Source organism: Colias eurytheme, chromosome 29 (assembly GCF_061535395.1).
Source record: "Colias eurytheme isolate Ceu_HAF_F1 chromosome 29, ilColEury1 Martin Lab GWU primary, whole genome shotgun sequence".
NCBI classification, from domain to species: domain Eukaryota; kingdom Metazoa; phylum Arthropoda; class Insecta; order Lepidoptera; family Pieridae; genus Colias; species Colias eurytheme.
Genome location: NC_143008.1, coordinates 5622129 through 5910486, shown reverse-complemented (window position 1 = coordinate 5910486; position 288358 = coordinate 5622129). Strand labels below are relative to the sequence as shown.

The window sequence follows — 288358 nt, the reverse complement described above, 5'->3', positions numbered from 1 at the left end:
GCCTCGCAAAAGGCCACGACCGACTTCCAATGAGTGTCCCCACTGACCATTATTTTTGCGAGACCCTGCAGGGTCAGCTCTTCCTCTCGCAGCAAGGCTTCAAGAGGCCTTCGCTCCACCGTCCAGGCCGGGCACTCGGCCAGTGTGTGTTGAGCCGTGTCCAGCTGGTCGCCGCAGTGATGGCAGGAGGGGGCCGGTTCCCGACCTATCCTGTGCAGGTAGCTGCCAAAGCATCCGTGGCCCGACAGGACCTGCACAAACCGGTAGCTTAGCGACCCCCACCTTCTCTCTGCCCACTCTCTCAGCACAGGGCTGAGCGCGCTGAGAGTCCAGGCCCCTACGCAAGATGAATCGAGTTCCTGGCGCCATTTGTGGAACACTACGTCGCGAGCCTCTCGCTTCCAACCTTCGAGCGTTTCGGTAGGCAGCTCTTCCTCCCTCTCTCTTGCTTCCGCTCTGCGCCAATAAACTTCCGCCAGGGCGGCCGCTTCGAGGTGCCAGGGTGCAGTACCCGCTATGACGCAAACCGCATCGTAAGATACGGTGCGATACGCCCTTGCGACCCTGATAGCTATAACCCGCTGCGACCGCCTTAGCACAATCGTGTTGCGCGTTAATAGCTTGTCGGCCCATATAGGGCATCCATACAGCGCCTGTGAGCGCACAACATTGGCAAAGAGTTTACGACATGCCCCGCTTGGTCCTCCAATGTTCGGCATGATACGGCTAAGAGCTGCTGCCGTGGTGGTAAGCTTCACAGCCAGTGTCGAGAAGTGGGCTTGGAAGTTTATCTACAGCCTACGTCAATCTCATACATTCGTAGTCAATTCTATTGAACGCTACGCTAACAGAAAGCCACTTGACTAGGGGGGCAGGCGTGATTGAGTAACAGACAGACAGACAGAGTTACTTTCGCATTTGTAATATTAGTATGGATTTGCTCATTTCATGATATGATTGGCCACATCATGATGTGGCTTGAGCAGATGAATGATAAGAAATCGTTTCACGATATGGCCAACTAAACGCGCGGTTTTTTCATGAAATGATCAAAATTATTTGATCATATCGTAAAATAGTTGCATTAATCATTGGTAGAGGCGCTGCAAGTTCGTGTTCGTGTTCGTGTTTGAGTTTGAGTTTGAGACTGTGTTTGTGTTTGTGTTCGTACTGACAATAAAACAATTTCATGAGTTTATCTAATTAAATTTGGTTTTTTAAGTTTTTAAACTACATTTTTGAAGTGAAACTTCTGTAGGCGAGTGGAGAGTAAAATTTCAAGGTCGCGTCATGGCAAAACCGTCACGTTATGCAGTAAGGCGACGATTTTTGTAACTTTGAATCTTGCTAAAGAAATTTCACTTCTTACAAGTGTGCTCATCACACCCGCTCTTTTTTTATTAGTAATACGGAAGCCAATCCGCAAGACATCTCTCTTCAAGTTCATGACAGTACTCCGCACGGAGGTGTGGCTGAGCATCGTAGCGGCGCTGCTGCTGACCGGCTTCATGATCTGGTTACTGGAGAAATATTCGCCGTATTCAGCTCGGAACAACCCGGACGCGTATCCTTATCCTTGCAGGTGATAATAGTTAAAATGTAAGAGATAGTGCGATAGCCCTAAAATTGATTTGGAATAAATGGAATGGCTATGGCTATTCATCTTGATAAGCATTTAAGGAATATCGGATGCCTATTTTTATGGGTAAGAACTTATAGTTATGATATTTAAGAAAATAATCTGCTTAATATGCTAATCTTATTCTTTCTTGATTTAAATGGAAACTAAATAAAACCCTAAGTAGGTTTTTATCTTATACCGTAATTTTTATTATCCATATACTTATATCTGACACAAAAATAAAAATATAGAGAACAACTGTTCTATACAATTTAACAAATTTTTAAAATACATAAGTAGGTATACAATTTTTAATAAATAATCATGTTTGTGTCTTGTGTGTGTTGTTATTTCTATACCTATACACTAGCTAATTAAATAAACCAGAGTTATTTGGAACTAAATACATATTATTATTATATTCCCGAATTAATATTTCAGAGAATTCACACTAAAAGAGAGTTTCTGGTTCGCGCTAACATCGTTCACGCCGCAAGGGGGTGGGGAAGCGCCAAAAGCGCTGTCCGGTCGAACGTTAGTCGCTGCGTATTGGCTATTCGTCGTTTTGATGTTGGCAACATTTACCGCCAATTTGGCGGCGTTTTTGACAGTTGAAAGGATGCAGGTATAGGATGTAGCTTAATTATTATTTAATAATATTTTTTATTTATGTAGCAAAGAAATGAACTTATTTGTAACTAATATGTAATAAAATTACATAAATTTCCATGTCGTATAGAAATCCTACCCAATATCATAAATGTGAAAATAACTATGTTTGTCCGTCTGTTTGGCTCTTCTTCACGTCACAACCACTGAACTGATTTATCTGATATTTTCTACAGATACTTTGAGATCTAAGAAAGGACATAGGATAGTTTTGAACCCGGAAATCCTACGACTATGGGAAATATAAAAAAATATATATGCGTGTTTTCCTTTCATACGCGGGCGAAGCTGCGGGCGGAAAGCTAGTATTATATAAATTTCCACAGATTATGTAACTATGTGGAGGATGATAGGTATTGTATAAGTTACTAGCGGTCCGCCCCGGCTTCGCCCGTGGTACCTACATGTTTAAACTATCCTATCTCTCAAGTTGGATCGAACTGCACATGGTGTGCGAATTTTATTATAATCGGTTAAGTGGTTTAGGAGTCCATTGAGGACAAACATTGTGACACGAGAATTATACAGGGTGTCCCACTGTTGGTATACTAAGCTCAAAGGAGGTTATAGTTTTGCATACGCTGAGTACGTAAAAAATACTTATAAAATTCCAGACGCATTTTTTTTCAAATAGATGAATTCTTAAAACTCTATGTGTATTGTGTACACCCATAACAAGCAACCCGCCCAACTTTGCCACCAGCACGTGACCTATTGTTTAAGATTATGTTTTCATAGACAAAATGGTCACATTAGAGAAGCGGTATATGCCGGCTGCGCGAAGCTAGAGAAGAAAACATGAATTTTCAGGAAAAATTTAGCAAAAAGTTTTTGACGTAATTTTGTTGTTTACGTATTTTTTACGTGATCAGTGTATGCAAAACTACAAGTCCCTTCGCGCTTAGTATACCAATAGTGGGACACCCTGTATATATTAAGATTGTATTTCTGTCTACAATAAGGTCTTCTTTCTAACTTAATATTTTATTTCATAAATGATTCTTTCTTCTTTTTATCAAACAGACTCCTGTATCATCACTAGAACAGCTAGCGAGACAGTCCCGTATTAACTATACCGTAGTAGAAGGGTCTACAGTACACCAATATTTTATCAACATGAAGTTTGCTGAAGACACTTTATACAGGTAAACTAGAGGTTCACCCCGGCTTCGCTTGTGGTATATACATAGTACTCAGGGATAATGTACATATCCAATGGTGAAATAATTTTTGAAATCGGTCCCGTAGTTCCTGAGATTAGTGTGTTCAAACGAACAAACTTGAAACATCTTTTTGATTTACAGATTATGTAAGAAATAATATAAGATCAGTTAATTTGAACTAGAGCGGACATAATGTTATAAAAAAAATATAAATATTTATGGTTTTTGCTAGTAGATATCATTAAAGTTTTTTGTTTCCAAAAAACAATTAAATTAAAACAAATGGAACTACTAAAACAAATATAGCTTAGTTAATAATTTAATATTCTCAAATAAAACTACCGTTCTTTTTGCGAATTGTAGTTAAAATTGCAGTTTCTTCAAAAACACTTTTGGTTTTTTGAAGAAACTTCTGACACTTTTGTCAGAAGTGAAACTTCTTTGGCCAGATGGCCTGACGGTATTGCTATGACGCGACCTTGAAATTTTACTCTCAACGCGCTTAAAGAAGTTTCACTTCAAAAAAAAACCTCCATTAAAAGTATAACTGATAATTAATAAATTTTTTATTTCCAGAGTATGGAAGGAGATAACTCTAAACGCGACATCTGACCAAGCCCAGTACCGAGTATGGGACTATCCCATCAGAGAGCAATATGGACACATCCTACTGGCTATCAATGCTTCAGGTATTTATATAACACTAGCTGTTCCCCGCGGTTTCACCCGCATTGCTCCGCTCCTGTTGGTCTTGATGATATATGGCCATAGCCTTCCTCGATAAATGGGCTATCTAACACCGAAGAAATTTTCACCGAAAATTATATTCTGCAAAATATGTATTTGAAATATTTCTTATTTTTTTTTTAATATTTAACCAAGAAAAATTGCTTTATTATTAATTTGTTTTTAAACATTTTTAACATTTTTAAAAATAAAATTAATGTTTTTGTTTACAGGACCAGTACCAGACGCTCTAACAGGATTCCAGCAAGTGAACGAACATACAGAAGCAGATTTTGCGTTCATACACGATTCCGCTGAAGTCAAGTTAGTGAAGAAATATAACATTTATGAATATTATCTGTTCATTGATCTCTATAATTATCTTGTACACACACATTGTTATAGATATCGCTACCTAGCGATAAGGCCGCCCTTTGCTGTTTCTGTAGTATTGTCTTTGTTATGTGTATTTATGTATTTTTAATGCAATAAAGTATAATAAATAAAAATAAATAAATTGTCACATTGTACAATATGGTCCAGCGGTTCCCTATCTACTGTAAAAAAATGTACAGCGTATATATTTATATAAGTTAAAACGAAAAAAAAATATGCATTTCCACAGTTAATAAAATGTTTTATGTGGGGTTGAAATGTAAACATGATGGCTATATTGTTTCAACCAAACAATCCCTAATTGAAGTGGGTGAGTGAACATGCATGCAAATAAGTTTCACTTCTGACACGTGTTCTCGGCACACAAGCTCTTTTTTAAAGAATAAAAAAATATCGGTCACGTGGCGGGATTCGAACCCGTGTCCTTCGGCATGCTAACCAATTAAACATCAAATTCAACAATGGCCGTTTTCCATCGTTAAAATATTGTAATCATTGAAATAATGTTTCATATTGGTTGAAATGGTTGTTTAATTGTCTCAATAGATGGCGTGGGGTCTCGTCAAAAGACACAAAACCGAAAGAAGAATCACTACCTACATAGTATAAAACAAAGTCGCTTTCACTGTCTCTATGTCCCTTTGTATGCTTAAATCTTTCAAACTACGCAACGAATTTGGATGCGGTTTTTTTAATAGATAGAATGATTCAAGAGGAAGGTTTTAGTACATATATAATTTATAATGTTTTAAGACAAAGTGGGCGAAGCCGCGGGCGGAAAGCTAGTATAATAAAGAATACGTCACCCCGGCAAGGAAAAAGACATGGGTTCGAATCCCACCTCGTTAATTTTTATATTTTTTAAAAAGTTTTCATTTCTGTTACATTGTCTTAGATACGAAATAACCCGTAACTGCAACCTAACCGAGGTTGGCGAGGTATTCGCTGAGCAGCCCTATGCGATAGCCGTGCAGCAGGGCTCCAGGTTACAGGAGGACCTGTCTCGGACCCTGTTGGACCTGCAGAAGGAAAGGTTCCTGGAGCAGCTGGCTTCTAAGTGAGTTAATTATCTATACATAGTAGAACCATTACGAAGGTTTCTGAGTTGGTAAGTGAATATACAGGACCCTGCTTGACCTGCAGAAGGAAGGGTTCCTAGAGCAGCTGGCTTCTAAGTGAGAAGCTTTGTCTTTAAGATTTTGTACCTATATATTTTTTTTCTTTCTATACACTATGTGTTAACCGGAAGAATGTTTTTTTTTACAATTATATTTCAATTTTCAATGCAAAAGTAATTAATGTTATTATAGGATAACTTATAAATTATATAAGACTAGCTGCTCCGCGCAGTTTCACCCCCGTGGCTCCACTCCTGTTGGTCGTAGCGTGATGATATATAAACCTATAGCCTTCCTCGATAAATGAGCTATCTAACACCGAGAGAATTTTTCAAATCGGACCAGTAGTTCCCGAGATTAGCGCGTTCAAACAAACAAACAATCTCTTCAGCTTCATAATATTAGTAAAGATTTAATATTCTGTACAGGTATTGGAATGAAACGGCTCGACAATCTTGCCCTGATGCAGACGAATCAGAAGGAATAACATTGGAAAGTTTGGGTAAAACAACATTGCTTATATTAAAAATTAAACATTTTTTAATTTAGAATTTTTGATGTGAAACATCTATAGACTCACTTGTAAACCGAATTGTTGACGTGGCGACGCTTGCCATGGCGACGGGTCGCCACGCTATACACATCTATAGGCTCACTTGTAAACCGAATTGTTTCACATCTGCCAGGCGTCCCATGACGGCTCACATTTTTTTTGAGTATCATCAAAATATTAAAACTTAAAAAAATTCAGATTGGACGTCAAAAAATATTGTAGTTGATTTTAGCTTTCCGCCCACGGCTTCGCGCGTGCTTACATAGAAAAACCCGCATAGTTTCCGTTCCCGTGGGATTTACTTATCCTATATGTGTTAATCCAAGTTACCCTCTATATGTGTGCTAAATTTCATCGTAATCGGTTCAGTAGTATTTGCGTGAAAGAGCATTTATCATATTATTATTAGTAGGATAGGATATTTTTAACCGACTTCAAAAAAAAGGAGGAGGTTATCAATTCGGCCGGTATGTTTTTTTTTTTTTTTTTTTTATGTATATACACCGATTACTCCGTGGTTTCTGAACCGATTTACGTGATTCTTTTTTTGTTCGATGCGGGATGGTGTCGAATTGGTCCCATAAAAATTTTATTCGGATAGGCCCAGTAGTTTTTATTTTATGAGCATTTTTGTCTGTATTTGTAAATGTTGCAAGTGCAAGTTTGAAGTCAGTTGTTTTTAACGCAGTTATTGACTTGTATGCTTTTTCAGCAATAAAATAATTGGTATAAAAAACTATTATTTTTTTTCAGGCGGCGTATTCATAGCAACCCTTTTTGGCCTAGGCTTAGCAATGCTAACACTAGCCTGGGAGGTGTTTTATTACAAACGTAAGGAAAAAAACAAAATTCAAGCCCTAGACGCCAATTTGGAAAAAGAAGCTTTTCCCGACACTAAAACTTTGCCGAAGAAAATAAAAGAGAGCGTCGGTAAATTGAGAAAAAGAAAGAAAACTGTCAAAACTGTCACAATCGGTGACAGTTTTAAACCGGCTAAGGGTGTGTCGTATATAAATGTGTATCCACGAAATATGGATTATAGACCATAAGAGTATTGATTTAGAGTTCATATTGTAGTGTGATTTATGTAGCATTTTCGAATATTAGGGTGTACACAAAAATATGCATTATAGACCTTACTTATATAGATTTAGAGTTCATATTGTATTCTAGACTGCATTATAAATTATGTATATTAAAAAAAATGAATTGTAGACCATAAGTGTATGGATTTAGTGTCTATTATAGATAGATATATTTTAGTCTAGTAGTACGTATTAAAATTGTCTTTATAGACCGTAACGTGATAGATTTAGAGTTCATATTTCAATGTGACTAATGTAGTTGCTTTGTAAATTGGTATTTATTAAAAAGGATTATGGATCTTACCAGTATAGGTTTAGAGTTCATTGTAGTGATGGATATTTCTAGATGAATGCAAATTCGCAGAATACTGATTGTAGACCGTATTTACATAGATTTAGAGTTTATATTGTAGTTTGACAGATTATTATTTGTCTTAGATTTCACATTAATTTCTTACTACTATATTTTTATTCTATGTTCCACTTGTGCTTCAAAATATAGTTGACTATCTATTTAGTTTTTTCTAAATGTCTGAGTATGACTTATGAACACTGTTGTTATAGAATAATTTATTTTAGAGTATGCAATAAAAAATATACGAGAACAATGTGTGTCTTATTTAATAATCATCACTATCCTATACTATATGCACTATCTATCCCTTAACCGAGTAGCATTCATAACAATACAGTTGATCTGCTGTGATTAAGCATAATATTATACACATATACATGACTTTGTTGTATACTTCATCATCATTACATAGTATAAAACAAAGTCGCCTTCTCTGTCCCTTTGTATGCTTAAATCTTTAAAACTACGCAACGGATTTTGATGCGGTTTTTTTTTAATAGATAGAGTGATTCAAGAGGAAGGTTTTAGTATTTATTTTATTAGGTTTTAGACAAAGCTGGCGAAGCCGCGGGCGGTAAGCTAGTAATATTATAAATGCGAAAGTATGTGAGGATGGATGTTATTTTTTCACGCAAATACTACTGAACCGATTACAATGAAATTTGGTATCTGAAGACTCAGAATAAGACGCTATTTTTTATCCCGGAAATCCCACAGGAACGGAACTAAGCGGTCTTTCTTTGAAAACGAAAGCGAAGCCGCGTTGTTCTGCCCTATTGCCCCTTTTTGTGTTTTGTCTCGATAAGAACCTTCCTTGTGCATTAACAAAAACAATATGTATTTTCTTTCTTTCTAGTATAGCATTAGTTATTTACTACTAAAATCACATTATTGGTTTTACACATGCGGTCTAGCGGTCCGCCCCTGCTTCGCCCGTGGTACCTACATGTTTAAACTATCCTATCTCTCAAGTTGGATCGAACTGCACATGATGTGCGAATTTTATTATAATCGGTTAAGTGGTTTAGGAGTCCATTGAGGACAAACATTTAACACGAGATTTATATATATTAAGATAAAAAATAAAGCAAAGCAGCATCAGATACAAGACTAAGGTCCAGGACATAACTCTGAAGATAAGAAGGCAAAAGTGGAAATGGGCGGGGCACATGATCAGGGGTAAAGAAAAATGGAGCAAAATTACTACACAGTGGTACCCAAGAGAAGGAAAGAGAAAGAGAGGGAGACCCCAAAAAAGATGGGATGACGACATTAGACAGGTAGCGGGTACAACCTGGGGTAGAGTGGCCTTAGTGAGACCCGAATGGAAGAGATTGGAGGAGGCCTTTGCCAACTGGCAAACGGACACGCAAAAATGGGTCAAACCGAGCATATATAGCTACATACATATGTAAAGTCCGAACAAAGGCTAATAATAAATAATAAATAATAAATAATAAGATAATTGGTGGAAAAGCACCCTTACACTGAGCAACATATTTGGATTCTGTTTACTGTTTAATGTTTATGATTCCCGGTTTTACAACAAAAGTTTATTTTTAAACAATGTCGTAGGTAAGGTAAAAAATAAAACAAAATAAACGTTTAAAATTATTTATTAAAACAAATTATGTACAACTTAACATTAATAATTTATATAACTACTTTACTACATTTTTATCGAATTAAATATTTCAGTGAGGAAATATATTTATTATTTACCCAATTGCGCAAAAAGGGAAATGTTTTTCGATTGTTTCTTTATATCTCCTGGCTTAGTAAATATTTATAATCTAAAGGTTCTGGATTTGATTTCCAATGAAATTTAAAATATTTTTATTTGGTAAAATTATTTAGACCATGTCTTCCATATTTTTTTAAGTAAAAATAAACAATATTACTTATATTACAAACAAATTGAATATTATATTTTTGAATGGTATATGTAACTTAATAATCGGTATATTATCGAATATTTTTGAAACAAATAATCCAAACTGTCTGTCTGTCTGTCTGTTACTCAATCACGCCTTAACTACTAAACCAATTTGCATGAAATTTGGTGTAGAGATATTTTGATACTCGAGAAAGGACATAGGATATGTTTTATCCCGGAAATCCCACGGGAACGGGAACTATGCGGATTTTTCTTTGACTGCGCGGGCGATGTCGCGGGTGGAAAGCTAGTAATACATATTTGAAAAAAGATGGTCAATTTTTTATTATGTTATACATAAGTATGCTTCGAACCTTTTATGACTAATAAATAAAAAACTATATTTGTAACTGAAAATCTTTTTCGAAATACAATATTTTGAACCCCCCATTTTTATATCCCCTCTCTTTACTACCAAAATCTACCAAAACACCCTAGCCGTGGGTTTTTCTACCACAATATCCGTGGTTTCTACCATTTTCTTGCCGAATTGCACTTTAAAATGGTCTAAATTTAAATATTCCCCATCTACGATATCATTTAACAACTTTTTCGTCCTGTCTTTGCTCGCTTCCACGAAACAGGCCGCTAGCTTCATTTCGGTCTCTGCATTTCTTACGCCTATGCAATACGACCTGAAACAAGGAATAAATACTTTAATATTTTATTTAAAAAATAGAAAAATGTTTTTCGGACATTGTCCATTTATTCAATATTAAAAAAAAATGTGTGCGTGTACTAGTGTACACACGTAAGAAGTGAAACTTCTTTATGACCTTATTTTTCAAAAAATAATTTACTATATGCAACTTGACAGAAATACGTCGAATCACGCGTGGTAGGGATAAGAAAAAGTTGGCGCGTAACGGAAAAATGTCACGCGTAACGAAAAAATGTTACACTAAATTTTTTTCCGACGCCGATAAAGAAGTTTCACTTCAAAAATAGACTTTTCTAAACTGAAAACTACTTGAATAAGAACTCATGAGATTATTGTATTGTCACCGATCCTTGATAAGTGTACAAGTTTGAATTAAATCTGTCCGTTTAAAGTGGGTCAAAATCGAGTCCAAAGGAGTCGGTTACATACAAAAACAAAAACTAGTAAAAGCGTGTGAATGAAAAAGCTGTGCCACGCAGTTTTACCCGCATTGTTACTCCTGTTGGTCTTAGCGTGATGATATAATATAGCCTAGCCTTCCTCGATAATCAAACACCGAAATAATTTTTCAAATCGGACCAGTAGTTCCTGAGATTAGCGCGTTCAAACAAACTAACTCTTCAGCTTTATAATATTAAATGAAGTATAGCTTAGTATTAGTAAATATTTGCCAAAATCAGTTCCTAATGCCGAGAAGTTTGTAGAAATAAACACTAAGACTAATTATAAAAAAACTTTAACTATATCTTGCTCATTTATTACACTTATAATAATCAACTAAACAAAATGCATTTACTGTTAAGTCAAAGTTACATCAACATCAGTCAATCCATTCTGTAGATACAAACGGACAAACAAACTAAAACTCACCTAGAAGCCCTGCCGAGCACAGCTGTCATTGCCAATATTTCTGTTGCCGCTTGCGCCAATCTGGATAATTCTCTGTAATGAGAAATTATAAAATATAATAAATATATTATTCAAAATGAATGAAATAAATAAAAACATTTATTTATCTCTCTCACAAGGGTCATTACTAGGGCCCGGATAAATATGTATTAAAATTTTCGACATATGTTAATAATATAAAATGGACTGAAAAAACTAAAATATGGAAAAAAACTAGATTTCCGCCCGCGGCTTCGCCCGAGTTTTCAAAGGAAAACCCGCATAGTTCCTGTTCCCGTGGGATTTCCGGGATAAAACCTATCCTATGTGTTAATCCAAGTTACCCTCTATATGTGTGCTAAATTTCATTGTAATCGGTTCAGTAGTTTTTACGTGAAAGAGTAACAAACATCCATACATCCATACATCCTTACAAACTTTCGCCTTTATAATATATATTAGATAAAATGGACTGAAAAAACTAAAATATGGAAAAAATATGTACAATAAAAAGTAACAATATTTAAAGCTTTTGTTTATTGAAAAAAAATAAAAAATAACAATTATAATCAACTTCCGATTCACTAACATTTGAATTGCAGTAAATAATCACATGTTTTTTTTTTAAATATTCCACACAGCAAGCTGTTAATTTTTTTAGGATATGAAATCCTTTGTTTTTTTCTATGACGTAACTAAATTTTTGAATAGCAACTTCAACAACGGGTCCTTCCGATTCAGAAATCTTCTTTTCTATATTTTGGATAATCTTCAAATTTTCTTAATGAATCAATGAATTAACGAACCAAATAATTAGTGAAAAAATTTTTTTTTTTTTTTTTTTTTTTTTTTTTTTTTTTTTTTTTTTCATCTGCAATCAGCGGTTTTCGCTATAAGCGGATGTGTTGTCAGGCAAAGTTTGGCATGTAGAGCGAGCCCTCCAGTGAGGACAACTGCTCTTCAAGTAAAAAAGCTAGATTACATCTTTTCTTTTAAGACGTTTGTGGTAGGACCTTTTTATCAGTTGGCTAGCTAGTTTGTTGGGATGTTTCTCCAGTCTAGCAACATAAGATTTTGTATGCGTGTTAATTTCATCTTTTATGGAGCATATGTTAGTGTGGCTTTGAATTTCAGCATTAGTAGTAAACCAGGGGGCATTGCTGAGAGTTCGCAGTATAGTATTTTGCTGTCGTTGCAGTAGCGAGATCGATGAATTACTGGCACTACCCCATAGTTGAATGCCGTATGTCCATATAGGTTTAATTACACTTTTGTATATCAGTAGTTTGTTGTCCAGTGACAGGCGACTTTTCCGGCCCAGTATCCAGTACAAGCTGCGGTAGCGAATGTTTATTTCTTCTCTTTTTGCTTTGATGTGGTGGTTCCAGGTCAAACGTCGATCCAAGTGTAGCCCGAGGTAGCGGACTCTGTCAGTGTGTGGTAGTGTAGAATCTTTAAGCTTTACAGGCGGGCAATCTTCTTTTCGAAGCGTAAAGGTGACGTGTACCGATTTTGAGGAGCTCGCTTTAATTTTCCACCTCTCCATCCAGTCCGTGATCGCGTTGAGACCTTTTTGTAAAGTTTTTGATGCAATTGCCGGATCCTTACTACTTGCTAGTATTGCTGTGTCATCAGCGAATGTTGCTGTAGTAACGTTTTCAGTAAGCGGTAAGTCAGCTGTAAAAAGTGTGTATAGTACTGGTCCAAGCACTGAACCTTGTGGCACACCTGCTCTGATGTTGTAGATGTTTGATGTCTTTCCACTTTCCAGAATTTGAAAGCGACGTTCACTAAGATAGGATTTTATAAGTGGATAAAAGCTGTGAGGTAGATTTTGCCTTAATTTGTATAGCAAACCTTCGTGCCACACTTTGTCAAAAGCTTGCTGGATATCCAAAAACACCGATGAACAGTATTCCTTTTCTTCTAGTGACTTCCGGACTCTTTCAACTACTCTATGAACCTGTTCAATAGTGGAATGTTCCTGTCTGAAGCCAAATTGATGATCTGGAATAGCATTGTTCACTGCGAGGCAGGTAAGCATTCTGGATAACAAAATCTTTTCGAATACTTTAGACAGTATCGGTAATAGGCTAATGGGTCTATATGATGATACCTCATAAACCGGTTTGCCAGGCTTATGTATCATCTGAATGTTTGATAATTTCCAGAGATTAGGAAAATGTTGAACCCTTATAATTCCATTATAAAGGATGGTCAGGAATACTATAACCTTACGGGGCATCTGCTTTAAAATTTCCTTGGTTATAAGATCTATACCAGGCGCTTTTTTATCTTTAAGATCTTTTATCTTCCTCCATACTTCGGCGGTGGTTACTGGTTTTGGTGGGAGAGACATTTGCATATCCTCTTTAAGGGCATTAATGATTTCATCGTCGTGTCCAGTGAATGTCTCTTTGTTGGGACGGAAAACTTTTTCTAGATGTTCGGCAAAGCAGGTTGCTTTTTCCTCTGGTGTCCTCGCCCAGCCTTGCGTTCCTTTTATTGGTGGTTTAGCATTCTGTGGACGATCATAATTTTTTGTAAACTTCCAGAGCGAGTAATTCGTCGAGGCATTTGCAGTCAGCGATTGGAGTTGTGTTTCGAGAGTTTTATTTCGCCAATTATGAAGCATATCTTTCAGTTTTCTTGCCTCTCTGTTGAATTTTGTTTTATCTGTACTCAATCTGCTGTCGTGCCAGATGCGCCTTGCTCTTCTTTTATTTACTATAGCCCTTTTTATATCGCGAGGATAATTATCAGGTATTTTTAAAGTCCTGCTTTCCAGAGTGTTTAGGATACAGGCTTTTTGAATAAGCGATGTTACATATTTTGTGGATTCTTCTATGTCATCGGGTGTCTTCAGGGAAACTTTTAGGTCAATATTATTATTCAGATATTCTCTAACGGAATCCCAATCTGTTGATTTATTATGAAGTGTCTTTATGTTTTCTTCTTCTATTAGTAGGGTGCTAGCTGTTAGTAGAACTGGAGTGTGATCAGAAGAACCATCGTAGCAAGATTCTATTTTAAAGTAATATGTTGACATACCCTTTGTAATGAAAAAGTCGAGTAGATCCGGGATTTTATTCTTATCTGAAGGCCAATACGTTGGCTCGCAAGTAGTAATGACACGCATGTTATTATTGTCAAAAATGTCATGTATTGAAAAAAATAACGATTGCACTTCAATCGGGTTGAATGAACGAATGACTGTGTAAACAAATGAACGTATCGTCATACAAAAAAGCAAAATAACCTCTTTCTTTTGATACAATATTATAGAGTTGGAGGAGAAGAGAACGAAAGATCGAATATATGGAAGAAGGAATGAACTAACGGTCTAAATAATAAACGAACGAATTCAATATTGAATGAATGACTGACTCACGTATAAGTAGTACTATAGTAGCCACTTCTAGACTCTGTCTCGGAAACGAATCTTTTTCTTTTAACACAATATTCTAGATTATCTTTGTGAATGAATGAACGAACGAATGAATGAATAACTCACGTATAAGCAGTAGCCACTTCTAGCCCATGTCTCGCTAACATAGTTTCACAAACAAATCTCATTCTTTTGACGCAATACTCCAAATTATCAGACCCCGGCTTTAGGGTCGGATGTAGATGTTCAGCCAAGTGTAGGTCTAGCTTTGGATTGTCGGATTCCTGGAAAAAACGTTTTAAAATATAAATATAGTGCTTTGGGGGAATTTCGGATGAGGGATAATTTCAGAAAATTGTGAATACCACTTTAGAGCATCGCTTTATCATAAGTATCGTGAAGGAAGGGCATGAAGATATAAGGTTTAATATTATTAGTATACATATTTGCTTAATCTATCGATAGTTACGTATTAATTTAACATATAGATACGTATAAATTTATAAAGAATAGAAAAAATTCGATCACGAGGCGGGACTCGAACCCGCATCCTTCGCGCCATTCCGGGGCGGATGCCTGACCAACTCAGCCACTCGTGACCCGCCCGAGTGATCGAATTTATTCTATTCTTTCAGTTTTATGTGTCTGAAGGGACACACCGCGCGCCATCTATTGAGATCATTAACAACCATTTCATCATATAGATACGTATTTACCCCGTGGCCGGAATTACCCCAATGCACCTTACATAAACATAAAAAAATATACCGGCCGAATTGATAACCTCCTCCTTTTTTTTTGAAGTCGGTTAAAAAGAGTGTGTGCTGAACACACGTGACAGAAGTTAAACTTCTTTGGCAATGGTCAAAGATACCAAAATCGTCGCCTTACTCCATGACGTGACGGTATTGTCATGACGAGCGAACTTCGAGCGATTGATTTTCACTTCAATAGAAAAAAAAATGCTTGGTATTATAATATTATGTTTGTTTTAAATAATTTTGACAGACAGTCTCTTTTTAAATTTTATTTTGAACTAGCGGTCCGCCTCAGCTTCGCCCGTGGTACATATTTAGTATTTACGTTTTCTCTACATAAGAATCATGCTCGTACTTCAAGGAATATAATAAAAAATGAATTATCGAAATCGGTTCAGGCGTTCACACGTGATGCCGTGACAACGCGAAACGGGTTTCATTTTTATATACATACTATAGGTAAACCAGAATCTGATGGCAATTAGGGAAATCAAAATTTTGAGTGTGCAACCCTAGGGAAAATGGACTGAACGATTTTGATACTGCGTATTTTTATTTTGTCCTCAATATCATTAGTCACATTAAACAAGTGGATAATACTGTATTTAATAATGAGATATCCACGTAATATTATGTAGGTACTTATTACATGTATAATATACATATTATTACTTTTCTAAAGGTAATACATAATATTATGTATTTACACATACCTATATATTTTGAATATATGTATATCATTATGGCATGTGAAAATATGGATGTAATGATAATGCAGATCAAAACTTATTTACTATATTAATTAACGATTGTTTATAATTTTTTATAAAATTAAACAATAATAAAATAAAATCATGTTTATTTTCGTAAGTATTAACACATTATAAAATTGACTTGTACACCTTGGACTTGACAAATAGCCAAGAATGGAAACTCCTGTAATAAGTTTTCATAAAATTATATTATAATCAACAAACAAAATTATAGTTACCTATTTATAACATTTTTAATTTAAAGTATCAAAACGGGTAAGTCCAACTTAGCAATAAAATCTTTCACGCGCTTTAAAATTGAAAATTGTGATGTGTTTGACTCTTCTTCATCGAATGTTTTTCTATACACATTGTAAACAACACCTCTTGCTTGTGGTCGCAGCGGTTTTATCGACATTTCGAAGATTTTGAAGACAAAATCCTAAAAAATAATCATCAACACATGATCAACACAATAATTTGACAACCAATTTGATAGTTGTCAAATAAAGTTGCCACATGAAAATCTTTTATTTTTAAAATATAAATATGCCATCAGATTCTGGTAGACCTATAGCGGTCCGGCTTCGCCATGGTACATATTTCGCAATAAAAGGTAGCCTATGTTCTTTCTCAGGGTCTAAAGATTGTCTGTGCCAAATTTCATCAAAATCGGTCCCGTAGTTTGTGCGTGAAAACCATACATACATACATAGTCATACAACCCTTTCCTCTTTATGATATTGGTATAGATAGATTCAAAAATTTTTTTTACTTATACCCTCATAAATCGCAAAATTATTAATAGTTTATTTCTCTGTAACTAACCTGAGAATTATTCGCGAGTATTTTCTTAAAAACAAAGCTCGGATTGAAGAACGGATTCCGTATCTTCTTGATCTCCGTCGCCATATAATTTCCCGCGTGGTGTATGCCTTGAAGAGCTGCAAAATAATATTACAAAATAATTAAAAAATATAAAATTATAAATCCATACCAATATAATTATGAAGCTGAAGAATATGTTTGTATGTTTGAACGAGCTAATCTCAGGAACTACTACTACTACTCAGGTCCGATTTGAAAAATTCTTTCGGTGCTAGATAGCCCATTTATCGAGGAAGGCTATAGGCTATATATCATCACGCTATGACCAACTGGAGCGCAGCCATGCGGGTGAAACCGCGGAGCACAGCTAGTCTTATGATGATGGATGTATGGATGTATGGATGTTTGTTACTCTTTCACGTAAAAACTACTGAACCGATTACAATGAAATTTAGCACACATATAGAGGGTAACTTGGATTAGTAGTGGTAAGTATCACACATGGGATAGGTTTTATCCCGGAAATCCCACGGGAACGGGAACTATGCGGGTTTTCCTTTGAAAACGCAGGCGGAGCCGCGGGCGGAAATCTAGTGTTTAATAAAACAATATGGTAATAATAAAAAAATATAACAATTGTCGTCGGCATTTACCGGATAAAACCTATCCTATGTCAAGCTATCTCTGTACCAAAATTTTTCCAACTCGGTTCATTCGTTGAGGCGTGATGACTTTCCTACGATTTTAATATATTATGTATATGTTACCGGAAATGTATGAAATCAAGGCATTGTATACAAATCCTAGGAAATGTGTACAATTCCGATACCATTTAGGAAATGTATAAAATATTATTTAAAAAACTATTTAATGCATAGATATCCTAGGAAATGCATAATATTCCTCGGAATTGTTTATAATTCCAATATCGTATTAGAAAATGTGTAAAATAAATGCTTTCTGTAATAAAACACGTTGTTAATTTTTTTTTATTATAGCTCTTATTGAGACATATTCATACCGTAAAATAATAATAATATGTTCATATTAATTCTTACTGATTAACATTTCTAAAATCAACTATCTGTTAACTTTTAACGTATCAGAAAAATCTTTATTCTTATAAAATCAAATTTTCATTTAGTAAGTAAGCAGTCCCCTCGTCCCGCTCTCCCGCGTACCTTCCAATATCTTAAATGTTTTACATTTCCGATTGCTATTTAGGAAATGTATAGATATCCTAGGAAATGTGTAATGTGTAAGTATAAAATAATATATTTCACACATTTCCGTGCGATTTTAGGAATTACATACATACATTTCCTAGGAAATAAATTTCCTATTGTGTATACAATGACGGATTACATACATTTCCGGTAACATATAGATAAAAATCTCACCAATAAAAAGATTAACATCGTCCACAGTCTCCCCTCTGTACGAGAGGGATCTCATGTTCTCCAATAGTTGTAGACATTCCTTCTGTTTTTCAACACCCGGTATCGCGAGTAGATTTAGCAGTATGCCCTGTGCGTGGTGAGCTATGAAGTTTCTGTAAATAAAATCACTACATAGTATAAAGCAAATGTCGCTTTCTCTGTCCCTATGTCCCTATGTATGCTTAAATCTTTAAAACTACGCACCGGATTTTGATGCAGTTTTTTTTAATAGATAGAGTGATTCAAGAGGAAGGTTTTAGTATATAATTTATTAGGTTTTAGACAAAGCGGGCGAAGCCGCGGGCGGTAAGCTAGTTAAGTTATAAAACAGAAAAAGGGAATTAATCTCTTCATACCTACTTAATTTATTTGTTACTGACTGTAATGTGTGTCTAATAAATATGTAAATAAATACCGGAATAAGCTTTTCAATACGAGCGTTTGTAATATTAAAAAAAAAGACAGGTTGCACTCCGGGAGTGCCGGCAGAAGTGAAAACTTGATTATTAACGTTGAGCATGTTTGATATCCATCCGTCTTACGCTTTTTCGATCAGGTCACGTGTCCTGACGCGAGTTTAAGATTTTATACCCATTACAGAAAAAGTGCTCAACGCCGCTAAAGAAGTTTTCACTTCAAAAAACAACCACATTTAGCAAAAAAATCCTGTCAAAAAAAATTTTTTAAAAAAATCCTGTCAAAAAAAAAATTTTTTTTCACAATCACCTGCACATAGCCATCTCCAGTTCAGCATCAGGCTCCAGGTACCCGTCGAGCAGGCCGGCGGTGAAGTACTCCATGCTCTCTGACGCGTATGTGTGTATGAGCGCATCCCCTAACACCGAGCGTATTGTGGATAACTCGGAGAGCGGTTTGCCTGGAATATTTATATGGTAAATTGGTTAAAATCATAAAATACGGAAAAGTTAACTTTTCCTAACTTTGTCAAACTGTTTATACTTGGATGAAAATACTTTTTTTTGGTACTTATCTATACTAATATTATAAAGCTGAAGAGTTTGTTTGTTTGTTTGTTTGTTTGAACGCGCTAATCTCGGGAACTACTGGTCCGATTTGAAAAATTCTTTCGGTGTTAGAAAGCTCATTTATCGAGGAAGGCTATAGGCTATATACTATCACGCTACGACCAACGGGAGAGGAGCCACGGGGGTGAAACCGCGCGGAGCGGCTAGTATTAGTTATAATATTAATCCAAGCAGAGACAAATCTAACAAACAAAAATGACAAAATCAGTACAGTCATTCTTGAGTAATAAATGGTGTATGTAACAAAACTTTCTTATGCATAACTTTTTTTTATACGTACATAGTACGATAATTTTTACTGAAGAGTTTGTTTGATTGTTTTTTTAGCTTGAAAGTGCTAATCTCAGAAACCACAGTTTGAAAAACTATTTCGCTGTTAGATAGCCCATTTATCGAGGTAGGCTTTAGGCTATATATCATCACGCTAAGACCAACAGGAGCGGAGCCACACGGGTGAAACCGCGGAGCGCAGCTAGTATACAAATAAATTTGTATACAGATAATATAATTTTACAAAAAATAATGTTTGAAAACCTTTTCACGTTAATACATTATATTTTTCAAGTAACCTAACGTAAAAATTAACATTCTATTCATAAAAAAGAAAAATACTAACCGTTAAAAAACCTAGGTTTCACATAGTCCAAACACGATTTCATCGCCTGCAACAAACTGATCCTGCACAGTGTTGCCGTGTGCAAACGGTTCGCGCCGAGCACATTGCTCAATAGATTATCTGTCGCTTGTTGGAGCGGTGTTGCTGTAATAAAAAAAATATTATAGCTTGACCGCAGTAGCTGTGGGGCTGATAGATAGATATTTCGTTTTTTTAAATCTATTAAATCACTAGATTAAGTTTTAAACAAAGCAGGTGAAGCGTATTTATTATGTGTTATTCTGTAGCTATATCACTGCCAAGTAATATCAAAATCTGTTAATTACAAACAGTCCTTTGCTGTTGAAAATGTTTTATTAATATAAATTTATAAAGAATTTCAAATTTAACAAAAAGGTTGTTCTATCATTACAATATTGTATCGGTTGAGATAGTTATTAATTATCTCAACAGATGGTGTGTCCCTTATACATGTCGCAGGCAAATTGTAATATTTCGCCGTTTACAAAAGGCGTCTGTCACTTTACAAATGGTCTGCAAATTGTAATATGCCGAAAATTCGTAATCAGAAATTATTGGTTTGGATAAGGGGGTGGGTTAGGGTAGGTTCTTGTTTTTAAAACTACCTATTTCTGTGTAGTTTTAAATACAAGAACCTAACCTAACCCACCCCCTTATCTAAACTAAAAATTTACAAAATGCCGACGGTTTCTAAACAGCGAAATATTACAATTTGCCTGCGACATACACACCTCCCTCCATCCTTAAAAACTTTTGTGTTTACAATATCAGTAAGATACTATACAGAATACTTCACTAGAGCGCGTTAACATCTTACCATGCACATTATTAAACGTCACAAAGTTATCCTTAAATATGACACCCTCTGCCTCGGGGTGGATGAGGAACGCCATTATCCTATTATTCTCAACGATACACAGGGTAAGTAGGTACCCTGATGTGTTGGTGCATATCTTCTCTCCGTTTAAACGCCAGACACCTGAAAATTGAGATTAATATCACTAAATAGTATAAAACAAAGTCGGTCCTGGCTATCAGAGCTAGCATAGATATTATGGCGAAGCGCATTTTTTATTATCAAAATATAATCAACATTGTTCTCATTATATTATGTAAACATTATTTAGTCTTCACTTAAAAAATTGTTAAACAGTTAAACCGAAATTGTCATTATGTAAACGAACATCATTATAAACCTCAGTGGTTTTTTAAGTCACAACTGTATACTTATGTTTGTAAACCTTATTGTTTCTGATAATAAATAAATAATAAGTAAGTAAATAACATTCAAAAAAGCGCAGCGCACTACTTTTCGCGTGTGACGCTTCGATGCTCCCCGAAATAAATTGTTGTTATTTGATTTAGAATGTTATTTTAATGAGAACAATGTTGATAATAGTTTGACAATGATAAATGCGCTGCGCTGCGCTTCGCCAATAATATTAGTATAGATTATTTTCTATAATGAAGCAGCGGTAAAACTATATTAATGTCTATAATAAATCAGTAAGATGAAGTAGTCTTGATTTACCATTATCATCCAATTCAGCTGTTGATCTAAAGTCCGCTTGAGCCAGTCTTTCCGATATCCTCTCCTTAATACACAAAGTAATTGTATCATCTCCCGTTTTCAGGTCGTCAATAATGTTTATATAATCGTCTGAGCTTAAACCCAGTTTAAGTATGTTTAACCCCACCCAATGGTCACTTATTTGCTGTCCCAATTGAAGATCGTTTCCTATAAGCTCTAAATAACGCAATAGTTCTGTATAATTCGCCGCCAAACCTCCGTTAGTTAAACCGACGGTAGCCGCGTACATGTTGGCGTCTTTCATTGCATTTTTTTTGTCATCTACTGTACTTTCTGGATTGGAAAACGCTTTTTCTAACATCGACAATCTTCTTTCGAGTTCTGTGTTCTCTTCTTTGTTTAGAATTTCAGGGTATGCGAGCATTTCGCGGTTGTATTGTGACACAAATACATTTTTCATAAAAGGTTCTATTTTTACGTTTCTGCGCTCCGTGCGCTCTATCGTTTTGATGTCTTCAAAGTCGAACTTCTCTTCTTGCACTTTCGGCTGTGTGCTGCCCGCAGAATCATAGTTAAATGCTGATATTCTTAGTTTTCTAAAAAAAGTTTTCCGAATATTTTGATACGGCAGCGCAGATAATCTACATGCGATATTCATTGTGGTCATTTGTTATTTTATTCAAGCACTTGGGAGTAATGAATTGTTATTGGTTTCAAATAAGATACGTATTTATTTTCAATAATAATCACGTAATAGAACTCCACTTTTTTTAGGTTATCATGAATGTCAAACTCACGACACAGATGTCAAATGTCAAAATAAAATTCGAAACTCGTTTGGAATCTGTATAAAATCGATTTCATTTTAAAAATAATCGATACAAATATTCATAATTATAAGGTTGGTAAGTTAAAAAAACGAATAAAATATCAAGTTAATATTTTTTACAATCATTAATTACATTCACGAAGAATATAAAAAAATGCTTCTTCTTCTTTCTTTTGACTTCTATAAATATGTATATTGGAAAGGTTTTTATAAATATTATTCATACAACACATATAATAGCTTCCTATTCAAAGTTGTTTTTATGAAAATTTTGGCTTTCAACTAGAGTGGATTAATAAACTGTACAGGTATTTAATTTTTTAATATTTTCATGAAAATTGCTGTTCCAGTCAAAATTAAAGATCTATCAATTAATAAATAAATATCTAACATTGTGTATTATTAACTTTACGCAGGAATTCTTTGTTAAATTTTATCCAAATTTTTAACGACTACTTTTTAAACAATTGAATCTCACAATCTATGTTATTTATTTTTAAACAATAAAAGAAACATAACTTTCTCGAACCTCGATTATTATCCTTAAACTACGGATATTATCCTTAAAATGATTCGTGGAATTAATAAAAAATGTATAATTAAAAAAAAACTGTGTTATTCGATACTTGAATATCGGTTCACGTTCTAAAAATAGCGAATAGACAATAGAGTTTAACAATGGATAGGAGAGGTAACAACATTACATTGAGGACATCCCTCGTGACATTCTGTACCCTCCCTTATTGTGGGGTGAAAATTTACCACCCCCTCGTGATTATCGTAATATTAACCCACCACAAGTTATTATAAGGATCATTTTTGTTTGTTTGCAATGAATTTATGTTATTTTACATAATCATAGCTATGTATTCCTATGAAATAATCAGTAGGACCCGCTTTTCTTTGAGCGACGCGCGTATTTTTTTCGATGTGAATTTATGTGAAATTGAACGTGTTTTTGATAAAAATCGACTATTGTTAGATCATATTTATGTAGATAATAGTGTTTCATGTATTTTGTGATGTTTGAATGTGGATTTTCCGGTGAAAATGACGTTAAATGTTGAAAATTGAAGAGGATGTAAGCATGTTAGTGTCTGTGTCATGAAAAAATTATTAGTGATTTCGTATTCTTTGCATTATAGAGGAATATTTTGATGGTGAGTGTGTTGAATAGATAAAATATATATCTTTGTTGTTTCCGTTCGAATTTGAAGTATGTGCGAATAATCGATATTGTTCTTAATTAACGGATAGTATCAATAATTGGATTTGTGCCTATAAATTTGTAATTGGCGCATCCCCAGGTTAACTTTGTATGTCATTGTAAAAAATTGTGACATTCCGTTTTACGTATGATAAAATATTTGATTCAATTATTATTGATTGTTTAATATTTTATTTGGATATTGAAATATATAAAAGCATGTGGACCGGCTTCGAAAATATCGTAAATATAATTTATTTTTAATGCTTACTATGTTTTTTCACACATACCTACCTAACTATCTCTTTTATAAACGAAATTTATACGAAAATTAATTATAACATTAATATTTACACATTGAAGTTACTATTTTCTTAGTTAATTAGAAAGATGTAGGTATAATATTTACAACCTACTTTATCTATTGGTTTGTGTTCCGATGACTGTGAAACATTTAAATAATTAAATCTATACTTCGATACTAATATTATAAAGCTGAAGAGTTTGTTTGTTTCAACGCGCTAATCTCGGGAACTAATGGTCCGATTTAAAAAATTCGTTCGGTGTTGGATAGCCCATTTATCCGCGAAGCGCAGCTAGTACTTTAAATCTTTTTAACTGTTCTTTTTATTAACTAGGTGTATCTGATTAATAAACGTATAAAATTAAGAGAGCCCATTCATAATTTTTCACTTTAACTGACAGATAAACGAAACTTAGCGTATATGTGAAACTGCCTGTAAAATGCTGTGTATAATATTTATTTTTTAATTGGAATAGAACGTACTATTAAATTAAGTTTTTGCGGTAATATTACCACATAAACTAAATATATTAATCTAGATATGGGTTTGCTTTCTAATCCCTACTTTGTTCGTGTGTAGATCGTACTACATTTTCGTTTTTTCGCACTAAGTAGGTAGATAAAATTCATTTTCTCTAAAGTAGGTAGTTACAAAAAAAAGAACACAAGTACCCAAACTTATATATTTAAATTCGTCATATTGAAGATAACGCGGCCTTATTATGAAAAGAAAATATCTTCCAGGCAACCGGATAACGAAATTATAATAATTATGTAGGACGTGTACGCGATGGCCAGTGGCCTAACGATGCATTTTCATCAAACGAACATTGAGCTAGGGCTAGAGCAAAAGCATTCTTTCGTGATCTTTTAAGTGTAAACGAAAACTCGTATTCAGTGTTGTTCAGTATTAGAACATTGCATAGAATCTTTTCGAACGCACTAAGAACAACGAATGAATGCTCTACGTCTGTTAACACTAAAAGAATTGAAATAATGGGTGGTCAGGGTAAGAATGAGCTCGCTTCGGCCTTCGCTCGTATGATGTAAATGCACTGTAAAATAAAACTTATAAAATTCTAGCAGCGTGAACATCATCAGCCCATATACATTCCCACTGCTGGGACACGGGCCTCCTATTTGGCACAGGCCATAATCCACCACGCTGGCCATTGCGGGCAGATGTAACATGTCGTCGAACTTTTCTTCGACATGTCGGTTTCCTCACGATGTTTGCCTTCACCGTTTCGAGCAGTGGTAATGTTAGCAAAATGCGCAGATACCTACATACTACCTGGGGCCGTATTATGACCTCTTATTCCCAGTCAGTTTACGCCATGAATTGAATTGATTGGCAAATTCATATATTACCACTTAAACTGCGCTTCGCGGTTTCACCCGCTTGTCGGCTTGTCGGCTCCCGACGCTGTTCCGGTTTCCCGGGATAAAAAAACTGCCTACTGAACTTGTTATTTCCAACTAACCAAATAAATTATATACTAAAACCTTCCTCTTGAATCACTCTAGTTACCTATCCATACTTCCATACTAATATTATAAATGCGAAAGTAACTCTGTCTGTCTGTCTGTTACTCAATCACGCCCAAACTACTGAACCAATTTTCATGAAATTTGGTATGGAGATATTTTGATACCCGAGAAAGGACATAGGCTACTTTTTATCCCGGGAAAATGACGCAATCCCGGAAATCCCACGGGAACGGGAACTACGCGGGTTTTTCTTTGACTGCGCGGGCGAAGCCGCGGGCGGAAAGCTAGTAATATATATGTTATAGTGTATGGGGATAATAATATCGACACACAAAACAAAAACATGCCCACAAAACTCGGTCAACTAACGAGCAATATGTAAAACGGAAAACTGGGTCAAAGTCACTGTTGACTTATTGGTTTTTTAAAGTTTTATATCCATAGATTATTATCTAACAGTTTGTTTTTATGAATAACTAGCTTACCGCCCGCGGCTTCGCCCGATTTGTCTAAAACCTTATAAATTATATACTAAAACCTTCCTCTTGAATCACTATATCTGTTAAAAAGACCGGATCAAAATCCGTTGCGCAGTTTTAAAGATTTAAGCATACAAAGGGACATAGGGACAGAGAAAGCGACTTTGTTTTATACTATGTAGTGATGATGATGAAGTGCTGCTCTTTTTCAAGCCGGTTTTTAACTCTAATTCAAACATTTTTTGTATGCAACTAGACTTCTTGTATTGTAATAATTTATACTATCTATAATATTATAAAGCTGAAAAGTTTGTTTGTTTGAACGTGCTAATCTCAGGGACTACTGTTCCGATCTGAAAAATTCTTTCAGTGTTAGATAGCCCATTTATCGAGGAAGGCTATATATTATCACGCTAATAACAATAGCAGCAGAGCAATGCGGGTGAAACCGCGTAGCACAGCAAGTAACTCAAAAACTTCAACACTTCTACACTAATATTATAATCTACACTAATATTATAAAGAGGAAAACTTTGTTTGTTTGTTTGTTTGATTGTAATGAAAAGGCTCATAAACTACTGGACCGATTTTAAAAATTCTTTCACCATTCGAAAGCTACATTATCCACGAGTAACATAGGCTAGGTTTTATCCCGGAAATCCCACGGGAACGGGAACTATGCGGGTTTTTCTTTGAAAACGCGGGCGAAGCCGCAGGCGGAAAGCTAGTAGTAAGTAAATTTAATATTTCTAATCGACCCAATAGTTATTATAAATTACAAACAAAACATAAACCCTCTTTGTGATATTAATAAAGATTAATGTGGACTCGGATAAATCATATTATACTAATCTAATTTTAATTCCATTATGTATGCTCATAATTTACAAAGTAACAGGAATAAAATGATTATTTGTGTTTCATTTTACTGTACATTAAAATATTAAAGGCTTTTTTTATTAATTAACTAGCGGTCCGCCCCGGCTTTGCCCGTGGTACATGTTTACGTTCTCTACATAAGAACCATTCTCGTACTTCAAGGAATAAGTATAATAAAAAAAGAATTATCGGAATCGGTTCAGCCGTTCTCGAGTTATGCGCTTACCAACACATTTTGCGATTCATTTTTATACAGGGTGTCCCAAAACTCAACGTCAAGCCAAAACGGGGCGACAGGATTGATTGTAACCATCATGAGAAAAATCTAAAAAAAAATCTATCCCATGCATTTTGAAAATTATGGGCATTTAAGAAAAACCTAAAAATTTGGTCAACCTGTAACTATTTTTCGGTTATTGTGGTTAATTTTTATTATTTTTGTTCATTTAAACTTTGGAACCGTAACCCTAAATATCATTTCTAGAATCACAGTCAAAAATAATGACACAATTGCCCCAAGTTTCCTTGAATTGAAGACTATTTGTTAAACTATGAATTTAAAATTTTCTAAATTTGTCGACTTTGACGGCCCCTCCTTTAAAAAAAATGTACTAGAGTGCCTTGGCAAGTGCCATTAAAAGTTGGCGCATTTAATCAGGATTGTAAAATAGTACAATACTTGTTAGTTTCATACTAAAAAAAATGAATGAAAAATAAAAACCTCAAGTAACCCGATTTTTGCTAACCCTTTTTATTCAGTTAAAATGTTTTTTATTCGCACAAACTCTTGGTAGGTTCTTAGTTTTACGGTAAAATGATGAGAGAGATGGATAGTGGACATGTTTGCCATGAGTGAGCGAGACAGATAGTGACGCCACTTTTACCAAAGTCAACAAAAGTAAGTAAAATTAAAAAAATAATTAAAAATCTTGACCTAGTTTACTTTAGGTTTATTGAAATAAAAGTCAGATAGGGAAATAACATTATTTATTACAACAAATGTTCAAATTGTTTGCCATCAGCCTCAATACACGCCCTACATCTTCTTAAAAAAGATCTACTTATTTGCCGGGCATATCCTCGAGTGTTGATGTCCTCAGCAGCTTGAGAAATTCGTTCTCGCAGATCGGCTACACTCTCAATGGGCTTTGAATAAATTTTTTCTTTGAGAACGCCCCAATAAAAAAAATCCAGGGGATTTAAATCTGGGGAACGGGCTGGCCACGAGATAGTGCCTGAACGTCCAATCCACCTTCCCGGATATTTCTGGTCAAGGAAATTTTTTACTTGCACTGCGTAATGCGCTGGGCAGCCATCTTGTTGATACCACATGTGGCGAAGATCTGCTAGTGGTACGTCCTCTAACAAAGTTGGTAAATTTTCTCGTAAAAAATGTAGGTAATTCGTGCCATTCAAGTTCTCAGGCAGCTCAAAAGGCCCAACAATTTTGCCGTTTAAAATTCCGGTCCACAGGTTTACTTTAAAGCGATACTGGGATCTGTCTTCTCGCATTAAATGTGGATTCTCCACATGCCACTCGTGAAAATTGTGTAAGTTTATGTAGCCATCTTTTTTAAATGTACATTCATCTGACCAGAGAATTTTTTGGATGAATTGGGGATTTTCATTATGCCTCTGTAGCATTGTTCTACAAAATGAAATCCTTTCAGGATAATCTCGAGGGAGAAGACTTTGAACTCGTTGTACGTGAAACGGATGCATTTCGGCTCTTTGTAAAATACGATGTGCTGTGCTTTTGGGTATTCCCGTTCTTTCTTCAATTCCACGAACTGAAATACTTCGGTCATCTGCGACCTCTTGCAACACTTCTTCCTCGTAAGGAATGCGAGGTCTACCTCCAGCCCGCATTTGATTCGGGAAATGGCCGCTCTCCGTGAGTGAACGGTGCACATTAACAAACACGCGGTGATCCGGATAGCGCTCTAAATTTGGATATCTTTCACGATAAAGTCTAGCGGCGGCACTTGCGTTGCATCTGCATTCCCCATAAATGAGGTGCATGTTTGCATATTCTTGTGAAGTATAGCGAGTAGGCATCGTAGATAACAAGGGTATTATGCTAATACCAAAGTCCAATTCCAAAAGAAAGAAGCCAAAGTTGCCGGTATGTAATCAACAAGTCCAATTCACAATAATCCAAGTCCAAAAAGAGAAGCCAAAGTTGTCAGTACTAAATCAACACAAGCGAATACGGAAAGGTGCGCAGTAGACGAATGAGCGAAACGTACTAACTGATGTCAAACTGGTAGCGTAGCCATTTGCTTGGTATGGCGTCTGTATCTATTTCATTCGCACTCGTTTAAACGACGCATCTTCGTCTCACTGCGTGGCGTCACTATCTGTCTCGCTCACTCATGGCAAACATGTCCACTGTCTATCTCTCTCATCATTTTGCCGTAAAATTAAGAACCTACCTAGAGTTTTTGCGAATAAAAAACATTTTAATTGAGTAAAATGGGTTAGCAAAAATCGGGTTACTTGAGGTTTTTATTTTTTTATTCATTTTTTTTTGTATGAAACTAACAAATATTGTACTATTTTACAATCCTGATTAAATGCGCCAACTTTTAATGGCACTTGCCAAGGCACTCTAGTACATTTTTTTTAAAGGAGGGGCCGTCAAAGTCGACAAATTTAGAAAATTTTAAATTCATAGTTTAACAAATAGTCTTCAATTCAAGGAAACTTGGGGCAATTGTGTCATTATTTTTTACTGTAATTCTAGAAATGTTATTTAGGGTTACGGTTCCAAGGTTTAAATGAACAAAAATAATAAAAATTAACCACAATAACCGAAAAATAGTTACAGGTTGACCAAATTTTTAGGTTTTTCTTAAATGCCCATAATTTTCAAAATGCATGGGATAGATTTTTTTTTAGATTTTTCTCATGATGGTTACAATCAATCCTGTCGCCCCGTTTTGGCTTGACGTTGAGTTTTGGGACACCCTGTATATAAGATTGTGAATCTTTCCGGCCGCGGCTTCGCGTTTTCAAAGAAAAACCCGCATAGTTCCCGTTCACGTAGGATTTCCGGGTTAAAACCTTATCCTATGTGTTAATCCAAGTTACCTTCTATATGTGTACTAAATTTCATTCTAATCGGTTCAGTAGTATTTGCGTGAAAGAGTAGCAAACACACATACACATTCAATATACATCCATCCTCACAAACTTTCGCATTTATAATATTAGTAAATACGAAATAGTAGGACAGTACAATAAGATTATAGAAAACATTATAGACATACAGTGATTTCTCTTTATAATATACTAGCTTTGCCTAAAATCTAATAAATTATATACTAAAACCTTCCTCTATCTATAAAAAATCGCATCAAAATCCGTTGCGTAGTTTTAAATATTTAAGCATACATAGAATATAGGTAGGCATAGGGACATAGGGACAGAGGAAGCGACTTTGTTTTATACTATGTAGTGAAGAATAAAACATCCACGAAAATTGACCAATCAAGAGCCCTCGTTTCTGCTTACGTCATCAGCGTGAAGAACCCTAAGAAGCTTCGAGAAGATGCTAGATTAGTACACGGCTGTATACTTGAGCATTGAGCTAACAAGCTAGCAGTGAAACTTGAATTGTTATTTTGTTGGTGCGTTCTTTGGTAAAAAAGTGTAGTAGGGGTTTTTTTTATGTGAGAAGAGGCAACAGAGCAGACGCGATGCCTGATGGTAAGCTGTCAGCGTCGTCCATATGCACCTACAACGCCGGGGACATTGTGAGTGTATTGCCGGCCTTTAAGATAGGAGTACGCTCTTGAAGGTCCCCAGATTTTAGGTTATGTAGCAATTGAGCTCGTGGTTCGCGTGATGGTAAGCGATATATATCTATATATAATAATATATCCCAGATTACGAGATAAATACTAAATATCATAATATATATAAATGTGTTGAGCATAAAACTCGAGAACGGCTCGACAAATTCGGATAATTTTTAATGTTATTGTTCAGGCAAGGAACAAGGACAAGGGACAAGGAAGGGTTCTTATGGAGGGAAAATATGAAATATATATAACATTAACTTTTACCTTATTTCATTTAATATAATACTTGTGGTCCGCCCCGGCTTCGCCCGTGGTACATATTTAGTATCCTATGTCCTTCTCCTGGCTCTAAACTACCTCCCTGCCAATTTTCAGCTAAATCGGTTCAGCCGTTCTTGAGTTATAAGTGGAGTAAATAACACGACTTTCTTTTATATATATACTAGCGGTCCGCCCAAGCTTCGCCCGTGGTACATATGAAAAATAGATGTTGGCCGATTCTCAGACTTACCCGATATGCACAGAAAATTTCATGAGAATCGGTCCACCCGTTTCGGAGGAGTATGCAGACTAACATTGTGACACGAGAATTTTATATATAAGAAGAAGATAGATTAGTTTCATCTGGCTCATGTTTTATCCACGGTATAATAAAGCTTGGCAGTCATCATGGCATAATATTACTTGCTAGCTCTCCGCTTCAAAGAAAAACCTGCATAGTTCTCGTCCCCGTGGGATTTCGGGGATAAAACCTATCCTATGTGTTAATCCAAGTTACCCTCTATATGTGTGCTAAATTTAATTGTAATCTGTTCAGTAGTATTTTCGTGAAAGAGTAACAAACATACATACACATACATCCATGCTCACAAACTTTCGCATTTATAATATTAGTAGGATTAGTAGGAAGGATATGCAACCGTACCAAGTCAGTAAGTACCAAAAAATAGAAAATGTTACGAGTTACAAAGAGCCTTCGTACCAAAGAGTAAAAAATGTTGCGATTTACAAAGAAACTCACATTTGGATGACACCCAAGTGCTCCACTGGATTTGGGACAAACCGAGCCACGAATTGAGACTAGTATAATACCCTCTTGTATTATGAAATCGCTCTTCTTCTTTCTTATATATAAAAATGAATCGCAAAATGTGTTGGTAAGCGCATAACTCGAGAACGGCTGAACCGATTTCGATAATTCTTTTTTTATTATATTCCTTGAAGTACGAGGATGGTTCTTATGTAGAGAAAACGTAAACATGTACCACGGGCGAAGCCGGGGCGGACCACTAGTTGTTAATAAAAGTTCTTTAATAGACCTCGAATAGATATCGAATTACGGGCTTTAAAGGTAAACGTATATGTGTTTTGAATTGCACATTTTAACGGATTTAAACGCGGTTTATTTATAAATAATTAATAAATAATTAAAAATATTTCGGGACAATTTTCACACACGGCACAATCTGATCCCATACTAAGCTTTAACTTGTGTTATGGAAACCAGATGGCTGATAAACATACATATATAATTTTAAATAAATACTTATATAGATAACTAGCGGTCCGCCCCGGCTTCGCCCGTGGTACATATTTCGCAATAAAAAGTAGCCTATGTCCTTTCTCGGGTATCAAAATATCTCCATACCAAATTTCATGCAAATTGGTTCAGTAGTTAAGGCGTGATTGAGTAACAGACAGACAGAGTTACTTTCGCATTTATAATATTAGTATGGATTAACACCCAGACACCGAGTTCTTCATCTATGTTCATCACACAAATATTTTCCCCGGATGGCAATCGAACTCACGACCCTTGGAAGGCAGGGCTACTACCAACCACGCTAACCGGCCAGTCAAGTATCTATACTTATTATGATTAGAAAAATTTGTTTGTTTGAAGGTACTAATCTCAGGATAGTAACTGAGACCTTTGAAAATTATTTCACCGTTATATGGATATGGATGTTGTACGTGCTATAGGCCTATGTATCATGGTTGAAGACTTGGCAGACCGGTAGTTATTTAAAGATTAAAAATTGACCCTACAAAAGTTAAATACATAACTAGCTTTCCGCCCGCGGCTACGCCCGCTTTGTCTAAAACATAATAAATTATATACTAAAACCTTCCTCTTTTATCACTCTATCTATTAAAAAAAACCGCATCAAAATCCGTTGCGTAGTTTTAATGATTTAAGCATACATAGGGACATAGGGACAGAGAAAGCGACTTTGTTTTATGTAACACTGTTCTGTGTTTTATACTATGTAGTGATAGTGATAGTGATAGTGAAGACAATCTTTCAGCGTTATATTATTAGCATAGATAAATAATAAATCACGTTTAAAATCAGTTTAAAATACTGCAATTTCGAATTCTTGATTTCAAATGTTCACTGATGACCTCTTAAATTTCAAAGCGTCCAACAATATAATAACATAGAAATCCTAATGAGATATAGGCAGATTATATAAAACACGTCACCTGAACTAGATCAGGCTTCTCAGACCATGTGTTATAGCGCTATATATTATACGCCATTTCGTTAGGTTAGGTGTCAATTCACCTCAAGAAGAAAATATGCACTCTTGATCGCGCGGCCAATGTGTGGATGGTGCACCAAGCTTGCGACAAGTGCCTTTTGATGTTACCGACTCAGCGCGGCAAGCTCGCAAGCGTTCTGGCCAACGTTTAAATACCTACCGCCAATGCGCCAACGCTCGTTCTACACATTGGACCAGTGGCTTGGCTAGGGCACTTGCCAATGCATTGGCTTATGTGTAGTGGCGGAATAGCGCAGAAATTGAAAGCGCCCTTAGGTGTCGGAAGCTCACCGATGGTTTAGTTTTACTACAGATAATATAATACATACATTATTTATTTTACGCGTTGAGAGTAAAATTTCAAGGTCGCGTCATGATAATACCGTCACGTCATTGAGTAAGACGACGATTTTGGTATCTTTGAAACTTGCGAAAGAAGTTTCAATTTTGACACGTGTGCTTGGCACACACGCTCTTTTTTTTTAATATTATAATATCACAATCACAATTTTATTGTTATAATGACTAATTCAAGCAGAAAAAGAGATATATAAATAAATAACCCACAGAGTCGCAATATACAAGACATCATAAGTGCATAGAACCGAGATATAGAACTCTCCAGAAATCAATATGGCGGGAAACGGCAACCATGATATTAATCAGACCATCTCAACTTGGAAATTCAAATTGGTCTAAACTTCCGCATTGAATTATTACTTACAATATTAATTTAACTGTCCAACTGCTTCCAAGTTTACGGGGATCTTGGGAAATGTATTGACTTGCCAATATTTTGAAGTTTTTTAACAACATGTTTTTAAAATAAGTAACCTATAATTAAAGACTTTAAAGTATAAAGTGTTATTTAACAGAACACTGTCTTGTCTGTGTCTCTATCCTGTCCTCTATCCTCTATCCTGATCGAAGCAGAGAAAAGTCTATGGAAAAGTCCAACAAAATATTCTTGTAGATATTGCATAGATAAAAAGACGTGTGGCACTCGGGGACTGCCGCGGTAAAGCTATTGCATGCTATGCCTTCAAGCCACACCTCCGTGCCCGTCGGAGTGGGGAGCGTGAGGTTTTTTCGTTACGGAATTTCTCGATTCGGTCCCCGCGCTCAAGGCCCGCGATAGAAGCTATGCAATAGCTTAATTTAATATATGCTAATAATGCTATAATGCCCATATAATATTTTGTCTTTACTAGAGTATCAAACTTTCTATCGAAATAGGAAAGATACATACCACTGAACTATTACGTCCTAACAATATGTATGTATCGTGACATCCATTTCCTTGCCAATTCCTATAATTTTAGGTCAATAGGAAGTATCCTATAGGTTTTACGAGTTTCCTAGAATTAAAATACGCGACAGATTATATGATTCTAGGTTTTAAATTTAGTGCTTCAAGAAAGGATAAGGAGGAAAAGGAACATAAAATATATAAAACGACGTCATTTTGTCAGTATGTTTATATTATCGAACCAATATTGATGAAACTGACTTGATAATTCTCTAATGAGTACAAAGCTATATTTTTTCTCAAAGACGATACATACCATAGACATACCTGGACAAATGTTTATAATTTTACAAGTATCCATACTATAATAATGTATTTCAATTGAATTATATTAACATACCAGATTTCCGCCCGCGGCTTCGCCCACGCATTCAAAGAAAAACCCCCATAGTTCCCGTTCCCGTGGGATTTCCGGGATTGTGTCATTTTCCCGGGATAAAAAGTAGCCTATGTCCTTTCTCGGGTATCAAAATATCTCCATACCAAATTTCATGAAAATCGATTCAGTAGTTTAGGCGTGATTGAGTAACAGACAGACAGACAGAGTTACTTTCGCATTTATAATATTATAGTATGGATTATCAAATTTCATAAGGAGACGATCAGCAATTTTTGCGTAAAATATATTTTTACAAACTTTCGGGTTTAGAATAATAGGTTACAGGTTTAAACTAGGCGAAGTCGGAACAAAAAACTAGCATTAGTTTAAATGAATCTGTCCTCAATATTTGCTTTATGTAAAACACGGAAAAATACACAGCATTGTAGTTACAAATTATTTAGGGTTCAACAGTATAATTAAAACATTTAAATCACAACATTAAAATCCCAATTGATTTCCGCGAGCGGCTTCGCCTGCGTTTTCAAAGAAAAACTCGTTCATGTTCCCGTGGGATTTCCGGGATTAAATCTATCCTATGTGTTAATCCAAGTTACCCTCTATATGTGTGCTAAATTTCATTGTAATCAGTTCAGTAGTATTTGCGTGAAAGAGTAACAAACACACACACACATCCTCACAAACTTTCGAATTTACAATATTAGTAGGAAGTAGGATAGTAGTATTTAAAAAGAGAGATACGTAGTACCTACTTTAGTATTTATTTTAGTTCATGCTTTGCATGAATTGAAATGAAGTCTTGTTTCATTTTTGTTTTTGTTGACATTTTTATTCTAATATTAACTCTCCGATTTTACACTTCTTTACACTTTTTAGTCTCCTCTTGGTTCAGAACTTTGACTGGGTGTCCCGATTTTGGTAGAAGATTGTCTAATCTAAAAATGAACGCCCCTCCACTGTGTTTACGCTCACATTCAAAGTACGTGTATAGACGCAATACTCACAAATTGGTCTGCCTCATTGGTCGTTCAGTCCTCCAGTCCCGTCCATGCCCGAACGACAGGACCAGTTGGCCAACTAGTGCATAAATGACGCGATGCACGACAGAACGGACGTGTCATTCCGTACATAGCGCGCTCTCCCCGCCATACAATGCTAGGCACCTGAACTGATCGCCCGATTAGTTGACAAATCAGTGCGCGAGAGTCAAAGTTTGCAGTAGAATCGCCGCGCGCACACATATAAAGTGGTTCAATAATTATTTGTCCTCACACATTGAAACAATTAAGTTTAGTGGAGGGGCGTTCATTTTTAGATTAGACAATCTCTAATTATTTTTTATTTCAATGTTGGAGTCTGCCATTTGGTCCCATTTAAATAAATATTTCAGGATAATTTTCACATACGGCACGATCTGATAACACAAGCAAAAGTTTAGTATGGGACTAAGCTTTTGCTTGTGTTATGGAAACCAGATGTCTGATAAACATACATATATAATATTTTAAATAAATACTTATAGATAATTAACACCCAGGCACAGCAAACATCTATGTTCATCACAGAAATTTTTGCCCCGGGTGGGAATCGAACCCATAACCGGTCAGCCAAATCAAAGTAAAATTTGATGTAGTTAATTCCGACAATTTGCAGGAAGTTTATAGTTTTTTGTAAGAAAAAAATTATTGAATACGGAACCCACATATTTCTAGCCGCTCGCACTTGCCTACATTGCAATGTTCCCAGTTATTTCATATCAATGATTCGACCTATTTCCCGCCGAGCCTTCCTCTGTGTTGTGTTTTTAATTTCACACGCAACTGTAGCTGCAAGCATGATGCATTTTTGCTGTTATTACTGTAAAATTTAATAAATTTTCATGTGAATTTTTGAGGAAAGGTTCAACGAAGTTTTCGAGTTGAATTTAACCTTAATAGTTGGTATTGAAAAGTTATATATATAGTATATACCAGTTATTTATAAATTGGTTTAAAATAACAACAAAAATCTCTTCTTTATATCGAGTTCTTTGAATAGAAGAATTTCTTAGCAGAAAGAAACATTTTGAATTTCGTTTAATTTAAATTATATTGACTCATTAAGCTCTGAACATACTTAATTTAAAGAAAAAAATATTGTAATGTCCGTCTGTCAAAAGGCTGTATTTCGTGAAAAGTTATACTTGAAATTTTCAGAGATCATATATTTCTGTTGCCCCTATATTGCCTATATCATCAAGTAATTGAAAATCGCATCTAAGCAAGGGTCACAAATTGAAAACGTGACCACTTTTCAGTTCTTTTTTTTTGTACGGAACCCGTGTTACAAGTTCGTTTCACACTTGACTGATTTTCTTCTGATTCTAATAAAATTATCAACCCTAAGGGCGACCGTAAACGGACCGCTTCAAGCAGTTGAGACCGACGGCTTGAAGCCGCGACCGCATGGTGAACTATAGACATTCATTCACTGCCGTACACATGACTGCTCGAGCAGTCGCGACCGCTTCAATCCGTCAACTGCGCGGTTTGTAGCGACAGCTCGAGCAGTCAACGACCGACCGCTCGAGCAGTCCGTGTACATCGCTCAGCCGTTAACTGCTCGAGCTGCCCGTGTACAGCCGCTCTTATTGTTCTAATTCTGTTCCAGATAGCGGGCAGGATCCTGGATGCTGTGATGTCGAGGCATCATGTGGAACAGCTTGGGTTGGATTCTGGCTATTGTGAATGTGGTGTCTTCATTGTCTCCGGTTATTAAAATTGGTAAGGATACAGCTAAATCAATTTTTAGGGTTCCGTAATCAGATACAATGGGATCCTGTTGCTAAAACTTCGCCGTCCGTGTGTCTGTCTGTGATAAAGACCTGTATAGTTACAGTTGATATTTTAATAGATTATGTATTTTTTGGTACATATTTCTATATGTAGTATAGAAATACGACATCTTTACTTACCGCTGCGCTGTACTAACAAATAATAAAAAATTTGGTAACGGTTGGCGAGGTCAAAATTTGATGGGTGACCAATTTTTTGAAGTCTTCTATAATTTATTGAATTATATAAGTTAATTTCAAAAGAACTATTCGTAATTCGTAAGTTATTTAAATTAATAAAAAGTCCCAATTATAATATAGATACACTCATAAAATCGTTCTTGATTCATCATGGGGAATTATTTAGATGTATTTTTAATTTCAGGTGCAATTTTTACCGAAGACGCCAGAGGAGGGAGTGCTGAGTTGGCTTTTAAATACGCAATATATAGAATAAATAAAGAAAGGAGCATTTTACCTGAATCCACTTTAGTATATGACATACAGTATACAACGCCTAGGGATACTTTTCGAGCGTATAAAAAAGGTAAGCATTAGTCTTTTGGTTGAAGTTAATTTCGAACTAAAACGCAAACTAAAAAAATAGCGTGTGTGCCGACCACACGTGGCAAGATTCAAAGATACCAAAATCGTCGCCTTACCCATGATTTGACGGTATTGCCATGACGCGACCTTGAAATTTGACTATCAACGCGCCTAAGAAACAGGAGACAGGAGATAAAATCAAAACAGGAGATCAAATTTACACAAATGGTACGGGAGCTATTAACGTTTTAAAAAGAGTAATTTTAGTATAGTTGGGTTTTTGATATACTGTTTCTCTTGCTATTTCGGTTAGAGTCCGGGCTGTCTGTCTGGCGGTAGTGGTTGCGTTTATTAGTGCGCAAGTCATTTATTAACGCGTAATTTTTAATCTTTTGCCTTTAAATAGATCCATCAGACATAAATTTGTTATTGCAAGACGTTTTTTTCGTTGTTAAATAGGTGCCATACGCAATTTTTTATTTCAAAATCATTAAAATGTCATCGAAATATGTGAAATTACATCAACATGATTCCGCTTAAAAGGTAAGTAATAACTTTATTACTTATATTATATTATCCTTTTTTAATACTCATATTGAATAATTAGTAAACTAATATTTTTAATAGATGGTTTCATATTTATTACACTTTGGGTATTAATATGAATTTGATGATACATATTTGGTTTTTATCAAGTTTACATTAACGTCCTATTTGAGGTTCGTTGGGAAAAGGAGGCACCATGGTAGATTGTTGCTAAAAAATTGTAAATAGTAAAATGAATATTATACATAGTATATCCTTCACGGGGACTCATGTTGATGGAATTTCACTTATTTCGATGACATTTTAATGATTTTGAAATAAAAAATTGCGTCTGGCACCTATTTAACAACGAAAAAAAACGTCTTGCAATAAAAAAATTATGTCTCATGGATCTATCTAAAGGCAAAAGATTAAAAATTACGCGTTAAAAAATGACTTTAAATTAAGGATATTTTCCTGTGCAGATAAGATGCGCACTAATAAACGCAACCACTGCGACCAGCCAGACAGCCCGGACTCTCCCCGAAATAGCAAGAGGAACAGTATATCAAAGAACCAACTATACTAAAATGCTCTCTTGTCAACGTTGGTAGCTCCTATACGAAAAGATACATTATTACAGAATGAGCACAGGAGCTATTTTTATACAAATACAACACGCATGAAGCCGCGTGATCAAGCTAGTGAAGATACAAATAAAAATACGAACCAACGTTCTTTGAAATAAATGTTGTACATCTTATATTTCCACAATAAATTAGATTATATCAATATCGAACATCAAAAATCCGCCCACGCTCATGTAATAAAGTACTACGATAACGTCATTTATATGAAATATCACTACATAGTATAAAACAAAGTCGCTTTCCCTGTCCCTATGTCCCTATGTCCCTATATCCCTATGTCCCTTTGTACGCTTAAATCTTTGAAACTACGCAACGGATTTTGATGCGGTTTTTTTTAATAGATAGAGTGATTCAAGAGGAAGGTTTATATGTATAATAACATCCATTAAATAGTGGAGAAGTACTGTTATTTTTGAGGTTTCTAATGTGATGTCGTAAATAATTAAATTTTTTCCGCTTATATTGCAAACGCAGGCTGAACCCTACGAGTTTTATCAAAATAATGTACTAAGTATTGTACACATTGAAAAGGTCTACAGAAAAGTCCGCGATGGTATATGTCGATCTCTTATGGATAACCTACAATAACTTTTTTTGTCATTTACTTTTTACGACAAATAATGGATAATTTTCGAAGCGATTTTAACCAATACAGCATTAATCCTTAACCAATTAAATACCTTGAATACATTGTTCATTTAATATAGATCTATATGGCCCTTTACACCGTATGATTTAAGTGAATATTTTCGACGATATTACAGATTTAAAAATTGCGGGACGTAGCGTTTGCGGCGGTACCGGCCGGCCGCTATTGCACCCGTGCGAAGCCGGGGCGGGTCGCTAGTGTTTCAATAAAAATGTCTAAATTATACGATTCAACTAAGAATAGGATTGATTCTCCGCCATTTTGCGTCCTCATATATGTTAATACAAACGAATTAATAATCTTAGTAGAGAAAAAAATGTTGTGTGGTTTTATGAAACCACGGTAAAAGTGAAACTGTTCGAACGGTTCCGTACACTGCTTTGTGTAGCGCATGTCGCGTGTCGGTCGGCTGCCGAGTAGGTATACCTACTCGGCAGCCGCGATACACGCGACATGCGCTACACAGACCAAACAGTTTGAGACGATATAATAAAAGTTTCACTTTAAAAGTTTCACTTTAATAACATTGCATTTAAATTTTCTGTGTGTGCTTTTACACTAATAATGTGAGAGTATGTGTAGCCAGGAATGTGTTTGTAAATAATCAATCATATCGCTTCATTTAGTTCGAAGTTTAAAGCGTTTAGCGTTTGAAGCGATGCTATTGGTTATTTAGAAACACATTCCTTACAGCCTTACTACACATACTTGCACATTATTGGTCGAAAAACTCCCTTATTCTGGTTCATTAGCTACATATATAAAGACTAGCTTTCCACCCGCGGCTTCGCCCGCGCAGTCAAAGAAAAACCCGCATAGTTCCCGTTCCCGTGGGATTTCCGGAATAAAACCTATGCTATGTCCCGGGGTAAAAAGTAGCCTGTGTCCTTTCTCGGGTATCTAAATATCTCTATACCAAATTTCATGCAAATTGGTTCAGTAGTTAAGGCGTGATTGAGTAACAGACAGACAGACAGAGTTACTTTCGCATTTATAACATTATAAAACCTAACCCATAAATCAATTGTTTCGCGGCCCGATTACAAAGATCTCCTAAAGAAAAGAACATTCCGTATCCCACTTCCTGATTTCAACTCAAAAATAGCTAGACGTAGCCCAGCTTACTCACTCATTCATACGTACAATAATGTTTGTAAAACAAAACATCTGAAAAACTGCAATATGTATAAATGCAATAAAATAATGAAAACTTGGCTGCATGAACTTTCATACAGCGATACCGAAGATCTGGTCTAAACATAAGAATAAACTTTAACTTTAATAGAAATCTGTTGGTGAGAAATAAAACTTGAACAATTTACATATGCTAAAATGCTACTTTAATTAATATTATTGGATCCCTGAACGCATTCACACATGAACACAAACACACACATATTTACACTATCACTTTCATCCACACTCACCTTCCCACAACACACACTTACACACACACACACACACACACAATCACACACCCTATGTTAAATGGAAAATGTTGTAAGTTCTAGTATTAAATACACTCATTATTATTAATTATAAATTATTTAAACATAATTATTGATGTACTGTATAATTCGTCGTAATAAAGTGACCTGTACTCCGTTTCTGATATCCAAGATACAGGCAATAGCCTAGTTTGGATATCACTGTACTAGCAACCTTGTAAACTAATCCTACTTTTATCACATTAACAATGTAATGTTTGAATATTTTGGTTAATAATTTTGGGATGTACCAAATGATACTTTTTGTAGTTAAAAACAAAAGACATTAAAACCGATCTCAAAGTGAGAAACCGCGGTAAGCTGACATGCCTTGACCTACTCCGCTAATACGATTGTGTTGACCGAGTTACATACATACATACAACTAGTATAATCCATACATGATACACCATACAACTAATCCGTAATTTTGTGTGGATGATTAGGTTTTGTAGTTTTATACAACGTTTGTTGTCCCATAAAAATGGGCATTCAAGCTGCAATAAATATTCAAAATGGTCGTCATGTGGTTTGCCTTTAAAAATTTCGGTTTTAAAAATGACTGATTTTATTTGTTTTGAAGTGACATCTTTAGGCGGGTTAAGGGTAAAATTTCAAGGTCGCGTCATGGCAATACCGTCACTTCATGGGGTAAGGCGATAATTGTGGTATCTTCAAATCTTGCCAAAGAAGTTTCAATTCTGACACGTGTGTTCGGCACTCACGCTCTTTTTTAACAAAGCGGGCGAACGGAAACATTATAGAAACAACCTCTTCCAGGTCACCATTCCTCTTAAGGAAAGGTTGCAAGAGATTTAATATCCATACTTTAATTACTTTTGTTATTTCTCAAAACACTGTGTTTACTAGAATTTCGCGCGCGGCTTCGCTCGCTTTTTATAAAACTTAACAAATGATATATTCAACCCTTCCTCTTCAATCACTCTATAATTTATTAAAAAAAAAGACGGGTTGCACTGGGGGAGTGCCGGCAGAAGTGAAAACTTGATTATTAACGTTGAGCATGTTTGATATTTTGGAATGGTATCCGTCTTACGTTTTTTCGATCCGGTCACGTGTCCTGACGCGAGTTTAAGATTTTATACCCATTACAGAAAAAGTGCTCAACGCCGCTAAAGAAGTTTTCACTTCAAAAACATCAAAATCCGGCGTAGTTTTAAAGATTTAAGTATACACACTATGTATAGATATTAATATTATTAAATTAATTCTTCCAGCGTGCATACAAATAAAGTCAGGAGCAGTAGCCATCTTCAGCAGTGCTGGTCCGCTCCTCGGGTCCACGCTGTCTGCAATGTGCCAATCGTTGCACGCGCCACACTTCACTATAGACCCTAAGTATACAGCACGTAAGTATATTTTTGATTGATTAAATAATTGAGATATATTTTGATAATGAATATAGACTTTTTTGTGTATAGAGCGTAGGTATATTTTTGAATAGCCAAATGAAGAGATATTTGTAAATGAATATACACTGAATATGTTTTTGATTGGATTGGACCGTGAGTATGTTTTTGATTGGGCAAATATCAGGGATATTTTTAAATGATTATAGACCCTAAGGGCGTATTCAGAAAGAAAGCTTGAAACTTATAAGCGCTTATCGGCGCTTGTCATGTTCATATATTTTCCTGCGCGGGTTACCAGCACTGACAGGAAAATATATGAACATGACAAGCGCCGATAAGCGCTTATAAGTTTCAAGCTTTCTTTCTGAATACGCCCTTAGTTTATATTATGTGAGTTTTTGTTTGACAGAATGTTTGGGATATCTGTAATTGAATATAGACTATAAATATATTACAAAAATTATTGCTTGGCCCAATTTTTTTAAGTCGTTCAATAACTGATGATCTAAAAAAGAGAATTTCAAAACTCAAATTAAAAATATCGTACTTATTTCTTGAATTTGAAATGAACACGCCATTTTTCTTCTTTCTACTTTTCATCTCTTTAACGAATTACCAAACTTCTCCAGTACTTCCAAGTATCAAAAACGTTCGACCTTACTTGTCAAACGAATTTCAACCCTATTCACAAAGCATTTAAATTGATATTCCAGCACAAAACAGCACAATGTCGTTCACAATCAACTTGTATCCGTCGCGAGAGTTATTGGACATGGCTTTCACGGACCTCACAGCGTATTTGAATTGGTCCAGAATGGGTATTATATATGAAGACTATGGTTTTGGTAAGTAGAGATATAATATATGCACAAACTGACTTACATTTCCATACAGATCATTCACTCATAGGGACCATTACACATACAGATACAATTTTACTCTTTGATTATATACCCAGATTTTACAGAGTAGGTAATATACATCTATTATATACCCACATTTTACAGAGTAGGTAATATACATCTATTATATACCCACATTTTACAGAGTAGGTAATATACATCTATTATATACCCACATTTTACAGAGTAGGTAATATACATCTATTATATACCCACATTTTACAGAGTAGGTAATATACATATATTATATACCCACATTTTACAGAGTAGGTAATATACATCTACACATACACCTTACACTTACTCTCATAGTTACACATATATACGCGCACGTAGACTTGCCTACATACACACACTTTTTGGCTTTTTGTGAAATTATTTTGGAGGCAAACTCCTTCTCCTAAATACAGGTTGCCCAGTTATCTAGCTAGGAAAACATTGGTTTGAACAAATTGTAGCCTTCTTATATTTTTTATAAATATAAATTGTAAACTGTAATTGTAAATTATTTAAGAGTGTCAACGATGTCTTATGGACAGATCTAATTCAAACTTTGTATGCTATCGTTGTATATTATATATCAAGGATTGGTGACAATAAAATAATTTCATGATTCTTCAAGCGCGTTTTTTTAGCTTTTTTTAACTTTATTTCGTATAATTCCAGGAGAACTTAACATAGGTAACCTAGCCCGAGACGGCAGAGACATGTACGCGGTGCGATGTGAAGCCCGCGACTACCGACGAGCGCTGTACCAACTGAAGGCGCAAGGGATCAGCCATATTATTGTGGACACCGATCCTAGGCATTTACGGCAATTGGCTAGAGCTGTAAGTACCCACACACAACATATAGATATAGAAACATACACGCACACATACAAATGTCAATATCGAATCAATAAATCATGCTCTAATAGGTGAGGGTAGTTCGAAAAAAAGGATTTTATATAGGATTAAACTGTGAAAAGACAAATCTTAGGCGTTTAAATCTATTGGCGATTTCTGTATATGTACTTATTATGTTAATCGAGAGCTGTATCAGCTCAAACCCGACATATTATTGTTGACACTGACCTTAGGTTACGTATGTGAACATATCCTTTGTAAAATATGCTCTGCTAGGGAATGGAAATTGACAGAGCATAATTATATAACGTTATTTATAAGTTGATTTTCTGGGCTCTGTTGGCTAAACTGTATAAAATATGAAGAACTATAAAACTTGTTTTTTTAAGGTCAGGTAGAAGTGTGGGGAATAATTTTTAAAATTATATTTCCTCTTTTCCAGATCCTACAGTTACAAATGAACAACGAAAACTATCATTATATCTTTACTTCTTTTGTAAGTATTATCATTTTTCAATCAATAATCTTACGATATAAAAATATTTTAAAAGACCGGCTTCGCAGCTTCTGGATATTGTATGATTAACTTATCTGTCAGTTAAAATTACTAATAATGTATGAAAATTCACGTTAAGAAGTGTCAAATAGCCGAATCAGAGAAATTATTAGTAAATAGTTAACATGTCCCTAAAATGTTAACAAATATTATAAAAAGAGCGTGTGTGCCGAAGACACGTGTCAGAAGTGAAACTTCTTTGGCAAGATTCAAAGATACCAAAATCGTCGCCTTACTCCATAACGTGACGGTATTGCCATGACGCGACCTTGAAATTTTACTCTCAACGCGCCTAAAGAAGTTTCACTTCAATAACATAGTATTTTTGATAAAATTCAGATATTTCTACCAATTTCAAATATCACTTCTTCCAGAACAATTCCCAAAACTTACAATATTTACACACACAATATTTACAATATTTACAGCTACCCTCATAATTTTTTTTTCAGGATATGGAATTATTCGATTTAGAAGACTTTTACTATAACCGCGTGAACATGAGCGGGTGGAGGCTCGTCAATAGAGACTCTGATAAAGTGAAAGATGCGCTACAAGTTATGGAGAAGTTCCATCCGATTGGGGCGTCTATACTCTCTGGGGGACATATTAAGGTAAGCATCACCACAGAATACATAATAATAGCTAAACGCTACAGAACGGACACTCCGCCTCCTGCCAAAATTAAACACTTACCTCACCCCGCACGATCAGTCTAAAAATGGTCCATATTTTTCTACAGGGACGATACGCAACGAAGATTGACAACATTAATCAAATTGACTTAAAGTAATTTTATTATTTTGGATTTGTGAGTATCGTTTTTCGTAGAAAATGGTTAGATATTGTGCTGTTTACGGATGTATTTCATCAGAAAAACGCTAATTTTTTTTTTACTTTAGTCACAAATGTGCCAACCATAAAGCGTTAACACACACATTTGCAGTCTCTACAGTGTGACTGTCAAAACGATAATTTTGTATGGAGTGTCCGGGGTGTGGTATTACTATATCCTATCCTACTAATATTATAAATTCGAAAGTTTGTGAGAATGGATGTGTATGTGTGTGTATGTTCCTCTTTCATGCAAATACTACTGAACCAATTACAATAAAATTTAGCACACAAGTAGAGGGTAACTTGGATTAACACATAGGACATGTTTTATCCTGGAAATCCCACGGGAACGGGAACTATGTGGGTTAGTCTTTGAAAACGCGGGCGAAGCCGCGGGCGGAAAGCTAGTAGATAATAAATTAGTTGTCCTAGCTGTCGCAGACATGCATGAAAGCAATGGGCAAATTTTTTTTCTGTTTCACTGTTTAGAGGAAATTAGCCTTGAAAAGAGCCTATGTTTGGCCGTAGACATTTGTATTTCTTTTAAACTTCAGCCGTGAAAGCGCAACAGACAAACATGCAGATTTTTTGCATTAATGGCTCGATTTTGTACAAACTTAAATCTCAAATGGGAGATATTTAGGAAATAAATTATGATTTTTTTATTATTTACCTAGAGAAAATATTCTTGTGATGAACATAGATCTTTGCTCTGTTTGTGTTAATTGTCTATATAAGTATTTATTTAAAATTATATATGTATGTTTATCAGCCACCTGGTTTCCATAACACAAGCGAAAGCTTAGTATGGGATCCGATCGCGCCGTGTGTGAAAATTGTCCTGAAATATTTATTACTGGGTTTCCGCCTTAGTCAAAGAAAAACCCGCATAGTTCCAGTTCCCGTGGGATTTCCGGGATTGTGTCATTTTCTCGGGATAAAAAGTAGCCTATGTCCTTTCTCGGGAATCAAAATATTTCCATACCAAATTTCATGAAAATTGGTTAGTTTAGGCGTGATTGAGTAACAGACAGACAGACAGAGTTACTTGCGCATTAATTATAATATTAGTATGGATTTATGTATTCAATAAAATTAAATATCTCAATTCCAGACTGACCCAGCACTTCTCTACGACGCTGTCCAAGTGCTGGCTTTAGCACTCGCTTCAACCAAAGATGTTCACAAAAGTAATGTGTCCTGTGACACGGAAACCCCTATGGCCCACGGGAATATATTGTGGGAGAATATACATAAGGTAATTAATGTATATCTATACTAATATTATAAAGCTGAAGAGTTTGTTTGAACGCGCTAATCTCAGGAACTACTGGTCCGATTTGAAAAATTCTTTCTGTGTTACATAGGCCATTTATCGAGGAAGACTATATGTTATCATCACGCTAAGACCAACAGGAGCGGAGCAATGCGGGTGAAACCGCGGGGCGCAGCTAGTTGTTTAATATTAACCAAATTGTCCTCAATTTCCAGGTACATGCACACGGTCTAACTGGACCCATGGAATTCACAAACGGAGTCCGAACCACATTCAACCTGCAATTGATGCGTCTCGTGGGGGGTGTTGGGGGTGTTTGGGGTGCTGGGGGTAGGGATGGGGGGACAGTTATGTCGGGTACGTGGAACCCGACTGATGGGCTTGAAGTCACAGATCCGGCCGCGTATAGACGGGACCCACCGCCTAATGTTACGCTCACTGTTGTTACTGTTGAGGTGAGTGGGTGGCAGATATACATTAGTAGAGGTATATGTAGATTTATATGTGCACATAAACAAACAAACTAACATTTTTATCTGACAAAAAAGACGTGTGTCACTTGCGGACTGCCGCGGTAAAGCTATTGCATGCTATGCCTTCAAGCCACACCTCCGCGACCGTCGGAGTGGGGAGCGTGAGGTTTTTTCGTTACGGAATATCTGGATTCGGTCCCCGCGCTCAAGGCCCGCGATAGAAGCTATGCAATAGCTTAAAAATATTATTATTACGGAAACAAAAACCCCTGACTGCTAGTTTACGTAGCCTATGTTACTACCGAAATTCTGATGATTACAATGACACCTCAAGAATAGTATCGACTCTGCGCCATTTTGTGACGTAATAGGTGTTAAATATAAAGGAATTAAGAACCTAGGTTAAGAAATTACTTTTTTTCTACTAAAGGCAACAAGGCGATGCTATTAAGAGAGTTTCTGTTTATAGACTACAGGCCCATGTTGAAAAAGTTAATAAGTTAAATGGTGCTCCACAAAGTCGGAATATATTTTCCGACAATTGCCGGGGTAAATTTGGTCATTTTATTTTGTACGGCATGTTGGACAGCTTACAAGTAACGGCATAGTGCTGAATCTTATTATTTTATGCTCTTATATCGTTTTAGATAGGTCACCTGGTGGTTCAAATGACCCATACATTTTTCAACATGGGCCTGTACTCTATTGGTTAGAGTTGCCTCTTACACCGGGTTCGGTTACCGGCTGCCTTTCACCACATTCTGATAATATTTTTGATAGGCTATCTGACACTTTTATGTAAATCTGTTTATATTGTGATTTTTAGTAACATACATTTCCATATATTTTATATCAATTTAACTGACAGATATACGCTAAACAGAACATGCCTTGAAATTGTAAAACACGCCCTAAATTACCTTAATTCTTAAATAGGAATCGGTGGTAAATGTTAAAAATATGTGAAAATATGACGTTTCAAAAGTGTTTTTCGAAGAAGTCTAATTGAATAAATAAATGTTTGAGTTTGAGTTTGAGTTTGAATATTCGTATTCGTAACGAACTAACAGCCCTAAATATCTTTAACCAGGAAAAACCCTACGTAATGGTGAAAGAAGGCTGGAACCTGCAAGGCAACGCTCGCTTCGAGGGTTTCTGCATAGATCTCTTAGCCCGAGTGGCCGCTAGAGCCGGGTTCGATTACCGGTTGAGGCTCGTGCCGGATAATATGTATGGGGCTTGGGACCCAGATACGGGGCAGTGGAACGGGATTGTACGGGAGCTTATAGATCGGGTGAGTATTTTTGGCAATAATTCATAAGATAACAAAGCGATTAAACTTATATAAGATTCCTTAATCCTATATCCTTCCTACTAATATTATAAATGCGAAAGTTTGTGAGAATGTGTGTGTGTTTGTTACTCTTTCACGCAAATACTACAGAACCGATTACAATGAAATTTAGCACACACATAGAGGGTAACTTGGATTAACACATAGGATAGGTTTTATCCCGGAAATCCCACGGGAACGGGAACTATGCGGGTTTTTCTTTGAAAACACGGGCGAAGCCGCGGGCGGAAAGCTAGTTTTCTATAAAAATATCAATTAAGGGCCGATTTTTCAATGCTTGAATAAAACTTATCCGTCCAATAAAGTAGTACAGGTATATTAAGAAGAGCTGGAACGTCAACACATTTACACATTGCACATGTTGGGCCGGGAGATACTGACACAAAATTTCGGGCCATTTGTAACAGGATGGCGGTCTAGAGGGGTCTTAGTACGCAATGACAAAAAGAAAAATGATGGTCAGAACGCTGGTGCCGGCGGACTAGTCGCGTGGGCGTTAGTCACACTCGTCGGATAAATAGCGAAAGTCCAACGATTTGTAACACAAAAATTTTAGAATTTACCGATAGCCCTTAAAAAAGATGTACGCGGTAGTGTCATGCCATACAGTTACGATGTGACTTACAGTCCGCCATACCGACGTGAATGCGTTGATTTAAAAAAAAAACAATTCAACCATTTGTACCGAGCTCACTTTTGCACAGGTAACCATCGTCGTGCAGCCATTTACTAAAATTGCCATGCGATACTTTTCGGACGATTCCAAATGGTCGCCATACCGCGGAAAAGTCAAACGATTTGTAAATCGTTTGACTTTCGCTATTTATCCGACGAGTTCGACTAACGCCCACGCGACTAGTCCGCCGGTACCAGCGTTCTGAGTTCTGACCATCATTTTTCTTTTAGTCATTGCGTAATAAGACCTCTGTAGAACCGCCATTCTGTTACAAATGACCCGAAATTTTGTGTCAGTATCTCCCGGCCTATGTATGTGTCATATTTTGCAATTGTTTATAAATACAGGGTGATGTAATTGGTGTAGTACGAATATCTAAAAATCTATGAAGAATTTTGTGATACAGTAAATGGAAGAATTATAGACTATTTTACAGTATTTAATAAAATCATTTAATTTTTTGTTCATTTTCATTAGAAATGTCAATTTTTCTCACCAAGGTGGAAATTTGGATGATAAGGATCTTGTTAGAAAAATATAAATTTTGACTAAAATCGGCATTTTTTTTTTTCAAAAATTAAATAACTAATTAATAATCAGAGTTATCACATTATTAAAAAAAATAAGCCAAACTATACACAATTTTTACCTACTTGATGCAATCCTCAAAGATCTCAACCCAATAGAGTTACTATGGGGCATAATTAAAGGGAAAGTAGCATCACAAAATGTGAACTTTAACTTGAAAACTATGTAAGAATTATTTAGAAAGGAAGCAAATGCTATTAGTCTGGATATGTTTAGTGACGTTTGGAGAAAGACGCGAGAACATGAGGAAAAATGTATTCAATTAGAACCAAAAGTAGATAATTACACTGACTCATTTATAATAACATTAAGAAATTCCGACAACGAAACATCGAGTTCTTCGAGCGATGAAAGTTACAGTGAAGTAGAAGATTACGATTATGATTAAATAGATTCTTCTTCTTCTCTATAGATACTGCTTTCTGAATTGGTGGTAAATGTTAAAACTGTTAAACTGTTATGACGATTCAAAAGTGCTTCTAGAAGAAGTCTAATTGTATAAATGTTTGAGTTTGAATTTAAAACCAATAGTGTGAAAATTATACAATAAACATGTAACACATATTTGTTAGCGCGTATTGGTAGGTATTACGTACTTACTACAAATATAACATTTCTTAGATATCTTTACTCGACCAAAGTCAGGAATTTAATTATTATTTGATAATTGAATGATTATTAATACTTTTATCCAATTGATTATTATTAGAATAAATAATTAGTTAACTTCATCAATTGATTTACTTTTAAATTATAATTTTACAGGTAAATTATGAGAGCTTTCATAAGTAATTATATTTGCATATACATATCTACAACGCACCCATTTTACAATTCAAGTCTAAAATGAAACTAGAGTCGCATTTATTTTTGAACATACTGTAAGTGAAATTGCATAAGTGTGAGTACTGTGAACATGCCAGCTTTCCCTAATTGACCGATATACGATAATATTAAAATGTCACGTAAACTGTCAAATACGGGCAATTAGAATACGTTTTTAAAATGGTAGTTTTATACATTATTCGACGAATAAGTTTTAACCAAGGATTGAAAAATCAGCTCTTAGTAATAAATTAATATTATTTGTACTATGATAGAGAATCCCTTCAACATACAAAAATACACATTGAAAAAAAAATCACACACATTGAATAAAAAGTATTTAATAAATTTAAATTAATTAAAAAAAGCCGGGTAACACTGGGGGAGTGCCGGCAGAAGTGAAAACTTGATTATTAACGTTCAGCATGTTTGATATTTTGGAATGGTATCCGTCTTACGCATGGAATATAAGGGATAAAAAAAAATCGGTCTTACGCTTTTTCGGTCAGGTCACGAGTCCTGACGCGAGTTTAAGATTTTATACCCATTACAGAAAAAGTGTTCAACGCCGCTACAGAAGTTTTCACTTCAAAAAATGTATTGTTCTTCATTTTTTTGTATTTATATTTCAGAAAGCGGACATAGCAGTCGCGTCGATGACGATCAACTACGCTCGGGAAGTCGTTATAGATTTCACGAAGCCGTTCATGAATTTGGGCATTGGGATCTTGTTTAAGGTAAGACTTCACTCCCGTAGTCCATGCATATATAGGGTGTCCCAACAAGAACGCAAGATTTAAATTTGGCGCTATTCGAAGTTTCATTGTTTGACACATCAACAAGTGTTATTTTTTTCTTAGCAGAAGGTATAAGGTTAGTGAAAATGGAACGCTTAATGAAGGATCAACGCATTCTCATTGTAAAATTTGTTTTACCAAAATAGTGAAAGTTTTGCGGCTACAGTAAGCAAATTTCGATCATAGAAATTGCGATCAGTAAAAGAGATTAATGGAAAAATTTGCTGAAACTGGGTCTGTTAGTGATGTAAAGACAACAAGGCGCCTTCGACCTGGTCGATCAACCGAAAATATCGCAGCTATATGTGATGATATCGCTCAAATTCCATCCATCTCAATTCAACACCGAGCTCCAAAAATTGGTGGTTCCGAATCCACTATGCAGCGAATTTTGACATAAAATTTGCGTCTTGCATGCTGGAGGGGATGTGGTTTCAACAAGACTTCGCCACATGTCATACAGCCAGAGAAACAATACAATTGCTGCATCAGTCATTTCTCGGTCATGTTACTTCACGCTTTGGGGACCATAATTGACCACCTAGATCATGCGATTTAGGGGTTTTTTTGAAATCGATGGTTTAAGCGATTAAGCCGACGACGACTCAAGCCTTAAAAGACGAAATTGGACGCTGTATTCATGAAATACCACAGCATTTATGTAAAACGGTCATTGAAAATTTCATTAAAATATCGCGTATGTGCCAGCAAATCCGCGGCGGCCATCTCCCTGATGTGTTGTTCCAAACAAAACCTCATCTTGTCTACTTTACGATATAATATAGTTTTCACAATTTTTTTTTTAAATATCTGCGTTTTATGTCAAATTTAAATCTTGCGTTCTTATTGGGACACCCTATACATATTATATACTAAACTAATACCTAAGTCAGTTTTTGAAGTGAAAACTTCTTTAGCGGCGTTGGGTATAAAATCTTAAACTCGCGTCAGGACACATGACCATCGAAAAAGCGTAAGACGTAATATCAAACATGCTCAACGTTAATAATCAAGTTTTCACTTCTGCCGGCACTCCGAGAAGATATACTCGAGAAGATATACTTATTTATTTATTTACACTTTATTGTACACTAGCTTACCGCCCGCGGCTTCGCCCGCTTTCTCTAAAACCTAATAAATTATATACTAAAACCTTCCTCTTGAATCACTCTATCTAATAAAAAAAACGAATCAAAATCCGTTGCTTAGTTTAAAAGATTTAAGCATACAAAGAGACAGGGACAGAGAAAGTGACTTTGTTTTATACTATGTAGTGATACTTTGTAACCACATCTTTTAATCAATAATTCATCTTTTAATAAATTTTCATTATCATTCTCATTCTTACTCTCACTCTCACTCTAACTCTCTCACTCAGAGCGTTGCAAATGTGTTGATATGCGTTTTTCCTTGATAAAATCAATTTTCTTTTAAGCTATTGCATAGCTTCTATCGCGGGCCTTGAGCGCGGGGACCGAATAGAGAAATTCCGTAACGAAAAAACCTCACGCTCCCCACTCCGACGGGCTCGGAGGTGTGGCTTGAAGGCATAGCATGCAATAGCTTTACCGCGGCAGTCCCCGAGTGACACACGTCTTTTTTTTTAAAGTATTTTTTTTCACTTTTACAGGTACCCTCATCCCAACCAACGCGTCTATTCAGCTTTTTAAACCCACTCGCAATAGAGATATGGTTATATGTTCTAGCTGCGTATATATTGGTTTCTTTTACACTATTTGTCATGGCGAGATTCTCACCTTATGAATGGTGAGTCATATTTTATACTAGCTGCGCCCCGAGGTTTCACTCGCGTGGCTCCGCATCTGTTGGTCTTAGCGTGATGATATAGAGCCTATAGCCTTCCTCGATAAATGGGCTATCAAACACCGAAATAATTTTTCAAATCGCACCAATAGTTTTTGAGATAAGCGCGTCCAAACAAACAAACTCTTCAGCTGTATAATATTAGTACCTATAGATTACTATTTTTGAAGTGAATCTTCTAGGCGCGTTGAGAGTAAAATTTCAAAGTCACGTCATGGCAATACCGTCACGTCATGGTGTAAGCCGACGATTTTGGTTTCTTTAAATCTTGCCAAAGAAGTTTCACTTCTGACACGTGTGCTCGGCACACACGCTCTGTTATCCAATAAATGTATTATTATTTCAAAAATAATTTTGTAAAATTATTTGCCAAAGAAGTTTCATTTCTGACACGTGTGCTCAGCACACGCGCTCTGTTAACCAATAAATGTACATTCTTATTTAAATAATACTTTTGTAAAATTATTTGCCAAAGAAGTTTCACTTCTGACACGTGTACACGCTCTTTATTCCAATATTTTTTAATACTCATGTTATTTTTACACTTTTCAGGTCAAGCAGTACGCATGTATGTGGTCATGAAACTAAATTACTAACAAATCAGTTCAGTGTATGCAACTCCATTTGGTTCATAACAGGAACGTTTCTGAGACAGGGCTCTGGGTTGAATCCTAAGGTTAGTGTTTATTTTGAGTAGTTATATAAAATACTAGCTTTCCGCCCGCGGCTTTGCCCGCGTTTTCAGAGAAAACTCCGCATAGTTCCCTTTCCCGTGCGATTTCCGGGATAAAACCTATCATATCTCTCAAGTTGGATCGAACTGCACATGGTGTGTGAATTTTATTATAGGTAATCGGTTAAGTGGTTTAGGAGTCTATTGAGGATAAACATTGTGACACGAGATTTATATATATATATATATACATATATTAAGATTGGTCTTACCACAAAACAATTTAAACACAGTCTAACTTTGAACCAGGGATCTGTCACATTAATGATTGTCTGTGTGAAATACGACAAAACCAGATTAAAGAGAACCCGCGCTTAAAGTTAAACCCTGTCTAAAGTTTTTTGTGGTAAGACAGTAATTTATGTTTTGATTTTTACTATAATCTTTTTCATAAAGAAAAATACTATTTCTACTATCATTGTATACCGCGAATTTGGCTGCCTTTCTAACTGTAGAAGGAACATTATTACCAATATAGACGCTCCAAATTATGTACTACTAGTTGTGCCCCGCGGTTTTACCCACATTGCTCTGCTCCTGTTGGTCTTAGCGTGATGATATATATGTTGCCTATATGTTGACCCGACCTGTTAGTAGTATTCAAACAAAATTTGAATTAAATCTAAGTACTTTTTAGGTTTAGCCCGGACATACATACGACAAAATTTTTTTTTGGAATGATAAATCATAAAATAAACTTTTCAGGCAACATCAACGCGAATAGTAGGTGGTATTTGGTGGTTCTTCACACTAATCATACTATCATCGTATACCGCGAATTTGGCTGCCTTCCTCACGGTAGAACGGACAGTATTACCGATACAAAGCGCAGCGGATTTAGCAGCTCAGAACAGTGTGCAGTATGGGACACTCAATGGAGGGTCTACTATGACGTTCTTTAGAGTGAGTTTTTTGAAGATTTTTTGTAGTTTTAGGTTATATAAATACATATTAATATTTAATCGATGTATCGTAATTGCGTCTTTCCAAACTATACAAGGCCAGTACGCAACGGTGTGAAACTAATCACGTATAGTTTGGAAATAACTTTTTTACAAAGTTCTTCCAATCTATACAACAGCAGTACGCAAGTACTCGCGTATACTTTGTAGTGAAGTAAGTAAGAATAGCGCTCCAAAATATACAGCGCCAGTACGCATGCGGACTAATCGTGTATGTTTCGGAGTAAGCGCGGCGTCTTTCCATTGCTCGCGCTTATATTATTGTATTGCTGTTTTGAAATCTATTATCAAAATGCATGTGTATTGTGTATGCAATGTTGCGTACTGGTCGTATATTTTTTGTATCGAGGATGCTTGTGTCTTCGTTCCCGACTATACTGCACGACTTACAATTGACAATAGTGCTAAAATGTAAGAACCTAATAAGTCCAGAAGAAGACGGTTGCGAGGCGACGGAGCCCCGCTTCGCGGGGCTTCTATTTTTGTGTAGTTAAAAAAAACACGAACCTAACCTAACACACAGGTAACCCTTATATCTGTTACCTATTAATTTTTCTAAGCTCACCTAATAATATTTTATTCCATATTTTACTGAATCAATCAAGAAGAATAAAAGTAGATAGATATAGCTGTACAAGTCTTTGATTGCCTACGCTTATTGCACGCCTCATAAGCGAAGCGTTGAGGTGGGTACTACTGTCGCTTCGCGCAAAACATCTGATTTTTCAAACTTAAAATGTCTTTATGTATCATACATTGCACTTGTAAGATAATACATACACACACATATTAAGAAAAAACACTATTTTTAACGTTCATGATATTTTTGATGTCATTTTTGTTATTTAAACTAGTTAAAAAACAGTTTAAAAAAGTTCTGTCTTGGACGTCCGTGTGTCTGTATGTGCGGATCCTTTTTCTTGTTAACACGATAGCGACCGAATTACTTTACTAATCGAGTCTTTTTTTTTCTCTTACGCTTGAGTATGCTCAGGAATAGAACCCTTTCATTTTTCAGGGTCTGATTCGATGTGGTTTAATTGTTATTAAATAAACAAAAAAAAACTCGGATGTTTTTTTTTTTTTTTTTTTTTTGAAGTGAATTTTTATATTTTTATTGAAATTGATTCCAGAAGATTACTGGGAACTTTAAAAATTCATTTTGTTACTTTTATTAGTAGGTACGATCCTTATAAGTATTTTAGTGTATTCAACCAACTTAAAAAAGTGTGACTATTTTACAACAATTTCAATATGAATTGTATTATTGTATACAATATCGAAGCTTTTTAAGAAATGTATAAAATACTTTTTTAAGAATTATTATCATACATAATATTATGTTACCGGCAATATATTAAAACCGGCATTGTATGCAATTCTTAGTAAATGTATGTTATTCCGAGAAACAGTCGGAATGAAATAAATTAAATTCGTCACATTACCTACTTATATCTTTAAATCTGAACTTTTTCTAAGTAGCAAACACATTTGCAAATGTGGGTGGTTTTTGGGGTAGCTATTAACCAATATGAGGCCAAAACTAAAATCCAAGATGGCGCCGACGAAAATTTGAAATCTTTTCGTCATGGGTGTCATTTTCATGTTTTTTGGGGTAGCTATTAACGAATATGAGGTTTTCGTCGGCGCCATCTTGGATTTTAGTTTTGACCTCATATTGGTTAATAGCTACCCCAAAAACCATGAAAATGACACCCATGACGAAAAGATGTACAATTTTCGTCGGCGCCATCTTGGATTTCAGTTTTGACCTCATATTCGTTAATAGCTACCCCAAAAACTATGAAAATGACACCCATCACGAAAAAAGTCAAATTTTCGTCGACGCCATCTTGAATTGTTTTACCCCACCAATCTATTAAACAACCCATAAAAAAGAGGATCTCAGGCAAGGTAATTTTTAAAACATAATTTTAAATTACAAATAATTGGAATATGAAACTTATACAGTTTACTCTTTTATAGTATCAAATATTTCAAATCACGAAAAAGACAGTGCACGCACAATAATCTTTTTTATTTCGTTTTTATTTTTGGCACGAGGAGCGCCGAGCGATATACCCGTCCTTCCAAGAGCGCTTCTGAGCGTGGTCTGACGAACCGCGAGAACAAAATGTATGAAGAAATCGACAAGTATTTTTAATTTAGCTCATAATTGAAATAAAATTTTGATTTAGATTCATAAAAATTACACCATATATAAAGGACTATAATATTATATCCCTCAATAGTTAAGAAGATAGATTAGGCTCTTAATTTTCCTAAAATTGTACCGTTTTAGACCCCATTTTTTTTCATTTTATGCGTTTATTGTGATGGGAAAAACTTATTTGAGCGACAATTTTGTATGACGTCGTACAATTTTTATAAGATGAACGTAGAGCTGAATATATCATCTTTAAATTAAGATATTACTATGTTCTCACGTGTAATTGCTTTAAGTTAAAATGGTACCGTAAAACAGCGTGTTTTTGTAAAAATACGTAATAGCGTCCTTAATCAAGTTTTCACTTCTGCCGGCACTTCCGGAGTGCAACCCGTCTTTTTTTTTGTAAGAAATACTATTTTTGTGCTTGAAAACCTGCGTCGAATGCCGTCAAGCGCGTCAAAATCGAACTATGCGTTCCAAAGATATCGCGGTTCCAAAATTTCCTAAATAACCTTTTCTTTGAATAAGTGAATAAGTCTCAGAGGTCTCAGATTTCATCAACTTGACCGAAACTACCGATTGTCAGATTTTTGTCGAGAATATTACTTATTTTACCAACTTACCGGAAGTAATTTATCGGATAATTAATCAAAGTAGTAGTTCTCAACAATAGCATTTAGCGGATTTCTAACAAATTAACTTGTTTGAAAACAACCAGTGCAAATTAGACAAAATAAATTTATTGACTCATAAAAAAACGATTTTCTACAATTTAAAAAAAAATTTTTTGAACTGTAGTATCCTAGTGGTGTGTGTAGGATACTATCTACTTCTGAGATAACTATATGTGATCATATTGCACGCCTCATAAGCGAAGCGTTGAGGTGGGTACTACTGTCACTTCGCGCAAAACATCTGATTTTTCAAACTTAAAATGTCTTTATGTATCATACATTGCACTTGTAAGATAATACATACACACACATATTAAGAAAAAACACTATTTTTAACATTCATGATATTTTTGATGTCATTTTTGTTATTTAAACTAGTTAAAAAACAGTTTAAAAAAGTTCTGTCTTGGACCTCCGTGTGTCTGTATGTGCGGAGGATTTTCTTGTTAACACGATAGCGACCGAAATACTTTACTAATCGAGTCTTTTTTGTTCTCTTACGCTTGAGTATGCCTAGGAATAGAACCCTTTCATTTTTCAGGGTCTGATTCGATGTGGTTTAATTGTTATTAAATAAACAAAAATAATAATTAATAAATAATTATTAAAAAAAAATTATGAGGCGTGCACTTTTGGATTTTCCAAACTATTTATTATTTCGCTCAAGCGTAAGTGATGTAGTAGGTATATTTAGTTATATTTTGCGTACTGATCGTGTATAGTTTGGAACGAAGAAGCAAGCATCCGCGTTACAAAGTATACACGATCAGTACGCAAAATTCGTGTATATTTTGTAATAACAAACTTAAAAACAGCATTACAAAGTATACACGAGCAGTTTCCTATGGTTGCGTTCTGGCTATGTATAGTTTGTAAATACGCATCGTAATTCGTATGTATCGATGATCTAATTTCTTCTAATCTTTAAAAAAATACGTATATTTATAAAGTACTAGCAAACCCGGCGAACTCCGTTTCGCCACCAGATGGCTTCATTTTATGTAACATTTCATTTTTTCCCACTTTTCTGTTGAAATTTTTCTCAAATTTTTTGCTATAAACCTCAAAACCGTAGAAATGGGTTCGTGTCTTCTGGAGTTATAGCGTGAGGAAGGAAAACCCGACTTATTTTTTTATAGTAGATTACTTCTCTTCACGAATTATCTTTTTCAAAAGCTTTAAGTCTTTTCAAATGCTTTAACATCTATTCAATATCCTATTCTTACAATTTTGAAGTGAAAACTTCTTTAGCGGCGTTGAGCACTTTTTCTGTAATGGGTATAAAATCTTAAACTCGCGTCAGGACACGTGACCTGATCGAAAAAGCGTAAGACGGATACCATTCCAAAATATCAAACATGCTCTACGTTAATAATTAAGTTTTCACTTCTGCACTCCCGGAGTGCAACCCGTCTTTTTTTTATAATTTTCTCCACTTCCCAGGACTCCAACATAGACATATACCAGCGTATGTGGCAACACATGTCAACTGCCTCCCCTCCAGCGCTAGTTTCCTCTTACGAGGAGGGAGTTAGAAGGGTTTTGGGGGGAAACTACGCGTTCCTAATGGAGTCTACCATGTTGGACCATAGAGTACAGAGGGATTGTAATTTGACACAAATTGGAGGGCTGTTGGATTCGAAGGTAAATCAAAATGAATAAAATTCATAAAAAGATTGGATGTGCAATCGTTGTAATTAAGGAATAGTTGTGGACCTAATACTGGACTTGTGGCACCTCTCTAAATATAGACTATAAATGTGACTGCTTTAAAAGTGAAGTCCCATGTCCCCTAGTGGGGTAAGGGGCAGATGCTTTATACATCTGTTTCACTGATCGATTTTCTTTGTGGACAAGTAGGTGATCACCCTTGTATGTCCTACCAGACCGAGACAATTTTTTTTCTTCGTGTCCACCGGGAATCGAACCCAGGACCCTCGGTGCTACGCTCACACGTCACTTTGTCGTTGCTTTAATTGTTCCCAAATAGTGGCAATTTTTTTTATTTTATTGTTAAAATATTATAAACTTACAGATTTCATTATAGTATAGGGAAGTTTTTTATCGTAAATAGTATTGAATAGTCATCTAGATTTAGGAAAAAAAATATTTTGAATGTTTTTCATCCATATTTTTGAAGTGAAACTTCTTTACCGGGGCTGGAAAAAAATTTAGTGTAACGTTTTTTCGTTACGCGTGACATTTTTCCGTTACGCGCCATCTTTTTCTTATCCCTACCACGCGTGATTCAACGTATTTCTGTAAAGTTGCATATAGTAAATTATTTTTTGAAAAATAAGGTCATAAAGAAGTTTCACTTCTTACGTGTGTACACTAGTACACGCACACATTTTTTGTTCTATACAGTTTTAAAAATATCTATAAGCATTTTTAATCTATAAAACATACAATAAAAAGAGCGTCTGCCGAGCACATAATTATATCACAAGTGAAACTTATTTGGCAAGATTTAAACATACCAAAATCGTCGCCTTACTCCGTGACGTGACGGTATTGCTATGAGGCGACCTTGAAATTTTACTCTCAACGAAGTTTCACTTTAAAAGTTTGAGTTTGAGTTTGAGTTTGAAAAATATTCTCCAGGGTTACGGCATAGCAACATGGAAAGGCAGTCCATGGCGGGACAAGATATCGCTAGCCATACTGGAGTTACAGGAAAAAGGAGTAATACAGATACTCTATGACAAATGGTGGAAAAATACGGGCGATGTATGTAACCGTGATGGGAAGGATAGTAAAGCTAATCCGCTGGGCGTTCAGAATATTGGTAAGGAAAAGTTTTTAAATTAATATTTTTTGATTAATTTGCTGTCAATTAAATTTTCTGCCATTAATTAAAAATAGATTATTATTAAGAAAAGATTGGGAAAATTGTAAGGAATCTTAAAAAAATTGTGCTCTAATATTTACAAAAAAAAAAAAAACAATATGAATTTATCAGGTGAAATTTTTTAAGTTTGGCTTTAAAATATGATGAATTACATTTTGAAGAATAGGTATCAATAATTCATATCCCTTATATCCCTTATATTTTGGTAATAACAACATGAATGGTAAAAGCAATAAGGGTGAAAAAACCCGAATGGAACGAAGTTACTAAAATAACAGGCTTGCTTTTAACAACAAACAACAACAACTTAAAACTATAGCAAAGTGTTATTACAAGTTTTCGTCTTATTTTTTTTCGTCTAGTTCCGTCATCACGCGCGATAAGTAACTTCGTTCCAAAAAATATTTCTTATGTTATGAATTAGGATTTTCAATTCATTGAAAATGCGTCTTTATAGACATTTTAGTAAATTTATAATTCCTCTATTATTTTTTTAGAAACTTTGATGAACTTCAATTAATTTATTACAAAACTAGATTTCCGCCCGCGGCTTCGCCCGCGTTTTCAAAGGAAAACCCGCATAGTTCCCGTTCCCGTGGGATTTCCGGGATAAAACCTATCCTATGTGTTAATCCAAGTTACCCTCTATATGTGTGCTAAATTTCATTGTAATCGGTTCAGTAGTTTTTACGTGAGAGAGTAACAAACATCCATACATCCATACATCCATACATCCATACATCCATACAAACTTTCGCCTTTATAATATAGTATTAAGATATAATTTTTTGAATACATTTTCAGGTGGAGTATTCGTCACACTTCTATGTGGCTTGGTTCTGGCCATAGTGGTGGCCATTTTAGAGTTCTGTTGGAACACGAGGAAAAACGCGTCGCAGGGTAGGCAGTCCTTGTGCAGTGAAATGGGTCAGGTAAATATAAACTACACAATAGAATCTAGGGATATTTTATATTTCATCAAGATATCAAAAAATGTATGAACAATTTTCTGACTGTACATATATAAAATGGTAATATCACACAGTATTAATTTTGATTATAATTGAAATAGCCTTGTAAGATCTACTAATAATAATTGACAATCGTTCTTTTTTGTGATTACTTAAAATTTAGCGTCAGTCTCGCTATGTCTGGTGACTGGTCCCATGTTCTTTGCAAGTCTACACAGAATTGTTTTATAAAAAAATGTGTGCGTGTACTAGAGTACACACGTAAGAAGTGAAACTTCTTTATGTCCTTATTTTTCAAAAAATAATTTACTTTATACAATATTAAAGAAATACGTTAGTCACACGCTCGTCGCTACCTACTTAAATTTATTTACACCGGCCGCTGCTGCAACTCGCTCGCTTCGCTTGCTTGGCTCGTGCGGTAGTTCAAAAGTTAACCTAAGATGCTCGTCGCTTCGCTCCTCGCTACCTATTTACATATTTACACCGGCTGCTGCGGCAACTCGCTCGCTTCGCTCGCTCGGCTCGTGCGGTAGTTCAAAAGTTAACCTAAGATGCTCGTCGCTTCGCTCCTCGCTACCTATTTACATATTTACACCGGCTGCTGCGGCAACTCGCTCGCTTCGCTCGCTCGGCTCGTGCGGTAGTTCAAAAGTTAACCTAAGATGCTCGTCGCTTCGCTCCTCGCTACCTATTTACATATTTACACCGGCTGCTGCGGCAACTCGCTCGCTTCGCTCGCTCGGCTCGTGCGGTAGTTCAAAAGTTAACCTAAGATGCTCGTCGCTTCGCTCCTCGCTACCTATTTACATATTTACACCGGCTGCTGCGGCAACTCGCTCGCTTCGCTCGCTCGGCTCGTGCGGTAGTTCAAAAGTTAACCTAAGATGCTCGTCGCTTCGCTCCTCGCTACCTATTTGAATATTTACGCCGGCCACTGCCGTTTTCAGCTTATAAAGGATTTCGACTTAGGCGGATTTTGATTGGACAGAGAGTTTGAGGTTTATTCTTATAAATTTTGAATTCATAAAATTATAATTGAACACCTGACACCAATCAAGCAAACACGTGTTTACGTGAGTCATAGATTTATTATCGTATACTCCTAAAATGTTTTCTAAGAAACAATAGTGTACTTACATTGTCGGCACGTTCTTAAAGTCGGTAACTTATTTTTGTTCGAACAATAGAGGTAATAAATTCCTAATGATCAAGTTGTAAAGGTTGTAAAATAAAAAATATTCTATATTAAAACGTATATAATATAATATGTGCGTCATTAATTTCTGACTGTTTCGAAATTTGTGTAAATAAAATTTGTAAAAAATCAATAAAATAAAACAATTGAGTAAAGATCTATAGGCATATTATGTATGTATTTATACAAGATATGTATATATATTTATACAGGGAACTTCTCAACGTGTTATCTATGAAATTATACTTTTACTCAATTGTTTAATTTTATTTACACACTGTTTTATTTTGCACCAAATCTCGAAACAGTCAGAAATTAATGACGCACATAGTACTTACATAATATATATACATATTAAGACAGAGATGAAAAATAAATAACATGATCACGCCCACGTGTTGGTGTTTTACAAAATTCAATCAAAAACTGAGAATAACTGTAAATATTTTAGAATTAGAAAAATAAATATATATACCACAATAACATTCAAGTATTAGAAAAAATTTTTACATAATTCCACCCACGTGTTAGTGTATCTATACATATTATCTATACATATTATAATAAAATTGAAAAAATTGAAAAATACAATCAAAAAGTGAGGTTAATTTTAAATAACTTAGAAAAATAAATACCATAATTACACCTAAGTATTAGAAAAAGATATGTAATTACTTACTTTTTTTTGAAATTCACTGGAATTAGAATTAAAATAAACACTTTGATTGTGCTGATCACTTTAATATAATATTATCACGTCACTATAGAGCGTTGGAAATAAATACGAGTGCAATAGAAAAACGGTCAAGTAAAGTGGTAGGACGTATGTTAAAACGATACGCTATCCCTACTCCGCTGGAGAAAGTATACGTCGAATCACGCGTGGTAGGGATAAGAAAAAAAATGTCACGAGTACGGCGTAACGCAAAAATGTAACGCGCGCGGCGTAACGCAAAAAATGTAACGCGCGCGGCGTAACGCAAAAAATGTCTCACAAAATTTTTGTCCACCCCCGATAAAGAAGTTTCACTTCAATAAAAAAAAATGTGCGCGTGTACTATAATAGTGTACACAGTACACACGTAAGAAGTGAAACTTCTTTAGGACCTTTTTTTTCAAAAAATAATTTACCTACTATAATATGCAACTTTACAGAAATACGTCGAATCACGCGTGGTAGGGATAAGAAAAAAATGGCGCGTAACGGAAAAATGTCACGCGGAACGAAAAAATGTTACACTAAATTTTTTTCCAACCCCAATAAAGAAGTTTCACTTCAAAAATTAAAAAGTTCTGATATTTCGTTTTTTATTGCATTCAAATGCTTTATAAGTATTAATTTTGAAAGAATAGAAAACATTCGATCATAACATTTAAGTATATATCAATTTCCATAGTGAAATTTGTTAAAAATCCGGGGTAATTATTAATTCCAGGAGCTCCGCACAGCGATGCGAGGCGGTTCATCCAGGACGGTGCTAAAGCCTGGTTGCTCCAGATGCTCTCCAGCCACACACGTGCCACCAGCTCCAGCTAGATATGAGGTAAACTAGGTTTCTAATTATTTGTTTTTATTATTTCTTTAATGTTTTTGAAGTGAAAACTTCTTTAGCGGCGTTGGGTATAAAATCTTAAACTCGCGTCAGGACACGTGGCCTGATCGAAAAAGCGTAAGACGGATTTTTTTTTATCCCTTATATTCCATGCGTAAGACGGATCCCATTTCAAAATATCAAACATGCTGAACGTTAATAATCAAGTTTTCACTTCTGCCGGCACTCCCCCAGTGCAACCCGTCTTTTTTTTAAAGTGCGTGTCATATGGCTCGATCACATGGCTCGATCTTTATCTGCTTCGCAGAATAATTGCTTCGCGAAACTTCCGCTCTGTGTTACACAAGACAGTTATATGGCATATTATGATAATTATATTATGTATTTAGATATAAGTCATATATTATGTAAAATTGAATTTTAATATTGACATGATTTTAAAAAAAGCAACTATGGAGTTTCGTGCCGATTCTTCTCCATAGATACTGCATTTCGGTGGTAAATGTTAAAAATATGTAATGACGATTCGAAAGTGCTTCTAAAAGAAGTCTAATCGAATAAATAAATGTTTGAGTTTGAGCCATCCGGTTTCCATAACACAAGCGAAAGCTTAGTATGGGATCAGATCGTGCCATGTGTGAAAATTGTTCTGGAATATTTATTTATGTATCTGTATGTATCTGTATGACCGCCTCCTCGGTACAGTGGTTGACGCGTGAGCGTAGCACCGAGGGGCCCTGGGTTCGATTCCCGGTGGAGATGAAGAAAAAAAAATGTCTCGGTCTGGCAGGACACAGAAGGCTGATCAATTACTTGTTCCTAGGAAAATCGATCAGTGAAACAGATGTATAATGCATCTGCCCCTTACCCCACTAGGGGACATGGGACTTCACATGTATCTGTATATTATGGTTCTATACTTGACGTGTGTCCAGGCGGACGCGTCAAGCACAGTGGAGCTCAAGGAACTGCGCTGGTCATAGCGCGGGGCGCGGCGCGGCGTCTCCGCGCCCGCCTCGCCCGCGCCTGCACCCGCTCGCTCCCGACATACACATACACGTATGTATCGTAGTCTAATTGCCACTTGTCACTTGTCACTTGTTACATCGCTACCGCCCAGATACACACACACACAAGCTACAAAGCTTACTTGCCACTTGTTACTTGTCATATCCTTGCCGCGCCTGATAGACGCTCGCATGTGCGTATTTGTAGCTCACTAGCCATTAGCCACTTGTCACTTATACCAAGCACCCTCCCGCGCCTGCCCCGACAAATACACACACGTATGTATTTGTAGCTTACTTGCCACTTGTCACTTGACACTTCTCACCTGTCACTTGCCACTTGTTAATTGTAATTTGCCACTTGTCACTCCTCTCATGCCCGATCCCGACATACACATACACGTATGTATTTGTAGCTTACTTGCCACTTTTCACTTGTCATAAACCTACCGCCCCCGATAGAAACACATACGTGAGTACCGTAGTATATTTATTTACCCTTTATTGTACAACAGTCATATAAAATAAAAGTAAAACAAAACCATAAGTGTACAAATAACGGCCTTAAATATTTGCTGCCTACTTGTCACTTGTCATACCCCGCGCGCCCCCGCCACACACAAGCCTATATAGCTTGTAGTTGTACACTATTCTTAGACAATAAAAATGCCTGTTTTAGTTTTTTGTACTTTTAATGTTTGTTAAAGGTTTCTTATTAAAAATAAATGTATATATCACATATTTCTATAATTTTCAGACTCAACAAGTACTCTACGAAGAACTTCGTCGTACGTCCTGAAGGAGCCTCGAGAGAAGAAACATGTTCAAATAGTTGCCTAAATCTAAATGTAGATTTTTTACTGCCGTTTCTAATAACCTATTATATCTATAAAAATATTATTTATCAATATTATTTGATTTCATATTTAATAATTATACTTATGTCTGTTACATAAGATAGGAATAGTACAGGCCCTTTTGAAGAACCCTGAAGAACACCGTGTAATATACATTCAACTTATTAATGGTTTCTGCGAATATTAACTAATGAATATATCAATTCTATTTGTTATTTAAGAACGAAATTCATGTTTCATTTAATTAGTTTTTTTTATAATTTGAAGTTGAAAATATAAGGAAAAATTACATAAGCAACCATGTCTAAAGCATTATGGAACACAATCCTATATTTTGTCATAGCCATATAATATTCAAGTCATTTATATAAACGAATTCGCCTATTTATATTTGGCCTATAATATATTTCCTTAAGATTTGAAATTTTTGAAGTGGAACTTTAGGCGCGTTGAAAATAAGTAAAGCGACGATTTTGGTATCTTTCAACCTTGCCAAAGAAGTTTCACTTCTGACACGTGTGCTCATTCTCTTTTTCTGTATATTTTTGGTGCATTTTGGCTAAATAAATTTAAAGTCAACACGATTTCTTTATGAATTTTATTTAATTACTAGCGGCCCGCCCCGGCTTCGCCCGTGGTACATATGAAAAATAGATGTTGGCCGATTCTCAGACTTACCCGATATGCACAGAAAATTTCATGAGAATCGGTCCACCCGTTTCGGAGGAGTATGCAGACTAATATTGTGACACGAGAATTTATATATAAGATTTATCTATTTAAGTTTGAAATTGACGAGGTTATTAGAAACGTTCAAATAAAAATAAGATCTTTCACAAATATTTAATTTAGATTAAATTACTTATAATTCTTGTATAAAATATATATTTATTGAGGATGTAATATGATTATAATGATATGTATTAAATGATACAGCTATTTTGTGTACAACTGTAATTCGTGGGATTTTTTAAATAAGTAGATTTGTTGTAGGTATTACAAATATTTTACATTAAAAAAAAAATTATTTTACATTTTGCCCCTGCGGCAGGTACGTGAGTAGCCGGCTTTATATGCAACTAGCGGTCCGCCCCGGCTTCGCCCGTGGTACATATTTCGCAATAAAAGGTAGCCTATGTTCTTTCTCAGGGTATAAAGATTGTCTGTGCCAAATTTTATCAAAATCGGTTGAGAGGTTTAAGCGGGAAAGCGTAACAGACAGACATACAGAGTTACTTTCGCATTTATAATATTATTACAGTAGGCATTTATTTAATTCCTCTAAATTATAAATCACACAGATAATTATTCTAAAACCGACCATATTGTAAACGACATAGGATTCAATTTTCATCTATAGTTAAATCGTCTAAATCCAAGATAATCTTGATTTATTATCAGTATTATCTATTTATTTCAAATCCTACGAATTGTGTTCATACAAATTTATAACGATTATAAAACACGTATAATTTATGCGCGTATAATATTTATTTAATGTAAATGTTTTGAATTGTTTGTTGTGTGGATATAGATTGTGTCTACTTGTATACGATCCGGTACAAAAAAACTTAAAATACTTAAAAACCTATTACAACTTACTTATTGTAAGAATGCATAGGTTGCCTGGAAGAAATCGCTTCAAAGTGATAAGGCCGCCAATTTGTACGGTGAAGATTCCTTTTCTATGATATTGTATTTTATATAATAAAGTGTTTCTCTCCACGGGTACCGCCTTAAGGAAGATACCCGGTCCTTTGGAAGGCTTACATGGGGACACAGGTTCAATACGCAGAGGCACAGATAATTATTGTGACTGTCAAATATTAATGTGCAATAAAATAAATTTACGACTATAACCTATCCTATATTTCAAATTAGATTAAACATCACACGGGGTGTAAATCAAATTTAAAATCGGGTCAGTAGTTTTGGAATCCATCGCGGACAAAGTGACACGTACCTTTTATATATACCTAATTTATTGAAGTGAAACTTTTTTATCGGGGTTGGAAAAAAATTTAGTGTCACATTTTTTCGTTACGCGTGACATTTTTCCGTTACGCGCCATCTTTTTCTTATCCCTACCACGCGTGATTCGACGTATTTCTGTAAAGTTGCATATAGTAAATTATTTAAAAAAAAATAAGGTCATAAAGTAGTTTCACTTCTTTCGTGTGTACCTACACTAGTACACGCACATATTTTTTTTTATTATTAATTTATAACTTTGCAAAGAGAGCGTTTTTTGTACCGGATCATACTTCACAATAGTGTAACGCTAGAGTAATTATAAGATTTTGTACAGCGTATGTATGGTATAATAAATTATCACATGAAACGGAAGTTAGTCTTACTATAAGGGTATTACGCATAGTTCCCGTTCCCGTGGGATTTCCGTGATGAAACCTATCCTATGTGTTAATCCAAGTTACCCTCTATATGTGTGCTAAATTTCATTGTAATCGGTTCAGTAGTATTTGCGTGAAAGAGTATTCAAACACACACACACACATCCTCACAAACTTTCGCATTTATAATATTTTATTAAGTATAATTTAACAATTAGATAACTATTAGGAATTCACACCATTAACACTCAATAAAAATCCATACAAATAATATTTTATTGCGTACTAGCTTCCGCCCGCGACTCCGTCCGCGCGGATGTCGGTCTTCGCGTGGATGGTCTCCATTTTGATTAACTCTGACAATGACATCTTATAAATATCTATTGGACCCGAATACGGCTAGGCCTATAATAATACGCAACGTGTGTTCGCGGTTCTACAGAACAACGTCTATGGATAAAACTGAAAAATTAAGATTAATTTTTTTTCTACATATTTTTCCAGGATAAAAAGTATCCTATTTTACGCCCAGGATAATAAGGTATAATTATACCAAGTTTCATCGAAATCGAACCGTTAGTTTTCACGTGATGTCTTCACATACAGACAGACAGACAAAAAATTTTTTAATCACATATTTGGGTTTGGTATCGATCCAGTAACACCCCCTGCTATTTATTTTTTCAATATTTTCAATGTACAGAATTGACCCTTCTACAGATTTATTATATGTATAGATGATTTTTACAGAATTTTGTGACATACTCAGAAATAAAACTTGTTCCTCTTTAAAAACTTATTTTGGACTATTATGTATTCTTTGACTATATATTTAAACATTATAGGTAATGTTTGCGTTTCAAAAGTTATCAATGTATACTGTATAGATAAAATCAGTTTTATGTGATAATTTATTTTTAATGTAATAGCTGATGTTGAACATGGCATGGGGCAACAGATTTTTTTGTTCGATAAAATGAGGATAACATAGTGAAGTCTGAACTAAAAAAGACGTGTGGCACTCGGAGACTGTCGCGGTAAAGCTATTGCATAGCTTCTATCGCAGGCCTTGAGCGCGGGGACCGAATCCAGAAATTGCGTAACGAAAAACCTCACGCTCCCCACTCCGACGGGCACGGAGGTGTGGCTTGAAGGCATGCAATAGCTTTACCGCGGCAGTCCCCGAGTGCCACACGTCTTTTTTTCTATGTTTTTATTGATAAGGCTCGCTTCCCATGTTCCTATTATAACTCAATCTTAATCTGTTTTAATGACATTTGTTTTTATGCGTAATAAAATGCGTAAAAAATAAAATCTATTGATTAATTATCTTTGATATCACTACTTGAAGTTGGAAGTTTAAAAAAATACGTTTTTAAACATATTTAAACGATTTTTAATTCGATATTTAATTCTTTAAACAAATAGATTTTTAATATATAAAAAGTCTGTTTTTTGTACTATATAAAATATACGAGGAGTGACGTCATCAGTAATGTTTGGTGTTCATCGTGATTGTAATATCGAGATTTGTAATAAAATGCGTTAATAATATTGTCTGGTTTTATTTTGTGACTATTTTCAATAGAGAACTTCTATTTAATAATAATTCGACACTGATAATATAAAAAAAAATGTTTGATTGAATGCGCTAATCTCAGGAACTACTGTGCCGATTTGATGAAAATTTTCAAATTACTATAATACAAAATTTTCCTAGTCATTTTTCACCCTTATGAAAAAAAGTTACAACACAGAGTTAAAAGTGATAAGTAATCACTTGTTAATGTGTGACGTATGTTAGGAACGGAAGGATTGATTTTGATATACCTAGTTATAGAAAAAAATGTATACCTAAGGAAGGAGATGTAGGTTAAAGAGAAAAAACAAAATTTTCTATTTATCAAAATTTATTTTATAATTATAACCACATTACTTCATAGGTATAACAAAATATCAGGTATTATTACGAAAAATTAAGAACACATGATACTATAGGTATTTTCCTAAGTATCTTCCTCTAGTACAGTCTATGATGAATAAGCTTGTTTCTTAATTTATATAATTCATTGTTAATCTTCGTTAACGGACTCAATCCGCGTTTCAGAAAATCCACGGGCAGCACCTGAAAAAAGAAAATTATATCTATATACATAATTACATACATTACATAATTATTATAAAACTATTCATTAAAAAAACCGCATCAAAATCGGGTGCGTAGTTTTAAAGATCTAAGCATGCATAGGGAAAGATCTAGGTGATCCGATTTTAATATTATTTGAAATATGGCGTCTACCAGTTGGTTCCATTTAAATTTTCAGGACCAGGATTTTTCAATTTATCTGCGCAATATAACATCACCACTGCTTGAACGGTGAAGGAAAATATCGTTAAGAAACCGACATGTCGAAGAATCAAAAGTTCGACGACATATTATGACATCTGCCAACCTGCACTTGGCCAGTGTGGTGGATTACGGCTTGATCCCATGTGGCCCGGGCAACGGAGGCCCATGTCCCAGCAGTGGGAACGAAATGGGCTACTGATTATGATGACGAAGACATCTTACCTCTGCATCATGGCTTATTTCAAGTAGCTTTTTCCCAGGTCGAAATCTCTCTGACTGTCCGTCTGAATTTTCTTCAGTGCTGTCTCCATGCGTGCCTGATTGCTTTTGAAAAACTATGCAACTGTAATGTACAAATAATCATTATCACTAATATTAAATGTTAACTACTAGGTAATATGTAGGACACACAAAAAAGAGCGTGTCTGCCGAGCACACGTGTCAGAAGTGACTTGAACAAAACCTAAGTGAACTTCTTTGGCAAAATCCAAAAATCCAAAATCGTCGCCTACTCCATGACGTGACGGTATCGCCATGATGCGAACAATAAGTTACTAATCAGTTACTCTAAATGTTAATAATAATAAGTTACTCTTCAAAATCATTAAGTATGAAAATTTTAATAATTATAAAATATACCGTTTTTGTCTGGACCTAGCAGCATTTCCATAGATATCTGTAGAAAGTAAACATTATTTTATAATTATAGGATTACCTATTTATAAGAAACAAGAATTATAGAAAGAAAATATTTATATGTCTTCCAATAACATAAATCTATACTAATATTATAAATGCGAAAGTAACTCTGTCTGTCTGTTACTCAATCACGCCTAAACTACTGAACCAATTTGCATGAAATTTGGTATGGAGATATTTTGATACCCGAGAAAGGACATAGGCTACTTTTTATCGCGAAATATGTACCTACCACGGTTGAAGCCGGGGCGGACCGCTAGTATAAAATGAATCTTTATTTTGCCAATATGTCGACGGTTCGTAACTAGAACGCTTAATTTAACGTTATTGCATTTACCCCGTCGCGTCATCCGGAATTACCCTAATGCACCTCATAGCATTAAAAAAAATGTGTGCGTACACACGTAAGAAGTGAAACTTCTTTATGACCTTATTTTTCGAAAAAAAAAAAATACTATATGCAACTTTACAGAAATACGTCGAATCACGCGTGGTAGGAATAAAAAAAATTGCGCATAACGGAAAAGTTTCACTTCAAAAAATAACAATGTAACTAACCTCTCTGAAACACCAACAGTAATATGATAAATAACATGAAACGGTACATTTTGTAATGATCATATAAAATATATTTTTCTGCTTTATATATTTAATTGTTTCTACTTTTTAGCGTTCCGTTTATCATAGTTACAAATCTCTACGACCTATATGATATTACGTGTATTAGAATCTTTTCATGGATTAAAAACAGCTGATCCAATTTCGATAATAACAATCTAATCTCAGGAACTATTGGTCCGATTTGAAAAATTCTTTCGGTGTTAAATAGCCTATTTATCGAGGAAGGCTATCGGCTATCATCACGCTAAGACCAACAGGAGCGGAGCAATGCGGGTGAAACTGCATAGCTAGTATTACATCTATATATATAAAACTCAAAGGTGACTGATATAGTGATCTATCAACGCACAGCCCAAACCACTGGACGTATCGGGCTGAAATTTGGCATGCAGGTAGACGTTAGGACGTAGGCATCCGCTAAGAAAGGATTTCCCGAAATTCTTGCGGGAACGGGGAAAAACGGGGATGCACGTACAAAGTCGTGGGCTGCTAGTGTTATAATATGTATCTACTATACGGAACCTTTTTAGCAAATCCCTATTCTCGCTTTTTATAATGACATGCGGGTGTAATGACGGTGGAAGTAGGCTTGTAATTTTGTATTTATCTGTTTAAAACTATTATTATTGTAAAAACAATATACCAAAGGTGTGAAAAAATATGATCTCAGTATTTTTTAATATTAGTATGGGCATCTGAACCGATGTTGATGAAATTTAGCACAAAAATAGCTAGAGAAGTTTTATCCCAGAAGTAATACGGGAACGGGAACTATGCTTGACTACACATTCTAAACCGTGGGCGGAAAGCTAGTATATTATCTTAGGTAAAAAAGTAAAGAAATTTTAAACATTCTACACACAATATTTATTAATCTTGATAGTTATGCCTAAGAACTGCCCATGTTTGATTTGGCTTGAAGATGCAATTTTATTATCAACACATTTGTTAAATATTTAGAAGGGTATCGTAGCAGATATCAATTAGGTAGTAAAACATTTTTTGCATTTACTCTAGATCCACATCCCAAAATATTTAATCCATATAATATAAACTATCCCTATATTTATAAGGGCCGATTTTTCAATGCTTGGATAAAACTTATCCGTCCAATAAAGTATTACACGATAAAATTAAAATGTCACGTAAACTGTCAAATACAGGCAATTAGAATACGTTTTTAAAATGGTAGTTTTATACATTATTCGACGAATAAGTTTTATCCAAGCATTGTAAAATCTGCCCTAAACCATACTTAAAACGCAAACCAACATCCGATTCACTAAAAATTAAAATCTAGTGTTCAACCATCAACCAGTCACGTTGACCTCCCCCACCATTTCTTCGAACAAAATTCCATACAAAAAGTGCTCTAGTACCAGAAATGAGGGGTCAATTAGTGTGGTCAGGTAATGAATTTAATTTACGGGCTAAAGGTCACGTCTTGTCAATGTACGCTGATAAACGTGAGGGGCTACGGTTGTAACTTGATAAGAAATATTATTTTTAAGACTTATAATAAAAATTAGTCGGGTTTTCCTTCCTGACGCTATAACTCCAGAATACACGAACCGATTCGTGAGGCTCCGTGAGGTTTATAGCAAAGAAAAGGCTGGTGGCGAACGGAGTTCGCCCGGTTTGCTAGTGACTTATAATTTGGTGGAGTATTTTGGGAACTTTACTGTGTGTGTACTTATTTATCTAGTAACTAGTTGTGTTTAGTAAAGAGAGAAGGTGGGTTTGTTTTCGATGGAGTCATACTTTTACAAAATCTTGTACATTCCGTACACGTACGTTACGTACGACAGCTTTAACACGTTGACTGCGGCACATATATATCTGTACTTTCCATTACTGCGTTACGGGTCGTTTTAAACCTTGTCCTATACCAGACATTGTGGCGGCACGAGGCATATTAAACCCCACCGCCCGTAGGAGATCAAAATCCTTTTTTTGGCGCCAAATAAGACAAAGTGTGCGGCTTTTGTCGTGATTATTATTAACAATGAGTTCATTAACCTAAATCTACCGTCGCCCGTGGTTAGATTAGTTAGTTTAGATTCTATGGGTAAAATAAAATGAGGGGTCTGATGTACTCCATACCGCACTGAACGATAGCAGTTTTTCATATAATTTAGTGATGGGAAAAGAAATATCGACTTTATTTAATTGTATTTATTTATCAAACTTATGGATGTTTTTCATTAAAACAGGCCAAGCAATAATATTTTTTCAGATTTCAGATTTTAGAGTTTCACCACCCGGTTTTTCTTCATCTTCCTCCTTGATTAACTTTTTTCGGCAACGTTTCGACATAATCGGCAGCAGTCGTAATTCGTGGCGTGCTCAGTCTCGAATGTGTTGCACAACACTAACCGCGTGAAGCTAGCTTAGGGTGCGGTACGAGGTTCGCGGGGTACGAGGTTTTCGCAACCTCGTTCCGCACTGTGTTAGAATTTTTATTAGTTCAGTGCGGCACGAGGTCTAAGAAACCCGGTATTAAGGTCGGTATACCATTGAACTAGGAATCAATAGCACATCTCAGATATATAGATATCACTTTCCTACACTGAACCAGATGGAAGTTATGCCTCCCGCACGACAGAGAAGTTTAAGTTTTTTCCTACCGCTATAACGACGAGACACGGACAGGGTGTTTCAAGCCCTGTTTCGCAGCGAACGTGTTAAGTTATCAGAACATAATTCTCAAGAGACATTTGAAAGATTCGCCACCTAAGAATGGACTACGGACATTGGAATATAAATTAAGGATCTAGAATTGTATTCACTATAATGTATGACAAATGTTTACCTTTTGTTTTAATGTTTTAATTTCATTTAATATGTAAAGTGCAAGCCCTATATTGTAGAATGTAGTCTAAACAACATTTTATTTAAAATAAATTTTGTTGGGATTATATTTTAGCAATATTAATTTATTTTTGTTGCACATAACATGTATCATAATTTTCGTATTTTCTTTCTTCTCTAAATCCGTTAAAACAATCCATACTAATATTATAAATGCGAAAGTAACTCTGTCTGTCTGTCTGTTACTCAATCACGCCTTAACTACTGAACCAATTTGCATGAAATTTGGTATAGAGATATTTTGATACCCGAGAAAGGACATAGGATAGGTTTTATCCCGGAAATCCTACGGGAACGGGTTTTTCTCTGAAAACGCGGGCGAAGCCGCGGGCGGAAAGCTAGTACCAAATAAAAGATAACACAATCGAGTTACAGCTCTGTTCCACTACCTCTAATATTAGTACGTAATCATTATGTGTGAGTCTCTTGAGATGCAAACAGTGCGAATAACAGTTTATTAATCGTAAGTATTTATAATTCTCTTTTAAATAATCTATTTATATATACAAAAACTTTTCCTGTCACTGTTTTTATAAGAAACTCTTGAGAAACTTGAAATTTTGTGTATCTATACTAATTTTATAAAGCTGAAGAGTTTGTTTGTTTGAACGTGCTTATCTCAGGAATTACTGGCCCGATTTGAAAAATTCTTTCGGTGTAAGATAGCCCATTTATCGAGGAAGGCTATAGGCTATATATTATCACGCTAAGACTAACAGGAGCGGAGCACAGTGGGTAAAACCGCGGGGCACAGCTAGTATTCGATAGGTCGTTAAGTTTTTATAAATACTTAAATGATAAGTGTGTCAGAATAACATTCGCCGGTTTAGTTAGTCTTTATATATAGTATTATTTTCGTGTTTCTCACCTTGAAGATTTTTGTATAATTGTGTTTTCGAACGATTTTTCTAAAGAAAAGTTTATGAATACGGTTGGTTTGAGAACAGTGAACTATTTTTATACCCTTAAGTGATAAGGGTAGGCAGAACAAAGTTTGCCGGGTCATTAAGTAATCTAAAACTATAAGGAAAACTAACGTAGTGACTCACTGACACAAATTGGAACAGCTACTAGCATAAGACAGTTGAAATTTTTGCTGCTTTCTTTTTGTGGTGTAAGTGAAGACACATAATAAGATAGCTACAAGCATAAGACAGTTGAAATTTTTGCTGCTTTCTTTTTGTGGCGTAAGTGAAGACACATAATAAGATAGCTACAAGCATAAGACAGTTGAAATTATGTACCATTTCTTTTTATAGTGTAAGTGGGCATCAAGAAAGCATTTTATAAATTCGCACTTTTTGGGGCGCTAAAAAATGTGTGTTTGTATGAAAAGTTAGTCAGTTTTGAAGCAGTAACATCATTACATAGTAGTAGGATATGTTTTATGTAGCAGAGTATATTAGTCTATGGTAGCAGTGAAGTCCCATGTCCCCAAGTGGGGTAAGGGGCAGATGCATTATACATCTGTTTGATCGATTTTCTTTAGGGACAAGTAGGTGATCAGCCTCCTGTGTTCTGCTAGACCAAGACATTTTTTTCTTCATCTCAACCGGGAATCGAACCCTGGACCCATCGGTGCTACGCTCACGCGTCAACCACTGTACCAAGGAGACGGACACTATGTATTGTAGGCTACATTATATCCAGTTACCACGAGAAACCGCGAGCTGCGGCTAGTCTAATTATAACTAGGAGTAATTGAAGGTCTTAAGATTGATTGTTCGTTTCTGTTTCGATAAAATTATTGTACTTATTTTGAAGGTATTTGGAGTTAAATCCATACTAATATTATAAATGCGAAAGTAACTCTGTCTGTCTGTTACTCAATCACGCCTAAACTACTGAACCAATTTGCATGAAATTTGGTATGGAGATATTTTGATACTCGAGAAAGGACATAGGCTACTTTTAATTGCGAAATATGTACCACGGGCGAAGCCGGGGCGGACCACTAGTAGTGAATAAAGTTTATAATCTGGTTTGATAAATATGAAAATTTATACACTAATGAATTCTGGTTTGATAAATATGAAAATTTATACCGTGTTTGTATCACTGTATATACTCTATTATTTACGCCTAAACCACTAAACCGATTTGGATGATATTTTCTACAAAGAAAGTTGGAGATCCAAGAAAGGTCACGAATGGATATTATAATATAGTGTTTGAATTTGTGTAGTTTATTTGTTATTAACGTTCACGATAATTATTTTTACGAATTTGTTGAGATAATATTAATATGTTATTTTTTTACAGAAAAGACAGCAATGTTAACTTGTGGGCTGGTGCTGTTGGCTGGTGAGTATCCTTAAAGGGGTGACAGACGTACGAGTAAGTACGCGAACTTGTGGCTCGACGACCTTTTTCGCTCGTGTGTCACCCCAAGTACGCGTACTTAAAAACCGTCGAGTAAGTTCGTTGACGATCCAACATGTTTGAAATTTTACTCGTAGCCCGCCTTCGCTCGCACGTCTGTCACCGCCGCGAGCCGCGAGCCTAGCCTGTCTAGCTATAATAGGTGTTACTAAGTGCAAAAGTTCAATTAATTTCGTCTTCTTCTTTTAGTTTTATGAAAATAATTTAATATAATTAATATTAATGAATATAATATAATTGAATATTGGCGAAGGTATCTTTGAATCACGCCAAGGAAGTTTCACTCGTGACGCGTGGGCTCGGCGCACACGCTCTTTTTTTGTAAAGTACCCTCAAAATATAATAGTAAAAACGAAAATATATCCTTCAATTTTTGAACATTTATTTTGTTAGAATGCTATTTACTTAAAAATAAGTGCTGGTTATTAAATTAAAAATGTCTATACATATTTAATTCCTGAATAACATAAAATTCCCTCTGTTGATGACATAGAGACATTCGATATCGGTGACACGCGAGAAGCTACTGACCAAGCTCTACGTGTGTCACCGACGTCGAGCCGAGTAAGTACGCGAACTTTAAAACCGCGATTTTAAAGTTTGTACGTCTATCAGCCCTTTTACTATATTTTTTTGTGTTTGTGATAACTAAATAGTTGAAATTGATATTTTGGTTTTATGGCATTAAAATGCTTTATATAAATATAAATTTATAAAGATAAATAGTTTTATGTTATTTATAAAGATAAAATAATAAAACTAAATAGTTATTTTTTTTCCCGAACACAACATTTTTTTTAATATTTTTTGAAGTACGAGGATGGTTCTTAAGGAGAGAAAACGTAAACATGTACTAGTAAATAATAATTGATTTAAAACCTCGTCATATATCCTAGGTTTATAGAATATCTTGAGTTTGATGGCAGATAGCCTATCCAACGATGATCAATGATCATGGATTAAGGCTTTATAGACCGGGAGATACTGACAGAAAATTTCGAGTCATTTGTAACAGGATGGCGGTTCTACAGGGATCTTAGTACGCAATGACAAAAAGAAAAATGATGGTGTGAACGCTGGTACCGGTGGGTTAGTCGCGTGGGCGTTAGTCGAACTCGTCGGAAAAATAGCGAAAGTCAAACGATTTGTAACACAAAAATTTTAGAATTTACCGATAGCCCATAAAAAACAAGTAGGCGGTAGTGTCATGCCATACTTTTCCGGTATGACTTACAGCCCGCCATACCGACGCGAATGTGTTGATTAAAAAAAAACAATTATTCAACCATTTGTACCAAGCTAACTTTTGCACAGGTAACCATCGTCGTGCAGCCATTTACGAAAATCGCCATGCCATACTTTTCGGACGATTCCAAATGGTCGCCATACCGCCGAAAATCTGCAAAAAATTTTTATTTCACCTATCTTTTTGTACCAGTATTGCATTTGGCTTTTTGGAGAGTATTTGATAAAATGTGACCATTATTATATTTGCCATACTTCTAGTAGGGGGAAAAAGTGCTGTCATACTTGAAAAATAAATTTATTATTAATTTATATAAGTGAAGATTTCCAACACCTAGATCTTTGAAATTTTGTATTTATATTCGTTGATCCTCAAACTTACAGGAAAAATAAGTGCCATACTGTTACAAATCGTTTGACTTTCGCTATTTTCCGACGAGTTCGACTAACGCCCACGCGACTAAGCCGCCGGTACCAGCGTTCACACCATCATTTTTCTTTTTGTTATTGCGTTCTAAGAACCCTGTAGAACCGCCATCCTGTTACAAATGACTCGAAATTTTGTGTCAGTATCTCCCGGTCTATTAGGCTAAAATTCTGATTTGAAAAGTATCGGCAATCGAAGTCACTTTTTCAGATTGCTACAAAAACACCTCTATTGAACTAGTGTATATATAATAACTAGCTTACCGCCCGCGGCTTCACCCGCTTTGTCTTTGTCTCTGCATAGTAAGTACAAAACAAAGTCGCTTTCTCTGTCTCTATATCCCTTTGTATGCTTAAATCTTTAAACTGCGCAACGGATTTTGATGCGGTTTTTTTAATATTTTAGTATATAATTTATTAGGTTTTAGACAAAGCGGGCGAAGCCGCGGGCGGTAAGCTAGTGTACAATAAAGTGTAAATAAATTAATAACTAAATCTTCTCTCTCCAGCCACATTCGTTGCCAGCTCTGGCCTAGACTTCCTCTTCCCTGAGCAGAAGCAGTACCACTATGACCTGAAGGCCAACGTATCTGTGGGCAGTCTGGACTCCGCTAGTTATTGGTCACTCGGTGGTCGACTTCTGGTGCTCTTGTATGATAGGAATAGGATTAGATTGCAACTGGAAGGGTTACAGGTAACTTATATGGACTTACTGTTTAATTTTCACATAGTATTATTTCCCTGTATATCACTTTATTAAAGAAAATTTTATTCGTGTTTAATAATGTTATGTCTAAGGAAGAGCGAGATGTTCTACTCCAAGCATTGAGTCAATGATGTCTCAATAAAAAAAATGCTCTTTAACACTCCAATTGAAATCTTACTATATAATATTATAAATGCGAAAGTTTGTGAGGATGTGTATGTGTGTGTTTGTTACTCTTTCAAGCAAATACTACTGAACCGATTACAATGCAATTTTGCACAAATATAGAGGGTAACTTGGATTAACACATAGGATAGGTTTTATCCCGAAAATCCCACGAGAACGGGAACTATGCAGTTTTTTCTTTGAAGACGCGGGCGAAGCCGCGGGCGGAAAGCTAGTATTAATTAGAGAACTTAATTCCATACTATCAAAAAACTACTACTTTTAGTACGAGAAAATTGAAAAATAAATGCAATACAAATTCTAACACATCAAGATGTCGAAATTTATGGAAAAAAAATATTTTTTCAGGCTTCATTGTGGAGCAGAAACAATGGCTACGCATCATATCACTCAGAAGATGCAGTGTTTTATCTCTCTCAACCCTGGGAAGTGGAGTATCAGGTAAACATAAGAGAAATAGACATGTGGTGTTGTAAAAGCATATATTATTATGCGCTGATATTGTTAAACAGTTTTCGCTGAGTTTAGTACTTGCTAAATATTTAGGGACCATACACACTTTATATAAAACATTTTTAATTAATCAATACATCATTTCTGTACACAATAACAAAGAAAATCTAGTCACCATCAGTTCTCTCTCTCCAACGATTACAAAGTAAATATCTTGTTGAAAAATTCATTCGACAAATCCGCATTCTGAGACAGGAACAACGATATAATATTAGCATGTTAAAATATGTAATATATTTTATTTCAGGAAAACGGTTTTATCAGCTCTATATACTTTGGCAATGATACAACATGGTCAAAGAACATAAAACGGGCTATATCAATTAACTTCCAATTGAAGAAGGATGTGGGGTCATACACTAATACTGAGGTAAGTTTTCAAAATCAAAAATCATAATCAACTTAAAACAAAGTATTTTAAGAAAAGTAACATAAGCTAAAAAGTCGCGTACCTATTGTATTTTTTTTATTGTGAAATAATGAGAAAATTTAATATAAACTGATTAGTGTTCATTTTTAATGTCAGCATTTAATGCTATTGATAAATATTTGATAAGTGCATTTGAAGAATAAAAAAATAATATTGTCAGGCGGGATTGAAACAAAAAAAATTACAAATATTTTATTTTTATGTTTGATGTTACAAAATTATTTTTGACTTAATTAAAAAGAAAAAAATCTATTCTTTTCTTTCAGCCATGTCTCTACGCAAGCTGCGTGATGATCTACACGGCTCGTGGTAATTCTATAAAGAAGTACAGTTCGATCCAGTTCTCTTCTGGTGGCATGGAGTATTCGTGGAGCTCTGTTCCTTGGGTCAATAGCGTTGGACGTGTGGTAAGTTAGAATGTTCTAGAATTTTCTAGGAGGTTAAAGAATGTTCTGGAATATTCTAGAAGGTTCTAGAATGTTCTGTGTAAAACAAAGTGGCTAATATTATAGCTAACTAGCTGTGCCCCGCGCTTTTACTCGCATTGCTCCGCTCCTGTTGGTCTTAGCTTGATTATGTACTATATAGCCTATAGCTTTCCTCGATAAATGGGCTATCTAACACCGAAAGAAATTTTCAAAAATTCTTACAAAAATAATAATTAATGGGTCAGCACCATTTTCAACATCTTCTTTGTATCTAAGATATTCAATCTTGTATAGCGGTTATATTTTTGTTATTCTTTTAAGGGCCGATTTTTCAATGCTTGGATAAAATTTATTCGTTGAATAATGTATAAAACTACCATTTTAAAAACGTATTCTAATTGCCAGTATTTGACAGTTTGCGTGACATTTTAATATTATCGTGTAATACTTTATTGGACGGATAAGTTTTATCCAAGCATTGAAAAATCGGCCCTAAGTTATATTTTTGTTAAACTTTATTCTTTATTCGATAATCTTTATTAAATTTCAGCCCGAAAACATCGCAACATCAGAAAGGATATACGAGTTAGATGAACATGGATTAACGAGCTTAAATATGAAGGGAGATTTCCGATACAAAGTCAATGAACACATTTTAAGCGTTACTTCAGAGTAAGTATTCTATTGAGGGCCGATTTTTCAATGCTTGGATAAAACTTATCCGTCCAATAAAGTATTACAAATGTCACGTAAACTGTCAAATACGGGCAATTAGAATACGTTTTTAAAATGGTAGTTTTATACATTATTTGACGAATAAGTTTTAACCAAGGATTGAAAAATCAACCCTAATATAGAAAAGTTTCTTAGAATGTATAGAAGTATCGACCGCCTCCTTGGTACAGTGGTTGACGCGTGAGCGTAGAACCGAGGGGTCCTGGGTTCGATTCCCGGTGGAGACGAATAAAAAATGTCTCGGTCTGGCAGGACACAGAAGTCTGATCACCTACTTGTCCCTAAAGAAAACCGATCAGTGAAACAGATGTATAATGCATCTGCCCCTTACCCCACTTGGGGACATGGGACTTCACTTATAGAAGTATCATTTGCCTAGTTTAAAAAAATAAGTAATTTACATTTTTATTGAATTAACTAGATGACCCAGGAATCATCGTAATTCTGCCAGGACACCCTTATCATTTAGGGGTATGAAATATACATGTTTGTCAATTCTCAACCTACTTACCCGGTATTTCATACAAATTGCACACTAAATTTCATACAAATCGGTCCAGCCATTACGGAGGAATTTTAAGTATAAAAAGATTTAATAATAGATGGCGCCTTGGTAAAATTTTAAAGAATGGAAAACTATTTGAATGCTATAAAGCTAAAAATTAGATGGCTCCTTACAAAGCGTTCAGATAAACTCTAAATGTTCAGCATTTACTGCCATTCATTGCTGTATTCCAGACTATCACTCTACCTGGACAGCGAATCACCAGCCCCGCAAACATCCAAACTGGATATACCTAAGGAGAGCATTCAGTACCAGGCCAATGATTTTGCTGACCCTACCAATGGCATTCGATCGTCTAGTCAGGAACACTTGAAGAATCGGACTTATGAGGTAAGCTTCTTTTTACCCGACATATCTTCTATTTAGCCAACTGTGACAAAAGGAGAGTAATGATTTTTTGAAGTGAAACTTATTTAGGCGCGTTGAGAGTAAAATTTCAAGGTCGCTCCATGGCAATACCGTCAAGTCATGGAGTAAGGTGACGATTTTGGTATCTTTGAATCTTGCCTTGCTTCTATGTACTGTAAACAATCTGTGTAAATTTAACTTACTGTTAATTGAAATTGAAAATAAACTATCAATCCAGTTTCTTAGCTACAAGGAGACAAGAATATGTTACAGATTTAAAATGAATTGATGTTTTAGATACTCAAAATCAGTCCTATCTTTTAGGAGCAACAAACGAACACACTGACACACTTCCTCCCTATTTACTTTATAAATTAAGTAATTATTGTTTCAGATATTAATGAAAATAGCCACAAAAGGTATAGACGCAGATAACATCGTGAGAAATGAGGCTCTAATACATAGCTTGGATTTCATCGATCTTCTGAAGTGAGTATATTTTGAATCTTCTTTCTATCTATCTATCTTCTTATATATAAAAATGAATCGCAAAATGTGTTGGTAAGCGCATAACTCGAGAACGGCTGAACCGATTTCGATAATTCTTTTTTTATTATATTCCTTGAAGTACGAGGATGGTTTTTATGTAGAGAAAACGTAAATATGTACCACGGGCGAAGCCGGGGCGGACCGCTAGTATATATATAAAAATAAATAAATAAAATAAATAAATAATAAAATATAAATAATATATTTTATTTAAACTATTGTTAGACGTAACTTTTGATTTAATATTTTTGTGGATGAGTAGTTGTCACTGTTTCCTGTCCGAACATGCTTAGCTGTCGCATACTATAAATTGCCGCGTTCCTTTGACTCGGCGCGCAATCGTACGGATCGTGCCTAGGGGCTCGGACGTTGTTTATACGACGTTTGACCCAACTACCTTCACTTTGCTAACAGTCGTTGACTTGCTGCGATTTGTTAATCAATTAGGTAGCTGTGTAGAATCGCAGTACATTCTAATTACATTTCAAACTAATATTTAACCCAGTCTCGCGTGTTATTTCTATTACTATTTTAAAGAGCTTTGAAAGATGAAGCTTCTTAGAAATATCATGAACAACCACAGAACAGTAAGGTGTGAACAACATATTATCTCATATGTCAATCATATTTACACACACCCGCCTCAAACTGAATAGATCGAATGCGAAACAATCGAGAAATAACTACTCAGAATGATGAAATCTAAAAATTTCAGCACTGTATCCCGCCTTTCTTACGACTCTCTAGTACAGCTCTTCGCAGACCTAGTCCTAGGAACTAGTTATGACCTAGAAACTGCTAGAAATATGTTCCTAGAAGTTCTGCCTCACGCTAGGAGTGAAGCGTGCGCGAGGTTCATCAAGTATCTTGTTATTGAACAGAAGGTAAAGATTTATTTAAATTATTTGATAGTAAATTCATTTAATTCTTTGTAAGTTTTTTTCATAAAAAGGAATGGAAATTACACATGCGATATAAAAGTATACAACTAGAATAAACAGTCATACAAACAAAATAAATATCGAATGACAAAATTGTTTAATATAAACAATCTTAAATTATAGGAAATATTTTTAGTTAGAAAATACCCAAAAATACGATCTGTTCAACCAATTAAAACTAAACGCCATTTATTCGTTATATTGTTCATGCTTATTCTAAACACCACATACCTACAGAGCCCTTACAAAATAAGAAAGTACTGCATTAACATCCTCATTTCTAGTCAAAAATAGAAGACGCAACGCTCCTCTCGCTCATTCGTAAGCTTCCGTTCAACGTTGCTATGGGCAACCACAGCCAATCCCTGTTAGAAGACCTGGAGACATTCACCAAGCTCGGTCTGGACTTCCCCACGGATATACGACATGCTGGGATCCTGTCGTTCGCCATACTTGCGTATAAAACTGCTGAAGCGAATCAGGTGAAACAGGATTACTTTGATAATCTGGTCGTGAAGTACTTCCGGATGTATAGTGGTGAGTGTGCAAATTATTAATTGTGTATTAGTATTAGTGTCTTATGGAATGTCTTAAATTGAGCAGCCGTTTGATAAGGGGTTAAGGTCTTTATAAAACTTTGTTGATTTACGAAATTACGATTTAATCGAAATCTTTATATATAAAAATGAATCGCAAAATGTGTTGGTAAGCGCATAACTCGAGAACGGCTGAACCGATTTCGATAATTCTTTTTTTATTATATTCCTTGAAGTACGATGATGGTTTTTATGTAGAGAAAACGTAAATATGTACCACGGGCGAAGCCGGGGCGGACCGCTAGTGTAATAATATATCCACCTCTATTTCAAAACACATTTCAAAACTTTTCACGTTTAAAAAAAATAAATGCACGGGGGCAACTATTAAATTACCTACGAGACATAACTATACTTATGATATATAAGATAAGCAGACCATATACAGGAGCTGTTCAACCACATATTGTTTATGTTTATCCCTGTTAGAACTGCTTGAATTTTTCTTTATTTTTCTACATAAATACATTTTCAGATTGTCCCCAATACCTGGACAGGATGATCTGGCTGCAAGGTCTCTGCAGTCTGGGTTATGCGGCAGAATCCTACATTCGAACCATTTACAGTGATACGAGTAGGAACAGGCATGAGAGGCTGTGGGCGTCTCTCGCGTGTGGTTTGGAGGCTAGAGGTTATACGGTAAGTTGAAGGAAATTAGAAGCTATGACCTTTTACATTAATAAATATAAAACAAATAAAAACCTCCTTGCCTCCTATTTTAGTAAGAAAGCTTAATTTATTAAGGAATTATTTAATTATTTATTAATTTTATTAAAAACTAGCGGTCCGCCCCGGCTTCGCCCGTGGTACATATTTACGTTTTCTCTACATAAAAACCATCCTCGTACTTCAAGGAATATAATAAAAAAAGAATTATCGAAATCGGTTCAGCCGTTCTCGAGTTATGCGCTTACCAACAAATTTTGCGATTCATTTTTATATATAAGATGTAGAGAAGGATGAAAACATTAACAATGTTGATTTAAGAGTTATAACAGACGAACGGCAAGTTGTGAACGGCAGAGGCTACTTCAGCCGTCGCCTTTGTTGGAAAATCATAAATAAATATCTATTGGTAACTTAAATAAATGACCAATAAATTCCAGGCACTAGAAATAAGCCTACCCATCCTGACGAACGACGCAGAGCACATACAACTTCGTATCGCGGCGCTACACGCGATCCTACGCTCCGACATTCGAGCAACGGACTTCCTTTTCATCCACAACTACATTACCAGCTCTGAAGATGACCAACTCAAGAGATTCTGGTACACTACTGTGAAGAGCTTGGAAACAAATAAGTACTTTGTGGGGTATAGCGCTGCGTAAGTATTTAATTTGTTTGTTTATTTAAAATAAAATAAAATAAAGTTTATTTGACTCAGAAACACAAACACTATTTGTTGCTAGTTTTGTAAAGCCTGGTATTTTTTCCATTTTTTCCCTAAACAATATTTATTATTAATTTTTACCGTTATCTTCTATAATATAATAAAAATCAATCGCCAAATGCCAAATTTGAAAACAGCTGAACCGATTTTGTTAATAATTTTTTTATAAAATTCCTTGAAGTACGAGGATGGTTCGTATGGAGAGAAAATGTAAACATGTACCACGGGCGAAGCCGGTGGACCGCACTAATATATATAACTATTTTGTTGGTTAGGAGAACTATAGGTCAATAATGTTGTGTAGAATAGAAAAAGCAAAGTTTAGAATACATCAAAATTTTTGAAGTGAAACTTCTTTAGCCACGTTGAGAGTAAAATTTTAAGGTCGAGTCATGGCAATACCATATTATGATATCTAATATATAGCGAAAGTTTGTAAGGATGTATTGATGTATGGATGTATGGATGTATGGATGTATGGATGTATGGATGTTTGTTACTCTTTCACGTAAAAACTACTGAACCGATTACAATGAAATTTAGCACACATATAGAGGGTAACTTGGATTAACACATAGGATAGTTTTTATCCCGGAAATCCCACGGGAACGGGAACTATGCGGGTTTTCCTTTGCAAACGCGGGCGAAGCCGCGGGCGGAAATCTAGTTAATCATAATTCTTTAATTTTATCATGATGTTTACAGATCCTACTTCGTCCCGTTCGTAGCGAAGCAAGTCACCAACCCAGACACCACATACTGGGCGACAAACAATTACATCATCACAAATGGAGATGAGAACGGAGCAGCCTTCCAAATGTTCAGTATTGGGGAGGAGTCGAACGCCATGCCGGCGATGGCAAGTGCCACGATCAGTTCTGGGGGGAGGAGGCCGTATCAGGCTGCTGTGAGTCATTTAGATAGAATGTATTATTTGAACCACATAACGCATACAATTTAGAAAAGGGAAGAAAGAATTTTCAGAATATAAGATAAAATATTTATGATTAAAAGCAATGCAATACAATTATATTATATCAGATAAACTATGGGTTGGTTAGTGTGTTGTGTCTATGTGTCTATTTTGAAATATCTCAGTATAGCTAGCTCAGTAACAAAAATGTAAATTTTTTCATATATAAATTCAAACCCATGTACCTGTGATAAAATATAAATTCAGAAAATCTATCGATTATACTACATAAGCCGTGAGTGCCATTTTGCGTTTTTTTTTTATTGAAAGCTTCACCTCACCATCACATTTTTTGAATCGAAATTTGGATCTCTGCATTTCTAGAAAACCATGCGAATGTAAAGATAGTGTTTATAAGATTCGTTAGGACATGCTTATCCCTAGATATCACTGAGAATAGTTACCTGGAATCCAAGTACAAATCCTAATGTAACGTTTTTGCTAAATTAAATTACCATTTTTATAGATATATTTTATAGCGGAGGGTGTATCATCACATATATTCAAGAAAATGAGATACTCAAACGTGAAAGACATGAAAGTGGAAACGCTGGTGAAAGTCTTGGAGAAGATGAAGATATGGACATTGAAAACACCGCAAGAGGTAAATGATAAGCATTATTACTTTATTTGAAGCTAAAATAAAAGGACAAAATATAGCCCATGTCCTTCAGGCAAATAAGCTTTCTGTTGCCTAAATAATTTGCAAATTTCGTTAAGTTATTTCGGAGATTATTGTACAAGAAAGACAGTCAAATTGAGAACCTCTTTTTGAAATCGATTGAAGAGGAGGAGAAGCAATAAAAAATGATGCAAAAATATTCCTTTTTAGAGCAAACTAATTTGCGTGTACTAGCAGCTTGCTGGTTGATAATATAATAATTTGGTTTCAGGTACATATAGATGTTGTAATAAAGATCCAGGATAAAACTGTCTACGCAACACATGTAAATCAAACGAGATTTAATAGTTGGAACGGTGACGATAGTACGTTATGATTTCTTACGAATAAGGGCTGATTTTTCAATCCTTGGTTAAAACTTATTCATCGAATAAAGTATTAAACTACCATTTCAAAAATGTATTCTAATTGTCCGTATTTGACAGTTTACAGGTGACATTTTAAAATGTTCGTGTTATACTATATTGGACGGATAAATTTTAACCAACGATTGAAAAATCGGCCCTAAATTGAACAAATATATAAATAAAATTTAATCAAACAAAGAAAGAGCGTGTGCGCCGAGCACACGTGTCAAAAGTGAAACTTCTTTGGCAATATTCAAAGATACCAAAATCGTCGCCTTACTCCATGACGTGACGGTATTGCCATGACGCGACCTTGAAATTTTACTCTCAACGCGCCTAAAGAAGTTTCTCTTCAAAAAATTTGTTTGGTCAAGATCTATTTAGGAACAATCAAAAAATAGTGGAAATCAATTTATAATTCACGAAAATTTGTATAAATTAACGAAACGTTAAAAAACGAAACGAAAATTAATGTTCTTATTTATTTTAGTGGCCAAATCAATAATGGAGTTTCTACGCTTCGGAAGTCACATAAACCAACAAATGGTGTACTATCCTACTCAAATGGAAATTAACTTGCCCAGTGATTTAGGTAAGAATTTAACAGTTTTAAATATTTGAGAAGTACAGGAAACAACAAGCTAAGTAAATATTGTTAAGTAAGAAAATAATATCATACGAAATGAGTTGTAATTTTTTTCTTAAAAGACTCAACGGATCTGAATGAAATTTACCGTAGGGTAAAATTAAGTATAGTCTGGATCTAAGTTTTCATCTTCGAGTAAAATTCGAATAAAACCGCGGGCTGAGCTTAAAGTATAAAAGCTTAATCTAAGCTCAAACCTAAACACGTATATTTTTTTATTTTCTTTTGAAATAAACCTGGAACCGAAAGAAATCTTGATGGAGGTGGGCCAAAATAAAAACAATATCTGGAGTTTTTATCGTGTTAAATTTAAAGCCATAATAAAAAAAAGATATTATATGAAAAGCAGACCATTAAAACAAAAACTACTAAATGTATTCAAAATTATTGTATGTTTACCTACAGGAACACCAGTACGTCTGCAAACATTGAACATGGCGTTCACATCAGTGCGTGGAAACCTCACAGCACCACCTGATCCCTCGCTGGATCTGGATTGGGAGAACGATTTGCATATACGGTTAGTTCATCATCATCATCAGATTCTTTATTATTATCATAATAATCATCTGCTTAATTATTATTACGATAAAAACCATCATTATCTTCAACAATTTTAAAAAGTGGTTGCTGGATTGGCTCGTTTCAAATATATCTTCTTATATATAAAATTCTCGTGTCACAATGTTAGTCTGCATACTCCTTCGAAACGGGTGGACCGATTCTCATGAAATTTTCTGTGCATATCGGGTAAGTCTGAGAATCGGCCAACATCTATTTTTCATATGTACCACGGGCGAAGCCGGGGCGGACCGCTAGTAGCTTTATAATATCGATCTGGATATCTCTGTAGAATTTTTTTTATTTTTTTTTCATTAAATTAATATTTTCATCCATATAGATGTTAGTATACCTTAAAACTATGTTAGTATTATAATTATACAATTTTGAAATATTTGTCGCGTCCTTCATCTTCTTGTGCCGATGCCGTTTGTACCATCATGCCTCTTGAGGCTTGCCTCAGGATGGATTGTTCTTATTTTATTTAAAAGTTTCAATCAAATCAAATTTCTACTAATACAACAGATAATATTTTAATAGTATCTTACTAACTGAATGAATCGAGCGAAAATGTTACAATTACGTAACTGTCTTGTACATGGAAAGAAAAAGATCCAATAAATCATATACTAAAGTTCTATTTTGATTGTATGTGTGATATTTTAGCGCTTATATAACTATATATAAGCGCTAAAATACAACAACAACAACAACACAAGCTCGCGTAAACAACATTATTTTAACTATAAATAAATAAATATTCTCTTCTAACATAGGCTATTATTCTGAATTCTTTTCTCATCCTGAATCACCCATTCAAAGTCAGAGTAAACAGCCAATAAAGTATGTTCCCAGGTTCCAAGGCACACAAGTAACATCCATATCAACAACAGCACCACTTCTACAATCAGAACATGCAGCAAGGGTCCAGAGATCTGTGGTAGCTCATCTGCCGATCAAGTTCAATGTTACCTGCCAGTCTTCTACGAGATCTGTGGCGTGAGTATACAGTTTCAATATGTTTTTAGGGTTACATATAGAACATTAACTGTCTTTTTCTTGCTGTAATAAAAACCTGGGAAGGATGAAAAGAATATGGGATCACAGTCCGCACATCTATACTAATATTATACAGCTGAAGAGTTTGTTTGTTTGTTTGAACGCCCTAATCTCAGGAAAAATTCTTTCGGTGTTAGAGAGTAGTATATTATATTATTATCACGTTAAGACCAACAGGAGCGGAGCAACGCGAAACGGAGATATTAAATACAGGAAATTCTACTATTTTACATTTTTCATCGTCTGTGATCGTATTTTCCCATTGTGAGACTGGCTTAACTGTATGTTGAAATGAAATCTTGGTTACAAAAGTACAATCTTAAAAAACGTTTTTATAAGCGTAGTATGAAAAAATATATTTCAAGTATGTATAAAAATATATAAGGTAGCATCCTAAAGTTTAAAACTCAATCTTCATTTTCAGTTTAACCTGGTTAAATCCATTCGCTCAAAGGGCGGGAGTAGCCATGCACTCTAGGGTCCAAATAACCATGGATTCGAAGTCGGGACGTGATGCGTATACCGTGTCGTCTAGACCTATATCTAATGTAAGTTCAATCTCCTATCGATATCTTTACTAATAATATAAAGCTGCTGAGTTTTTATTATTGTAAATCTATAGCATCGATATAAAATTTTCTTTCATCTTTGGCATCGGGTTTTGAAGGGGAGAAGAAGGTCCCTTGTTTCCTCTTTTTGTTACGAATTTCATCAAAACCATGATTGAAATATGGCAGAATTACACACAGATATACCGCTGTAGTGTTCTGAAATTATCATTTAATACTTAATTTGGATGTCTCATTGAGTTACTATGTACTAAGTACACTACGTAGTAATAATACCTCAATGGGATGTCTATATTTTCACGATATAATCTAATTTTTTTAATCTCCACTGTATTTTTAATTTTTAAAACAGCTACAGGTATTTTCGTTGATTCTCAATAATATAATTTCGTTTATTATTGTAGGTAAATGAAAAGGGCATATTCTTCGACTGTGAGCAGCAGACATCTGGCTCTGAAGTCATCGAGAAGTATATAATGTCCAAAATTATCAACTACGAGTAAGTATTTATAAATTTTAAGGTTTTTAACGAATTTTTGAACTAAAAATTTAAGCGTGCTATGCTGGGTTCGATCCTGAGTTCGATTCTCGGTGGAGATGAAAAAAAAAAATTATGCTAGTTCGGAAAATCGATCAGCGAATTAGATGTATGGATAATGTATCTTTCCCATATAGGGGACACGTTTCATTTTATTATTTTACTGATAATCCTTATTGAAGTGAAACTTCTTTAGGCGTGTTGAGAGTAAAATTTCATGGAGTGAGACGATTTTGGTAGCTATGACTCTTGCCAAGGAAGTTTCACTTCTGACACGTGTGCTCGGCACACACGCTCTTTTTTATCCTTGAATACTTATTTTGGCAAGATTCAAAGATGTTTTACTTCTGACACGTGTGCTCGGCACACGCGCTCTTTTTTTTTCAGTACACCACATTCCCAAAAGACTATCCTGGATACTATCCACCAATTAACACCCCTCCCCGGGTGTGGGCTGATCCTCCCCCCCACACGACAGGAACAAGGGGGGGATGAAGTGATTCGAGTGAAGTTTACACTGGGCAACGTATCTTTGGAAAGGATAGACCGGGTCGAGGCTAATTTTGGTGTCGTGTTGAGTTATTATAGGTATGTACATCTATACTAATATTATAAAGCTGAAGTTTGTTTGTTTGAACGCGATAATATCAGGAACTACTGGTCCGATTTGAAAAATTTTTTCGGTGTTAGATAACCCATTTATCAAGTAAGCTATACGCTATCATTACGCTAAGACCAACAGGAGCGGAGCCACGCGGATTAAACCGCGAAGCGCAGCTAGTTATCAAGTACATAGATACTATGGGTTTGTGCCATGGTATTTCTAAATTTAAATTCAAATTCAAATTATATTTATTTGCAAGAATGTAGTTACAAACTATAGATGTTTTTAATTACAATATTATGGGGCTAATACATTCTACCCATTGATTGGGTGTGCAAATATAATTAAAGTTTGGTAAATTGGTACAATTTTATGAAATTTGTTCTGTTTTCTTGTGAAAAGGTTGAAAAGAGTTGCATGATTATAAAGGATAGATTAGTAATTGATAAATATATTATATATTAATTTTAAATAAACGCTTGGATACGATAATATCTTCTAAATTATTGTTATTTATTTTCAGTCTCGATGAGAAGAATGTGTTCTTGAAAATCGACTCAAATACAAAAATAAGAAGTGCAGGCCGTAATGTATCTGTAGAATGGAATTTATATGTGAAACAACCACACGCGGCAGACCCTAAGAGAACTCATTGGAAGGTAATAAAATAAAAATAAAATAAAATAAGCCTTTATTACTGCAAAAACATTACAAACTACTACAAAAAATCTTATACTACTTTAAGCCGTTGACAATATTCCTTATTTATTCCTATATTATATTATATTGTATATTATTTTAAACGTTTCTAAACTATTTTCTGTATTATATTATTACGTTAGTTGTTAATCTATATAATCGGCAAACTTGGTTCTTTTATGGCAGCTTGTCTTCAGACAAAGGCCTCCTCTAAGGATTTCCATTTCGCTCTATTTTTAGCTATTCTGATCCATTCCGGGCCAGCTATCTTTTTAATATCGTCTTCCCACCGCTGGAAGGTATTGAAAATTTATTTATTTTGAACACTTTATTGTATTAACATATAAAATAACAGGTACAATATATGTTTTAATATTTTGGTCTTAGGTTGGCCTGGTTGGTAGTGGCCCTGCCATCCAAGCCAGAGGTCGTAGGTTGGAAATCGAATATTTGTGTGATGAACATAGATGTTTGCTCTGTGTCTGGGTGTTAATTATCTATATAAGTATTTATTTAAAATTATATAATATTATGTATGTTTATCAGCCATCTGGATTCCATAACACATGCGAAAGCTTAGTGTGGGATCAGATCGTGCCGTGTGTGAAAATTGACCTGAAATATTAATATTCCTGATAGTTATTTCATAAAACAACAAAACAGCTTTCAAAAGGAAGATGGTAATCCACAATTGCATAAAAGTTTCTTTCCGTGTTTAGAAAGCCTATGGGACGTCATGGCTAGCTAGGTATTTTGATGTGAGTCAGCGTACTCTATCCACTTATAGCCCATATTTGTCAACAAATTATGCATATAAACCTTCTTCTCTTGAATCACTATATCTATAAAAAACTGCTTCAAAAACCGTTGTGTAAATTTTAAATATTTAAGCACGGACGGACGGACAGCGACAGCGACTTTGTTTTATACTATGTAGTTATGTTCAAGTTGGGGTTTGAAATTCTCTCAGCTCTGCTACAAAGAAGACGACGTCAGCCATGCACCAGCAGACGAAGACATCACCACAACACCGTCCGCCTTCGAAGGCCGGACCACTATCACGTACAGATCATCAGATAAGTTCAGCAGCTGTTCCATGGATGATAGCTCCAGTGTCTCCATACGGTATAGAGGTGCTCCGAAATACGTGCAGGGGAGTTTGGAGAGACGAGTTGATTTGCAAGTTATGGGGCAGAGGGTCAGTATATATTTATTTATTTTACTTGGAGCATACTTACACAAACAAGAGATATATTATAGCAGTTAAAGATAAATACATAAAGCCAATTAAAGGTTCTCACGTGTAGAGATTACATAAAAAATAAATTAAAAGATATAGACCTACCAATCCATTTAATTTTCAGGTTTTTGTCTTAGTCGTTTAACGAGTAGAACTTCAATTGAAGCGGGATCGCGGATTCAAATAGTGATCGAATTTTTGCCATTCTGTAAAAAAATCTCGTAAATCAGTTACTTTAAAATAATATAAGCGATAAAAACCGTGATTGTAAACAAATGCATTAATTCGATAAACTATAATGTGAACATAATGTCAGTTACGTAATATGAATTTACTTTTAGACAGAACGATGCTCTTTCCGTGTAAATAAACCGAATTTAGTATTAACCCATTATATCGAATCTACTAATTATAATAAGATTATAATCTACCAAAAATAATGCGTAAATTGTAAACAGTAAGTATGTTAGGGATCACATTTTTTAGATCTATTACATTCTTGCGGGTTAAATATCCCATGAGTAATCTAACGATGCTTACAATTTTACAATAGACTACAGACCCATGTTGAAAAAGTTATGAACCACCAGGTGACCTATCTAGAACGATATAAGAGCATAAAATAATAAGATTCAGCACTATGCCGTCACTTGTAAGCTGTCCTATTGAGTGCAGATGAGAATTCGAAAGTACAGGTACAGGAAATTTTTTCCCCTTGTCTCCATGATTTTTGTACGGCGTTGCGGAATAATGGATTAAAAGCAGTATTGAAATAGTATGATACAGATGCCGTACAAAATCAAATGACCAAATTTACCCCGGCAATTGTTGGAAAATAAAAATAAATTCCGACTTTGTGGACATTTTTGTACCAACTAAGTTATAAATAAACTTAAATGCCCAAATTCTAAATGTCCATATTTCTGCTATTTTATATTTTGTCTTAAACATATTTCAGCTTCAAGACTTCGATCTTCTACCGAAACTAGGTTTAATGGGCGGCACTCCGGCTGGTCAGTTCCTTGGCAGCCTGGATAAAGACTCGATAAATGCTACTGCTGTTATTAAGGTAAGGTTTGGCAATTTAGTTATTTTTATGTCATAAGTAAAAAATAAAGATATGCACCATGTCCATGCAACTGGCACAAATGTCATAGTCGCACATAAAGTACCCGTCTAAGTTTTTTTTTAATTACTTATCGAATGGACTTATCATGAATTCGATATTCTATTGTTCTTACCAGTTTTGTTTATTGAGATTGATAATAATTATGTTTATTAATAATTACGAAGGGGCCACGACAGGAGGAATCTGACATATTCCGTCAAAGCAGCCAAATGCCAATAGATATAACGTTTCGTTACACGGATTTTTTTAGCTGAGTAGAAACAAATTGTTTTATTTGATAAATGACAGGATTTAAAGTCGCTATCAATCATAGTCTTCCATACAAATAAGAATAAAAACAGTTTCTAAAGTGGTTTATTGAAGGCAATTTTTTTCGCTTTTAGGTTTTATCTTCGATCTATCGATAAAAACGTTTCGTTCCAGTTTTTTTTAATGTTGGCCATTGTTCTTGATTTGTAGACAGCACATTACAGCAGGGATGATATCAAAATAAGGCTTTTTAATTCGATTTCATAATTCCGGTTTCGTTTGTAAAACAACGAAGTTACAAAATTCATAATATAATTTTATATTTTTACACGTTTTTTTTTTATGACTATACATTACCGAGTCATGGTGGGCCCACAAAAAATAGTCTCCTTTCATTTTATATAAATAAGGAGGAATATTTATAAAACTAATTATTTTCAGAAACATAACATTTAATTTTAATTGTAATTAATTATAACAATTAGAAAAATTCCTCATTCGATTGAACACAGTTTGTTTATGAATAGATTCCATTTTACAAACAGGGATATTCACAAAATTTATTAATTTTCAGGAAAGAAATGGAGTCGCATCGTTGGTAGTTAATCATGGACCAGAAATGCAGTTCAAATCGGATAATATAGCAACACTTCTTGATAGTTTAACTGCTATGCAGATAATGAAGAAGTTTGGTATTTACAGTGAGTATTATTTCTTACTTACATTACATAGTAGAAAACAACGTCGCTTACTGTGTGTTTCTCTGTCTGTCATGCTTAGATCTTTCAACGCAACAATTTAGATGGGTTTCTTTTAATTAAAGTCATTACATGGGACTATATATTTAAAGGGTTATTTATGTATTAAATATGCGAAGCCGGAGAGAGTCGCTAGTTATATTATACAGGGTGTCCCACTGTTGGTATACTAAGCTCAAAGGAGGTTATAGTTTTGCATACGCTGAGTACGTAAAAAATACTTAGAAAATTCCAGACGTAGTTTTTTTTCAAATAGATGAATTTTTAAAACTATGTGTACGCCCATAACAAGCAACCTGCCCAGCTTTGTTACCAGCACGTGACCTATTGTTTAAGATTATGTTTTCATAGACAAAATGCTCACATTAGCGAAGCGGTATATGCCGGCTGCGCGAAGCTAGAGAAGAAAACATGGATTTTGAAGAAAAATTTAGCAAAAAATTTTTGATATAATTTTGTTGTTTAAGTATTTTTTACGTGATCAGTGTATGCAAAACTACAAGTCCCTTCGTGCTTAGTATACCAATAGTGGGAAACCCTGTATACTAGCAATAACCATTTTCCGTGTAAATAGAAAACATACATACATTCTGATAAACTTTGGCGTTTATAAAATTAGGAGGATCTTGCATCTTCGTCGTTTATGTTGAGTATTGTATATGGATATAATATAGATTGGATAATATCATTCTAAGAATTTTTTACGAACAAAAGCTGTATAATTTCGTGTTTTAACTCAGACTCTACATACGTTTTTACGCTAGTACCTAATTATTTTTAAAATCCATTTAAAGTTAATTTATACACTCACAAGATATCCGCTCGCGGCTTCGCCCGCTTTGTCTAAAACCTAATAAATTACATACTAAAACCTTTATCGAGAATCACTCTATCTATTAAAAAAAACCGCATCAAAATCCGTTACGTAGTTTTAAAGATTTAAGCATACAAAGGGACATAGGGACAGAGAAAGCGACTTTGTTTTATACTATGTAGTGATGTGTATAAATCCAAATTATAACATTAAATATTTTATACATTTACTGAAATGATAGTTTTGTACAAATAAGAAAGAGTATAAGCTATAATTAATATATAATAATTAATGTTAATTATTCTATTTTCAGGGGAATGCAGACTTCAAGGGCTCACAGTTCAGACTCTATCAGGAGGTGTGGAACAATTGCAGCCCATGCATTGTGCTGATAATTTGGTGTTGGCTGACTGTTCTGCTGTTCCTAGGTATTATATTTTTAAATAAAAAAAAAATAGTAATTATAAAAAAAACATATTACGTATTTTGTAATAGTCGATTCAAAAATAGTATTATTATTATTAACGTATATAATATTTTTTGATTTATATGTTGGATTAGATTTCAGAAATCCGTAATTTATAGATCACTAGCGGTCCGCCCCGGCTTCACCCGTGGTACATATTTCGCAATAAAAGATGTTCTTTCTCAGGGTCTAAAGATTGTCTGTGCCAAATTTCATCAAAATCGGTTGAGAGGTTTAAGCGGGAAAGCGTAACAGACAGACAGACAGAGTTACTTTCGCATTTATAATATTAGTAGGGATTTTGAAATCGATTTCCAAGGATTTCATATTACTCAAAATAACAAGAATTGTGGTACCATGTCAGTAAAATAGGGCCGTAGCCGGCAGTCGAAGGTAGTTTAAAAATTATACAGTTTTACTTGTAAAAGTTTACATAAATAATAAAGTTTTAAAGTTTTCGACTGACCGGTTGGCTTGGTTGGTTGCCTTCCAAGCCAGAGGTCGTGGGTTCGATTCACACCGGGGCAAAAATTTGTGTGTTGAACATAGATAGATGTTTGCTTTGTGTCTGGGTGTTAATTATATATGTCACGGCTAAAGGTAGGTGAGAACATAAACTTAAGATTAGCCGGCTAAACTTAGGTTTATTTTCGACGAGGTGTTAATGTTAGTTTATTCTATCTTTAGCCGGCTAAACTTAAGTGTAACCGCAGGCCCGTGGCTAAAAATGTCGGGGTGGGTAGATTTGGTTAGCGCCGGGCCGGTGGAGGGCTTGAGGGGCCCGCACAGTGCCAGAAAACACTCGCCCTGTTCCTTACATGTATTTTAGTAACCAAATCTACCCACCCCGACTCAGGGCAGAAAGCTGGTGGCTAGGTTAGGTTAGGTTAGAACTCTTAAGACCCGCACGAGCCGAGCGAGCGCAGCGAGCGTGCTGCGGCAGCAGCCGGCGAAGTGCCAGAAAACACTCGCCCTGTTCCTTACATGTATTATAGTAACCAAATCTACCCACCCCGACATTTTTAGCCACGGGCCTGCGGTTACACTTAAGTTTAGCCGGCTAAAGATAGAACAAACTAACATTAACACCTCGTCGAAAATAAACCTAAGTTTAGCCGGCTAATCTTAAGTTTATGTTCTCACCTACCTTTAGCCGTAACATATATATAAGTATGCATTTAAAATTATATATATGTATGTTTATCAGCCATCTGGTTTCCATAACACAAGCGAAAGCTTAGTATGGGATCAGATCGTACCGTGTGTGAAAATTGTCCTGAAGTATTTATTTATTTAGTTTTAGTTTATGTTTACATAAGTTTCTATCAACTTATCTTCTTCTTATATATAAAAATGAATCGCAAAATGTGTTGGTAAGCGCATAACTCGAGAACGGCTGAACCGATTTCGATAATTCTTTTTTTATTATATTCCTTGAAGTACGAGGATGGTTTTTATGTATAGAAAACGTAAATACGGGCGAAGCCGGGGCGGACCGCTAGTTATAACTATAAAAACGGCAGTTACGATTGAATAGTAAGAAAAGAATTACATACATATACAAATTCATATTATTAAAACCACATTTAATTTTCAGTTTCGTAATTCTTCGTCAAAAGGACGGTGGTATCAAAATGTATGACGCTGATCACAGCGCAACTGGCAATGGAAACACGTCCGAATCACCGTAAGTCTCTTGTGATACTGAAATTTGTGTTCGTGTGTGTCAATGTGTGTATTGTATGTGCAGTGTGTAGGTGTATGTGTTTGTGTGTGTGAGGGTACTTATAAGTGTGTGCGTGTATTTTGTAGTGTATGTGTATAACTGAGTGTATATGCAAGTAGGTAGTACAAATGTGTGCGTGCACTTTTATTCTGTATGTGCGTGTGTACATGCGCATATAATGAGTTTATGCTTTTATTTATTTATTTATTTTATTTATTTATTTAACATAATATTAATTCTTATGATCTAATTTACATTGATGCAATCATAAACTCATTCAAGTTTTTCTGTGCACCATAAGCCCACAAACCGCTACATATGTTTTAATACTTATTGTTAGTTCTTAATCCTAATAAAAAATTTCTAAGTACCCTCTACTTAGAAAATTTTTAGTGACGAGCGACATCGGTAATCTTGCTGGCCGTGTAAACATACAGTATGATCCTTCCGTGAATCTATAATTTTGTATTATTTGTATTTATATTTAGATAAAATTAGTAATAAGTTCTTATTATTTTATGAATGAACAGTTTAATTATATTTGAGAGTTTTTAGAAGGTTTTTTTAAGTTTATTTATATTCACTAAAAAGTATTGCTTTAGTTTGAATTTTAGATTTTTGTGAGTAGAGCTTGCGAGGTAGAGCTGTGTTTGAGAGATAGAGTTTGAAAGTAGGTATATGTGTGTGTGTGTTTTTGTGCATACATTCTCTTATTATTACGTTTGTGTTGTTACCTACTATGTTTGTGTTATCTCTCCTTTTTAATTGAAAATTATTACAAATAACTATATTTTCAGATTAATTCCGATCAACGATGGAGTCAGAGTGGCGTCAGAGTCCACAGGAGTGCTAATTTATAAGAAATACAATGAAACAGTAATACTAGTTCCCTTTGCATACATGGACTCCGTTTGCGGAGAATGTTTAGGACAAGAATATAATAATTGTTGATCATTTGTATTCGATAGGTAATATCTTTGAATTATAAGCCCCATATCTTACCCTAAAAAGACGAAATGAGAATCTACGTATACAGGGTGTCCCACTATTGGTATACTAAGCGCGAAGGGACTTGTAGTTTTGCATACACTGATCACGTAAATACTTAAACAACAAAATTACGTCAAAAATTTTTTGCTAAATTATTCCTGAAATTCCATGTTTTCTTCTCTAGCTTCGCGCAGCCGGCATATACCGCTTCTCTAATGTGAGCATTTTGTCTATGAAAACATAATCCACGTGCGGGTGGCAAGTAGGCGGGTTGCTTGTTATGGATGTACACATAGAGTTATAAGAATTCATCTATTTGAAAAAAAAACTGCGTCTGGAATTTTATAAGTATTTTTTACGTTCTCAGCGTATGCAAAAATATAACCTCCTTTGAGCTGACTATACCAACAGGGGACCACCCTGTATACAAGCATAATTCGTTTTTCTTATACTGCTTGAATTTTATTACTACAACTTTTATTTGAATGAAATAACTGTTGATATCTTGCCATACGTGATAATATTTTTTAAATATAATATGAGACCACGTTAATTTTTCTATTCACAATGAACATGCCATATTGTTTATAAGATTTTTTATTTCAGTGCCATCTATTGGTATTTAATAGAACTTTATAACACAAATGTATTTATTAAAACGATAGATATTACCACAATATTACCAACAGTGTCTTTGATTGTAACAATTAAGGCTAAAACTAACTACAACTCGACCAAGCTAATTTGGAATGCGGGGTGCCGCATTCCAACGAGGTGCAAACTGCAAACAAAACAATAAATGCAAAGTTGAATCTAACAAACGTTTGTTTACTTTTTTTAAGTCATAGCGGATCCTTTTTTTGCAGACCGTACCTAAGCGTCAGTGTGATGTAATCGAGGCGAGGTGAAAACTTAGTTTGGTCGAGTAGTAATTATTATAAATTAATTCAAGTGGACTTTCTTTTAGAAGTGTATTTAAAAGAATACATATTTCATGTTATGTAGTTATATTTTAAGATTGTATAAAGATTAAATACTTCTTACAGATTATTTGAATTACAAATAGTTCGGACATAATACTAGGACAAAGGGCGTTAAACCTAACAATTATATCATTAAATACTATAAATATTATTAGATATAAGATAATATTTAGTTTTAAGATACAGATGTAAATAAATATCTGAAAGAATACCTGATGTTTTATTTTTTACCCTATTTCGTATGACTAGGTTCAATACCCTCGTTTCGGAGCATACTTTTAAAGGATACAACATTTTAAGACCTTATTACAAATTGTAATTATACATATAACTCAAAGATGACTGACTGAGTGACTGTAATAGTGATCTATCAACGCAGAGCTCAAACCACTGGACGAATCGGGCTGAAATTTAGCATGCAGATGTTAAAGCGTAGGCATCCGCTAAGAAAGGATTTTGATCAATACCTCAAGGAGATAAGATAGGGGATGAAACTTTGTACCATGGAAATTTATCTTTTTCAATAATGAGCTGCGGGCAACCGCTAGTTTTAATTAAAAAATTAACTTGTCTATTTTCTATAATTAATTGCAGTAACTTCACGTTTTTAATAGCTTGTAATAGCAAACACACATTTAAGTCACATCATCTGACAAATGTTTTTTGTTAAACTTACATATTTAGTTAATATTTTATTTTCATTTTTAAGTCAAATTAATTTATCCGTTTTGTTTTTGTAACAACACAAAACTCTATAGACACCTCTAAAATTACTCTACTAAATAATCTCTACTTCAAAGCATATTATAACTTATTACTTATCTGTGCAGTGTGCAGCCTTTCTTTCAAACCCACGACCCTTCAAAGGTTTTAACCACTGAGCCACACCCTAAGCTTGTTACAGAGCTACAGTTATCACTCAATTTAACATAAGATAATATACATGATTCAACAAAGCATATTATAAGTTACTAGCTGCGCTCCGCGGTTTCACTCACATTGCTCCGCTCCTGTTGGTCTTGAGCGTGATGATAATATATATAACCTTCTTCGATAAATGGGCTATCTAACAACGAAAGAATTTTTCAAATCAGACCAGTAGTTCCTGAGATTAGCGCATTCAAACAAACTCTTCAGCTTTATAATATGACCTAATATGACCTATTGTATTGCAATATAAGATTGCTAATATGTATGTATAAATGTATTGGTATGCAATAAATGATTTGAATTTGAATTTGAATTTAATATTAGTATAGATTATGATGATAAATTGATTGATGATAAGTATAGATTTAGTACAGATATGTACAGCCTTTCTTTCAAACCCACGACCCTTCAAAGATAACCTCTGAGCCACACCCTAAGCTTGTAAACACGTGGTTAACACTCAACTTAACATAAGACACACGTGATTAAGCAACTGAGTCCTTTAGGGTTTAGTGTAATGAAATGGATTACTTGTATTTGATTATGTTTAAATAAGATTAAAATAAATATGTAAATACTAATAACTGTGAGTCTGTCTGTCTTAACAGTAGGTACCTACTTACCGATTTGGATGGAATTTTAAACTAAAAAAGTCCGAGTCCTATGCAAACAGGACCGCCTCCGTGGTACAGTGGTTGACGCGTCAGCGTAATACCGAGAGGTCCTGGGTTCGATTCCCGGTGGAGACGAAGAAAAAAAAACGTCTCGGTCTGGCAGGACACAGAAGGCTGATCACCTACTTGTCCCTAAAGAAAATCGATCAGTGAAACAGACCACGACCGACCGAACGACCAGTGCCCCTTACCCCAGTAGGGGACATGGGACTTCACTTTGCAAATAGGACGGAACAGCTAGTTAGTATTTAGTAGCTGTGCCCCACGACTCTATCCGCATGGCTCCGTTCTAATTGGTCTAAGCGTAAGCCTTCCTCGATAAATGGACTATCTATCAGTAAAATGTTTTTTCAAATAGGACCCGTGGTAGGTACCTGAGATTAATTTAAACAAAAAATAAATAAACAGACTTTTCAGCTTTATTGAAGTGAAACTTCTTTATCGCGGTTGCAAAAAAATTTAGTGTAACATTTTTTCGTTACGCGTGACATTTTTCCGTTACGCGCCATCTTTTTCTTATCCCTACCACGCGTGATTCGACGTATTTCTGTAAAGTTGCATATGGTAAATTATTTTTTGAAAAATAAGGTCATAAAGAAGTTTCACTTCTTACGAGTGTACACTAGTACACGCACGCATTTTTTTATATTGGTTTCTTTTTTCACATTACTTATATTACATATTACTAATTTTGTTTCACATTTGAGCCAAATATTATCCTCAATTTCTACAGTTTAATACGCAACAAACCTAAACTTTACACATAATATACAAACACCTGCGTAATTCGTATAGAATCAAACCCGTGCGCAGCCGGGTGTACGAGCTTAGTCATACCAATGATCAAAGAGGCCTTTGAGTATGTTAACATGTATTTTAACTGAATTATTTTGTAGTTTAAGAGCTGTTTATGGACTAAGAGCTAACTGAAATAAGATCGATGTAATCTATACTAATATTATAAAGCTGAAGAGTTTGTTTGTTTGAACGCGCTAATTTCAGGAACTACTGGGCCGATTTGAAAAATTATTTCGGTGTTAGATAGCCCATTTATCAAGGAAGGCTATAGGCTATAATCATTACGCTAAGACCAACAGAAGCGGAGCCACGCAGGTGAAACTGCGAAGCGCAGCTAGTAAAAAACATGGAGCCTCTACGGCGTAGCAGTTATCACTACATAGTATAAAACAAAGTCTCTGTCTCTGTCCCTATATTCCTATGTATGCTTAAATCTTTAAAACTACACAACGGATTTTGATGCGGTGTTTTTATAGATAGAGTGATTGAAGAGGCAGGTTTATATAATACTAGCTTTCCACCCGCGGCTTCGCCCGCGTTTTAAGAAAAACCCGCATAGTTCCCGTTCCCGTGGGATTATCGGGATGAAACCTATCTAATGTGTTTATCCAAGTTACCCTCTATATGTGTGCTAAATTTCATTGTAATCGGTTCAGTAGTATTTGCGTGAAAGAGTAACAACACACACATCCTCACAAATTTTCGCATTTATAATATAAGTAGGATAATTAACGAAAACGGTTCAGCCGTTCTCGAGTTTAATTGCGCTCAGCAACACATTGGTGATTCATATATTATATTATAATAATATAGAGATTACTTGTATATGTCCATAGACAATAAAAGTAAGAACTCTACTTGAAAGGCTTTTTACTTACCGGGTAACTTGGCTAACTTAGCCACTAAGTTGGTACAACTTGCTTAACTCAAATAGAGATCTTAGCTATCTGATATTTTCTCTTAAGTTAGATAATTAAAAGAGAGTTATTGGGTTTCATTTTATTTAAAAAGAGTGTGTGACGAGCACACGCATATTATATACTAGTTGTACCCCGCGGTTTCACCCACGTCGTTCATTATGCACAGAATAGAATAGAATAGAATAGAATAGAATAGAATAGAATAAGAATTTATTCGCAGTAAAAATCAAACACATAAACAAAAAAATACACAAGAAAAATAACAGTTTACTACGAAAAGGCTATGGACTCAGCATATGGTGGAAGCAATGACTAAAAGGCCAGTGCTTTCACCGCTGTTTTTCAGCCATAACCTGTTGTAGCCACAAATGTCACACGAGTTGATACAACAAAAATTTTGTTATTAAAATAAAAGTATACAAACTAACAGCATTTCTTATAAAACAAACATGCAATACATTAGGAAAACAGGTAAAACAATAAAAAATAAACAACAAAAAAATGGAAAATGAAAGGAATGCAGGATAATGTTTTATTCCGTTTCTACCGGTGGGATACATCGATACATCTTATATTAATAATAATTAATCAACCACAGAATTATATTATCTAATAGCCAGTTCATTCATACCCGGGTGAAATAATTACTATTGAAGTACATATTTAAATATGTAAAAACACAATATAAAAAAATATATATATATATATTATAAAAATTACCCATTCATCAACTAATTCACTGGGCACTGCTCTTTTTGTTTTATTAATAAATAGCTTTTTAGTTTAGCTTTGAATGTACCAAGACACCTTGATTCGCGTATAGGAGGAGGCAGGTCGTTCCAGCATTTACTAGCCCACAGCGTAGTCTCCTCAATATATTGTACACAAAAAAGAGCGTGTGTGTCGAGCACACATGTCAGAAGTGAAACTTCTTTGGCAAGATTCAAAGATACTAAAATCGTCGCCTTACTCCATGACGTGACGGTTTTGCCATGACGCAACCTTGAAATTTTACTCTCAACGCGCATACAAACGTTTCAACAATTTGTTATTTGTTTTTTATTACTTAGAATTCAAAATGCAAGCCTCTAACTCTGGCTCTACCCGTGTTGAATGAATGTATTTTGCGCAGCTGAAGTTTTTGAGTTTTTCACCATATTTTCTTATAGTTGCAAAGATATTTTATTTCAAATATCACAATAGAACACAAATTATTAAATTTTGTTTTTCTGTTTGTATCTGTAAATACCTGAATAGCTAAACGACTGTGGTAATCACTGATACAGTATGACGTTGTTTAATATAATTGCTTGTTTTATTTGAATTTTAAATTTGAAAATCTTAATACTATTATAAAGGCGAAAGTTTGTATGGATGTTTGTTACTCTTTCACGTAAAAACTACTGAACCGATTACAATGAAATTTAGCACACATATAGAGGGTAACTTGGATTAACACATAGGATAGGTTTTATCCCGGAAATCCCACGGGAACGGGAACTATGTGGGTTTTCCTTTGAAAACGCGGGCGAAGCCGCGGGCGGAAATCTAGTAATTTCATATGAATAAGTTCATGAATGAAGTACTACTTTGTCGAAGACAGATAACAACTAACTAGCTATGAGCTATCTTCGTTATTAGTAATTAAATTACCAATATAATATTTACGATTTGTCAGTATTTTCGTTTTAAAAATCGAAGCTACTCATATTTAAAGTACATAAACACAAACACACTGTAACTATTTTAGAAATATAGGTTACCCATATACGGTCTAAAAATCAAAAGAAAAACGTTAAAAAATAGCTTAACAGATACCTAATGAACGGCCTTTGTAAGATTAGATTAACCGAGTGTAAGGATGATCAAAGACTACAGACTATGCACGGCTGCGGCTCTAAGCCTATTATCTATGGTTCTGACCAATCATTACTCGCGCTCGCCGCGTTCCATATTTAAATTGTGACGTAAAATTGGTCATTCGAGCGTCGCCCGCCGGCCGGACAGCACGTTTGATCGTTCAAGTGTCGATGGTTCTATTAAAAATTGTCAGTTGTTTATAGCGTAAATTTCCAACCTATTTGTTTTATTTATGCGTTGCTTATGCAGTTGTGGTTTTTTAATGCGTTTGAGAGTTTACTCGTGCTGATCGCTGATCGTTTTTATATTAAACACTATATTATTTTTAACACACTTACAACGCGGTCACATTAACTTGACGCATCGCTGGAATGCGAGGCTCCGCCCGCTTCACCCCGCAACCCCTTAGTTCGCCCGCATTTCCATAGCTCGCTGTTACCGATACGCCATGACGTCATCAAAGCCATGCGTCTAGTTAATGTGACCGCGTTGTATATTTGCTTCATCTGTACGTTAGTATGTAAACGACTATTTTAGACTAGATTTTGAACCACTTTAAACGGACACATTTAATTTACCTTTGTACACTTATCAAGGATCGATGACAATACAATAATTTAATACGTTTAAGCGTGCTTTTTATCAAATTTTAATTTTAACTGTATTTAGGGCTGATTTTTCAATCCTTAGTTAAAACTTATTCGTCGAATAATGTATAAAACTACCATTTTAAAAACGTATTCTAATTGCCCGTATTTGACAGTTTACGTGACATTTTAATATCATCGTGTAATTCTTTATTGGACGGATAAGTTTTATCTAAGCATTGAAAAATCGGCCCTTAGTCAAATTAATCAAGAAAATATAAAGGGAAGGATAGTTTAGTCCAATAACATGACAACATAACACAATAAAATAACCTCATAAGTGATCACACAAACTATGTTTTTGTTACATTTAATTCAATAGCTAGTTTACTAATTAAAAAAAATATCATATACATTTTCTTATGCAAAGTCAACTCGGCATTACGCTACTTTACTACATAGTACCTATAAAACTGTCTCTGTCCCTATGTCCCTATGTATGCTTAAATCTTTAAAACTACGCAACGGATTTTTATGCGGGTTTTTTTTATAGATAGAGTGGTTCTCGAAGAAGGTTTTAGTCAAAGCGGGCGAAGCCGCAGGTGGAAAATTAGTTTCTTATAAACAAGTGCCTAATTAATAACAGAATAATTAACGCAATAATTATATTGACAAGTATTAACATTAAGCCTGCTCAAAGAACAAACAGGTGAACCCACGTACAAACCTGGGTTTATATTAATTAGAAATACAAACAGATTTTTAACCGCTTCGTGGTACTTTTGACCCCGAGCTCAGGAGTGTTTTAATGGGCCAGTGTACTGGCATGATGTTTTGTTTTTTTAGTAGTGTGTTCAATGATCGGTTTTTAATGAAAAAGTGATAAGTTTGGACTTAAGAACGATAGGTGTGAAAAATTGGAGAACCCGTTCAAAGGATCGAGAGGTCTGGAAGAAAATACTGGAGCAGGCCAAGGCCCACTCGCGGCTGTAGAGCCTCAGATGATGATGATGATGATAAGTTTGGGATTGGACTATAAGAATATATTGTTTTAAGTTATTTCGACCAGAATATGTTAAGATGATTTATATTTTTAAGTTTCTAAACATTTTTACGTTTATTATACTAATGTAAGCAAGAAATGTGATGTGAATGATAAGTACTAGAATGCTTAGTGCATTATAAAGATTAATTAAAGAATAATTATAAGTCAATCGAATATTTTTTTATGCAGATATCAGATGTACACATAGACGAATTTATTTAAAGTAAGTAATATTTATAATTAAACTGAGATAGGATAGATGGGATGGAAATGTAAACGAAGCACTGCATCGTACCACGTTAATTCTCTCAAAAGAAACTTGATACTGAATAAGGAAATGGGTTTTGAAGCGTTAGGCTGATAGCACACTGAGAAATAATAATGGTGTTAGATATTCATTGTGGTTGTATTTTTTCATATATTTCTAACTGTTCCCTATCTTATTGAATATCATCGCTTTCGCTGCTACGTTTCATTCATAATATTAAATTGTTGTCAGTGTTAGTTTCTCTATATCCCGGGTAACGGCTTTACCCGAGCCGACCGCTAGTGTAATAAGTATTTATTACCCGACTACGGCAAAGCAAAAGGAGGGTTATGATTTACATACCTATCTACCGTAGCACTTTGACAACGTGTGACTGCGGTTTTTCAAACATGAAAATTTATCTCTACATGGTGGAATATTGCATACTTCAGAATAGTACCTATTGTATGACATTATTGTCAATTTACAACGAAAACATCTTGGTAGTGTCTACTGTGTCCATTTACTTGCAACTACATTAGCAACTTTGTTCAGTTCAGTATTCCGAAAATCTTGTTTTATACTTTTTCAACGCCGTTTTTTGTCGTAGTTGGGTTTTATTTTTTTTACTTTTTATTATTTTATAAATAAAGACTGTAGTATATCTTTTTGCCCAATTTCATGGCTCTACGATATTATTAAAGCGATGCTATTTCACTTTATCGTAGATAACATTAGTAAATGCAAATTAGTAACGCGGTTCTTACGCAAAGTATTTATAAATGAAATGCTTTCGTTTTACATTTATAAAAATAACATAACACTACTATGTTTACGTATTACATTTAATAAGCTTATCCAACCACAGAAAGAAACCAGTGTACCATCAACTTTATACTATTTTATAAGGTAGAGGCAGCAAGAACATAAAAAATGTCAAGGTATTCGTACTGTAAAAATCAAACTTTTTACAATGTGATTCCACCTCATGTAAAGTAATGAGTAAAGTTGATTTAAAAATACTTTCGGTTTTAGGCTTCTACGCTTTCCAAGATCAGCCCCCCTAGTCAAGTGCTTTTTGTTAGCGTAGCGTTCAATAGAATAGACTACGAATGTATGAGATTGACGTAACCTGTAGATACGTTTATCTACAGCCTGATATGATATATCTATTGTCTAGGGGGGCTGGCTGGGTGATAGACAAAGGTAACCCAATAGCATCGCATAGCTGTGCCGGTTGGAATGGGGGGTGTTAGGTTTTTTCGTTACGGAATTTTTACATTCGGTCCGACGGGCGCGGAGGTGTGGCTTGAAGGCATAGCATGCAATAGCTTTACCGCGGCAGTCCCCGAGTGCCACACGTCTTTTTTTCTGAATTCTACGGACTAAACACGATTATAAAAAAGAAATGAGGTAATATCTCAATCCGATCTCTTAATTTGATCGAGTATGATGAATCACAATCGACTTACGATGGAATTGACGATCGGGAAGGTAATTTTAGGATTAAATTTCAACAAAGAAAATTATCCCACTTAAGTACTTGATAAAATATATCATATTTGATAGGCTGTTACATAAAATATTGACTTATTTTTGTAACTAGAATATTTTCAAGTCAAATCAATTATCAACTAATTACCTAGCTGTGCTCCGCGTTTTTACCCGCAGTGCTCCGCTCTTGTTGGTCTTAGCGAGATGATAATATATATAGTCCGGTTTGAAAAATTCTTTCGGTGTTAGATAGCCCATTTATCTAAGAAGGCTATATATCATCACGCTAAGACTAACAGGAGGGGAGCCACGCGGTTGAAACCGCGTGATGTGGCTAGTAAATAAATAAAATTACTATGGAAGGAAAAATTCCTAGATATCCTATAGACAACGTGCATTGAATATTCGGTTCTATGAAATAGCATATTATAAATCATATCCAGGTCAAATACAGAACAAGAAGATTGTAATAATCCGGACGTTATACTCAAGCTTCTGAGAAAGACAATTCAATATAGTATTGCCTAGAACTTAAGACCCCTATTGCAGGAAACAGGGTTCCAGAAACCCCCTAGAAAGGGGTCGTTTGTTCGTACCTGTCACTATATCCTATCCTACTAATATTATAAATGCGAAAGTTTGTGAGAATGGATGTGTATGTGTATGTTTGTTACTATTTCACGCAAATACTACTGAACCGATTACAATGAAATTTAGCACACATATAGAGGGTATCTTGGATTAACACATAGGATAGGTTTTATCCCGGAAGTTCCAGAGTGACGGGAACTATGCGGGTTTTTAAGAATTGACACGTGGTTCCTAAGATTAGAGCGTTCAACGAACATACAAACTCTACAGTTTTCTAATATTGGTATACAAAGTACTATTAAAAACGCTTTGCTATCTCAAAAGATAAATGAAACAACCTCCTGACCTAGGCTGTATTTCTCTGTATATATCATGATTTAGATATTTTGTTGAGTTAGGGCCGCTCCCTTAATTCCCTAGGGACAGGGGTTAAAAGTCCAAATAAGTACTTAGTTGGAATTCATTAACGCGTAGCCTAATTTAATTCCTTTTTGTTAGAAATATACTGTAAATTTTGTTCCGTAGATATTTCAAGGAAAATTTCAAATTTCAAGGAAAAATTCAAATACTTAGAGAAAGTTACAAATATTGCAACAGTTCAGCAGTTTAAATCTAATATGCCGATAAACGCATTTAATACTCTAATTATTGACTGATGACTTACAGAGATGTTAAGTTGCTTGCTTAATGAAATGGAGCTTAGAGAGAAAGTCCCATTAAAATCTGCGCAGCCAGAACAGAGAGTAGATTGTAAAAATTATTATTTATATACTATGTAAAGATACATATGCAATATGCATATAATAGTGATAGCGGTTATTTTAATATTACGAACAGACACTGCAATTTTATTACTGGTATAATAGATAATTAAGAATTTGACCGCCTCCTTGGTACAGTGGTTAACGCGTAAGCGTAGCATCGAGGGATCCCGGATTCGATTCCCGGTGGAGACGAAGAATAAAAATATCTCGGTCTGGCAGGACACAGAAGGCTGGTCACCTACTTGTCCTTAAAGAAAATCGATCAGTGATACAGATGTATAATGCATCTGTCCCTTACCCCACTAGGGGACATGGGACTTCACTTTATCTGTACTAATATTATAAAGAGGAAATGTTTGTATGTATGTATGGTTTTCACGCATAAACTACTGGACCGATTTTGATGAAATTGGGCACAGACAATCTTTAGACCCTGAGAAAGAACATATGCTACCTTTTATTGCGAAATATGTAACACGGGCGAAGCCGGGGCGGACCGCTAGTAATAGATAAAAACATACGTCAACTGAGTATATCAGCATGTAAAATATAAACACAATACATACCTTTAAGCCGGTCTTCGATCTCCCAAAGAGCTTCAATTAATATTCCACCTTCACGGATTTCCAATAAATTTTATAAGTTTGTTCCCGATACGTTCACTCCAGTATGGTAACAATAAATTTTCCAAGCGCTTTACCTACTATGCCCTAAGCTTTAAGGCTGATTACACACGAGGCGGTTGAAACGCAGGAAATTAATTATTAAATATTAGCTCATCCCGTCTTTTACAGTAATTATCCGAATTAATACCTACAATTGGTCTAAATATCGAAAATAATGTTCGACTTTTAACCCTTCAATTCCCAGTGTCACCTGTAGGTGACAGTAGTTTAATATTTTTTTTCTACCACATGAAAATTTATTTTTTAATTCTACCACGTTTGTAGCTAAGCTTATTAGTTGAACTATTCATGTTTTTTTTTTGGCAAAGCTAACCTTATGATATTTAGCAAATTTGTTTAGTTGTTTCGCGCGTACTTGAAGTAGTCAGAGTTTGTGTGATTCCTTGAAGTATAAAGTGATATAACAATGTCCCGGCAGTAAGTATTGCTTTTTTTCTTATTATATATAATAAATGAATGTATAAGCTATAATATAAATATATTTTATGGTAAAAATAACTAATAGCATCTTCACTACAGCACTGAAAATATGCCGTGTCACCTGGAGGTGACACTGGGCATTATAATAACTTTATTGTTCCGAATTCATTGTAAGTAATAACAAGACTGTTGTTTATATTTTGTCATATTACTATGTCGTGATATTGTTTTAGAGCTTATTTACGTATTACAGGTTGACGTTAGATGAGATTGCCGAGGAGTTGCACGCCGGAGAAGACCCAGGCGTTATTATTTTATTTCTTCCTGATGATGGTGTGGTGACTGACGAAGATAGTGGAGACGAAAATGACGCTAGTATTTTTCATTTTTTAGTCGCATGTTTTGGTCACAAGTATAATGTCAAAATAGAACTTCCGTCTCTGGAGAAAATTGTGTACGAGGAAGAACAAGTCGAAATACCGAAGAAAATAGATATTAGAAAGCTTCTGATGAAATTATTACCGCCAAGTGGCATGACAACAGCATCGTTACCATCGTATCCAACTAACACGGATTGGATCCTATCATAAAAGTAGATCGCATTGGATTTGTCGATAAAAAACGCGTTTTGGCATAGAAGCAGCTTGCCAAAATGCATGGCTGATCAAAGGGCTGATGGAAACTAACTGGACCTACTACGATTTCCAGCGGAATATGGCAACCGTAATTCTGCCTGGGGCGTTTCAGCACAAATGAGAGTGCCCACAGAAGTGAGGAGTGCTGGAACTGTGGACGACCACTCGGCAGTCGATTGCTCACAGTGAAGATGCAGGTACTATCACCAACGCAACCAACGAAAAATGTGCGCTAAATGCAATATCGGTTTACTTCTAAAGTGTTGGTACATGTTCCACATAAAATAAGTTATGTATTTTTTTCTACTTGTTCATAAATAAATATTATTATAATAAAAATCGATATTTTATTCCTACCAAAAAAAGAAAAACCTCGTTAGTCCTTTAGAGTCCTAAGTTAAAACAATGCCCAGTGTCACCTGTAGGTGACACCCCCATAAATAAAATGGGGGGAAGAATTAATTTTTTTGTTCTTTGTTTTTGTCTTCGCCAGATGTATCTAAACTATTTCAGTAAAAGAGAAATGCAAAATTGCTATTAATTTAGACATGGGAATTGAAGAGTTAAAAAAGAATTTTCGCAATCGGTTTAGCCCTTTCTTTATAACATAAAATGTTTAATATTTTCTCGTAGCAGTTGCGTAGAGGCAGGTTATCTATGAATAAAAGTTTTACAAGATTATCTCTATAATATGATATAGGTATTATAACATTGTCTATTTGTTTAAAATTAAATTGTAAAACTGACATGATTTAAAAGATCAACTATGGAGTTTCTTGCCGGTTCTTCTCCGTAGATACTGCTTTCCGAATCGGTGGTAAATGTTAAAAATATATAATGACATTTCAAAAGTGTTTTTTTCAGTGTTTTCAGTGTTTTTTTTATTCTTTAAAATTGTCTCACATATCACATTTGAATGGTATAAAACTGCAAAATGAAACAACTCTAGAATGAAATCTAGAACAACAGAATACCATAAATAAGAGTTAATGAGAAATAAATCTTATTGTTAACTAGAACATAGTATGTAACAGATGAAGGTACGAGTTTACGAGTTTCTGTAGATACGAGTTTTAAGCCATGACATTTGTTACTCAGACCTCAGTTATGACAGTTTGTCTAGGTCTGAGTCTTAAACCTGACAGTTTTTTGACTCAGCTATTACATTTATGAAACCAGCGGTTGCGACGCTCGTCCCCGAACTGCCTTCCGCCCTTCGTAGCTATATATAGGCGTAAAATAGCCCCACTGTTCAGTCGATGTGAACGCTCCGTAGTGGGCGGGTGTATTGCCAAGTTACCATTCTTACGGACTTAATTATGAACTATGAATTAATAGGTGTTGTGTCTTATAAAATTGGTAAGTTTTCATATAGTGCAGGTAGTTTTGTGTCGTATTACAGGGTAATAAGATTACATTTTTAACGTCCAAAGCCGTGCTGTTAAAAATGGTAATACGCATTTTGTAATCGAAGTTTTGTGGTCCATTTAATGAAATATAGATATGAATCGGGCTTTGCGTGGGCTTTTTTTTAGTTTCTCGTTATTTGTGTGTGAGGAAATTGAATTGGAATTAATGTTGTTTTGGACATGTTTATTTGAGACCGGATATTATGAGAAACGAATATATTTGTAGATCATTATTATTCTATCATGTATTGTGTGATAAGAGGTTTTTTATATCTTCTTAATATATATAAATCTCGTGTCACAATGTTTGTCCCCAATGGAGTCCTAAACTACTTAACCGATTATAATAAAATTCGCACACCATGTGCAGTTCGATCCAACTTGAGAGATAGGATAGTTTAAACATGTAGGTACCACGGGCGAAGCCGGGGCGGACCGCTAGTAGTTAGTAGTATAGTTCTTTGGCATATTATGATAATATTATACAGTTACATATTTTGTAAAATTAAATTGTAATACTGAAATGATTTAAAAGAGCAGCTATGCAGTTTCTTGCCGGTTCTTCTCCATAGATACTGCTTTCCGATTCGGTGGTAAATGTTAAAAATATGTAATGACGTTTCAAAAGTGCTTCTCGAAGAAGTCTAATTGAAAAAATAAATGTTTGAGTTTGAGTTTGAGTAATATAGGAATTAATACTTTGGTTAATCATATTAATTTCTATACGAGAAAATACAGTTTTTTGTAGATAAATTTAAGTCAGTATAAAAAAATATTGTGTATTATGATTACGCTATCATACATTATATTAAAGATTTCCACAAATACCATTTCCACGAGAAAGTCATTTTCGTAGAAATTCTAAGTTTTATAGAAATAATATTTATAAGCAAAATATGAGTATATTTTCTGTTACGTTAACGTAAAAAACTCATTTCGTTATTAAAAATTTCATTTAGAGCAATATTAATTGAATGAATATTATTTGAAAAAATCATCTTTTCATTAAATTAATTATTCTTCTTAAAAATAGGCTTCGCTCTACAATGTAGAGACGAGAATTTTTTATAACATTTTTAACGTATGTATATATTCTTAAAAAGTCAAACGAATACTTTATCACGTGGTTTTACTCGTGACAACAGTATAAACTATAAAAATAAACTTATTATGTATACTAATATTATAAAGCTGAAGATTTTGTTTGTTTGAACGCGCTAATCTCAGTAAATACTGGTCCGATTTGAAAAATTGTTTTGGTGTTAGATAGCCTATTTCTCGAGGAAGGCTATAGGCCATCTTATCATCACGCTAAGACTAACAGGAGCGGAGCACGAAAAATATAGAGCTTACAAGTATTGTCCACTTATTTTTTATTGATAAATATTTCATTGTTCCTAAGTACACTTGTAATGAAACTCAAGTGTACTCTAAAGATTTTGAAATATCATAACGAAAAAATTCATGAGAAGGAAGCTACATTATTTTGAATTGTTTGGTTATATTTTTATCATGGTGTAAGCTGGTTATAGTAAAGTGCTTACTGAGCCAAAATTTTACCAAATACGATGAGCTATTTTGAAGAACTAATTAAGCATATTTAATAAGTACTGTAATTTAAGAGACATTCAAAAGTGTACACAACTAATATTGTAACTTATATATAAACTAGCCTTCCGCCCGCGGCTTCGCCCACTTTGTCTAAAACATAATAAATTATATACTAAAACCTTCCTCTTGAATCACTCTATCTATTTAAAAAAGCCGCATCAAAATCCGTTGCGTAGTTTTAAAGATTTAAGCATACAAAGGGAAATAGGGACAGAGAAAGCGACTTTGTTTTATACTATAACTAGCGGTCCACCCCGGCTTCGCCCGTGGTACATATGAAAAATAGATGTTGGCCGATTCTCAGACTTACCCAATATGCACAGAAAATTTCATGAGAATCGGTCCACCCGTTTCGGAGGAGTATGCAGACTAACATTGTGACACGAGAATTTTATATATAAGATGTAGTGATAGTGATATTAGTTGTGATTTTGATCAATGTTCGACAGAGTATATATATTTATATATCTGAGAACCCTGTTTATATTATAGAAATAAATAAAAATAACATTCCATATCTCTACCATGCTCTACATTATTTGATGATTCTCAATTATAATGTAAATGAAAATAATTTCAACAGTAGAAAGCTGTGTTTTACTCTGCTAATTTCTATACATCTATACTATAATATGTATTATAAAGCTGAAGAGTTTGTTTGTTTGAACGCATTAATCTCGGGAAATACTGGTCCCATTTGAAAAATTCGTTCGGTGTTAGATAGCCCATTCATCGAGTAAGGCAATAGGCTATATATCATCACGCTAATAACAACAGGAGCGGAGCACTGCGGGTAATACTGCGGGGCACAGCTAGTATATTAATAAATATTCGAAATCGCTTCATTTCAATTAATATCGTATTAATAATCAATTCACAATAGAGGTTATTTCTCATGATATTTCAGTTTTGATAAGAAAATCATTTTGGTTCGAATTTATTATTAACGATAGGCTGTATATAATTTGTAATTAAGGTCTGTACGGGAAATAAATTAATTTTGGGGCGGATTTTCCTTTTAGGGCCGATTTTTCAATTCTTGGTTAAAATGTATCCGTCTAATAAAGTATTACACGAACATATTAAAATGTCGCCTGTAAACTGTCAAATACGGACAATTATAATACATTTTTGAAATGATAGTTTAATACGTTAATCGACGAATAAGTTTTAACCAGGGATTGAAAAATCAGCCCTTATAGAATAAAAGTGTAGTTTAAAATTAATTCCTACTATATGAACTAGTGTTAGAATATTTATTTTAGTTTTTAATTCTTTTTATTGTTAATAAAATATCAAGTACTACTCACGTAGCTGTGTTATATGGGTAATTGGTATCAATTATATCTTACTTAGGGCCGATTTTTCAATCCTTGGTTAAAACTTATTCGTCGAATAATGTATAAAACTACCATTTTAAAAACGTATTCTAATTGCCCGTATTTGACAGTTTACGTGACATTTTAATATTATCGTGTAATACTTTATTGGGCGGATAAGTTTTAACCATGGATTGAAAAATCGGCCCTTAGGAAATTAAAATTTGAACTGGTTTCTTACATTATTTTTGTATGGTATATTTTAGTTTTTCCACGACTAGGTATTGCAAATATCAAATTGAATTTAATATAAAATTAACAACGTCATACTTACTTTCTTAAATTATCATACTTTTTATAATACAACTAGATTTCCGCCTGCAGCTTCGCCCGCGTTTTCAAAGGAAAATCCGCATAGTTCCCATTCCCGTGGGATTTCCGGGATAAAACCTATCCTATGTGTTAATCCAAGTTACCCTCTATATGTGTGCTAAATTTCATTGTAATCGGTTCAGTAGTTTATGCGTGAAAACCATACATACATACAAACCTTTCCTCTTTATAATATTAGTATAAATTCATGAAATTAATCATAACAAACGATATTAAGAAAAACATGAAAATACACGGGATTAATTATTCAGTACCAAGATATTAAACACAATAAGATAACGAACAAATAAAGAGCAGTAGACGAGAAAAGTGGTTAAGTTAATTAACGATATATTTAATATACAAGAAACACCGAATTTAGTGAACAATTATATCCTATCTTATTAAATTAATCTTCTTAACTGGAAATTTCGGTCATTTTCCCTGGGGATAGTAAGAAGATTTACTCGTGTATGTGTTTGTGTGGTCGTGTTTGCGTGTGTATGTGTATATGTAGGTAAATACAAGGTAGACACAAGGAGATAGATAAAAATTGTAATAGAGACCAAACCAAAAAAATAAAAATGTCAAAAGGATGAGATTTTCACACATTTTCAAATCTATACTAATATTATAAAGTTGAAGAGTTTGTTTGTTTGAACGCGCTTATCTCAGAAACTACTGGTCCGATTTGAAAACTTCTTTCAGTGTTGGATAACCCATTTATCGAGGATATATATCATCATGCAAAGACCAACAGGAGCGGAGCTACGCGGGTGAATCTGCGCAGCGCAGCTAGTACGAAATAATTTAAAAACTAGCAATAAAGAATTTTGTATTCATTCATTCATTCAATTTATCAAAGTATTCATTCTCTGTGTCAGCATGCCAGACATGTGGTTGTTTCGTTGTATTAATTGATAACTCGTTACTCGACCCATAGTTAATAGACGCTGTGACAGACTGATTTGTGAACATCAATTAAACTGTATAGAATTGTGGTACATTTCTGAGTTAGTTTGACTTATTTATTTATTTATAACACTTCATTGTACAAAAAAATTTAGGAAATGTGGTACAAATTAATGAGGTACAAAAATTTTGCACAATAGGCGGCCTTATTGCTACACAGCAATCTCTGCCAGGCAACCTGGTAGGAAAGGAAATGTGAGAAGAAGAACTTATGTTGTGTTGCTACGAATATTTGTTTGAACAAACAAACTCAGCTTTATAAAATTAATAAATAATAAATGGTGTACGAAATAATTTAAAAACACATTAAAAAATCTACAAATTGTTAATTTAAAATGTATAGTAACAGTTGAGGGTTTAAGTTCTTCTAACATGCGTTGCGACGTGAAAAATAGACAAACAAACAAGCAACAATCGCATTTGTAATATAAGTAAGATTAAGCAGATTCACATATTATGTGATAGCATATAGTTTTGCCCATATATACAAAACAAAAATATTTTTTTAATTTGAAACAGTCGTTCCCGAGATTAAAGCGTTCAAACAAACTCTTCAAGAGCTCTTTTTATTCGCATGGTACTTGGCCACACTTTTACGTAGTACACATACTCGTTATAAGTGTTATAAATGCTATATTTATTTCTTTAAATAGGTTTAAAACAGCTGTTTATTGTATCGTTTTAATATAATCAAATATCAAACAAAACTGAACGATCGTTACGACCTTTCAGTAATATATGTAAATAATTTGATGTCAAGCCTTTTTAAATTCCGTTATTCCCTTAAAAATGTAATATAAATCCCTCGTGACCGAAGCCGAGGGTAAAAGCTAATTTCTATCATAATGGAAAGAAAAATGCTTTAAAAAACCAATGCTTTTATAAATAGCACGCCTACGCCGTAGCGCCTACGCTGTAGCGTGTCTACGTCGCGTAGCTGTGTGCTACGATATCGTAACGCATAGGCGTTGTAAATAAACAACGTAGTTTTTCTAGTATTTATGAAAAGCAGTTATATGTTTTTAAATAAGTTTCAGATAAATAGTTATGTGAAACTAAAATTTTAAATTTAAAACAGATGTTTGTTTTAAATTTAAAACAGAAGGGCCTAGAACTGACCATTTAATTTATTCAAACATCTACAATTACAAAACAATAAACCCCTTTTTCAGTATCGCATTTAAAATTTAGAAAATCTCTAGATTTTTTTAAATGTCCATTAAAATCAGAGACAGTACTTTGAGTGGCTGACCAACAAAACTAGATACATAAATATTCAATTACTAGCGGTCCGCCCCGGCTTCGCCCGTGGTACATATTTACGTTTTCTCTACATAAAAACCATCCTCGTACTTCAATGAATATAATAAAAAAAGAATCATCGAAATCGGTTCAGCCGTTCTCGAGTTATGCGCTTACCAACACATTTTGCGATTCATTTTTATATATAAGACTAGCGGTCCGCCCCGGCTTCGCCCGTGGTACATATTTACGTTTTCTCTACATAAAAACCATCCTCGTACTTCAATGAATATAATAAAAAAAGAATCATCGATATCGGTTCAGCCGTTCTCGAGTTATGCGCTTACCAACAAATTAACAAATTAGAAATGAGAAATTAAGTTAGTTGAAATTAGATTAGCTGAAATTAGAATTAAGTTAGTTGAAATAATTTTGTTATTGAAGTGAAACTTCTTTATCGGGGTAAAAAAAAATTAGTGTAACATTTTTTCGTTACGCGTGACATTTTTCCGTTACGCACCATCTTTTTCTTATCCCTACCACGCGTGATTCGACGTATTTCTGTAAAATTGCATACAGTAAATTATTTTTTGAAAAATAAGGTCATAAAGAAGTTTCACTTCTTACGTGTGTACACTAGTACACGCACACGTTTTTTTTATTAATAAAATTTATAACGTGTCCTACGTGTCCATATACAGGGTATCGTATTACAAGTAAATCAACAAATTAACTACGATATATTTTTGTTAAGCAGTCATGTAAAAAACAATTCTCAATACCTTTAAAAGTAAATCGATCAAACACGTTAAAATATAAAAAAGTATCCGTAAAAACATTTCTCTACGTAAAATACACTCTAAAACTAAGTCTAACACAAGCTAAGGTTAGAAAATATTCCAACACAGAATAGAAAATGTTTAGCTCCAAAGAGAAATAGTGAAAACCGTACAAACGGTGCTGAAAACGATACAAAAAGCAAACTATTGTTAAAGACACTTTGCAATAAAGTGTTGGTCTAGTGTAACCTACTTACAATGGTTGGTTTACTTGTGTTTATTTTTTATTTATTCATTAACTAGTCAAAGGAACGATTGACTGGCCGGTTGGCTTGGTTGGTAGTGACCCTGCCTTCCAAGTCACTGGTCGTGGGTTCGATTCTCACCCGGGGCAAATATTTGTGTGATGAAGATAGATGTTTGCTCTGTGTCTGGGTGTTAACTATCTATATAAGTATTTATTTAAAATTATATATGTATGTTTATCAGCCATCTGGTTTCCATAACACAAGCGAAAGCTTAGTATGGGATCAGATCGTGCCGTGTGTGAAAATAGTCCCGAAATATTTAAATACGCCCACGCCCACGCCCACGCCCACATTTTCAAAGAAAAACTCGCATAGTTCTCGCCCATGGGATTTCCGGGATAAAATCGAACCTATGTGTTAATCCAAGTTACCCTTTATATGTATGTGTGCGACATTGTAATCGGTTCAGTAGTATTTGCGTGAAAGAGTAACAAACATACATACACATACAAATACATCCATCCTCACAAACTTTCGCATTTATAATATGAGTAGGAAAACACAGAGGGTCATTGTGGCCAAAGGACCAGGCTCAAATATGATGACAAATAGGAGCTAAACACCGCTAATTTTTACAATGTCTAAACTAAATTAAAACACAAAAATCTGACAGCGAGTTTACCTGCGTAGTAGCTAGATAAATTGTAGATTTTTTTACATACAAATAAAAAGTTTATCTGTATATCTATACTAGCTTTCCACCCGCAGCTTCGCCCGCGCAGTCAAAGAAAAACCCGCATAGTTCCCGTTCCTGTGGGATTTCCGGGATAAAACCTATCCTATTTCCCGGGGTAAAAAGTAACCTATGTCCTTTCTTGGGTATCAATATATCTCTACCAAATTCCATGCAAATTGTTTCAGTGGTTAAGGCGTGATTGAGTAACAGACAGACAGACAAAGTTACTTTCGCATTTATAATATTAGTATGGAATCTATATTCTATTAAGATTTGTTACATTGCTACTAAATACAGTGTATTATTATGCAGATTAACAATCTTTGTGCCAAAATAAGTCCAGTAATCTTTACTCGCATGAATAAAATACATCCTGTCCCCACAAAATGCTACAATTTTATTTCGTAAACGCGTCTCAGTTTTGTCCGGGATGACCCTATATAAAAAGTACAAGGAAATAGCATATCCATTTAGAGATAATGTAGCTTTTTGCTACACCACTACATATTATGGACCGCCGCCTTGGTACAGTGGTTGACGCGTGAGCGTAGAACCGAGGGGTCCTGGGTTCGATTCCCGGTGGAGACGAAGAAAAAAAATGTCTCGGTCTGGCAGGACACAGAAGGCTGATCACCTACTTGTCCCTAAAGAAAATCGATCAGTGAAACAGATGTATGATGCATCTGCCCCTTACCCCACTTGGGGACACGGGACTTCACACACACACACAACATATTATACTAACAAATTTATCTATCTGTCTACGCTTTAAACTCACAAACTGCTGCAACGATTTTAATTTTGTTTTCACCAATTGGCGTGGTTCTCTAGAAAGGTTTTAGTTTTTGTTTAGTTTTACTGGCGAAGTAGCGGTCTGCAGATACTCTATTACATAGCAAGTAACATACAAAAATTCTTTTCTCTTCCTAATATTAGTAGCAGTATGAGTGAATGAACACATGTTGCTTTTAACAAAAACTACTAAACGAGATACGATGAAATTAAATGTACAAGGCCTTACCCATACAAAATAATACATTTCTGAGATTTTTGTTCACATACACACATTTTTCTATTAGTGAAAACTAAATTAGATAAATCATTCTTTTATGTGTTTAATTTAGAAGATTGATATCAAGAAAGAATAGATGACAAAACTTATAATTTCAAAGGAAAATATCATGCCAAACATCATGTCGGTATTGCTTGCATAAAATATTTGAATGTCGCCTTAGTCCTATCCTATCCTATGGGTCTCGGGTTCAATCCTTAACGACAAAATTAAGATATTAAAGGTATAAAGACCTGCTTGTCAGTTGTCACCTATTTTTAAACCGATCGTGTAGTTTTTGGGTTATATCGAAGCAAATGAACAAAAAAAACAGTTTTATTATATAAGTGCAGATTTATCATGTAACTATATCCGAACATGAACCATCTTCATAAATATTTTACTAAACCTGAAATACAAATATATTATCATCGTATTTTACAAGCTTTTAAGTACGGCTACGTATTCGTAGCTGTGCTACGGGTTCGTAGCACTTTGCTACAATGTGCTACGAATAATTGAGTTATTAGGGTAAACCAGTAAATATAAATATTGTATGCTACTTTGTTATGATAAATAAAGCCTTAAGTGAAGTTGTAAGCGTGTTAGTATCATGAGGCCTTAGGTTTGAGTTCGCGTAAAAGTTATATGAAGAAATTAATTCGTGGGGCCTACTGAAAATCGGTGCTACGACGTTATTTACGTAACAGATGTTCACGGAGTTATTCCCCTTTTAATGGCAGTATGCTTCACAGACACACTTCAATGTGCATTTTTTAATATCATATAAGTATTTTTAATATTGTTTTTGTAATCAGCTATTGAATAAACATTTTTTCTATCTTTCCTTCAAATAATTCATGTTGTGCCTCGTATGAAAACACTCACAACGCGTTTTTAAATAAATAAATTATACGTTCTTTTAGTAAAAAATTAAAATGAAGTGCACAATGTTATAAAAAGTACGTAACTACACTGAGTTTCTTGCCGGTTCTTTCTCCATAGATACTGCTTTCCGAATCGGTGGTAAATCTTAAAAATATGTTATGGCGATTCAAAAGTGCTTCTAGAAGAAGTCTAATTGAATAAATAAATGTTTGAGTTTGAAAAATATTCTGTCTGTTATCTAGGTCAATATGTAGGCCAAACATTTTACGATAATCTGCTTTTCCGTGAAATTTGTTCATAAAATTTCTCGTTAATATGTGATAAATTAAATTCATATCTTGCATATACAGCCATATTGTTTTTAACACATTTTCAATAAAGAAATGTATTTTCAAAATCGGTTAAGTAATTTTTGAGTTTATTCGTGACAATGTAGTGAACAAATCGTATAAATTATTATCTATCTATCATCACTACATAGTATAAAACAAAGTCGCTTTCTCTGTCCCTATGTCCCTTTGTATGCTTAAATCTTTAAAACTACGCAACGGATTTTGATACGGTTTTTTTAATAGATAGAGTGATTCAAGAGGAAGGTTTTAGTATACATATAATTTTATAAGGTTTTAGACAAAGTGGGCGAAGCCGCGGGCGGTAAGCTAGTATATTAATAAAAATGAATCGCCAAATGTGTTGGTAAGCGCAAAACTCGAGAACGGCTGAATCGATTTCATTCATTCTTTTTTTTATTATATTCCTTGAAATTCGAGGATGGTTTTATGGAGAGAAAACGTAAACATGTACCAGGGGCGAAGGCAGAGCTCTAGTAACTTAATATTTAGTGTTACGTTTTAATAATGTAACTTTCTAAAAGCATTGTCAAAATAATAATATATACGTATATAATATAATAATAATTCAAAGCCTTTTCTAATAATTTCCCTAAAAAACAAACCTTTTTCACCCAATTCCATTTAACTTCATCAAATACTAACAAAACTTTTCAACATCACAGCTTGTAAAAAGCGATTGCTCTAAAGAAAACAGAATCCCTCTAAAATAACGTCACGTGCGCCAACTAGTATGTATAAAAACATAGGGCTTATTTGTATTCTCGCAACGTATCACCCTCTCGCTCTTACAAGCGTGGTTAGAGAGGGACAGACGCTGCCTTGGAAACGAGATGGGATCTCATTTTACGGGAACGAATCGCGTTGAAGATATATTAATGTAAGCTTGAATTACGCTGTGAATAATGAATTTATGTGTGCAGTTTTAATTTGATGATTTTAGTTTGGATTTTAATTGTGGTATACATAAATAAATGACTGACCGGTTCGCTTGGTTGGTAGTGGCCCTGCCTGGTCGTGGGTTCGATTCCCACCCGGGGCAAATATTTGTGTGATCAACATTGATAGATGTTTGCTCTGTGTTAATTTTATCTACATAAGTATTAATTTAAAATTAAATATTTGTTTATCAGCCATCTGGTTTCCATCACAAGCGAAAGCTTAGTGTGGGATCAGATCGTGCCGTGTGAAAATTGTCCCGAAAATATTTATTTATTTACTTATTCGCACTTGGCCAGTGTGATATACCCTAACCGTTTACGTTACGTTAGAGGTATCTATTACCGTAGACGGTAGCTTACTCTTTTTAAAGATGATTTTAATTTACCAATACCTATAAAGAACGCTATGTGAACAAATATAATTTTTTTCTTTCAGGCTTTTTGAAAAGCTCTTATATAAGCAAATCTAACAATAATTTAAAAGCTATCTAATATAATGTAATAACTCTTTGAAGGTCATAAAATAATTATTCGCCACTCGCCCTAGGGCATACCCTTTGTCTTGTTTGTAGGTAGACATATTTGAATAGGGCTGCTACACTTAAAATAATATTGTCTTATAATATAAAAATGAATCCCAAAATGTGTTGGTAAGCGCGTAACTTGAGAACGGCTGAACCGATTTCGATAATTCTTTTTTATTATATTCCTTGAAGTACGAGGATGGTTCTTATGTAGAGAAAACGTAAATATGTACCACGGGCGAAGCCGGGGCAGAATGCTAGTATTATTATAAATGCGAAATTTCGCTTTTAACAATTATGGAAATATGTGTACAAAAAAGCCTTATCAACTGATATAATTATGAAAAAAAAATTATATCCATCAAATAAAAATATTTTTATTTCATTTCAGAAGTCGAAAATCAGTTTAATCGTTCTTGAGTACAGTTGAGTACATTTACGCGATAACCTTTATGTCTATTCCAAATTAATTACATAAAATAATAATTAACAATACATTTTGTCCCTATTCTGATTAATTAAGAATGAACTTGAGAGGTATCAACTGGCTTGTTCTATGATCTCTCATAGAGAGAGTGAGAGGTAGACAGAGAAACACGCGCACGCCGCACGGCTTACAACTATAGCATAAAGTGTCGTTACAACTTTTGTTTTTAATTCCGTCTAGTCCCCTTTCGCAACGCGCGATACGGAACTTCATCCCAATACTACAATAAGTTAGTATCTCAGAAAATCTGAATGATAAACAATAGTTTTGAGTTTTGACTATCACCTTCAACTATTTTTCACGTACGAATTCACACTATCTGACATAAGGCACTAATTAAAAATGTCACGAGTATGGCGTAACGCAAAAATATCACGCGTACGGCGTAACGCAAAAATGTCACGCGTACGGCGTAACGCAAAAATGTTACACTAAATTTTTGTCCAACCCCGATAAAGAAGTTTCACTTCAAAAAATGTGTGCGTGTACTAAGTGTACACACTGTAAAAAGTGAAACTTCTTTATGACCTTATTTTTCAAAAAATAATTTACTATATGCAACTTTACAGAAATACGTCGAATCACGCGTGGTAGGGATAAGAAAAAGATGGCGCGTAACGGAAAAATGTCACGCGTAACGAAATGTTACACTAAATTTTTTTCCAACCCCGATAAAGAAGTTTCAACTCAAATTCAAATTCAAGTAATAAACATGATAATTTAATTGAACAACTCGGTACAACATATTATGAAATAACTTTAATAACTTGTAGATGGCAACCCTAACCGAATAAGCTAATGTAATTACAAACAAGTTATCTGTGACATGGTTGATTTGTCGGTTCAGTGCTTAGCGTAAGTTATTTAAGTTAGACGTTGTGGGTTCGATTTTAAGTTGATATTTGTGAATAATACGAATTCTAAACAGTCTTTATATTTTAAGCAGGGTCTTATAAAATAGTGAAGATTGATTATTATTTACACTTTTAGTTCTGATTATAAATTGTTTGATTATTATTTAAAAAAAAAGACGTTTGGCACTCGGGGACTGCCGCGGTAAAGCTATTGCATAGCATTCCTTCAAGCCACACCTCCGTGCCCGTCGGAGTGGGGAGCGTGAGGTTTTTTCGTTACGGAATTTCTCGATTCGGTCCCCGCGCTCAAGGCCCGCGATAGAAGCTATGCAATAGCTTAAAAAATTAAATGTGATAAATCTTAAAAGGTATGATTATGACGTAATACCAATCTCTTTGATTTTAACTATACTAGCTATGCCTTGCGGCTTCATCCGTGGCACAGAATACTAAATTGTAGCTAACGCTATCCGTGGCCGGATACTTTCATTTTCTATAAGCCTAAAAAGTTTGTTTTTTAGGAAAAATCCTATGTTTGTCTTCCACTTTGTTTTCTTTCTAAATTACATCCAAATCGGTAGTGTTGTTTAGACGTGATAGAGTAACAGACAGACAGACAGACTTTCGAATATAATATGAGTATGGATAATTCGCATGGTTAATGCCCTTAACCTATACTCGAGAGAAATTAGCATGATTACCTCAATAATTATTAGTGTAATGATGTTATTTATTCCCAGGATAATATTTTAATGATATTAATATGTTAAAATAAGTTATTAATTAAGTATGTCGATTAATCGATAAGTTTTATATAAAATTATTTGACACGTCATAGTTACTTATCTATCTTAAGACTATTATAAAGGCGAAAGTTTGTATGGATGTATGGATGTATAGATGTATGGATGTATGGATGTATGGATGTATGGATGTTTGTTACTCTTTCACGTAAAAACTACTGAACCGATTACAATGAAATTTAGCACACATATAGCGGGTAACTTGGATTAACACATAGGATAGGTTTTATCCCGGAAATCCCACGGGAACGGGAACTATGCGGGTTTTCCTTTGAAAACGCGGGCGAAGCCGCGGGCGGAAATCTAGTACTTAATATTATAAAGCTGAAGAGTTTGTTTGATTGTTTGAACGCGCTAATCTCAGGAACTACTGGTCCGATTTGAAAAGTGTTTATGAGCCACGCGGGTGAAACCACGGGGCGCTACAAGTTAGGGGTATAAAAATATTTAACGACCTATTTTCAGACCTACCGAATATACATAAAAGGTTTCATTAAAATCTGTCAAGCTGTTACGGAGTAATATGGATATTAATACTGTGGCACAAAATATTGTGATGGCATCTATAGGCGTTCGTAAAACCGAATTCTGGCGTGGCGACGCATTCCGTGGCTACGCTTAGCCACAGCATATATTATTTATTGGTATATTATATTGATATTGTGACTGACCGGTTGGCTTGGTTGGTAGTGGCCCTGCCTTCCAAGCAAGAGGTCGAGGGTTCGATTCCCACCCGGGGCAAATTTTTGTGTGATGAACATAGATGTTTGCTCTGTGTCTGGGTGTTAATTATCTATATAAGTATTTATTTAAAAAAAAGACGGGTTGCACTCCGGGAGTGCCGGCAGAAGGGAAAACTTGATTATTAACGTTCAGCATGTTTGATATTTTGGAATGGTATCCGTCTTACGCATGGAATATAAAGGCTTAAAAAAGAAACATCCGTCTTACGCTTTTTCGATCAGGCCACGTGTCCTGACGCGAGTTTAAGATTTTATGCCCAACGCCGCTAAAGAAGTTTTCACTTCAATTATATATGTATGTTTATCAACCATTTCCATAACACAAGCGAAAGCTTAGTATGGGATCAGATTGTGCCGTGTGTGAAAAACTTCCTAAAATATTTATTATTCATTATATTACATAGTCTATACAGTCTTACAATAGTGTAGTAGTGTGTACGGTGTTTCACATCTGCCAGTCGTCCCATGGCGGCTCACATTTTTTTGATAAAAAGCTTATAACAAGCGTTAAATTTCGCGTTGTATGATCTATTGCAGTTGTAAAGTTACATTGATTTAACACAAGCGAAGCATGGTCGGCAAACTAGTACACAAACCACATGCTAAGACAAAAATATAGGTTAAATAAAAACAGAGCCATCTCTGTCGCAGTGAAAAATAAAAAGTAATCACTCTTCTCTATCCCGTAGGCATTGTTACTTTGTTAGCTGACTGCAAACATAATTAAATCTTTGTGACGGCCAACCTGGTATGTTTAGGTCTGATATAACAGGGCGGTTTGAACGCGGCGTTCTTTTCAATGTATTTGTCACAGGAAGATTGCAAGATCAGCAAGCCCTGTTGTCCTGTCCGCTGTTATCTTTGGAGTTAAGATAATACTGAGTTAAACTAACGGATATCCATTCGTAAGATTCTAAACTGTTCGACCAATCAATAGGAGCTTTTGATTTTACGCTTCTGTAAAAAACGAGAAATAATACACTGCTCCCTGATTTTACGCGTGAGATCGGTAAGATTATCAATTTGACAAATAGATGAATTCTTAAAATTCTATGTGTACAGTAAGATTCACGAAAGATGACCACGACGCAGAAGGCATATTTTAGGTCCCTACGGAGGTGCGAGGTGAGGCGCGGGCGGATTTATTTTTAAATAAATAAAAAATTAATTATTAAACCAACATTAAAATATTATTTTGTCTTATGTCTTTTCTTCACGAGTGAACGTGCGCAGACGGCCGCCATTTGTGGTCGTCTTTCGTGAATCGTACTGTACAGTGTACACCCCTAACAAGCAACCCGCTCAACTTTGCCACCCGCACGTGAGCTATCGTTTAAGATTAAGTTTTCATAGTCGAAATACTCACATTAGCGAAGCGGTATATGCCGGCTGCACGAAGCTAGAGACTAAAACATGAATTTGAAGGAAACTTTTAGCAAAAAATTTTTGGCGTAATTTTGTTGTTCAAGTATTTTTTACGTGATCTGCAGTGTATGCAAGACTACAAGTCCTTTCGCACTTAGTATACCAATATGGGACACCCTGTATAATTATTTTTTGTTTTCAATTAGTATATTAGCGTGGTCACAGACAGGCCTTAAAAGTATTTCATTGCTAAATGCCTCCTTGTATAAACAGATTTTGGATATATTCTCTATAACAATTACAAATGTGTAAAAAAATACTTCAAAAGAAGGTCAACAGTATTAAATATGCTATCAGTAACTTGTGAAGAAGATTGTGAAACTGTGAAACTGGTTCTTAGAATTCATAAATAAACACGCGTAGTATGTAAAAGCCTAAGTCTAACAAACCAAAAAATCTCAATGCCTTGTGTCTTAAAGGGAATTCTGAATAACATTGGATTATATAAAAAAGCGCTTAAATATGTTGTTACGTTACGTTCTGGTTCATAGATGATGTGTAATGATTAATAATTAATTTTAGGCTTGAAACATACGAGGCAGTTTTATGACAAAATCTAAATTAAAAAAAACACATGTGTTCAAATGTTTCAAAGCAGTCAGGAACACTAATATTATTACTTACACACTACTACAATAAAATTATTTGAAGGTCTAAACTTTCAATGTACTTAAATAATCTCAAAAACGGCTGAACCGATTTTAACGAGACTTTCATAAGCAGATGATTGATAGATAACTTAGAAGTTCTATTCTATTCTATGTCACCCTAACTTAAAATACAATCATGATTGTCAATACAAGATAATCTTTTAAATAATAAACAAAAGCTTATCCATAAAAAGAATTTAAAAACAGACTAAGTCAGGCAATATAACTAGTATCACAAAACAGAAATAGACAAACCGCTCGAATCGCGTCAACAATAAATCAAAAACTGTGAATTGGCTCCATTATTCCGATAAACAAAAGAAAACTAAAAATGTTTGTTTTTTTTGTGAAAAAAAAAATGTTTTTTATATTCAAGCGAGAGCAGCGATTTGTGTACTTGTACATTGTTTGTTTTTGAACGTGTGCTAGATTCGTTTTAGTGTTGTTCGACTGTTGTGATAGTTGTCGATGTTTTTTTTGGGTTAGGTAAATTGAATTAATGTTGTTTTGTTCGCTTTGTTGAAATAGGGCTTTCGCTGTGTGTAAGTTAAGTTTATGTTGAAACAAATACAATTTCTATCAAAAGTTTATCCCAATAGTGAAGGTATAAATTGCATATTTTGGGTTTTAAGAATATAAAGTATCACTACATAGTATAAAACAAAGTCGCTTTCTCTGTCCCTTTGTATGCTTAAATCTTTAAAACTACGCAACGGATTTTGATGCGGTTTTTTTTAATAGATAGAGTGATTCAAGAGGAAGGTTTAAGTATATAATTTATTAGGTTTTAGACAAAGCGGGCGAAGCCGCGGGCGGTAATTTAGTATAAATATAAAGTAAAAAGTCATGCTATGTTAGTATAGTTTTGAGTTAAATCGCAACAAACAATTAAATCTTTACAATCAACTTTAGATACACAGTACTACTGTTTTATCGAATTTATAATTAATTATTCCAGTGTTAGTAGAATATTTTTATTCTGTGTCATTATTGACAGAGCTAATAACACAGCGTCGCTCATTAACACCTTGTATTTAAACATTTTTATATAAATTATTAGGAATGCTTTAAATTAAAATGTATTGTATTTTTTATTTATTTATATTACAAATAGAATCTTTAATTAATATTTGTGCTAATTTTGAGATTGAAATTGAAAGATATATTAAAACGTTATTATAAAACGTTATTTTTATTATAATAAAACGTTATTTTTCTGAATCTTTTCACATCATTGTTTCACATCATTGACGTATAATTATTAACGACTAACTCTTAATCACGCTCAATAATTGTCCAACACCTTTTAATTCTTCAATTATGAGTGGAGTAGTTTCTTGTAGGTCATTGTTTTTCATGCAGTTTTACAAACAAATTAAAACTTGAAGCTCATTAGTAAAATTAAACATTTTATCGATATGTATAAGTAGTTTATTGTATGTCATTGCTTTGCATAGAGTGTTATACAAACATTTTTAAAATTTGATCATCATTTAAAATGAATAATAAATTATATACATTTTTATCGATATATTAGTTACATCTCTAGCTATAGATGATAATATTTCACAAGACTGTTTACCCGCGGGCCGTACAGACGTGCATTCTGCGGTGTTTTCGGGGCTTTTTATCAAATTAAGGTTAAATATGTGCTTTTGGGGTTGCTTTTTACCGACTTCAAGAAAGAAGGTTCAGGGATCGATAAATTTTTTTATATCATGAGATTTTCTAGAGTAAATCAATTTTTATTCTCATAAATTTTAAACCGATTTCAAAGCAGAGGCTTTCAATTCGACTGTTTGTTAATTCAGAACTTTCGACTGGGTGAACCGATAATTGATGATACTCACATAATTTGATAGCTCGTGCTTTCTCTCGTCTCTTCTGCTCGTTCCATTTTAATTTTCTTTTGTTTTGACAATTAGAATGCGGTTTATATTTTTATTAAAACATTATTATTATTTCTTCATTTGAATTGGAGTAAGGCGTAATGGATTATGGTTTTGAGATATTACAAGGACAAACAGACTTATATTGATTGAAATAACATAATAACAATCAGCCAGGTTTATCATTTATAATCTATATCCATAAATAATCCTATATTTACTCTCACTAACGTTGAGTTTTATCAAACTTAATCTAGCATTAAAGTTGATCAATACGTTGTTATCTTTTGATATCAATGCTCTTTACTTACTTAAACTGTTATATACTAGCTTTCCGCCCGCGGCTTCGCGTTTCTCAAAGAAAAACCCGCATAGTTCCCGTTCCTGAGGGATTTCTGGGATAAAACCTATCCTATGTGTTAATCCAAGTTACCCTCTATATGTGTGCTAAATTTCATTGTAATTGGTTCAGTAGTATTTGCATGAAAGAGTAACAAACACACACACACATCCTCACAAACTTTCGCATTTATAATATTAGTAAAATAGTAAGATATTTACCATATTTATCATGACCGCGGCTTCAACACCGTGGTCTCAGCGAATTACCATGGGAATGAGTAGATATAAAAATCATACTTAAAAATCGCTCTATTATAAAGTGAAAGAAAGACAAACAAACAAACGCATTCTCAATCTATGCTTAATATTATAAAACTGAAGAGTTTGTTTGCTTGTTTGAACGCGCTACTCTCAGGAACTACTTGTCCGATTTGAAAAATTCTTTCGATGTTAGATAGCTCATTTATCGAGGAAGGCTATAGGCTATATAACACATCACGCTAAGACCAACAGGAACGGAGCACTGTGGCTAAAACCGCGGGGCACAACTAGTTTATAATATTAGTAAGGTTAACTAGCTCGAACCGCGGTGTTACTCAGTTACTTAACCGAATAAAAATATCTATTCGATAATTAAGACTATAATCTCTTTTTTGTCAAACATTTTTCATTGTATAGATTTTTTTTTTTTGGAAACAAAAGAATGAAATAGAATGCAAATTCATGAAAAACGTATAAAACTAGTGTAAAATTCGCATATAAATAACAAAGTTATTCCCAACTGAGTCAGAAAAAATGAAAAGTCATGTTTCACACAGGCTAATTGCGAACATACGATGGTTTTTACAAAAAAATAACTAAACTACGAAATATTGTTAAAACCAGTAACAAAATTTTTTAAAGCTCACGTTGGTGTAACCGCGGGGAACAGCTGGTTAATAATATGAAGACTCGTACAAAATTAGTAGTAAGAGTAGACGACCCTGACAAAAAGGAGACAGTTTAGCATATTCTGCACTAGATTTCCGCCCGCAGCTTCGCCCGCGTTTGTTCCCGCGCATAGTTCCCGTTCCCGTGGGATTTCCGGGATAAAAACTCCTATGTGTTAATCCAAGTTACCCTCTATATGTGTGCTAAATTTCATTGTAATCTGTTCAGTAGTTTTTACGTGAAAGAGTAACAAACATCCATACATCCATACATCCATACAAACTTTCGCCTTTATAATAGTATAACATAAGATAAGATAAGATATTAAGATATTAGATATACATAGATATTAGAAAGATTGTTCTGGAACATTGGTAGCGCCAAAACCGATGGTCCTGAGTTCTGTCTGTGATCTGTGGTTCTGTTCTAAAGGGCTAACAAGTCCCTGTAATAGTTTCTTTAAAGTATTCAAAAATCTTTAACAGTATTTCCTCATAATACCTTTCAAGGGGACAAATAGTCCGGGATACATCGCCCATTTTTGCAAGTGATTACTATCAAGCTAATTTTTCGTGAGTAGCTTTATTTTGATGAGATGCCCAATAATTTCATGTACGAAACTCTCGATTGTGGTAGCTTACAGAGGTAACAAGGATAAAAATTTTTGATTTGACGGTTCTCAAATATTTATTACGCAATTTGTAGGACAATATGTCTGTTGAATTATATAAGTATTAAATAAGTGAAAATAAAAAAAATCAGCTGGTTAGTAATCATTTATGATGACTTCGTTATCGATACACATTGGAAAGGGGGACTCTTTGATCAAACCATAGATTTTGTAGGACAAATATTTTTTCGAATAATTTAGATAATTATCTTTAGATTGAACAAAAAAAAACATTCAGTTAGTAATTAATATTTGAGAACCATCAAATCAAAATATTTTATCCTTGTTTCCTATGGTAGCTACCACAATCGAGAGTTTCGTACATGAAATTATTGGGCATCTCATCAAAATAAAGCTACTCACGAAAAATTAGCTTGATAGTAATCACTTGCAAAAATGGGCGATGTATCCCGGACTAAAACTTATCTATATATATAAAACTCAAAGGTGACTGATATAGTGATCTATCAACGCACAGCCCAAACCACTGGACGTATCGGGCTGAAATTTGGCATGCAGGTAGATGTTAGGACGTAGGCATCCGCTAAGAAAGGATTTCCCGAAATTCTTGCGGGAACGGGGAAAAACGGGGATGCACGTACAAAGTCGTGGGCGGAAGCTAGTAACTAACTAAAAACTCAAACACAAACTTGAATTGTATTTCTCAACGCGTAGGGATGAAACAAAAACCCTAGATTGGTTGGTAATCTAATATTCTTCATTAGGCCAAAGCTTCCTCGTAACGATCTGGAATGTTTTCCACTTCCTACTAATATTATAAATGCGAATGTTTGTGAGGATGGATGTATGTGTATGTGTATGTTTGTTACTCTTTCACGCAAATACTACTAAAACGATTACAACGAAATTTAGCACACATATAGAGGATAACTTGGATTAACACATAGGATAGGTTTTATCCCGGAAATCCCGCGGGAACGGGAACTATGCGGGTTTTGGTTTGAAAACGCGGGCGATACCGCGGGCGGAAAGCGAGTCCTATAGTATAAGTTTCCGTGTTCTGGGGATTCTTAACGGAGAAAGAATACATTTCTAAACGTAGTATAAAAGTCTATTTATACTCAATGGCTTTTTAACACGCTTTTATTAGCTTTACTTGTATGTTTGTATGTAACCGACTCCTTTAGACTCGATTTGAACCTATTTTAACCGGACAGATTTCATTCAAACTTTGTTCACTTATCAAGGATCGACATTGCAATAATTTCATGAGTTTAATCGTGCTTTTTAGCTTTTTTAATTATTATTTCTCGCGTATTTTAGTGTTACGTTGCAAGTACTAAATATGACATTAAATAAAAAAAAATTCAACATTCCGTCAAAACATATTATTGTAGGAGAGTATTTTTATTGTTTTATTGAATCACATTTTTATTTAAAAATATTATAAAACAGAGTGTGTTGCCTTATTTTGGCTCTCCTAACAGATTGTTTAATCCATACTAATATTATAAATGCGAAAGTAACTCTGTCTGTCTGTCTGTTACTCAATCACGTCTTAACTACTGAACCAATTTGCATGAAATTTGGTATAGAGATATTTTGATACCCGAGAAAGGACATAGGCTACTTTTTACCCCGGGACATAGGATAGGTTTTATCCCGGAAATCCCACGGGAACGGGAACTATGCGGGTTTTTCTTTGACTGCACGGGCGAAGCCGCGGGTGGAAAGCTAGTCTCCTATATTTGTTAGGCTTGCCTGGTACCGATCACTACCTAGCGGTAAGGCCGTCTTTTGCTGTTATATTTTAGTTTTTTTTTTTATGTATCTATGTAACACAAATAAATTTACATTTTTACTTTCGACGAAATTCTAAATAATGCCTCAATTTTTTTCATAGGCATACATTTTCTTTTTCAATAATTAATCGTTCCCTATAACATCATCCATATCCAATAACAAATAACAGTGGAAATTGAATTCTATTATAATTACATTCGATTCAATTTCGCTTGTAATTCGACAACATGTCAGCCAATAATTGGTTCTGAATTATTTATCAAGTATCGATCGAATAATTAGTAATTTGTAAATAATAGTTTCCATATCAAGACATTTGTTATTTTAGACCGCCTCCTTGGTACAGTGGTTGACGCGTGAGCGTAGCACCGAGGGGTCTTGGATTCGATTCCCAGTGGAGACGAAGAAAAAAAATGTCTTGGTCTGGTAAGACACAGAAGGCTGATCACCTACTTGTCCCTAAAGAAAATCGATCAGTGAAACGGATGTATAATGCATCTGCCCCTTACCCCACTTGGGGACATGGGACTTCACTTTATATCAAGACATTTGTTATTTTCAATCGACTTCATAAAAAGGAGGATTTTAATTTGATTGTTTTAGATTTGTTAGCACAGAACTTTTGGCTGAGTGAACCGATTTGGATTATTTTATTTTTTGATAAAAACTTATATTTGTCATTATTTTAACCGACTTCTAAAAAGGAGGTTGGATAGAATCCTATCACACATGTTTCTATAGAATTAGTGTTTTCTTAGTGATTATTTATTCTAGACTAGCTGTGCCCCACGGTTTTACCCGCATTACTCCGCTCCCATTGGTCTTAGCTTGTTGACATATAGCGTATAGTCTTCCTCGATAAATGGACTATCTAACAGAGAAATAATAAGTATTTAAAATTCGTGTTTCCTGAGATCGAGCACTGCGGGTGAAACCGCTAGAGCACAGCTAGTGTTAGTATACACAACCAGGCAAATAATATTACCGACCAATAACGTGTTTCAAAGCGTCAGTAACAAGGTTACCTTGCTATAATACGACGTAAAAGCACTTAAACGAAGCCATCCATTACGGGTATTATGATGGACATACACATGAAATATTGTTACGTGGTGGGCTTGTGATGTTGTTTTTAAAATCCTGAGTAAATGAAAAGTCATTGTTTTGTTCCGTTGAAAGTAATGTTTGATACGGGTTGTAGGGTAAAATGATGAACACATTTTAATGAAATTTAAGTTGAAGATTGGATGTCGAAAAATATACCTACCTTTTAAAATCTTTTATCGATGTGAAATAAATTGGGAAATACCTATGCAAAATATATATATTTACAGATATACTAGACCAAATCAAACAAAAGATAAAAATATTAATCCTTGTTAAAAAAGTTAGCTGTGCTCCGCGGTTTTCCTCGCGTTTGTCTGCGTTGGTCTAAGCGTGATGATATATTATAGCCTTATAGCCTTCCTCGATAAATGGGCTAACTAACACCGAAATAATTTTTCAAATCGGAATAGTGGTTAGTGAGATTAGCGCGTTCAAACAAACAAATAAACTCTTCAGCTTTATAATATTATTAGTATTATATAGATTCAAGCCGACGCCAGAGCGCGAAGCTATCTTAAACAGACTCAAATTCATTCAACAAACAGACATTTCGCAACTTTACCAAGTATATATAATTAGTATGAAAATTATTTCTGACTCAGAAGCTTGTAAGCTGTCGAGTTATTTGAATAAGTCCACTTTTTGCTCTCAAACGAATATTTTGCGGTATTCACGTTGCTGTTGCTTCGTGGAATCTGTGTTTTTTATAAGCGTCTACCTGCAGATTTTTTTGTATTGACCTTAGCGAAGTTGTATAAATGACTAGTAGACTTCTGTTCATAATTTTTTTTTACAGTTGTGAATAAGTTTATTTTTAAGACGTTTAGATCGTACTAGATCGATGAGGCAGCATAGAAAAAAATATTCGGAACATTTTATTATATACTAGCGGTCCTATTCGGTTTCGCCTGTGGTATATGTTTACGTTTTCTCTCCATAAGAACCATCCTCGTACTTCAGGAATATTAAAAAAAACAATTAACGAACCAACTTTTGCGCTTAGCAACGTATTTGGGGATTCGTTTTTATTATAAAGACTAGCTGCGTGCCGCGGTTTTACCCGCGTGGCGCCGCTCCTGTTGGTCTTAGCGTGATGATATAACCTTCCTCGATAAATGGGCTATCTAACACGGAAATAATTTTTCAAATCGGACCAGTAGTTCCTGAGATTAGCGCGTTTAAACAAACAAACTCTTCAGCTTTATAATATTAGGTAAGTATAGATTATCTAGAGAGGCGACAAAAAATGTCACATAAATAGGTATATCTTATATATAAAATTCTCGTGTCACAATGTTAGTCTGCATACTCCTCCGAAACGGGTGGACCGATTCTCATGAAATTTTCTGTGCATATCGGGTAAGTCTGAGAATCGGCCAACATCTATTTTTCATATGTACCACGGGCGAAGCCGGGGCGGACCGCTAGTAGATTTATATATTTTTATTCCAATATGTACGCGAAGGTAATATTTAATTATAATTAAAAGTATCTCCAATATTTTCTTACACAAAATAATAAATAACAAAAGCAATTAATCCCCGAAGCCAAAAGTTTCGACTTATCTTCGGATGATCTCAATTTATTAATGAACAGCTTAACATTAATAAGTCCTTGGAACAAGATATGGTAATTTCGAATTGTATTATATTGGAAGCGTCTCAACATGACATATTGTTTTAAAATTAGTAGATTTTGAGAAACATTTTCTTTGATCCTTGTTTAATTATTTTTTAAACAAAAAAAAATGTATACGTGTACTAGTGTACACACGTAAGAAGTGAAACTTCTTTATGACCTTATTTTAAACTAATTTACTATATGCAACTTTACATAAATACGTCAATCACGCGTGGTAGTGATAAAAACAAGATGGCGCGTAACGGAAAAATGTCAGGAGTAACGAAAAAATGTTACACTAAATTTTTTTCCAACCCCGATAAAGAAGTTTCACTTCAATTAAACCGCCTTGAGAGTAAAAGTTACATAGACCAACAGGAAGACACTATCTTTCTAACGAAAAAAGTCATTCAAATCCCCAGTCATACGTTCTGACGGAACAAATACAATATAACCTTTTCCTTTTCTGAAGTCGTTTAAAGACAATATGAAGATGAAGAATATTATACTAAGTCTCAATAAACATAAAAACACGTAGAATTCATTTCACATTGTTATCCAGCGTCATCATCATCACCAGCCCACATACGTTCCCACTGCTAGGACCTCTCGAATCTATAATAGTTATTATTCTAATATAGATAGAGATAAAACAAACAAAAATCATTAGAAATTAGAATCCTTTCAGCCAGTTTTCAGTTATTACCTACTAGATTTCCGCCCGCGGCTTCGCCCGCGTTTTCAAAGGAAAACCCGCATAGTTCCCGTTCCCGTGGGATTTCCGGGATAAAACCTATCCGTATGTGTTAATCCAAGTTACCCTCTATATGTGTGCTAAATTTCATTGTTATCGGTTCAGTAGTTTTTACGTGAAAGAGTAACAAACATCCATACATCCATACAAACTTTCGCCTTTATAATAGTATTAAGATAGATGGAGATAAAACAAACAAAAATCATTAGAATCCTTTCAGCCAGTTTTGAGTTATTACCTATATGTACATCCCTACTAATATTATAAATGCGAAAGTAACTCTGTCTGTCTGTCTATTACGCTTTCCCGCTTAAACCTTTCAACCGATTTTGATGAAATTTGGCACAGACAATCTTTAGACCCTGAGAAAGAACATAGGCTACCTTTTATCAAATCACCACGCGGGCGAAGCCGCGGGCGAAAGCTAGTATTCATATAATTTTGAACTAGGACATTGCTGGGACATAAACAAAACAGAATTTAGAACATATTCAGAAGTTATGAAGCTATTAATAGCGATAAATTATAAATTTAAATGAACCAAAACAAAGCGATAGAGTCTCTTAGAAAATGGAGTTTAATTCTAAAGTTCCCAAAACTAAAACAATAGTCACTACATAGTATAAAACAAAGTCGCTTTCCACCGTCTATGTGTCTATGTGATGCTTAGACCTTTAAAATTACGCAACAGATTTCCTTCTCTGTGTATGCGTAGACCTTCAAAATTACGTAACAGATTTTGATAGAGTTTTTGAATAAATAGAGTGGTTCTTGAGAAAGGTTTAAGATTATAATTTGTTAAATTTTAGACAAAGCGGGCAAAGCCCCTAGCCGCGGACGGAAAGGTAGTTATATCATAAAATAACAGGTTTCAACAATTTACCTGTAACATTGATGACGCACTTTCCACATTGTGTTAAAATTATAACTTTTTCGTCTTATAAATATAACGATTTTGTAACCTCTTTTAATTTGTTTTTCTTTGTAGGATAAAAATAATAAAGGAATACTATTTACGTAATAATTTTAACGACATCACATACATATTGGTTCACGAATTTAGAAGCTACAGTGAAATAACGAAACATACATACATGATTCCAGAAAACATTTTTATTTGGAACATTTCCAATTTTTTTTTCACTCAAACATCGAGATTAAAAAGGGGAAAAAATCACGCTTTAAACCCGTTCCAGAAGTAATATCAATACGTTATCTAGGTCGATAGCATCAAAGGTATAAAATAAACAACTAAGTGTAAATTGCTTAAAATTCACTTGAAATTTTAGCGTAGAACCAATCTAACTTGGCCAAGTTATCTCCTTGGGGGCTCTGATGTAACTTAGGTAACTTGTATATAAGCTATTTATTGCATGGACATAATATATAGACTTAGGGTGTATGTGCTTCTGTTATCCACACTAGCGTAGCACTGGTGGAAACGGTCTCGGTATAGGTAAATATAATCATTAAAATACAAATCTAACCACATTTATTTTGAGTAAGCTAACACATAATACACAGCATGCATCCTTCCATATAATTAAAAAAACTAAAACACACGCTTTTTTATAGAAAACCGAACTAAAAAATAAAATAATTTTATCAAATTAGTGTATTGTCATCGGTCCTCAACACAGACATGTCCTCAATAAATCTACAAAGTTTGAACGAAATCTGGCCGTTTAAAGTGGGTCAAAATCGCGCCCAAAGAAGTCGGTTACAAACAAACATACAAATATACAGGTGAAGCTAATAAAAAGCGTGTAAAAAAAACATACAATGTATGTATCTTATTTGAGACCGTTTCCAACAGAAGCATCACAGCAACGTTTCATAGCACATCTCTGATGGAAATACACCCTTAAGCTCTTTTGGTGGTGTGAAAAGTTATATAGTTAGTTGTTGCAATTTTATTGCAGTTTTATTAGCCTTTAATAGGAAGTAGGAAGGAGTATGTCCCCTAGTGGGATATGGGGCTAGTGTTTAACCTTATTTGATTTTATCTTATGTGGTAAATAATATAAATGTTCAGAATTGTTTTGAAGCAAGAACAATATAAAGAAAAAGCTTTTTCTGGATGTTTTTCTAAAAATAATTTAAATGACAATCAATGTTGTTATTATATCGCAATTACGTGTGTATATTTTAATCATTATTTAAGACTAGCTATGCTCCGCGGTTTAATCCGCATTCCTCCACTCCTGTTGTTCTTAGCGTGATGATAATATGTAGCTTAAAGCCTTTCTCGATAAATGGACTATCGAAATAATTTTTCAAATCGGATCAGTAGTTCCTGAGATTAGCGCGTTCAAACAAACAAACTCTTAAGCTTTATTTATTTATTTATTTATTTATTTTTACATACATAGATTCCTTACAGCTATTTGTATTACAATATTTATAATTAACTTTAACAAAACAATACGCCAATAAAAAGGAATACCAATAATAAGACAATTAATGTGACAGTAGTTTTACATTAATTATAACAATGACAAAGTGGAAAAAATTATTATTATTTTTTTTTTTTGGACATGATATACAAAAAACGTACCCATTATAGAATGTTTGGTATGGATGTGTGAATGTGTGTACTGTGTGTGTAGTGTTATAATATTAGTATAGATAAAATTTCACAAAACGTAGCAGAAACACCAAGTAACATAACAAAACCCAAAAACATTGGTAAAATATAATCAAATTGTAAACACAGCTGGACAAGAATCGATATCTCCTCAATAATTCAAGTAATTGACGAAGAATTGCCAGGAACAGTACCTACTTGGTCCAATTTTCGAGTTATACGGATGATTGATTTGATTCCTTTAGGAACTATGATAGGAAATACAAGTTTTATAGTTAGGTCATGTACGTCATTCTCTAGATCCTATCCTACTAATATTATAAATGCGAAAGTTTGTGAGGATATGTGTGTGTTAGTTACTCTTTCACGCAAATACTACTGAACCGATTACAATGAAATTTAGCACTCATATAGAGGGTAACTTGGATTAACACATAGGATAGTTTTTATCCCGGAAATCCCACGGGAACGGGAACTATGCGGGTTTTCCTTTGCAAACGCGGGCGAAGCCGCGGGCGGAAAGCTAGTTATTTTATAAAATAAACCGTTATTGATAAGTAATAAGATTTTCCAAGTAAATGGAAATTTTCAAATGCTATTTATTTCATACGTATCTAAAGGTGACATTCCGTCTTAGTTTTAGTAAGATATCATATTACAAACTATCGAAGGTAAAAAGGTTCACTTACATCCCATTTACTATTTACTTCAGACGATACACAAAAAAAAATCCACTGCTTGGCGGGCGGAGTCTAATAGCTCGCTATCGCGAACGCGGGTGTGCGCGAAGTCATTCTTGCATACTCGCCGCGCTGCCGCTGGCCGACTCGGGACAAACATGTATGGAGTCGTCATACAGTTATAATATTGTTATACATATATTTAATTGTTGATTTATTGGTTTTATTTTCTTGCTTATAAACACAAAATTATCTTCTTTTTAACAACTACTTAGACATTATTAATAATTATTAATTATTATTATTTCGTAATGTTTACTTTATTACAAAATAATACAGGTTATAAATAATCTTTAAAATAACAAAAAATATTGTTACTCTGAAAAAATGAAATGGTACCTAATTACGCGGACTACTGAATTGATTTAGATAGAATTTGATGCTGACGTAGATATTACATCATGCCCAGAAATGAAAGGTACTATTTCTGAAAGAAGTTATAAACCCTAATTCTTCTCAGTCAAAGTCAAGAGTGGAAGATATCGCTAATACAGTAAAACTGATGCGAAACTTTGGATGTTAATTTGTATATTTTTTTGTTAGTTCACTAGTAGTTACTTAATCACGTCAAGACTACATTACCAATTTTGATAAAATATAGCTAATTGCCTGGATTTACACATAGGATACTTTTTATCCGAACTGAACACTTCTGTGGGATAAAACAGGATTCACGATATAACCTAATTCCACGCGGGCAAAGCCGCGGTCTAAATGATATTTTTTTAAATAAAAAAATTGTTTAAAAAAACACACAAAATATATTGACGCATGTATTTATTTTTTGCACTCTATTATAATTGTAATTATTCATTACAAATAATCAAAATAAAATAGCCAGAACAAAGTTAGGCCCTGGTAGGATAGGTAGGCAGGTACAGCAATGTGAGACGAACACTGGCTTATTTATACCAATAATAATGTATTATAAACATTAAATTAAGTTTACTTTCTAACAACAAAAATACATAATATTAGCTAATGTGAAAACGAATCAACCAATCATCCCACAACAATGAAATGTGCACACAAATATTCATCCAAATCGGTTCATGTGATTAGGAGGAGTGACTGCAGCGCCATCCTCCGGGCCCAATTGTGTTTCCAGATCACCCAGGAACTCAATTTAATATATGTACTTACACAAAATTTTTCGAAATGAAAACTCACATTACTATGTAAATATGAATATAAACCGGTTTTAGTACTAAGCAATTTCCCGCACAGGTGTAGTAAGTATAAATGAAATAAATATCAACATCAAATTCTTTATACAACATACTTATCTACCACCTACTAAGAAATTCTTGAACTTTTTTCGTATTTTTTTAAAATATAATACTACTCCAACGAGCTCCTGTTCCATAATTCCATATTACGTCCACCATACTTCCACTAAGTTCACCATGATTTTTTATTTCTTTGCACTTTGTTGCTTTTTGCTAAAAATGGAATCATGCGATAAAACCAGTAGAGCGTTGATAACATACATTTTTGACTGAATAAAGGTACTTACGAAGGAGTGGGTTCACATTGTGAACAATCAGTGGGTTTATTTTCCTTCTGGATTCCGGATTTCTGAAAAGATTATTTATGCTATAAATGAAAAAATCTTACACATTCGTTATGTACTTAAAACAGGGGTACATATCAAACATCGTCTATAATACAATTATCATCAAATTTAAAATAAAACCAACTTACTTCATTAATTTGTTCCAATTGTAAGCATTCTTTTTCCTCCAACCTTTATGTTTCTTCTTCTTATTTTCTTTATTGTCCCCATTTGTCTCATTTTGTCTTATCGTGTTGTCACCCTTTTTTACGATTGCGCAAGCGACACAAGTTCCCCGTGTGACGGCCGTAGCGGGAATGACTCGTGCAGCGATCGGGGTAGGAAGGTACAGGGCGGCTCACGCTATATTGGCTGGTCGCGCGCTAATTTCAAGTATTTCTTGTTTATTTCAAAACCATCGCATATTTCAAAATTCTAAATCGGTAGACGTATAGGTTGTATATTTTATAGTTAATATCCAAAAAGTCGTAACTTTACGTTTGTTATTTTGAAGATGCCAGAGATTAAAAAAAAATAACAATGAGAACTTTGTATTTTTTTTCTATCGAGAAAATATCATGGAATCATGTTTCTAAAACGGTAGACGTATTGTGTTACTATTGAACTTTCTTGTCAAGAATTTTCATCACGACAACTTTAATAATATAAAAATTACGAAGGTTTAAAAAGGGCCGTAAATGTTAGAAAAATTAATTCATCACCTTAAATTATGATTCCTTTTCCGGGTAATTTTCTAGTTCTAACACAAACAAACTCTCCACTTATGATATCCTAATACTTAATATTATGTCATTGATATTTTAATGAAAATAAATCAACATCGCAGTTATAACAATACAATTCTATATTTAAATTTACGGCGCAATCTTCATCGTTTTTTTTTTTTTTTGACGTGGCACCAAATCGTAGACAGAGAAACCAATAGACAAATTGATATCTTATGTCGCATTCACACAAGAAAAAGAGCAACTTATGCCGGTGTTGTGTAAAGAAATGAGAGAGAACGATAAAATTTTTTGTTTCACCCAGCGTGCCACTTTTTTCAAGAAAAGAAACCTACTTTGCTAAACAAAGTTTGACAGCTAACTATCGTCTTCCCTAAAAATATAGTTTTTACATGTTATAAGTTAGAAGTAATTCATTGTGTTTGGTTTTGCATAATTTAAACTTACCGTTAATACCTTATAAAATAATACCATGGTGCGGTGTAGTGTTAAAGGGTGTAAAAGTGATAGTGGAACGAAAATGCCTGGATTGTCTTTTCACTCGTAAGTATACAACTCTTTATCAGTTAATAGGCCTTCATGATACTTTAGCGTGTTAATATATTGTGTATCACGTGCTGTTGACTTGAATACATTGTTTAAAAACCACAAAAATAACAATTATAAATTTTAACCTAAAAAATTTTGTGTTGCCAACTTTTCTACAAATTGTTACCCACTATTATGGGAAATCTTAATATATATAAATCTCGTGTCACAATGTTTGTCCTCAATGGACTCCTAAACCACTTAACCGATTATAATAAAATTCGCACACCATGTGCAGTTCGATCCAACTTGAGAGATAGGATAGTTAAAAACATGTAGGTACCACGGGCGAAGCCGGGGCGGACCGCTAGTAATAATATATATTCTGGTGTGTGTTTAATTAAATATCTGAAATATTCAATGGCTTTTTCCAGTTTTCCTGGACCGGATAATTTACGAAAAATTTGGATTGTAGCTACAGGACGAACAGCTTGGAAACCAAAACCGTCATCAAAAAATTGCAGCAACCATTTTGAGAAAAAAATGTTGATCCAAAAGAAAAAACTTACAATGCTATATCCTTATGCTGTACCTATTCTGGTAAATATTTAGTGGCATATTAATCTTATCAATTAAAGTCTCAACTTTTATATTATGTTTTATGTTTTTAAAATTTAATCACCTGTAGAAAAACATTATTTTGTGCATTTTATTACTTTTATAGACATTTTATTATTATATTATTTAATATTTTATTATATATATATTATTTTACATTTATAGACAAATGTTAACTAACGAAATTTTTTTGAACTTCCGTCCTTATTGCACATTAAAAAAAAATGTTTAAATAATTGTCGGTAAAATATTTCACTTTTTGGAGCCCTTCATATAAATATACTTAACAAGATCGCGCCATAAAAGTTTAAAAAATGTTAATACTTTGTTTATAATATTTTTTTCAAGTTAAGTAACTTGAACAAAAAACTAGAAATTTCTAGTGTTTTGTTAACTTGAAAAAATTTTTTACATATAACACGCATTGATTATAGGAAGATGCATAAGGCCACCCAGTAAGGACTTGTACCCAGTAACGATTGCGACATCGCGCACACCTGCGGTTCCAGAAAGTATTACGGCAATCACCACCACCGCAACGCTGCCCCGCCGAAGTCAATGGACGCTCTTGGTTCCAACATTGAACCGGAGGGACGTAGTTAATTAAGTTAGAGATAATTTAAATGTAATTTTTTTATTACAATAAATTATTATTAAGTAAATTTCGTTTTTTTTGCGCCTTCGCGGGTTGGTCAATATAATTAAAGTGTGTATCTGTTAATTTACGAAAATAAACATTATTTTATTTTATAAAAAATAATAAACAATCGAGTTTTCATCTGCATTATCATTACATACACATTTTCATATGGGATTATGATAATGATATATGTACATATTATATAATACATAGGTATGTGTAAATACATAATATGTATTACCCATCTAAAAGTAATATGTTTATTATATACTAGCTGCGCTCCGCGGTTTCACCCGCGTGTCTCCACTCCTGTTGGTCTTAGTGTTACTTAGTGTTACGGTACAATATAGCCTTCCTCGATCAATGGGCTATCTAACACTGAAAGAATTTTTCAAATCGGAATCAAAGTAGTTCCTGCGAATATCCCTTCCCTACTCACCTTCACCCCGTCCCGTACTACGCCTCCTCATTGAATTCCTACTATTTTCTGTAAATTGACACTTTTAAAAATTCGTTATATCTTTTGAATGGAATATCGCGGACTTTCTTGTAGATATTGATCCATTCTATAATACCGTAGAACATTTTTTTGTTCTATCTTCAATAGATTCCGCAGCGCACGCGATAACAGAATTTTTATTAAGGATACATTATTGCATTTTTGGTAAGGATCTCTAATTTTTTTGAAAATGCAATATAGCCTATGTTGCTCAGTGAAGATGCAGCTTTCTAATGGTGAAAGAATTTTTGAAATCGGTCCAGTAGTTTATGCGTGAAAACCATACATACATACATAATTTTACAAACCTTTCCTCTTTATAATATTAAGTATAGAAATGTAAGTATGTATCTACATAATATCATTATGTGGATATCTCATTATTATCCACTTATGTGAATAATGATATTGAGAGATTTGTATCTTACAAATTGCGGGGTAAATTTTCCCTCATACGGTAACCCTAAATATTGTGACGTAATCTTTTCTATCCCTTTCTGCGACACGCATTGCCGGTGTCTATTGGATTCTCCGTCTACGCACCAAATTATCCGCTCTGTCAAAACGTAGCGCGCAATTTGAATTGACAGCTGTCAAAAAATATTATATAGATAATAATTAATGTTTTTGAAAACTGTAAAATGCAACAGTAGGGGAAATAGGACACAGAAAAGTAAAAATATTATTATTAATTTCGCCTTTTAACTACCTACTTAAAAAATATTTAGATTTACATATTTTTATTTTATAATTTTTTTCACACAATTAGGTCTGAAAGTAGGTTTTAAGTATATTTCACCGTTAGGCTAGTGTCTTTGCAGAACATTCTTGGAGTCAGCTATTACTTATAATAATTTGTTTTAAAAAAACTAGGTATAAGAATTATTGAAGCTAAAGCGTTTCCCTCAAAGCTCAATAAAACTTTTTATTCGCTCACGTTAGAAAGCTGGTATTTAATAGTTCTGACCCTTGTAAAATTATGTTAAAACACGCGAGTCGTCATAGCATGGTAGCTAGCTATTACCGCGATGTTTTAGTTTTAGAACGTTTCAAGAGTTCGTATGGATGAAGGTTTTATATAGTTTTTATTTATTTTTGGTTTGAGATATAGGTACTTTTTAAAGTGAAACTTTTATTACATCGTCTCAAACTTTTTGGTCTGTGTAGTGCATGTCGCGTGTATCGCGGCAGCCGACCGTCACGCGACATGCGCTACACAAAGCAGTGTTCGGAACCGTTCGAACAGTTTCACTTTTACCGTGGTTTCATAAAACCACACAACATTTTTTATCTTCTTTTTATATTGAATTTGGTTGCCAGTATTTGAAAATTCGAAAATAAAAATGAAATATTAAACTATTTTTCTAATTTATACTAAAAAAGAATAAAACGTTAGGTACCGTTAGAATAGCATTAATTATTAATTTATTAGCCACTAAAACCACCTTACATTTTTAACAGTAGGTATATATAAACAAAATATATACTGTTCAGTGTTCACATTGAGTTACCATGCACTACGTACCTACATGTAGATAGGGCATCGCTACTAAACTATTTGTAACACGAGTTAGAGTCAATCGTCTCCAACCATTTTTTTTTTGTTACATTGATTGGTTTTAATTGATAATTTTATTCATATTTTTTAAATAAGATAAACAATATTTATTTGTTACATTGATTGGTTTTAATTTATAAGAAATAAGAGGCAAAGTGTCACAAAGTATCTACAAAGTGTATGACTCACTAGCCGGCCTGCGCCGCCGCGCTTGTTGCACAGATTTTGTTCGGGGTGCCCTCTCTATAATAATACCTCAATAACTGTTCAACCAGAATCATAAATTTAAAAAATCCAAATAAAACTACAGTAAATCAAAAATCTTACCATAGATGACTAAATACATATTACCATTTCAATAATACTATTAATTTGCACACAAACCGTTTCATCCATCTACGAGCTACAGACAAACATACAAATAAACATATCAATAATTATTATGCCTCATAATGACGTCATTCACAATATCCGGAACTGGAAACCACTTGACCTATATTAGTTCAATGTACGCTTTTCTATTCATCAAAATAATGTTCATTTTATTGAATGACAATCGCAATTAAATTTAATTAACTGAAAGTTAAATTTGATTTATTTAAAAACACAATTTGTAAATTATCACTAGATACTTAAAAAAATAAAGTCACTTATGTACAACACAAAAGAATAAACAACTGCCTTTGGTTATAAAATGGCGCCTACCATTGCACTTTGAAATTCGAAGGAATTTCGTTTTTTTTTCTTTGAAGAATGGACAAGAATTTCTATTAATATTACAACCGTTTAATAAGAAACCTAAGCTATTAACTGCAAAACAAACTAATTAAAAACTGCAAAACAAACTAAACGACTTAATAAAAATACATTATCTCTCACAGAAAAAGGTAAATAACTGGATATTTTCCTCAATTCCCTTATAACAAGCCTAAATGAAATATTAACCTGACCGGATGCTTGCTTATTCGATAACCAGGTCGCATCCTGCTGACATGTTATTATGTACGATACATATATTATGTACATACATGTTACAGGCAAACAGTGAATTTCGTCGTTTCAAACTGTGTTTATAAACGGTCGGCAATTACGAGTCATCATGCTTATATTATACTAGATGTGCCCTGCGGTTTTACCCGCAGTGCTTCACTCTTGTTGGTCTTAGGGTGATGATATATAACTGATAGACTTCCTCGATAAATGGGCTATCTAACACCGAAAGAATTTTTCAAATCGGACCAGTAGTTCCCGAGATTAGCGCGTTCAAACAAACGAACACTTCTTTATAATATTAGTATAAATTATTTCATTTATTTTTGACTTCGGTATCTGTTGTAGATCACGATCCAAGTTTTAAGAGGAAGTGGACTTATCATTACGCTAAGACCAACAGGAGCGAAGCCACGCGGGTGAAACCGCGGGGCACAGCTAGTATATTGATAATTGCATATACATGGAAGCATGAACCCAAAAAGAAGCCATATCTAACAAACTTAACACCCTCCATATATTGCCTCATTGAATTTTCTCCGAATTACATGTAATTGTATTTGATACGCCAATTTGGTGTATCCGCTCTTGCATTAGAATTCTTACTTTATCAACCCTCTCAGCTTATTACGTATAAAATATTATATTTCGATACTATAGCGTTGTAATATATCGAATTTTCTTCATTTATTACAAGGAAATGAATTTTTACCTTCGTCTGTAACAATGGATTAAATTATGTTATGTTGAAGATAAAAGTAAGAAAAAAATAAAAAGACACACGTATCATATGTGAAAATTGTTTGGCAAGATTCAAAGATATAAGAAAAATCGCCGCCTTAGTCCATGACGTGACGTCATTGCCATGACGAGACTTTGAAATTTTACTCTAAACGCGTAAGAAGTTTCACTTCAAAATTTCTGATGCAGACTTTGAGTTTACTGTACTAGGTGTGCCCCGCGGTTTTACCCGCATTGCTCCGCTCCTATTGGTCGTAGCGTGATGATATATAGCCTATAACCTTCCTCGATAAATGGGCTATCTAACACCGAAATAATTTTTCAAATCGGACCAGTAGTTCCCGAGATTAGCGCGTTCAAACAAACGAACATACAAACAAACTCTTCATAGATAATCGATTCACAGTATTAATTTTTGTAGAAGGTCATACTTACTTTATAGTATAAAGAGTCAAGCAAAATCTATTATAATTTTTGTCGGTTTGTCCCTTTAAACGTCGTGAAGAGGTTTACAATTTCGTTCAACTTTGATGTTAAAAAGCTCACTGAAGGTAAAAGGGTAAATTACGTACTTAATGTCATATTCAGACCGCATCTCTATTTTCTCTAATCAAAGCTTACTAGTGATGTGCCTTTATATCGATAAAATTTAAGAAAATATTTATATCGATATAACACGTTGTGTATGTAAAACATTAAACTTTACAATTATGAAGCGAATTTGATACTTTTTGTGAGCACATAATAGAGCAATATTAAATACTTACATTATTGATAATGAAAGAAAATTAAGGATTTAATCGAACATATTAATTTTCACTTTATATCTTAACAAAAAAGTTGATTGTATGTTTTTAATATCAATAATCGTTTGCTCACCCATAAAAACGAATCTATCGACATTCCTGAAGAAGGTATTATAATATAAATCAAGTTACATAATATAAAACGTTATATATAAAACAAAATTTAAAACAAGTTACATAATGTGTGTGTTATTGATTGTAAATAAATGTGTGTCTATGTCTATGTCTATGTCTAAAACAAAGTCGCTTCCCTCAGTCCCGAAGCCGCGGAAAGTTTAAAATATTAAAATATCGATATAAGTCGGAACATCACTAGCAACCCTCACAGGTGAATGGAGGGCATTGTTTTAACGATTCAGCTGTTTTAGTTTGTTGGCATCTTTGTAAACATACGGGCAGAAAAATCTATATAACACGTAGCATTTAAGTTAACATCTCTGGATATATTTTAATATCCTAATTTTTATTATTATTTTACGTAATGAATCAACGTAATAAATATCAATTCAAAATTTTCAAAAAGTAAAAGAAGGCTCAAAACTCTATAAATCTATAAATGCAGCGGCTCTGCAAACAAACATCAATTTTTCTTGCAAATCTATGCTGTCTTGTACCTAGTATAATGTTATTTTTGCAATTTAATATTATTACTGTTTGCATGTGAATCTATAGTGTAAAAAATCAACTATTATGGAAAACTTTTTCAATGTGTCGAAAATGCGTTGAGTAAAAAATCGCGAAGATTGTATTACGAATTAAAAACTGTATATTTTCATGACATTAATACTTAAATATGGCCGTCGAAGTTTAAGGGCCGGCGCCCACTGCCGGCACGGCACGGCACGGCATGGCACGGCAGAGGCAGAGCATCCCGCGGCGTGCAATGGCATCCCGCGGCGTGCAGTGGCATCCCGCGGCATTCAGTGGCATGCCGTGGCATCCTGCTAAAAGCCCCACTAATGCTGCATAAGTTTCAACCTTATTTCAACTAGCTAGCAATCATAATTCCTCGACTCCAAAGTGATGCATACGCCTCGCGGGATGCAATGGCGCGCCGCGGCATTCCTTTGAATGAAACAGCAAGACACGTCATGCCGCCGCATCCTGCGGCGTGCCGCGTCATGCTGCAGCATCCTGCGATACGTCGCGGCATCGTGGCATCGAAATAAAGTAACTTGAATTCTAAACTGATTGAAATAAGATTCAAAATAACTTCATTAGTAATAAAATCCTCTGCCCTGCCATGCCACGCCGTGCCGGCAGTGGGCGCCGGCCCTAAGTGAAAAACTAAAGGCATTTTAATGTTATGTATGTTGAACTAGTTATGTTTCGTTCATTAAATATTACTAGCTTTGTCCTTTGGCGTTGCTCTAAATTTTGAAACTTTTCATTATATTTATAAACTAATTTTGCGCCCGCGGCTTCGTCCGCTTTGTCTTAAACTTAATCCATACTAATATTATAAATGCGAAAGTAACTGTCTGTCTGTCTGTTACTCAATCACGCCTAAACTACTGAACCAATTTGCATGAAATTTGGTATGGAGATATTTTGATACCCGAGAAAGGACATAGGCTACTTTTTATTGCGAAATATGTACCACGGGCGAAGCCGGGGCGGACCGCTAGTAAGTAATATACTAACACCACAATGATCACATGACGATTATTTCTTACCAAATATGAATAAGACGAGTACCAAATTATACAATTAATAAATAAAAAAAATGTATGCGTGTACTAGAGTACACACGTAAGAAGTGAAACTTCTTTATGACCTTAAAAATGTCACGAGTATGGCGTAACGTAAAAATGTCACGCGTACGGCGTAACACAATTGTCCAACCCCGATAAAGAAGTTTCACTTCAAAAAACCAGCTTTTCATAATAAACTTATCTCATTAAATTATTGTATTGTCACCAATCCTTGATAATTAATTGAATACATAAAAACCTACACATTCACATACATCCATCCTCACAAACTTTTGCATTTATAATATTAACTAGATTTCCGCCCGCGGCTTCGCCCGCATTTTCAAAGGAAAACCCGCATAGTTCTCGTTCCCGTAGGATTTCCGGGATAAAACCTATCCTATGTGTTAATCCAAGTTACTCCATATGTGTGCTAAATTTCATTGTAATCGGTTCAGTAGTTTTTACGTGAAAGAGTAACAAACATCCATACATCCATACATCCTTACAAACTTTCGCCTTTATAATAGTATTAAGATTAAGATAGTAGGAAGGATATTGTTCCCAGCATCTTTTCTGTGGTTAAAAAAGACGTGTGGCACTCGGGGACTGCCGCGGTAAAGCTATTGCATGCTATGCCTTCAAGCCCTCCGCGCCCGTCGGAGTGGGGAGCGTGAGGTTTTTCGTTACGGAATTTCTGGATTCGGTCCCCGCGCTCAAGGCCCGCGATAGAAGCTATGCAATAGCTTAAAAACATTTAAATGCTTACAATTTATACTTAACTAGCTTCCGCCCACGACTTTGTACGTGCATCCCCGTTTTTCCCCGTTCCCACAAGAATTTCGGGAAATTCTTTCATAAGCGGATGCCTACGTCATAACATCTACCTGCATGCCAAATTTCAGCCCGATACGTCCAGTGGTTTGGGCTATGCGTTGATAGATAACTATATCAGCCACCTTTGAGTTTTATATAATACTAGTGGTCCGCCCCGGCTTCGCCCGTGGTACATATGAAAAATAGATGTTGGCCGATTCTCAGACTTACCCGATATGCACAGAAAATTTCATGAGAATCGGTCCACCCGTTTCGGAGGAGTATGCAGACTAACATTGTGACACGAGAATTTTATATATAAGAAGAAAGATATATAGATTTCAAACAGTTTTATCTTAAACTCTTTTAACACGATCATAAAGAGTTGTTAAGTTACTTGAGTTGAAATAAATTAGCATTTCTGAATAGTTAACCCATTTTATGTGAAATGAATCTGTTTTAAGAAATGTTGGAACATGGAATAAGTTTTCTTTTAAAAAAGAAAATATACACAGTATTATATTATACCTACATATATATTATATTGACCGCCTCCTTGGTACAGTGGTTGACGTGCGCGTAGAACCGAGGGGTCCTGGGTTCGATTCCCGGTGGAGACGAAGAAAAAGAAATGTCTCGGTCTGGCAGGACACAGAAGGCTGATCACCTAGTTGTCCCTAAAGAAAATCGATCAGTGAAACAGATGTATAATGCATCTGCCACTTACCCCACTTGGGGACATGGGACTTCACACATTATATTATACACTAGCTTTCCGCCCGCTTTGTCTAAAAACTTTACCTATGTTAATATTATAAAGTTTGTTTGTTTATTTGAACGCGCTAATCTCCGGAACTACAAGTCCGATTTGAAAAATTTTTTCGGTGTTAGTTAGCCCATTCATCGAGGAAAGCTATAGGCTATATCACGCTAAGACCAACAGGAGCAGAGTTAATTATATACCTACTACAACCTTCCTCTTGAATCACTCTATCTATTTAAAAAAACCGCATCAAATCCGTTGCATAGTTTTAAGCATACAATGGTATATAGGGACAGAGATGGATAATGCTCTGTTGTTCTGCCTTAATCTACATAAGCATATACATAAGAGTATGAAAAAAAATATGTTGACCAATTCTCAGACCTACCCCCATATGCACGCAAAATTTCATGAGAATCGGTAAAGTCGTTTCTGAGAATGGTAACTATTATTATGACTATGATGTATAGAGATTGACTGACCGGTTGGCTTTTGGTAGTGGCCCTGCCTTCCAAGCCAGAGTTTGTGGGTTTGATCTACACCCGGGGCAAATATTTGTGTGATGAACATAGATGTTTGCTCTGTGTCTGGGTGTTAATTTTCTATATAAGTATTTACTTAAAATTATATATGTATTTTTATCAGCAATGGTTTCCATAACACAAGCGAAAGCTTAGTATGGGATCAGATCGTACCGTGTGTGAAAAGTGTCAAGTGGAATATTTATTTATTTATTTATAGGTTATCCATCTTTTTCTTAATATAACCCACAAACTTATTACACACAAGTTGTTCTGTTTAATTTTCGTCACGGTTCGGAAAAGTTTCAAAGTCGATGCCTTAAGTAATTTCTGTAACATATGATGTAGCGTCAGCATACACGGCCTTTTTATTTTTATTAATTTTATTTTTGAAATGAAACTTCTCAAGGTCATGGCAATACCGCAGCAATAAGGCGACAAATTTGGTATTTTGAATATTAACAAAGAAATTTCATTTCTGACACTTATGCTCAGCACACACGCTCTTTTATTTCTGCCTTCGAATTATTATAAAAACCAATTAATCGTTTCTAAAAAACACAATATATTTTCCGCTTATGATATTAGAATAGATGACCTTTTCTATCATTACAAGCAATATAAGTATATAAAAAAAAATTGGAAAAAAATTATTTTTCGTTGCTGACGCTACCGAAGTTACATCAATTCATCATGTTACAATCTATCGACATGTACACCGTGTGTGCGAGAAATTATGAACATTTCCGTTTATTGCGTATACAAATTCAATAAAGATAATAAAATATTTATATTTATTTATTTATTTAAATTAAATACACATATCAGGTCACGATCTTGCCGGACCCATAGGCGACATATCAATTTCAGGAGCAGATCGCAACCCAACAAAATGTGTACAATTACTACTACAATGAGATACAGCTTACAGTTATTTAAAGCGTGTTATAATAAATTCATAATTAAAAATTCAATAATCTATAATATTATATATAAAACTCAAAGGTGACTGATATAGTGATCTATCAACGCACAGCCCAAACCACTGGACGTATCGGGCTGAAATTTGGCATGCAGGTAGATGTCATAACGTAGGCGTCCCCTAAGAAAGGATTTTAGAAAGTTCATCCCCTAAAGGGGTAAAATAGGGGATGAAAGTTCATCGTTTCCACGCAGGCGAAGCTGTGGGCAACAGCTAGTTAAATATAAGATATAAAAGAAAGACAATTAAAATAATGGTTTCTTATACAGTAATAACAATTAAATTACAAAATTACACAACTAGGACATCATTTCACTATTTGACAAACATGTTCTTTGAATATGTTTATATTTTACTAGCGACCCGCCCCGGCTTCGCACGGGTGCAATGCTGATACTAATATACACTACAGAAAAACTGTGAACGTTGTATATAAAAACATAGCGGCCCGGCCGGCCGGTACCGCGCGCCGCAAACGCTACGTCCCGCAATTTTTAAATCTGTAATATCTTCGAAAATATTCACTTAAATCATACGGTGTAAGAGGGCCATATAGATCTATATTAAATGAACAATGTATTCAAGGTATTTAATTGGTTAAGGATTAATGCTGTATTGGTGAAAATCGCTTCGAAAATTAGCTATTATTTGTCGTAAAAAGTAAATGACAAAAAAATGTTATTGTGGGTTATCCATAAGAGATAGACATAATATACCATCGCGGACTTTTCTGTAGACCTTTTCAATGTGTATAATACTTAGTACATTATTTTGATAAAACTCGTAGGGTTCAGCCTGCGTTTGCAATGTAAGCGGAAAAAATGTAATTTTTTACAATATCACATTAGAAACCCCAAAAATAACAGTACTTCTCCACTATTTAATGGATGTTATTATACATATAAACCTTCCTCTTGAATCACTCTATCTATTAAAAAAACCGCATCAAAATCCGTTGCGTAGTTTCAAAGATTTAAGCGTACAAAGGGGCATAGGGATATAGGGACATAGGGACATAGGGACAGTGAAAGCGACTTTGTTTTATACTATGTAGTGATATATATAAAATCTCTATGATATAATTTAAATCTATGTATTACGAATGCTTTTGCCCCGGTTTTGTCAGACATTAACACTATCAATATTATTATTCTTTTTGTTCTGTTCTCGTCCCGCCAATAGTGATATTTTTGCTAGTTACCTTTTGCCGTGGTTGCCTGGAAGTGATCACTACTTAGTGATAAATCCGCCAAGTTAGTTGTACTCTGGTTTAGCTGTAAGTAATTCTAAGGTTTCCTATTTGTACAACTAATTAAGTGTCAAATAAATAAATAAATAAACTGTCGTGCCCCGGGTTTAAATAAACCCCCTTATATCTTAATCTTAATCTTAATACTATAATAAAGGCGAAAGTTTGTATGGATGTATGGATGTATGGATGTTTGTTACTCTTTCACGTAAAAACTACTGAACCGATTACAATGAAACTTAGCACACATATAGAGGGTAACTTGGATTAACACATAGGATAGGTTTTATCCCGGAAATCCCACGGGAACGGGAACTATGCGGGTTTTCCTTTGAAAACGCGGGCGAAGCCGCGGGCGGAAATCTAGTAGGCTCATAAACTACTGGACCGATTTTAAAAATTCTTTCACCATTCCAAAGCTACATTATCCACGAGTAATATAGGCTATATATATCATCATGCTAAGAAAAACAGGAGCGGAGTAATGCGGGTGAAACCGCGCGGCACAGCTAGTATGAAAATAAAACTAAAAGTGTATTATTTATTTGCTAACGCTACATAAGTTACAGCAATTCATCATGCTACATTCCTTTTCGACTTGTCCTACGTAATGATGCCCTCGCATTATGTGTATTCGGAAGATATGTGACGTCATAATTTACTAGGGGTTGGGTTTGAATGTATGGTATTTATGACTAGTGTTCGGCTGTGGGATCTCTTGCGTGTTTCAAGTTGCATCATGCATATATTATGTTGTTTATAAAAAAGAGAGCGTGTGTGCCGAGTACACGTGAAGAAGAAATAGGTGAAATTTCTTTGGCAAGATTCAAAGATACCAAAATCGTCGCCTTACTCCATGACGTGACGGTATTGCCATGACGTGACCTTGAAATTTTACTCTCAACGCACCTAAAGAAGTTTCGCTTAAAAAAATTATATATTTGAATATATTTAGATTACCAGTATCTATAGTATACTAGCGGTCCGCCCCGGCTTCGCCCATGGTACCTACATGTTTAAACTATCCTATCTCTCAAGTTGGATCGAACTGCACATGGTGTGCGAATTTTATTATAATCGGTTAAGTGGTTTAGGAGTCCATTGAGAACAAACATTGTGACACGAGTGACGAGATTTATATGTATATAGATTATCTGTGCCAGTATATCTTTATATATAAAATTCTCGTGTCACAATGTTAGTCTGCATACTCCTCCGAAACGGGTGGACCGATTCTCATGAAATTTTCTGTGCATATCGGGTAAGTCTGAGAATCGGCCAACATCTGTTTTTCATATGTACCACGGGCGAAGCCGGGGCGGACCGCTAGTAAAATATAATAACCTATATTCTATGGTATACATTTCACATATAAGTACATACATTAATTTACGTATATTTCTTAGACTCTCTGTAGTGTAAACATCTTGATGGATTTCAGCTCAAGAGGTGTCGTTTCGTCTTAATTGAGTGACGAATTTAAAATTAAATGGTGACTAAATGATGTATTCAGTACTTATTGAGATTAACAAAATATTTTGAAATATGTAATATTAAATTTTGAAATCCCTACTAATATTATAAATACGAAAGTAACTCTGTCTGTATAGCTTTCCCGCTTAAACCTCTCAACCGATTTTGATGAAATTTGCCACAGACAATCTTTAGACCCTGAGAAAGAACATAGACTACCTTTTATCAAAACACCACGCGGGCGAAGACGCGGGCGGAAGCTAGTAATTATATATAGGCTATAGCTGACTCAGGGATTACGTATTAACATTGAAAAGGTTAAAGAAATTTCGAAATAGGTCTAGTAGTCCTTGAGATTGGCGCGTTCAAACAAACAAACTCTTCAGATTCATAATATCAAAGGTCGCGTTATGTCAATACTATCACGTCATACAGTAAGGCGACGGTTTTAATATATTTGAATCTTTCCAAAAAAGTTTCACTTCTGACACGTGTGCTCGGCACACACTCTTTTTTGCTTGTGAATTTTATATTTGTTTGTTTGTATTACTTTGTCCTTTCTTTCTATCTATATGGAACCCTACTAATAACAGCCAGGGTCCCGGGCCCCAGTACGTTTAGGGTCCCGGGCCCCAACTACGTCACTGGACAGTCCATGACGGGAAGTAGGTCAACGAGAATATAGGTTTGAAGATCATAAAGTACAAACCCTTTGAGCTACTAGATCTTTTTGTGTTGACGAAATTTGAATGGAGTAATTTGCACTTGTGTGATATTAATTTTCAGAATCTTTCCGGGTTTAAAATAATTTTTGTATGTTATTTTAATGTGTGATTTCGGGACGTTATTTCGCGTTTCTCTTTTAGTGATGTTGATGGATTTATGTGCATTTAGGGCATAAAAATTTTGGTTGTTAGACCACTATATCTATATAATAAATAAAATATATAATTAATAAATAAAATATTAATAACTCTGTTCATTTCATAAAAAATGTTTCAATAAATAATGGATTGATAAGAGTTTGTTCACAGTAATCTCAGGAATATATTAACCGTTTCGTTTTCAGTGATATATCATGGTAATCTTCAGTTATAGTTAACTAGCTGTGCTCTGCGGTTTCACCCGCCTAACGCATTGCTCCTCTCCTTAGCCTATAGACTTCCTCGATAAATAAGCTATCTAACACCGAAAGAATTTTTCAAATCGGAACAGTAGTTCCTGAGATTAGCGCGTTCAAACAAACAAACAAACTCTTCAGCTTTATAATATAGAATATAGATATTAGTAATTAGTATAGAATTTTACGTAGTTGGTACATTTAATAATCTATGATTGTGTATAATACAATTTATAATACCTTAAAAAAACGTAGGTAAAGTCACAGGAAACATCTTGTAAATAAAATGTACAGGAAACGTTTAGTATAAATAATATTATGTACATAACTATTTGCTACGAAATATATAAGGGATACGGTGCGTTCAGAAAGGTTTTAGGTGAAATATAACAGCTGTGCGGCTAGTGATGTGACACCTTGTATCGATCTATCGATAATTATTTGACAAATAGTTTAACAAAGTTTGTATGTAAGTATACATGAATGTGTATCAATAACGTGAAAACGACAATACGGATCTGGATGAAAATTAGCGCATATATATATTAGTAGAAAATTTACTTTTAAACTTAAACTTATTTAAAATTAATTGACTAGTTAAGTTTACTAGCTATTTATAACACTATTTGTACGTTTCTGGGTTCTTATCCATTTTAAATATTTAAAGTAAAACGTACCTTCGACAATATGTCATTTAATTCGTTCAGGAATCATCTTTTAAATGTTATTCTTACAGTTAATATTACAATAATTATACAATGTTATATTATTTCGGTTCGAATAATGAATGTTCTAATATCTTCTTTAAAAACATTTGTGTATGATATTATGTAAACCTTATACATTATTGTACATTATCGATATCGATAAATTACTTCCCATCCCTACCACTCCAGTGCTCCGGTGATTTAAAGATTGCCTTACGTTATTTTATTCTAGAATTACACTCTAGATTTACGAGTGTTATAATAGTTATCCTTTTTCGTATTTGTTTATTTATCTATACTAATATTATAAAGCTGAAGAGTTTGTTTGTTTGTTTCAAACTCAAACTCAAACATTTATTTATTCAATTAGACTTCTTATAGAAGCACTTTTGAAACGTCATTACATATTTTTTAAAATTTACCACCGATTCGGAAAGCAGTATCTATGGAGAAGAACCGGCAAGAAACTCCATAGTTGCTCTTTTAAATCATGTCAGTTTTACAATTTTACAAAATACATAATATGTAACATCATAATATATTATAATAACAAGCCAAAGAACTGTCCTGTGGTTTTTTCGCGACAACCCTCCATGGGTTTTTATCGTCCATAATTATATTCCTGAATACTGTAGTACGCTCTCTGAACTAGTACATTTTTTATATAAGTTTTAAATTTAGAACTACTAAACTCTTCTCGTTTGAACTCGCTAATCTCAGGAAGTACTGTCCGATTTGAAAAATTATTTCGGTGTTAAATAGCCCATTATCGTAGAAGGCTATAGGCTATATATCATCACGCTAAGACCAACAGGAGCGGAGCACTTTGTGCAAAACCGCGAGGCACAGCTAGTCACCTATAATTCCTTACTTAATATACTAAATGCAAGTGTGTTTGTTTGTCTTTCTTTTACGTAGCAACGGAGCGATTATATGAAATGATTTTTAAAATTTATACTTTGTATTACCTCCTGATGGAATTGCATTTTATAGTTCAGATATTTTAAAGAAACAAAATTCACTTGCTCCACTTTTATTTTCTTTTTGTGTATTATAAAAAATAAGACCGGTTTCGTAACATCATATTTAGGTTCGAAATATCTAAACTATGATATGATTTTTGAGTCTAAATATGGGAAGATAGAAAGTGATAAAAGTAAGCTACTTTTTAAAGTGGTGAAAACTGAAACATCTCATTCTCATGGGAATGTCTTTTGAAATGCGGGCGCACTGTAGGGCTTTAAAAAAATTGGCCTTGTATCTTTTTACTAGCTGCACTCCGTGATTTCACCCGCGTGGCTTCGCTCCTATTGGTCTTAGCGTAATGATATACGTATAGCCCATAGCCTTCCTCGATAAATGGGCTATCTAACACCGAAAGAATTTTTCAAATTTGACCAGCAGTTCTTGAGATTAGCGCGTTCAAACAAACAAACAGTCTTCAGCTTTATAATATTATTGGTATTAGGATTAATTAGTATTAGTATAGATTTCTAATCCATATCTCAATTTAGAAATAATACTATTATTAATCGATCAATTTATTAACAAAATTTTTCATTTGTTTCAGGTGCCACTTCGGAAAAATGCCGTAAAATAAGTTCATAATTCCACCAAGAGATGGCGCTGTAGTGAATTTGTTTTTTGTACCAATAGATGGCGCTAATCTCAATGTGACAAGTTGAAAGTGTTAGTGTAATGTAGTGTAGTGTTTAGTGTAAATATTAAGTGAATTGTGTGAAATGCGAGACGGGTCCAAACCAGGCCCCAGTGGTGGCTTGTCGGGGCATGTATTCGAATCTGAATTTGAAGGTAGTTATACATTTTTAAGTATCTTTTTAATTATATACTGTACTTTTGCTTCACGCACATTGTATATGTCGCAGGCATCTGGTTGAATCTACTGTTTGATGGAATGACTAGCGCGTTCATTGAATGACGACATTCAATTGTATCACTATAGGACAACTCATCAAGTTTTTTTAATATAACGTTCAAAGTTTTGACTGAACAGATAACACATATGTAGATGAGAACTGCGAAAATATATATACATAAATTTAAAATAATGTGGCAATAGATAGAGTCCAAAAAATTTTCACATTTTAAGCATTTTTTGTCACTTAAATTGTGGTATTAACTTCTTGGTTTCCAATCCAAATTTAAATAATGTATTTAATTTTAGTACTTACTATTTTCCTTACACCACATCAAATGAGATTCTCATGATTACAACCAGTGGAAATATCTCAATGTATTCTAATATTATTGTTTACCATTTTGACTGACCGGTTGGCTTGGTTGGTAGTGACCCTGCCTTCCAAGCCAGAGGTCGTGAGTTCGATTCCCACCCGGGCAAATGTTTGTGTGATGAACATAGATGTTTGCTCTGTGTCTGGGTGTTGATTATCTATAAAAGTTTTTATTTAAAATTATATATGTATGTTTATCAACCATCTGGTTTCCATAACACAAGCGAAAGCTTAGTATGTGAACAGATCGTGCCGTGTGTGAAAATTGTCCTGAAATATTTATATTTATTATTTATTTATTAAGTGCATGTTAGCAGACAAAGGAAGTTGTGTTGAATATTAGTTTCATATTGGGAATGTACGACCCTAGACAACTGCCTAAATCGAAGTCAGCTGATAACAAATCTTCTTCACAAAGACCATTAACAAAGTGAGGGTAGTTGGAACGTGCGTTGAATAAACAACGGAAGAAAATCACTACGAATGCGCGTCACGTTTCAAAGTGAGACACTTTATAGGATTCGATGGCTTAAAAACTTTTCAAAAGTTAGGACAAGAGAGCTTTATCTCATGTGACGATTATAAATCTGCCAAAAAATCGTAGGAATGTCAAAACTGTACTTTGAATATTTTTTTAAAGAATACTTGGGGCGTGATCCACAATCGATCTTGAAGCCAAAAATATAGTTTTCTGAACTCAAAGAGTACTGCATGGATTAACCTACTACAATTTTTGCATAAATATAACTAACAAACGTTCGGGAAAACATATAGGCTATATATATTAGTTATCACGCTAATAGATTTGAATGGTCATTGGTTTGGTGACGCTTGTTAAATCAATGTTCAATCTAGTCATTCAATTGAATGACTAGGCCGAACGAAAAAATAGCAGATTCAACCAGATGACTGCGTCATTTATAAGCCCGTGCTGAATATTATAATGCCCAAGTAAGGTACTTTAAAGGCTGCATTAACGGACGTTCAATTAAAAAACTTCTGTTTATGGTGCAAGTTAATCCTGCCGGCGTCATAGGTAAAGTTTGTTCGAGGTTTTCAATTACGGTCTAATAAAATTTTATTACCGTCAACACTGCTTTGAGTGGCCGGCTCTTTGTAAAAGTTAACGCGTGAGCGTAGAACCGTGGTGACCTGAGTTCTTTTCCTGGTGGCTAGCAAACAAAACCGCCTCCTTAGTACAGAACGATTCAAACTTAATGGCGGCTAGGAACATCGAACGTTCTTATGCGCAGAAAACAATAATTTAAATATGACCGGAACGTTATGACCCAATTTCACCAATATTTTCTAAATCAGACATTTATTAATCGAGCTTCAAAATAAACATCTATTTTAACATCGTTGTCAACTCTACAGGTTCCAAGAAGGAAATTTAAAAGACCATTAACAAATCGACCTTTAACTGACCGACTCACGAATCATTCATTCGTATTTTAAACCGCCCGAAATAAAATGTCATAGTTGACAATGCCATAGTTTCGCAAAAAATTAAAGAGCCTCTATACCAGTAATCAAATATAATGCCGTGTTAAGGAAACTAATCCTCTATCAGGTCATGGTGGGACACTCCCTGACATTAAAGACCCGTTAAAAGAGTTAACAGCGTGTTAAACTAACTAACAGAGCATGATGAAAGTCGGATGCCAGAGCATTCGTGCATTCGCAGCTAACTTCAGAACTGCCATTAAGTTTGAATCGAACTGTACAGTGGTTAACGATTGAGCGCAGAAGCGAGGGGTCCTGGGTTCGAATCCTGATGGAGACGACAAAAAAGACGTCTCTCTCTGGCAGGACATTTGTCCCTAAAACTCGATCAGTGGAACAGATATATGCATAATGCATCTAACCCATACCCCGTTTTCTATTACATTGTACAAAATACGATGTTAAAATAATAAATAAACATTATTCCAAGAGCTATCTAATTTATTTCAATCGACTTCAAAAGGAGTTATAACTGTATTTTTTTGTGTTTGTTACCTCAGAAATTTTGACTAAGTATATAATATACTATTTAGATGATTCTTTTTTTTATTTGAATGCTGGTACCTTCCGTGTTCCATTTAAATTTGGCTTCGTTTTAACAATTTGAAGGCGATTAAGTTTTTTGTTAAATATAATTTATATGAAACTTCTTTAGGCGCGTTGAGAGTAAAATTTCAAGGTCGCGTCATTTGAATACCGTCACAACTTGCCAAAGAAGTTTCACTTCTGACACGTGTGCTCGGTACACACGCTCTTTTTTGTTATACAAATAGACAATAAATATATCAATTCATTCCAGGTGCTACAGGCGTTGAAGATAGTTATGAAGAATTAGCTTCACTGAAAACATTGTTGCATTTCCCAGAAGAGGTTGCGTTGAGATTGACAGATACGGAATATAAACTTTTTTATCAAGTAAGTCCATTTTTAATCTTAATATATATTATATATATAAATCTCGTTTCACAATGTTTTTCCTCAATGGACTAAACCACTTAACCGATTATAATAAAATTTGCACACCATGTGCAGTTCTTGAGAGATAGGATAGTTTTTATGAAAAAAAAAACGTAAACATGTAGGTACCACGGGCGAAGCCGGGGCGAACCGCTCGTACATTATAAATTTTTAAAGAATAGAAATAAATTGTATCACGAGGCGGTAATCGAACCCGCGTCTTTCGCCATTCCGGGACTACGCCTGACCTCTGCTGTGTATCCGCCAGAGCAATCGAATTTATTCAACCCTACTATATTATACTTCTCCTAAACTTGTTCTAAAGTCTAAACTATCTCATGATTCTATCTTTTTCCTATCCTTTCCTACTTCTTCCTAATATTATAGAAAAAAAAGAAACGATAGATGTTACTCTATCACGTGCAAAAAGTGATCGGATCTTTATTATAAATTAATTTGGCATAGAGAATAGTGAAGATTTATGTCTGTACACTAGCTGCGCTCCGCGGTATCACCCACGTGGCTATAGCCTTCCTCGATGAATGGGCTATCTAACACCGAAAGAATTTTTCAAATCGGACCAGTAGTTCCTGAGATTAGCGCGTTCAAACAAACAAACAAACTCTTCAGCTTTATAATATTAGTATAGATTTGTTAATACAGTAATCAGTATATAATCCATAGTCTGAATGATGACGTAAGCTTCTATTTTACCCGGGTATTCCCGGAAAACCGCTTTCTCCGTTTATTAAAATTTGTTAAGTTGTGTAGATGTTCCTCATTCAAGTTGAAACAGCTTCGGATCTATATGACATTTGGAAGAGAGTCTATCTTTGATATTATCAGACAAGATAAGCACATGGACTACTTTTAGCTAAATGTTATGACGTCGATGGAATTCGTTCGTATTTTTATGCAATTTTAGAAAGTAGTTACTACCCGTGGCTTTGCTCATGTCTTTTGTACATTATCGCACGACTAACCGACTTATTCCACCCTTCATAATGTTATATCGGCTATTAAAAGTAGTTTTTAATCATCTTCATTGTTTAGTTAATCTTTCCATTTTAAAATACATCAAAATCAGCTCAGCTGTTTTGCATAAAAATTCATACTTACACACTTTTTATTCACAATTATGATAAGGATTCCTGTACATTAAATTATCCCTTTGAAGATGTTAAGAAATTGCAGACTATAAAAACATAAAATACGGGATAATACTGAATTCAAAATGGCGGAAAGCAATGAAAATGGGGCAGCTTGATGGCGTTGCCATGGTAACGCGGGAAGCGTCCAGGATTGTACACCTGAAAAGCAAAGAATTATTCAGCTGTGTTATTTTTATATTCAAACATGTTTTACTGAATACTTCTTTAAGAAGCGCTTCTTAATGTTATAAGTAAAGACAAAAGAAAGGCAAACAAACACACGTCCGAATTTATAATTTACGAGCTGTGCCCGCGGTTTTGCTCGCATTGCTTCGCTCCTGTTGGTCTTAGCGTGATGATATATAGCCAATAGCCTTCCTAGATAAATGGGATATTTAACACCGAAATAATTTTTAAAATCGGACCATTAGTTCCAGAGATTAGCGCGTTCAAACAAAAAAAACAAACTCTTCAGCTTTATAATATTATAAGTATAGATAATTGAGAACATTGGTTTTACTAGTGAACCATGAATGAATCCGATTTCAATGGTATAGTCGGTAGTACCAATTTGCCCACAATTTTCTCATTTAGTCTATCTAACTGATCAGCCTTTAACTAGTTGTAAACATACATTTTCTTGACTACGACTAACTGACGAGTATAGATATTACATACTTTAGTATTACTATTTATAATATGTATAAATTGTTCAAAATTAAAAATTATCCAATATGGCACCCAGGATTACCATCATTATTTTATTTATTTATTTATTTTATTTAACATAATATTAATTCTTATGATCTAATTTACATTGATGCAATCATAAACTCATTCAAGTTTTTCTGTGCACCATAAGCCCACAAACCGCTACATATGTTTTAATACTTATTGTTAGTTCTTAATCCTAATAAAAATTTTCTAAGTACCCTCTACTTAGAAAATTTTTAGTGACGAGCGACATCGGTAATCTTGCTGGCCGTGTAAACATACAGTATGATCCTTCCGTGAATCTATAATTTTGTATTATTTGTATTTATATTTAGATAAAATTAGTAATAAGTTCTTATTATTTTATGAATGAACAGTTTAATTATATTTTAGAGTTATTCAAGAGTTATTAGAAGGTTTTTTTTTATGATAGTTTATTTACATTCACTAAAAAGTATTGCTTTAGTTTGAATTTTAGATTTTTGTGAGTAATTGAATCTCTTAAAGATATAGGTAATTTGTTGATGAGACAGGGTACGATATAATTTAACGTTCTCTTCCCGTGAAGGTTTGTAAAAGATGGAAGTCTTAGCGTAGCGTTTGTGACGCTACGAGTTATTATATTATTATGAGGCGTTTTTTTAATTTTGTTTATGTCAATATTAAAGAATTCCTCTTTTAAAAGTGTTAGATTAATTTTTTCATGAATCGGTATGATTTTACACAGTTCAAATAATTTACGATAGTCATTTTTATATTTAGCCTTAATGTTATATGGAACGATCGTTTTAAGTAATCTTAATTGGAGTGTATAAATTTTGTCAAGATTGGTCTTACAAGTCCGTCCGTAGCTAGACAATCCATAGGCGATTATTGATTCGGCTAGTGATTTGTAAAGCAATAATAAAGTTTTGTAGGGAATTTTGTGTTTAATTATCGAAAATTTAGCCAGGATACACCTCAATTTATCACACACTCCGTTAATATGTTCTTGCCAGTTCAGTCTGCTATCAATAGTAACACCCAAGTATGTTTGATAATCTACAATGTCTATAGCGTTGCAGTTACAATGTGGTGAGTTATTAAAATTCTGATTTCCGTGCAAGCATTGGTGTTCGTGAGCTATTAGTCTGGGTATATGAGAGCTTCTGTTCTGACTAGAGCTTATGTACATTAATTTTGTCTTATTCTCGTTAACAGCTAGACCTGCGTCATGTGACCATCGTAACAATGAGTTAAAATCCTCTTGTAACTTCTCGAGTGCTTCGCTTACGTTGTTACCAGCAGCAACGAGACAGGTGTCGTCGGCAAATTGATAAGTCTCACTGTGTTTAATGACATTTGTAAGGCTATTTACGTACGTGAGATAGTGCAATGGCCCGATGACCGAGCCCTGCGCAGTGCCCTCCGTAGCAATAACAATGTCACTATTCGCATTACAGACTCTAACAGTGTATCTTCTATCGTTGAGGTAGTCCGAACACCAGTCCAATAGGTTGCCTCTAATACCGCTGTCATGCAGGCACTCTAATAGTCTATCGTGACAAAGCGTATCAAACGCCTTACTATAGTCTATAAACACTACTAGTACATGTTTTTTGTTATTTAAATGTGAATGGACGCTGTCGGTAAACGCTGACAGAAGTTGTGTTGTGTTCTTGTTTGGCCTAAATCCATATTGATGATTGGTTAAAATTTTATTATTTTCATAGAATTCATATATATGTTTGGCAATATATTTTTCAATAATCTTATCAATAGTAGGCAATATTGTGATCGGTCTATAGTTGGTATAATCTGTTTTTGATCCCTTTTTATAAATCGGTCGGACAATGCCGGTTTTAAGCACTGATGGGTAGCTACAGGATTTTATACATAAATTAATTAAATTTGTGATGACTGTTTGAATTCTTGTACATATTTTTTTTAAGTCACAGGCTCTAATACCATCTATCCCTGGGGCTTTATTATTGTCTAAGCTCATGATTATATTTTTGACTGCATCAGGCTTCGCGGGTTTTAGTCGCATAGTGACCTGGGCCGAAGTTTTGTATTGTGATTTATTAAGTAATGGCATTGAGCAGTTAGGGGTAATATTTTTTGTGCTATTTTTAAAAAATTGTGCAAAGTTGTTTGCAATCTGTTTGTATGACACGTTCGTTTTTTGAAATGCATTATTAATTGTATCATCAATCGACCTCTTAATTCTACCAGTGATTCGATTTAGTATTTGCCATAATTGTCTAGTATTATTCCCGTTTGCAACTATTTCTGATTTGTAATAATTATTTTTAGTTCTATTAATTAATTTATTAGCGTAATTTCTCGATTTGTTATAATTTTGCTTTAATATTAGGTTATTGGGATCTTTTATCCATTTTATAAATAATGTATCTCTATTCTTGCAAGCATTCGTAATTTTCTTGTTTATCCAATTATTATTGCGATGTGTTGATCGGTTTTTTATTTTAATTGTATATTCAGATTTTTTATAACACTCCCGAAATTTAGAATTAATAAAGTTATATAATGTTTCTGGACAGTTAGTATCATACGATTCCTCCCATTGAATTTGCTCGAGATAGTTAAGAAGTTTTGTATTATTAATACAAATCTTTTCTTTGGGAACATCCTGTGTTCGTGTACCAATGCAAGCGAGTATCACCGCGCGATGATCGGCCAGTGTAGTACCGAGTGCCGCCGTGAATAGGTCTTGTGAGCGGGATCGTGCAAATATATGATCTATACAAGATTTACTTAGTTTGCCATTATTTAATTCTAGTCTAGTGTGTACAGTGATCCCGCATACAAGGCCCATTTCATATAACATGTTGTTGTATTTATGCTTTACAGGATTTTCACTCTTAAGGTCTATGTTAGTATCGCCTAGTAGATATAATTCAGTGGTGTTAGTGAATTTTTTAAGTGTACATTTCAATTCATCAATAAATAAAATTTTACTTAAGTTAGGCGGGCGGTATACCGCGCATATGTTGGCAGTGTAGTTAGTGTTTGTGGTTATAGAACAAAAGATGCTTTCAAAGTATTTTGTTTTTGCGTTTATAATATTACATTTAAGATTGTTATTGACATATAGTATTATACCACCGCCTTTTCTATAGTTACGAAGAGCTTTGTACATTCGGTAACCGCTTATTTCATATAATACACTATTATTTTCTGATACATTAGCCTCTGTTAGAATTACAATATCAATGCATTTGTTTGATTTACTTAAAATTTGTTCAAGTGCGGTGAAGTTTTTTATAATCGATCGTATATTAATATGTATACATAATAAGTTGAGGTGACTGTGAGGAATACAATTTAAAAAGTTATTGACATTACTACAATCATTGATTTCGATTATATCATTACAAAAATTAGCCATTTTTATAGACAAAGTTAATAATATAAGTGCAGAGACATGAAATTTCTTACTTAATTATTCCTTGTTGTTAGTCAATGCATGTATGTCTTTAATGGACCGTAAAGTAATAATTTTATCATTGTCTCCTTTGCGTGCTTTGATTAGTCCCCTTTTAAACCACACATACATGTAGTTGAGATTATTTTTCAGCTCCTGTTTGGCATTCCAGAACAATTGCTTATGATGCTTTGTCATGGCTTCGCGTACATAGACAACGTTGTTGTTAGTTTTTTCGTTCGGAATTAATGCTGCAACTATTAACTTTGTACTTCTAGCTGCTGTTATCCATTTTTCCTTCACTTCTTCGTCAATCAGTTCAATTAGTATATTTGCTGTTTGCTCCTTCCGCCCCTGTAGTCTCCGTGCACTTTTGATGTCTTGTTTAGGCTGGTTAAGTTTATTTGCGATATTTTCAGTAATTAATTGAATGTCTTCCTTTGTTTGGTTTGGTATATTTGATATTTCGATGTATTTTCCTAGCTTCTCCTGTTCCGCCTCCTGTATTCTTTGTTCCAGGGCACCGACACGTGTTTCAAGGTTGTTATTTTTATTTATAAGTTCTGTGTTCTTCCTCTCGAGAGCTTTAATTGTTTTTTTGAAGCCCTCGATGCATTCCATAGCCTCATCGAGTTTTGCGCTATGAAATTGCAAGGATTCGTGTAGCTGCGCCATTTCGCTTTTGATCGCTCTTTCTACGTCTTTTGAGATGTTACTTAGTAATTTTTTTGCATCGATTTGAACCGGTGCATCACTTTCGTCATCGTCCTCTTCAGGCGTAATAATTGATGTACGTCTTGGGAGTTCTTGCTGGCATTCGTGACATGTCCACTCCAGATTGGGGGCCGCTTTTAGGGCAGTAATCTGTTTATTTGTTAGCCCCGCACACTTTGGATTTAGATGCACTATCCGTTCACACTTGCAGCATTCTAGTCCCGGAGAAGATTTTGATAGGTTCCTTTTGCAGGAGTCACACTTAGACATTTTTTATTTTTTATTATAACTGGGGGTAGATGTACTAGGCGTGCGTTATTAACGGTAGCCGGTTGCAGACTCAACATAACAGTGGAATAATTACAAAGTTTCAATACCTCGACATTTTACATGATATAGATATTGGAAAATTGTACATATTAAAAAAAATCCGTGTGGCACTCGGGGACTGCCGCGGTAAAGCTATTGCATAGTGCCTTCAAGCCACACCTCCGTGTCCGTCGGAGTGGGGAGCGTGAGGTTTTTTTCGTTACGGAATTTCTGGATTCGGTCCCCGCGCTCAAGGCCCGCGTTAGAAGCTATGCAATAGCTTAAAAAATATTGGTTTAGTTACCAGGTGAGGTAGGTTAGATTCGTTTTAATCCAAACTACATAGAAAATAGGAGTCTCTCTCGCAACCTGCACCTGACGGACGTTTGGGAAAAGCAAAATTCTTGGCATAATACAAAACTGGGCGTTTGTAAACTGACGACGTTTGAAAATGGCAAAATCTTACAATTTGCCTGTAACAGCTATACTTCGCAAAGGATTATTTAGATGCGGTTTTTGTAGATGTAGATTAGTTAGGAAAAATTTTTGGTACATAATTTGTTAAATCCTAGATATAGCAGGCGAAGCCGCTGGAGAAAAACTAGCATAATATATAAAAATGTTGTGTGGTTTTATGAAACCACGGTAAAAGTGAAACTGTTCGAACGGTTCCGAACACTGCTTTGTGTGTCGGTCGGCTGCCGAGTAGGTATACCTACTCGGCAGCCGCGATACACGCGACATGCGCTACACAGACCAAAAAGTTTGAGACGATGTAATAAAAGTTTCACTTTAAAATTCTCGTGTCGCGGTGTTTGTAATTAAACTCCTTCGAAACGGCTTGATCGATTCTCATGAAATTTTGCGTGCAAAATAGAATAATTCGATTCTCAGACCTACCCAATAGTAGATCTGAGAATCGAATTATTATATTTTTCAACCTCTAAGTTATAAGAGTTAAGGAAGAACAACGTTTGCGGGGACAGCTAGTATAATATTACTCTATCATCTTTCATCAACAGATAAATATATAATTAACATACGCAAACCCGCATGTTCTAACTATATTATATACGACAAAATGTCCATCATTGTTAACAGGATATGCCCCATACCCCACACTATAGACAGCATAAGTCCCATTTTTGTGGGACTGTCCCGTTTTCAATATGTCATTGACCGCCGTAAGAGAAAAAACAATGTGTTGTAAGTTTCGACAAAAGTTGTATGTTGTACTAATGTTTTAGAAGTGAAACTTCTTTTGGTGCGTTGGAAGTAAAATTTCATTACAATTCCGTCACGTTATGGAGTTAGGCGACGATTTTGGTATCTTTGAAGCTTGCTAAAGAAGTTTCACTTATGACACGTGTGCTCGGAACACGCGCTCTTTTTTTCATAAAATATCCTCTACTATTAATTGGTATCGCTATCCGCGATAGGGGTCTGAGGCATTTTTGTTTTTATTTTGGCTGTCAAATAATTGTTTGTATACACAAATGATACTTTTAAAATAATTACAATTGTATAAAAGTTGTATAAGACTCATTTACAGATTTTGAAGGCTTTTAATTAATATGCATATGTCATAACATTTCAAACACTTTACAGCGACGCGGTCACGCGTTGTGGAGTCTGCTCGTGTAAAACATAAATCGTATTTACAATCCAATTATAAGAATTAAATTCAACGTGTCAAAGTTGCATATAATCTAACATTATAAAGCACCAATTCAAATAAAAAAAAATGTCTTTTTTCTTCATGAAATAATTTATATTTGACGTTGTATTGAATTTTTCGTACCGTCCCACTTTTACACAAAAGATAGTCACCATTATCCCATACTCCAAATGACATACATTCGGACCGAAATTCTTAGAGACAAGGTCATGTGGAGATAAACCAACCCTGTTAAGGGACGGTGACTATAATTTTTTATATTTATGGATTTTCGATATTTTTGAAGCAAAGGGCTATTTAAATTTCTGTGTGTTTTAAATGTATGGTTACTGGATTAAATAATTGTATAATGCTTCTGTAAAATCAAACGCTACATAAAAATAACTGCGTTAAAAACAACCAACTTCAAAAACGGAAAAGTAAAAAATAAAAAAGATTTGATATTATTAATAACTACATAATATTATTTAGATGTACTATTTAACAATTTTTATGGGACCAATTCAACACCATTCCGCATCGAACAAAAAAAGTAATCACGTAACTCGGTTCAGAAACCTTGGAGTAATTGGTGTACATACATAAAAAATAAACCGGCCGAATTGATAACCTCCTCCTTTTTTTAGAAGTCGGTTAAAAATAATATAAATATTATAAGCGGAACTCTTAGCATGGTTTTAACATACATACTACTAAACAGAAAAATCGGTTCCCACGAATAATAGGCATAAATAATAAATGATGGTGACCCTCCATACCAGAGTGGCGCGGTATAAAATTAGACGAAATCAATACTTAAGCTTTTTGGTTATGACTTTAATAATAAAAGTTTAATATGTCTGTACCACAGACAATCTATACTAATATGTATTATAAAGCTAAAGAGTTTGTTTGTTTGTTTGAACGCGCTAATCTCAAGAACTACTAGTCCGATTAAAAAAATATTTCGGTGTTAGATAGCCCATTTATCGAGGAAGGATATAGGCTTATATAAACCCGGGCAAAGCCGCGGGCGGAAAGCTAGTAACTAAAAATATATACCAAAGAATAATATATTTAAAATCCTTTTTTACACGCCTCTAAAAATCAAATTGCTCCATTTTTTTCCACACTAAAAACAATATCCAAAAACAAAATAACACGTCATAATCGAACCCGTTACCGTAATAATAACAATTCCATCTTAATTCAAATAAGGATTCTCGCAAATCGAAAATTCAACTTTGAAAACATTTCAATTGAGGGTATATCGGTAAAGTTTTGAAAGAACATAGATGTATAAGTACTGGATGTGACTGAATTAATTTGAACTAACTTTCCGCCCGCATTCTCCATACCTTAAAAAATAAAATACTATACCTTGCCATTGGTGAAAACATAATGCAAATCAGTCAGTAGTTTTTAAATTCTCAAAATCGCACGGAAGACTTAAGATCAGAGATAGAGAGGAGAGAACTTAACGGGCTCTCCGTGGCATGTAAATTTTAATTTGGGATTAACTTAATGTTAAATGCTCAATCAGTATATACTTATACTTTAACGAGTGTCCTACTATTTATATGTCTGGCTGCTGGCAGTGTCTAATTGAACATATTATGTAATTCAGTTATGCAGCTGAAATAGAAGCATTGATTCGATGATGTTGAAACTAATACATATATCGTGCAATTATTGAGATTAAAATGATCAAATTTCGCTATAAACTAAAATGTTGACAATTTTGGTAACTAGGTACTAACTACACATCGAAGAATTTCCTTTGATTTGTAACTGTGTTTATAATAATAATTGCTAGTACTCTCAAATATGCGCTGTCGTATCTAGTCTTCTTTATATTTGTGGAATTTCCCGATATTCTGAATTTGTGTTAATACGCTATTAAAGTCAGTTTGACTGCGTCTTTTATTAACCGACTTCAAAAAAGATATATTATTTATTCAACACTATTGTGTTTAATATTGTAATTCTAACTTAACTATAATACGTAGGAATTTGTAAGGGCTATGTTTGTATTAACTTACCTACCTATAATACACATGGAACGTTTTTCATGTGACTTTTACAGACAGAAAACCTCATCTGGATTTTAAAAAATAAAAAGGTGGCCATTTTTAATTTGAAATAGAATAAGGGTTGTCCCTTATCGATTTATTTCGAATTAGGGTTACCCATAAACAATTCTCATCTTTTATTAATGTCTCTCTGTTTTGTTCGCTAAAATCTGAATTTGAAATTTTATACAATTTAATCAATTCCTACTTCTATTACTGACCGGTTGGATTGGTTCATAGTAAGTGGTAGTAAGTAGTAAGCCTGTACCTGCCTTCCAAGCCAGAGGTCGTGGGTTCGATTCCCACTCAGGGCAAATATTTTTGTGATGAACATAGATGTTTGCTCTGTGTCTGGGTGTTAATTATCTATATAAGTATTTAAAATTATATATGTATGTTTATCATCCATTTGGTTTCCATAAAAAGCAAAAACTTAGTTAGGGATCAGATCGTGCCGTGTGTGAAAAATGTCCAGAAATATTTATTTATTACAAACGTGAAAGTATGTTAGTATGGATGTTTGTAACTCTTTCACCCGAAAACAGCTGATCGGATGTGGATGAAATTTTGTAGATGGATAGATTATAGCCTGGATTAGCACATATAGGCTACTTTCTTCTCTAGTTTAGAAGAAAATACGAACATTCTTAATACCTACATCTTAAAATTGTTTAAAGATTTCGAATTACCGTTCCGAATATCAATCAAGCAGTTTTGTGCCTAATCCTAATAGATATAAGGTTCAAATTGTATTGTATTTGTTTATCCCTAACTGATTGACCCTTCAAACGTTTAGATTAGGGTAGCTTAATTGTTCTCTCTTTTTTCTTTGATAGATTTAATTCCCAATAAACTTAAAACGGTATTAGCATTTAGAGAGAGTTGTTTTTTTTTCGTTTCACCAATAGGAAGCTATTATTCCGAAATGATATTGATTGTTTTTTTTTCTGTCTAGTTATTTTATCTGGGTAAAAAGTAGCCTCTGTTTTTTATCGGGTATCAAAATATCTCTATACCACATGCAAATTGGTTCAGTAGTTTAAGCGTGATTAAGTAACAGACAGACAAGGTTACTTTCGCATTTATAATATTAATAATAGTATGGATTAGTAATTTAGTAGTATATATAGAACTGCAATCCTCTAGTTGCCCTCGCAATGAGCCGTGTCTCCATCACGTTTATAACCCATAAAGTAATGAAACCGTTAACGAGGAGTGATTGTAACGTATTCGCTCGTAAAGTGAACTGACCGACTTTGAATAGGTATGTTAGTACTAATGTAGTGAAATTGTCTTTCTCTTCTTTGTATAATACAAATGGACTTTAAAAAGAGAGGACGGTTCTCAAGAACTATCTATCTACTGTCCTAATCTTAATATATATAAATCTCGTGTCACAATGTTTGTCCTCAATGGACTCCTAAACCACTTAACCGATTATAATAAAATTCGCACACCATGTGCAGTTTGATCCAACTTGAGAGATAGAATAGTTTAAACATGTAGGTACCACGGGCGAAGCCGGGGTGGACCACTAGTTGTAATATACAAATAATAAAATAGATATAGATTCAAAAATAATCAACCCCTTAGTTACCATGCGTTTATATCTGTACCAAAGAGATTGCCACGAAATAAAAGGCATCATAAATTTTGCCCATGTACATAAACATAATACTACTGTCTTGCCACAAAAAAACTTTAGACAGGGTTTAACTTTAAGCGCGGGTTCTCTTTAATCTGGTTTTGTCGTATTTCACATAGACAATTATTAAAGTGACAGATTCTTCGTTTAAAGTTGGACTGTGTTTAAATTGTTTTGTGGTAAGACCAAATATGTCCTTATAGTGAAACGCAATATTAATATTTTCTTTTTTCAGGTGCCACCTATAGACTACCTCCGCCAAGTAACCCTGGATCTCGGAGGCGAGGGGGTACTGGGTACCGTCAGCGAGCGTCACATGATACGCCGGCCGCCGGCGACACACACGCCGCAAGCTAAGAGCAGCGTCCGATCACTTATACGAAGATTTAACGAGGTTTTTTTATTACTTTAATCTATGCATGTTATCGTGTACATGAATATGAAGCCTTTTTAATATGGTCATGCTATCACGTGTGAAGAGAAATTATATGACTGCTCTGGCTTGAATTTCTCCATATATATCGCATCTAGCCAGACTTCTAAACATGCGTAGCATCGTCGATAAAGTTCATGTTGTAGCCAGCTAATATCGCGTAGCCGTAGCAAGATAAAATGCCGTAGCAGTAACACTATTAAACGTAGTAGCTGTAGCAAGATGAAATGCCGTAGCCGAAGCAATATAAAATCACGATGCCTTAGTACAACATAAAAGCCTAGCCGTAGCACAACTAATCGCCATAGCTGTAGCAAGGTAAAATAGCGTAGCTGTAGTAAGATAAACTACAGTAGCCTAGGCCGTAGCAAAATAAAATGGCGTAGCCGTAGCACGTGGTAGCACGACAAGACAGCGTAGATAGCAACACACAACGGCGTAGCCGTCGCAAGACAAAATGTCGTAGCTATACAAAGCATCGTAGCATCGACAAAATGGTGATGGAAAGACGGCTTAGTCTATTCAGTTGTGTACTTACTTTGAATAATGTATGACAAAAATTAAAGTATTGAATTTTTATCTTTATAAGTCTTTTATTGTAAATAATTTTAACGTTAACTAGTTTATTTTTTACGCGAAAGATATTTTATATTGGAATCAGAGAAAGAAATAATACACCTTATAAAATTTACCGGCATTCTAGGGCTTGTAGACGAAACAATGTCGTTTGTTTATAAACATCAAATATCTACACAAGAGGTCGTGTATTATTTGCCATCATGTTTTTTCCACAGAGGATATCATCCCCTCAGGGAGTTTATTCCTTACAATGTTTATATGGGCGTTATTACAGGATTAGTTCTAACAATGATATGTTTTGGTCGCACTACGGTAGAACCGCCGCGGTTTTTAACGGCTTGATTTTGTGCTTGAAGCAAAATAATACCTTCACTTACGGATTTTAAAACCGCGTTGTTACAAAATACTCAAGTTCAAAAGCCCGCGAGACCGCGCCAAAATTAATAAATAATTAATAATTAATTAATTTTCGGCACACAGATTTTAACAGTACGTAGTGTTAGTATCACTATAAGATGCAGTATACCTACAACTCGGGCGGTTTACCGCTTGCGGAAAAAAGCGTAGTGTGGTTTTAGCCTTATGGGTGTAAGAGACATAGACATTTACGATCAAAACGTGACAGAACGGGTCGACAACCTTCAGTTGTAGAGCACATGCTAGGCCGAGTGGAACGTATTTCTCTAGTGAGGAAAGATTTGTATTGAAGAAAATTATTTGATACGTTTTTCATACAATCCTTACAGTGTAATTTACGGATAAGAACATCTCTTCTACCTCACTTGTCATATAAAATTAATTATGTAACCTTAATAATCCATACTAATATTATAAATGCGAAAGTAACTCTGTCTGTCTGTCTGTTACTCAATCACGCCTTAACTACTGAACCAATTTGCATGAAATTTGGTATAGAGATATTTTGATACCCGAGAAAGGACATAGGCTACTTTTTATAGCGAGATATGTACCACGGGCGAAGCCGGGGCGGACCGCTAGTACCTAATAAAGGAATTAATTAACAACGAACATCTGCTTTACATTAACGACCATATCCAGGATTTCCCATAGTTGGTGTAAATGAGTATTTTTACGACATCTGTCTATATCTTCTTATATATAAAATTCTCGTGTCACAATGTTAGTCTGCATACTCCTCCGAAACGGGTGGACCGATTCTCATGAAATTTTCTGTGCATATCGGGTAAGTCTGAGAATCGGCCAACATCTATTTTTCATATGTACCACGGGCGAAGCCGGGGCGGATCGCTAGTAAAACTATAAGTTCCATTTAGCTTAGTACACCGATGGCAGAACACCTTGTATAAGTGAGCGATTTATTTCTGGTGTTACCTGAAATGTAGAAAGAAGTAATACATCTTAATATATATAAATCTCGTGTCACAATGTTTGTCCTCAATGGACTCCTAAACCACTTAACCGTTTATAATAAAATTCACACACCATGTGCAGTTTGATCCAACTTGAGAGATAGGATAGTTTAAACATGTAGGTACCACGGGAGAAGCCGGGGCGGACCGCTAGTAATAATAATAAATATGATCCCTTTCTCGGGTATCAAAATATCTCCATACCAAATTACATGCAAATTGGTTCAGTAGTTTAGGCGTGATTGAGTAACAGACAGACAGACAGAGTTACTTTCGCATTTATAATATTAAGTATGGATAATTGCAATAATCCGTATAATTGTTAGTATCTTGTTATCTTAAACCTATGTTAGCATTAAAATTACAAAATTAATTATTAACAATACTATTTTAAATCACAACGTGCTTGAGACATGGATTTCCAATGTCTCAAGACATTGCTTTCCCATCTGTCCACGAAGAGTAAGGATGCTGCTGGACGATTGCCGGACACGGCGCATCATCTCTTTTCCGCATGATTGCGTGGATTTAATTAATAAAATAAATTTATTATAGGATTAATTTATAAAATAAATACTACTACGTACAATTCTTTCAAGGAACGATTTTATTCCTTTTTCCATAATGTATAACTACAGTATTATAACTACTTCCTTATGGGCGTTCGTTATGGGCGGCGTGTATCGCCTAACACCAGACGTCACGTCTGCTCGTTTGCTATCCTACAGCATAAAAAAAAATACTTTCCCTTCAGCGCCCACTGCTTCAGCCGTAGATCCAAATGTAAATTCCTAGAAAAAAAAATATCCTATGACCATTCTCACGTCTCAACCTATCTTTGTACCACTTCATCCAAATCAGTTCACTAGTTTAGACACACAGCATTCGCATTTATAAAATGATAGTGATGTATAATAATTCAGTTAATTATCATAAACCAGTTCATGCATGACCTAAAAGCTAGAATATATCTAGCATTAGTGTATAATCATTTTATGGGTAGTAAATATCAATATGCTTTAATGCGCTCATGAAAAAATATATGAAGACATTATACGAGTTTTATAGCTAATCCAGTACGAAATGACAATCTCGAAGGACCATTATTTGATCGAATTTATGGCTTAGCCAGATAGAACCATATTTAGCGCGCATCATAGCGTGTCAAAACTTGGATTGTGTTGTACTAATAACGTAGCACGTTGTATTCGGCGTCATAACGAGGTATCAGAATAACGTTCTGACGCTAAAGGCGCATTCTGTCGAAAGCCATAACATATTAAACAGAGCGATGACGCTCTGACGCGCGCTAAGTACGCGTTCTATCTGACAAAACCAATGGCATAGTACAATACATTTCGACGTCAAAGCGTGGCATCAAGTTAGCACTCTGACGCGCGCTTTTTATGCGTTCTATCTTGCAAAGTCCTTAGTATCTATACTTGATGGACTACGAATAGCAAACGATTCATCATCGTTCAATATACTGCTTCATTGGTATATAGATAACTAGCTTTCCACCCGCGGCTTCGCCCGCGTTTTCAAAGAAAAACCCGCATAGTTCCCGTTCCCGTGGGATTTCCGGGATAAGACCTATCCTATTTACCGGGGTAAAAAGTAGCCTATGTCCTTTCTCGGGTATCAAAATATCTCTATACCAAATTTCATTCAAATTGGTTCAGTAGTTAAGGCGTGATTGAGTAACAGACAGACAGACAGAGTTACTTTCGCATTTATAATATTAGTATGGATTACAGATTTGTGATAGTTATGAAGAAGTTTTGGGATATTTCTATCGCTTACTTTCTTTCGTGTGATGGAATTCTGCCAATTCTAGGCTTTATGTTTTGTGTAACTACATCAAAGAACTTGACGATTAATATTTGAATATGAATTTAACGGAATTAAAACACGTTTAACAATTTCAAAAATTTCATTTATAAGAACTTTCTTTAACACATGTTTCAAGTTTAAGTCGTATGCTTGTAAGTATATAAATATACCTTCCTGTTCTTAATACTTATATAGTATACTAGTGGTCCGCCCCGGCTTCGCCCGTGGTACCTACATGTTTAAACTATCCTATCTCTCAAGTTGGATCGAACTGCACATGGTGTGCGAATTTTATTATAATTGGTTAAGTGGTTTAGGAGTCCATTGAGGACAAACATTGTGACACGAGATTTATATTATATATTAAGATAGTATATACCTTCACCAACAGGCCACAGGCTAACCCAAGACCTGAAACCACAACCTACGCTCTGAAGCAATTTGTGTCTATCTCAAATATTGCTACATCGATCTTGTCGACTCAATAACGTGGCGTATCAATCACCGTAACGAAGAGGTTTATATTTGAATATAATTCACTTATATTATAACGAGATTTTTGTTTGTTTGTATTGGATAAGCTACAAAAGTACTGGACCTATTTTAATGATGTTTTAGCCGACTACGAAATAAGGAGGGTTATATTTTTCGAGTCGTTTTTCGTGTCGAATATAGGTATGTATGTATATTTCTTTGGCACGCCCTACGGCTACAGCCCGAACCAATGGACGGATTTTGACTTATGAGACGTCTTTGTAATCATCAGAGATGTGGTAATAAGCAGTTTTTTTTTTCATAATAATAATAATTATGGGTCACTTAAAAAAGCTACATTTTTAGGAAGTAATATAAGGCTATAAATTAATTCGTTTATATCGTGGGAAAGCCCGGGCAGCTTCACTCCATAGTAGTAGTATAAAACAAAGTCGCTTTTTCTGTCCCTATGTCCCTTTGTATGCTTAAATCTTTAAAACTGCGCAACGGATTTTGATGCGGTTTTTTTAATAGAGAAAGTGATTCAAGAGGAAGGTTTTAGTATTTTAGCCAGGTTTTAGTATATAATTTATTTATTAGGTTTTAGACAAAGCGGGCGAAGTCGCGGGCGGTAAGCTAGTGTATTAATATAATTGTGAAAGTTTGTGAGGATCGATGTTTGTTACTCTTTCACGAAAATACTACTGAACTGATTTAGATGAAACTTTTCGGTTGTATACATATAGGTTATATCAGATAACACTTAGGCTATAAAAAAGTTGATTTTGTATATCCGCGTGTGAAACCGCGCGCCACAGCTAGTTTGAATATAATCTGTGTTGAACAACTATGACACCCGGGATAGAGTATTTCATTACTCGCTTGACCCGGGCAAACCGCGGGCAGCTTTTGTCACGTATTTCAACCCTTTAGAGATTGTTTTTTTGGCAAAAACTTTCCGTCCCTGTTCCTACCTTTTACGGTTGATTTATTAAAACAAAAACGATCCGAATTGTATCCAAATCGGTCGTGTGGTTTAGCTGAAAAAATTGGTTGTCTGTAAATTCGGTTTACTGACGATAGTTGAACGTGACAACGTCCGATTGTGCTTCTTTGTCACTCGTTCCGCGCTCTCGCTTGCACTTCAAGCCTTACATGGAACGCCTCAGAGCGAGGTAACGCCACATGAGTCATGTTTTTTCGTGCGTGCAGCCGGCTCTATCGAATTATAAGATGTTGTCACGTCAAAATTGTAAGACCGTACTCACGTACCTGCCGCAGGGGCAATATTGGAACAATCTCGGTTGCACGGCGGTTGGAGCAATTTCAGTTGTTCTCTAAATTGCCCCTGCTTGTCTATACACGTCATAATTAAGGTGCCAATTATATTCCAATATTGCCCCTGCTGCAGGTAGGTGAGTAGCCGGTCAGACATACAAACTTACAATAGATGTTTATATACAAACTAGCTTCCACCCACGACTTTGTACGTGCATCCCCGTTTTTCCCCGTTCCCGCAAGAATTTCGGGAAATCCTTTCTTAGCGGATGCCTACGCGTCCTAACATCTACCTGCATGCCAAATTTCAGCCCGATACGTCCAGTGGTTTGGGCTGTGCGTTGATAGATCACTATATCAGTCACCTTTGAGTTTTATATATATAGATTCACAGTATTTTCTTGTGTTTGGTTTAACGCAAGTTGTATACATGCTAGTTTTTAATATTAGTTTTGTTGATTAGATTAGAAAACGTTAAAGTTAAAAAGTATTTTATTAATATAAATTTATAAAGAATAGAAAAAATTCGATCACGAGGCGGGACTCGAACCCGCATCCTTCGCGCCATTCCGAATTCCATTCCATTATTTTTCTATTCTTTATAAATTTATATTTATATAGCATTTGAATGCCATAAAACCAAAAATATAAATTCAACAAAAAAGGTCGTGTTCCATCGTTACAATATTGTATTCACTGAAAAGTGCTTCATATTGGTTGAAATGGTTGTTAATCATCTCAATAGATGGCGCGCGGTGTGTCCCTTCAGACACATAAAACTGAAAGAATAGAATAAATTCGATTGCTCTGGTGGGTCACGAGTGGCTGAGTTGGTCAGGCATCCGCCCCGGAATGGCGCGAAGGATGCGGGTTCGAGTCCCGCCTCGTGATCGAATTTTTTCTATTCTTTATAAATTTATATTTATATAGCATTTGAATGCCATAAAACCAAAAATATAAATTCAACAAAAAAGGTCGTGTTCCATCGTTACAATATTGTATTCACTGAAAAGTGCTTCATATTGGTTGAAATGGTTGTTAATCATCTCAATAGATGGCGCGCGGTGTGTCCCTTCAGACACATAAAACTGAAAGAATAGAATAAATTCGATTGCTCTGGTGGGTCACGAGTGGCTGAGTTGGTCAGGCATCCGCCCCGGAATGGCGCGAAGGATGCGGGTTCGAGTCCCGCCTCGTGATCGAATTTTTTCTATTCTTTATAAATTTATATTTATATAGCATTTGAATGCCATAAAACCAAAAATATAAATTCAAGTATTTTATTTCTAAATATTGAATTCGGCAAATAATAAATTCATTACCGCTGCTACTGAAAACACGAATGGCGCCGGGTCGATATGCCAGTATGTAACAAAAGAGACATTAAATGAAATTAGCAATACACGATGTTGGGAATTGTCCCCGAAGTGTGAAATGGGGGTGAAAGTTAGCCAACAGCAATAAAACTTGATATTCAAATATAATCCGTGCGATAAATGTGGCGATCAAAATTGAATAAACTCAATCTCAAACATTTATTTATTCTATTAGACTTCATCTAGAAGCACTTTTGAATTGTCATTACATATTTTTAACATTAACCACCGATTCGGAAAGCAGTATCGAATATCAGAGTTTGAGTTTGATTCTAGAGGAAGATTTTAAAAGGAAAGCTAGTTAGCTATATGAATTAGCGATTTAATGAATTAGCGACTAAATTCTCAAGTTATCTACATTGATTTACTATGTACTACGTACTAGAGAGGACATCGCTACTACACTATTTGTAACACGAGCTAGAGTCAATTTTTTTTTGTTACATTGATTGGTTTTAATTTATAAGTAATAAGAGGCAGAATATCTACAAAGTGTATGACTCACTAGCCGCCCCGCGCTTGTCGCACAGATTTTGTTCGTGGTGCCCTCTCTAGTAATAATACCTCAATGGTTATCTATAAGTTTCTAATTAATCCAGATTTCCTTCTTTAAAATGTGGAAATTTATTAAACTTAAAAACCGTGCGACAAAAATGGCGCAAAACTTTCAATTGCGTCATTTATTGGCACGGGTTATAGTCGTTAACAATGTACATACATTGTATTGGCCTGTAATGGCGGCTTGCACGTGGCCGGTTGATATATTTTGTTGTATTTTATGTGCTAATAGCTTGAAAGTTGTCTCTACTAAGTAATGCAATCCTAACTATCCAAACTAATATTATAAATGCGAAAGTTATCTACTCTGTCTGTCTGTTAAAATAATAATAGTTTAATAAAACTAAAAAAACACGCTTTTTATAGAAAACCGAACTAAAAAATAGAAAATTTTATCAAATTAGTGTATTGTCATCGGTCCTCAAATCTACAAAGTTTGAACGAAATCTGGCCGTTTAAAGTGGGTCAAAATCGCGCCCAAAGAAGTCGGTTACAAACAAACAAACATACAGGTGAAGCTAATATAAAGCGTGTAAAAATGTGTGCGTGTACTAGTGTACACACGTAAGAAGTGAAACTTCTTTATGACCTTATTTTTCAAAAAATAATTTACTATAATATGCAACTTTAAAGAAATACGTCGAATCACGCGTGGTAGGGATAAGAAAAAGATGGCGCGTAACGGAAAAATGTCAACCGTAACGAAAAAATGTTACACTAAATTTTTTCCAACCCCTATAAAGAAATTTCACTTCAATAAAAAATGTATGCGTGTACTAGAGTACACACGTAAGAAGTGAAACTTCTTAATGACCTTAAAAATGTCACGAGTAGATATGTTTTAATTAAAATTAATTATTTGCGTAACATGGCGTGTAACAATGATTTTTTTTTAATAAACATCCAATGTTCTGCTCAATCTAGTTGTAAAGATTTAGTAATTGGCAGGATTTTTTTATTAACATTTATACATGGTGACCCACTATCGGTATACTAAGCGCGAAGGGACTTGTAGTCATGCATACGCTGATCACGTAAAAAATACTTAAACAACAAAATTACGCCAATATGTTTTTGCTAAATTTTTCCTTAAAATTCATGTTTTCTTCCCTAGCTTAGCACAGCCAGCATATTATATAACGCTTCGCTAATGTGAACATTTTGTCTATGAAAACATAATCTTAAACGATAGCTCACGTGCTGGTGGCAAAGTTGGGCGGGTTGCTTGTTATGGGTGTACACTGTACACACAGTTTTAAGAATTCATCTATTTGAAAAAAAAAAGCATCTGGAATTTTATAAGTATTTTTACGTATGCAAAACTGTAACCTGCATTGAGCTAAGAATACCGACGGTGGGACACCCTGTATAAAAGCTAATTTAAAAAGATTAACCTAACCTAATTTTGCTTCGTGACAATCTCGCCAAACCACAGATTATGTTAACTCTAGTGTCAATTACACTCCATTTATTCAAATCTGAATTGCGTTCCTGATTTTTTAATTAAATACTGTTTAGAATTGATAATTGAAGTATTTCCGCGATGAAATGACCTATATTTATATTAATACTAGCTTTCCGCCCGCGCCTTCGCCCGCTTTGTCTAAAACCTAATAAATTATACCTTCTTTTTGAATCACTCTATCTATTAAAAAATCCATATCAAAGTCCATTGCGTATTTTTAAAGATTTAGGCATATATCATACATAGGGACATAAAAAGCAACTTTGTTTTATACTATGTAATGCGTAACTGCGGATTGGATACAGAACCCTCCTTACACCACCGGCAGAAAAAATAGCATGCGCGCTGAGCACACGTGTCAGAAGTGAGACTTTGGATAGATTCAAAGATACCAAAATCGTACTCCATGACGTGACGGTATTGCCATGACGCGACCTTGATATTTTACTCTCTGCTCTAATAAGAAGTTTCACTTCTAAAATTATTTTGTAGCCCTTTTGTACAGAATCCTAAAAACATCTTTCACCCATTTTCCTGAATACGATATTCTTAAGGTCAAATAGCGCCTAATTATTGGTGTTTAGGATCGAATTATCGACAAATTGAGTGGGTATAATTGTATATAATTGTGTAATTTAGGTAGACGGTACTGGCGCCGGGTAGGCACTAGGCATGTGCTGTGTTTATCGATAAATTATAATTTGATTTTTTATTTATGAAACTCTTCCAAAGACATCTATGTCTGTGGAATTATAACTCGTAGAATAATAAACTTATATAAGTGCGTTATTACATATTTTCTTCGATTTTTTTGTCGGTTAAAATACAATGTAGTTCATGGGGATAATTATTAAAAAAAGTCGTTTAATACAGAAATCAAGGATTCAAAATTTGTTTATTTACTACATTTATTTTATCATTGATTAATTCCTTTACCACACTTTTTTATAACACTTTCTTAAATTTTCAGTCTCTACAGTTGTATCGACACCATCGATAAACTACTTTATAATAAACTTTTTAGAACCCATTACATCGATATCACGTCCCATCCCTACATCTTCCCCTAATGGCATCACGTGTATAAGTACGACACTATGTACCGGTATGTTATAATGCTTTATCGATTTTGAATCATAAACGAATCGATATGGGACTATGACATCACTTTAAAATAGCTCAATACTTATACCTAGTATTATATTATCTATACTAATATTATAAAGCTGAAGACTTTGTTTATTTGAACGCGATAATGTCAGGAACTACTGGTCCGATTTGAAAAATTATTTCGGTGTTAGACAGCCCATTTATCGAGGAAGGCTATAGGCTATATATGATCACGGTAAGACCAATAGAAGCGGAGCAATGCGGGTAAAACCGCGGAGCACAGTAGACGCAAAAATTACATTACATTCAAGCTGTAATTAAAATTATTAACTTATTATACTAATAATGAGGTATTCATGAATCAAAAATGAAATTGTAATTGAAAACAAACAAGTTTAATTTCGACAACTCGGCCAATTGAGTTATCTTTATAAATTAATCAACTAAAATAAACATTTTCGTATGGAAATGAAACAAAATTTCATGTATCTAGACGAATCGTTTTAATAATATAAATAAGAAGAGTTTGTTTGTTTGAACGCGCTAATCTCAGGAACTACCGGACCGATGTCAAAAATTCTTTCACCGTTGGATAAGTACTTATTAGCTTCACCTGTATGTTTGTATGTCGACTCCACTAGACTTGACTCGGTGACAATACAATAATTTTATGAGCTCAAGTGAATTTTCTTGCGCCGCGTTTAGACTAAAATTTCAAGGTCACGTCATGGAGTACGGTGATGATTTTGGTATCTTTGAATATTGCCGAAGAAGTTTTACTTCTGACACGTGTGCTCGGCACTCATGCTCTTTTTACTTAAAACTACCCGAAAATTTACGTTTATACTTAAAACTACCCGACTTATTTTAAAAAGCTTTTTAAATGTAAAAGGCTAGTCTCTAAGGAACTTTCTTACAAAAATGGGTACGTAATCTGTTCCTTACCTCTCTAAGGTAAAATTTGTAGTGTTGCCAGTTTTCCCAATCTTGTCAATTTTAATATTTTCCTCACAAATTGGCAGATATAATAATATTCTCTTCAGGGTCGATCGCATATATGTAAGCTTAGGGTGTAGCATGACCATGATCAGCTTATAAGTAGGACTTTACTCTGTAGGGTGAATACAATTTTGGTTGAAAGAAATAATTAGTTATTAATATGGGTATGTAGTTGAATTCTTTCTTTCCTTCTAACCGACTTTAAGGAAGAGGTTCTCAATTCGACTGTATTTTTCTTGGCTTTGTTACCTAATAACTTTTGACTGGGTGAATTTGATAGTTCTTTTTTTTAAACTGGTGCCCGGCATAAGGCCTTTTAAATTTTAGTTTAGTTCTGACAATTGAAAGCGGCTTTTAGTTTTTTTTTTTTTAAGAATGATTATAATTTGTTATTTGATATTTTTAATTTTAAATAGTATTATTGTATGCGGCGGTTAAAAGTTAAATAATATATAATATGTGTACGTACTAGATGTGTCCTTCAACATAACTTTTCCTCATATTTAAGACATTTTACATCATTTTAAATACCTACTTAAATAATTTCATAAAACCGTAAATTCATAAAATAATGGTTACACGACTTCTTTTAAAGTAATAGCATTACGTCATAGTAAGAAGGTGTGCGAAGTGAAATCAAATAATGAATCATTGACATAACCAAGCGTGTGCTGATCACTACATAGTATAAAACAAAGTCGCTTTCTCTGTCCCTATGTCCCTTTGTATACTTAGATCTTTAAAACTACGCAACGGAGTTTGATGCGGTTTTTTAAATATATAGCACTCTATCACTATTGAAGAGGAAGGTTTAAGTGTATAATTTATTAGGTTTTAGATAAAGTGGGCGAAGCTGCGGGCGGTAAGCTAGTATTAGCCGCGCAATTAGTTTTTTTTTTAATTTCCTTAGTAAATAAAACAAATAAGTACAATTGTTCTATTGTGATAACACAGTTTTTTTAGTGATTACACCATGTGGTACCAATGGTTGACAAATACTGACATATGAGAATTGGGATTCGAATCCACTTAGAGCTATTACTCACTGTCGACCAGTCGCTGGCGACTCAGTCGCCGGCGACTGTGACTTACTATAGTTTAGGAAAAATATAAGATGAACATATATATTTTTTTCAATTGTTCACAAAACTCACATATTATAATTTTTTTTTTATAATATGTAGGTATTTATGACGAATAAACGGGTACTGGCTGTTCCTGTTTTATTTCTTACTTTGATAATAAATTCAGTATGAATAGAAAATTAAAACTACATACGATGAGACCCATGAGATTGAGTTTAGGTTTAATATAGGTTATACCTAGTAAGGGGGTCTGAACCCCAATCCAATATGACAAACTTATGTATGAATTCAAATAAAGATTTTATTTATTTATTTATTTATTTATTTATTTATTTATTTATTTATTTAATATAAGTCCCGAAAACACAATAAAATAGTCACCCTATAAAGGTTCGAGTAATACCATTACGTCACACTACTTGAAAGAAAGTGAACGGGCAGAATCAAATATCGAAGCTTTAACGGAGTGGCTAAGGGTGAGTCGGCTCAGTGTTAAATATATTTATCTATTTATTTATTTTTGATATATTTGGTGGTTACTTAATGTAAGTGTAACGCAGACTGTGTGTAATTTTTTAATCATTATGATAAAAAGATGCCTCACACAGTTCGGATCCCTGTCTAAATTCAGGATCTTAATTAATAATCTAAATTCAGCAATGATGGAAATGCAAACAATTTGACCGTTCCACCAGTTCCACGCTTGTTTGATTTTTACAGATTTCTAATTTTTCAGATCTGACAAAATGTTTCACAAGCTTTCTGAATTCCGGACCAAAAAATTAAGAATGAATAAATGCATTCAGAAATCACATTCACAATAACCACTATGCGAAACCTAGACTTTATTATTATAAAAATAAATTACATGCGCCTACAAACATATCTCGTGAATAGATCTACGAAAATCCCTTAACCCAGCTCGTGAATGCCCTAGATTAGGTTTAGGTTTCGATTCCCGATTCTATTAGCGTTATGATAATATCAAAGGTTTCTATTTAGCCTGAGGTAAAGACTCTGCCGGTACAGGTTGAGATGTAATCTATATAATAAGTATGTATATGAAATTGTTGTTTCGCAGTGTAACCAAACTCCTCCGGAACGGCTTGGTCGTTTATACGAAGTTTTTTTGTGTAGGTCTGAGAATACCGGAATAAAAATCATAGATATAATTGGCAGAGCAACGTTTGCTGGGACAGCTTGTAATATTATAAGTCGAGTTATTTAACTAAAGACTGGACACAACTATTATATTATTAGTTATTATTATTATTTATGTCTCTCTCCATAATACACGGGCACAACCAGAAGGAAGATACCCGGTCCTTTGGAAGGCTTACGTCTACGTCCAACACGCAGAGGCCCTTTAGAGAATTTAATGTGTTGTGGGACACCAGCCATTTATTATTATTAGTTCATCTGTATGAACTTTTGATTTTTGTGTCGAGATAAATTTTTCAACGAGATCAATTTCATTCAAGATGATCAACCTGTTATCCTTTTATGCGCTGGCAAGCATATATCATTATATCAAGTATATTTTGCTGATTTATTATATGTAGGTACCTAATATACAAGCTTTATAAATTCAATGGCGATTAGCGAATCCATACTAATATTATAAATGCGAAAGTAACTCTGTCTGTCTGTCTGTTACTTAATCACGCCTTAACTACTGAACCAATTTGCATGAAATTTGGTATAGAGATATTTTGATACCCGAGAAAGGACATAGGATAGGTTTTATCCCGGAAATCCTACGGGAACGGGTTTTTCTTTGAAAACGCGGGCGAAGCCGCGGGCGGAAAGCTAGTATAATATATTTCTTTATCACGAAAATGTCCTGAATGTGGACACTACATACGTTCATTTTTAGAACATTCGTGAGATTAGAGTGAAATTCATTCTAAGAAATAATTCATCCATTAATCATCACTTCTACTCCTTTTATTCATCCAAATCGTGCATTTACGTATCGTCCACTTCTAAATACATGCATACAAACTCTCACACCCTATTACGAGTTTCCTCTCAAAATGTAAAACGATTGGAACAATGTCAAGAGGAAACTGCAAGGTTCTTTAAAAACTTGGCTCGAATAATCTTACAATTCTGATGTCGAGATTAGACTGGTTGCGTTAAATCTTTGATAGTATATATAGATTTTGTATGTATGTTATAGAGAAAAAGATGTGGTAATGGTTAAACTAAAAAATTGCTAATTAATTTTAAAATTCAGATTCCTTTCATTCATACACCAGAAGAAAGATTTTCTGGAGTATGTCACTCCACACATAAGTCGACATTGTTTGTTGTTTTATCCCGAGACTAGTTGTGCCCCGCGGTTTTACTCGCATTGCTCCGCTCCTGTGGGTCTGAATGTGATTATATATAGCCTATAGCCTTCCTCGATAAATGGGCTATCTAACACCAAACAAAAAAGCTTTCTAGCGCGTTCAAACAAACAAACAAATTCGTTAGTATAAGAAGTATCTATACTAATATTATAAAGCTGAAGAGTTTGTTTGTTTGTTTGTTTGAACGCGCTAATCTCGGTAACTACTGGTCCGATTTGAAAAATTCTTTCGGTATTAAATAGCCCATTTATCGAAGAAGGTTATAGGCTCTATATCATCACGCTACGACCAACAGGAGTGGAGCCACGGGGGTGAAACCGCGCGGAGCAGCTAGTATAATTATATAAGGAACCGGTAGTCGAACGTAACGCTCGCGACCTGCATAGTAAAGGAAATTCCGATGGGAATGAAATGTTTCACCTGGGTAAAAAGAAGCCTACATCAATCTCTAGTTTCCCTTCTATTCACAATTCCTTCCAGACACAAAAAAATGTGGTTTTATGAAACCACGGTAAAAGTGAAACTGTTCGAACGGTTCCGAACATTGCTTTGTGTAGCGCATGTCGCGTGACGGTCGGCTGCCGAGTAGGTATACCTACTCGGCAGCCGCGATACACGCGACATGCGCTACACAGACCAAAAAGTTTGAGACGATGTAATAAAAGTTTCACTTTAAAAATCCCTCCGTTGCGACGTAAAATAGAGGGTGGATGAGTACAACATTCGTACCAAATGACATTGCTTTACTCAAAAATGTATACCTTTCCATACAAGCATGCCCATAAGAAAACGGACTATTAATTCAAGTAGGTATATAAGAAAGATAAGCATAGTTTATGATAATTTTACCCAACTGCGTCATAAAGGTTTTGTTTTTAGAATCTACTAGCTTTTCGCCCGCGGCTTCGCCCGCTTTGTCTAAAACCTAATAAATTACATACTAAAAACCTTCCTCTTGAATCACTATTTATTTAAAAACAACTGCATCAAAATCCGTTGCGTATTTTGAAAGAATTAAGCATACAAAGGGACATAGGGACAGAGAAAGTGACTTTGTTTTATACTATGTAGTAATGTGTATGTATGTTTCTTTGGCACGTTCCATAGCGTAAACGGTTCAATACATTTCGCTTGAGTATCGTTAAGTACGAGTAAATGACGCGAGTGTAAAGTTACAAAAAATAAATGGAAGGGTGAATGTTTTGGGCCGAAATATATTGTCCGTGTCCTTTGAGATTATTCCTCGCTTCTTATCTGAATTATGTGTAATAGCAGCCGTTAAATATGTATTATTCCTTTATTTGGTTGGATTGTTATGGCTTAAGGTATTTTTTGTTTATTTTGAAGTGTTAGCAGTCTATTCAAGGCATTACTGCTAATAAATAAATAAAAAATAAAATAAATGCTAATAAATAATGTCTTCTACATTATTTTGAAAACTGTAATAAGATTATTAGTATGAACACGCTAATCACAGCAACGACTTTTTTGAAATTGAAAAAAATATTTTTGTATTAAATAGTAGGTAGTTAATACAGGATGAAATTTTGTAATGCCAACAAGAGGGAAAGGATCTAACTACTATTTAATACTGTAGGTAGAAAATTTTAGACATAGAAAATATTTTAATTCTGAAAATTTGCTTGCCATATCCGGGTATAAAACTGACTTAAATCCCAAATTATTTATTTAATTGATCCTTAGAGGTTAGTTAGGAGTCAATTTTGAGGATAAAATATCTCTAACAAACTTGCACAATCCAATGAAAGGAATCCCTTTATCCTTGAAAGCAATATCTCTTCTACAAAATTGTCCATTTGTCCCCAGGTCTCCGCGTGGGTAACCGACCTGGTGATGTCTCCGGCGTCTCTAGAAGACAAGAAAGTGGTGCTCACCTGCGTTCTACGGGTTGCTTTGACCTGCTGGAATATTGGCAACTTCAACGGCGCTATGGAGGTCGTGGCTGGGTTGAAGTAAGTTGATAATTTGGGCATCGTAATTGAGCTAATTTATGACTTTGTTCGGTTGTTATTATGGTAGGTACTACCTGCTAGAAAGTTTTATAAACAGCCAAAGGAGAAAGAAGAATATAAAAATGTAAAACATTCTATATAATATTCATATCCTATGTGAATTTTATTAAGACTATGATAGTTTATAGAAATATATGTATTTTTTGAAAGAGGTTAGACTGAGGGAAATGTTTTTTTGTAACTGGGTACAGATCTACTAGTTTTAAGAGATGGAACGTAAGCCAATCGTCGCGAGCCTTACTTTTGCCGGGGTCATACCTACTTGGTAGTATTCTTAACTAAAAATAGTAGTAATAATTATTCTGAAAGTTTGTGAAATGTTTGTAAATAATTACTACGAAAGGAGATAAGAAGAGAAAAGAAGACGAAAGAAGATAGAAGATACGCTCTGTCTGCAGGGGTTTCTTTCGGCCTTCAGCTGTTTATAGACTGTAGGCCGGCGGAAACTACTTGCAGACGGTGTGGTACTGCTACAGAAGAGAAACGAAGAGTTAAGAAGAGAAGAAGAAAAGATTGTTCGGTTGTTAGATTGTGTTGTAATATATAATATTTATATTTATAATAATCTTTTGTAGCTTTAAGTAATTATGTACTTACCTTTATTTTTATGGGTGAAAAATGACATTAAAATGAAAAGAGTAAAAAAAACTGAACGAATCATCGGCAAGTATTTGACCTTATTTTGAAAAATTGTAAAATAATAGGCTACATGGCATTATAGATAAGCGATTCCTGATTGTATTGAATATGCGACGTTCATATAAAGTTAAACAATAAACATACTTCCTCGTAAAAAAAATAATAAATATTGAAAATTTGAAGACCAACATCCTAAATAAATAGACACAATTTATGAGAAACAAAATATCTAATAACAACGACTAATTATAATTTAAGCTACATCTCTTTTTGAACTTCCCAAAAACATACATGCTAATTACATACGGTTATTTACAAAAGCGCGGGAAATTCATGACTGACAGATGAAATGTCATATTTCACAGAGAATAAATGCCCAAAATCCGACAGATTATGTTGCCATATCAAAAATGGGAAGGTAAATTTTAATCACTCGAGTTGTAATCATGTTTTATGTTCAATTACTGAAACAGGTGTTGATTACATTTATAGCATTGTAGCTTTTATTACTTTTTATATTTGTTTCCTGAATGAGGGTTTTTTAATAATAGGACTGCGTTTTTGAAGATGTCATGTATTTTTGTTTCTGTAAACAGTTATTTTTTACTAGTTTTAATGATATACAGGGTGTCCCTCCGTCGGTATTCTAAGCTCAATGGAGGTTATAGTCTTGCATACGCTGAGAACGTGAAAAAATCTTATAAAAATCCAGATACATTTTTTTTTCAAATAGATGAATTCTTAAAACTCTTTGTGTACGCCCCTAACAAGAAACTTTGCCACCCGCACGTGTGCCGCACGTGAGCTATCGTTTAAGATTATGTTTTCATAGACAAAATGCTCACATTAGCGAAGCGTTATAATATGCCGGCTGCGCGAAGCTAGAGAAGAAAACGTGAATTGGAAAAATTTTGCAAAAACTTTTTGGCGTAATTTTGTTGTTTAAGTATTTTTTACGTGATCTGTGTATGCAAGACTACAAGGACCTTCACGCTTAGTATACCTACCAATAGTGGGACACCCTGTCTAGCATATATGTTGACCCAACCTGTTAGTTATATTCATGCAAAATTTGAAGTAAATCCTTGGAACTTTTGAGTTTAGTCCGAAATCCGGACAGACATACAGACAAACAGACTTTATTTTTGGCATCAATATCGATTGTAGATTACGCCCAAGCATTATTTTAGCCAAATGCGGCTTCGGTCGCAGATTACTCTTCAAAATTGTTTCCTGTCTCCTATTTCACTTCTTTAGTTGACTTTTGATTTTTGATCTTTCCTGTAATAAATGTACTTTTTTCTACTAACAGTACATTAGATACGGTATTTTTTTTTTTTAATTACTAGGCACAGGACACACAACTTTTATAAATATATTTTTTAAATATCTTTGAATTTATATTAATCTTATTTAATAAGTTTATTATTAAACAACGAAGTCATATTTAACAAAAAAAATGTTAAATGATTCATCTATATACAACACTAGCTGCTCCGCGCGGTTTCACCCCCGTGGCTCCACTCCTGTTGCCCGTAGCGTGATGAAATATAGCCTATAACCTTCCTCGATAAATGGGCTATCTAACACCTAAAGAATTTTTCAAATCGGATCAGTAGTTCCCGAGATTAGTGCGTTCAAACAAACAAACAAACTCTTCAGCTTTATAATATTAGTATAGATTTGAAATTTTGTAGAAGGTATAAACCTATCTTTAGTATCAAGTTACCTAACGGTCTTGTCCTAAAAACCTTTGACTGTAAATTTCCATCCCAATTACCTAACAGTTTTGGAAGTATAAAGCAATTCTTTGAATTGTTTTTCAAAATTAATCACTTGAGAGTTGTATAGATATACACTACACTAATATTATTAGAGGGAAACTTGTATTTTTGTTTAAAATAAACTTGAATAAATATTGTACATCTTATATATAAATCTTATATATAAAAGTCTCGTGTCACAATGTTAGTCTGCATACTCCTCCGAAACGGGTGGACCGATTCTCATGAAATTTTCTGTGCATATCGGGTAAGTCTGAGAATCGGCCAACATCTATTTTTCATATGTACCACGGGCGAAGCCGGGGCGGACCGCTAGTCTTTTATATAAAATTCTCGTCTCACAATGTTAGTCTGCATACTCTTCCGAAACGGGTGGACCGATTCTCATGAAATTTTCTGTGCATATCGGGTAAGTCTGAGAATTGGCTAACATCTATTTTTCATATGTACCACGGGCGAAGCCGGGGCGGACCACTAGTAGGTATATAACTTTCTAATATGTTGAAAATGACTAATTATTTACTTTCGCAATTATGTTTATTTAATAGGAAATGTGTAAATAAACTATAGGTACAAATTATTAAAAAAAAACAAAGTTTTGATACGTTTTAATATATAAATAATTGTCCATTAAAAAAAATTACATCGTCACCAAATAACTTAACTATTAACTAGGTAGATTACTTTTGATTCCGGGTCAATTATGCATATCATATTTATTCAATCATATTATAGTAACTAGCTTTCCACCCGCAGCTTCGCCCGCGCAGTAAAGAAAAACCCGCATAGTTCCCGTTCCCGTGGGATTTCCGGGATAAAACCTATCCTATTTCCCGGGGTAAAAAGTAGCCTATGTCCTTTCTCGGGCATCAAAATATCTCTATACCTACCAAATTTCATGCAAATTGGTTCAGTAGTTAAGGCGTGATTGAGTAACAGACAGACAGACAGAGTTACTTTCGCATTTATAATATTAGTAGGGATTGACAAATGAGCTAATAATAACCCTAATTACAGACTCTTAATACATACTTACTACAAAAAAAATAAATGAACAATTTTTATTTCTCCCGAATAAACCCAGGAAAACGGCTAGTTAACGAAAATTCCAAACTCATCCATCAAGATCTCAAGGAAAGCTTTTTAATGTAACAATTCGGTTCAAATTCCAAAAGGCTTCAAAACTTTTGGCGCGCATTTCTAAAATAGCGGCAAAGATTCGATTAGAATTACAAATGGCTGCCACGTGCCGTGCCGTTTGAACAAACTTTCCGATTTTAGTACAAAAAAAAGAGATGTTTAAAGAAACACACAATTCACAAGTTTATATTATTATTTTACTAGCTGCGCTTCGCGGTTTCACCCGCGTGGCTCCGCTCCTGTTGGTCTTAGCGTGATGATATAATATAGCCTATAGCCTTCCTCGATAAATAGGCTATCCAACACCGAAAGAATTTTTCAAATCGGATCAGTGGATCTTGAGATTAGCGCGTTCAAACAAACAAACTCTTCAGCTTTATAATATTAGTATAGTTTTTTTACTTTTATTACAAAAATAAATATAAAATGCAGTTCCATCATGAGGTAACAATACTATATGTCTATTTGTTACTCTTTCACGCAAATACTACTGAACCGATTACAATGAAATTTAGCACACATACAAAGGATAACTTGGATTAACACATAGGATAAGTTTTATCCCAGAAAGTGTGGGTCACAGGAACGGGAACTATGCGGGTTTTGAAAACGGCGAAGCCGCGGGCGGATGTCTGTCCTTGCATACTTTCGTATTTATAATATTAGTAGGATGTAAATCCTAGAAGCGCTATTGACAAAACTATAAATAAAATTTCATGAAAAGATTACCGTTGATTTAATTCAAAAACTACAAAAGAAAAAATAACATTTTTTCATTTCAGTTTTAAATACGGTTTAAGTGTAATTCCAGTCGAAAAGGCTTTGAAAGCCTATTCCAATGAATACATATTATTTTAGTTTTGAAAAATTCGTTTCAATACGCGAATAATAAAAAACAGGCCAAGTTCGAGTCGGGCTCGCGCACGAAGGGTTCCGTACTACATAATATTAATGTTAGTGAACTTAGCAGATCATTTTTAGCAGATCAAAAAAAAATATGTGAGTTCTTATCGCGTGCAGTTGAGTTCTACAGTTCCTGATACATTTTAGAAATAGTTCTGGCGTTTTTACCTTAAAAAACGACATTTGAAAAAATGATCTGCCAACTTCCCGTAGCAGATCATTTTTAGCAGATCAAAAAAAAATGTGAGTTCTTATCGCGTGCAGTTGAGTTCTACAGTTCCTGATACTTTTTAGAAATAGTTCTGGCGTTTTTACCTTAACAAACGACATTTGAAAAAACCCGACCTGGACCCGGCTTAACGTGATGCTAAGACGTAATGCTACGACGTGATGCTACGGCGTGATGCTACGCTGTGATGCTACGGCGTGATGCTACGGCGTAATGCTACGGCATGTGTTACGGCGTGATGCTACGCTGTGATGCTACGGCGTGATGCTACGGTGTGATGCTATGGCATGATGCTACGGCATGATGCTACGGCGTGATGCTACGGCATGATGCTACGGCATGATGCTACGGCATGATGCTACGGCATGATGCTACGGTGTGATGCTACGGCGTGATGCTACGGCGTGATGCTACGGCGTGATGCTACGGCATGATGCTACGGCATGAAGCTACGGCATGATGCTACGGCATGATACTACGGCGTGATGCTACGGCGTGATGCTACGGCATGATGCTACGGCATGATGCTACGGCATGATGCTACGGCATGGTGCTACGGCGTGATGAAATATGACATAAATATGTCGGAGATCCCCCCCCTGATATTACCGAACGCAAGCGCATGACTCACGAAGTGCACTTGGACATGGCCGTGGTAGCGGACGGGCATTCAAGCGTTGGAGCTCGTGCCGAGCGGACTTGTCTGTTCGAGTCTATATCAGTCTCTATATTAGTTTGAGTTTAGATTCGCTATACAAAGTATTCATTTCAGTTTATTAGTGATCGTCAGTGTTAGATTCCGTTTATGTCTTTTGATGCTCGAAGTTACCCACGATGCCCAACATAGAGGATATAACCAGCCCACATAGTCCTAAAATCCGGCCGCCGCTGATATCAGAAGCGGGATTGATTTGAGCACAAAGAATAAACGTGATTTTTACAATCGTCATGTGGTAATGTAGACGTGTTATAAAATTATTTTGGAGGTGCAAAATAGTATCATGCGACGTTTAATCGTAGCCATAAGAAAACCGGTGAGTGCTTACAACATACAACAAGTGGAACAATAACGTGCGTGATGTAATGCCATTGTCCGTTGATCTGTGTTTTGAAAAAAGCCGTTAAAGTTATTATTTGTTACTATTTGCTATTTATGATGCGTTAGAGTGCTTTGCAGTGTCTATCATGTCTCTTAATTTATTTTCTGGTAGCAGGGGACACAGTAAGGAGAATTGTTACCGTATTGTGTAGCGTAATGTGACTATGTTGAGCCCACTGCGGCTGCTTGTGTTAACTTGCAGGGTGGCGAGCCAAGCGACGTGAGTGCCTGTCGGTGTGTCATCGGGTTGTGTGCAGTGGCTTCTTGGCGATATGTGAGCGTGAAGGAAGTTGCCACTTCAACCGTGTTGTCGCGTGTTTCACGGTTTGACAAGCGTTTGCAGCGTGTGGCCCTTGCTACTTGAGTTTGTTGCCGGGGATTGCTGCAGCGAGAGCTCAGAGCAGCCGTCTTTATGCGGTGAAGGGCTCCGCAAATTAGTGACATTTACAGGACAAGTGCGAGGCGTTACAGGGCTGCTTCGCTGACTGTGTGCTATCAATAAGTTTGTAGGAGACCTGCGTGTGAATGCCATTCGCAGACAGCGGATGGAGGGCGCGCGACGGATCAGCAGTCCTCTTAGTGCAGGGTTTAACCATCGCGAGTCATTTGTTTCATGTGTGGCGTGTCTGGCCACTTTGCATCGGAGTGCACGAGCGGATAAGGTGCTAATGATTGTACTAGGCATAGAATCACCGAAAACCAGCGGGTCAGGTACATCCACGTTGCCTGAGCGCAATCATTGAGTCAACACGTGCCGTCTGGCAAACTTATGGACAACAGTTGTCAGTAATTTACTGTGAGTCATACATGTTTAGTTTTGTTTCTTGATACTGAGTGTATCCTCATCAGAGATAGAATTGCTAGTAGCAAATTGACTAGTAAGCGTTTTTAATAATAACATTAATTTCAAAATAATCTGTTAACATATTGTAGACAGTTCATAACAAGGTTTATGGCAAGTTACAATGGGGGATTACTTTTTAGTAATTTAAATTTGTGTTGTGCCTAATCATTATTATGATAGCGATGCTAGCTTATTAGGTTGAGAAATTAAACACAAAGTTTACATGTGTGATATTATTCTAATGTGTTATCTTATTGCGTAATAATGTTCTTATTTGTAACAAGTCTGATACGACAAATTGTTTTGATTTTTATCACGCTTACATTGGCTTCCTTTATTGTTCGTACGTAACGGACTCGATTTTGAACTACCTACTTTAATGAGACAGATTTAGTTCACACTGTGTACATTTACTAAGGAATAGTGACAATACAATAATTTCATCTTATTGAAGCGTGTTGCTTAGTTAATTACGTTTCTCTCTATTATACACTGGTACCGATAGAAGAAAGATACCTAGCGGTTTGGTAGGCTTACGCAGGGACATAAGTCCAACATGCAGAGGCGTGAATTTCAATTAGAGAATTTAAATGTGTTGTGTTTTAGTGTATTATTAGCACTAATTTACCATCTGAGTTACAGCTGTCGAAATATGTCTGTTCTAAGGAGTTTTGTGCGTTGAACGAGCAGCAGATTGCGTAACAAAGTCAATGAGTTTTTAACAGCTTGATTAATGAAACCAAGTAGCTATCTGGCTAGCTTCTGACGTGGAACAAGGTACAGTGCGCTTCCAGATTATAGTGAGGAGTGGAGTGGATGCTTTGAGGAAGGTAGTATCTTCTGTAAACCTATCCAAATGTAAGTTTTGAAAGCGTAGTGTTGAATACTTAGGCTTTGTTATTAAGGATGGTAAAGTACAGTCACATAGCTTATACAGCTTCTTATTTCTGTTAATTTATTAACAGTTTTCGTAAATTATAGCACTATTGTTTATGCTTACCTACGAGTTACAAGGGAAGTAAAATTAATCGGCGATTACTCATCATCACATGAGCAAATCAGTTGAACGTTTATTAGTCTTTTAACATCAAAGCCTATTCTTATGGTGTATGATCCCGGTTCACATAGATCCAAGCGCGGATGGATGTGGTACTGAACTGATACACAAACATGACGGTTAATAACATCTAGTTGCTTACTACAGACGTAGAACTACTGCCTTAGAGACCAGGTTTTACTCCCATGCACACGAGACCGCAGTTTAAGTTGTAGCAGCATAGCAGTGGTTAATGCATTTATGCACTTCAGGTATTATTTACAGGTTTGCAAGTTTGCAGTGGTGACCGATTGCAATTCGGTGGGAGCCGTTTAGTAAAAAGCAGAGTAGTGTCTTCACGTGTTCACAGGCAGAGAGGGTCTGTCTCCAGTCTATCGACTCTAATATCATTCATGACAGAGATAAAGGGAGCTAGTATAAAGGATGTTGGTTGCCTTTCGAGTTTCGCGCAATGCACATTCGCTGTCGCAGTATGTATTTCGTTTATTCCAAATTGTGTGGGGCAGAATCGAGTCAACCTAGCTGAGCTTTCCGTTGACTGGCTTCCAGGACCATGAGAGGCACTTGGACGTGCTGAATGAGTTGTTACATGTTGAGTTATTACTGTTGTCTGGAAGACATATGCGGTAAGGTTGCAAATTATTTGTCAAGGTGCAGATAAAATGGTAAAAGATCAGTGGTACATAATATCCACGATTTAGTCATGCAACTGGGCTACATGTCTAAGTTCGGGCGTAAGTTCGTTGTCAACTTTATCACTTGCTAAATCTCTAAGCCTAGCTCAGGTAGAATTCAGGCAGAACTCTTAAGTTAGTATTTCGTGCACATTAATACTACAGGGGAAACTTAGTGGGAAGAATGATGTTAAGGAGTATGTTTTAGTCTAATTGATACTTTTACCTGATATGTTTTGCTCTATTACTTTAAAAATGTGTAGAGTGGTTTAGTAGTACTAGAAGTAGTATAACAGCACTGGAGGCCAGTGTTAATTTGTTTGGATAACTAGCCAGTATTAATGATGATCGGGCAGGTGCTTAGAAAGTAAATGTTTTCTCAGTTATTTTGTGAAGAATAATAAAGTTACATTAAGATGTAGTCTCCACCGGGGGTAGTGGTATTAATGATCAGGTAGATAGTGAAGAGTACGTTGAAAAGGTGTGCTCATGGCAGTCATCATTCATCATCGTCATCGATATAGTCCACTACTGGACATGGCGTCATCGTCAACATAATCAGCCTTTTGCAGTACACTGCTGGATATAGAAGTCATCATCATCGTCATCGTCAACATCATCTGCCTTTCGTAGTCACTGCTGAACATGGAAGTCGTCATCGTCATCATCATCAACATCATGAGCCTTTGGTTGTTCACTGCTAGACATAGCAGTAGAGTCTAGCAAACATCGATATTGTCAAGATACGTTAGGTGACGTATGACTGGCAATGGACTTCACTATAAACCGTGTTACAAAAACTAGATACCTGAAGGAGCTATTATTTGTTAAAGGAGACTTTGGGGTTAATGTCTGTAATTGATAATGAAGTCGATCATGTTATGATAAAAGTAAAGCTAAGTAAGTAAATGGAAATTTAATGTTGGTGGTAATCTTCTTTTCGAAATTGAGGAAATAAATCAAAGCAAGCTTGACTTGAAGTTGAAGAGTACGCTTAAAATTGTTGAGGTGTAGTTATTAGTGCCGTTTCAAATCATTCAATTCCAAAATCCTCACAACAGAGTCAGGAAAATATCCGACCATGAGGTTATTAGTAGTAGCTAGTAGTGGTAGTAGATAAAATGACATAAGAGCTTTGTGTAAAAAGGGAGATGTAAAATGTTTTATCTGGATTTTGTAATGCATTGTGGTGCCGTTTGTTGAGTAGTAGTAGATGCAGTTGCCATTTGTCTCTTGTCTTGTTTTTCGTTACGTTGGTGCGTTAACGAGTAATGTCGTTGTAGCGACGGGCTATCCTTGCTTTCGTTGATGCAAAAGCAAGATGAGTCGTTGTAGCGACGTCCTTTTTGAGATATCCTTGTTTTCGTTGTTGCGAACGCGAGATGAGTCGTTGTAGCGACGTTATTCAATGTTACCCTCAATTCGTTGGTGCGAAATTGTGGTGTGTCGTTGTAGCGACGATGTTCCGTGCTTTATTTATTTCGTTGGTGCGAAATTGCGATGAGTCATTGTATTAACACTATTCAGAGCTATATTATGTTTCGTAGGTGCGAAATCGAGGAGAGCTGTTGGTGCGGCGCTGATAGATCAATAATGATTATTGTTTGTTTTAGTGACGACCTAAAATGGTTGACAAGAATCAGTATGGCCGAGCAGGATACTGTGAGTATGTAGTCTTTGCAGAGACCTCACACGAGGACGTGTGATCGTCAGAGATGGCCGTGTCGGAGATCCCCCCCCTGATATTACCGAACGCAAGCGCATGACTCACGAAGTGCACTTGGACATGGCCGTGGTAGCGGACGGGCATTCAAGCGTTGGAGCTCGTGCCGAGCGGACTTGTCTGTTCGAGTCTATATCAGTCTCTATATTAGTTTGAGTTTAGATTCGCTATACAAAGTATTCATTTCAGTTTATTAGTGATCGTCAGTGTTAGATTCCGTTTATGTCTTTTGATGCTCGAAGTTACCCACGATGCCCAACATAGAGGATATAACCAGCCCACATAGTCCTAAAATCCGGCCGCCGCTGATAAATAAATTTTCTAGTGTTTCATTTTACGCGAGTATTTCTAAAAAGTATCAGGAACTGTAGAACTCAACTGCATGCGATAAGAACTCACATTTTTTTTTGATCTGCTAAAAATGATCTGCTACGGGAAGTTGGCAGATTATTTTTTCAAATGTCGTTTTTTAAGTTAAAAACGCCAGAACTATTTCTAAAAAGTATCAGGAACTGTAGAACTCAACTGCACGCGATAAGAACTCACATTTCTTTTTGATCTGCTAAAAATTATCTACTACCGGAAGTTGGCAGATCATTTTTTCAAATGTCGTTTTTTAAGGTAAAAACGCCAGAACTATTTCTAAAAAGTATCAGGAACTGTAGAACTCAACTGCACGCGATAAGAACTCACATTTTTTTTTTGATCTGCTAAAAATGATCTGCTACGGGAAGTTGGCAGATCATTTTTTCAAATGTCGTTTTTTAAGGTAAAAACGCCAGAACTATTTCTAAAAAGTATCAGGAACTGTAGAACTCAACTGCACGTGATAAGAACTCACATTTTTTTTTGATCTGCTAAAAATGATCTGCTAAGTTCACTAACATATAATATTATCTATAATAGAAAATCACGTTGGTTGTACGTATACTAATTTTTAAACGTTTATTGTATGGGGAGTTGGGACCCTTAATATTTTATTTTTATTTTTTGTATTTGTTGTTATAGCGGCAACCGAAATTCATCATTTGTGAAAAAAAATTCTAGCTATCACGGTTTATTAGATACAGCCTGGAGACTGACAGACAGCGGAGGCTTAGTAATAGGGTCCCGTTTTACCCTTTCGGTTGTGTGAAGTCCCGTGTCCCCTAGTGGGGTAAGGGGCAGATGCTTTATGCATGCATCTGTTTCACTGATCGATTTTCTTTAGGGGCAAGTAGGTGATCACTGATCAGGCTTATGTGTCCTGCCAGACCGAGACATTGTATTTTTCTTCGTCTCCACCGGGATTCGAACCTAGGACTCCTCGGTTTTACGCTCACGCGTCAACCACTGTACCAAGGATGCGGTCGGTCCTTTCGGTACGGAACCCTAAAAATAATCTATACAAGAATCTCTCAACAGATGTCATATTTCCCTCGATCTCATAATATTTTTCGTAAACAAGCAAAAACCGTTGTGGATTTATAAAAAAAGAAATTACAACCTTGAGATATGCTTAATTCATGTTATCAAAATCTAAAGATAATATTTTTGTATAAAGTCGTTTTATGTTTTAATCGACTTGAAAATATGAGGAGGTTGTATTCGACTGTATGTTTAATATTAATTTATATTAGAGGGTCTGGTTTCGCCAAAAAAAGCGTGTGCCGAGTACACGTGTCAGAAGTGAAACTTCATTGGCAAGATTCAAAGATACCAAAATCGTCGCCTTACCCCATGACGTGACGTTATTACCATGATGCAAACCTGAAGTAGTTTCACTTCAAAAACATATCACATGAAATAACTTTTGAATCGCTGCAGTGGATGTGATTATATCTATTATTATAACAAACATACATACAAAATCACGAATATTGCCTCTTTATAATATTAGTTTACACTACGTATGAAAAGGACGACTGTAATTTTAATTTTACCTCCCGCTGAGATACGACTAATAAATAATTTTAAATTTATTCAATTTTCCAAGATATTTACTTTAACTATATTCGGTAAAAGACAATTTGGACCTATATTAAACCCACAAAACGTTTAACGTGTTTAAATTTATAAATAAATCCATACTAATATTATAAATGCGAAAGTAACTCTGTCTGTCTGTCTGTTACTCAATCACGCCTTAACTACTGAACCAATTTGAATGAAATTTGGTATAGAGATATTTTGATACCCGAGAATGGACAAAGGATAAGTTTTATCCCGGAAATCCCACGGGAACGGGAACTATGCGGGATTTTCTTTGACTGCGCGGGCGAAGCCGCGGGCGGAAAGCTAGTAATAAATATTTCAGGACATTTTTTACACACGGCATGATCTGATCCCATACTAAGCTTTCGCTTGTGTTATGGAAACCAGATGGCTGGTAAACATACATATATATAATTTTAAATAAATACTTATATAGATAATTAACACCCAGACACAGAGCAAACATCATCAACATCACATTCATCACGCAAATATTTGCCTCGGGTGGGAATCGAACCCACGACCTCTGGCTTGGAAGGCAGGGCCACTACCAAGCCAACCGGTCAGTCGAAAATCAATAATAATAAACTTAAATTTATTAATTCTTATTCATAGTATTGACAATCTTTTCCAGGTCACACAAGCTCAAGCCCTTCTGGCTGAGCATATCAGACGAGCCTCTACCAGCGCTGGACTTTCTCTCCGCGGCTCTGCTCTCAGCGGAGTACGAGAGAGCGCTGAGTCGAGCTTTGGCGATGCCGGAGTGTAGGCTGATACCGTTCTTTGGAGCTTTCTTGCGGGAGCTGAGGTAAGTTCTACCTACCTACCTCCTATTTCTAGTTTATTATTTATCCTTCTATCAGTTGGTTGCCTGGAAGAGATCACTCTTAAGTGATAAGGCCGCCTTCTGTGCTGTTTTTCTCTTAGAATAAGTTTTGTTTGTATTTTATGTATTTTGGCAGCACAATAAAGAGTATAAATAAATAAATAAATAAATAAGTGATTTTATTGGCAGTATTGTTAAAATTATACACATATTTACACACATATTTTTCATTGTCATTTCCATAATACTCAAGTACCACCAGAAGCACAGTACGCGGAACTTTGGAAGGCTTACGTGAGGACACGGATCCAACGCGCCTTTCGAGAATTTTAATGTGTTATCTATCGTTAGTTTCATAAACATCATCACGATATTCACTACCAGCATTATTGTCGTCACCATAAGGGTGCTTTTCCACCAATAATATGCGAGGACGTGTAGCAATAACCAATCATATCCCTTCATTAGTTTGATGTTTGACGCGATGCTATTGGTTACTTACAAACACATTGCTCACTACACATCTTCTCATATTATTGGTAGAAATGCACCCTTATCGTCCGTAAGCCATAAATATGACCACACATAGCCCTACTATCTTTTATTTTATTGTAATAATATTAAACTATATAGCCTATAGCACTTAAGGATCACGTACAATTCACATATCCAACGGTGAAAGAATTTATAAAATCGGTTCAGTAGTTCCTGAGATTAGTGCGTTCAAACAAATAAAATATTCTTCTTTATATTACTATAGATAATATCCCAATACTCATAACTGCCTTATAACAATTCCAAACGAATATTCACGTAACGATGCGAAAAATAGGAAAATCCAAGAGAAACTAAGAGATAATTAACCAAGCGAAATTTCAGTCAAAACCTCTGGATCACAGAAAATCATTTTGCGAATCCTGAAAAATAATTTCTCGGAGAGAAATCGTGTGCTTCTAACCTTAATGGATTGTGGCTACAGATTCATATGGAGCTGTTTATACCAACTCTTGAAATTAATTTTAAATTAAAACTTTCTTATAATACCTATGTCCTAGAACTTAACTCAGTTTTAATACGTATTGTTTTTTCCATTCTCTGGTGGTTAATCACCACTTCGTTAATTACTTCGTCAATTTTAGTTTTAGAATAAATTTATCTCTAAATATGCTAATAATAACTTTGAACTGAGCCATAAAATTAATAATGCATTCGAATACCGTTATTTTTTTTATTCTGAAATTAATAATATTGACATAAAATCAAATATAAAAACACTTTTACTAATTTAGTAACAGTTAACATAAAATACTACACCACTCACTATCAATTACACAAATATACTTGCTTTTAAATGAAATGAATGAAATTAAATTAAATATATGAAATGAATGAAATAAAATAAATGTATTCGCAAGAATACATTGATGTTATGAGAAAAACATGTTCTACACAATTGATTGAAGAAAATAAATAAATCCAGCGGTATTATCAGCTCCATATACATGTTAATCACCCAACACTTCTCAGTTGAATGAGTCTAGTCATACAGCGTCTGTTGTTTTTTAATACCACTATTTGCACTCCGTTGTATAACACGGATTTAATATTATATGTATACGTAATTATTAACTTAGAATTTAACACCTAAATAGTGTTTATAACCCCTTTATAGCTTAAGTGTCAATGACTTTGGGGGTTACAGTTTTTTATACTTACATGTCGCATATAAAATGTAAATAAGTAATCATTATTTCGTGCAACTTCTTGCGCGTTGAGAGTAAAATTTCAAGGTAGGTACGCCATGGAGTAAGGCGACGATTTTGGTATCTTTGAATCTTGCAAAAGAAGTTTCACTTCTGACACGTGTACTCAGTATACACGTTCTTTTTTATATCTTTATAGCTGATATGAAAAATAAATTCCTTTAACATTAGAAAAATTAAAAAAGACTCTACTCACTCTTAATTCTCGCGCAATTCTCGTAAATTAAACAGAGATTTTAATCTCAAACCCTTCTGACACATAACAAAGCATTATCGAAATTGGTCCAGCCGTTCACGCGTTATAATCTTGATTAAGACAAACTTTCAAAGAAATTTACATAATAAACTTAAATGAAGCTTATAAACTCATTCATACAAAGTAAGGATTGATAAAATTATATGCACAGCCTTTATCGACCCCTAGAGGTCAACAGCCATAAAAGGGGTCACTACTCCCAAAGATCATGAGATGTATGATATTCAATTTCGTTTATTATTTTTAAATTTGTATTTTTGCGTAGGCAATCTTAATACTATTATAAAGGCGAAAGTTTGTAAGGATGTATGGATGTTTGTTACTCTTTCACGTAAAAACTACTGAACCGATTACAATGAAATTTAGCACACATATAGAGGGTAACTTGGATTAACACATAGGATAGGTTTTATCCCGGAAATCCCACGGGAACGGGAACTATGCGGGCTTTCCTTTGAAAACGCGGGCGAAGCCGCGGGCGGAAATCTAGTAATTATTATAATGAGGGAAAATTTAAATGTTGTATTTTTGCGGAGGTAATAATATAATGAGGGAAAATGTGTGTACAAATTAAGCCTATTATTATGAATGAGAGGCGTGTGTTTATTATTTCTTTGTTATTGTATTTTTGAAGCAAAACGTCTTTAGGCGCGTTGAGAGTATAATTTCAAGGTAATACCGTCACGTCATGGAGTGATGCGACGATTTTGGTACCTTTGAATCTTGCAAAAGAAGTTTCACTTCTGACACGTGAGCTCGGCACAATATAAAATCTAATCTAATCTAATAAGTATATCAAATTCTCGTGTCACAATGTTAGTGACCAGTTACCACACTACACCGAAACAGCTGAACCAATTCTCATGAAATTTTGTGTTAGCGGATAGGCCTGAGAATCGGCCAACATCTATTTTTCATGCCTCTAAGAGTAAGGCAGAACAACGTTTGCCGGGACAGCTATTATGAGTATAAATTATTTCTATTTCAGGGAAATCCTGGCAGCTACACCGTCACTAACAACACATTCAGTGGCTGCGACGCCGACACATCGACGAGACTTCAAACGGGAATCTACTAAAGATGATAGGTATGTTTGTGAAACTGGTATGAAGAACCGAGTTATCTTGGTTTCGAATCCTGGAAGAATAAAAAAAAATACCTAAAAAAAAGATTGTTTATGTGTTTACTAAGCTGTGCCCCGCGGTTTTACCCGAATTGCTTCGCTTTTGTTGGTCTTAGCGTGATGATATATACGTATAGCCTACAGCCTTCCTCAATAAATGGGATATCTTACACCAAAAGTTTTTTTTTTTCAAATCGGACCAGTAGTTCCCGCGATTAGCGCATTCAAACAAACAAACTCTTCAGCTATATAATATTATAGTATAGATTTTATCTGCTCTCTTTAGTAGCCCATTATAGAGGTAAGATTTAAAATGTAGTTCCCATATATGAGGTTGTAAAAAGTTTGGCAGGATACAGGTCGATTATCGTCAGATTTTTTTTAAATTTCAAAATAATATTACAAAGATTCGGGAACTAATATTATATCGAGAAGCTGACAAAAAATTCTAAGTAGTTGCTAATTTGAAATCTTATACCTTTAGATTCTGTTGTAATTTGAAATAATAATATTTCTTAAAGTTATCCAAATAATTTATGATGCAGTTTTTACTTTTACACATAAGGAAATAAACTTTATTAATCACAGAGGGTCACAAAAGAAGGACAGCAGGCGAGAAAGCAAGAGAAGTGATACGAGCCCTTTAAAGGACAGCTGTAAACGAGATCCCAGGAATGAACCGACAAGACAAGTGGTATGCACTGAAATTAATGTATGGCTTATATTTTACTAGCTTACCGCCCGCGGCTTCGCCCGCTTTGTCTAAAACCGAATAGATAATTGTATACTAAAACCTTCCTCTTGAATCACTCTATCTATTAAAAAAACCGCATCAAAATCCGTTGCTTAGTTTTAAAGATTAAAGCATACATAGGGACATAGGGACAGAGAAAGCGACTTTGTTTTATACTATGTAGTGACAAGCTGGAGCTAACAGCTTCTCTCGCGTAGTACCCGCATAAAACGTAGCCTATTTGCGAATCCTATAGTTTGGATATTTCTATTTGCCAATTTTCATACAGTCACAGATCAGCTGATTCTGAGTGAAAGAGTAACAAACCCACATCAATATAATCTTGCAAGTTGCAACCTTCACGATTGTAGTAGTAATTACAATTTTGAAATTAATATTGAGGCCTATGTAGAAATTATTTTCATAATCTGTAATGCAGTTTATCTAATACATTTTTCTTCATTTTCTTTAATTTTCCAAGTGAACTTTTGATAAAAAGTATACAACATCCAGAATTTGTAACAACTAGGTAACCCACCTTTCATGATACCGTTTTTCAGCTACAGGTAAGTTGCAAATGTGGCCCAATAAAGTTAACTTCAAATCAAATCAAATCAAATAATTTATTGCATACTAATACATTTTACATATTAGAAACCTTATGCAGGTATTGAAAAACTTGACTGTTACAATCTCTAAAGGTAATATAAAGGTCGGGCATAAACAAAATTTTATCCAGGGTTATCTATTTTTCCAGTACATAGCCTCATTCGATGACGAAGGTGAACAGGCGTTCCGTCGCGTCGGTCCCGAGGGTCTGGTCAATCTGGAGAAGGTTTACAGAACACAAGCGGTCATGGACCATATCGCGAGCTTTCACCAGCATCGACATACGCTGGCTAGAACCAGTACACCGGTTTTTGGTGATTATTTGAGGTGAATAATCAAGTAGGTCATGGTAAATCACAGAAATAGTTACGATCGTGAGTATGGGAATGGTCATCGTCATGACCATGGTCTTGTACATAATCATTATCGTTATCATAATTAATGTTCAAAATTATCTATTAATATAATAATTAAAGGTCTATAGATGTATTTGTAAATAATGTTGCTGTCATTATACGCAATCACATTTGGTTTTCTGTCACTAGTAATGCTGTTTTTAACCTACTGTTAAAACGTTTTATATGCTATTTATTAATGTTTATTTTCCAGACAGACTCTACAATATAAAATTACGCTTTTGCTCTATAGGATATCGCGGTTATAGAGCCCAGCTATTCTCCATTGCCTAACAAAAATAGTATAAACCTATGCGTCTTCCAGAACAGTGATCTCCGCTTGCGAACAGCCCGTCTTCGCTCCCCCCACACACAAAGGCTCCACCTTTGAGAACGAAGCGCTATACGAGTTAGAGGGCGGTGGGTATAGCCCCGTGCAGCCGTTGCCACATGATCATGCAGTGACTATGTTCCCGCTAGCACCGCAGAACGGGGATCGAGTTGATAGACATATATTGCAGGTGAGAAGAATTTCAAAAATTATAATAAGTTCAAAAATGTCGACAATGTCAGAAATGTAAATATGTCAATAATATAAATTTATAAAGAATAGAAAAAATTCGATCACGAGGCGGGACTCGAACCCGCATCCTTTCGCGCCATTCCGGGGCGGATGCCTGACCAATTCAGCTACTCATGACCCGCCAGAGCAATCGAATTTATTCTATTCTTTCAGTTTTATGTGTCTAAGGGACACACCGCGCCCATATGTCAATAATGTCAAGATAATCAAACATGTTAACAATGTAAACCATGTTAAAGATTTTAAAAGCGAAACTGTAGGAATAAGCTAGGTTAGCTTACAGGTGAGTGGTGAAGCTCATGGATAATAATCTCCTACCAACATAAGTAGGTAGTTTGACAATGAAGCGCTGTACGAATGAAGGGCGGTAGGAAAGCCAAAAATGTCAAAAATTATGACAATCAAAATAAGGCAACAATTATGTGAGGGTAGTTTTGTTAGTATGGTAGTAATTTAATTTTTGTATTTTTTTTTTAATTTTTGTAATGTGAGCTAGTGCCGTAGCATGGCATACAGGGGTTTTTTATGATTATTTTAGTATTAAATTAATTGGGGACCCGCAGTATTCATTATTTTTACCTGTATGATTATGTCAATACAGATTTTTAATTTCCATAATACTCGGGTACCACCAGAAGGACAGTACCCGGATCTTTGGAAAGCTTACATGGGGACACGGATCCAACACGCAGAGGCCCTTTTGAGAATTTTAATGTGTTCTGGGACACTAGCAGTAGCCAGTAGCCTATCCATGACTGCACTATAGAGATACAGCCCTGGGCAGTCCGCGACCATTTTAATTATTATTATTTTAAGCTATTGCATAGCTTCTATCGCGGGCCTTGAGCGCGGGGACCGAATCCAGAAATTCCGTAACGAAAAAACCTCACGCTTCCCACTCCGACGGGCGCGGAGGTATGGCTTGAAGGCATAGCATGCAATAGCTTTACCGCGGCAGTCCCCGAGTGCCACACGTCTTTTTAATAAATAAACAACACATACAACACAAGACACATTAACAGATAATGCACCACGGCACCGCGTGTATAGTGGGCGAGGCGGAGTGGGGCGCGTTCGTGCACCTCCGCCTCGAGCGCGCCTGCGCGCTGCTCGCCTGGTGCAGGACCGCGCACCGCCCGCATGCGCACTGCGGTGAGTTTCATTAGAAATTAAAATTAAAGTGATTATACTAGAAGTTCAAATTTTATTTATACTGTTTAAATTCATTTCATACCTTACTCATTATACAGGGTGTAATCGTATCGGTATTTCTCGTTTTATTAAAAAAAAAGTTATTATTTTCGTTTTACTCATTAGGTATAGTACTTTCAATATCAGTTTAAAGTTTTTTGATATCTGGAATGATCGCCTGTGCACACTTAACGATTACACCCTGTATATGACTCACTTTTTTGGTTGTTCAAAATTTATTCATACTAGTTATATAATATAGTTACTTGCATACTGAATTAGTTGTTCAAAGTTGTTCATACTATACATTATATAGGTACAAGCTATTCTCCTCCTCCTCCTCCAAGCTATAGAAGTTATTCAAAATTTTGTTCATTCTACTCTATCTGTTCAAATTCTGTTCATACTATAGTAGTTGTTCAAAGTATATTCAAAATATACTCCATACTAGACTAGGTATTCTATTATTGTTCATAATATATTCTAGCAGTTCAAATGTTGTTCATACCTATTAGCTGTTCAAATATTGTTCATAATGTTACAGTTGTTCAAATTTTGTTCACACTAACCTATCTGCTCAAATTCTATTTTTATACCATAGAACGAAATTTTCCATTCTTTTAATTATTATAAAGTGCATTTAGTACTAAAATAGTAGTCTATGGATATCACATAGAACTTTACAGACTTCATTTTAGCCTTTGAACAATATTATCTTAATCATCTTTCAGGTGAAACCCCATCAGAAAGTGTTCAGCAGCCAGAAGTCAGTTTGTCATACAACCCTGAAGAAGTGATACCATTGAAATATTCTGGTAATCTGGTCCATGAGACAGAAGCGGGTGTGGTTGGTGAAGAAGGGTATGTTTTTAATTTAAAATATATAATTTATATGAAATTATAATTTTTTTGTCTATGGTATGGTGGCCTTTGCTTAAGTTCAAACTAAGCAATGGCCACCATACCACATTTCTGGTCACTATCAATAGATAATTTTATAATTATGAATTAAGTTCGAAAATTTTTATTTTTGTTACAAAATTTTTTGCAGTTATTGTGATCTAGTTTTTCAAACTATCTACCGAACATTTTTGATTTAATTATTTATTATACGTACCTACTTAACATTATCTACACTCTACTTAAAGTCATGTTTTTATCAGTATGATCAATTTTTCCATAACTATAATAATTAAAAAAAAAATACCCAAAAAACACTTACTTACTTACTATCTGGCGCAGTGACCCCAAAGTGGGTCTTGGCCTCCGACAACAAAAGACGCCACTTGTCCCGGCACAGTGCGATGTTTTGCCAGTCTCTTCTGCGCAGTGCCACGAGATCGTCATTCACTTGATCCGCCCAGCGATACTTAGGACGGCCAACCGGCCGACGGCCTGAGGGACGTCCCAAGTAAACCCGCTTAGCAGCCCGATCATCTCCCATCCGCACAACGTGGCCTAGCCATCGTAGCCTCTGAGCTTTAATCTCGCCTAAGATGTTTGGTTCAGCAAAAAGTTCCTCCAGCTCCTTATTTGTTCTGATTCTCCAGCTACCGTCGTTTAAGGGTATCGGGCCCGATACCCAAAAAACACACTACACTTAATTTTTTGAATGAATGAGAACATTATTGTGCACACCAAATTAAAAACAGTACACATAAATACACATAAATTGCACAATAGGCGACCTTATGGCTACAAAGCCATCTCTTCCAGGTAACCCAACCAATATTATTTTTCCAGCTTCATCGACCTCCAATGTGTAAAAGACATGCGTTTGGGCGGCAAGCTGTTAGAACCGAAAGATATAGCGGAATTAGTTGCTAATGCTAAACGACACGGTCTAGAGACGTGTAACCAAAGGGCCCATGTTATATCCCTTGTGTATGGAAAGACGTTGAGTGACAATAGGATTGTACATTTTTTGTTGCCACCGTATTCTTATAGGTGAGTTTTTTGTATTTTGTAATCTTAACTTGTATAATATAAATATTATAGATTTATAACTTAGGCACATAAAACTGAGAGAATAGAATAAATTCGATCGCTCTGGCGGGTCAGCCCCCCTAGTCAAGTGGCTTTCTGTTAGCGTAGCGTTCAATAGAATAGACTACGAATGTATGAGATTGACGTAAGCTTTAGATAAACGTATCTACAGCTTACGTCAATCTCATACATTCGTAGTCTATTCTATTGAACGCTACGCTAACAGAAAGCCACTTGACTAGGGGGGCAGGTCAGGCATCCTTCTTCACTTATTTTAAAGGAGAAAAGTTTGATTATTTCAACGAGCTTCGAAGGAACTTCCAAAAAATATATCATGAATTTTAAAAATATGTACATATTTCACTAATGTAGCTACTTGTGCCTTGACAATGTATTTTTTTTACTCATAGTGTTGTACTTGAGCTTTTTATTTCGTGATTTTTTATTTTTGATTTCTTTGCAATTTGAATTTGTCTGGTTCTTTGATTTTCAAATTATCAAGAGAAGGGAATGTTTAACTTCGGTGAAAGCGAACTTTTTAAAAAACTTTGTTAAATTTTCATAAATTTTTTAACATGTTTTACAGAAATTGTCGTTAACAATAAGTCTGTATTTTGTACCATTTTTTTGTTAATATTAATGTGTTTTTTTTTTATAAAGAACAGAATTAAATAAAATCAATTTTTTTCCAGAGTATGGGCAGTAGGTCTACATTCTGTGATCAAAGCGTTAATAAGCCAGACCAAATTAGCGGATAGAAGTTTAGCCTGGCTGAAGAACAAGTACACAGCGTTGTACTATGAAGATGGGTGTTGCTGCGAACCGTTAGTGTCTGATGCTATTCGGGTAAGTAACATATATATGCTTAATCCTATCCTACTATATAAATGCGAAAGTTTGCGAGGATGTGTACGTGTGTTTGTAACTCTTTCACGCAAATACTACTGAACCGATTACAATGAAATTTAGCACACATATAGAGGGTAACTTGGATTAACACATGGGATAGGTTTTATCCCGGAAATCCCACGGAAACGGGAACTATGCGGGTTTTTCTTTGAGAACGCGGGCGAAGCCGCGGGCGAAAAGCTAGTAGCTTATATTATAGTGTTTTCTAGTGTTTGATTTTACGGGAGTATTATACAATTATAAATCAAAGATTTTAACGGATTTTAAACGGGATTCATTCATTATATTTCCAGATATTCGGTGGCCGAGAGTCCATATACGGCAGTTCGTGTCACTCCACACCAATCAAGTACACAGAATCTGAATCTAGTAAAAGCGGAGTCAAGTTTAAGAAGAACAGGTCTGCTTCAGAACTTAAAGGGTCTCCCCGAAGTTATAGTACGTCTGGCACTAGGAGTGAAGAGGAGACGTTTAGTTCCCCTAGACATAGGTAATTAGTTGTTTAGAATAATACAAAATGGTCATAAAAGGAATTTCGTTCAAGAGTAGGTCTACTTCGGAACTTAAAGGGTCTCCCCGAAGCTATAAACATATAGCTATAGACATAGGTAATTTATAGTTATTTAGTATCAAATAAATATACTTTAATAATAAACAATCTAATATAAGATAGATAAGTTACATAATATTGAAGGGAAAAATACTTGGCTTAAAAGGCTTGGTTGGTAGTGACCCTGCCTGTCAAGCCACTGGTCGTGGGTTCGATTCCCACCCGGGACAAATGTTTGTGTGATGAACAAATGTTTGTTCTGTGTCTGGGTGTTAATTATCTATATAAGTATTTATTTAAAATTTTATATGTATGTTTATCAGCCATCTGGTTTCCATAACACAAGCGAAAGCTTAGTACGGGACTAGATCGTGCCGTGTGTGAAAATTGTCCTAAAATATTTATTTACTAGCGGTCCGCCCCGGCTTCAACCGTGGTACATATTTCGCAATAAAAGGTAGCCTATGTTCTTTCTCAGGATCTAAACATTATCTGTGCCAAATTTCATCAAAATCGGTCCAGTAGTATATGCGTGAAAACCATACATACATACATACAAACCTTTCCTCTTTATAATATTAGTATAGATTATATTGTTTTCCCTTATTTATCAATTTATCTATCCCACCAGCTCGTACTCAGCAGCGTCAAGTCACCACACATCATGTGGTCCACGACACAGCAGCCTCACAGCAACCAGCATCACTTCCAACTCGCCTAATAGGAGTAGGTGAGATCTTTGTATCTGTATATGTGTATATCTGTATTTGTATATGTATATCTATCTCTAACTGAGAAGTGACAACTAAGGCATATTTATCCAGTGTTCATATATGAAAAATGGCCTGAAAAATATTTTAGAAGGATTCCCTGTATTTTAGAAACAAATCATAGAACAACTTTTTAATATTCCTATTTATTTATTTATTTATTAAAGTGAAACTTTTATTACATCGTCTCAAACTTTTTGGTCTGTGTAGCGCATGTCGCGTGACGGTCGAACCGTACGATAATTATCGTACAAATACGATAATTTTGTGCCTAAGTTTCACTTTTACCGTGGTTTCATAAAACCACACAACATTTTTTTCATAACAAATAATTAACAGGTTTAACCCTAAAGCATTACATTTTTAGTTATTTGTACCTGTATTTGTATCTGTAACTGTATCTACCTATACCTATATTTTTACAACCATCTATTTTTATCTGTATCTACATCTATACAGATCTATAGTATATTTACGAAAACATAAACTTTTTTTTTCAGACGATTCTTTTAATCACATCTAACTGTATTCCGCGTATTTCGACGATCCTAAAGCGAATTTAGAAGAAGTTCATGGGCCGTATTATGACCTCTTATTTCCAGACAGTTTACGCAAATTCATATTATGTTCGCAGTAACCAGCCATGGTTAATAATTATGGTACTACAAATATGAATTTGCCACTCAATTACGTAATCTTGAGTTGGTTGAAGTTTGAGTGTTGTCTTACAGTTTAAGAAGATTAGAAACAAGTGAACGCTTCTGGGAGAACATGAAGCATCTAAGGACGGGATCCGTTGGATACGAGACACAACTCGATTTTATGGATTTTGTCGCGCTTTTCAGGAGTTTTAGGTAAGACTTATTAGACGATTTTTTTTTGTGTCGTGTCTCTCAATGTTAGCCAGAAGGGCTTCTACATTTTAACGCGGACGCGGGGGTGAACGGAAGGTTCCTAAAGTTACACATATAGTGTATCTTTACGACTCCCAATTTAGTAATGCACTTGAAACTCCGCGAACTGTTCGATCTAATCTATCTCTCTATATCTCTACCACTACATTTATACATAGGTAATTATTATAACAAGTGTATCTTTACATCTCTACCACTCTACCCATAGTCTAGTAATGCGCTCCGAACTCCGCGGCGTGTTCGAGCAGCTCGCAGTACCGCGAACACGCGCCGCGTTGTTGGCGGCGGAACGCAGTCGCAGCTCGCCTGAACTATATGCAAGGAATGCTTGCCGTACTGGTAAGTGTGTGTGTGTGTGTATGTGGGTGTGTGTGCATGTTACAGTGTACATAAAGTTAGGATGGATAAGTATGGGTGTGTTTGTACTTACAAGCAGTATAGTGTGTGCTGTAGGATGAGTGAGAATGTACTACCACAGACTAATAATAATATACTACGTATACAAGTACTACTAATGTGAGAGTGTACTGTACATGTAGTTAGTGAACTCTTGTAGTGTCCTCCTGTGAGCACAGGCTATTTATTCGTAGCTACTAGAGGTATTAATAATCTTCTAAACTGATATGGAAACCACGTTACCTAATGTTTAAAGTAACATTGATTTCATTAGTAAAATTTTAATACCAAACATTCCCATACATTTAATAGATTTAGTTTTCAAATCACTATTATAGTTACGCTTCCATTTTATATCCCAGAAGATTTATTTTATAAATAAATTGTACAGGTCTTCTAACAAGGAATGGATCGTTAGATCTAGAACCACCTAGCGACAAAGCCAGTCGAAAGAAAGCTTTTGACGTCCTAGCAGCCGCTGCGTTACCAGGTAAATTAGACTTAATTTAAGTATTTACTTGGTACCCTGTATGACCAATTCTAAGGACCAATTCTACTAACTTCAATCAAATTAAATAGATTTTTTCAGTTTATCTGTACATTTTACGCATAACTATTTCCGGCAGAGAGGAAAACTAGTTCTTAACTATAAATCAGTTCAATTTCATTTAAATACAAGAAATATTTAGTGAACTATCATGGAACTATCACTTCATATAATGCAAATAGGAACCGCATAGAAGAAATTTTAAAAGAAATAAAATATTATATTTGAGGGAACTGTCAAGTTTGCAGATAGGAATTACGTGTGTTGCCAGGCTTAAATTACTTTACAAAAAGCTATAACTGACTATAAATTAGGCATTTTCTTTTATAAGAAAATATTTTCGCAGGTGCAAACGCAGACTTAAGTGGGAGAGTATTATCATTACCGACACTGGGAAAATTCTGCGAGACGAGACAAAATGAGCCTAAAACTGAACAGCAATTAAAGGATATTATTCAGGTAAGTTTTTAAAAGCCTCTATAATTAAAGTTTAGTTTGATAATAAGCAACAACAACAAAAAAATATATCTTATTGTTGAAACATAATTTGAAAAATACTCTTTTTACCCATTATTAAAAAAAATAGTTTTAAATACTTGCACAATAATTCATTATAAAAAATCAAAAAAATGGAATAATACATAACTAAAAGTTTTTATTATCTTGCAGAGGCACGAACCAGACCCAACGCTACGGTCTGAAAACTGTCTGTCTTTTGAGGGCTTTGTCAGATTTCTGTCTGACAAAGATAACTACGCGTTTGTACCAGAACAAAGAAGAGCTGGAAACTTTATGGGGTCAGTTTATTCAATTTATTATTTGCAATTATTTGTCAACAAAATGTATGGACAAAATCCTTGAGGGGATGAAAAAAAAAGAAATAAGTAAAATTCTGTGGCTTCAATCATCTTATTGAAAATTTCATCCAAATCTTTTTTGTTCAGCCATAATCCAAACGATGAAAATTAATCAGATCTTTATCCGACTGCGCTGCTATTTGAAACCTAACGTGTTTAATTTTAATCTTGATTTGACAAGTAATTCTTTTTTCGGTATAATATTATTAATAGGTAGTAATCTAACCATCTGTAAATGAACACTAAGTCGGTGTTTTTTCGTAAAAAAAACCATCGAAATAAATTCATAAATAAAATAGGTACATATTTCTCAGGAAACCGCCAGACGAAGACCAAACGAAGGACCTAATAAAAGAAATGTCTGGTCCTTTGAGTCAATACTACATAGCGAGTAGTCACAACACTTACTTGACTGGACACCAACTTAAAGGAGAGTCGTCTGTAGAGTTGTATAGTCAGGTAAGTGAGTAGGTAATGGCCGTTCCCAATATTCAAACTACGGTTATAGATAGACAGCTATCTCCGATAGCTACGTAAGGTTCTATCTATCGTAAGAAAACGATATTGGGAACGGCCATTACTGACTGACAGCTGTCAAAACGTTATTGGAACGCTCAAATAGACAAATTAAAAGAGAAAAATATACCTCTAGTAAGCAGTTAGTCCTCCAGACATAGTAAGCTTATTGGGACGCCAGAACAAAAAAATAGATAGCATTTTCTATCTTTGGTACTATGGTCAAACCGAAGATAGATACGATATTGGGAACGGCCATAAGTTAGTGTAGTTATACTGATGTCAGGTAAGTGAATAGGTAAGTACTAAGTTGGTATAGTTATATTGATAGTCAACTGACTCTGTTAGTCTGTGTAAACATTTATAGTCAGGCGAGTGACTATGTCAGTTGGTGTACTTTCATTTATAGTCTGGTAAGTGCCTATTTCACTTAAAACTAAGTTTGTAAACTTAAATGAATAATCAGCTAAGTGATTGTGTAATTTTTATTAAATTTATATACCTGAATCGTTTAGGGAGTGATATTATAGTCAAGTAAGTGACTTTGTAAGCTAAGACACTGTTTTGAAGTGATTATATAACCAGCGTAAGTTAAATGACTATGCTTACTGAGTAGTCTAATAAATCATTATCAATTTATATATAATCAAATCAAATGTTCTTTTCTAGGAATAAAATTAACCCTAAATAATGAGTCTATCGGAATAAAACAATCATATCAGAAAAAGTACATTTATTTAATGCGTATTACGTCTATACCAAAACCGCGCTCTATAATCGTCGCTGCAAGTTAAAAATGCCGGCGCCGTTCCCGAGTGAACGATGTACCTGCAAACATAATTTTTATATATGTATTAAAATTAAATTATAAAACACACACATTGTAAAATAAATAAATATTGACATTTTAACATTAAAAACGTATGTGTATAGGACTTAGTAGGAATGAAAATAAGTTAATCTTTCTTTAAATATATAATTAGTCAATAGTCAACTTTGTATGTTAGTCAAGTGTGTGTGTGTTGTGAGAAGAATGTATGTTAGTCAAGTAGGGAGTTAGTCAATGTTAGTCAACGTCGTAAGTCAAAAGTGTGTTAGTCACGGTAGTGTAGCAAATGTTTTCAAGTTTGTGTGTATTGTGTGAAGTATGTATTCGTTCATCAGTGTGTTAGTATGTTTGTCTGTCTGTATGTCCGTGTGTCGCTCACCGCACTGCCCCATTGTGCCCCAAAGACATCAGCTGACAACGGCTCGCACTTCGTGAATGCCAAGTGCAAAGTGAAGTTGTTGCTTCGTCCGGGAACATAACGTAGTCCTCCGTGTGATTGAATACAGCTTGCGCGAGGTGTTCTTGCTTGCCTGTTTAATTATTATTAATTATGCATTAATGATTGATACATAAATATTATGTTTTTTTCGTGAAAATTTCATATTTTCTACATATATAAAAATGAAACTCGTTCCGCGTTGTCACGGCATCACGTGTGAACGGGTGGACCGATTTCGATAATTCTTTTTTTATTATATTCCCTGAAGTACAAGGATGGTTCTTATGTAGAGAAAACGTAAATGTGTGCCACGGGCGAAGCCGGGGCGGACCGCTAGTTTTCAATAACATATAATATATTAAAATAACTTGACATTAACAATCCGTCCAACAACGACGAACAATTTTGAGGAGTATGGGGTCAAATATTAGGCTGAAATGACTGTAGCATATAATCAAAATGGAGGGATATAGATTCAAAATAAGTCAGTTATGTTGAATTTATATTTTTGGTTTTATGGCATTCAAATGCTTTTTTTCGATTCGTGATCGAATTTTTTCTATTCTTTATAAATTTATAAGTCAGTTATGCTTATAGAATTACAATTGCATAACAGATTAAAATAAAAGAAACTAAGAAAGTAGAACATATATTAATTATTACTTTATACACAACTAGCTTTCTGCCCGCGGCTTCGTCCGCGTTTTCAAAGAAAAACCCGCATAGTTCCCGTTCCTATGTGTTTATCCAAGTTACCCTCTATATGTGTGCTAAATTTCATTGTAATCGGTTCAGTAGAATTTGCGTGAAAGAGTAACAAACACACACATCCATCGTCACAAACTTTCGCATTTATAATATTAGTAGGAAGTAGGATAACTAATATGTAATTCATAAATTGAATTCACTCAAATTCATCTACTTTTTTTACTGAATAGACGCGAATTAAACCTACTTTACTTTTTTATCTTTCTACAAATTACTTTTTATCATAATTATTACAATTACTAAATTTAATTATCGTTTAATTTAAAATTTAAATAAATTTAATATAAATAATTACATACCAGTAGTCCCCGCGCCTGTATATTGTATGAGACATCTACTGCTGGCTAGTTCCCATAATTTTATCGACGAATCCATTCCGGAGGTTAGGAGGTACTGCAAACAAAAAATATTTATTAGAATACAAAAATTCTCAAACATCGTTCTTATTCATTCATTGATTTATTCATAAATTAATTATAATTATATTACATTAGCCAATTCATGTATTTTTTTTAGGATATCAATTGTATTGGCGTATTAACGCCAATACAATTGATATAGTAAGAATTATTAAATTCTTACTTCCCTTAACAAATAAAATTAATCGTTCATTCATTCATTCATAGATTATTTTATTGAAAAGAAAGAAAGAAACATTTATTTATCAAGGACAGCACAACACACACACACACACACATAGACATAAATCATAACAAGAAATATAAAATAAAAGCAGTATATTATTTTATAGTGGTCATATGACCCTGACAAAAAGGAGACAGCTCAGCATATGCTGCAATGTTCGGGAACATTGGCAGCGCTATTTTTTAGTGTTGTATTGTTACTTTATTTGTACGTACGTCAGTTAATTCCTTAATTTTAAATTCATTCGTTCTTTCAGTCATTCATTTATTCATTCCTTCATTCATTACCTAAAATTCCTTCGTTCATTACCTTAAATGGTGACCGCCTCCTTGGTACAGTAGTTGACGCGTGAGCGTAACACCGAGGGGTCCTGGGTTCGATTCCCGGTGGAGACGAAGAAAAAAAAATATGTCTCGGTCTGTTAGGATACAGAAGGCTGATCACCTACTTGTCCTTAAAGAAAATCGATCAGTGAAACAGATGTATAATGCATCTGCCCCTTACCCCACTTGGGGACATGTCACTTCACTTTCGTTCATTACCTTGCTGTTCCGTGTAAAAGCGACGGAACAAACTTCGGAACCGTCGTGCGCGTTTTTGAACGTGTTAAAACATCGATTGGACACTGTGTCCCAAAGTTTGACGGAACCGTCCGCACTGCCGCTAGCGAAGTATTTGCCGTTCGGCGAAAATCTGGAAAATAGAGAATAATATTATGAAAAAAGAGCGTGTGTGTCAGAAGTGAAACTTCCTTGGCAAGATTCAAGGTATCAAAATAAATCGTCGCTTTTATGATGCGACGGTATTGTCATGACGCGACCTTGAAATTTTAACCGCGCGCCGAATGAAGTTCACTTCAAAAATATTAATCATATTATCTATATTCTGTGCTAATATTATAAAGCTGAGTTTGTCTGTTTGAATGCGGTAATGTGAAGAACCACGGGTCCGATTTGAAAAATTATTTTACTGTTACATAGTCAATTTATCGAAGGTTATAGGGTTTCTCGATAAATGTTAAATAAAATCATGAATTTTCATTAGACTGAGTTGACTACTTACACTCTCATACCAATAATTCTATCTCTTTCGCACACTCATTCGAAATAATTGACTTGTAACACACTCACTCGAAATAATTGACTTGACTTTCACTCACTTGATAGAATTGACTTGTTTCTTGTGATGGTGCGATGGTACGGGACACACGAAGCATTGGCTTGTGGTGACGTCATACAGTCGTATTACCGGGTGCGTAGTAGAAGTATTATTATGATCTTTGTTATGATACATACTCATTTTATAGAATTGTCTCTTTTCTCGTGCCATGGCACGGGTCATATGACGTCACACAGTCATAAACGGTATCTTTCTCTCTCCTTCCAACAGTATCTAGTACGTTTTCTCTCTTTCACTCTCTCTTTCCAACACTATCTTTCTATCCCTCTCTCACACTTAATAGAATTGTCTCGTTTATCAAGCGATGGTATGGGTCATATGACGACACACAGCCATGAACGGTATCTTTCTCTCTCTCACACACTCTCTCCGACACTATCCATCTATCTCTTTCTAACACTCACTTGATAGAATTGACTTGTTTCTTGTGATGGTGCGATGGCACGGGACACACGAAGCATTGGCTTGTGGTGACGTCATACAATCGTATTACTGGGTGCGTGGTAGAAGCTATTATATGATCGCCGAGAGGATGGAAAGCCACGCATAGCACTTGTTCTGAGTCCTGTGTGAAATACATATGAATTAATAACAAAAATAAACTCATTTACATTTAAAATAAGGTAATACTTCACTATCACTACATAGTATAAAACAAAGTAGCTACCTCTTTCACTCTCTCTTTCATGTATTACATGTCTCTGTCCCTATGTCCGTTTGTATGCTTAAGTCTTTAAAACTACGCAACGGATTTTGATGCGGTTTTTTTAAATAGATAGAGTGATTCAAGAGGAAGGTTTTAGTATATAATTTATTTGGTTTTAGACAAAGCAGGCGAAGCCGCGGACGGGAAACTAGTCAATAATAAGTTAATAATTAAAAAAACACGCTTTAATGATCAACTTAGAGTAAAAACAGAGTGTGTGTGCGTGCCTAGCACACGTGTCAAAAGTGAAACTTCTTTGGAAAGATTCAAAGATACCAAAATGATCGCCTTACTCCATAACGTGACAGTATTGCCATGACGCGCCCTTGAAGTTTTACTCTCAACGCGCCTAAAGAAGTTTCACTTCAAACACTTAAAAAGTACTAACAAAAGTAAAAAAAATTGTACCTACCGTTTATTTTAAACTGAATAATAAAAAAATAAAACTAAATATCTAAAAATCTCACCGTGATAGACTTATAAGCCTTCTTAGCGGATGCCTTGGTGATATCAAAGAGCTTGATACAACAATCTCTCGACGCGGAGACCAAAATCTGTTCCCGGGGATGGAAATCCAGCGCTGTTATTTCGTCCGTGTGATCGTATCTGAGGAAAAATTGTATATTTTTTATATGTGTCGAAAACCAAATAAAATGAACAATTGATAAAACTAATATCATATAAACTATTGTAAAATAAAGTTTTAAAAACAAATTAAGCTGTGTATCACTACATAGTATAAAACAAAGTGGCTTTTTCTGTCCCTAATTCCCTATGTCCCTTTGTATGCTTAAATCTTTAAAACTACACAACGGATTTTGATGCGGTTTTTTTTAATAGATATAGTGATTCGAGTGGAAGGTTTTAGTACCTATATAATTTATTAGGTTTTAGGCAAAGCGGGCGAAGCCGTGGGGGGTAAGCTAGTCGCTCATAATATAAAACGAAAATCATATAAAACTATAATTATTCAAATCAAAGTTGCTTATTGCCATAAAAAATACTTTTTTTTGTATTTTTACAAATTCTTTAAAATATCCCTTAAAATATCAATCTTGTACTTGCAATAGAAAAAAAATATTTAAATTTTGACCCTTGACTTTTACTAATATGTATTAATTTGCGAGTAGTAAAGTACTATTACGGGTAAGTATAAAAAAATTGAATCCGTTTGATAATTAATATTAATACTCACAAAGTCCTTATAACCGGGTGGCCCTGTTGCTCCCTCCCAGGATCGACTTCTTCCGGCGCGGATTTGGCCAACATACGTTCCACGTCCAAAATCTGCGAAAAACAACATAAATGTACAGGTTTTTTATAAAAAAATTAAATTAGTTATAAAAATCAGAGCGTTGCACGTTGAACAACCTAATCAATAATTTCTATTTACCAAAAACTTGGGAATTATGGGTAAAAATGCAGGTTTTTTATGTTTTGTACTCGTAGCCAACATAATTCTGGACCGACTTTGCCAAAAAAGAACACTTTTTCTACTAATGTTACCTGTCACCAACCATAAATGTTACTTTTTTGCATTTTCCTCCAATTATAAACCTGCCTGCTTGCTAATAAAGAGTTTATTATTATTAAAAAGGTGTTATTATTCCACTTTTTTGAATTTTGTCCCCTTTTTTTGCATTTTTCCCCGATTTTTTTGTATATTACCTTAATACTCGCGTCCACACTGCCGGTGGCCACGAGTTGCCCGCACGAGCTGAACGCGCCCGCGCGGCACGCCATCTTGTGTGACGTCACGTACGCCGTTTCGTACGTCGCCGGTTCGGGCGCGAGGGACGATGCGTCCATTTCGAATTCCAAGTCTGTTGAAAATTAAATAATTTTTATATGTGTATATTTGTGAGGTTTCACTGATTTATATACTTACTAGCAATGCCCTGCGGTTTCACCCGCATAGATAGCGATATCGTGACAGTGAAAAGTCTACTATAGGTCGGACTATAAGTTTAATTTTTAATCACATGAAAATCACCTTCACCCCGTCCCGCACTACGCCTGCTCATTGTATTAAACAGTATACCTACCTACTATTTTCTGTAGATTGACACTTTTAAAAATTCGTTATATCTTTTGAATATAATATCCAATTTTTTTAATTTAAAAAGTATTTTGCTGGTATTGAAACAGTCTATAATAAAACATCATTTAATGGGATAAGGATTAATATATGTGTATGGATAACATGGTTTGATTACTGTCGGCACTTCTATTTACTTTGAAAACGTTGTTATAGTAACATAACTACTGAAGATGGACATATGGTATCGCGGACTTTCTTGTAGATATTGATCCATTCTATAATACCGTAGAACATTTTTTTGTTCTATCTTCAATAGATTCCGCAGCGCACGCGATGACAGAATTTTTATTAAGGAATTTTTTACACCTTGGGTTACATTATTGCATTTTTGGTGAGGATCTCTATTTTTTTTTAAATGCAATATAGCCTATGTTGCTCAGTGAAGATGCAGCTTTCTAATGGTGAAAGAATTTTTGAAATCGGTCGCGGACTGCGACATTTGATTGAATATAAGTTGATTTAAGAAATGTTAATTAGTAACATAATATGAACATATTATTATTATTTTACGGTAAGACTGTTACCCGATTGTCTCAATAAGTGCTATAATAAAAAAAATAACGTTTTTTATTACAGAAATCATTTACTTTATACATTTCCTAATACGATATTGGAATTATATACAATTCCGAGGAAGATTATACATTTCCTAGGATACGTATGCATTAAACAGTTTATTAAACAATATTTTATACAATTCCTAAATGGTATCGGAATTGTACACATTTTCTAGGATTTGTATACAATTCCTTGATTTCATACATTTCCGGTAACATAGATATAGATTAACGAAATTAATTTAAATAATTTGTGATCCTTTTATGCTGTGTTCTTTGTACAGTTTTGTTTACAAACAATAGAAAAAACAACCCATTAATTAATAACATACATGGTTTTTACAGGTAATGGAACTAAAAAAGAGAAATTTTCAGAAGTGAAATTTATTTGGCAAGTTTAAAAAATACCAAAATCGTCACCTTACTCCATGACATGACGGAATTGCCATGACGCGACCTTAAAATTTTACTCTCAACGGGTCTAAAGAACTTTCACTTCAAAAGTTTTAAACATACCAAACCCAGTAGTCCCCAATAGATGTTCAGCTCCACTGGACGCGGCGAGTCGATCCTTCCTATCTGGCTCATGCTGGAGCCCCACCATCATGAGGTTTAGAAGCCTGCAAATATTTAAAAGTATCGTAAAACATAACATATTGAGAGATATTTTTTTAACTCAAATCTATACTAATATAATATAGCTGAGTTTGTTTGAACATGCTAATCTCGGGAAGTACTGGTCCGATTTGAAAAATTATTTTGGTGTTAGATAGCCCATTTATCGAGGAAGGCTATAGGCTATATATCATCATGCTAAGACCAACAGGAGTGGAGCACTGCGGGTGAAATCATGGAGCACAGCTGGTACATACATGACTAACTGTGAAAGGCCTTTTCAAATAGGCCCAGTATGTTGATAGTAATACATTCAAACAATCTCAGCAATATATTATACTAGCTTTCCACCCGTGGCTTCGGCCGCGTTTTCAAAGAAAAACCTGCCTAGTTTCGTTCCCGTGACATTTCCGGGATGAAACCTATCCTATGTGTTAATCCAAGTTACCCTCTATATGTGTGCTTAATTTCATTGTAATCGGTTCAGTAGTATTTGCGTGAAAGAGTAACAAACACACACATCCTGACAAACGTTCGCATTTATAATATTAGTAGGAAATATTAACTAAATACCTGTCACTCGGTGGGCAAGGTGGATCAGCATGAACAGCTGCAGATAGTGTAGCAGCAATCGGTTGGAATCCATCGTAGAACAGCTGACTGAAAATGATAAAAAAATGAATGTATTACCCTGAAAGACAAGAATAATAATTTATAGTAGCCTTGTGAACTTGCTATACTTTTAGCTATAGGCCTTAATATGTTGAATGTTTAATGCTTAACTTGAAAACCTCGATCTAACTAAACCTACGTAATAAGTCAATCGCAATCAATGTTTACCTGTGCGTCTATATGAGTATTTTTAATAACGCATCAAAACCCACTTTATATTGTATAATTCCGGACATATATAAATTGTACATTATTATCTATACTTATATTATAAAGCTGAACAGTTTGTTTGTTTGAACGCCCTAATCTCAGGAACTACTGGTCCGATTTGAAAAATTCTTTCTGCGTTTAATAGCCCATTTATCGAGGAAGGTTATAGGCTATATATCATCATGCTAAGACCAATAGGAGCAGAGCAATGCGGGTGCAACCGTGGGGCGCGGCTAGTTTTTGTATGAGATAGTATTATGTAATTTAAATATAACAATATAATTGTATTGCAATACCTGCATAAGGTTACTAATATGTAAAAATGTATTGGTAAGCAATAAATTATTTGAATTTGCCTGTTACAAATTTCATATAACTTTATATACATAATATATAGTAAAAAGTAAGCTAGTTAAAAAAGATGTAGTTAACAGACATAATATAGTTAAAAGTAAGAAAAACGTTAATGTTTTGAAATAGAAAGAGAAACACTTTATTGGATGTAAAATTATTTTCTTGTTTGTGTCGTGTAAAGATAAAATAGAAGTAAAGTGTGGAATAAGTATACGAAATAATTTCAATGTGATAAAATTACCAAAAGTTAACCTTACTTTACACAAAAATACTACGTATTTTCCAATTTATTACGCGAAGATTTTCAATAATTATTACACCTTCATAATATCACATTTTAAAATTAAAATGTACGTTCAAATAACTTCTAAATAATAACAACGATCGTATGCAAAAACTTTAAATAAATCTTACCTGATAATCATACGATATAATAATTCCCTGTTCTTCACCACATTCCTCGTATCTATGTCTGGTGTAGCTTCCTTCATTTTTCTAAATGGAATTTATTATATTTTCTTAAATATTGAAAGAATTGCAAAACCGGCAGAAATGTTTTTATTTTCAACAAATTGACGTCCAACCAAACAACAATCTCCTTGACAGTGACGTTTCACGTTAGTCTATGGTAGTACCACAGGCTAAAAATCTGATATAGATATAGAAAACCAGTTCACGTCGGAAAACACGACCGGATAGAGACAAGTATATAACTACTTTGTACTGAGTTTAAAATAAAAATAATAATCAATAACTCTGATCATGCGCTGTAACAACATTCTATATGAATGGGTACAAATGGGTACCACGGTACGAGAAGCATTGCTACATCAGGCATGTGCACATATGCAATTTATTTTTACAGTTCAATAACACTAATCTTCAAAGGGCTGAACATGAATGAATGAACATAATCCTTTTCTCTTTCATTAAGTTCTTTGCCATGTCGATGACCTTTACACAGTTTTATAAAAATATATATTTTCATACGTCATATAGTTAGGTTCGTGATATGTATGAGTTTTAAACATTTACTAAGCATTTACGATACAATTTTGAAATACAATTTTAAGGCATCTGTATTTTTCTTAACTGCCACAGGAAATCGAAAACCAGTCAATTTCCTATTTTTATTCTGATATTAGAAAAGGTTTTGAAGATCAATACTAGATTTATTTTTGTTTGTGTTTTCAATGATAAAATATATAATAAAATAGCTCTCCAGACGCATTTCAAAAGAAGATAATTAATGTATTCTTTCTCAAATCAAATCTTTTTATCAAATTTCATCCATATCGGTTCAGTGGTCTAAGCCTGAAGACAGACACCGCACACCCAGAAATGCGTTGCGCGTTAAATTATTTTATAACATTAGTAGATTTTAGGACTTAAAGCTGTATCTTTCTAAAATATTTTTCCATAAATTGTACACTTTTCTTCTTACTTTCACAGAATATTATATTTACTTCTCTTTTCCAGGTATTGCTCACGGGCTGTAGATGCGTGGAACTCGACTGCTGGGACGGGGACGACGGCAACCCAGTTATATACCATGGGCACACGTTCACCACGAAAATACCGTTTCGGAGGGTGGTTGAAACTATTGCTAGGTACCTAAAACTAGTTAGGAGACTACATAGTGTAAAAAAAAATGTTATCCGCTGCCCATCCCTAAATATCTTTGAACCTATGCAACGAATTTTGGTGATATTTTTTTTATAGATAGGTATCTAAGGTCATTCAGGATGAAATTTTGTTAACTGTACATTTATCTTATAGTAACGCGAGCGAAGCTGCGGGGAACAGCTAGTTTTAAATACATTTCTGCATTTACTCTCATACAAAGCGTATTAGAGTATACCTACTTTCATTCATTCAATAATTAGTATACGATTTATTATTTTTTAGGAGTGCATTCGTCACATCACCTTATCCACTTATATTGAGTATAGAGAACCACTGCAGTTTACCACAACAGCAAGTCATGGCTAGCACATTTGAGGTCAGTTGTTATTTATAAATAAATATTATGATAAACGACTACAATTTTTTTTACAAAAATTACAAAAAAACAGGGTAGTTGTCGAAAGATTTCGACACATTCGACACATTTTTTTATGTTATAATTTACATTATGATCAAAATGTATTATTTAGTAAGCACTTGTAATCCAGTCTGTAGGTATTTATGCTCTACAAAAGGTGGCGTAGAAAATGTTTTGAAACGATATTGTTTAGGTATGAAAGGTTAATAAAAATCCAAGTTTTCGACCTTGACGGACCCAGGCGCTAGCCGCCATCTTGAAATAAAGGTGCTAAAATTAGGTATATTTTAAATAACTTCTCAATTGTTTACTAAATCACAAAAGTGTCTATGAGGGGTTCAAAGAAGACAAAATTACCTACATTTTTTTCATACATGATTATTCTGTAAGTCTTAAAGGTAAAAAGTTACAAGCGACGGAAATAATAATATTTACAGAAATCATTTATAATTTTAATTTTGTTTAAAAATTGTACAGCTATCATTTTTTAATTCTCTTTGATGGCCCGGGCTGGTTAATGGTGGCTTCTTCATTATCGTCGCTGAAATTTTCTGTTTCATTGTCTGTATTTTTAGTTTCCAACCATGAAATTTCGTCATCATGACCAGAAGAAATCGAAGACGCTGGAGCACGCTTTCTAGTAACTTTTTACGGAGGGGACATGGATAAGGAATCCTTAGAAGATATCCGATATGAACGATTCGTAAAGTTATCAAGAAAAAGTAAATTTAATCGACGAAATTTCATGGTTGGAAACTAAAAATACAGACAATGAAACAGAAAATTTCAGCGACGATAATGAAGAAGCCACCATTAACCAGCCCAGGCCATCAAAAGAATAAAAAAAGATTGCTGCACAATTTTTAAACAAAATTAAAACTATATGATTTCTGTAAATATTATTATTTCCGTCGGTTGTAACTTTTTACCTTTAAGACTTACAGAATAATCATGTATGAAAAAAATGTAGGTAATCTTGTCTTCTTTGAACCCCTCATAGACACTTTTGTGATTTAGTAAACAATTGAGAAGTTATTTAAAATATACCTAATTTTAGCACCTTTAATTCAAGATGGCGGCTAGCGCCTGGGTCCGTCAAGGTCGAAAACTTGGATTTTTATTAACCTTTCATACCTAAACAATATTGTTTCAAAACATTTTCTACGCCACCTTTTGTAGAGCAGAGGCTTTTACATTTCCCCACAGACTGGACTATTGCTGACGCATCTAGTTATTACATAGGGGTACTTCTAGGAGTCTAGAACATGTTTGACGATCCCGGAACTACAAAGACGACAAATAATTGTTATAACGGTCTACGTGTTATGTCATTTACTCTACTAGTTCTCTCTTCATCCAGGCAGTGTTTGGAGACCAATTGGTAACATCTTTTCTATTCGATGTTGATTATACGGATGAGCCGAGACTACCCAGCCCGGAGCAACTAAAATTTAAGGTAGGTAATACCTATGGTAATACTCAAGGTAATACTCTTGGTAATACATACTTCATACCATAGACTATAGAGGTTATAAATGTGGTTCAAAAATGGATTCGTTTCTAATCTCCCAAATTATTATTTATAATTAATGCTTTGATATATTTTGTAACCTGTGATCTAATCATATATTTAGCATGAAAGTTAAGAATTTTGTCTATTCACTCGATTTTACGATGACGGCACTTTTTTTTTCATTTCTATTTGCGATGGTAATTGTCTAATGTCTACGCCACGCCATTTCGTTGAAGTTTGAGTATTTTTCGCGGGAAACAAAATATTTTTAGTGTAAGTAACAAAAAAAAAACAATCCTTGTTAATTGCTCCGAGCTGCTGCCTGCTACCCTTTAACTCTACCCAGTGCCCAGTTACCAGTTACTTGCTCAGTGGTACCCAGTAAACACTTGTCTCTTAGTTAAGAGTTCATTTTTTTGAACGACTTGAACGCGCTAATATCCGAAAAAAGTCGAAACCTTGTCGTATGAGTAGGTATCATATTTCTTTAATTATCATACCATGTCAAATGTTATGCTATCGTTGAAAATGCTACAAAGAATAAACAAGAATGTCGAAAAATAATCACAGATGCATATTTTGTCCATGTTTAAACTGAAGAATTAAAAAAATATATATATTTATATCCATAGTACATGCAAACTACACTAAATAGATTAAATTTTATTATGTGGTTACTTGGTTAGGCTTATTCATTTGGTAATGTAACTAAATTATCTCAATTAAATTTCATACTGTAATGTTACATTGCACTTTTTTAGATCAAATTTTGATATAGTTTTAAAAATCTATACTAATATTATAAAGCTGGAGTTTGTTTGTTTGAACGCGCTAATCTCAGTTACTACTGGTCCGATTTGAAAAATTCTTTCGGTGTTAGATAGCCCATTTATCGAGAAAGGCTATAGGCTATATATCATCACGCTAAGACCAACAGAAGCGGAGCAATGCGGGTCAAACCGCGGGGAACAGCTGGTTTATTATATAAAATAATAGTCTATTATTATAAGTATAAACAAATGTTATTTTTTCCATCCCTTTAACATATTACCACTATAATGAGTAAAAAGTTACTTAGGTTCCTAGTAATGAAAATGTACTTGTATCAAAAATATGTTTAATAGTGTGAGAAATCATAATTTGATGATAACACAGAACACTTATAATAAAATCAAAACAGCCCTCCATCTTCTGCAATACAAGATTTACACCTTTTAACGATATCCTCTCTCATTTTGGTCATAATATCACCTTCTAATGCTAATTCCTGAACTTCTTCAAAGGCTTCACTAATCTTATCTTGCAATTTATCCAAAGTCATAGTTTCAACGTCATGATCATTGTCATAAACACGTTCCGTAATGAGTTCCCAAAGGAAGAAATTGACTGGTGAGAGATCAGGCGACTGTGTCGGCCATCTGACAGGTCCGTTTGTGCCAATCCAGCGATCCTCAAACAATTCCGTTAGACGTTCTTTAACTTTATTCATTTCTTCCTCTGTCTCATTTAAATGGAACCAGAAATTGCCGTGTTCAGTCAGCGGCCGTTTATCTATGAAGTCTGACACAGAACGATTAATTATTTTAAGACATTTCATCTCGCTGAGGTCACGTTCGTAAAAAATTGGGCCGATTATATCGTCTCCACAAATACCGGCCCACACGTTGATTGTGTTACCACGTTTCGATTTCCAGTATGATGTCCCGTGACGGTTTATCATGCCTGAAAATGTAAAAGTAGATTCGTCCGTCCAAATGATATTACTTGTGAAGGTTGCGTCTCTATCCAGTTTGCTCATTAACCATTCACAATATGCTTTTCTAACTGGCATATTTTCGTCTGATATTTGTAGTGGCTGCTTTTTTATGTACTTAAATTTGTTACTCTCTGATAACAATCTCTGCAAAGCATTTGGCGGTTTATCCAATTTATTTGACGCCATACGCAAACTAGCGGTAGGGTTGCGCGCGAAATAATCAAAGACTCTCTCCTTAAAACGTTCCTCCTTGGATAATTTGCTTGAAGATGTAGATAAATAACTCCCTAATTTTGGAATTATAAGTCCGTTTTCACGCAATCTTTGTATTACACTCATAATCGTGGTTGTAGAGGGGCAATTTCGTTTTGGATATCTCTCGGCATATGTTTTAACTGTCTGTCTAGTATTGTATTGACACTCACCATACAGGAGAATCATGTCCACGTATTCTGAAGCCGTATATATCATCTTACAATGCTTTAAAATTAATTTATAACAGATTACAGAATAAAATAAATACAAAATTGTGTTTGTAATTTGTATTTTATTTCAAAATGCCATTGACAAATGACAAGTAATCTGACATCACACAGCCGAGTCACACAGAGTATATAAGTTTTAAAAAATGATGCTGTGGCTGTGGCTTTAATGCAGACATAGATTAAAAAAAAAACTAATCATTATAATATTAATAATGATTAGTTTTTTTTAGGCTCAAAAGATGAGATAGTAGGGGAGCCCAAGAGGGGATTTTGGGATTTACTCGAGCGCGTCAGATTACTATAAGGGACGGTACCTTAGCTATTCATTAGTACCTCTAGTCAATATGAGCAGTTATGGTTGGTGGGTGCGCTCAGGGGCCCCGCTGGAAAATTTGAATAATCCATAATTCCCTATGGTTGAGCTCGAATCGTCAGATTAGCGAAATGGGGACTTCTTATATTGTAATTAACCCCCCCATATATTAATCTGACGCGCTCGAATAATATTACTTTAATTTTTTACCCTTTCTTCATAGCGATTAAATCGCCACTTAAATCGTCAGATTAACGTATACTTTTTTTCAGTGACGTCCTGGAGCATGCAAAATATCAATATCTAACGCGCTTGAGTATTTCCAAGCCAATTTTTTTCTTTTTTAAATTAAAAAAAATCAAAAAACCCTTCCCCACCGCTAAAAGTGAAAACATTATAGGACCTTTTTTTCTCGCTATGGTCTAATCTACCAATTCTAATAGGTTCCCGTGACGCTCGAGTAAATCCACATTTAGCATCCTGGGCTCCCCTACTAAGAGTTAAGTGGAGTTAAAATACCACATAAAATACGAAATAGAATTTTTAGAGTAGACTTTACTTTTGTGAATATGATGTTGTGTAAGTATTTTATATTGTATTTTACAATTATTAGTGCAATAAAAATAAAAATGAAAGCAAAAAATTTCTCTGGACTCAGCTAGAGGTGGCGCGAACGCGAACACCCTGTACAAAGACTTTGAACATTACTGTTATGTAATAAGGTGCTTATTTCAATGAATGTTTACTAACTCCGCTTGGACGTTTTTTACCTTTTCATACGCGATTTGGAGTCTAGTATACTTCATAGTTGTAATTTACTTTCAGGTACTGATAAAAAATAAGAAGTTATTGCCGGTGGAGTCAAGTCCAACTATAGGCTTGACTGGCGCGACGTCCGTCCAAGGTGGGGCACTTTCTTCCACATTCAGGTGAGAAACAGTTATAATCGAGTTTAAAAAAATATTGACGATTCTTTTTGTTATGATCTATACATAAATAAAATCGTAGGAAAGTTAAAACTGTACATTGAATGTTATTGAAGTGAAACTTCTTTACGTCATAGAGTAAGGCGACGATTTTGATTTTGATCTTTAAATCTTGCCAAAGAAGTTTCACTTCTGACACGTGTGCTCGGCACACTCGCCTTTTTTAAGAATACTTGGAGCATGATGTACAATCGATATAGACCCCAAAATATAGTTAAAAATTTTTTTGTCTGTTTATCTGTGTGTATGTTCGGGTTAAACTCTAAAAAGTAATTTATGGATTTACTTCAAATTTTGTATGAATATTGAATACTTACTAACATGTCGGATCAACATAGTCTATACTGATATTATAAAGCTGAAGAGTTTGTTTGTTTGAACGCGCTAATCTCAAGAACTACTGGTCCGATTTTAAAAATTCCTTCGGTGTTAGATAGCCTATTTATCGAGGAAAGCTACAGGCTATATATCAACACGCTAAGAAGAGTAGCGGAGCCACCTGGGTGAAACCGCGGAGCGCAGCTAGTATAGGCTATATTATGTCATTACGCTAAGACCAATAAGAGCAATGCGGGTAACGCGGGGCACAGCTAGTAGATAATACAATACAATTCTAGATATTATTATATCCAGAGCTAACGGCCTACGGCAGACCAGCTCGTCTTTACCTGAAGCTTCAAATAGGAACAGCTCCATAATGTCCAACCAGTCAGCTGGTTCTTCCATCACCGAGTACCTCTCTGATGAGGACTATGATGAAGATGATGAATTTGAAGGTAATTGTGAGCAAAATAGATGTATATATATATATAGGTAATATATAGGTGGTTCAGTTAAGAGAGAGAGAGAGAGAGAGATTTTGTGGCGTGACGTCATAGCACAGATATTTAGTTACAGTTCGATTCAAACTTAATGGCGGTTCGGAAGTTAGGTGCAGGTGCGAGTGCGGGCGCACAGGTGCAGGTCGCTTAACGTCCCGCTAATACCTAAAATTGTTTTGAATCGTACCTACTTTATGTTATTAGTCATAGTTTCATTCAATCCAATGAATGATCAATCGAATTTAATTTAATACAATGATTGATCTTATTGAAAAAAAATACGTTTTCATCTCGTAGTTAGTTGGAAGTTTTCAACCGACTTGAAAAAAAGAGGCGGTATTACAATTTGACTTAGAATTTGTTACCTCAGATTAACCCAACCGATTTTGATGATTCTTTTTTTTTATATGTATATAAAACCTGAAGCCTCCCGATGTAGTCTTATTTAAAACAACAGCAAGTTTATTAGTCAATTTGAAAGCGGTTTATTTTTTTGTCAAAAGTAATTATATACGGTTTAAATTTTCCAATATTCGGTTCAAGAAAAAGAGTTGCACAAGATACTCAACGCAATGGAGGACAAGGCGGGTCGGACGTCTCTCTCTCTCTACCAGAGCTTCCGTAGGAGTGAGGGAGACGGCGATACCACTGGCAGTATGAAACACGCGGCCAATAGGAAACGTAGCAACCAGATTGCGAGGGAACTTAGCGATATGGTCACTTATGTTCAAGTAAGTATACCCCAAATGCACATATTATACTGAAATATTTATAAGAATAATTATTTATTTACCATCGGTTCGGGCAGTTTCTACAGAGAAGTGCAGGCAATAAACTCTGTATTTGCTCTTTAGAATTCCATACCCAAAGGATAAAATCGGGACCCTATTGTTGTCTGGTCTGTCACCAGGCTATAACTTAAGAACCATGATAGGAAATTTTCAGAGATGATGTATTTCTGTTGCCAACATAACAACAATTATTAATAAAAAAATAAAGTTAAGCAACGATTAGCACGGTCATACATTGGATGGGTGACTGTTGTATCAGTTGCCCTTTACTTCGGTGTCGCGAGTCCGATTTGCACTTGTTCCATTTATAAAAAAACTATCGAATAGTGTTAATTTTGTTACCAACGGGGTGTTTCTTCAACATTATCTTTTTTATTTCAGGCAATAAAATTCCGCGGTCTAAGCCCTTTATCCCCGCGAAGTTCTATGAAACAGCCGAGCACGGTGAAGGAAACTGCACCTACGTGTAGTAGCTTTGAATCCTCTGAGAGCAGTGATAGTGCTGGCACGGTAAGTTTATCATCATCATCATCATCGTCTTCATCATCTTTAGAGTCATCACCACCCGTATCGTTCGTATATTGATAAAGTTGTTCGTTAATTAGATATTTTGTATTTTTTATATTTTCTTTCCTTTAATTAATAAAAAAACTGAAAAAAACTATCAAGGATAGATATAGCTGCAAAAGGCCCTTCATCCTTTTGCAGCTATGTATATCTATCACTTTCTTTTTTATTAATTGGCAAAAAATGTTCCGACATGCAATTTTTTCTGTCATCTTTGTTTTCCGCTTTAATATGGATTAAGTGCAATTTAATTCAATTTTTCATATTTGCATGCTTAATAAGCGAAATGGATTATTATATTTTTTAACATCTTGCTGTACCATGTTTTAGCAAATAAATATTTTTTTATTTAATTTTATTTTTAATATAATATTTAACAATATTCCAGCAACTACTAGGCGGCCAGCACACCAGAGGCAGATGTCTCAACACACCAGCAGTTCACCACCCGTGTTACAGATGTTCATCTGTCAACGAAGCGATAGCCAAGAAAATTTGCAGGAAACACCCCCTCGCTATAATAGCGCACACTGAAACGCAGCTCGTGCGTACATATCCGGCTGGGTGAGTCTTTGTTTTTATGTTTGTTTTATTTGATTTAATTGAGATGAAAGGATGGATAAAAGTTTATTGAGATATTTATTATTTATTGAGTTCTGAAATATCTTGTTGTACTAACTTAAAAGTTTTCAATCAACCACTTGCTAATTATCCAATGGTAAACTAAATAAGAAATTAATTAAGTGACCTACACATGCACACATCCACTCCCAAACTTATTAAATCGAATATAATTCCAGTCGGAGGATACTCACACATTCATCAACTCATTCATTCACTCACTCGCTAACTCACTCACTCACAGGCTCCGGATAGACTCGTCAAACTTCGACCCAGTGCTATTCTGGTCGTGTGGAGTACAATTAGTAGCGCTCAACTATCAAACAGAAGACGCAGCTATGGCGGTTAACGCGGCGATGTTTGAAAGTAATGGATGTCTTGGGTACGTTCGCAGACCGAGGGTCATGTGGGATCCAGCGCATATTGCGTATAGACGGTGAGTTTTATGTTAATAATAATAATAAAAAATTTATTGTCATAATAATACAGGTAAAAAAATGAATCCTTCGGCTCCCGAACTAGTTTAAACCCTTATTACACTACCCGATATCAAGGGCCCTGCATCTAGGGTGGGCGTGTACCCTAGTTAGTGCGGCGCTTATTACACTTCTCTGCGAATTGGGCCCTAACTCAGTTTATATGCGAATGTCTAGAGAGATAAACGTATTGTTGCATTATACATTATGCCGCCGTCAGTATCGAAACTTCAAAAAGTTGCTGTAGCAGTGGCAACCGTTGACGCAATAACAAATATTAAAAAAAGAAGAGAAAGATCTGGGTGAAAGAGTATTTGCGGTTATGTGAAAAGCTTTCAAATATGCAAATACTAAGCGTGCTTGAACTGGGAGTTTTAATGAATTAATTAGAGTAGGTGCAGAACAATTTGAACACTTGTTGAGTTTTAAAACAATGAAATAAACAATTGATTTAAACAATTTATTTATTTGTTAACATGGCGGTGTGATCACAAACATTTGGAACTTCCCTTTTAAGTTATATAAACCTGTAGTAGGGAAGTTTGGTGACACCTTACATACAAAAGCAGCCACTCCACGCACTAGTCGCGCGGCAACTGAGCTCCCTAACCGCCCTAAACGTTATTACATCACCCAATCTGCAGGGCGCTTAGGGAGCTAGGCAGATCGGGCAGACCCGATCGCCCTAAATCGGGACACTAACTCCCTAAGTCTTATTACACCACTCTTAGTTAGGGTTAGGGTCCCTAAAAATTGGGTGGTCTAATAAGCCTTTTAATACTGTGTCTAAACCAGAGGCTTTTATCTATTGATCTATGATATCTCTGAACTAAACTAAAAGCAACAACAGTAATAAAAAGGTAAGTTAAATTATTACAAAATCGCATTTGTGTATCATTGTGATTCATACTGTGTGAAACATATGTTATCTTTATCGGTAGAAAAGTCTAAATTAATTAAAAAACAAACTTATATTCACCTTTAAACCTATGATTAATAATGCGATGGGATTCAAATTGAACCTACAATTATTTATGTGTCCATTCTGCTACCTTGCATACAATGAATTCATTTAAAAATCTAGTTAACTCCTTCTCTCCTGATAAAATAACAAAGAAATTCAACAATGAACTTGAAGGACTTATAAAATAAATTAAAATTTCAGCTTCAATCCCATGGACAAAGAGTTTGATGGGATCCACGCTGCCCACCTCACGCTGGCCGTTATATCTGGGCAATATGTCGCTGAAAACGTGTATTCGTTCTACAACGCATATGTAGAAGTTGAAGTGCTCGGTGTTCCAGCTGATTGTAGGAAGATAAAGACGAAAGTGGCCAGACGGAACGCGTTGAATCCCATATGGAATGAAACGTTTAATTTTAAGGTGGGATTAATTTATTTATTACACTTTATTTTAGTATAGTATATAAACAATATGGTACCAAAAAGATGTAGCACAATTGGCGGCCTTATCACTAATCGGTGATCTCTGCCAGGTCAAATTTCAACCACGGGGAGAAATGTAAAAAACATTTACTTAATGAAGACCATTTAGTATAAAATGTTAATTTTTTTTTAGTTAAGCTGAATTTAGAAAAATAACAAAAAATTTCGTAGTAGGCATTTTTTGTATTGGAATAAAAAAGAAATCCTAGTTGTGTAGATATGACTGAGGTCGCAAGGAATATTCATTTGTTCCCAACGAGTAACACCCTCAAATGTCACACTGTTACTCGATGGGAATGTTTTTAAGAAAAAATTCCCAACCAGTCACACTGTTACTCCATGGGAACTTTTTATTACTAATTTCCCAACCAGTCACACTGTTACTCGATGGGAACTTCTTATTAGTAATTTCCCAACCAGTCACAATATTACAGTAGTTAATGAAAAGAAGAATTAAATCGGTTTTTACTTTAAAAACATTTATTCGTCATATTGCTGGTGATTCTCCTTTGAACGTTTTATTCTTAAATAATTAAATAAAATTACAATACCTAAATACATACATACATACATAGACTCACGCCTGTATCCCCGAAGGGGTAGGCAGAGGTGTAATATTACACCCACATCTCGCCATCTATATTTAAGTCCCACGTAATAAGGGGGGGGAGATACCTAAATACAATCAGCTTTATATTTCAATTTTCAATGGATTGGAAATAATTGAGCATGTGGCGGGAAAATAATTTGAAACGCGTTAAATACATATAAGGCAAAACAATACTTTTAAATTAGCAAATGGCAGCCCTATCGCTACATAGATAAAGATATACTTAGCTATAGGGACTTTTTCTGTTATCTTTATTTATTTATAACACTTTATTGCACAAACAAAATTAGGACAAAAATAACATTAAAATACAAAAGTTATATAGAAACACCTCTTGTACAAACTATATATAAATATATAGTTTGTACAAGAGGTGGCCTTATTGCTAAGCAGCAATCTTTCTGTGTTCTGTGTCTTTCTGTGTTCATTTTTTTGTGTATTTTTTTTGTAATTGTGATTAATTTAAAACACAATAAAAATAAATAAACTTATTTTCAGGTGAACTTCCCAGAGCTGGCGTTCGTTAGATTCGAAGTGTATGACGCAGATACTAACTACATGCTCTCACAGCGTGTGATACCGCTGCTTTGCTTGCGGCCTGGATACCGACATGTGAGGTTACGGTGAGATATTGTTATTGTTTATCAATTTTTGAAGTGAAACTTATTTATCGGGGTTGGAAAAAAATTTAGTGTAACATTTTTTCATTACGCGTGACATTTTTCCGTTACGCGCCATCTTTTTCTTATCCCTACCAAGCATGATTCGTCGTATTTCTGTAAAGCTGCATATTATAGTAAATTTTTTTTTGAAAAATAGGTCTTAAAGAAGTTTCACTTCTTACGTGTGTACACTAGTACACGCACACATTTTTTTAAGTGAAACTACTTTAGGCGCGTAGAGAGTAAACTTTCAAGGTCGTCATGGCAATACCGTCAGGTCATCGTAAGGTGACAATTTTGGTATCTTTGAATCTTGCTAAAGAAGTTTCACTTCTGACACGTGTGCTCGGCACACACGCTCTTCTTTATGTAACTGTCTTATAAAAGTGGTTTGAAACGTCCAACTACCTCAAATATATTATTAAGTCTTTTAAAAAAGGTAGATACACGAGTCGATTGAATTTTTTTTGTTTGTTTCCTCATAATTTCAGAACTACCTCAGACTCGATTGGATGAAACGATTTTTATGGTACTTTGACAAAAAGATGAACCGTTCAGTGGAGTCCTATTTCCATTTGGTCAATTTGAACGCTTACTTTTTAAAAATATTTTTTTTGCATTTCAATTTAATCACACAAAGTTTTTATTTCAGCTCCCCAACGAACCAGCCACTCAACATGGCGTCCCTGCTTATATTCTCTCGCTGCACAGAAGAATTAGCCGGCGAAAGTTGTCGACTGGACATCGAACCCACTTCCCCCGCGCAAAGACGAAAGATACACTTTGTTGTCGTACACGCGGTTGTTATGAGCGAGCCGTACTCGATACTGAAGGTTACACACGATACTACTGCTAATGAGGTGAGTTGGTGAGTGAGTGAGTGAGTGAGTGAGTGTGTGAGTGATTTAATGAATAAAAGGAACGATACTGCAGGATATGCATGATGAGGTGAGTTAGTGTGATTTAAAATGAATAAATTGAGGAGCGGATTCATACTAAAAGATAAACATGAAACTACGGCTATTTCATATAGGCTAATGCATAATAGTTCTATTATAACTGCTGAAAGGGCCAAAGTTATAATAAAGAAATGAAACGGGTTTGTGAATCAATGAATGAATGAAATGAATACAAGTGGCTAATAAAATATATGAGTGTAATAAAATGTATTAATAGATATGAATGAATTAATATTTATTCAATTTATTTTACTTCGTTTAAAAGAATCTTTACAATCGTCATGTCAAGTTTCCATATTTCCAAGTTCAACTTATTTTTTAGTTGGAAACTAGATAGAGTTGAATAAATTCGGCAATGGCGTATAAAATTTTATAGATTAATTAAAGCCTTAGCAGCAGCTTTTATTAATTATTTAAAAAATTGTATAAATCCGAAAAAAACTAAAATGAAATTTTAAAACCCTTCCAGGCAATAGCGCAATGCCTCACAAAAGCTGGCGTATGCCGTTCAGCCAGGGGCAGTTATGTCCTCGTAGAAGAAGTGCCCTCCCGTGCCCCAACACAGCGGGTACTTGCCCCACACGAGAGGGTCCTGCGAGTGACGTCACGGCCCGGGGCAAGATTGGTGCTGAAGAGGGTCGGCGATGACCCCAGTAGTAGGGCCTGGTTGACTAGTATACGGTGAGTTTTAATTGAGAAAAAAAATTGGTTGTCTGTAAAGTCCGTTTACTGACGATAGTTGAACGTGACAACGTCCGATTGTGCTTCTTTGTCGCTCGTTCCGCGCTCTCGCTTGCACTTCAAGCCTTACATGGAACGCCTCAGAGCGAGGTAACGCCGCATGAGTCATGTTTTTTCGTGCGTGCAGCCGGCTCTATCGAATTATAAGACGTTGTCACGTCAAAAACGTACAAAATGGTGTTTGAAGTGAGAAAGTGCCCTCACTTGCCCCAACACAGCGGGTACTTGCCCCTTCAAAGTGCATCTAGAAGAAGTCTAATTGAATAAATAAATGTTTGAGTTTGATTGAGTCTGTTTGAGCACAGAATACATAATAGTAGCTAAACGCTACAGAACGGACACTCTCCGCCTCCCGCCAAAATTAAACACTTACCTCACCCCGCACGATCACGCTATAAATGAACGGACGATACGCAACGAAGATTGACAACATTAATCAAATTGACTTAAAGTAATTGTATTATTTTGGATTTGTGATTATCGTTTTTCGTTGAAAATGGTTAGATATTGTGCTGTTTACGGATGTATTTCATCAGAAAAACGTGAATTTCTGTACGCTAGTCACAAAGTATGTGCCAACTCTAAAGCGTTAACACACACATTTTCACTCTTTACAGTGTGACAGTCAAAACGATAATTTTTTGTGGAATGTCCGGGGTGTGACTATATATCAAATTTATTTCCTTGATTGCATTCGCAAAGGCCCTACCTATATTGATCGCTTACTATCAGGCCAACCTCCAGCTCAAACTGCTCAACTTAAAAATAATATTTAGAAATTATTCAAATAAAAGACTTTTAAACGGATTTTACGTTTCACGGGGAGACTGAGATGTTATTATCAACTACGGAGAAATAGGTGCAGGTAAGAAATAGCAATTTATGATTGACCGTTAAGACGAATAACATCTCAGTCTCCCCGTGACCACGCTCGCTGTAAAGTGTTCGAAACGTCGAGAAAATAATATAATGAATAAATCGCGTTTAAAATCCGTTTAAAAGTATTTAATTTCTAAATGTATAATACCCGCGTAAAATCAAACACTAGAAAATACTATAAAAATAATATTTTTTTAACCAAGTTCCTTCTCTATATATAGCCCATAACAGACAACAGGTTACCTAATCATTTTAGCTACATAAAGTTTTAAAGTGAAACTTTTATTACATCGTCTCAAACTTTTTGGTCTGTGTAGCGCATGTCGCGTGACGGTCGGCTGCCGAGTAGGTATAAAGCAGTGTTCGGAACCGTTCGAATAGTTTCACTTTTACCGTGGTTTCATAAAACCACACAACATTTTTTTTACTATAAACTACAATATTTTAATCGATTTAAAATTAGATTTATTTAAACCGGTTTTTAACTGCGTTCCAGGTCAACATCAGAAAAAACTCAATCCTTACCCTCCGATGAAGAATCACAAGAGGAAGCGAGGAAACCCGCGGACAGTTTCCTAGTGTGCGTTCATAATGTGTGCCATGAAATACCATATGCCATATTAAAGGTGAGTTAAAACATTTTGAATAAAAAAATATACTTATACTGGCCGAATTGATAACCTCCTCGTTTTTTTGAAGTCGGTTAAAAAAGTAAACAAACTCACTTACAAATACACTTTAGCCCCTCAGTAATCCTTAAATAGAATAAATATGAACATTCCTTCTCAGTCCTTAATCAGAAAAATGAATATAAGTCATTAATGATACCGCTATAATAAAGATAAAAAAATCTCCTTTGTTTGAAGTCGGTTAAAATAATAATTAAATAAATAAATAAAGTTTATTTGACTCAAAAAACAAAAGCACAAGGTGTATACAGATCTTATTTGCAGGTACATACATTTTTATTTTGTATGTACCTGCAAATAAGATCTGTATACACCTTGTGCTTTTGTTTTTTGGGTCAAATAAACTTTATTTATTTATTTAATTGTATTATAATATATAATTATAATATATAAAAAAATATAAATGTGATTAATAGTAATTAGCATAACTACTAGTCATATACTTACTCATGAAAAATGAAGTTTAGTTAGACCAGAAGAAAGTTACATTTTACTAATTTTTTTTTATTCATATATTTTTTGCAGGTCCCCCTTACAGCTACTGCGTCTTATGTTATTTATCAAGCATTGACTAAAGCGAGGTGTACTGATGATCCTAAGAGGTAAAATTTAATATTAAATTTAAAAAAAAGATTTATTTTTGTTATTTTAAAATAATATAATATTTATGTGTAAATAATCTCGTAAGGATATTTTATCGAAATCTGTTCAGCCTTTCGGGTAAAATTATGAAAACTTTTTTTCACAATTTTTGTTATGGTATAGTTAACTAGTTGATAATTTTAAGAAAGCAAAAACATAAAATAATAATTGAATGCTAATAATGTTGATAATGTAACTCAATCGCGTTAAAAAATTGGTCAAAGAAAAACACTGCCTACGTGTGTTTAGGCAGTGTTTTCTAATAAGCTTTACAATACTGAAAAAATTCGATCACTCAGCGGGACTCGAACCCGCATCCTTTCGCGCCAAACCGGGGCGGATGCCTGACCAACTCAGCCACTCGTGAGTCGTGACCCGCCAGAGCAATCGAATTATTCTATTCCTTCAGTTTTATGTGTCTAAGGTGTGATCGAATTTTTTCTATTCTTTATAAATTTATATATTTTTAATTTTATAAAGCATTTGAATGCCATAAAACGTAAAATATCAATTTCAATATTGAACATTACTGCTACGAAATAAGTTTTAATATTCGTTTGGGAGTCCTATTATTGTATTTTTTCATATTTTATTATAACATATTATATTATTGTTTTTCAGATTTGTCTTAGTAGAAGAATTAGAGTGGGGTGGTCGAGCGAATTCAGGCCCTCAACATAGAGCACTCGCTGACGATGAGATTGTGTATACTGCACAGGTAATCTATACTAATATTATAAATGCGAAAGTAACTCTGTCTGTCTGTCTGTTACTCAATCACGCCTTAACTACTGAACCAATTTGCATGAAATTTGGTATGGAGATATTTTGATACCCGAGAAAGGACATAGGCTACCTTTTATTGCGAAATATGTACCACGGGCGAAGCCGGGGCGGACCGCTAGTGTATAATATATTCTATACTAATATTATAAAGCTGAAGAGTTTGTTTGTTTGTTTGAACGCGCTAATCTCAGGAACTACTGGTCCGATTTGAAAAATTATTTCGGTGTTAGATAGCCCATTTATCGAGGAAGGCTATAGGCTATATATCATCACGCTAAGACCAACAGGAGTGGAGCAATGCGGGTGAAACCGCGGGGCACAGCTACTACAAAATATATTATGAAAAAATATTATGTTTAGTGGCTATCGCTAGGCACCGATGACTATTGTTGGCGGCCCGTTTGCGCTCACCTTATTTATTGAAACATATTATAAATCTTATCTTAATATATATAAATCTCGTGTCACAATGTTTGTCCTCAATGGACTCCTAAACCATTTAACCGATTATAATAAAATTCGCACACCATGTGCAGTTCGATCCAATTTGAGAGATAGGATAGTTTAATGTAGGTACCACGGGCGAAGCCGGGGCGGACCGCTACTATTATACTAAAAAATAATAGATTTTATTGTTTATTCCAGGCAAACTGGAAAACCCTAGGTCGTTTTGTTCTCCAAGAGCGAGGAGTTCCGCCCGCGAGACACAGAGCGGCCTTCGCGAGGATACAGCGCGGGCTTAGCATTACACGAGGGGCTATAGCAAGTGAGCATACATACATACATACATACACACATACCATTGAGATAATATTACTACTTATGGAGGAGACACCACGAACAAAATCTGTCATTTTTTTGCTCTAACTAAGTTTTAAAAATTATTATCTAGTTAGGTACTTACTGATGAAAAGTTATGTTAGTCACTTTTCCGTATTATTTGTATTATTTGTGCAATATCGTAACACACACGAAGGCATATTTGATGCGTTTCACTTTAAAACAAATAAAAAATGAGCGTGCAGTTAAGTCATATGGCTTATGTTGAGCGGAACATAAGTGATGTAGGCGGTGTCGTCTCCATATATAATACATACAGACATATTATAACCAAAAAATGGGCTAAAATCATTGAGTTACTATGTACCATCGCTACTACACTATTTGTAACACTAGATAGAGCCAATCGTCTCAAACTATATTTTTTTTGTTACATTGATTAGTTTTATTTGATAAGTTTATTCATATTTTTTTTTATAGTAAGATAAACAATTCAACACAGATTTTGTTCGTGGTGTCCTCTCTATAATAATACCTCAATGACTAAACTGTACTTTATAGGACGTCGAGTTGAGAGTCGTAAATTTGTTTGTGGTTAGCTATTGTCCTATGGAATCTAAATCTGAAATTTCATTTGACGGAAACTTTTAGTTTTTGAGTTACGACTTTTTTTTAATCGCAAAATTACTATAGAAATTAAAAAAAAAGACGTGTGGCACGCGGGGACTGCCGCGGTAAAGCTATTGCATGCTATGCCTTCAAGCCACACCTCCGCCCGTCGGAGTGGGGAGCGTGAGGTTTTTTCGTTACGGAATTTCTCGATTCGGTCCCCGCGCTCAAGGCCCGCGATAGAAGCTATGCAATAGCTTAATAAATAAATATTCAGGACAATTTTCACACACGGCACGATCTGATCCCATATTAAGCTTTCGCTTGTGTTATGGAAACCAGATGGCTGATAAACATAACTACATATATAATTTTTAAATAAATACTTATATAGATAATTAACACCCAGACACAGAGTAAACATCTATGTTCATCACTCAAATATTTGCCCCGGGTGGGAATCGAACCCACGACCTATGGCTTGGAAGGCAGGGTCACTACCAACCAAGCCAACCGGTCAGTCTACTATAGAAAGTTACGCCATTTTTATTTTGTTACGCATATTTTATTGTTTTGACAGTGTAAAATTTTGCGATTCAGTTCACGTAAAAGACGCTTACCTATAGTTTTTTACTATGAAATTATATTTCTATATTATTATGAAAATTATTATATTGTATTTTCAGGCACTACAGGTTTCCCCCTCGTGAGTAGTATGACGTCACACGAGGGGGTCGAAAAGACCCCCATACAAACTGCTTACAGCGACCCCACACATTGTCGGTATGTTTTCTAATATACTATTAATTTGTTTTGATGGTTATATGGACAGTTATTAAGGAAATAAACAAAAATATATAACTAATATTAAAACAATATTTTATTTCAACATAAAAAATAGATCCCTATTATGACCGACTTTTCAAAGGAAAACCCGCAACGGTTTTATCCCGGAAATCCCCGTTCCCGTGGGATTTCCGGGATAAAATCTATCCTATGTGTTAATCCAAGTTACCCTCTATATGTGTGCTAAATTTCATTGTAATCGGTTCAGTAGTATTTGCGTGAAAGAGTAACAAACACACACACATAATATTAGTAGGATATACTATTAGTGCCCCGGGAAAGTTTGGATTCATTCAAGGTTGGATCATTTATTTCACCATCCAAACATACAAGTATATTTGGATGGTGAAATAAATGAATGAATATATGAATAGGATCTATTTTTCAGGAGAGTTTCAAACCCTTTGAGTAAAGGCATCGGGCGGTCCAAAGGTCATTCGGACAGAGATATTAGGTTCTTGCAGAAACGATCTGGTTCTAGAGATGTAAGTATTACATTTCTTCAATAATATAATATCTATGTATAAAAATGAATCCTTATTACCCTTGGTCACGGCATCACGCGCGAAAGGCTCGACCGATATCGATAATTCTTTTTTTATATTCCCTAACAATAAATCTAACAGAGAATTATAAAAACATAATAGCTGCCCTGGCTAAAGTAAGGATATAAAAATAGATGGTGGCTGTCTCTCAGCCAATAGGCACACAAAATTTCATGAAAATCGGTCCAGCCGTATCGGAGGAGTATGGTAACTAACATCGTGATGATATGATGCCTTCCTCGATAAATGGGCTATCTAACACCGAAATAATTTTTGATATCGGATCAGTAGTTCCCAAAATTAGCGCGTTCAAACAAACAAATAAACTCTTCAGTTTTATAATATTGAAGTGAAACTTCTTTATCGGGGTTGGAAAAAAAAATTAGTGTAACATTTTTTCGTTACGCGTGACATTTTTCCGTTACGCGCCATCTTTTTCTTATCCCTACCACGCGTGATGCGGCGTATTTCTGTAAATTTGCATATAGCAAATTATTTTTTTTTAAATAAGGTCATGAAGAAGTTTCACTTACGTGTGTACACTAGTACACGCACACATTTTTGAAGTGAAACTTCTTTATCGGGGTTGGACAAAAATTTAGTGTAACATTTTTGCGTTACACCGTACGCGTTACATTTTTGCGTTACGCCATACTCGTGACATTTTTAAGGTCATAAAGAAGTTTCACTTCTTACGTGTGTACGCTAGTACACGCACACATTTTTTATTTATTCTATATATTTATTTCCCCAGGCCCAATCAGACGGCGAGCCCGGCAGTTCGCTCGGCGCGGAAGCTCTCGCGGCACAAATGGCGCGCTTCAAGAGAGTATCCTTACGGAAATTACGCGCTTGGCGGTCCTGAGTGTGGCAGGTGAGGGATATTTTTTTAATAAAATCATTGAGTTACTATGTACTACGTACTAGAAAGGACATCGCTACTACACTATTTTTAACACGAGTTAGAGTCAATCGTCTCAAACCAATATTTTATTTGATACATTGATTGGTTTTAATTTATAAGTATTAAGAGGCAGAATATCTACAAAGTGTATGACTCACTTCCCCCCCGCGCCGCCGCGCTTGTCGCACAGATTTTGTTCGTGGTGTCCTCTCTATAATAATACCTCAATGAATAAAATAAAGTTTATTTGATTCAAAACAAAAACAAGGAATATACAGATCTAATTTGTAGATACATACATACTTTTTTTTACATACAGATACATTTCACACATATTGCAGGAAAAATATTAAAAAAATTTTTGGACTGTAATAATCAGACAATGGAATAAATTTAATAAAAATAATATTGATATTGAAAATTATATTGCATGAAAAGTATTAAGAATAAATACAAAACAGCGTGTGTGTCTCAGAAGTGAAACTTCTTTGGCAAGATACAAAATACCAAAACAAACTTTTGGACTGTAATTATTATAGAATAGATGAAATAGAAGAAACTTCTTTGACAAGATAGAAAAATACAAAAATCGTCGCCTTATTCCATGACGTGACGGTATTGTCATGACGCTACCTTGATATTTTACTCTCAACGCGCCTAAAGAAGTTTCACTTAAAAATTATTTAATAATAAATATCGCCAAAAAATTAAAGAAAAAGTTCACTATATTTTTTTTTTAATTCTGAGTGTGGCAGGTTAGGGATATTGCAGGAAAAGTATGAAGTACAAAAAAAATACTTTATTATTTTTTATAATATTTCCTTTACAGGTCTTCCGCCGACTCGGCACGAGTCTGGCGAACCATCGTGCATCTCTTTCCTCCGAGTTGGGTTCACTATGGGATTTCTTCAGGATAGACAAGGACAGACGACGTTCCACACAAACTTACGAGACAATCGAATCGAAATCACCGGTAAAACTAGCAAGAGATTTACTCCAAGTGCTTCAAGAAACGGTGTTCTCAAAGAAATTCGAAGAAAAAAGATGTCCGCTTGTCAAAGAAGAATCAGATTTAAGTTCGGATGACGAAGAAGGCACTGATAGAATAGCGAATTTAATAGATTTCTTCTTTACGATTGTGAAAAGTCAAAAGGAAGACAGGAAAGGCAGCAGTTGTTTCAAAACAGAAGCTAGTAAGGAAGAAATATACGTACCGGCCAAAGTAAATACAGAATTGGAACAAAAAATGGAAACGCTCATAGAATTTCTAGCTACAAGTGGTGTTGAAGAAACGAATGAAAAGAAAATCACGTTAATGGAGTTCCTTTTTGGAACAGATGAAAAATGGGAGAAGCCGATGATAGAAATAAATATGAAAGGCATGAGTCTATCAGAATCTGACATTAACGTCAAAAACTTAAAGTACATAGACGAAACGCCAGAAGAAAACGAAACATTAGTCGAAATGCTCTTCAAATTCATGGATAGTTACAATAGAGAAAAAGATAAATCTCTAACACCGTCGCTTTCGGAAAAATCAAAATCCGACATGACGATCAGCAAATTCGAAACTTACAGTGATATGAGTAAAACTAAATCGGATTCCACGCTACAGACTCAAGACACAGTCATAGACAAAGGCGAAGACCGTTCTAGTAAATCGAGTCGACGCATTTCTGAAACCGTAGTCGACTTGAGTCATATAAAAACAGATTTGGAAGACATTTTCGAAGAAGCAATCCTACGTGTTTGTGAATTGAAAATGGTCGACGATACAATGAGTGACCAAGAGGATTTAGACAATTTTAACTCTTATACCAAACCAATACAGTACAGTTTACCTTACAGCGTCGAATTATCAGACATTTTAGAAGAGGACGAAGAATATTCACGACTTGAAAGACAACAGTCTCAAGATAGATTGATTGCAAAAGAATTAGCGGAAGAACTACTTAAATATATAGAAGAAAAAGTAGCAAAACATCTAGAAGACAGTTCTGGACCTTCAACAGAAGATTTTAGTCGAGAATTCGACTTGAGTCCAAGTATGAAGTCGCAGAGTTTAGTCGATTTGAGAAATATACCCGATTTACCCCCGAGTTTGATATTAAAACCTAAAGTATTAAGAGTGGATAAGTCTACTTCAACAACAGATGACTCCATATCCGATAAAATGTCTCTAACAGATAAATCAGAGAGAAATGAAAGGGCTTTGGATAAATTGGAATCTTTGCACAGATTTTTCTCAAGGTCCAGATTGGAAATTATTGACGAAAGCTTAGAAGAGAATGAAGGAAGGAATAAAAGTGAAAAAAGAAAGAATCAAACTTCTCTCGATGATGTCGAAGATATTTTGGATGATAATGAACAGGATTTTAAGAAAATATTAAGTGAAGATTGAGTGTCAAATTTAAACCGAGTTTAAAGCCGTTAAGTTACAAATTTATAAGAGACAATTCTTAAAAAAATATTTTATAGTTTTTTTTTCTACCAAGCATTGTAAATTCGATATCGATGGAAAATATTTGATAATTAAAATTTTATATAATTATATTTGACGTGAAATAAATGTACATAAAATATTTTTAGGTAACAACCCTTTATAGGACTTTTAATTTTTAGTCGTTCCCTTGAAAATAAAAACATTTTTTGTAAACTTTTAAATGTATTAAAATGCGACTTATTTTTCTTTACCATCAAAATATATCACCAAATTCGATAAAATTTCTAAAATAAAAACAAAATATATCCTACCAATTATGTAACCTTAGTTATTCGACCCCATAGCACATTGGTTATAGCATAATAATATAATAAGGTCCTGGGTTCGATCCATATAGTACCTATATTCAAATGGAGCAAGGGACATATCGTAGTAAATTCCATCAACCCTTAAGTACAGTTTAATATTATACATAATAATATTTTAAATGCATGTGCCCCTTAAAGGACAAGTCAAACGGCAAAATATACTAAAAAAAATATAAATAAATCACATATCGTAGCAAATGTAACAACCCTTTGCTACTCATACAAAAAAAATAAAAAAACTTTAGGCGATCCATAAAAAAAATCAGTTCGATTCCAACAGCTTTCATACGGAAGGGTCGTTTGAAGCGCTGCTCGTATGAACGGGCCTTTATAGTGAGATTTTAATATTTAGATATTAGTATAGAGAAATATAAAGGTACGTTTTCATTTAGACACTCGTACGATGGACATGCGCCCTAATCAAACGGCATATTTATCAAAAGTTGAATTTATAATTATCGTAAATTTTATACTAATTAAATTATTATAGTTTGTTTCACTTATTTTCTAATAAAATAATACAATGGCAACATTGAGCAATTTTATTAGGAAATAAGTTAAAATATTAATGGTTAATTATAAATGTATACTATAATTTATTGATGTTAAAAATTAAGTTCCTTTGTAAATTATTTATCACATAATATGTAATGGACCAATGCTAAGATTATTTCAAAAGGCGGTAATTATTCCAATTTTTTTTTTCTATTAATTTAAAAAGTTTCTATATCCCCAAATATAATGAAATTAAAGGCTTAGATTAAACAATAATGTTTTCCTCTTTCATTCTACAGCGAGAATAGTGTTAAACAGGGATAGAATTTTCTTTTATTATTTCTATAAAATTCGCCGTGTGTAAATTTTTAGTTAGATATGTTATCTATGTATAGCAGCTACAGCACGTTTACATCGCTACGACACGACTTCGTTTTGATATTTTACCCATGCTACGTTATTGTAACAATAGCCTAACATATACATTATACATTTTATATGATCTTTTTCTTTTCTTAACTTTTTTTTTAAATATAGTTAAATTAATAGGGTTATGTTTTGTTTACAATATTATGTGTGTACTTATATTTTTTTAGCCATTTATTATGTAGTTGTAGGTATTTGTTACAGTTATAACCCGTGTACGATATCGTTTCGTCGTGATGTAAACGGACTGAATTAGAACCGATGTTATTAACGACAATGTTTCATATTTCTATGTCATTTTATCTATTTTCTGATACTATGTTCGCAGTTCGAAATATATTTTATGAGAAAAATACAAATTTATTAAACCGTAGAGTTGTTTTATTTCATTTACCTATTAGCCCAGAATACTTAATTACAAACCACGAGCCTTATTTGAAAAATTTCACTGTTAGATAGTCCATTTATTGAGATTTGAGGAAGGCTATACAGTAAGTATCTATACTTAGTCTATGGCTATTCATACATATCATACATATATCATCATATATCATCAATAGAAGCGAAGCAATACGGGTAAAACCGCGGGGCACAGCTAGTCTATAATAAAAGTCCAGCAAAACATAACGTGTAATCCGTAGCTATTATTGCATTCTTCAACACTTATTGCAATTTAAATACCATTCAAAAGGTATCCAGATAAAGTGAAAACAGAACTATAATTAGTTTCTTCGATAACCGATAACACACATAACCTTTGAACGAGACCTGCCGAGGTCGGGCGGCATTTGCATTCGTTTTTAAATCGCAATGAGTCATAAGATTATAGATTTTGGCGGGAATAGACATGTCAATTTTGTTTTTTTTTTTATTGTAAACTGTAATCTTATTGTAATGGAATAAATGTTTTCTTTTTTATTTATACAATTAAATATCAGATACCTAGTACTCAAGTAGGTATTATTTATACGTATGGAGAAAAACTATCAAATCGGTGCATTTATTTCTGAAATTCTGAGATTAGCGCGTAAATAAACTTTTTAGCTTTAACTAAGTATATTCTTATTCTTAGAAGCGATTTTTTTTATTATCTTAATCACATACAAAAAGATACCTTGACGAGTCTAGACTATCTAGTTAATTAATAATTCGATATTTCCTGTACATCTATTTTCATTATAATACATTGATTTTTTTACCAATAAAAGAAGCTATAAAGAGCACTTAGTTACTTATTTTAGAAAAATTAACAAGTTAGCACTCGAAAAAAAAATAAAACGAACGATGTCGCAGGCATTAACTAGTTAACTGTAGTTGCATATAAGCGGACATACGAACAAATATGATAAGCTAAGAGATAGTGCCAAAACATCCGTTACAAATAAATTTACTATTTGCTTTCATATCTTATTTCTATGAATACTTACTCTTACTTACCCTATTTTATAAACGCTGCCTTGCTGACTCGATGACTCGATTTAGTAAAAACTAGTGTCCGACCGAAACTGGTTTCCAGGCCGAAACCGAAACCGAAACCGAATGTTCGGCCGTGGCTTCAGTTTCGGCCGAAACCGAAACCGAAACCGAAACTCACGTGGCCTAGTATGAAATTTATAAAAATACTGAACTTTGGACTTTGGTGCATTTTACCTATTATTTTGCCTTAATTAGGGCATGAAAGGAAAACACAGTAGGTATATTAAATTTGTTGTAATCATTTATTCAATATAAAATAAAAAAATAATATTTTTTAAATATTAATTTAATTTTTATTATTTTTTCAAATTAAGTTCTCGGTAAAATCAGTCATCTAAATCAAATCAGTAATTGTTACTGTTACTTTAAATACTAAGTTTTGGTATTTTGAGATCTTTCTCTTTATTAAAGAGTCTTTAATACCTTGGATTGGTATTTGTACTTAGAAGAATAATAAGTCTCTTTTAGGTACCTCTTATATAAAAATAATAATTATAAATTACAATTACACCCAGTTCCAATCTCAACATAGATAATCAAAAATTGTTTCCACCAGCGTGAGTCAACCAACGTTTTGACAGCGTCCGTCAAAGCGTTGCCGAGGAAAACGAAGTTAGGCGAGCGTGAACGTGTGTGAACTAAGTTCACTGAACTTGCGAAATAAGTTTCGGTTTCGGCAAAAGTTTCGGCCGATTTTGGCCGAAACCGAAACTGCGGCCGAAACTTGATTTTTGGCCGAAACTCGGCCGAAACCGAAACCGAAACCGAAAGTTCGGTCGGACACTAGTAAAAACCTTCACTACATATACCATGATAGTACCTACATAACATAGTATAAAACAAATTCGCTTCTGTATGTTTCTTTAAATCGACGGCACGGATTTTGATGTTGTTTGTTTTAAAAAGTACCTAGTTCTTGGGTTTTTACAAGCAAACGGCCCAAAATTGTCACCCGCACGTGAGCTATCGTTTAAGATTAAGTTTTCACTAGCTTACCGCCCGCGGCTTTGCCCACGTTTTCAAGGAAAAACCCGCATAGTTCCCATTCCCGTGGGATTTCCGGGATAAAACCTATCCTTTGTGTTAATCCAAGTTACCCTCTATATGTGTGCTAAAGGAGAATGGGCGATTTGTCCCCAGAGTGTATCAAGTTGGGATATATGTCATTTGAAAGGTCATAATAATAGCTTCATTTTATTGTATGACACCAACAATGAGACTCGTGCAGGGAAAGAACTAGGAATCATTTAATTTACTAAACCCGTGAAAGTCTAAAACAGTGTTTTACATACGTTTTTACGTTTATTCCGTTTTTTTTAAAGAATATATTAAATAAGAATATATTATTTTAAGTTTGGCTTTTATTTGTGTGCTATTATTTTATTTGCTTTTAATTTAGCACACCTTGCGGTGCGTACCTATGCCGGTGGTGGTGGGATGGTAGGATGCCTGGTGGGGGACGGCGTCGGCGGCGCGTTGTTACTTGTAAATAAGAATAAATAATTTGGAAAATCCAAAAGTGCACGCCTCATCATTTTTTTTAAATAATTATTTATTAATTATTATTTTTGTTTATTTAATAACAATTAAACCACATCGAATCAGACCCTGAAAAATGAAAGGGTTCTATTCCTGAGCATACTCAAGCGTAAGAGAAAAAAAAAGACTCGATTAGTCATCGATTAGTAAAGTATTTCGGTCGCTATCGTGTTAACAAGAAAATCCTCCGCACATACAGACACACGGACGTCCAAGACAGAACTTTTTTAAACTGTTTTTTAACTAGTTTAAATAACAAAAATGACATCAAAAATATCATGAATGTTAAAAATAGTGTTTTTTCTTAATATGTGTGTGTATGTATTATCTTACAAGTGCAATATATGATACATAAAGACATTTTAAGTTTGAAAAATCAGATGTTTTGCGCGAAGTGACAGTAGTACCCACCTCAACGCTTCGCTTATGAGGCGTGCAATAAGCCACATGCCAGCCAAATAATTAGCATAATCCATGAAAGAATACATCAGCCCAATTGTTTGGGTGATTACGTTGTCGAGAATAATATAAACCGACAAAGGGCAACAACAAAAAATAACCGACGAAGCTGTTCGAGAAATAATATTCCCAGAATTAAACGAGGAGGATCTTGTCCTTATAGCACTAGGCACCTACCAAATAAAGCTTGCTCGGTCTTATTTAAGCGAACATAAAAGGAATGGTGTCTATAGCATCGAAATATGCGAATCAATGATTCCCAACCTTGTACAGTATGGAATTAATGTCGAAGGATTTCTTTTGAGAGGTCGAATTCAATCCCGCCATGTGTCCAATCGAACATATTACTCTTACATTTTAGTAAATACAAGAACAACGGGAAGAGAGTCCATCAATAACTATTACTGTTCGTGCCTTACAGGCCGACCGCCGAAGAACAATAGGCACATGTGCGCACATAATGAGTATTAAGCTAGGCGTCCATTAGAGGCGGATCGGGCCGGGCCGCATCGCAACGGGCCGTCTCTAATGGACGCGCTGTTTGCTCCTGCGTCCACCTGTACGGGGCGCGGCGGACCGCCTAGGCGGATTTTATCTAACAGACGCTCGCCGCTCACATCCGCCAGCCTGCGTCCACTAGACGGGTCGGGGCGGGCCGGGCCGCAGCTCACCGCCGCGATGTTTATTTGTTATGAACCAAGTCAACGTGCCAAGTCAAGTGCCAACTCACGATCATCGTGAGATTGCACTTCTTCAGAGCAAAGTTCGCATGAAAAAGGACTCTGCGCATATAGCAGAGAATAATTGAGTGCGATACATATTAAAAAAAATCTTCTCATATGATATTTTATGAAAAAAGTCTCAATAGGTGTCTAGGTGTGCCGCTTATACGCTACGCTATATAAAATAATATGAAAATATGAATGAAAAAAGCGTATATCCTAAATAAAACTGTTTTAGACTTTCACGGGTTTAGTAAAATTAAATGATTCCTAGTTCTTTCCCTGCACGAGTCTCATTGTTGGTGTCATACAATAAAATGAAGCTATTATTATGACCTTTCAAATGACATGCATCACAACTTGATACACTCAGTTCAGTAGTTTTTACGTGAAAGAGTAACAAACATCCATACATCCATACTTACAAACTTTCGCCTTTATAATAGTAGTAGGATAGACAAAATGCTCACATTAGAGAAGCGGTGTATGCCGGCTGCGCGAAGCTAGAGAAGAAAAATGGATTTTCAGGAATAATTTAGCAAACAATTTTTGAACGTAATTTTGTTGTTTACTTAAGTATTTTTTACGTGATCAGTGTATGCAAAACTACAAGTCCCTTCGCGCTTAGTATACCAATAGTGGGACACCCTGTATAGTTTGTTAAGTTTTAAATAAAACAGGCAAAGCCGCGGATGGAAAGCTAGTAAAAAATATAAGATAGATATTTGAAAAACGGTACTTTAATGCTCTTACATAGTACTATTATATTATATTCTGTGGTTTTGTTGATAATTTTGGTACAAATAAATTCTTATACATCCATACTATATATAATATTATAAATGCGAAAGTAACTCTGTCTGTCTGTCTGTCTGTTACTCAATCACGCCTTAACTACTGAACCAATTTGCATGAAATTTGGTATAGAGATATTTTGATACCCGAGAAAGGACATAGGATTTTATCCCGGAAATCCTACGGGAACGGGTTTTTCTTTGAAAACGCGGGCGAAGCCGCGGGCGGAAAGCTAGTATATAATATTCTCGTGTCACAATGTTAGTCTGCATACTCCTCCGAAACGGGTGGACCGATTCTCATGAAATTTTCTGTGTATATCGGGTAAGTCTGAGAATCGGCCAACATCTATTTTTCATATGTACCACGGGCGAAGCCGGGGCGGACCGCTAGTAACTATATATTTTATTATGAGTAGGTACGTATGTATATTTTTCAGTTGTGTCACTTCAAATATTATAAAATAATCTGTATAATATGTGCTTGTATGTTACGCTATTACAGCTAAACTACAGCATCGTTTTAAATAAAATTTGGAATGTCAATAGTCATAAATGAATTAAGTAGTACTATGTAAGTACTTACTTTTCTAAAACCAACCCTTCAACGTTCCATGATGTATGAAAACTTTTTCCCGCGGTTTTATCCGTGTGCACAGGTACCTACATAGTGAAGTCCCGTGTAAGTAGGGTAGGTAAGGGGGGTAAGGGGCAGATGCATTATCCATACATCTGTTTCACTGATCGATTTTCTTTGGGGACAAGTAGGTGATGAGCCTTCTGTGTCCTGCCAGACCAGGACATTTTTTTTTTCTTCGTCTCCACCGGGAATCGAACCCAGGACCCCTCGGTTCTACGCTCATGCGTCAACCACTGTACCAAGGAGGCGGTCACAGGTACATAAGTAATAATTAAATAATATAATATTATGTGTTTCAATAATAACCTGTCTTTAAAGTCAACTTTAAAATAGTTGAATCGACCTTCTGATTTACTAAACGGTACTCAATCCTTACTCAAGCCCTTTGCCTTGATGTGTTATTTCCGCTTTAGGGCCGATTTTTCAATGCTTGGATAAAACTTATCCGTCCGATAATATTAAAATGTCACGTAAACTGTCAAATATTATTTGTACATTGTACATTGTTATTTTTAAAATCAAAAATGGTAGTTTTATACATTATTCGACGAATAAGTTTAATCCAAGCATTGAAAAATCGGCCCTTATTTGAACAAAATACTTAGAAATAAAACATTTTTGCATATAAAAACTAATTGAATAAAGAGGAAAGTTTTGTTTGTTTGTTACGATGAAACTCAATAACTAATAGACCTATTTTGAAGATTGTTTATTGACAGAAAGCTACGTCTTTTGCGAGTAACAGATACCTACCTATGTTTTTATTATCCCGGTTCAAGTGAAGACAATTTTTATAAATTTCTGGTCCGATTCTTACAAAAAACACTTAATTTTAATTTTAAGTAATTAATAAAATTTTAACCCTAGGTTTGGAAATAACCTTTTTTAATAATTATTCTCAATGATATTTTTATCATTATGTTAACTTTATATGTAATGTTATTTTACTTATTTTCTATAGTGCGTTTATAAATAAAACAACATAATTATTATAAAAAATCGTTTAATCAACCACAGAATCGAAACTGGAACGGTCATATATCATATAATTCATATAAAACTTATAAAAAATAATGATCATTTTATATTTACACACACAACACTTATTCCAATAAATTACAATAGAAACACATTATTCAATTAATCAAAGAATAATTATATAAATGGCAAAGTGTATATTTTTATTTACATATGGCAATAGTTTTAATAATAGTTCTTAATTAGCATTTCATTCATGAAAAAATTCATTAAATTTCACTATTTTCAACACGCTGACAAAATATTTAAAGATTTAACAAATCAGTTTTGCAAAACAAAATCGATATGTAAATGCATTATTATTTTAAATCATAATTTATTAATATTATGACGAAAAAGTTGCCATTAGAAAAAAATACCTAGTTACTTACATAATTTAAATATCGTAAAAAGGACAAAATATTTCAGATATTTTTACCACCTAAGTAATGTAACGGTAACTTTTTCCGACATGTTTTTTTTAATTACATTCATCTATCAAATACCCTCGACTAAAACAATTTAATTAAAACATTTTAAAAACATTAAAATTTAAAATCATCCATTCTAGCTTATAATTAATATCTATACAAATATTCTCCGAAAATATATTAAAATTATGATATCAGATCTTATTTACAATAAAAACTATAAATAGAACCGCTTTGCTTTACAGCTATTCAGTCTTTATATTTTCACATACCGTTCATAAAAACTTAACATAAAACTATAAAAATATATCCATAAATTATCAGAATTCAATCGACTTACAAAATCAGTCTTATAGCACTTATTTACATCTTAAAATAAACACATTTTCAATCACAAATTAACTTCACATCTATAATTTGTCCATAAATTTACATAACCTAAAAATAAACGATCATAAAATATTAAAATAGACCCTTGTCCGCCATGTTAAAGGTTAAAAATACGTCGCTACTAAGGAAAATGTCAAATCACGAAACTTGTAATAATATTACATCAATAACAGACGTTGTAATAACTTTCACATTTACATTTTACAAAGAGTCAATAATTTATTCCCGCCTAATTGATCACCAAGCAAAGGTTCAGAGCCATACAGCCAAGTTAAAAAAAAAAGACGGGTTGCACTCCGGGAGTGCCGGCAGAAGTGAAAACTTGATTAATAACGTTGAGCTTATTTGATATTTTGGAATGGTATCCGTCTTACGCTTTTTCGATCAGGTCACGTGTCCTGACGCGAGTTTAAGATTTTATACCCATTACAGAAAAAGTGCTCAACGCCGCTACAGAAGTTTTCAAGTCCCCAGAAAAGTCTCAGAATTGGACAGTTCCCATGTCGTTTATTTATTCAGGACAAGTTAGGGACCGATTCAAATTCCCCTGATGTTAGTTTTATCACGAAAAGTTATTGGAAACTTATTTTACAATTTAAATAACTTAAAACGAAGTTAATAGTTAGTTGTTGTTTTTAACGAAATCTAAACTATATATAGAAGTACCTATTCCATCAACTTAACAACTGGCAAGTGGCAAAATTTTATGATACATTGCATGAATTATAAAAAAAAAAAAACAAATGATCATATCTGTTTCATTAACTCAATAAGATATTTGGCTCCGAGAGTAAATGTTGTATTCATATAATCGATTCTCGTTGGCACGGCAACAGAACTGGCATTATGTATATGAGGACATCCAGTTGCAACCAGTTTTTAAAGACATAAAAATAACAATTTATTTCAATGTCCAAAATGCAAAGTACGTTTTGTCAATCAAATGTATTAAAACTTTTATATAAAGAAGTAGATAATTGTTGATTCCTAATCCATACTAATATTATAAATGCGAAAGTAACTCTGTCTGTCTGTCTGTTACTCAATCACGCCTTAACTACTGAACCAATTTGCATGAAATTTGGTATAGGGATATTTTGATACCCGAGAAAGGACATAGGATAGGTTTTATCCTGGAAATCCTACGGAAACGGGTTTTTCCTTGAAAACGCGGACGAAGCCGCGGGCGGAAAGCTAGTGCTAGATACTAATGCTAATCAATGTAATCATTTCAATTAAACGATTGATAAAACATTTAATTAGGTGCCTATTTGGCGTCCAAACATTGTTTTTAAAGTTAGTATTTTGAATTTTCCATATTAAGTGAGATTATAGCAGTTATTATCTTTTCAGGATAATAACTGTTTATTAAAGTTTATTAAAAATATTTTTTTATGGTATCTAATACGTTTTTTCAAATGATCGATAAATATAAATTCCGTATTGATAAAAGTTGCTAGCAACAAACAACTTTCTTTGTTTATCAGAGATAAGATAAATAATAGTAATTAACGTTTTTACAACCATTTGTTGAACTTTACTGATCAAACTAAATTAAGTGATAAGACATTATCAACGGAAGTATTAGGACAACCTTTCAAAATCTCAACATGGCGCCAGGGTCTTTTAATTAATGTACCTACCTTAAATTCTATAAATAATTATAATTTCCTTCCAATCATGCGTTTAAATCATGTTTAATTTTCACATAATAACGTCTTTTATGACATGATCCTGTAAATCGACAATTCCATTGCATTTGCTTCTTAGAAAAGAAATCTCCTCAAAAGGTGAGATCCTGGTCATTCATTACTCTATGCCGCCTACTTACCACACTCCTAGCACGCTATGAGCACAGACTGCTTCCAAAAACAGAACACATTATAGTCACTACAACATTTCACCAGTACGGAATATGCCCTGCATCGGACCTGCTCCAGGAATTCCCGTATTTTATCCTTGCGCACGATATTGCCGGCGTTTTCCTCACTGACGACTTCTCTATCGTGTAGTTCTCTCCATTCTTATTATCCCAATACTCTTTGCCCCCACACCGAAAACTGACACAGAAGTCTAATCTCTTAGAATGTATTGGCAGCTGCAATCTGAAGCCAAACGTGTCATATATTGAGACACCGTTCTTACTCAATGGTCCGGTTTCCACAAACGCACAGAACGTGTCCTCTTGCGTCCTCCATCCATCGGATGTGGCTCTCACGATGACCTCCTTTTCGAAGTCTATATTCTTCACTTTGACGGTACCATCCACGGCACCTTCGTTCTGCTTCACAATAACATTTTCTAATGCCACACAGTTCTCTGTTATCCTCCTTCTGAATTCCAAATAATCTGATGCGGGTTGGGAAAATCTTATATCCCAAGTGTCTTCCACTCGTTCTGGAGGTTTTCTCTCTGTGGGAGGGCTTGCTAAAACCTTAAGTGCCCAATATGGAGGGACGTGCGAAGGTTCCGTCATAAACTTCACTTGTTCAAGAGCCAACCCTCTATCATCCGCAAACACAACATGTTTCTTTTTCTTCTCTGTTGACAACCGTATGCAGCTCCGAGGCGCCGTTTTCAACGTCAGCTGTACAGGCTTGAGCGCTGTCAACGTGGGTGCAGAAAATCCTCTAGTAGTTAATTTTGTTGGTCTCCTAACGGGCACCGAATAATCTGTTAGGAAACCGGCTGGCGGACTATGGCCGTAGAACATTTGCTCGGACGCCAACATGTCTATAGCGGCGCACATTCTGCAACACACGATACGTGTTTACTCGCGCGCTGTCTGCGGCGAACTAAACGGTTTTAAACGCTTCGAGGGTTTATATAGATGCGCCGGCGCATGCCACGAGGTTGATGCGGGCAGGAGTAGAGTGACATTGATGTTGGGATGGTTCCGGATATAAGTGTATTTAGTGTTTGATTTGGGGAATGAGGTCAAGGGTTTTGTTTACGTTTTCAGTACGAAAATATTGTTGGAGGTGAAAACTTTTATTATTATATCCTTGGGGCTAAATTCGTTTCGGGATCGCTTCCTATAAAATAAAAAATGCTTTTTAGGTCAAAGAATTTACGAAAATATAATAAAAATGTAAAATATACACTCAAAAGAAGTATGACATAATTATTATTTGTTTTTCTTTTATTATAATTAAAAATTTCCATTAGTGTATTAAGAGAATTTAATTATGACAAATAGTAACATGTATATTCTTCTTAACTAAAAATACTCGCTAAAGTTACACATATTGATTATCTATAATATACATATTATATAAAAATGAAACCCGTTTCGCGTTGTCACGGCATCACACGCAACGGCTAAACCGATTTCGATTCTTCTTTTTTTATTATATTCCTTGAAGTACGAGGATGGTTCTTATGTAGAGAAAACGTAAATTGTACTACGGGCGAAGCCGGGGCGGACCGCTAGTTTATTATAAAACAACGCGCTTAAATATACACTGAAATGTCTAAAAATAACTAATAAATATAAATAGTAATTAATAGACTCTATAATTAATTTGTTTGTGATCAATTAACTATTATTGATAAATAAGTAATAACTCATCAATGTGTTTACATCTTAATGCTGATTTAACAAAATGTATAATTACTTTGTTTACTATCAACCTGGTTGTTAATAGCTTTTACAATTTGTATCTCATTTCTTATATCTATAATTAACTCGTTAAAAATTGTTGCTAAGATGATGTATTTTTGAAGTGAAACTTCTTTAGGCGCATTGAGAGTAAAATTTCAAGGTCGCGTCATGGCAATACCATCACGTCGTGGAGTAAGGCGCCGATTTTGGTACCTTTGAATCTGCCAAAGAAGTTTCACTTCTGTCACGTGTGTTCGGCACACACGCTCTTTATTTAGCTAGAAAACGTATTCAGTGTTATTCCATACTATATTATAGTACTAGAGATTTAACAAACATGTTTTTATAAAAACACATATATTTTAGAAAAACAGCTTCTTATTTATTCAAGTGAAATAAAAAGTTGAACGACCATTGACCGTATAACTTGATATGGTGAAATGAATATTATTGATTACTTTTAATACTATAATATGAAAAATATGTATATATTATAATAGAATAATTTTGAGTAGTAAAAATATTAACTTAAATTTAAATTTAACGACGTGTATTAAATTCTATTTTTAACCATTTTTTCAAACGAATTATATTCGAAAAGTAAAATTAAGCGTACAGGCAATATTCTCTCATATACATAGAATAAAAATATAAAGTCACTTTCTCCCTCCATCAGCATCCCTATCTATGCTTAAATCTTTAAAGCTACGCAATGGATTCTGATGCGGTTTTTTTAATAGATAGAGTGATTCAAGAGGAAGAATTATACGCAATATTGAAATGGTAGACAACAGTCTCATGTTTGTCATTCATGTTCCGATTCACTAATTTATTCTTATCTAAATATTTGATAACTGAGATAAAAGCCATATGTTTACATCGTGATCGCTTGATAATTATCATTTATGTATAATATTGTCATTAATAGATTTTTGAACTAAAAATATTAATTATTATTATTCAACAAGGTATGTACTCAAAATATATAAAATGTAGGATTTGGGATACTTTTCAGTTAATCAATGTGATTAGAATGTCAATATTCTTTTATCAAACACCATAGATAATAATAAATAAATCGAAAGCAGATATTTTATTTGCCCTGCAGTTTTACCCACACTGTGACCCGCACATAAAACCGACAATTTCCTAGACAAATACATACTTTAAATGAAACAGCTGAACGGATGGACGGAAACAAATTAGGTGTTAAGTTATTTTCGTAACGGAATATCTGGATTCGGTCTCCACGCTCACGGCCTGCGATAGAAGCTGTTGATAATGTTATTGGTTGGGCAGTTATACCTGTCTTTAGATTAAGTTTTATTGTACTTTTAACCACTGTTCTACTGTTTATTGATATAATAAAAAAATGTGTGCGTGTACTAGTGTACACACGTAAGAAGTGAAACTTCTTTATGACCTTATTTTTCAAAAAATCATTTACTATATGCAACTTTACAGGAATACGCGTGGTAGGGATAAGAAAAAGATGGCGCGTAACGGAAAAATGTCACGCGTAACGAAAAAATGTTACACTCAATTTATTTCCAACCCCGATAAAGAAGTTTCACTTCAAAAAATAAAATAAAAATAGTTTTAAATCTGGGAAAGTTCCACTATCCTCGCTTTCACAGTCACCCTACTGTCACGCCGCGGCCATCGAGCGTCGGCACAATCTTGCGTGATACAATATAAACGCGTTTTAAATTCTATTTGTGTTAAATTCGACTTTATTTATAGCTTTTTTTAAGTGGAAAGATTTGGGAATTTTGTTACCTGTTAAGGAATAAGTTTTAGTCTTTATTGTGTAAAGGACTATACGGTCAGAAGACCTAGACCACTTCCTAGACCGGTAGAAACCGACGATTATTTTATTTTAAGTTAAAATAATTTTTCAAAATACTTAAATATTTTTTTTGTACCTAGAAAATAAAAAATAGGGTTTATCACACATACTGTACACACGCTTCTTTTTTTTATAAATTCGTATTTATGTGAATTTATGTAACGCAATGAACGTACCTAGTAATTTGTATACTAGTATTTTCATTCCACTTCAAATTAAAATTTGATTTTTTGACTAAGAGGTTTTGACTGGACGATCCGATTTTGATGATTCTTTTCTAATTTGAAAGCCAAACCTTTGACCAACCGGAAGGGTCCGATTTAATTTTTGTCTTCTTCTAAGGTGGATTAGTTTTTTGTTAAATTAATATTTTTTTTGCACGATAGATTTTCTGTAAATAATGCTGCAGAATTTCAAATGCTGGGTTTTTTTGTTCCTTAATAATTTCTCATTTAATAAAGATTAAAGTAAGCATTTCAAATTTCAATACTATAGTATATAGTATATTTCAATACTATAGTTGTATACAACTAAATATTAAAATAACCCTCCATTTTTACATTAGGAAAAATACATTATTTTGCACATACAGGTAGGTACTGCAAAAAAATTCCTTAAATAAATATTTTAGATCATTTTAACCTAGTATAATAGAGTCATTGATTTTAACACTTTAGAACTTGTTTTTACGAAGTAAAATTATTGTCCCCACGAACAAATAAGATATTTATTGGGTCCATGCCCTATACATTGTTTTTACTCTGTCACCTACCTGTATTAATCAACGAAAAAACAAAGTTATTTACCCACTATTATTATTTTATAAACATCTATAATTAAAACCTTTTATCACAGGCGCCGTGCGTGTCACGCAATGTGTTATCGATGCCTGTCTAGTCTGGCTGCACGTGGGAAATACATGGCTGATATAGTGTAGGGTCAGATGTTTTTTAGTACATGGATATAATATCTATACAGGGTGTCCCACTATTGGTATACTAAGCGCGAAGGGACTTATAGTTTTGTATACATTGATCACGTAAAAAATACTTAAAAAACAAAATTAATTCAAAAATTTTTTTGCTAAATTTTTCCTGAAAATCCAAAGGAAAAAAAATGCGTCTGAAATTTTATAAGTATTTTTTACGTACTCAGCGTATGCAAAACTATAGCCTCCTTTGAGCTTAGTATACCAACAGTGGGACCCGGTATACCTATTATAACTACCTGTATAACTATTACCACAATACTATCATCACGCTAAGACCAACAGGAGCGGATTCACGCGGGTGAAACCGCAGGGGCGCAGTCGCAGGCCGCAGCTAGTCTTCTATACATATATTATGCATTATGTTATAATTTTTTCCAAAGAGAGTAATGTATATATCCCTTAGTCACGGCTATATACATTAAGCTCTTTGGCTCATGGCTTATGCTCTTTTAAGACATAAATACAATAAAAAAAATATTTATGTAATAAGTCGCGGAAACACCTATATCAGATTAAAAAAAACAGCGCGTGAAAGACACGCGTGAAAAATGTGTGATATTTTTTGACCATATCCGTGAACGAAAAATCACGGTATTTTTTTTACACGGGTCACATAATAATATGATGCAATTATGATATTTTTAACGTTATATTATTGTAAAGCATAAAGCATACTTATAAAATACTTAAATATACTATAAAAACTAGCTTACCGCCCGCGGCTTCGCCCGCTTTGTCTAAAATCTAATAAATTATATGCTAAAACCTTCCTCTTCAATCACTCATTCTATTAAAAAAAACCGCATCAAAATCCGTTGCGTAGTTTTAAAAATTTAAGCACACATAGGGACATACGGACTGAGAAAACGACTTTGTTTTATACTATTACTAGCGACCCGCCCCGGCTTCGAACGGGTGCAATGCTGATACTATGGCTGATACTAAATAGTAAATTTACACTAAAGAAAAACTGTGAACACGCTCTTGCCGCACCGGCGCCGCAAACGCTACGTCCCGAAATTTTTAAATCTGTAATATCTTCGAAAATATTCACTAAAAAATCATACGGTGTGAACTTAGATCATGGTGTGAAGGGCCATATAGATCTATGTATTCAAGGTATTTAATTGGTTAAGGATTAATGCTGTATTGGTTAAAATCGCTTCGAAAATTATCCATTATTACAGAGAAAGCGACTTTGTTTTATACCATGTAGTGATTATTATAGGTGATGATGTCAACTAATACAACAAAAAATAATCATCGAAATCGATCGCGGTATTGGCCGTGATGGCCGTGACCAAGAGAAAATTCATCTCTACTATAATATTATAATTTGTAAAGCTGAAGCGTTTGTTTGTTTGTACGCGCTAATCTCAGGAACGACTGGTTCGATTTGGAAAATTCTTCCGGTGTTAGATAGCCCATTTATCGAGGAAGGCTATAGGCTATATATCATCACGCTAAGACCAATAGGGGCGGAGCAATGCGGGTGAAACCGCGGAGCACAGCTAGTTTTTGTATATGTTATAGTCAAAGTCCGATACACAGTCTCTTCGCGGAAGGACTGGTTTATCCTAGGTTTGGCCAAAGCCATCAGGCAATCCCCGAAATACATTTCAATTTCGCCCTTTGCCTGAAGTATTTTTAGTCAAACCCAGGAGCTCCTAACTTTTCAGTCAAACGTCGAAAGTAAATTATTCTGTTTCGGTTTTGGCCTAGTCAATCCTAGAAGCGACTGCAATTCTCGGTCAAACGTTGATCTGAATATGTTTAAACAGGTTCATAATGTCTCTCGCGGACCGCGGTGTTCCGACTAGAAATGGGTCGTCGACGCATTTTTCATTAATGCCTCACCATGTCAGAAAAATGATTAATTTGTCACTTTAATTACCTAAGAAATTATTAAAACAATTACGAAGTGTCTAGTCGTCCGCTAAACGGATGAATAAAATAAATTAGTCGTCCGATTACCGGATGAATAAAATAATTTAATCGTCCGATTACCGGATGAATAAAATAATTTAATCGTCCGATTATTCGGATTAATAGATAACCTTTTAACACTAAAGCTAGTTGGGTTGGACTAAAGCAAAGGGGGCGCAGGACTTAGAAAAATTTTTGATGGAGTTGGTGTCATTATAACACCTATTTATTATTGTTTTATCGTAAAGATTACGCTAATATAAGCATGTTTTTACCCGACTGCCAAAGAAGGAGGGTAATGTTTTTCGAGTGTATGTAAGTATGTATGTATGTCTTTTCCTTTGTGACCACCTGTAGCCTAAACGGCTTGATGGATTTTGATGTATGAGGTATCGTTAGATTTGTCTTGATTACGGGAGTGTCATAGGATACATTTTATCCTAAAAGTCCCACGGGATAAAGACATAATAATATTTTTTCTAAATTTCCCTTTAAAAAAATATGTATGCGGTATCATTAGATTCATTTCAATCACTCTTTTTTTAGTGTGCAGTCGGGTATTTTGTTTTTTTAATAATTTACTTGTATAGGAACAACTTTTCTCTAAAATCAAAAATGGCCGAGATATTCGCCCTTAATTCGTTAGGTTAGGTTTAGGTTAGGTTAGCCTTTAGGTTAGGTTAGGTTAGGTTTCTTAAAAAAAAACTACACAGAAATAGGAGCCCCGCGAAGCGGGGCTCCGTCGACGCGCAAAAAAAAATCAAGTTTAGGTTAGGTTAGCCGTTAGGTTAGGTTAGGTTAGGTTTCTTAAAAAAAAAAACTACACAGAAATAGGAGCCCCGCGAAGCGGGGCTCCGTCGACGCGCAAAAAAAAAATCAAGTTTAGGTTAGGTTAGGTTAGGTTTCTTAAAAAAAAACTACACAGAAATAGGAGCCCCGCGAAGCGGGACTCCGTCGACGCGCAAAAAAAAAATCAAATACCTACGTGTGCCCTCCTCCCCCCTCCTCCCCCCACAAAAAACCTATAATACGTGCGGCAGTTCTCTAAAGAAACCCCGATAACCTAACTATATAGATAAATAGATGTTATCGGACGATTAAATTATTTTATTCATCCGGTAATCGGACGACTAATTTATTTTATTCATCCGTTTAGCGGACGACTAGCTTTGTCCAAACAATTAACATTAAAGTAAATGCCTCACCATGTCAGAAAAATGATTAATTTTTCATTTTAATTACTTAAGAAATTATTAAGACAATAAACATCAAAATTTTAAAAATGTTATTTTTTTATACTTAATCTTATACAAACTAACCTCCGTATATTCCAAAGCATTTATTTATTTATTTTATACTTTATTGCACATCGTACAGAAGGCGGGCCTAATGCCACACGGCATTCTCTCAAAGCATCTCAAATATAAAAGTGAAAATCACGTAAGCTGACCAATCAGGTGTCAGAACTGGCAGAGTTAAGCGGTTCTTAAGACTTGAAAGCTGCTTAAATGATAAAATGCTTCCAAATATACGAAGATAAGACACTTCATACCTATATCGGAGTTTGACTCGTCAAACCCCGATTTAATAAAATTGTGTTTTGACGTTTGCCTGACCAAATTAGTCTCTCCCAGGTTTGACGAAAATTGTTTAGTCAAAGGCCGAAAATTTACATTTGTTTGGGCTTTGACTAAGTCATTCAGTCTGACCTGAGGATTGACCAGTCCAACCTAGGAGCGCCGGAGCTTCGGAGTTTGCCTATAACATATATACAGATGATATATATAAGTATTATGTTTGTCACGTTTTGGTCACAAAATGTCATGCTATTACGATACTTTATCTATCGTGATATTTTTATATATTCTTCTTCTATATATATAAAACTCAAAGGTGACTGATATAGTGATCTAATAACGCACAGCCCAAACCACTGGACGTATCGGGCTGGAATTTGGCATGCAGGTAGATGTTAGGACGTATAGGCATCCGCTAAGAAAGGATTTCCCGAAATTCCTGCGGGAACGGGTAAAAACGGGGATGCACGTACAAAGTCGTAGGCGGGAGTTAGTTATTAATAAATTGATCACAACAGGGTCAAGTCAATTTTTTTTTAGTTTATTTATAAGCTACACATGAATACATTTAATTATGTAATTTTTTGTCTGATAATATTTTTTATCGCGATAAAAATGATCACGAAATCTTTCATTTTATATACAGAAGCTAGGCTTTTGCCGCTTTAGCGGCTTAGTATGTATTATTATAAATTAGCTTGCGCTCGCGGCTTCGCCCGCGTGGTGTTTTGATAAAAGGTTCTATGTTCTTTCTCAGGGTCTCAAGGTGAGAGGTTTAAGCGGGAAAGCGTAACAGACAGACAGATAGACAGAGTTACTTTCGCATTTATAATGTTAATAGTAGGGATTAGGTATAGTTTTATTTTATCCCCTTAGGGGTAGAATTGATCAAAACTCTTTCAACGTAGGCACGTTCTAACATCTACCTGCATGCCAAATTTCAGCCCGATCCAATCAGTTCAATTCAATTCAATATTTTAATTTATGGCAGTACCACACCCCGGACACTCCATACAAAGTTATCGTTTTGACAGTCACACTGTAGAGACTGCAAATGTGTGTGTCAACCAAGGTGTTAACGCTTCATGGTTGGCACATTTGTGACTAGCGTAAAGAAAGTCGCGTTTTTCTGGTGAAATACATATCCGTAAACAGCACAATATCTAACCATTTTCTACAAAAAACGATAATCACAAATCAAAATAAAAGATGTTGTCAATCTTCGTTGCGTATCGTCCTTATGCGGACCATCATAGCGTGATCGTGCGGGGTGAGGTAAGTGTTTAATTTTGGCGGGAGGCGGAGTGTTCGTTCTGTAGCGTTTAGCTACTATTATGTATTCTGTGGCAGTACTGCGTTGCCACAATTTTACCAATGTCCTGTTCGATCCAATCAGTGATTTGGGCTTTGCGTTGATAGACAGTCAGTTTAAATAAAATAAAAGATAAAACCGTTCATTATCGTTCAAAGATATTTTAAACTGAATATTTTTTTTTATCACTGTAATGTATCCTCAAAATTAAAATAAAAACTATAAAAAAATCATGGCAGCGGTGGGATTCGAACCCACGCCTCCGAAGAGACTGGTGCCTTAAACCAGCGCCTTAGACCGCTCGGCCACGCTACCCGCATTTGTTTATAAATATTTTTTTACTACCTCCTGTACTATAATTTCTTAAAGCAGAATTCCTGTGTGGAAGAATGACATAGATTGTCTAGCGTTATCTCTTTCGCACACGGGAAATAATCCTGCTAGCATAGTCTCTATAAGGTACCTATTACCCTGTCTTTGTTGTTCTTCAATTAGTAATGTTAATCTAAACCCGCGGGCAAGATTTCTACAGCTTATGTGTTATTCTGATTCGCTACATCACTGCTAAGTATTATAAAAAAGCGTTCAGTGGTTTTCCAGTGCAAGAAGAACGAACATACATCCTATTTACTATATTAATATTTTAGATGCGAAAGTTTGTGAGGATGGATGGATGTTTATGACTCTTTCACGTAAATACTACTGAACCGATTAAAATGAAATTTTGTACGTAGGTAGTTCACATCCTGGTAATAGCACAGGAACGGGATCTATGCGGGGTTTTCTTTGAAAACGCGGGCGAATCCGCGGGCGGAAATCTAGTAACACATAATATTCATATCTTCAAAGTTCAAACATAACAAACTACCTACATTTTATACATAATATTTGTATTATGTACTTATTAGTCCTGTTCGCAGGTGAAACCGCGCGGCAAAGCTAGTTGAATAACAATCAAAATAGCTATGTACGAAATTATATTGTCATTTTTAATTTATCACATTGTTCACCTTACAATTAAAAGCCCTGGCAGTTCTCCATTCAAGAGCATTGTTGCAGCCAAATTGTCTTTAATTAAAATCGAGCTTCTAATTTTAGACGCATTCAAATTTTTGAAGTGAAACTTCTTTGTCGGGGTTGGAAAAAAATTTAGTGTAACATTTTTTCGTTACGCGTGACATTTTTCTGTTACGCGCCATGTTTTTCTTATCCTTACCACGCGTGATTCGACGTATTTCTGTAAAGTTGCATATAGTAAATTATTTTTTGAAAAATAAGGTCATAAAGAAGTTTCTCTTCTTACGTGTGAACACTAGTACACGCACACATTTTTTTGAAGTGAAACTTCTTTATCGGGGTTGGACAAAACTTTAGTGTAACATTTTTGCGTTACGCCGTACGCGTGACATTTTTGCGTTACGCCGTACGCGTGACATTTTTGCGTTACGCCATACTCGTGACATTTTTAAGGTCATAAAGAAGTTTCACTTCTTACGTGTGTACTCTAGTACACGCATACATTTTTTTTTATTAAAGAGGAGCCCAACAGATCAGAGGCGTCACCTGAACCATCAATCTCACAGGAATTGGAACTATACCGGTATTTCTTTGAAAACGCGGGTGAAGCTGCGGGAGAAAAGCTAGTACCTATATCTATAGCATAATGCCACAGTATTCTTATATATAAAAATGAATCGCAAAATGTGTTGGTAAGCGCATAACTTGAGAACGGCTGAACCGATTTCGTTAATTCTTTTTTTATTATATTCCTTGAAGTACGAGGATGGTTCTTATGTAGAGAAAACGTAAATATGTACCACGGGCGAAGCCGGGGCGGACTGCTAGTATTACAATAAATATGGTAATACTGTGATAATGCCAAATTTTCCGTTGACCGATATAAAATATTGAAATTACTTACATTATTCTCTTTTGTTGAACAATGTTTTTTTATGTAGGTTAAAATTAATGACGTCTTACCATTAATCTATTTAATATATCTATGTACTTTGTAAATATGTACTACAATTTCTCTATAATCAGTCCGAAAAACTAAAACTGATTATTTACGAAAAACAGATAATAATATGAGGTAATAAATTCTATCGTAAAAATTCTATTGTCTGTCACTATAGGCTACTATTGATTATTTATTATCTGTAAGTATTTTCGATAATTTAGTCAACAGATAAGATAAAAATGTGAACGAACTCAAGTGAATGTTATCTTTTTAAACCCAATGTCAAGGACGCCATTGCGTTCTTATTTTAGGCGCGAAAACAATTTTATGTCTCTGTTTTTATTTGTAACTAACTTCGGTCTGCGGTTTCACTCACGGATAAAAATAGTATTTATTATGCAAATCTAAACTATCTATCACTGGCGTCTGAACTAAATTATTGCAATTATCAGCTCTTCATGTTTATACCTAAATATTATTATCACTAGCTGCTGTGCCCTGCGGTTTTACCCGCATTGCTCCGCTCCTATAATTTTTGGATTCGCAGTTCCTGATATTAACGCATTTAAAATTTAAATGCGTTAATAATTTAAACAAACTATTTTTTATAATATTATCACTATGAGACAAATGCGTCCTAAATATCCTTATGGGCCCTCTTCACAATAGGCAGCGTTGGCACAACAATTATTGATCGTCAATGTTTGCCGCCATTACGGCGATAACGAATTAACATCTACAATGACGGCCGATCGTAGACATTTAGGCCATCAACATCGTGATTGCCTCTACTCGCCCAACGCTGCCCATTGTGAAGATAGCCCATTACGTATGCAGTTATCAATACTGCCTTCAGAATTATCAGTAAATAGAGAAATGATATCCTCTGCTGTCACTTGTCAGTTTCTTATCTAAATTCTACAAACAATGAATAATAAATATTGAATGAATTGTTAATTTCACCATAGTTAAAATGAAATAATATGTAAATTTAATTTAAATTAAATTTATGTGTTTTTATTAATAACTAGCTTCCGCTCGCGGCTTCGCTCGCGTGGTGTTTTGATAAAAGGTAGCCTATGTTCTTTCTCAGGGTCTAAAGATTGTCTGTGCCAAATTTCATCAAAATCGGTTAAGAGTTTTAAGCGGGAAAGCGTAATAGACAGATAGAGTTAATTTCGCATTTATAATATTAGTGGGGATTAGTCCTTAATTTTCCTTTGCTTACGACTAAACCAGATTGAAGAAAGTTTTGCTCAAAAATAGCAATGTTTAAAGAAGTTTCAATCATCACAGTTTATCTTTCACGTGTCTAACTAATATAACTTTTAAATTTTAACCATCCTTAGATATAAATATTAATTACTTAGGTACCTATATTTAAAGTTTCTAAAATCATAACCCTCTCTTGCGCAGTCGAGTAAAAATGTGCATTTCGCGGTAAATTTCATAAGCACACAAAAACTATTAGTTACATGATAATTGTATAAAAATTAAAACAACTAGTTATTGCGTGTTAACGTTACAATCCAATGAACTTCATAACTAATTGCTTTTGCATTCATTTTATCGACTAACTTACATACCGTGGCTTTGATCGTGGTACATAACTGGACCTTAGTTCTACCAAACACACATAAGTCATTATTCTGAGGATTTTACAAACAAGAATTTGTAATTTTTCCGCCCTGGGTTCGCTCGCATAGTAAATAAAAACACTGTAGTTCGTTATAAAACCAAAGAAAGGTTATAAAAACTATTCTATGTCCTCTGATCTCAAGCTATCTCCATAGCAATCGGTTCTAGCATGTCCGCATGAAGAAGAGACAGACAGACAAACAGAGTTATTTTGACATTTATAATATAAGTATGTAGCCAAATAGGGTAAAACAGGACTAAGAACATAGTTAAACTTTGCGGGAGCGATTTGACTTTTTTTAAAAAAATTAAATTAAATTAAAATTAAACTTATTTAATTATTAACTATAACAAATGGACGATTTGGAGTCACAAATGTTAATGCCAGAATTACATGCAATGATACAATCGATACCTTATTACGAAACAAATGTTTTTCAATAACTGCTATGCTTATGTTAAATTGCAAGAACTCTCCGGTGGTCTTGCTGAGGCCAGCGGAAAGCTATTGCTCAACCTAACACAGAGGGTTGGGGTGGATGCGTAACTCCTCCCTCCTTAAGTGCGAAATTATCGGTTTGTTCATTTTTAATAACTATCCGATGATTTCGCAGACATGTTACATTTAATATCTTATAACGAAGTAAGTAAAGTAAAAATAGAATTACAAGTAGGTACAAAGATTAAAAATAGAGACGTATAGCCTAAAGTAGCACTGAATCTAAAATTTCTTTCACTGTTAACCATTTCACTATCACTGAACACTGATTGCTTTAATATCGTTGACATATATTTAACTTCGTCCAAGTTGATGCCTCGCATATTGAGTACACGTGTACTGGATAATATTGGAGTTCTATTCACAGGTAATTGCGGCAAAACTATAATTTTCGTTGGTTCTACAGGATCATTCTCAGTGATTACTTGGTGAGGGCGAATCGTTATATTCTGGATCTCGATGCTACATGGTTCGTCGATGGTCATTATGTATGTGCCCACGACAGGATATTTGCTGACATCACCATTGTAAATTTGAGTCAGAGTATTTCTGTATTTTGAGAAAAGTATCCAACTTATAGGTGTGATTCTTTGAATTCTTACATTCTCTATATTGATTAGCTGTTGTTCGCAGTGCATTGGATTTCCTTCAAATTTAAGCAGTTGTTCTATGCAAGTAGTTTCAGGATATGGCGTTTGATTTTGTTCATCGCATAGAAATTGTTCTCCAGCAGCGAGCGATCGGCACGGTTTTACAATCGGTAAGTATTTCATCCCCTTTGCCAACAGGTAAGGATATTTAGGAAAAATAGAAAAGGTTTTACTATCGGATTCACGGTACATAGGTATAGAGTATAATTTGTAATAGTTATAAGTATAATTATCTGTAATTGGAACCTCCATTATGAACGTAATCTGGTTTTGTTTAATATACGATTTAACATTAATAGTTTCTTCTAGTTTTACTAAATTTGCCTCACTCGCTTTAAACACTAAATTTTCAGTTTGAGATATAAGAATTAAATGTTGCAACAGTTCAGTAGAATTAATAATACTTTGATGTAATATGGATACTTTACTAAATGCTAGAGCAGTCTCTATTTCTCCTAATTTTATAAAAATAGAACGAAAATTACTAACAAATAAATTTAAAAGGCTTACAACATAAGTAGTATAAACCCAATGATTATCCTTAGATGCTAATTCCTTAATCATAGATTCTACAATTTTTAAACGCTTATCTAATATATTAGAATTTTGATTTAAGACTTCAGTAGAATTGATAAAACTATCGAGCATTTTAGATATTAAGGTAATTTTATTTCTAATGATAGTCTGATCGTTTTCAAGTTTAGCTGTAAGTTTATCGTATCTAATTGCGTCACTATAGTCTAAATTTCCCGTTATAATTTTAATTAAGGAACCCAGAGGGTTGAGGATACCTCTTTTGACGCGTTTGTGTGGAACTAACTGTTCGTATTTCTGAACCGTTATGTCGCGAATATATTCAGCGTGATATTTTGCCACTTGAAAATCGTGTAAGTATGAAATATTCTTATTAATTAAACTATCGAATTCACTGTATTTGCTAATAATAAAATTTAAGTCATCATTTATCTTATCTAAATTTAAAACCTTAATTATAGTCCAATAGTCTGTTTGGAGATATGCTTGCCCTTCTTTCGCAGGATAAATTCCCGGGTTATGTTGAAGAAGTTGTAGTTGAAGGGCCAGCGCGGACCTCATCACTATCAGCCAACACCACCTGCGGAGGGCGTTTTACATTTTTAATAGGGACCTTAGTCTTCCGTTTACCAATCTCTATCGGTATAACGTTCCTTGAACCTTGTCCTATAACCTTAGCTTTATGGAATCGCGGCTTATCCTTGCTTTTTCGCTTATTAACGTCTTTCGCAAATATAATTTTTCCTGATGGGAGACTGATTTGGTCTTCACCACCTCTCCTATCCTTTACCTTTTGCTTAGTTTCGATCATTTTCTCTGCTAAATGTTTATATAGAATCTTTAAACGTTTTGCATGGTCCTTAACCAATTGCTGTATATAATGCTGCTCGAAATCAGCGTTAAATAAGCTACCTGAATCCGTGTGACCAAATACGACTTCAAAAGGGGTTAAGCCCGTAACTGAATGAATGGAACTATTATAGGCAATAATTGAATACATCATTACTGATGCTGCATCCGTGCATTTCTCTTCATATTTCGCACATCTATAAATTTCACTAATGGTCGAATGTAAACGCTCAATTAATCCCATTGAATTAGGATTATTAGGTGAGCCGATATGAAGCTCAATTTTATGTAAATTCAAAAATTCTTTCATTAGCTCGTTGTTAAATTCACTACCGGGATCTGAACTAATCTTTCTAGGAGTGCCGTAAAATGAAAAATACTTCATGAGTGCACGCACTACCTCTGCCGTTGATCTATTGTCTATTGGAATGGCTTGACCTAACTTACTAAATGCGTCGATAATAGTTAAGTAATAATTTCCTTCTATCTGAAAAATATCAATAAATATTTCTTGGAACGGCGCGTCTTGTGTTTGAGTTAATTGTAAAATAAGTTTAAAGGGATTACGATCATACTTCATTTTACAACACGTTTCACAGGCATTAATAAGGGCTGAAATAGTTTCCTGCATATTGTGCCAAAAATAATTTCTACGTATACTTGCTAGAGTCTCTTTAATACCGCGGTGACACGTTTTGCCTTGATGGTGCTTTATTATAATAGCCTTTTGTTCCTTCTCATCTTCTATAAAAACTACACGCTCCGTACATTCAAATAACAATACTGTATCCTTTCTAAATAATTCTATGACAATGCTAGTGAACTGTTTGCGATGTTCATCATCTTCGAAATAAATGAAATACTTAACCTTTGGTTTAATATACTCTTTTAAATATTGTTTTACTAGATCCTGGTTATTAGTAGGCAAGAAAACTTCTAAAACCTTTTGCTTTTCACGTGAAAGGTCGTGAACTTGCATTTCGTTCTTAAACCACGTATATACTAAAATTTGATTTGGTTTTGTGTCTATTGCTTCATGTAATATAGGTATACCGGACGATTCTACAATATTAGCTGAATGAACTGTATCCGATTTCGACGTTACAGATGGTGACCTGACTGGGTAGTCACAAGTTCTAGGAGAACTCATCGCCGATAGAGTTTCAGAGTCGGGAATAGATATCGTTTCACTAGAATCGCGTTCTGATATAGTAATTGTACTAGAGTCGTTACGCGTTCTTGGCCTATTGTCTCTATCGTCTATATTAACAACCATAGATTCGTTTTCGTTATCGGAATGCGTAGCGTTAACCCTAATTCTAGACAAAGCATCCGCGTTTAGATTTTGCTTCCCTTTCTTATAAACTATTTCATAATCATAGTCTTGGAGTCGAAGTCGCCAACGAGTCAGTTTACTACTTGTATCCTTTTGAGAGTTAAGCCATGATAAAGGTTTGTGATCTGTATATATCATAAATTTCTTACCATAAAGATAAGGCCTAAAATGTTTAATAGCCCAAACAATGGCTAGACACTCGCGTTCTATGGTGCTATAGCGTGATTCGGTGTCACTTAAGGTGCGGCTTGCATATGCAACGGGTTTATCGCCTCCAATGGGGCCCTGTGATAATACTGCCCCTAACGCAACATTAGACGCATCAGTCGTTAAGATAAAAGGTTTTTCAAAGTCTGGGTATTGCAAAAGTGGTGCATTCGTTAAGAGTTCCTTACATCTATTGAATGCGTCTATGTAATTTTTATCTAAAATGATTTTATTCCGTTTTTTCAGGCAAGATGTTAAGGGCTTCGTTACATGTGCAAAATCTTTAATAAACCGTCTATAGTATCCTATAAGACCAAGGAAGGATTTGATCTCAGTAGTTGTTTTGGGTATCGGGTAATTAAGTACCGCAGTAATTTTATCGTCATTAGGTTTCAGTCCGTCTTTAGTAATAGTATGTCCGAGGTAAATTACTTCTTTTCGTAAAAATTCAGATTTGTCTAGTTGTACCTTTAAGTTTGTCTGTCTGAGTCGGTCAAAAATGGTTCTTAATTTTAATATATGTTCATCTAAGCTAGAGGAGAATACAATTACGTCATCCAAGTAGACCATGCAATGTATTCCCTGTAGCCCTCTTAATATATTGTCCATTGCTCTCTGGAATGTAGCAGGAGCTGTTTTTAGGCCAAATGGCATTCTAAGGAATTCATAGTGTCCATACTGAGTGCTGAAGGCTGTTTTCTTAATGTCTCGCTCGTCTACCTCAATCTGATGATAACCACTTGCTAAATCAAGTGTAGTGAAGTAGAGGCTCTTACCAAGTTTGTCCAGTAAGTCAGTAATATTAGGAAGTGGATAACGGTCGTCAACAGTCACGTCATTAAGCCTTCGATAATCAACTACCATACGCCATTTAACTAATCCGGAAGCATCGCGCTTCTTCGGAACTAAATGAACTGGAGCATTCCACGGGGAATGTGATTCTCGTATTACATTGTCTTGAAGTAATTTTTCGACTTGTCTATTAATTTCATCTGCTTGCGCAGGAGCCTGTCTATACGGTCTAACAAAAATCGGGTCTTCGTTTTTGGTATTAATTTTATGTTTAACTTCGTTTGTAAAACTTAATGGGATTTGTTCGCAATAAAATATGTCCCTATATTCGTGACATAGGGCGAATATCTTATTACGCTCTATTTCGCTAGTGTGGTCAAGTCTCAGCTTTGATAAATTATTTTTGAGTAATTCGTCATCTTCGTTGTCGTTGTGTTTGTCGTTATGTACAAAGTTACAATCGGAAGGGTCTGATGTTTGAAGAGGTTCGTTAATTTTCAGAGTCATGGGTGATTCTACGCTATTCTGGATTATTGTTGTCGCATAGCCATTATTACAGTTAACTAGTGCTGAGGGCATTCTTACTCCGGGTTTAAATTCTTTAAAGTCGATTACTGCAACACCTGAGTGAAGGTCGGTAGGAATTTTTACCTTCTGTTCACATCGGGGTGGCAAGTGGATAATATAATCTAAGTTATTATTAATGATGGGGATGTCTGTGTTCCTGGTTCTCAGTAGCAAATGTTTCAGGTCAATTATTGCGTCTATTTTTTTCAGTAGGTCATTACCAATAAGTCCGTCATAGCGTTCGTCTACGTCATACAAATGAAATTTGTGGTCGTCAGGGGTATTTAACGTTGGAAAAAGCGGAATTTCTATAACTTCGTCATGTTGACTGGATGCATGGGTGCTTATAACTTTAAAGGGTTCATATTTTATAAAATTCGGAAAATATTGATAGGCAATTCGGGGGCTGATGAATGATCGCGTGCTCCCAGTATCAATCATAAACTTGGAATTAATTTCAGGAATATAAATGTGTGGCAATTTCAGATTTGGATCGCAATTTAATTCTATGATTTCCCCTTTGTAGAGGCTTCCGTTTGAAAATTTTCTTCATCAGACGGAGGCACATTAATGTCTTCAGTATCGTCAGTGGGTATATAAATATCATTCTCATCGTATTCGTAATTCGTATAGTCGTAAGGATTATAGTCATAGTAATAATTGTCATATAGTAAATTGTCATTATGTATGTCGGTTTCATTCAGTCTAAAACCTTGCTGAGTTATTTGCGGTCGAGGGGGTGCCGTCCTCATGGAAACGTCAGTAGACTCAAAGCGGTTATTTTGAGGAGGTCCTTGACCGAAATGCTGTGGCTTCATACCAAAAGTTTGAGGGGGCCTATAACCAAGTTGTGGGTTTTGATTAAATGTAGGCCTATAACCAAATTGTGGATTTTGATTTAATGTTGGTCTATAACCAAATTGTGGATTTTGATTTAATGTTGGCTTATAACCAAATTGTGGATTTTGATGGAATGAAGGCCTATACCCGAACTGTGGGTTTTTATTAAACGGTGGCTTATAACCAAATTGTGGATTTTTATTAAACGGTTGTTGGGGTGTGAATTTAAAACCAAATTTTTGAGGTACATTTGGTGTCCCAAAATTAAATCTTTGTTGAGGATTTTGTAAAAATTGGGGCACCGTTGTATTATTATGGGTACGATTGCGCGACTGATATTGTTCGTGAAAATTAACTTCTTCTAACACAACTTCTAGAGCCTGTTCTAATGTATTAGGCGATTTTAGTCTAACAATTCGCACCATGTTTTCGGGCAAATTATACAAGAAAACGTTCAGGGCTGTATGATTATAAATCGCAATTTTCGCGCGTTTAATTTCCGTATCTACCGATAAATTAACCTTCGATATTAGTAACGATCTAATATTCTGTATCCTATTGCAAAATTCAAGATAACTTTCCCCGGATTTTATTTTACAGGACTCAAGAGAGATTTTTATGCAATCCTCAGTGCGCGGATCGCCAAAATGTTGTTCCAGTAATTCTTTTAGCGCCGGCCAAGTATTAATATCTTCGCGCTCGGATAATAACGCGGCGGCATCGCCTATTAATCTACTAGTTATGGCATGTAAAACGTAAATATTCTGCTCTTCATGCCCTCTAAATTTATTAATTATATATTCACATTTTCGAAAGAATAAATTCAAAATTCTTTTGTCTCCACCAAAAAGAGGAATAAGCTTTAACATATCACTCGGAATTGTTATTACGTTTACGCTTTCCATGTTAAATAAGTACAGAGTAATTAAAGTTCTGAAGTCTTTAACCAATTACAATAATTTCGAATTATAAAAATCACACACACAAAAATCAATTAAAAACACGATATAATAAAAAGTCTTAAAATATAGCACAAAAAAAATATATGTTATCAATCACTATAAAAATTAAAACTTGAAATAAGTAATTATAAAATCACATATAAAATATAAAAATTATTAATTGAATTACGATCGATTTTGAGATCAATTAAATCAATTAATATTAATATTCCTTTATGCAAAAATCATTTAATTTTCTAATTTAAAACTTTTAATTAAGTTACACTCTATAGTTAATTAGTCTGTGCAGAGTTTTATGCAAGACAATTTCTTAGAATTAAATACGATATTTCTTACGTACATAACTAACTAATTACTGATTTAATAGAATTTCATATTAAAACCAGATCCGTTATAATGCGAGACGTTCAATCCCAAAATAACAGTTAAAAATAGTTAAAAGTCAAAATTACACTCTCGTGAAAAGGATATAGGAATATATCAGAAAGGATGGCAAAAAGTTTTACTCACCAACCGATCGTCGATCCCATGTCCTCGTCGTGGTCGTTTAACAAATTTATTTCGGTTCTTTTAGGATAGCACGGCCTTTATAGCAATGTTCTAGGGCTAATTTTGAAGACCTCTAGACATGCAGACCTTATATGGCTATCCTACCGGCTGCGCCAGTTAAACTTTGCGGGAGCGATTTGACTTTTTTTTAAAAAATAAAATTAAATTAAAATTAAACTTATTTAATTATTAACTATAACAAGTGGACGATTTGGAGTCACAAATGTTAATGCCAGAATTACATGCAATGATACAATCGATACCTTATTACGAAACAAATGTTTTTCAATAACTGCTATGCTTATGTTAAATTGCAAGAACTCTCCGGTGGTCTTGCTGAGGCCAGCGGAAAGCTATTGCTCAACCTAACACAGAGGGTTGGGGTGGATGCGTAACTACATTGATGTCCGTCTATCTATCCGTTTGTTTTTATCTTGCATCAATAACAACACGGGCGAAGCGGGAATACTACTATATTATTTACCCCGGGTCACTAAGCAGCGTACTATAAAATTTATCTATATATTATTAAGCTGGAGAGTTTGTTTGTTTGTTTGAACGCGCTTATCTCAGGAACTACTGGTCCGATTAGAAAAATTCTTTCGGTGTTAGATAGCCCATTTATCGAGGAAGGCTATAGGCTATATATCATCACGCTAAGACGAACAGGAGCGGAGCAATGCGGGTGAAACCGCGAGGCACAGTTAGTAATAGATATAAAATCGTGTATATTTATAAGATAAAACCCGTGCATCGTACAAAACAAAACTGTTTACGACTATGCCGGAACCGTATTCCTCTTGAACTGTGGTGATAGGTCGAAGATAATTTCCACCTAACTAAATTAATAGTCTTGCGTGCGAGACGCATGATATTTCATATTGACGCTGTTAATTAAATTATTAATAACATAAATAAAAAACTAATCATAAACACAATAATAAACACAATAATATGGTAAACTTATCTCGGGATGTTTGCGTGATCGAATTAGAATTCAGAAATGAGGTTCGTCAAAAAATATAAAGTCACTTGCCACCTGTGGCTATAATCGGTGGCCCGTTTGCGCCAAACGTAACATAGCCCGCCGGACTGTGGCTGCCACATACGTAACGTCCTGACAAGTCCACCTGTATAGATATACCTGCGCAGGTTGGCCGTAACGTGTGTGGGAATAGACCATGGCTGGTTATTGCGATCATAATATGAATTTGCCAGTCAGTTCAATTCACAGCGTAAACTGTCTGTAAATAAGAGGTTATACGGCCCCTTTGCAGGTAAATCGTAATGTAAGCCATACAAATTACGGTCTACCGTACTGGTACACCTGTGCAGGTTGACCGTAACATGTGTGGGAATAGATTATAGACCTATGCAGTTTTTTGAACCTATCTACGTTCGGTTGACCTGCGCTATCTGTACCTGTATGTATACCTGTAAATTGATTAATTGGAAAAAATTCAAATTGTTGGAAATCCTTATAATCTATACAAATATTATAAAGAGGAAAGGTTTGATTTTTTGTTTGTTTGTTTGTTTGTATGAATTGAATAGGCTCCGAAACTACTTGGCAGATTTGAAAAATTCTTTCACTGTTGGAAAGCTACATCATTTCTGAGTCACATAGGCCAGGTTTTATCCCGGAAATCCCACGGGAACGGGTTTTTTTTTTAAAACGCGGGCGAAGCCGCAGGCGGACAGCTAGTGGTTTATAATCTACTTAAACAATACAAAGGTACTTTGTTCACTTAATTTTAAATCTTATGCTGTTTAATTACAAATATTATGTAGTTATCTACTTTGAAAAACAAATCTAAATAAAATAAACCATACTAAAATGAAAGTCGTGGATTATTTTTTTCTGTTGTTTATAAATAGGTAATTGCAAATGATCACGAAATGAAATATTTGAACGGTTTTTATTAAGTATAACAACTTTTTGTTCCGCAGACAATAAAATTTACATAGACTATATTATTTTTGTGTTGCCTGTTACATTACCACATTTCCTTTGCAATGCTGTTAGTGAATATCTAATATTACATACCTAGTGTTTTA

The 288358-nt window shown here is 34.8% G+C and overlaps 10 protein-coding genes, 1 long non-coding RNA gene and 1 other non-coding gene across 13 annotated transcripts in view; 5 read left to right on the top strand and 7 right to left on the bottom strand.

Annotated features, from left to right (window-relative positions):
• Ir8a (Ionotropic receptor 8a) overlaps positions 1 to 7413 on the top strand; it is a 20739-nt gene extending 13326 nt beyond the window's left edge. The window contains exons 11-18 of the mRNA XM_090118319.1: positions 1405 to 1582; positions 2063 to 2246; positions 3314 to 3435; positions 4030 to 4142; positions 4413 to 4503; positions 5471 to 5632; positions 6122 to 6195; positions 7000 to 7413. Coding sequence (XP_089974445.1) covers positions 1405 to 1582; positions 2063 to 2246; positions 3314 to 3435; positions 4030 to 4142; positions 4413 to 4503; positions 5471 to 5632; positions 6122 to 6195; positions 7000 to 7295 — 1220 coding nt within the window. The 3' untranslated portion in view covers positions 7296 to 7413. The remainder of the gene's footprint in view (positions 1 to 1404; positions 1583 to 2062; positions 2247 to 3313; positions 3436 to 4029; positions 4143 to 4412; positions 4504 to 5470; positions 5633 to 6121; positions 6196 to 6999) is intronic.
• A 1941-nt stretch (positions 7414 to 9354) lies between these two features.
• On the bottom strand, positions 9355 to 22347 carry Egm (acyl-CoA dehydrogenase family member enigma). Its single transcript, XM_090118195.1, has 9 exons — positions 21551 to 22347; positions 20837 to 20998; positions 19999 to 20142; positions 19063 to 19213; positions 18298 to 18449; positions 16898 to 17013; positions 14686 to 14843; positions 11154 to 11225; positions 9355 to 10257 (listed from the first exon to the last, which is right to left on the bottom strand). The coding sequence occupies exons 1-9, from the start codon at positions 22215 to 22217 to the stop codon at positions 10044 to 10046; spliced, it is 1836 nt and encodes a 611-aa protein (XP_089974321.1). The 5' UTR covers positions 22218 to 22347; the 3' UTR covers positions 9355 to 10043.
• Positions 22348 to 37394: 15047 nt separating this feature from the next.
• LOC149896293 (glutamate receptor ionotropic, kainate 2-like) lies at positions 37395 to 65907 on the top strand. 2 transcript variants are annotated; one of them, XM_090118187.1, is made up of 19 exons: positions 37395 to 37502; positions 37938 to 38099; positions 42648 to 42779; positions 43496 to 43627; positions 44351 to 44514; positions 44975 to 45028; positions 45541 to 45702; positions 47040 to 47183; positions 47417 to 47656; positions 48765 to 48968; positions 51750 to 51854; positions 53545 to 53681; positions 54291 to 54414; positions 55177 to 55374; positions 59721 to 59921; positions 60882 to 61065; positions 61933 to 62060; positions 64734 to 64841; positions 65786 to 65907. In XM_090118187.1, the coding sequence occupies exons 1-19, from the start codon at positions 37430 to 37432 to the stop codon at positions 65831 to 65833; spliced, it is 2700 nt and encodes an 899-aa protein (XP_089974313.1). In that variant the 5' UTR covers positions 37395 to 37429; the 3' UTR covers positions 65834 to 65907. The 2 variants fall into 2 exon arrangements, with proteins under 2 accessions (XP_089974313.1, XP_089974312.1); XM_090118186.1 differs by having other exon boundaries at positions 64734 to 64846; positions 65764 to 65833.
• A 5178-nt stretch (positions 65908 to 71085) lies between these two features.
• Positions 71086 to 72721, bottom strand: LOC149896292 (uncharacterized). The gene is made up of 4 exons (XM_090118416.1): positions 72673 to 72721; positions 72055 to 72091; positions 71638 to 71758; positions 71086 to 71190 (listed from the first exon to the last, which is right to left on the bottom strand). Exons 1-4 carry the CDS (start codon positions 72719 to 72721, stop codon positions 71086 to 71088), a joined length of 312 nt encoding a protein of 103 aa, XP_089974542.1.
• A 3306-nt stretch (positions 72722 to 76027) lies between these two features.
• On the top strand, positions 76028 to 101249 carry cv-d (vitellogenin-like lipoprotein). The gene is made up of 29 exons (XM_090118113.1): positions 76028 to 76069; positions 77869 to 77910; positions 80169 to 80353; positions 80900 to 80992; positions 81312 to 81434; positions 81761 to 81901; positions 82473 to 82594; positions 83396 to 83552; positions 83965 to 84059; positions 84835 to 85003; positions 85345 to 85597; positions 86132 to 86295; positions 86763 to 86983; positions 87755 to 87956; positions 88489 to 88626; positions 88916 to 89009; positions 89542 to 89643; positions 90103 to 90217; positions 91114 to 91257; positions 91742 to 91865; positions 92291 to 92385; positions 92812 to 93012; positions 93552 to 93687; positions 94698 to 94925; positions 95926 to 96036; positions 96920 to 97046; positions 98231 to 98345; positions 99981 to 100070; positions 100907 to 101249. The coding sequence occupies exons 2-29, from the start codon at positions 77880 to 77882 to the stop codon at positions 101058 to 101060; spliced, it is 3930 nt and encodes a 1309-aa protein (XP_089974239.1). The 5' UTR covers positions 76028 to 76069; positions 77869 to 77879; the 3' UTR covers positions 101061 to 101249.
• Positions 101250 to 144302: 43053 nt separating this feature from the next.
• On the bottom strand, positions 144303 to 145806 carry LOC149896290 (uncharacterized). The gene is made up of 3 exons (XR_016458362.1): positions 145245 to 145806; positions 145057 to 145118; positions 144303 to 144982 (listed from the first exon to the last, which is right to left on the bottom strand). It is a non-coding gene; the product is annotated as an uncharacterized LOC149896290 (long non-coding RNA).
• Positions 145807 to 146022: 216 nt separating this feature from the next.
• On the top strand, positions 146023 to 147643 carry LOC149896289 (THAP domain-containing protein 6-like). The gene is made up of 3 exons (XM_090118306.1): positions 146023 to 146384; positions 146804 to 146969; positions 147422 to 147643. Exons 1-3 carry the CDS (start codon positions 146314 to 146316, stop codon positions 147431 to 147433), a joined length of 249 nt encoding a protein of 82 aa, XP_089974432.1. The 5' UTR covers positions 146023 to 146313; the 3' UTR covers positions 147434 to 147643.
• Positions 147644 to 163288: 15645 nt separating this feature from the next.
• On the top strand, positions 163289 to 253425 carry LOC149896286 (1-phosphatidylinositol 4,5-bisphosphate phosphodiesterase epsilon-1-like). The gene is made up of 42 exons (XM_090118192.1): positions 163289 to 163358; positions 166104 to 166219; positions 178186 to 178344; positions 194716 to 194861; positions 207622 to 207795; positions 210821 to 210919; positions 211544 to 211649; positions 212446 to 212624; positions 213018 to 213213; positions 214298 to 214427; positions 215198 to 215327; positions 216210 to 216413; positions 217145 to 217298; positions 217655 to 217851; positions 218543 to 218641; positions 219413 to 219535; positions 219804 to 219934; positions 220383 to 220481; positions 220885 to 220997; positions 221208 to 221335; positions 221710 to 221854; positions 232466 to 232596; positions 232895 to 232988; positions 234391 to 234486; positions 237923 to 238026; positions 238717 to 238859; positions 239448 to 239635; positions 240077 to 240196; positions 240651 to 240826; positions 241128 to 241319; positions 242525 to 242744; positions 243915 to 244039; positions 244731 to 244938; positions 245507 to 245718; positions 247154 to 247283; positions 247872 to 247948; positions 248610 to 248706; positions 249420 to 249540; positions 250850 to 250946; positions 251398 to 251494; positions 252309 to 252428; positions 253288 to 253425. Exons 1-41 carry the CDS (start codon positions 163289 to 163291, stop codon positions 252417 to 252419), a joined length of 5637 nt encoding a protein of 1878 aa, XP_089974318.1. The 3' UTR covers positions 252420 to 252428; positions 253288 to 253425.
• On the bottom strand, positions 171572 to 172597 carry LOC149896288 (uncharacterized). Its single transcript, XM_090118238.1, has one exon. It carries the CDS (start codon positions 172535 to 172537, stop codon positions 171572 to 171574), a length of 966 nt encoding a protein of 321 aa, XP_089974364.1. The 5' UTR covers positions 172538 to 172597.
• CstF50 (cleavage stimulation factor subunit 1 Cst50) lies at positions 222630 to 231645 on the bottom strand. The gene is made up of 11 exons (XM_090118090.1): positions 231401 to 231645; positions 230324 to 230410; positions 229652 to 229755; positions 228146 to 228300; positions 227673 to 227764; positions 226945 to 227083; positions 226176 to 226336; positions 225135 to 225285; positions 224247 to 224340; positions 223120 to 223270; positions 222630 to 222739 (listed from the first exon to the last, which is right to left on the bottom strand). Exons 1-11 carry the CDS (start codon positions 231475 to 231477, stop codon positions 222649 to 222651), a joined length of 1302 nt encoding a protein of 433 aa, XP_089974216.1. The 5' UTR covers positions 231478 to 231645; the 3' UTR covers positions 222630 to 222648.
• An 11530-nt stretch (positions 253426 to 264955) lies between the features above and the next one.
• On the bottom strand, positions 264956 to 266707 carry Gbs-70E (Glycogen binding subunit 70E). Its single transcript, XM_090118254.1, has one exon. The coding sequence runs from the start codon at positions 266405 to 266407 to the stop codon at positions 265559 to 265561; it is 849 nt and encodes a 282-aa protein (XP_089974380.1). The 5' UTR covers positions 266408 to 266707; the 3' UTR covers positions 264956 to 265558.
• Positions 266708 to 275150: 8443 nt separating this feature from the next.
• TRNAL-AAG (transfer RNA leucine (anticodon AAG)) lies at positions 275151 to 275232 on the bottom strand. Its single transcript has one exon. It is a non-coding gene; the product is annotated as a tRNA-Leu (tRNA).
• Between the last annotated feature and the right edge of the window lie 13126 nt (positions 275233 to 288358).

What these genes read in the sequence shown, in the direction of transcription:
- LOC149896289 (XM_090118306.1), top strand. Translation starts at nt 146,314, where the DNA reads ATGGTGCGGTGTAGTGTTAAAGGGTGTAAAAGTGATAGTGGAACGAAA. An exon ending in CCTGGATTGTCTTTTCACTC is followed by an intron (nt 146,385 to 146,803) that starts GTAAGTATACAA and finishes GGCTTTTTCCAG; the next exon opens with TTTTCCTGGACCGGATAATT.
- LOC149896286 (XM_090118192.1), top strand. Translation starts at nt 163,289, where the DNA reads ATGCGAGACGGGTCCAAACCAGGCCCCAGTGGTGGCTTGTCGGGGCAT. An exon ending in TGAAGATGATGAATTTGAAG is followed by an intron (nt 238,860 to 239,447) that starts GTAATTGTGAGC and finishes ATTCGGTTCAAG; the next exon opens with AAAAAGAGTTGCACAAGATA. An exon ending in TACCGACATGTGAGGTTACG is followed by an intron (nt 244,040 to 244,730) that starts GTGAGATATTGT and finishes TTTTTATTTCAG; the next exon opens with CTCCCCAACGAACCAGCCAC.
- LOC149896292 (XM_090118416.1), bottom strand. Translation starts at nt 72,721, where the DNA reads ATGTACCGTTTCATGTTATTTATCATATTACTGTTGGTGTTTCAGAGA. An exon ending in ACTGTTGGTGTTTCAGAGAG is followed by an intron (nt 72,092 to 72,672) that starts GTTAGTTACATT and finishes TACTTTCTACAG; the next exon opens with ATATCTATGGAAATGCTGCT. An exon ending in AAATAAGCCATGATGCAGAG is followed by an intron (nt 71,191 to 71,637) that starts GTAAGATGTCTT and finishes TTCTTTTTTCAG; the next exon opens with GTGCTGCCCGTGGATTTTCT.
- cv-d (XM_090118113.1), top strand. Translation starts at nt 77,880, where the DNA reads ATGTTAACTTGTGGGCTGGTGCTGTTGGCTG. An exon ending in GGTCATACACTAATACTGAG is followed by an intron (nt 81,435 to 81,760) that starts GTAAGTTTTCAA and finishes CTTTTCTTTCAG; the next exon opens with CCATGTCTCTACGCAAGCTG. An exon ending in TGGAGGCTAGAGGTTATACG is followed by an intron (nt 86,296 to 86,762) that starts GTAAGTTGAAGG and finishes AATAAATTCCAG; the next exon opens with GCACTAGAAATAAGCCTACC.
- LOC149896293 (XM_090118186.1), top strand. Translation starts at nt 37,430, where the DNA reads ATGTGGAACAGCTTGGGTTGGATTCTGGCTATTGTGAATGTGGTGTCT. An exon ending in AGATTCTCACCTTATGAATG is followed by an intron (nt 53,682 to 54,290) that starts GTGAGTCATATT and finishes TACACTTTTCAG; the next exon opens with GTCAAGCAGTACGCATGTAT. An exon ending in GAGGGCTGTTGGATTCGAAG is followed by an intron (nt 59,922 to 60,881) that starts GTAAATCAAAAT and finishes AATATTCTCCAG; the next exon opens with GGTTACGGCATAGCAACATG.
- Egm (XM_090118195.1), bottom strand. Translation starts at nt 22,217, where the DNA reads ATGACCACAATGAATATCGCATGTAGATTATCTGCGCTGCCGTATCAA. An exon ending in CGATGTTAATCTTTTTATTG is followed by an intron (nt 17,014 to 18,297) that starts GTGAGATTTTTA and finishes ATTATTTTGCAG; the next exon opens with CTCTTCAAGGCATACACCAC. An exon ending in TACTCGCGAATAATTCTCAG is followed by an intron (nt 14,844 to 16,897) that starts GTTAGTTACAGA and finishes CGTTTTTTCCAG; the next exon opens with GAATCCGACAATCCAAAGCT.
- LOC149896288 (XM_090118238.1), bottom strand. Translation starts at nt 172,537, where the DNA reads ATGTCTAAGTGTGACTCCTGCAAAAGGAACCTATCAAAATCTTCTCCG.
- CstF50 (XM_090118090.1), bottom strand. Translation starts at nt 231,477, where the DNA reads ATGAAGGAAGCTACACCAGACATAGATACGAGGAATGTGGTGAAGAAC. An exon ending in CCTTGCCCACCGAGTGACAG is followed by an intron (nt 229,756 to 230,323) that starts GTATTTAGTTAA and finishes AAATATTTGCAG; the next exon opens with GCTTCTAAACCTCATGATGG. An exon ending in GGGCACAATGGGGCAGTGCG is followed by an intron (nt 222,740 to 223,119) that starts GTGAGCGACACA and finishes TTATGTTTGCAG; the next exon opens with GTACATCGTTCACTCGGGAA.
- Gbs-70E (XM_090118254.1), bottom strand. Translation starts at nt 266,407, where the DNA reads ATGTGCGCCGCTATAGACATGTTGGCGTCCGAGCAAATGTTCTACGGC.